Here is a 263,941-nt window from a genome sequence, read left to right as displayed (position 1 = left end):
GGGGGGGGGACCACACCCTAAACGCAGCGCAACGGAATAGGAAAACAGTGGAAAGGGATGTTTTTGTCAAACCGCAACACATCAAAGCAAGGCCGTAGCAGCGGGGAAAGGCATGGGCTCCAGTTCCTTCACCGGTGGAATATTGGCCTATACACAGGGTGAAAAGTCCGTTTCACTTCAAATAACTCGCAAACCGTTGGCTATAGAAGAAGCATACTTTTAAAAATACAAAGAGTATTTTAATAAACGTGCCCATCTTAGATGTGTCATTTATTTTCCCAAGGGACGCATTGCACCGAGATAAAAAATTTAATTTTTTATACGCTCTTCCCGTCCTCTAACTTTAAATTAGAAAGTTGTTGCCCCGTCTATCCTGAACCCAAAAAAAAAAAAAAAAAAAAAAAAAAAAATACGTGTTTCCAAGTGCAATATTCGCCCAGTTATTTGAATTCAAAATCTCTAAAAATGAGAGAAAGAACAGCATATGAAGCGTAGAATGATCTTGCCCGTTAGTTTATGCAATTCTTTTTTTTTCTCTTCCTCATTTTTAGCGATTTTTAAATTCACATGTCTCAGCGAATATTGCACTTAGAAACATGAAAACTTTTGTATAGGGTTCAGAAGAGGCAGGACAGTAACTTTTCAGTTGAAAGTTACAGGACAATGGGACCGTATAAAAAATTAAATTTTTTATCTCGGTACATATACGACCCTTGGAAAAATAAATGACACATTTGAGATAAGCACGTTGTTCAAGTACTTTTTCTACCTGAAAGCTTTTTTTTATAGCCAACGGTTTCCGAGTTATTTGTGGGGAAACAGACTTGAGTTTTCACCCTATGCATAGAATACTTGGTGAAATCTATTTTCACTTTGGTCCCCCCCTCCAAAATGAATTTTTGGCTACGGTTTTGCATCAAGGAAAGAGACTTTCTGGATATACGGGAATCGGGATTGGAAATACTGGAAAATGCTGGACATTCTCAATTATCTCAAAAAATTACGCCAAAAGAAAACAAAGTTGCCAAATATTGCTGAAATTAAGGAAATATAACAATGGCGGGAAATGATGCATTACTGCAAATTCCCGTGGATTAAAATGAATTCAATGAAATAAAACGTTCACCAAGACAAATGTTCTTATTTATAGTTGTAATTATCATAATATAATTTATGAGTTGAAAAATAATTTCAATCTTTGACCAATAAAGAATAAAAATCCAAGTAGGCGTCATGTGAAAAACGGGAAAAACCAGACACTTTTGCCAAAAAGTCGGGACGGCCAGAAAAAGGAAAAAAAACAGGGAATGTCACGGGAAATACGGGTTGTGTCATGTTTTTTTAATTCACTGCGATTTGAAGTAGCCCTTCATTTCCCGCGATTGGTGACTTTTCTGCGACTTTAACATGATTTAGCAACTCTGCTTACTTTTAGGATTGGATTTTATTTTAAATTTATTGGCGCAAGGACAAATAAGGAAAAATAAGAAAAATGTCCTTTTGCCATGTCAAAAAACTAAAACTGTGCATGATAAAAAAGCAACATGAAACGTAAAACAATGACATAAATTGTAAAAACTATAATTTGTCGCATAAACCATACGATGAATTTAAAAAAGCGAGATGCATCGCTATGGTCAGATAAAATGTCATGAAGTGAGGGATGATTCTGACCAAAAGCGGTCGTAAAATGATGACGATGATGTGAACAAGTAAAAGCATGAGCAATGGTCAATGGACTTTGACAATGTGGGCACTCTGGTTGACTCTCTCGTATAATAGATATGATTGTGTGAGACGACTGTGTCCTATGCGTAACCGGGCAAGCAGAACTTCCTCCTTTCGGTTAGTTCAGCAGCTCGAACGCCAATGACCAAGTGTGGGCTTAATGGAATGTAGTTTATTATTTACCTGGTTATTCCAATGTTCCTGCCAGCGGCGATGCATCACTTCTCGGAGGATTGAGAAGTGGTCACTGGCAGGTACCAAAGTGGTCACTGGCAGGTTATTGTCAATGTTAGTTGTTGTTCGAGCTGCGTTGTCTGCTTTTTCGTTGCCCGGTATTCCTACATGACCTGGTACCCAGTAAAATTTTACTGTGGTACCATGATGAATGAGGTGATTCAATTCATGAAAAATGGCATGAATAAATGGATGAGTGTGAAAAGTGAAGAAACACAGTTGTTTGTGTATGTAGCTGCAGTATTTCATATTATTCTTTTTCTCTATCGCCACTAGATGGCACCGCTTACACAATTATTATCTATGTTATTTTTCCCGCCTTTTGAGGCAGATGTTATTTTGTATCGGCTCGAGTCAGTCGTACCTTTGTTTTATCTCATTAATAAACGTTTTTTTATTATAATTGAAACCTTTGCGTTCTCCGTATATAACGGCGCGTTCGTCGTTCGTATACAACAGTGCTTGCAATGCGCTGAGAGCAGGCCCGTCATTTAGGCGGATGGGGGGGCCGTTGCCCCCCCCCCCCGCTTTTGAAAATACACTAAAAATGGTGTATATATATATATACAATGAGTACATGTGCTTTGCCCCCCCCCCCGGAAAAAGTTGAAATGACGGCCCTGGCGCTATAAATGATGCATCATCGTCGGTGGCGTTTGCGTCTTACATGATGTAGAGCCTGAAGGATTGAGTACAGTTCTTCCGAATAAATAGAAAATGTGTCGGGAAGTTTGAAAGATGTCTCCTCACAGCAGATGTAGGCACAACCGACATGCTAAGGGCCCTTGGAGCCGACGGTATATATTGGGAAGTACCTACCCCTGTGCCTAAAGAATACCTGTCGATATATGACATCTGCTGTGGTGGCTCTAGGATATGATGATAATGATAGAGAGACATCTGGCAGAAACTGTTCCCATGGCAACTGGGGCCACGCGACTAATGTTTATTTGTACTTTTGGCATTATTTTTGGCGGTAATTGGCAATGTCCCGAATTTCGAAGCCTGATATCCCATATTTTCCTAGAGGAAATATGGTCAGCATACGGTCACCATAATAAGTAACGTCCCTTATCCCAATTTCCGCAATAGATAACGCCACTATTCCGACTAATACAACCCCGGCCACAACACAATGATTTTTCCCAACTCTAAAACAGAACCACTGAAAAAAAGCAGAAACAGAAAAAATTCTGGGAATTTCGACGTCTATTTGTGAATGCGTGGGAAAAGAACACAAAAACACTCAATAATGAAGAATTATGTTTCAAAGTAGAGAGAGAGAGAGAAAAGAAAAATTTTCCCAGAAAAAATGAAAAATAATTCCGGAAACCTGAAAAAGACGACAAAAAGGAGAATTTTCCGAAACGTAGGTGGGCGCTTTGACATAAAAAAGAAGGACCGTTGGTAACCCCTATTTTAGTGCAGTGATGATAGGGTTAGCAGATTCGAAAACTGAGAAAGGAGAACTCCTGCACGCGCACCCTTAGTGACATCACTTATCCCGATTTTCACAATAGATGGCGCCAATATTCAAGACCAATAAAACCGGCCACAACAATTTTTCCCAACTCTAAAACAGAACTGCTAAAAAAGCAGAAACGGAAAAAACTCTGGGAATTTCAGTGGCTATTGGTGAATGCGTGTGGGCAAAAAAAAACAAAAAAAAACCCCAGAAAAACTCACATCAATGAAGAATAAATAAATGTTTCAAAATAAAAAAAAAAAAATAATAATTCCGGAATAAATCTGAAAAGGAGGACAAGAGGGCGAATTTTCCGAAAGGTAGGAGGACAGTAAAAATGGGATCAAAAAAGAGGACATGTCCTCAAAGGACGATTGGCAACCTTAAAACTGATGGTAACTCGTGGGTAACTCGATGGTACTTCATGGGAAAAATTGGTCATAATTGGCCCCCATGGGAAATTTCTTGGCTTTTGTGGGAAATTTTGAGATTTCATCATACAAAAGAATTTTTATAAAAAAAATAAATAAACGCAAAACAATACTTTTCTAGAATAAAATACTTGACTACATATTTCCACCGATAGATAGCAGCAGAATTTTGGAAATGTGTAGGGGGCAGAGGGGGAAATTTATTCAAAAGTAGGCTGACCATATTTCCTTGAGAAAATACGGCAAATTGAGCTTCGAAATACGGGAAAATACAGGACATTGTCAATTATCACCAAAAATGATGTAAAAAGTAAGTAAAGTCGCCAACTCATGCTAAAATAAGATAAATCACCAATCGCAGAAAACAAGTGCCACTTCAAATTTCAGTGAATTAAAAAAACAAAAACTAAATGTTTGAGATGAATATTCTTGTTATTCTTGTTTGTAGCCGTAATTATCGTAATGCAATTTCTGGGTTAGAAAGATAATTTTCATCGTTGATTTGAAGAACAAATAGTCAAGTTGGCTTCGTTGAAAATACGTGAAAAACCGGGACATTTTTGCAAAAAACTCGGGACAGCCAAAAAAACTGAAAAACCGGGACTGTCCCGGGAAATACGGGATGTATGGTCACTTTAGGTAACCCTAACTGCAATCTTACAAATTTGTATCGAACCCTTTGCATCGCCATCTTTCGTCAAAGTTCCTTACTACATATCGACATCGGTGATGATAGTTTATGGGGAAAATTAGATAAAATCAGCCCATGTGGGAAAATTCTTGTTTGTGGGAAATTTTGAGAGGTGGTCAAACAAAAGAATCGTTTGAAAAAAATGTATATAGATACAGAATAAGGGTCTCATAGTTTTTTTCATAGTGTTTCAAATACTTGAGTGCGTATTTTCACCAATAAATGGCAAGACATTGAATTTGTTTCTAATGAATGAAAAAATTTTACCCCCCTCAATTTTCAGAAAAAATGATTCATTTCTGGTTAAGAGTGCTGCGCTCTATTGACGTGATTGCTGTTATAATGAATGTTCCATATAATCGCTACCTACAACTCGGAACTCGGAAGGGGATTTTTGGCAGTACCTGCCCGTTTGCGGGCATTGGCTGCCCTCTAAACCGGCCCGCGGGGGACCACTGCGAAGAGAAAGGCAAGGTTACAATTGTGTGTGGTTTGTGAAGTGCGTGTGGTATGTCAGAAATCGGGAGCTTGTCTACGTTAATTAAAAAATTAATTAACCAGGAAAAACTCAACATGTCTTTCCGAACTTGTTAGTCATATTACTTATTAATATTTTCGGCAGGAAAAGTGAACTGCTTCTGCGACGCCATCTTTACGCTACCTACAAGTCTCTGAGGGTGTGACATAAGTGCGTGTTTCCGATTCTGGAAACCCGCGTCGTCTCCGATTGGTTAAAAAAATCTGATTTCAACTTTTTTAGTTTTCAGGTTTCGAACGACTAACGGGAAAATTTCTTAGTGTTTCCGATTCCGTCAATCGGTAGCGATCGGACCAATGGGAATGGGGGAACGCTCCGTTCATTTGCATAGCCACTTTACGCGAACCGGCTGTGAGAAGCAGAAAATTCCCCCGGAAAAAATTCTTTCCGGTTATAGATTCCGCGTGTGTCGAACCAGTATTTGAACTAGATTGTGAGCGATGCTGATTTATATATTGATTAAAAATAAAATGATATTTGTGTCAATTTTCTTTTGAAAACTCAAACTTTGTACTCTGGTAAATTTAAAATTGGCAATTTGGTAAATTTAAAAATATTAAGAAAATCATTCAATATATATCACAGTTAGCTGTTAGGAGAAAAGATGACGATATTCCCCACATGTTTTTTTTTTTTTTTTTTTATTGAAGGAGAAATTAATCAAAAATTTTTTACAGTTATAAAATAATTATACTAGGCCTATATTTAGCTTTTACAAAGGCGGTAAAAACCCATCAAAGGTAAATACCATACCAACCCTATAGTTGACATGCATCGATTTTGTGATTTTCAATACTCCAAATTCATCCAACAGATTGATTAGTAATTATAAATATTATTAATTTACGAATAAAAAAAAGGGTTTACATAACTTTGTTATTATTATTTGTTTAACTGAACCTCTTCCCGAGGCGCGTTTACTGAGCCCAGAGTAGATGGGAGAAATAATAAATTTTTTCGAGATTTTTCTCTCTCTCTTTCCCCTCCTCCATACATTATGGCAGGGGTAGCCAACAGCTGTCCCACGGGCCCCCGACAAGGTTAAATTAATTATCAAATTAAACTCAATAATTTACAAGGTGTTAAATCAAATTTGAGATCATTATTCGAGCAGCGGAAAACTACTTACATTCATTATTGTTAGTGGAAAATGATTTACTTTATCACCAAAAGGCCCGAATGTTGTTGCTCTAAAAATCTTGAAAAATGACACTAAAAAAGTCCTAAAAATTGGAAAAAATGCCATAAAAATAATAAAACAAAGTTCTCTTGACAAACTGAGTATGTTCGAATGTCAAAAGAAAAAATTTTGACAGAATCAATAATATGTAAATTTTTTCTCAAGTTTTTTTTCTCTCTCCTGTAGATTTAATCGAAAATAACAAATTTTTAATAAACGAGAGACAATTCATGAATCGGTTAGGAACACTGACGTTATGGCCCCCCACAAGAATGGGGCTGACAGAGCTCCGACTTGGGGGCCTGAGACGAATTTCACCATTTTTTGTTAAAGGTATCAATCAGTATTCCCGTGGGAGGAGGCTCTTAGTTAGCTCGAGTGACATCTAAACAATACTCAATACTCAATTTCAATCCACATATCTGCTAACATCAATTGTGGAAGAATCTCGATCTCTTGTCTCAGTTTAGTTATAAGCATGCTAAAATACAAAACAGCTCTTTTCTGGATTCCAAAAAATTAAGGTAAATCAATGCAAATGTCATTGATCTGTTATGCCATCTACATTATTTGTCGCTTTTTTTACGTGTAATGTCGAATTTTTATGATACAGCTCTATCTGCGATTGGAGCTTCATGTGAACTATTTTTTAAATCTACCAAATGAAAAAAGAAAATTTGAATGCCATGATAAACATTAAAGTGAAAACTTTTTATGTCCATTGGTTGATTTTTTATTAATTTTTAAAATGTATCACGGACTTTTTCCCAACCCTGTATATTTAAAACTAGTTGAAAACCTCAACCTCGGTTATAACGAAAAAATTTTGTAGCCCTTTCGATGTCGTTGTAACTGAGCTTGAATGTAGTTTAGATTAGAATTAAACATCTTATTCAGAAATGGTTTTTCAATTTCAAAATTTATTAAATGTCAAGGTACGTTTGATGTGAGCAGTAACTTCTAATATAGAATAATAAAATTGCCGATCAATTCACTCATCTAAAACTTGTCTATTCCTTTTTTTCCGACCTTTAACAGTGTGCGTTTGACCCCCCCCCCCCCCCCGACGTAATATATCTTCATTATCGTCTAAACAGAAGTAACGATAATAATAATAACAATAATAGGTGAAAAGGAATAGCGTTTCTAAAACTGTTGGAGGATTAACGCAATGCAATAAGTTCTGAGGTGTGTTCCGTTCACCTGCTGAGATCTTGAAGGTGAACGTACAGCCTCCTGCTAAGAGGTGGCCTACATCTGTCAAAATTTAAATGATTTGAAGTAACAGACGATAGCGTCATGACCGCCTTCTTTTTTTTTTTTGGAAGTTTTTGTTTCGGTTTGAAAACTTTCTAAAGTTCATTTTGAATAAGAATCAAATGGCACAAAAGAAACAAACCGTTAAATATGTCCAGAATCCACGTTTCGGATTCCAAAAGTTCAATAAAACTTCATCGGAATCCATATATATATTACTATATATATAATCAGTAACTTGCTTAAAAACTTTTTAGTTCTTTTTAGAAAATTAAATTGATTCGTGCGATTTAATCGTATTCGTCATTCTCTTATTTGTCATCATATATCACCTATCATTTAGATTATATCGGCGGCTCAGTTCAAAAGGCAAAAACTCAAAATTCTATGTTTTGTGATATCTGCATTTCAAATGTTCGCTTTATATAGAATTGAATGGGAATCAGCTAAGATTTAATTACAATAAAGAGCGTATAAGCAAAATTGGGAACTTGCTTTTTTGCAATATGTAATGGCATTTTTACCGTACTCGTGGTGTGCGTAACTCAAAAATGCAATTTTCTCAGTTTTAGCCTTTTGAACTGGGCCGTCGATATTATCATTATATTATCTATTCATTTTTTTTCCCACGTCATTGCAGAAATTACTAAACTCTCTGTAAAGTACCATATCTTTTTTATGAAGTAGGTTTTCTTTTGGAAAAATTCAAAGCAAGGAAAATAGGAAAAAGTTTTCCATTGAAAAATCTGCTTTACTGCTTTAGTCTGGGCTTGCCATTGCTGAAATTAAAGGCTTCTACGAGATCGAGATATGTCGTCAATGCCGGCGAGAAGGTTAAATAAAATTATTTAAAATGTTATAACTTACAAATTTTTTAAAATTTATTCTTATGATTAAAAAAATATAGATATACTAGTATCGAATTTATTTGTAAAACACTACGTGTTCTATAGTTTTTAAAAAATTTGAAGAAAGAAACTGTATATTTTGTTAATTATAAAATATATGCATCATTTTTAGCTCGTTTTTGACCGCAAGACAATTTTTTTTATCGAGAAAATAAATAACATTTCGAAAACATGTCTGTTTGCTGGTATTACGTACCAATCTTCATCATGAGCCAGACGTCGTTGACCTATGAGTCTATTTCTTATATATATATATATTCTTTGCCATTCACATATAGGAGTGGGAGGATTGTGCCCCACTGGTTGCTGTTCTATTATAGATGTCAGCTGCTGCTGGCCCGTGGCCTGAATTCCATCATATCTTACGCTCGCCACTTGCCTCTCCCTCTCATTGCAAAAGTGTCCACTACAAGACGGAAAGAAGTTCCGGATTGCAGACCAAGCAAAAAAATAAAAAAAATAAATAAATAAACGCGATATATATATATATATAATAAGATGGGAAAAAAGAAGAAAAACCATTCACCTCGAAAAGAGGCATTTAGAACATGGCATCGCTTGTCCTCCGATCGTTTACACATTGATACTTTTTTTTGAACATTGATACATGACATATACTTATAGCATGCTGTTGCTGATAGGTACTTTTATTTTAAGGATCTACTTGTAAATAAGGCTCGTTGGGGTCTTCCCAAATGGCGTAATTCATTCGATTCAACGAATCATATTAGCTGGTCAATCGCATGCGAGTACATTTCTCCTGCTATGAAAAGTTCAATACCAAATAAATTCGCTTCGCTGTCAGCAAAAACGAAAAAAATATTATCGAGAAGTATATATTTCTGATGGAAATTGAGTAAACGTCCGATATAACGGGAATATTGCTGTAATGAGCGATTGTCAAGGAGGATACAAAATTTAAGGATACAATTGTTAAGGATACAAAAAAATTCGGTTATAGCGAGTTAAAAATGGGGAAGCTTCCGCTATAAGGTCAAAAAAACTCTCCAAAGAGCTGGCTTTTCTTTCTCTACCTTCAAGAATTAGACTAAAAGGAAGGATTATACTATCACTTATCATCGCACATGGTCCATTTTGAATATTATTCTCAGATACTTTTAACGAAGGATAGACACAGAAAAAGTCACATTTTTACCTCTCCCTCTTTATATTTACAGGTTTTCTCACAACACACATATTATATGTGATGATTTTATTCGACTTTTGCCTCTCCTAATGAGTGAGAGATCATGGTCGCTGCATATTTGACCGGAACTTGCAGTTTATTGTCTCTGAACAAATCGTGTAAGGGGGCACGGGACTATTGAAGGAGTAAAAAAAATCGAATTTTTTCTTTAAATAGTACAGATCATCATGAACATTTTGGTACTTCAATTTTGTCTACGAGAAGTCGAGATATGAAGAAAATTGATCCACATGAATATTAAAAGTCCTCAGTTCAAAGGGACTTGGAGAACACGAGGTCACATGTTTACCTTATAAAAGGGTGTGTCAGATACATTTGCAAAAAGTCCAAAATTCTCCAGATCGTTCTGCTTTTTTTGTTCAGATGTTCTCTTGTAACAGCCATCTTTTTCCTTTTTATTTATTTTTTAATGAAATGGCTTAATGATAGCAATAAAATAATAGCATAATGGAATAGAATAAATGGAATAGCTTACCTCCGGGGTCATGAATTCCAGCACGATTGACATGTTTAAAAATAAATACGATAAACATATTGGGATAAGAAAGGTATTTTAAAAGCTGGTTGATGCGAAGATATATTTAAGAAAGAGAGAAAATTCAACTTCTCTTGCGGAATTCGAACCCACGTCCTCTTACTTTCTAGGTGAGCGTACTAGACTACAAAGGCACCGAATCTCAATCTTGAATTACTCGGATATTGGGATAAATCGAGAAGCTATCCATATTTAGGTGAGACAACCATAATTTTTTATGGGTGGTATATTTATATATATGTTATCATTATTATTGGTTTTTTAGTTTCTCTTATTGGGCTGCTGTATTTTTGATACTGTTTAGATGTATATTCGACATCCATATTTTTTATGGGTATCTTTTTTCAGCAACCACGTTGGGCATTTTGTTTGTTGTGGCCGTTGTATTTGTATTTGTATAAAAAACATTCTCATGCAAATAGAATTTTTAGTCCGGGAAAACGGGCAGCATAAAAAAATTATTCGAGACGCTTTAAACAAGACGTTATGTTCAAACCGATGTTGTATTATCTTTTGAAGAACGACTATCGTAACCGGACATTGATGTACTAACTAACAACAGCTGTACGTCCCGAATAAAAACATTCGTCGCCTGAATTTTACGAATTTTTAGCGAAATAATTCTATGCATGTTAGAGCGATTGATTTTTTTTTCAATCTTCACAAAATAGGAGGTAATGAATCTTTTAACGGTTGAGGCACCGCCAGCGATCAAGTTTCCACTATTTTTTAATCGTTACGAAATTTCTTGAGCGTGAGAAGAATAATTGTCTTGCGAGAAGGTTAAAGTTCAAAAGAAAGCAAATGCAACTGTAGCGAAAACCCTATTTTTCGCACTTCTTCCGACTTGCTGGCGACTCGTTGAAAACGTACCTACCCTCTACGAAAAGTGAGAATCTTATTTTACAAAAAATTAAGCCCTACTCAATTTTAGTTTCCCTTATGTAGGTCGATATGTTCTTTTTTTAAGAAAGAAAAGAAGATATCGATGTTGAATTGTTCAAAAGTCACTAGTTGTCCGTTTACCGCCAAGTTGACGTTCGGGTGATAACCTTCTTCCTTGTAGAGCATTTGATGGTTTTTATATATATATATTTTAAACGAAGTCATAGAATCGGCTTTGGTCAAGTATAATTAGTGGTTTGGTTCCGGAACGTTTTAGTTTACGAGTTTCTAGGAAGAAAAAAAATTAAGTTAATCTACGAAGAAGGTCGTCGTTGATTCTGGAATTGTCGGCTGAGAAGTTCTAGCATGACCGAGAGTAATAAGCAAAAATAGCAAAAAGAAATTTCTATATAGGACTTGCAGCCATATCCTGGTAAAAAGAGACGTGCGCAGGGAAGGGAGCACAAGGGGTCTGTTCCTCCTTCCAAAAATGATCAAAAATTTAAAATATTTTCTAATATTATTGTAAAAAAAATAAAACATCAAAAGGAAATATCTTTCTATATGCTGTTTTAATCAATTTCTGTTAATTAAAAATGCTTTTTGAAGGTTAGCAATTCATAATTTTTGTGGATGTCATTCTTCGTGCGCCCTCCCAATGGCCGATTCTCCGTTCGCTCCTACTTGTTGAATAGATCGATGTAAAAACAATACAGTAATAAATTCTATTTAGGATATTAATCCCGAGATGAAGCAAATACGATTGGAGATAACTAAATGACAAATACATTTTTGGGTGTTGAATTGTATAATTGTATAATTCATTTCCTCTCAACTCAGGTTGAAGCGTGATCACTCAAGGTTAATTTTTCCTTCTTAACATAACTATTTTAGGACTGTGGTCAAAAATGAAAACTAATAAACTCCATGGTAATTATGGGAATGTTTTTACACAATAAAAGAAGAAACCAATGATAAGGCAAATAACAAGGAAAACTACAAGATGATTCATATAGAACTGGCAACACAGAATGAGGTGTATTATAAAATTTAATGTAGATACATAATTTTAGTATAAACTTAATACAAGATGTGACCAGTAGGTAGAGTGAACCACTCCTCCTTTCAAAATGTGAACATCCCGATGCACGGCCAATGAGCATTACGTTCTTCTCCATGTTACTATCTGCTAATGTTAACATCTGCGCATGTTTTTCAAAATTTCTCGTTCAGGTATTTAGTCCTGCGGTAGCTGTAACGTAAGTAGTTAGTGCATTACGTAGTGAAACAGAGAATGAATATGAAATTCTCTGTTTCAAATTCGGTAAAACTGCAACAGAAGCCCAAATTGCTGTAAAATGTGCGCGGCGATGAAGCTGCATCTCGCACGACAGTATATAATGCTACTTTAGAATGTTGATAAGTGCATGGTCGTTCATTTTGATTCAAACAACCCACGTTTACGAGTTGAATGGTATTACTATCTCGAATGCAACTAGGGTCACCGATTTGGGAATTCCCATTGATGAGCAGCTTAGATTTTCTGAACATTGTTCAACGGTGGTCAAAAAATGGAATAGAATGGTCGATTTCATTCTTAAAAATGTCATTTGGATTGTGAGCTGTACGTTTGAGTGCCATTCATTGTGATTAGAGCAGGTGTTAAAAGTGGATGCCGTTTTCTTGAAGGTACGCTACCACTCGATGTTTCCTATTCCCCGTGACGTGTTGCAGTGTTCCTTCGGTGATTGCCCACATATCCCACATTAAGGTGGAATCATGGGAATGTGCAGCGTTACGTGTCTTTGAACTTGGCATCGCATGCGCTACATTTGTTTGCGTCATCCACAAATTATTCCTCTATTTAACTCCACAAAGCCCACAGATTAATATGTCCTAATGTTTAGAGGTTACATACATCAACTGCAGAATTATTAGCAAAATTCATTGGGACGGTTCTATAACAAAATCACCTTATATAATTGCATGTAGTTTCAACACCTCATGCCGTCGTCTTGTTTAACCCTTTAAGCGGTTTTTAAAATGTTCCTGATCCGCATTATAATTGCCACACTGGAAATAAAAGCATGTTAAGAACCCGAGATATTTCGGGATGACAGAAATAAAGCAGATCATGTTTGACGAGATATCTCGGGATAGCTGCTGTAAGGGTTAAGGATTATGTGAAGTATAACACCAAAGAACTTTAGGAAGACTTAAGTCATGAAAGATATTTTTCATTGAATCTTTTCTAATTAAGGCTGGGAATCGATTAAAAACTTTATTTGGTGAATTAAAATTTTTTAATCGATTAGTAGGCTGATTAATCGAATATTTTCAGATGCTAGCCATTCATGATAAACGTAATTTTGGGATTAATTGATTCTCTATAAATATATATTTTTTCAATTCTCACGCACTTATTCTCTGGATTTAAACAAATATAGAGATAGATTAAAGAAATTAATGCTTTCCGCTCAAAGCAATTTGATATGTTGAATATACTTGTCAAATCATGCAATTTCTTCATTTGGATCGTAGTCACTGATTTCGAAACTACTTTTGATCTTGTTTTCTTCAGAAACTAGGAAATATCTAAGAGTGGGTTTCGCTCATAACTGGTATTGGGGGGACGGACTGGTGCTTCCCGATAACGAAAACTGCTATTCACACACTGAATACAATGAATTTTGCCCTTGTTTTCTAAAACTCCCATCAAATTAAATTTAAAACTAAAACCTGTTTTCGTTAAATCGACTTGTATTTTCCACATGCCAAAAATATAATCAAAATATTAAATATATACAAATACAAGTACAAGGCCACAACAGGCAAAATGCCCAACGAGGTGGCTGCGAAAAAGACACCCATAACAAATATGGATGTCATGTGTTTCTAAAATACAGCAACCCAATTAAAAATGCAACCATAAAAACCAAAGACAATATATTGCATGATAAAATATAATACAATGCCCACAGACACACAAAATATTTATGGTTTGTCCTATCTAAGAATGGTTAGCTTCTCGATTTACCCCAATGTTTATCGTATTTATTTTAAACGTGTTAGTGTGTTGTGTTAGAATTTGTAACCCCCGGGGGGGGGGGGTAAGTTGTTCCATTTATTAACAACCCTATTACAGAAAAATTCCCTGCGGCACAACAACCTAAAATTGTCCCTTATCAAGTGATACTATTACTTCACCAACTCTGGCCATATCGCTATATTGCAATTTACTGCCATTAATGAGATGGGTTGGAAATGAAAGCGCTGTCTATCGGTGGTCGCCTAAAGTTCGTTAGGGAAAATATCTTATCTGCATCCTCCCTTGGGTTCGAACCCGGGACCATGACAGCAACCTACTCGGTAGTAGACGACCATCTTATCACCACGTCACTTGGGCGTTGCACCAACCGATCGATACTGGTGTCACTTTGTCAAAGTAGTCGATTGACGGCGTATTAATAATTCATGGTCCATCCTATCCATCCCGTTGAAAATTTTGAACACTTCTATCATATCCTCCCGACACCTGTGTTTTTCCAATGTAAACAAATTCAGAAAATGAAGTCTCTCTTCATAAGCAACGTTTGGTGTTTGCATAAATCCCGTGTAAGGGCCAGAGCGGGGGTCATGTTTGGTGTTTGCAGAAGTCCCGTGTGCCATCACACGAGACTTGTGACTCTCACGGACTCTTCTTTGCACCACTTGTGAGTTTCACGGACTATTCTCTGACCCTTCAACCAAGTCTATGTTCCTCTGTAGGTATGGTCTCCAAAACCTTCAGCATACTCCAGTCCAGGACGAATTAAGCCTCGGTAAAGCAGAAGCATGACATTAGGAGAATGAAAAGAGACCTTTTTGAAAATGAAACCGAGTACTCTTCGATTTTTGGACCACCGGTGAACAATGTTCAGAAAACCTAAGCCGCTCGTCAATAAGAATTCCCAAATCGGTGATCCTAGTTGCATCCGGGATAGTGACACCATTCAACCCGTAAGAGAAACGTGGGTTGTTCAAACCAAAATGTGCGACCATGCACTTTTCAACGCTAAACGTCATGCTATATTAATTTGCTCATGCTCCAATCGTGTTTAAGTGGGTGTGGAGCAACTCCCTATCGCTTTGATTCCCGACTATCCCCATTAGCTTCATGTCATCTGCGAATTTGCTAACAATCCCATCGATACCCTAATCGAGTTTATCGATAAAAAGTGAAAACATTATGGGCCAAGAACACTTCCTTGACGCCTACCCAATCCTCGTTCACCGTAAAACCCATTTCTTAACCACGTTTATACCCAATTGAGCAAGTTGCCCCCAATCCCAATATCGTGTAAACGCTTCAAGTGTTTATCATGTTGGACGCGATCGAATGTCTTTTGGAAATCAAGATAAACAACATCTACATTTTTGCCCTTACCTAAAGCATTAGTCACGTGATCATAGAAGCAAAGGAGGTTGTTTGCACATGACTTCCATTTTCTGAACTCATGCTGATTATCCGACAATACATTATTCTCGTCTATCCACTTCACAAATTGCCTTTTGATAATAATTTCCAAAATTTTCGAGAGGGAGCTCGTCAAATAAAGTTCGTGGTACTGTTTTACATGCAAAAATTCAGGAAATCATAGTGCACCATCAATAATTTCAGCTTCATCGATGCCGACATTAACGACTATAACAACAACATCGACACCAATAATTACACCAGTCGCAGCTTCATCAGGTGTCGCCAGCACAAGTCTATCAAATATCTCGATCTCAACAAACGCAGCATCTACTACCTCGACAGCATCAATCGCTGATAACTCCTTAGTCTCTATATCATCAATTCCGCTCATCCAACCGCCAACAGTGACTGAAAACACAGATTGCTCAATTTCAGTGAATACCCAAATGGCCTTGCCATCTAGCGATGAACAATATTTACAAAACTTACCATCCGATCTAAAACAAATAGTTGACATAATCAACAAGTCTTTCGAAAACCAAATTACGGCACTGAAATCGTACATTTCTACTCAGTTCCTAACACTGACAGAACAGAACCATCAATATCAAATTCAAATAGCTGACCTCCAAAACAAACACCAGGAAATAATATCCGAAAACTCAGTTTTGAAAACCGAAATCACAAAACTCCAAAGTGAAATTGGTGGTCTGCAACAATACTCAAGAAGATGCAACATCGAAATACAAGGATTGCCAGAGACACCAGAGGAAAATATCGACAATTTGAAAATGACTATTGTTTCTCTAATAGATCCCGAGATGTCAAATACCATCACAGCCATTCACCGCGTCCCAACGAAGATAAAGGACAAAATTAAGCCCATAATTGTCCAGTTTGATGGGAAATCCAGCAGAGACAAATTTTTAAAAGAAGCAAAAACAAAGAAATTGTTAGCGTCATCAATTGATAACAGACTTAAATCGGTGCCTGTATATTTTAATTGCCACTTATGTCCATATATGAAAAACGTTTATTATCACTGTAAACAATTCAAGCAACAGAGGAATTTCAATCACTGCTGGATCAGAGATGGTAAGGTATTTTTGCGTCAATACGATGATTCCAGGGTGTTCAGTATTACTCATGTAAATGACTTAAATAATGTTTATTAATTATTAATCCCAATCTAAACTACACTGACCTGAACACCCTGGATGAACTGAAAACATACTTCTCTACCAGCAATTCAAATTTAAATAATACTAACTTTACATTTTCCTCATTTAACGTTTTCCATATAAATATACGCAGTGTTAGATCGAATTTTAATCAACTGCTAACAACTTTAGGTACCAATATTCAAAACATACATATTTTAGTCCTCTCAGAAGTCTGGATTTTTGACAACGAAATAAACTTTTTCAATATTCCCGGATTCGAAATATTTCATTGTTGTAGACAATATAATAATTCGGGTGGTATACTGGTATATGTTAACGATTTCCTAAGCCTAAAACATTTAACTTCAATCACCATGCAAACAGCTGAGATTGTTGTATTGTTTCACCAATCTTTGGAGTTTACTATTTTATCTGTTTATCGATCTCATTCATTTCTATCTACCGATTTCATTAACGAATTGAAAACTACTATTGATCGAATCAAATGTAAAAATGTTCTAATTATTGGTGATATCAATATTGACCTTCTTGACTCTAACTCTAATATTACTACTGAATACTTAAACTTATTGTGTAGTAAAGGATTTCAGCCATATATCGAAGGCATAACTAGACCTCGATCAAACACATGTCTTGATCACATATTCATACGGAATTCATCTGATATTTCTGATATATATTCTTCTATTTTTTTCTCTGATTTGACAGATCATTATGCAATAATTTGTAAGCTATGTTTTAGTATATCCACTTCAACTATCAGATCAAAACTAACTAACCGTCAGTTTAAAAAACTTGATTATCGGAAACTTCATATTTTTCTTCAAAATTACAATTTTTCATTCAATAATATTGACCCTTCTAATAATTTTGAAGAATTTTTACTTAAACTTGAAACAATAGTACACAATCACGCTAGATATATCAATTGTAAAAACAATAGATCGCAGCTGAATCCTTGGATCACTCATGAATTACGACACCTGACAAAAATTAAGCAAAAACTGTATTATAAAACACGAAAATTTCCATTCGATATCCCATTAAATATAGCCTATAAAAATGTTGTAAAGCTGGTCAAATCCAAAATAAAATCTGCTAAACTTGAATATTTTTCCTACCAATTTTCAAAATGTAACACTCCCACAAAACGCTGGAGATTCATTGATGGTATAATTAAAAAAACTGATGGTCATAATAAACTGTTTTCCTCCGATTCTGATCCTATTTCTCTGGCTCAAAACTTTAATTCCCATTTTGTTAATATTTCCACACTCAATATCAACATAAATGAAGATTTTAAGCAATACATGAAATCGAATCCTCACTCAATATACCTTTTTCCAACAACTGCTGATGAAATCTTGACAATTATTAAAAAATTACCCACTTCTGGATCCTTTGCAGAAACAATCAATACCAAGGTCTTGAAAATTCTACCATATAATATTTTGAATACTCTCTCAGATTTAATAAATATATGTATGGCTAATGGTATATTCCCGAGGTCTTTAAAATCAGCTATCGTAACACCTATTTATAAATCTGGAGATCCCAATGATTTTAACAACTTCAGACCAATCTCAGTTCTACCCTCTATCTCAAAAATATTTGAAACAATTATCAAAAATAGAATTTTTTCTTTCTTGTCACATTTCAGTTTCTTTTCTAACAACCAGTTTGGATTCCTTCCTAATAAAAACACAGAAACTGCTCTACTAACATTTACTAAATTTATCGCTGAAAATATTGATAAATCTAAAAAAACCATTGCAATATTTCTTGATATAAGAAAAGCATTTGATAGCGTGAATCATCATATATTACTCAATAAGTTGTCATATATCGGAATCAGAGGTAATACTCTGAATCTAATTGCTTCTTTTTTAACTAATAGAACACAATCAGTCAAAATTCACAATAGCCTTAGCACCCCATTGGAAATAGTGAAAGGCGTCCCTCAGGGATCTGTATTGGGACCATTATTATTTTTAATATTCATAAATGATTTATGTAATTTAAACATAAATGGCAATATCATAACTTTCGCCGATGACACAGTATTACTTTACTCATCTGATGATTTTGAATCTCTTACTAACCTAATCAATACTGATTTAATTAAAATTCGAAAGTGGTTTGTTGCTAACGACCTTCAGATAAATACATCAAAAACTAAGTTTATAAATTTCTCTTCCCAATCTAACACTCACTTTCACCCTAATTTAATTTTCCATAATTGCAATTGTACTATTAATTCTGATTGTAATTGTTCATGTCTCGAACAAGTTACTACAATTAAATACCTTGGAGTATATATTGATCACAATCTTAAATGGAAGAGTCATATCAAGTACTTACAAAAAAGACTACGACTAGCAATTTATAAATTTTACTATCTCAAATCCTACTTGAATCAGTCGTTTTTATTAACCCTTTATTATTCCTTGTTTCACTCACTCCTACTATATGGTCTAACTGTCTGGGGTTCTGACTACCTTTCAACCCTTTACCCCATAATCAGCCTCCATAAGAGAATAATTAGAATCATCACAAATAACTTTACTACACCATCAATACAACTTCATCAACATCTTGGAATACTTACATTACGTCAATTATATTTCTATAAATCTATTCTCCTCCTATTCAAAGGTCAATTCTCCTTGCCTTTAAATACATCTCGATCTTCAAATCGATTAAATAATATGTATTCACTTCCGCTGCCTCATAAAACACTGTTGAAGAAACATTTTACTTACCTTATCCCAAAATTCTACAATACATTACCACCAGAAATCACTCACAATACTAATTTATCATCCTTTAAAAAGTGTGTCAAGCAATACATATTCTCACTAGATGGTATAGAAAATTTGTTTTAATGTTTTTTTTCACTTGCTCATATAATCCTTAAATAACGTAACAGTTTAATTTAACTACATGCTGCATCTAGTCGTTTTTGCTTTCATTCCAACATCTAAAAAAATTATATTTTTAGTTGCAGCATGTAGAACTGTTTTTAAATTGCACTCCTCTGTTGCCATTAATTTTTATTTTAATTTGAATAATTTTGATTTTTTTTTTTTTTAGTTGACTATTCTGTTTTCCATACTAATCTTTACTAGCATTTACCAGAATGGGTCATTTTTTTGATTGACTCCTTGGTAAATTTTTTCTTTTTGTACTGTTATATGATAACAATAAATTTGATTTATATATATAATAAAAAAAAAAAAAAAAAAAAAAAATTCACTGGACGATAATTCGACACGGTTCCTCTACTACCCCTTTTTAATATCGGAACCATATTAGCAAGCTTCCAATCCCCTGGAACAATAGCCTCAGCAAGACTACTTCTGAAAATCTATGCGACTGGCCCCAACAATCCATTAGCACATTCTCTCAGTACCCTATGAAAGATATCATCCGGTCCTGATGCTTTGCTCGCACATATATTTTTTAGAAGATATAGGACCTCCACATCTTCCACTTGAATATCGTTCAGGATTTTATTACCCCATGCAACACCCGTACATTGAATATCGTTTTCTCTATTAAAAACTGACGCGTAAAAGTTATTGAAAGCACTACACATGCCTAGACCCTCCTATCGAAAGGGGCCAACTATCCCCTTACTTCCATTATAGACGTACCTGAAAAATGATTTTGGGTCAGAGCCAATATTACCTGGCAACCTAGATTCGACTCAACTTCCTTTTTTGCTATCCTTTATCACTTTCTTCAACGCCCTTCTTTTATCATTGACCAATGACATGTCACCTCGTCCACTTATATACTCTCTGAATTTTCTTTTCTTTTCAATATAAAGATTACGCACGTTATCCGTGAACCAGAGGGGGGCATGATGCAAGGACACGCTTTTTACAGACAAAGGGTATGACGTCGTGCAAAGCAGAGGGCAGCTTCATAACAAATTCTTCCCATTGATTTACCACCCTGACTGATACCAACCGGTCCTTGAAAATTCCCGCTATCCTTTCTCTCAAAAGATCAAAGTTGGTTCTGCGAAAACAATGAACCATTCTCTAGTTATCAACCTTTCCCGAACAAAAGCTACAGAGAAAACTAACGACACGATGATCACTAGAAGAAAACTCGTCCCCCACCGAAACATGTTCAACTAGATCAGTGTTTCCCAAAGTGGACAATATCGCCTCCCGGTGGGTGATGGAATGGTCCTGGGGGGCGATAGAAGCTACGAGTATAACATAGGATCCTATGAGATGGCACGAGTCGGGGGGGGGGGGCGATGAGAGAAAAGAAATTTCGGAAGAAGGGGCGATGGAACAAAAAGTTTGGGAAACTATGAACTAGATCTTCGGAACTAGTGATAACTAAATCCAAAATATAGCAGTACCCCTAGCGGCTTCTGATACATGCCGATACAAAACATTATCGAGCACCAACTTAAGAAAGTCTCTTTCATGTTGATCTCTAGCTGAAAGGTTCTACCAATTGATACCAGAGTAATTGAAATCCCCTAATATATATGACAACCCTCTTATGCTTACACACATGTAAGAAATTTCATCATGAAGTTTGGCGATGTAGTTTGGATCCCTATTCGGTGGATTATAACAAACTCCTACGATAAGCTTATGACATCTTTTGTTTTCAAGCTCAACCCATATAGTTTCAATATCACATCGCTGCACGTTACACTCTAGCCTTCAAACATGATTTCACGTATATCAAGGCTCCACCCTCTTTCCTATCAGATCTATTTCTTAAAAAGTATCGCATCCTGAGATGTGTAAGAATGATTCATCGTTTGCCCAAGATTCTGTAATGGCTATAAGATCTAAGAGCCCCCCCCCCCAGCTATCATATTTTCTAAAAAAATCTTTCTTATTACCCAAGCTCCTGGCATTTATTAGAACACATATTGATTCAAATGTTCTCAAATATGGTCATTTATCTAAAATCTTCTGCATAGGAAAATAATTTCAGACATCTAATCGGTTTCGACAAGCAAATCAAATTAAGAGAGTGAGACGGCCTAATACATCAAGAAATTTGCTTTTTTTGGATATTATGACGAGGTGAACTCGGAAAGAAAAGTCATCTGGTTTCATCAGAGACCAGATGACGTTTCTTTCCGAGTTCAATTCGGCAGAATATCAAGAAAAAGTGTCTAATTCCTTAAATCAAATTAATTTACAAACTTTTAATGAAAATTTTAATCGAACTTTAATTGGATTGATCGAGTAGATTAACTCAATTAAAATTTTTCAACTGCGATTAGCACTTGATCGAACAAGCTCCATTTCTAATTCATTCGTAAGTGTTATTAAGTTATTTCTCCGAGACATGGTTTGTGAACTTCATCTGGTATTCTCAGGACGGCTATTATTGGTACATTGATGGAAAAGCTCTTTCATTCATTTGATCAATAAAAGCTCTTTCATTCATTTGATCAATAAAAGCTCACGGGATTTCAATTTTGGCAGCTGCGAGTAATCATTCTCTTTATTTCGAGGTCTTTTATGCTTCTTCGCCTTTTGCTTTCTTCTATTGTTTACATGTTATTGTTCGAACAACCATTGACCCTTCCTTACATATGTTAAAAAAAGCGTTATTTCAAACTAAACATCGAAGAAAGTTTATTTTACTAATCGATGCTGTGCATCATGCGAACCGCAAACACATTCGTTCCAATTTTGTTTTATTCAACTACAATAATAATCTAAAATAGTAATAATAGTTATTATGATCAATTTTTATTTCTACTTATATAGTTTTTATTAATGAGTACTGCTTTATTCGAAAAAAGCAATTGTTTATTGATTTTTTGTGAATTTGAAACTACAAAACTTTTAATTTACAGAAACAGTTTTAAGGGTAACAATCCTATCGAGGATTCCAATTACTTTTTTTTAAGAATATAGGAAAACCCATGTTTTTTTTCTCTAGAGATATTTTTATATCAGTTTTGATATAAATAGAACCGTATAAATAAATGCAAAATAAATGAATCACTAATAAGAGTAAATGCCGAATTAAAATGAAATGTAGTCTTGAAAAGCCGGGAAAAAAGCATGTTTCGTCTCACCCGAAACAACATAAAGTACATCGCAACGAACCATTTCAGAGTCGAAGAAAACGGACCAAGGATTTACAGCAAGTGGACACGAATGGCTTTTCACTGACTTCCTGAATAGTTTCGAATCTATTTTTTTACAGCTAATATTGTCACATTTTACGATGTTTATTCAGACAACAAACATAATGTTCTTGTTATCAATTGCATGATTGCGAACATTTTGATTAAAGTACTTTTAAATGCAAGCTCAAATGCTTATTCTGTTACTAATAAAGTGATTAAAATCAGCTTCACTCTCATTCAGTGGTTTCCAACATTTTATACTTCAAGAATCACTCCCTGAAAATGCAGTCGAGTCCCGATTTAACGCCACCATTTATAATGAGTTAGGAATTATATCGAATATTATATCGAATCGTGGTTTAAAACGTGTAATCCCTAGGAATGGAAAATTTGTTCACTGAAACTTTCTGGTACTAAGCAGGGTTGGTTAGACATCGGGGCACGCTATAACGAGGTTTGACTGTACGTTGTAAATTGAGTGTCCCAAGAGTAGGGATCTTCAACCTGTTACTCACGAGTACCATGGTACTCCCTGAAGCACCCAGATTTCGTGCTCGCGAGTAATCAACGTCCCGAATAAAAAGCTTGTACAAATTAGATTCAAGGATGAAAATCATCCTGATTTCACGCATTCTTATGTCAAACTTCGCGTAAGGGTGATGATGGGTAGAAACGGTGCTCGCAACTAAAAACAGGTAGAAGATCTCTGCCCTAGAGTCACCTAGAAAGCGTGCGTACCCCTGGAAGTAGGCTTGCGTATCACTATGGATGTGCAGGAGGCTTTCGTATCCCTAGAAATGTGTGAAAGATATTCGTACTACTAGAAATGAGTAGAAATTTTGCTTACCCACTAGTGTGTTATGTCTTTTCCTTTTGTGTGTTTTGCACTTCTTAAAACTTATTTTGCGCATTCTTTCCGCCAATGATGATTATTTTTTCGTGTAGGTCTACCCATGAATGGCCTCTCACGTGACCACAGAGCCTTCGTATCATAGATTGAAAACCACTGTTCTAATTAGGGCGCGGTAGCCCGGGTCAATAAGATACTCCTCTAAAGTACCAAAGGATGTTTGGAGGTATCGCGAGTTCGATAAAAATGACAGAAAACTTTCCTGTGGAGGGGTGCAACAGAAACGGCGACATGACCACAAAAAAGATTGCTACGTAGGGAGTTCCATATCGAGGGGTTAGAACACCAACTTCTCGGTGAGTATAAAAAAAGGCTGCCGTTCGGAATCGGCAATAAATTGTAGGTCTCGGTCTAATTAGCCCCCGTGAGCAGAAAATGACCGCGGTGTGACAAAAATGATCAAAATGATGACTATACTTATTAATTAATCGAACACTCACCCAGGGTCATCTTAACAACACCGTGGGCTGTTCATACAGCCAAGTGATATCCTGTGGTCCTATCCAGCTTCAAGTACCTGCCTACCAATTTCCATATTTACTCTCGAAAATCGTAGTCCAAATCTCATTATGACGAGGCCCCTAATGAACTGAGGCCCCAGGCCATGGCTAGGTGGGCCCCTGCGTTAAGACGGCCTTGCACTCATATCTGTTGAAATAAATCTAATGTAATACAATATACATAAAAATGAAAGGTTTGCAATAGAAAGGTGATGAACAATATATGAATGCTATCGAAACCAGCTGAAACTTACAAAAGCTATTTTTACCTTCGATTTGAATATCAGAATTTCTCACACATCAACAGTTTTACCGCTCTTTAAGGCTGTTATTTATTTTTTTCTTATTATTTCTTAGATTGAAACTTGCTTAAGGACAAATTATTCTTATTTTTAGACTTTTAAACTGAAACTATAACCAAGAATGTTATAAGCGATATAAGAAAAGAATAGAAAACAGAGATATAATTTCCTATAGCAGCAAAACAGATTTTTCAATTATTAATTTTTTTCAAATGCAGCTTCAGAGTCTCTGTGATGATGTTACAGAAGTTATAACTTTATATGTAATGCAGCTGCTGATACTAATTTTGTTTCCGTACGTTATATCTTTGGACCCATTCAATTCCTAAAAATATACGGTGAAATTTATTGTTTTATTATACAGGGTGTATAGGTAACAGGGCGTATAGTATTTTACTGGCGAACCATTGATCCTAGAGGCATACTTCCAATCAGAAAAAAGTATCCAAATAACGTGTGGTACTCAGGTATGTCATTCATGTTGTAAAGGGTTTTTTTGCAAAGCTATTAAAATAAAAATGGTTACTTTTTATACGGATACGCTATGCTCAAGAACCCAATTACAAAGTTGTTGCCCTATCTCTCTCTCTTGATGTCAACACAAAAAATTCCACGTTTCTAAGTGCAATATTCACTTCGATATCTGAATTCGAAAAACGGAGGAAAGTTAGGAAAAAAACAGCGTTAAATGCGTGTAAACCGTTAACGCGCATTACCATACGCCTTGTTACCTATGCACCCTGTATAAAAAAAACAAAAAATAAATTAAAAAAACCGAAAAAAGAGTTTTATTAAAATTTTTATTTTTTTATATATGTGTAATATAGCGAACTCGAAATTTTCTTCTCATTGTCGATATTTTCGCGCGTATATATATAGAAATAAAGAAGTTCATTGCTGTAAAATTCGAAATGAAAAGCGATGCATATGAGCGACGAAGATATCAAAGCAAACGACCCAGTGATTCGTTTACGGTCATGAGTACGAAAATACCGTGAGACACATTATGAAGCGAGTGCCTCATCACTGGTAAAATAAATTTCTAAAAATACTAAAAAAAGCTAGTTCATTTTCCTCGCGAACTTCACCCTCGAGTGCTCAGGAAATGCAGGATCACATTCATTTTGAGTCCAATTTGTCCATATTATATATTATACATTTTACTTCCAGCAATTAGGGTTCTAGGGATCTAGGACTTGGGCAGTAAAAGAAGAGGCATAACTTGGGCAGTAAAGAATTCTATGGTTATAACTTCTTTCTTTTTTAGTGTGAAGTGAAATGAAGATCAGCTCTGATATAAGCCCGATTTTTTTATTTTATCTTTTTACACTTTTCAATTCTTCCTACTCTGATCTCTTCTTGTGTGTGTGTGTGTATATATATATATATATATATTTCAAGTGTTGCCGATGAATGCGACAAAAGAAGAGAAAAACGACTGGTTTACTTACTTTCTACTAGTCTTATTAATCAGGGATTCGAGGGCACGCATGCGCGTTTCTACAAATTTCATGCCATGTAGAACGAAGGCGTAACGTTCTTCAGAGGACGATACGGGACTGAGAAGATTTTCAAGAGATGTTTCATTTTTTTCCCTTAACTTTTTCTTTAATTATTTCCTCTCCCCATCCCAAACTACAATTTGTTTCAACTCTCGCTCGGCAGCAGAAGATATCAAACTTGAATGTCGAACGTATCTCTATGATCTATCTACAGTGTAGATCACATCACTTCGGCCGATTTAAAAAAATTTTATGAGAATTTTCAGGATTCCTTATCATCCGTGGATATCAATTGAAATTTGAATTTGGATAGATGTTGAACAGAATTTATACATGCACGTTTAGTTCGTCATAATTTTTAAACTGATAATAAGCTTGAGCTCTTTTCTGGTGCCGTTGCAGCAAGTTTCTTACAGAAAATGGAAGCCGGATAAACCGTTTTTGAAGAAAGAACCGATATAGCCGTAGTTCTGAAACAGGTGTGCGCGACATTCGGTGGTCATCCTTTTCGAAGAAGAGGTAACTGTTGAAATTCAAAGTGAAAAAAATAACCTTGTATGAACTGAAGAGAATCGGTTATCGTTTCCTGTTTGACAAAGTCTTACAAAACAAGAATAGTGGTGCCTTTTCCTTTCATTCTTTTGCATTTACTATGAATAGGAAAAAGATGATTTTCATTGATGAGAGAGAGAAAGACACAGAGAAACTTTGAGTATTTGTTAGAAAAAAAAGATTCAACAGTTATTTCTACGAAAAAAAAGTGTATTAGTATAAGTAATTTGGCTGAAGAGTTAGAGTAAATCGAATCAAAAAACAATCATGTTCTGGTACGCTGTGCAGATGCTACTTTTAAACTTGAAGATGCCAGTTCTATGAATAAGAAGAGAAAACCTTGTGATGCACATTTGAGAAAGTTATGCTTCCCGTGAGAAGAAAAAGGTATTGAAATCCCATAGTCCATCTAGATCACTGTTTTCATCCGTGTGAAGTGAACCTTTATCCACACGTGCTTCGATAGAAAGCTTTTATGCTCTCGTGTTTTCAGCTATGATTGTGTGTTCTCTTTAGATATTAAATATTTCAAGTTCACTATCGTGAAATGGACATTTGAATTGGTTTACATTATTCACCTCGATAGATTATTTGGTTCCATTCTTGAAAGAATGGGCTGAAGTTGAGAAATAGGGATATACATGTAAATGATCTGGGATGAACTTTAGAAGATTCAAATTATGGAAATCATACACAACTTTTATCGTTGTTTGGATTGCCATCTCCTTGCACAGCGAAGGTAAGCTTACTTGTTTCTATTTCATCATGCAATATTTCTCTATTTCTATTTTACATCGTTTTCACTTTGTAAAAAAAAAATTAAACCAATTATTTTGTTTAAATTCTTGGGAATATTAATTGGTTCAAAAATGTTTATTATTTATAATATACTGCATATTGTTTGCTAATCATTCTTTAGAAAAAATAGTTACATATGTTCATGCGATACTCAGAGTTTTTTTATAATAAAGAGTTAAATTCTCAGTGCCATATATTTTCATAGTATGTAGATTTTTTTTTAACAACTTTATCAGATGACAATTTATATTAAGATATACAGTAACATTATCCATATTATAATTTGCAGTAAATATTTATAAATCATGACTAACCAAAATGAAATCCGATTGATTTAGAGATTACGATCAATATATCTGAAATGAAAATAAGCAGAAAAGCACAAGTTAAATCAAAAAAAATTTTGTTAATTAAATTAATAAATTTTACTTTGAGTAAACTCAATAAAAATAATTACACTATAAAAATTTAGCAAATAATCTTTCACAAAACTTGTAAAAAAAAAACCAACCAATATAAGCGTATTGATTGCATTCGCTCCAATGTAACCGATGCTCTTATTGGTTTCATTTTTTAACTTTTGTAAAAGATTTTTTTATCAGACTTTTATAGTGTAATCCGGCCTAATACTGAAAAAAGTTCAAACATTTAAATTTCATGAAATAATTACGAGAATTTAAGTATTATGTGTTGATTATATTTTGAATAATTTAATATTTTCATATACACATACATTGTAAAATATATTTACTGACAAATAATATTTATCGAATATAAATCATATTTATATTTTATAAATTATATTTCTCGGATAAATATTTCATGTGCAGTATGGAAAAAAAAGCTTAACATCACAGACAAAAACTTCTCAGAATAAAATATAAATTTTACTTTCGCCCTAATATTCGTTTGCAAACAAATATTTCTTCGAAAGTGAAAGCTAAATGTTCATAAACAATTCCTAATAGTTGAAGGCAATACGAATTATTGATATTAGAAACAATGAAACAACAGATGCCAATAAAGATTCTTAGACTTTTCATATGTTTATATAATTTTGTTTTTTGAATTTCCCCTGTTAGAAACTAAAACTAGAGCGTGTGCCGTAAGACTCCAAGTTAGGTGAACGTGTGTTTGTGTTTTAATGATTCTTCCAAGTGATACGGCACTAATTTTTTTTCTGGAACTCATTTCTCAAAGCAAAAAAACCTGTTTTTAATATCTTCTACAATAACATGTTTGTTAATCCTCTCAGCGGCATTGACGAGATAACTCACCTCCTTAACCCTTTATATCCAACATTTTGAAAAGTAGAATAAGAGGAAAATTATAGTAAATTAAAATAAAAGCATAAATGTAATGATAATAATAAATAGTTGTCGTGTAAATTATTTGTATAGATCATTTTAGTTCTAATTGAAGACAAAAAAAACCAACAAAAACAATGTTTTCGAAACAATTAGTTAGTTGAAAACAAATTATCTAACCTGATACTTTAAAGTACCGTCCGGATATAAAAGGTTAGAAGTCTCTCATTTTAGCAATGATAAGTCCAGATATTTTGCGAAGGTGATTTTTGAATGAAACACTTTCCCAATCCGCCTGACTTCGCATCTGCAGAAAATCGGAAGAAAGCCTACTTCATTAAAAAAAAAAGATATGACATTTTACAGGGGGTTTAGTGATTTCTACTACGTTGTGGAAAGGATTAGTCAGCGACACGTGAATTTTCTAAACTTATTTGTTTTTTGAATTAAAAAGCACATCACACGAAGTCTATAAAATATACACTATTTTATATATTAGAGTACCTCGTAAAAAAAACTGGGTATGCAATATACAGGGTGTCCCGTAAGTCCTAATGCAGGCTTTCTCTCATCAATCGTTCGTCGTAGCTGAATGGTTTCAATTTAAAAAAGCTCAAAAATGTGTTCAAAAATCACTCTGTACCAGTTCTGAAAATAAAAATACAGTGTGTCACAAAATAAAAAACTCTAAATTTTTATACGGAAAATTATTTGTCTTAAAAAATCCAATGAGACAGTTGTTGCTCTGTCGCCACGTTTGCGTATTTTTTTGTGATACTTGTGGCTATTCATAACTAGCCATAGCTAACCGTAATTTTTATGGTTAGCTATGACAACCCTAACGATCAAAAGAATTTGAATATCGATATCTTAGTTTACATATATGGATGTATAGGGATCGATATATAGGAACCGGCCAAAGCCTAGCGAAAGAACGAATTTCGGATATTGGCCGGGTCAACTGGGTTGGTCACTTCACGGAGTGATCAACTTCGGGCTTTGGCAGGAACATATATGTTTTTTCCCTACATTTTTTTTGTTTTTCGAATTCTAATATCTCAGTGAATATTGTACTTAGAAACGTGGAATGTTTTTTGTTGGCATCAGGAAAAACACGGCAAAAACTTTCTAATTGGGTTTTTGAGCACAAGGTGTCCGCATAAAAAGTTGACATTTTTATTTTAATAACTATACAAAACCCCTTGCAACATGAATGACATATTTAAGTAATACACGTTATTTGGATAATTTTCTAATTTGAAGTATGCCTCTAGGATCAACGGTTCGCCTGTAAAATACCACGTGCTCTGTTACCTATGCACCCTGCACATACAATATGTAAATTTTGCAATAGGAAGAATAGCTCGCATTAACGACAACATATCAACTAGTAATATCCATGGTAATTTTATCCTTGATCGTAACCAAAGGGCCAAGAAGAGGTTCAAGGGATTTACTGCAGATTAGAAATAATTTTTTCGTTCACTGTGAACAGCAACAAACACAACAGCAGTTATAATAAGTTGTATAATCAAACTATGTTAAATAGTTCCTGCTAATCATATGGCTATCTCGTTCAACGAAGCGAAGTTCAATACGAAATTAAATCAATTTGTTTAAGACTTAACGCATGGGGCAGAAGATCTAAATCCCGGTATTTAAACAGCAAACATGTATTTGGCGTCTTATCGTCTATCCGTTAGGCTAGTTAACAATATTATGTTGGCCTTCATTTAACCACACTACCCTATGCTAATGAAGTCAAGGCGTTCGACAAAATCGCTGACCAGGAACGCTCCACATCAATGTCTCTTCAGTCTAGTTGTCACCACTTTTAGATGCAACTCTCGTGAACTCAAAAATAATCAGTGTTATATGAAGTGTGGACGCAGTAAGAGATTTAAAAAAAAACCCCTAGAAATACATATAAATTTCCACTAAAGCGAATATTGCAACATTTTCACATTGGTATGCATAACGCCTTTTAGAAAATTTAATAGATCTCAACTATTTCATTGTAGAGATAAAATAAATGAAATTAATGATCGCGCGGAGCGGATAGATTTATCTTCGTGAAAATATAAAAGGAAAGAAAATTTTTGACACAATTCATATACCTCTATAAAGTACAGTATGTATAGTGCCCAAAAAATTAGGGATATGTATTATTTATTTGGATTGATTAAATTTATTTATTTAAATGGATTAAATTTATTTATTTAAATGGATTAAATTTACTCATTTAAATAGATTAAATTTACTCATTTAAATCGATTAAATTTACTCATTTAAATCGATTAAATTTACTCATTTAAATCGATTAAATTTACTCATTTAAATCGATTAAATTTACTCATTTAAATAGATTAAATTTACTCATTTAAATCGATTAAATTTACTCATTTAAATCGATTAAATTTACTCATTTAAATCGGTTAAATTTATTTATTTAAATTAATTTGATGATTAACTCTTGTAACACAAGTCTTTGTGAATACCTAACAATGTTCTTTGTCAATATTTTATCAATTAAAATGTTTAAAAATCACAATTGAGTAAAACCTACATCTTCCCTAATTGTTTTGAGCAGTGTATCATTTTTAATATAAAAACTATTGTGATTAGAAAATTCTCAAGATTATTGTATTGTAATCACTCTTCAGAAGTCGAATCTGGAACTGTATTTCATTTGGCTAACATCGCTTTTCTATTCGTAAAGTTAACTACAACCGATTGAAGCAAACAAATTGAGATGCACTGTATAATGAGAATATTAAGGTAAGAAAACGCGATTTACACCAAGACTCCAATTACTAAATCAATTATTATCGTTTTCTTGGTTCTCTGTATTTGATCTTCGTTACCTATACAAGAAAGGTTGTCCAAACTTGTAAACGGTTGTGCAACCTTAGTTCCTCTGAATCTTAATACATATTAACTATTGTATACTATATTCTATTGTCAACTTCCCCCCTGTCACCAGTTTATTGCACAGTATCAAACAATATCTACGTCCCATTCAACCGCATTCTCTTATATAGGCCTAGGGCCAACAATATTGTATAAATAAAATAAATACACAGTGATTTTTTTTCAACAATTGAACTTTTAAACAGTTCTGGTTCTGAAATGTGGAGGTTAAATTAGACAGGATAGCAGATTTTCTGTTTTACCTCCTTCGAGAGGTAGTACAATAATTCCTGAAATGCATGCTAACTCAAGAAGCTGAATAATTTGCGTCAAAAAACTTGAAAAAAAAATCTAGTTTAATAATCCGTGCAACAACTTGAGGCACAGAATTAAATGGCAACAGATTGGCGTGCTATTGCATCAAGAACCACTCAACTGTTACTGAAGATGAAAAAACAGTAGTATAAGCCTTACCCTGATAATTACGTTGTTTGTCACTCGGTCCTTCTTGTTTTAGAGTCAATTTCCTGGATCCGGTCTGTTTCCCAAAACTCTTCTACTTGACAAACAGTTCTTACGTTTCTCCAAATCACTCTTCCGTACCTTGATACTATAAAAAAAATGCTCTAGAATCGTTCGAGATGAGCTGATTTTCTTACAGGTCACACAGAATTAGCCCCTACTCAACTAATGACAATTAATACTTGACGTGATTTATTGGGATTTGAACTACCTTTATTCACTTTCGTCACAGAAAAAAAAAATTCGCACATACAGTTCAAGCACACACGTACAAATTCCTATACTGAGTTTTAGTTATTTCAAGAATAATATGAAGATTGAACTATTTCTCCCTTTTTTTTATTCATTCATTCATTTATTCATACATCATATACATGTCGGAGAACAAATAAAATCACCAAGGATCATACGATCCATACTGGTGACCATAGATAAAAAAATATACAATTCATTTCATGTACATAATTCACAAATATACAAATACAATTCATCATGTATGAGTGAAACGGTTTTCATCAATACTTACAATTTATTAGGTTTATAAAGATGACAAATTTTTGAAAAGAAATATACAAATAAATATAAATAAATTTGACGTAAAATATTAATATCATTATGTGGCAAATAGGAGTGTCAGTTTTAATAAAATATAATATCAGTCGTTATAACGTTATATCAGAACTAGAGTGAAAAAATAGATGACAAATAAGCACTAAGACGTCAGCTACGATATTTGAAAAATATTATTCAATATTAGTAATGGAAAGTACGAATTTTTTTAGCAAGTTTTTGAAGGAGTATTCATTTTTTTCATTTTGGATATCGATAGGTGGTCTATTGTATTGTTTCGGAGTTAAGTAAATGAAGTTTTTACATAAAAATATTTTCATTCTGTTTAGAAATGACTAAGGGATTTAAACATTGTCCCATTAAGGGTCATCGGCACAAACCCCATGTCCAACACGCGTTCATAATTACATTTATTTTTCAAAATCAGTTTAATATTTTTTAATCTTTATTATATGGATCAAATTTAAAAGCAAATATAACCAACAGAAATATTTTCACCGTATGGTAGTTTCATATTCCACATTCATTAATTTAAATTTACACGGCGAACATGAATAGACATTATTATTCAGAATTAATACCATTCATCTCTCTCTTTATTGTGTGTTTTCTCTTTCTCAGAAACTACAATTTTTTGATGGAAAAAATACAAAATATCAAATCTCTCACTAAACTTAAGATCTAAACAGTACGTGAATACTTTACTTCAAATTCCGACGATGATCCAAGCCTTTCGGGGAAGCAAACGCTCATGATAGAATTGAAATTATAGAAATAAAATATTTTTACTATTTCGTTTTTTTCCCGTTTCGATAATAGTTTTTTAATTGAAAATTTTATTTGAATCGACTACAGCTGATTTCAAGCAATTATACTAAATATAAATTTAATGTGCTTTAAACTTGGTCTATACGTTTTCTTGATATAGTTTAAGGCAGTGGTTTTCAACCTTTCGAAGACCGCGGCCAGATAAGATTCTTTTTTTTGTGTGTGAAAGGTTCGGTCATAAACACGACTAATGGGAAACGAATGGGGATATATGAAATGATGAATCACTCACGGCCCGGTTTGACTCTTGCCAGGGTCCGGAGGTTGAGAAAAACTAGTTTAAGGCACACACAACCTTTTTCAATCCGGGAGTCACATGTGAAGTATTTTTACCGCACGCGGGCCAGAAACTTGTAGTTATATGGTGACCATATGACCCGTATTTAGTACTTTATGGGATATTCTCGTATTTTTGGCTAACTGAACTTTCTATATAAAATGTCCCGTTTTTCCTCTGTTTTCAACGATGCTTAGTTGAATTTTTGAAAACAAGAATTACAATTATTTTCATGACTTACAAATTATATTATGTTAATTATGGCTCTATCATAACTAATCATAACTAATTTACAGTCATATAAATATATTCATCTCACATATTTGTCAAACATATACGTTTTTTGGTGAATTAAATTTGGACTTGCAGTACCCATCATTTCTCGCGATTGGCAATTTTTCAGAAATTTTAATGAAAGCTGGCAACCTTTACTTGCCTTTGACAATTATTTCGGTTGTAACTGACAACTTTATTTGCCTTGACAACTTTTTTGGCGATACCCCGTATTTTTATGAAAGAAATATGGTCAGCCTAGGTATTTATCATGTTTTGTAAATTGATACTTTTCTACCGGAACCTCTTTCGCGGGTCGAGTGGAACCCGTGGATATCTGCATTTGGCCCGCGGGCTGGAGGTTGTGCACTCATGATTTAAGGCAAAGAAAAAATCAGGCTTTGTCATTTTTTGACTAATCATTTTACTAATATGTGTTATGTAATATAACTTACGTTTGAATCTATTGCTTTGATTGCACAAGCTTAGTTTCCATGTCGTTAAGAAGTTGCTAGAGGTCTTTATTTATTGATAAGTGATAACACTTCTGCATCATACATCACGTGTTTTACTGAAAGAAAAAACAAATCAGAAAAAACTTCAGCCCTGTCAAATGAACCAGCCATCGCCAATAGAAAATCACGAATCGAGAGAAATAAACAAGCCAAAAATAAAAATAAATGATAATGGGGGAGTAATTGCGGTTAATCAGAAAAAAAAAATTAATTTCTGTTGCTGCCCCCCCCCCCCTCTAATTTCTAATTCTGGGACATGACAAGAAATCTGGAAGAGTTGAATAATCATATTGTACAGTGTTTTTTGAGGTCGTGCATTGTCTTTTTTTTTTCCGGTCCATTTTTTTTTTACCTTACGTGCCAGCATTATATCAGTCGACCTTGCGGTTAGTCAAACATGGAAACTTTTAAACTTCTTCACACATACACAAGGATTTCGTCAAGGTCGGATTAAAAAACTGCCCTTTCATCTTTCTATTTTATTCTTTTCTATCGATGTTCACCTACTTTCTTCATCTAACAATTCGATGACTCACGTTTAGCTTCCAGCGTTGGCGCCACTCTATGGCGGATAAAAAATCTTTGCACTGTATATCTATCTCAAACATACCTCGCTGTAATCAAATTCTTTATCCTCATGATAAGAGAAAATGGATCCTTTTGATGTCAAAATATTTTTCTATGAAACGGAGAAAATTTTTTTTTTGTCAATTAACATAATAACTAAAAAAAAAGCACATACGTCATTTTGTATTTTGTTTGTAAGTTTGTGAAGCAAACTTAAAATGCAATAAGTGCTACATTTCTCTAATATGCGTTAGAAAGTATTATCAAATTTTATTGATGTGGGTAGGGAATATCTCGTGTAATGCATGTCTAAAGTTATCTCTGACAAGGCTCTGGTGATTCTACACAAACAAAGCAAAATGATATATAAATTAAAAAGTTTACAACTGCCAGGGTTTACATTTTGTTAGCGGCACTCTGCTCGGAAAATCGTTCATAATACTTTCGTTCAAACTTTGGAGACGCCGCTTCTTTTTACATCATTATGCACGGATGAGTCAAGTCGCATATTTCTATCGATGGGCTCTGAGAATTGAGACTAAATTTTAAAACATAATTGAATAATAAAACTCGTTGCGTAGAACTGTAATCACTGTAATTGATGTGGATCTCACTGTCATTGTCATTCAAAACAGAAACAGTTCACACACTTGACTTCTACTATATACTTGAGAAACATAAATAAGTTTTTAGGTGCATTTGATTGTATTCTGTAATCGATATGAATTTATCTACTGCTTTGGATGTTGAATAGTCTACTTATTAACTTGGAGAAGATCCTTCAATATTGCCTTATCATAAAGAATTGAAGAAACCAACTAGGAGTGGAGGCTTAAGTCATTGATCAATGATCATTTTCGTTGCCCACGGTCATTTCCTGCACACGAGGGCTAATTAGACCGGGACCTACAATTTATTGCCGGTGCTCAATGGTAGCGTTCTTTTTATACTCACCGAGAGGTTGGTGCGCTAACCCCTTGATGTGGGACTCTCTGTGGTAGCAATCTTTTTCTGGGTCATGTCGCCGTACCTCTGTGCCAGGAAAGTTTATGACAAGGACGAACCGGGTATCGAACTCGCGACACCTCTAAACATCCTTTGGTACTTTAGGCGAGTATCTTATCGACCTGGGCTACCGCGCCCGGAAGCTTAATCCGCACATTCTCGTGGTCCAGCCCGTAAATTTCCATGTCTAGTACTTGGTGAACGAACGATTAGTTTCCTCCAATCTGCACTGACCAGCGTTAAAGATTACGGGTAAAAAATCCTCTAAAAAGACATTACGAAGTCACCCTCGAACTTCACCAGTCTAAAAGTGCCGTTAGTTACGGCAGCGACCAGCAAGACATGAAGCCAGAGGGTGCTAAGAATCTTTGTCTTGGACCAGGCTGCCATAAAATGCTGACTTTGATAGACGATCTCTTTCATCGGAAAATCGTTTACAGAAGTTTAAAAAGAATTAAAACTCCTGTTTTATCACTGGAGAAAAAATAAATAAATAACAAAATAACAGATGAAACGAAGAAACTGATGAAAGACGGAGAGAATTTCAGATAAAAAAAGATGACCCTAAATAGATAGTGGAATATGCAGAGAATTTCGTAAAATGGCACGAAAACGGATTACCGAAGACATAAAAAAGAGCAATTACGACACTGTAAAGAAAGCACAGGAAGATGATGCAATAGGAGTTGGAAATCAACAAAACAAATACTATGTGTTGGAAGAAAAGAAATTTTTGCATTAAAAAGGGAATAAGAAACTATTACAAAAAATATTATTAGTATTGTTGAGAAATTTTATAATACTCTGAACAAACGTGAAGGAAAGGATCTGAGAAGAGGAAAGACATAGGAAGAAAAGAAAATACATAGTGTTCAGAATTTGTACAAATAAACGCCTGTGTTGAAAGAAGTTTACAAGGCTATAAAATACGTGAAAACAATGGAATATCCTGGTGAGAAGATAAAATTTCAATTAAGGAAACTGAATTTGAATTATCTAAGAAAGCTGAAAGAATTTGCCAGTATGCTAGCTGCTTTGTATACGCATAGTCGTCTCACAAAATGAGATGTGCCAGAACAATGAAATTATGCAATGATGGTTATTTTTAAAAAAGAGTGAAAAGGGGGACATCGTATAAATCATCTACCAAATAGGAAAGTTACCTTGTCTACTTCAACAAACACCAACTCTGGCCATATCTCTATATTGCAATTTACTGCCATTAATGAGATGGGTTGGAAATGAAGGCACTGTCTATCGGTGGTCGCCTCACCTTCGTTAGGCAAAATATCGTACCTTCCCTCAGATTCGAACCCGGGACAGCAACCTTCACGGTGGTAGACGAGCGTCTTACCACCACGCCACTCGGGTGCTGAATCATCTACCAGTCAGTCTCCTATCGTAATTTGTATCTTCACCCAATTGTTGAAATCTACTAATCTACATCGAAAGCAGCTCAACCAAAGGAACAAGTAGGTTTGCAGAATGTATTTAGTACATACAATGGATCACATAAAAGCAATCAGGGAACTTTATAGAGAGACACAAGGAATACGAATTACCACTGTGTTTGGTTTCCATTGACTTTGAGAAAGGTTTTGACTCTGTCTTCACATCTGTTGTTGTTATAGCTGTAGAGGTAAAATTGGGTAGAGAAGATTTACATCGATATCATTGAAGAAAATCTGTGACAAAGCAATTGCTAACATTCATTTATAGACGAAGGAAAAGCAAACATTTAACTTGGTACTACAGGATTTAATGGGAAGAATCAAACGTTTTAAATGGAAATGGGCTAGACACATTGCAAAGACAAAAGGACAACAGATGGGCAGCAAATATTCACAATTGGTACCCCCCACCCCCCCTCGTTATGCTATACTTCCAAGAATGCACCTCCAGAACAAGATGGAGCGATGGGATTTGAAGAATGGCTGGAGTCAACTAGACGGCAAAAGCATCAGAGAAAAATTGAAAAATTTAGAGGAGATTTACATCCATCAGTGAATTCAAAATGATGATGATGATGATATAGAATATATTGATAAGTGAAAACGTTAGAGAGAGATCACTTTTATTCAATAATTTTTCTTTAATGAGGGTTAAATGATAAAGGGTGTCCTGTAAGTGCTAGCACGGCCTTTATCTAATCAACCATCCGTAGTAGAGGTATGATTCCAATTTAAAAAATGCTCCACAGGCGTTAAAAAATTACCCTGTACCAGTTTTGAGAGTGAAAATACAGTGTGTAACAAAATAAAATTTAAAAAAAAATCGAAATTTTTATACAGTTCCCCTGTGCTATAACTTCCAATTAGAAAGTTGTCCTGTTTCTCTTGATGCTAACAAAAACATTTCACGTTTCTAAGTGCAATATTCACAGAGATATTCGAAAAACGGAGGACATTTGGAAAAGAACAACGTTACACGCGGAAAAACCGTTTCACCCGCAATTTACGCTGACCTTTTGCAAATTTTCTCCGTTTTCGAATATTTCTGTGAATATTGCTCTTAGAAACATGAAAGTTTTTTGTTGGAAGCAGGAGAGACAGGACAACAACTTTCTAATTGAAAGTTAAAGCACAACGGGACTGTATAAAAATTTCGATTTTTTTTTTTATTTTGTTACACACTGTATTTTTACTCTCAAAACTGGTACAGGGTGATTTTTTAACGCCTGTTGAGCATTTTTAAAATCGGAATCATACCTCTACGACGGATGGTTTATGAGATAAAGGCCATGCTAGCACTTACAGGACACCCTGTACAAATAATACAATCACAAAATTAGATCTATGGAGTCTAAAAACACTAGATTAAAAAAAAATAGAAAACTATACATTCTATGAAAATTTTTTGATAACGATTTCATGTCTTCTTACATTGGATGTTTTTTTATTACGGATATATTTCATTTATTAGTAATTCCTACTAAAAGCAACATAAGATGCTGCAGATGCCAAGCGATGCCAGGTTTCGCTCATTCGTGCAATCAGGCAAATATAACTTTTCGTGTTTTGTGCATTCGATTCGCCTTATTAATTTATAAATATGCCTTTCAATTTTCTCAGCCGAGACTTTCAAAACTAACGTTTTACGTTGACTGACGGCTAAATGACTTTTGTTCTTGTTCGGAAAAAGAAAAGAGTAAAATAAAGAAAATGTATTATACTGTATATAATATATTGTTATGAGTAAGAAATGCATAGCCTTCTTTTATTTTGATAACTTCCAGATCCAAATCTTTTCTCCCACTCTTTAAGAAACAGCTTTCGCTCCAATTGTTTTAGAGCTGTACTTGATCCAGTTGTTTGCGGAAAAACTGCGGTGACTGACAATTTAATAGGCTTTCTGTCCAGACAACGGACACGGACGCCCGAGTCTTGTAGATTCAACGAAATGTGTACGAGATACTGGTCACGCAAACGAGAAACACGCGATAAATAATAAGGTTGACGGGTCTCATTTTTTTTATTATCATTATTTTTCCTCCCAACACAGATTAATCAATGTCAGACGTCGATGCTCCTAAATTATTTTTAGAACCAGCTTCAAGAAAACAGATGGTCCGAGGCTTTTTAAATATTTTCTTGAAGTTCCTCAGTATGTAATTTCTAAACTTCATATTTTATTATATATTATTATTATATTTAGCTTTCCTCAAGTTCCTCTAATGTCAGCTTTGAAACAAATCTGATTTTAATGATTTCAATAGCTCTTCATCTCTATTTCATGTCCTACAAAACCACTGATTTTCAAACTGTAGGGGCAGAAAAAAAAAGAAGTATTCTTATCAAAGGTTACGAGACCTACTGGAACGGAATTTTCGTATATACAGTACATGTATGCATGTGACTGCATGACTAGAAAAATACTGTAAGACCAATCGTGGCCCAAGCTCTGTCCCATGAGAGATATAAGCCTTTTAACCCGAGGGGTTGGACCACGCTGACTAGAAAAATACTGGGAACACAAAGAAATTTGCAGTATACTGCATTCTTATTACTTATTACAGGGTCTTTTTATAATGCAGTTCATTAGTCTGGATACTCATTCAACTGCGTCATTCGCAATATATAGGCCTACATCATTCGTATATAGCCCCATAGGATGTGTGGGTAATATGGAACACTGGGTTTACTCTGCCTTCAGATATGGTCGTCAAGTGCAACAGTGACAGGGCCGGTCCTAGAAATTTTGCCGCCTGAGGCAAATAATTTTTTCTTGCTTCTTAGATACGACTATCTGAAAAGAATTTTCTTTCTTCACATCTATTACCCTAATACAGTGGCTCCTTAAGCGTGGGTCGGGACCCTCTGGGTGTGGAGCGGATTACACTGATGATTTTAGAGTAGTGGTTCTCAAACTTTTGCCACCCGTGGCTCCCTTGCCATGACAACGTTCATCCGCGGCTTCCCCAGAATAGTGGAAAAAACCACTTCAAACCACTACTGTAAATAGGCAAGCATAAATGTCAACAGCTCACCGCGATGTCTTTGACAAAGGTAGACGAAGCTTCACTTTGAGAAACACTGATCTAACCCCATAGAAAAGACACAGGCAATAAATAAAACAAAAATTCAAGGTGTTTTTTGTCGGAGACAAGCTTGCACTAATATAGTGTCAACTTTTCTGGCGATATTTTGGGCTGTCAAATTATATAATAGGGAAATCAGAGTCGGATCAAAACAAGCATCATTTCTCGCGATTGGCAATTTTTTAGAAATTTTAGCGACAGGTGGCAACCTTTACTTGCCTTTGACAATTATTTCGGCTGTAACTGACAACTTTACTTGCCTTGACAACTTTTTCGGCGATATCCCGTATTTTTATGAAAGAAATATGGTCAGCCTAGGTATTTATCATGTTTTGTAAATTGATACTTTTCTACCGGAACCTCTTTCGCGGGTCGAGTGGAACCCGTGGATATCTGCATTTGGCTCGTGGGCTGGAGGTTGTGCACTCATGATTTAAGGCAAAGAAAAAAATCAAACAAGCATCGTGAAGACCGCTGTAGAAAAATGCCATAAAGGTAGTGACTTTTTATGGCACCTTGTTTGGAAGAAGAGGAGTCAGTGCGTTAGACGATTCTGACAACAGACTGAAGGAGAACAGATATAGATATACAGCAGCAGCTTTCAAACTTTCCTCACCAGTGGCTTCCTTACCCTATGTCAACATTCATTCATGGCTCCCCACAGCAGCCTATCAAAGAACCACTTCGAAGCAACGAACTGGCACGTATGAATATCGGAAGCTGACGCCCGAGATGCGTACTTTGAGAGAACCACTGGTATAGAAAATCGGGCAGTCAAAACATTCCGTAGCCGAAACAGCACCACGCTAGAAATAGGCTTATCCTCTGGTGCTGGCCGAAAGTGGCATTTGTCGGAAGATGAACAAGGAATCCAAACTTGCTGAAGTGTTTGGCCAAACGGAAAGTCAACTCGAAAAATGTTCATAAAGAGTGAAAAGATCCTTTACAAAGAAGAGAAGAAATCTAATTTTTCAGAAACCAGCTTCTGTAGAGACCTGAACCTGAAGAACCAGATGCACCCAAGTTCCCATCACTTATGCAATTTCGAACCTTCTCGAAGGATGGATGTAGTCCAGGTATGTCCGGGCTATCTGTAAAGACCGGCGGCATTTTTTGAAATTGCAGAAAAGGAATTGTATTAAAATGAATTAATTTAAGCATTGAATAACAAAAAGTTTAATAGAGAGCATTTCAAAAGTATTGTATTTACTTTCGCTTATTTACCCACTCGTGCTTTCTCCGCAAAATGATTTTGATGTGTAAAAATCTGTGACACCGTCGTAACGAATCTGTAATAAAAAAAATTCCACCATAAGAGGCTACCTTGTCGCCTCATGCCTGGCGCCGGCCCTTGTGATAAACTACAGTGAAATCTCGGTATAAAGATACTGTTGGAACCAAGAAAAATACCGTTGTAGAGGGATTATCGTTATATCAAGAGGCGGTAGTTTAACACTTGACTATAGCCAATACCAAACTGTTGGAAGAGAGTGCCTGATAATTTGAAACTAAGTACGATGTGCATAAATAGAGTTGCTTTTTATTTGCTGTGCTCATTGGTTAGACAGCAATTTTTTCCGTTCAGGTGAACTCTATTTTTTCAAAAATTGTGTGCCTGGTTATATGGAATACTATAAGTATAATCTCAGTTGGGTTTTGTACCATCTCCTGCACCACATAGGGACAGAACATCTCTTCAAGACGGGAAGTTTGCGAAAGGTATAAGAGGAGAGGTCTGGGAATGATGTGTGATCTGTTGATGAGAAAGATGATGAGAAAGAAGATTGCATCTGTGACGTTTACAAATGGACTATAACGCTACCCCTATCAAACTGAAATTTTTTATTGTCATAGGCTCATTAAATCTTGTTTTTTTTGATGAATTTTAGTTTCTCAATTCTTCTTGAATTTTAATTTTGAACCCCTATTTCCATATAACCATCCTGTTAACACTTTATTAAATACCTATTTTTCTCAGACATGACATTTATTTTTAAATACCACACATTTATCAGTTCAGCGAGAAGAATCCAAATTTTATGGAAAATACAGGTTTCAGGTTCCTGTCATCTTTTAAATTGGAGTAGTAAAAAAAATAAAAATATTATAATGCACTCTTCCCCCTATCCTTTAATACAGACAATGATTGTGAAATTCATGCAAATATTGAATATAGTATAAAAATAAGTGTTTAATCATGTTATTGTGTGATTCCGAAAGTTATCGATCACCATTAATAAGTAAGCATATGAATTGAGATACAGTCAACCCTCAGTTTACGAACGGCTCGATGTACGAACAACACAAAATGATTCAGGTTACGAACTAGTCTTGGTTTACGAACACACAAGCCATTACGAAAAGCAAGCCTTACAAACATATAAAATGACTAAATCACTAAATCCTGAAAAAGTATATTTTACAGTGCGAGACATAGTTATAAGGAACTCTTAAATTTCAATGAAATCACAAGAAGGAGCGAAGTAAAAAGTATCAAAAATTTCAAGCTGTTTTATGACTGCATTGGGAATTTTAAAAAAATATTTTCACATTATATTTTATGGAAAAACAACAAATGTAGTATAGATAAAATTATAAGACACCTACTGATTTTTGAGGGGAAAAGTAAAATAAACTTCAAACAAATTACATATTCATTTACCAAAATTAATATTTTGTACAACCATCTCTGTTACTAATCAAAGTAAAAATGCGATTTGGCATGGATTCAACCAAATCAAGGAGAATGCCCCAAGAGACATCATTCTAACCCGGTGATATGGCGGCTTTTAGATGTTCGATGAAAATTGCCTCCTACCCGCGTATACTGATTTGCAAAAGATATTCCACAAGTCTTCCGTGGGGTCGAGGCCAGGGAAACGAGCCGGCCATGAAAGAACATTGATGTTTTTTGCGTAAACCACTGCTTTGTGTGACCTGACACGTGAATTTTTGCATTATATTGTTGCTTGGGATATGTTGTCTTCGCCACAAAGAACTTCTTTATATATATGTTACCGCCAAAGTCCGAAGTGCGGCCAATTCGCGACGGGGCCGGCCACTTCGCGAATCAGCCAAGAGTTTTGGCCAAAGTCAGAATTTCAGAAATGGTTCTTGGCCAAAGTTCGATGTGCGGATGTTAGACGGCCCGGTAGGAATCAAATCCATTTTTTAATCTCCAACGTGTGATGCATGTCTATATATAGCAGCTTATTGGATTAGACCATGTGACGAAAGAGAGAGAAAAAGTGAAATTCGAGAGGAAAAATTATAAAAATAATTATATAAACATATATAGTTTTTCTGCCAAATTTTGGAGGGAAAATGATTACCGCGGTTTGATGGGTTGCCATAACTAATGTGGGCATAATTATCACAAAAAAATACGCCAACTTGACGATTATCCCGAATCATGTCTTTTGTTATCGGATTTTGGCCAGGGATCACCGGCCACTTTTCGAACTGACCGCGACAAATGTCAGAAATTCGGACATTGGCCCGGTCAATATTTAATGAAATTGGCCAATTTCGGGATTAATTGGCCAATTTTCGGGATAGTAACATATATACCAAGTTGCTACTGCAAAAGTTCTACATAGCTCCTCCGGCAAACGAGAGACCGGGATTCGAGTTCCCGTGGGGGCAGAGATGAGTTTTCCTTTCCTGAAACATCGATATCTCCTCACTCAGTCAGTTTTCCGTATATGTCGTATTAACAAGAGAGATTGGCGTCTTTCGTCACTTTGTATATTATCATATATTTTCATGTACTTTCATATAAATACTAAAAACGTCATATTATATTTTATAGGAGCAAGCACGATGACCAACAAGTCTCGTATTTTTGTTCGGAGAGAGACGAGCAAAATAATACCAGCTACCAATATATTAAAACCTGCCAGAGTGGATATTCGTCTTGACGAAAGGGAATCGGCTTTATCCGCACAAGTTCGCAAATCCAGGAGGCGGCGAAATGTGATGCAAATGGCTCGCATGTTAAAATGTATGTCTGGCTGCAATCCACTGAGCTATAGAGGATACGGGTGTTATTGTGGCTACATGGGTTCTGGAGAGCCGGTGGACGAAATTGACGAGTATTTTACTTTTTAATTACTTAATTCAAAAAATAGCCGTAACCCCTTAACTTTAGCTTAACACATTTTGATAAATTAGCATCGAGACAAATATTGATATAGAATAAAAACTGGATGTGCTATTTCCTTAAACCTGTAGAAGCAAACCGCGTGCATAACAAAAATCACTACAATGTTTCTCCCTAAAGAATTGTTACTGACAACAAAAATTACGGCACCCGAAGCAAGAAAATCCCCCGTTCGATTTAAAAACTTAAATGCCGTTTATCATTAAACACAGGGCAGCAAATAGATACTTGGTCAGCCGGGGCAAGCACGTATTTTGGAGAACCCCCGTGTAATCTAGAAGGAGCAGTTAAAGGATGAATTTCGGCTTCCCCCCATTCCAGCATACGGGACACGAGACCCGCCTGCTACCTACTAGTTGCGACATTGGCTAAACATGTACAGGATTTGTAATATGAGATTCCTGGTACTTACAACCTTTGAATGCGAATCATTAAAAAAATCTTAAAGTTATACACAAATCTTAATTTTGTTCGTGACATCAGCTAAAATAAGTGTAGCTGAACCCGAGAGAATTTTACATAAAAAAAATGTTTATGTTTAAAATCTTAAATACAGTTTGCTGAAACAGAAAGGTTTAGTTTCCAGTACTTACAAAAAAACCCCGTGAATTTAATGTTAACTTAGAATAGATGTCATTTTTTTTAATGATCAAAAACTTGATTTTTCCAGGTGCTGTTTGCAACACGATTTATGTTATTCTTTGATATCGTGCCCTCAGATGATAATTTATTTTGTACCGTATTATTGGCATTGCATGAATCCCGGAGCAGCGCAGTGCGGTAAATCTCTTTTATCCATCAATTAATAATTTGTTTGTCACCGAGTTTTGTACTATTGTTTTAAGTGTAAAATAGTTGCTATATCTGTGCATATTTAGAATTAGTAATGCAGTCAGACTTCGGTATAACATCATTCCTGGGGAATATAGCCTTTTTATTCTTAATCATTATGACTGTGTCTGAATTTTTTCTCGAATTGCACAAAAAAAAAACCAGCTTATCAAGTAGTTTATATACGGTATATGTGACGTAAATTTCTCTAAAAACAAAACAAAAAAATATTTCATGTGATACGCGTTGAATAAATATCTGCAATTCAGTTAAATATCTTTCAAGATGTTCAAGCGAATAAATCAAGAAGTTGTAAGTGCCATAGAATTCTGCAGGGCAAGGCTTGAGCATTTTACGAGAAACAGTTTAGCGCCCCTCTTTAATATAGTCAAAAAAGGCGTAAGACCTTTCTGATGTGACATACTGTATTAACGAATAAATTGAAAGAATTTCAAACTGGGGCTCTTTGTTAAACAGGTACACTCGAAATGAAACAGTTATTCAACTTTTAATCACGTTTTGTAAATATTCTCTTCTTTTTTTTTTCTGTAACAAAAATACGGGCTTTCTTTTGAACTAACGCAGTTATGAACGATTTGTTAACATGAACTTCCTTATTTTCTATCAGTTCTGATTCATCTTCTCATTTATGTTCCTTAGCCTCTTCAGACCCGAGACAAAAAAAAAGGCTTATACTTTATAAAAATTACTTAACTAGTTGTTTAGAACAGTTTGAAGTAGAAAAGTGACATTTAAATGTCTTCTTAAAATGTAGGGGGCTAGAGGGTATGTATCACAAGTGATACACACTAGAAACGAGGCATGTCAGAATCAGAATGTCTTAAATTTAAGGAAGAGTTGTTTTCTAGTTTATTCACACAATACAATAAATACAAAAATGCTGCATGAAGAATTAGCATAATTATAGGTCATTAATAGGTTATAGGCACAATATTATTCTTATTATTTTACATTTTCACGAAAGGTTTTAAAACAATTTCTCGATGTTGTGAAACACAAAAACACCTTACAGTCTGTATATTCATTTCATACCGTGCACTGCCCAGGCTCTATCGACCATTGTCAATTTTAGCCATTGCCCCGGATGAGGGAGCTGGGCGAGGATCGGCTCGCATTTGCGCCTCGAAGTTGGGAACCACAGAAAACTAACTTCAGCCGTACATCTACGTAAATAATAAAACTAAAAACAAACTAAAACGAACTTGGAACATTCCCAGACGTGATTGAATCACATTGTATCACATGTGATAGAAAAACGTTTAACAACTTAATATAATTTATTATTCCACAGAAAATAACTTCAGTTACTATAAATGAGTAACTAATATTTAACAAAAGAAAAGATACATTTTAAAATTAGTGTAATATTTGTAATTAAGTAATAAAAACGACGTACTTTGACGTCTAGCAGTAGGCTGACCATATTTTTTCGATAGAAATACGGAAAATTGGGATTCCAAATACGGGCAAATACGGGACATCACCAAAATGACGCCAAAACTAAACAAAGTTGCCAAATATCGGTGAAATTACGGAAAAATCACAATAGCGGGAAATGAAGCGTTACTGCAAATTACAGTGGATTAAAATGAGTTCCACGAAAACAAAAAACGTTCAAGACAAATGTGGGAGATTAATATTCTTATTTATAGTTGTAATTATCATAACATAATTTATGAGAAAAAATAATTTCAGTCTTTGACTTTCAATAAAGAATAAAAATTCAAGTAGGCTTCGTGTAAAAACGGGAAAAACCGGGACACTTTTGCCAAAAAGTCGAGATGGCCAGAAAAACAAAAAATACCGGGACTGTCCCGGAAAATACGGGATGTATGGTCACCTTATCTAGCAGCCATGTTTCTATATTTCGCAAACGCGCTTTGAAATCACAATCGTGGACAAGTAATGCCATCTGTTGATTTAGAAGAAAAAATTAGGCAAAGTATTTCATTACGTATCGCATGTGATACAACAGGTTTCGAAATTGTAATTGCCATCCAGATTTTTAAAAAAAAAAGAGAAACTCTTGTATCACATGTGATATACAACAGAACCGAGAAGGTTAGGCCGGGATTACACTACAAAAGTGTGATAAAAGATTTTCTACAAAACTTGAAAAAAAACCCAATACACCTATCATGGTGCATTTACTCGAATGTAACTGATAAGATGTGGTTGCATTTTTCAAGTTTTACAAAAGAACTTTTCTAAAACTTTTAAAGTGCAATCCCGGCCTTATAAAGGCGTTGTAACTTTACTACATACTTCCTTTTCTTATTATATCTTATGCAGGAGTTCCATCAATGCCAAGAGTAGCCCAGAAATGCGCAACGCAGCTGTGTGAATGCGACAGACAATTTGCTCGTTGCGTTAGCAACTATCCATGTCCACGGAAGAAACCTGAATGCAATGGAAACAGTTACATGGTGCTACAGAATGTGGCAAGCAATGATATATGAGATTGATGGTGACGGACAGCAACACACAAGAATATCAACAATATTGAGAAAATTATAAAAACGGGCATGTTATGACAAAGTACAAATTTTTTTTAGCTGTGTGTGATTTCAAATCATTTTCACAAACACACTCATTTTAATAATCATCTCATAAAATTTGTTGCTTGCAATGACACACCCTTCATATATTTCATGTAAATAATATATCTTTCATCCTTGATGAAGGTTCTTATCTAGAGGCTAGTTTTTCCAAGACTGAAATCAAGTCCGTATCTTTTTTGATGGTTTTGTATTAATTTGATTGATCACACGCCACAGACTTGAAGCATAAGAAAACTTAAATTGTCATTTATAATCCTGAGGTTAATATTATATAATAATATATGGAAAAAGAATTTTCAGATGCATATTGAGTATAAGAATGACTTAAAAATAATGTCTTAAACCATGGCCCCACAAGGATGAAGCTGACAGGGCTCCAGCCCGGGATGATTTTAATAATTTTTTATTTTTCACACTATAGAGAGGCGTGTGGCAAGTGACTGAGGGTACACCAAAGATCCCAGCCTAGGGATCCCGCTACAGGGTATGGGAGGAGGGGGCAAGGCCGTAAATAGGATTTTTGCCGCCCAGGGAAAACATTATTTTGTCGCCCCCACAACTGTAAAATTCGATAATTTTGTAAAGGTGTTCTTTGGTCCCACCTAAAACTGCCCCAACCCTAATTTTGCCGTCCAGAGCAGTTGCTCTCTGCCCCTCTAGTTACGGCCCTGGGGGCATGCCTCAAACAGTAGGCACAACAGTAAAATTCCCTTGACTTCCCAGTGGCCCAGTACGGTTCTAAAAGCTGTTTTCACACGTCCGCTTACTGAATTTTTGGCATATATATTTTTTTTCTCATGTAAATAATACTTTCTTTGTTTTGTAATTTCTAATTTCTACAGTGACCGTGACATGTTCTGCCAAACGAAAGGGGGGTGATGGGCGAACCCAAGTACAATATGAAACACCCTACCAACCCTGTCCTATCGTGAACCGTTTTCGAATTATGGTGGATAATCGATTATGGAAAAAAATTGCGTCAAGTCTGAATAAACTCAAATTTGTGAAGTTCCTAAGAAACCTACATGCAGATTGGCAAAGTTCAAAATTGAATTGTCACCAAAATTTTTAATCGTGGATGCCGCAAACACCCGGTCAAGTTTACCAAAACGTCTCCATTGTATCAGCTTCCGAAAGAGCCTACAATAAACCATATCGGTGTTCTGGTTCAGGAGAAATTCAACCTTTTGTTCGCAATATATCACGGAAATCAGCGTTTATCGAAGTAGAGATTCGACGAAAATACGGAATTGGCGGGTACAAATTTTGGTGGCAATCTAATTTTGCAGAAAAAATCCTATAAGGTGAAATTTCACCTATCTGCAGGATATCTGTATTTAATGGCAAGCTTCAAGCGCTGAGATTGGTGAAGTGAAAATCTAATTGTCGCCAACCTACTACAATTACTTTGACGAACGCAGATTTCAGTGATGTATATATTGCAAACAAAAGGCTAAATTTCTCCTGAACTAGATCATGGATATGATTTATTGTGCGCTCTTTCGAAAGCTGGTGCAATGGAATCGCTTTTTACATTTGGCCGATTTTGGCTATAAGGGTGTTTGCGTAATCGGTGATTAAATATTTTATCGACAATTCGATTTTGAAGCGTTTGTAGATCCCCATTAAATACAGATATTTTAATAAAATTGGTGTCACTTTATAGGATTTTTTCCTTTCTTTCTATATATATGCTTAGTTTGTATGTAGATTTGTTAAAAACTTCACAAATTTGGGTTTTTTCCGACTCGACGCAATTTTTCCATAATCGATTATTCACAGTAAGTCGAAAACGGTTCGAAATGGGACAGGGTTGGTAAGGTGTTTCATGTTCCACTTGGGCTCACCTATCACCACCTTTCGTTTGGCAGAACATGTCACATTCACTCTCTGTACCAGATTCTGTTCTATGATACTATAACGATTCTTTTATGTGTGTGTGTGCCAAATATATATATTTGTCAATAAAGTTTTTGTATTGGCAGTGTAGTTCAACGTTCTTTTGTCATTCCCAAAAGTTATTGTATATAGGTCGTACATGATACATGAATAAATTTTCTACATGTAAATTTATTCATGAAATTATTGGGTTTTTTTTCATCAGGTTATATATAAGAGCATTATTATTTTTTAAATTATACTAGCACATCGCTAGCTAATCCAAACAGCCAAGAAAAGGAATATGATGAAAAATGGGAGAAAAGGTCTGCTCCATGAGCAGGGCTATCTTGAACATTATAGGCCATTAAAGTCCCTAAAAGCTTGCCACAATCGATGTTAATTGCAATTAAATGTTATCATGGGGGTCTCATGAACAAATGGAACCCGGTTGTGCCCTTGCATTTAGACGGCCTCGCCTGTGCGTGTTTTCACTTGCCTGATTTGAGACACCTATAGAGGAGTTATTTCAAGCAGCTGTAGTCCGATTAGCACAGGGTTACCATCCGTCTTCCTATTGCATACATATACATGTATACACCATTTCTAGTGTATTTTTAAATCCGGGGGAGGGGGCGGGGCAAATGACGCGCCTGTTAGGAGGAATCCACCAAACTCTTGTAATTGATGGTCAAGAATATCACAGAACGGAAGGGGAGGGTGGGGGGAAGACTGGGCAAAATTTGAATATCCTGCAAGATAGGCATCAAACTCCATCGGCTCTTGATCGTTTTCATACGTAATGGCGTCTTAACGGGTGTGTCACAGGGCCCATCACGGCCGACTCAATCCACGCATCTCGAATAGTTGGATTTTAATTAATTAATTTTTTATTCAAGCTGAGAATTCTTTCCCCTTTTATTTCACAATGTTTCATTCCATTTCATTTTAATTCATTGTTTCATTAACTGAATAATTCCATTTAGCCAGAGCCGTCTCAGCTAGATCGGGGGTCCGGTTTGGGCTAATTTTTTTTCTATTTCCGGTCATTTTCTATTTTTTCTATTTTGTCATTGAATGCATGAAAAAAGAAGTAACACAACCCCTGGTATAATATATTTATAAATGGTACAGCTTTTAACTGGAATTACTTTAATCACACAACATACACAAATATACACGGCATGACGGATACATGGAAAACTGATGCTATCACAAAAACAACGTGACGCGAACTGGCTAACCGCCCACAGCAGCGATAATATATAATTGCACAGAAGCGCCAACCGTCAGACATAAACGTAACCACATACATGACATCGCCTCCGTTTCTTAGCATTGCAAATGTCACATTCATATCCCAAGTCGGTCCGTCCCCAGCAGTGTGAGGCCAATCATCCGCTCCAGATCGGCTCCCAGGTAGCACACCGATATAGATCGACGTCGAGATTTTGATATCGTTCAACATAGAAATGGCATACATTTCTCGACGTAGTTCGACATAGAGAAAAATTTGGATTATTTCAAAAGAGACTAATTATCATACAAGATATTCTCCCTCTAAACGAAATGCTGCAAAAATTAAAGTAAAACTATTTTAGAGAAAAAAGAAGATATTGGGCGTTTATTGAGTGAATACATTTTTACTATATCGTTCGATATCGGACAAGTAAAAATTTCTGACCTCGTTATGACGTTTTGTATTCAGTCGACGTTCCAACCAGTATCGGTACGATATCCTAATGATATCGTTGTGCTACTGGGGCTGTCAATACTAGTGTGAGAACCTGAAAAACAAAACCGATCATTATTACTATGAGTAGCAATTGACTGTTCTCCCGAAGTGGCAAGAGGATGTACATCTCGAATATTCTCTCGTTCATCACTCTTGTCCTTTACTGCTTCTTCCCATTTGGTCGACATGGCGTTTCCAGATTTCAGGTCCAACTTGCACGCTGTGTGACAGGATATCATCTCTGTTCAGTAGTGTTTCAAACTTTCATTTTTCATTACCGCGGTAATTCCTAACATCAACTTTTTCTCCCGCTGAAACTTCACGATGGAATAATTATAACACGATCCGAAATAATTATAAAACGAAACATAACTGCTAGTACCACTGTATTACAACTTAATAAGTTGTTTGCTCAGTTTGGTTTGCCTCAGACTTTGGTTTCCGATAATGGAACAAATTTCGCTAGCATGGAGTTTCAGGAATTTCTCAAGTCAAATGGTATCAAACATGTAGTATTAGATCTATACCATCCAGCTACGAATGGTCAGGCTGAAAGAAGGGTCCAGTCATTCAAGTATTCGATAAAATCGACCTTTCTTACGAAATCTTATTTTCATAGGAGATTGTAACAATTCTTATTGATGTACAGAATAAAACCACACTCATTAACTGGCGAAAAGCCGAGTATGTTGTTTTTGAAAAGGGATTCTCGTACCAGATTGGACTTGATGCATCCCGATGTGAGAGGGATTGTGCAGAAAAAACAAGAGTCACGCACACTCATGCAAATTGAGCAAACAACTTATAAAGTTGTAATACAGTGGTACTAGCAGTTATGTTTCGTGTTATAATTATTTCAGTCCGCTTTTTTAATATATGCATTACAAACTACAAGAAACATTATTCCAAAATATGGACTTGCATAATCGATGTGTATTTGTTGCCAAGGAACATTTGGCTATTCCCAGGGATGTCGCAAAACTTTTGGTGGTTCTTTTCTTATTTCTGACAAGATTCACAATTGGATACAAGAATTTCGATATCTTTGTCTATACCAGTCTAAAAACAACGACTTCATTCTAAAGCCTTCATACGAGGACGACCTTCATGTAGTTCAAGAACTTTCTGCCAATGAAAACTTTTCTGAAACTTCTGTGGAATGATGACCCTGTTTCCACGTAAGATACATCCATGTTGCAACCTTTACCCTTCCAAGGTGCAGGTAATTCAGTCCCTTTAAGCAAGCAGTCACAGTTCAGAAAGAGATTTGTCATGTTCAGCAGTCAGAAGCACAGTTTCAATCTGCAAGACATTGCGCAATACAATCTGCATTACATTGAAACAGTCAACTTCAGTATAACCGCCTTCTTGCCACTCTACAGGCAGTCGCATAAAAGCATCAGTTGTTCTCATGATCCTTTGTATTTCAGTACTAAATCGTGTAATTCAATGCTTGCAAAACCATAGCATAATGCCAGGGCTATCTTTAAAGCATCATGGGCCCCCGGGCCAGGTGGTTTTTCTGAGGTCTTACCAGATAAATTCTAGAAAATTTAACTAGATCTCATTTTCATGAGGCCCCTTTACTCTTGAGGCCCCCGAGCGTGCCCATGCGTTAAGACGGCACTGCATAATGCAACATTCAAACAACATACGTTCACTGGTTTACAGAACGTCTTTAATCCAGGTCACAGATTTCTCTCCCCTCCCCACCCCCGATGTCTGATTCGGGCCCGACATAGATGTTCGAAATTTTCGACTCACAGGCCATATGACAATGAAAACAGGGATAAAATTAATTTGAAAACGTTCAATTGATGCTGGAATAATTTTTGCATAGTTGCTACTGTACCGCAATCAATAGTGCATTATTATATACGACCCTCGCTCAAACTTCGACTCGTCCGTGCAGCACGTGCGTTGACGTAATAAACCGGATTTGCTGATAAAAAGCTTTCTACTGGTCAGAAGCATCAGTTAAGCCGGGTTTTCCTAGGAGCAGGTTACCTGCACCGTGTGCAGCGTGAAAACGCTGATTGGTTAAAAAACGTGAATTTCAGGTTTTTAACCAATCAGCGATTTCACGCTGAGCGCACCGTAGAAAACCTTTTCCTAGGAAAACCCGCCTTTAACGTTGCAATTTGCCTGTTTATGGGGAATACAAGAGATTTGAGTGACTTTGAACGCGGCATGATTGAGGGCGCCAGAAGGGGTGGTGGGCCAGTGGCGCAACGGATAACGCGTCTGACTACGGATCAGAAGGGGCGGTTCCAGTATCTCCGAAGCCGCTAACCTTCTCGGCTTTTCTCGTACAACAGTATCTCGAGTCTTCAAAAAATGGCAGCTAAGCCAAAAAAACTTCGAGCGGAAAGCGGACGGAAATCGCTTGTGAACGAAAGAAATTCCAGGCGACTGACACGCATTGTGTGCAGCAAAAGAAGAGCTACAACGCAACAAATTACAGCGCAATGCAACTCGGGATCATTGCAAAGCATATCCGTACACTCTACTAGACGGATCTTAAAACGAATTGGTTTTAAGATCCGTCCGATCCGATAGCCGGCGACCAACAAGAATCCCTTTGATTTCGCTGCAAAACCGAAGAAAACGGCTTTTGTGGGCTAAGAACACCGAAATTAGACATGAATGGAAGGTGGTTATCTCTGGTCTGACGAGGCAAGATTCCTTCTATAAATGACGTTGATGGCAGGATCCATGTGTGGCGCAAGCAGCACGAAGACATAGATCCGACATCATATATGATAACTGTTCAAGCGGGTGGCGGCGGAATCAGTCTGGGGAGCATTTTTCTGGTATATTCTTGGTCCCTTATTTCCATTGGAAACATCAGCCAATGCCAGTGCCTACCTCCACATCGTTGCCGACCACATGCACACATTTATGTTTCCTGATAATGATGGCTATTTCCAGCAGGACAATGCACCCTCCTATGGGGCTGTAATTATCTCAGATTAGTTTGAGGAACATGATTCAGAGTTTCAATTGCTTTAATAGCTCACTCAATCTCAACGCAAATGAACATTTGTGGGATGAGGTTGAAAGGCCTGTTAAAAGCTCTGAAACACCACCTTCTAATCTGAGGGAATTGAGAGCTTCCATTTCGTTATCACATGGGCTAATATTCCTCCTCAACGGTTTCAGCAACTTGTAGAGTTCATGCCTAGAAGAATATCTGCTGCCATTAAAGTCAGTCGAGGTACCACATGATATTAGTGGTGAGCAACAGGATGTTCCTATTTTTTTTTTTTTTTTTTTTTTTGGCCACTGGGTGTAATCCGATTTCATATACGTTTTACCCAGGTGTGCACTTTTTCAGTCTGCGGGCTGGATATGAAAGATGGCAACAGCTTGCGGGCCACTAACTGATACAATTATCGTGTTGTAAACGCTGGGTACTTTCTTAACACCACTTTTCTCGAGCCGGATCTTGTCCGTCCACTTTTTGGGGGGGCTTAAAGTTTCTGGTTGCCCCGTTATATAGTATATACAGGACTCTATCCCTCATACAGGAGGGGGAGTGGTACGCTGCATTGTATATTCAGAAATTATTGGGGGGAGGGCACAGTCCCTTCGTAAAATTTATGCCTTCACCCTAGTCTTTCACGTCTATCTCCGCCTATGGCGATGAAAGTATGGATGATGAAAAAAAGTAGTAGACTTCTAATTACAAAACGGTTTACAATTAGACTAACTATGAATAATATGCGTTATTCTTCTAATAAATTTGTCTACAATTGAATATGGAAGTATTTCGCGGGGCTCGTAATTGATCTCATGACACTTTCAACTTAAAAGGATAAAAGGTCACTCGAACGGGGGGGGGGCGGCGGACCGCTGAGGGTTATTGCGAACGGTGGAGGCAAATGTCCTCCTCCAAGCTTTCCCCCCCCCCCCCACAATACTATATGTTCTGGGGGACTCATACTTAGCTGGAAGGAAAAAAACGTCATTCAATCGAAAATCATGGGAATCCGGGCCATGCCGACATGGTTTAATATGGCCCTGGCCCTATGGACTGCTGGATTCTGAAAGTATATAGTCACATTTTTTCCAACATATATTTCACGTAAAAATTTTATTTCTTCACAGCTCTCGGAGCAGTATGAAGACGTGATATTCCGTAATGGACAATAGATATAGGTGATTCCATAATGGAGGAATCTAATCTACGGAGTGCGAACACTAATATGCTGCCCCTAAAGATGATTCTGGTTGGAGGCTGACAAAGACCTGTGTGATGTCAACCCGATCTTTTTAATTTCAAGCCACAGACACCACCATTATTTACGAACAAAGTGACCATATGTCCCGTTGAAAGAAACCATGTTTTTATTGAGAATTATTTAACCGTTGTTATGCCAAATTATTCAATCCAAATTAAAGCTTTTTCTCTTATTGATGAGTCACCAAAACGTAGACTTAGTGTATACTATATAAAGAGGAAGTATATCGGGTCAGGTTTATTTCAGAGGCGTTCGTATGAAAACAGATAGAAAAAAAAAAGAACTTACTTGTAGTTGAATCTCATGAACGCGGAACCACACGAAACGTAGAATACTTACTGCTTTAATGCGAAACCTGTGCTTGGTCAAATTAATTGGAAAACCTGCAATTTGATTAATGTTAACTAATTTCTTTGGGCACGATTTTTCAACACATGCATATTGTGACACATCTTTAACGTGGTGGGCATGAGAAACTCCACCGGATCTTCCCTCCTTGTTTCTTTGGTCTCACGTAACAAGATGGTCCTCCTATACACGTGGGGGGGGGGGATCTACAGTCAACTCTTCCAGATTCAAACAGCTCACTGCATTTAGCGCAGCGATTCCCAAACGGGATTCCCGGCACCTCATGTGGCCCGAGATTGGTCTCGGTACCAAGATATTTTTGGGGAAATATTTTATTTAAGTGTAATAAAACCATATTCCAACCACTGTATCGGCGATTCAGGTGCCGTGGAAGAGCTCGACATCAGTCAGGTTTAATATGAGATATACACTGCTGGCCACCGTAAATGCAACATCCTGAAGGAAGCATGCAAATAATATGAAATTTACAACATGCATTAGCGGAGGTGAGATATGCAAATGATTAGAATTTCAGCGCAGACGCACATCACTCGCGCCTGTGGCGCCACTTCAAAGCGCTATTTAAGGCTTGGAGATTTCGACGATTTGAAGTACGGCAATTGTGTTTTTCTTGTGGTTTTTTCAAAAAACGATCAATTATGCCTCGTAGAAAACAGCGATCATCTTTTGATCAAGTATCCGAGTTCGACAGAGGAAGGATAGTGGCCTACCGAGATTGTGGATTATCTTTCAGGGAAATCGGTAGTCGTGTTGGACGAAACCAAACAACTGTAATGTGGATATGTGATCGTTGGATGCAGGAGGGTACGACGGACCGACGTGTTCGATCGCATCCACCTCAGTGCACCACTTCACGTGATGACAGGCGTATTGTGCGTATGGCAGTGACGGATCGCTCAGCCACATCACGAACCATAGCACAGTACATTCAGTCTGTACCGCATCATCCAGTGTCTGCGCGTACCATTCGACGCCGTTTACAGCAGAGTGGTCTGTCCGCAAGACGTCCATTGCTTCGTCTACCCTTGACGCAGAACCACAGACGTCTCCGCCGCCAATGGTGCGATGAAAGAAGGATGTGGACGGCACAATGGAATGAAATTGTCTTTACTGACGAGTCACGCTTCTGTCTGCAACACCACGATGGTCGGATTCGAGTCTGGAGACACCGTGGAGAGAGGATGCTGAACAGCTGCGTTATGCACCGCCACACTGGTCCTGCACCGGGTATTATAGTATGGGGCGGTATTGGATATCACTCTCGCACTCCTCTAGTACGCATTGCCGGTACTTTAAAAAGCCAGCGCTACATCTCCGAGGTGTTGGAGCCAGTTGTCCTTCCTTACCTTCAGGGCTTGCCCACAGCCATATTTCAACAGGATAATGCGCCACCACACGTGGCACGCATTGTCCAAAGGTTCTTCGTCAATCGCCAGATTGAATTGCTTCCCTGGCCAGCTCGCTCTCCGGATCTTTCGCCGATAGAAAACATGTGGTCCATGGTTGCTCAACGATTGACCCAGATTACATCCCCAGCTGCCACACCAGATCAACTTTGGCAACGCGTGGAAGCTGCTTGGACTGCTGTACCCCAAGAACACATCCAAAGTCTCTTTGAATCAATGCCGAGGCGTGTGGCAGCGGTGATCTCCAACAATGGCGGCTACTCTGGCTACTGATTTTGGCAGGAACCACACTTCACAGAAGTCTATAAATTTAATCATTTGATGCTTGGTCAACATGTTATCTACAAAATAAATATTGTTGCGATATCTCTTGTCTTTCTTGGTGTTGCAATTTGGGTGGCCAGCAGTGTATTTAAAAACCTAATCATATATATGGGCAGGGATGGGCTCAAATTTTTTGCGGCCCTGGAAAACAGGGTTTTCAATCCCAACCCCCTCCAGTGCATTAATATATATAAACGAGGGGGGGGGGTGTTGCGGCTGCCCCCTCCCGATATTATGGTGAATTTTTACATTAAAAAACGTAACTTTCCCCCCTCCAAGTAGAAAATCCTGCGTATGATACTTCCGCCAGTGTCCATGGTACCTAGTGAGCACCGGGCTTACATTGGCACCTGAGAATGACTATCAAACCACTACTGCATGGTCATAAAAAAGACCATTTGTCAATAATATTTGAACAACAATGCTCTTCCCTCCCGGCACTTAAATATTGGAGGCCTTTTACCCATGGCCTAACTAGATACTCTTTCAGCCGAGAAAGCATGCACTGTGCCTCCTCCATATAATTTTGAGTAATTTAAAAAGAATTTAGCGCCCCTTTTGGTACAGCTTCCGGCACGGGGCACCGGATCCACCTGCGCCGCCTTCTTTATTTGGAGGCGAGGGGGGGGGGGTTACGTTAATATCTTTGCCAGAGGGTTCGATTTCTGAATTTAAGAGGTCTTGCACAAAACTTTAAGCTATTGCTTTCTGATAAAGTTGAAGTCAAAATGTAATCAAAGTATTTTATCGCATTTTTGCGGCCCCTAAAATTTAGCGGCCCGGTGCGGCCGCACCCTTGGCACCTGCTCAAGTCCAGCTCTGTATATGGGGGAGGGCGCGACAAAACCTATCATAGTGGAATCTAGATGAATCTGCACCTTAAAGGGAAAGAAAAACATATCGACAGCAGATGTTAAGTGACTAAGGTTTAAAAAATTTTAAAATTGTTTATGTATGTATATGTGTGTGTCTGTCTATTGCCGAGTAATTCTATATTCCATCTACAAATTTACAAAATGTTTTGTTCTGCAATTTTCTATGCAAAGTTTCTGCATTGAGAATAATATTCTGAAATAGTGGAAAAGGCATACTTTGATTGCCGGAAAATCTGTTATTTGTGAATGAGCAGCGCAATTGTCAAAAATAACTTTCCTCCTCTCACTTAAAGCATGTTGATCTAGCTGTCTCAACTATCTCTCAATCAAAATTTCAGAAATCATTCAAAATCTATCTGTGGCTTTCATAGTCCACAGGTTTAGTTTTCAGGTTCCAAACAGAGGAATAATGGAAAGTAATCCTACCCAAAGGTGTGAGAGAGATTCTTCAGCGTATATCAATCAACAAATAAATGGTAAAAACTATGAAGAACAGTTGTTGAAACACACAAGAGTAATGCTATAAAATTTTTTGAACTGATCAACACATGGGCGTTTTCTGACAATGAGTTGTAACACAGTATAAATTGTAGTCAACTTAAATGGGATATTGTCATCATACGTCAAGTTTGGTTTGATTCCATTGAATTTAGTGTCGTGCCACCCATGGGAAGAATAAATGTTGAGTTATCCGAGTGTGTTATAGAGGTTGCACTGCATTATATTTTTTAACACTAGATTTCTTTTTGAAGTGGCCAGCATGTCATGTCCTGGGGATCCTGCCAAAGAATCCAGCCTCAGAGGTTTGGTATGATAACCCTTCGTTAGCAATGTACTCTGTAGTCATCTTGTCACTTTTTTCCTGAATGTAACTTTATTAGTATACAATGTTAGAATATGACAGGTGTAACTTGAAACAATTTGTTTTGAATTAGTCTTTCAATCATGAAAAAAAAGAAGGAAAATCAAGTATTGATAGAATTGAAATTATAACATTTATTATCCAAATACAAAGTAACCCTTTTGTACAACAATGGATTAGTTATCACTAAATTAATATTGGCTTGGAAGATACTTATAGAAGCAGGAGAGCAAAATTACTGGTGAGTATGCGGAGATCTCAACCAGGAAGGCTTCAGAGTCATAAAAAAAAAAATCCAGTCATCCCAGGTGATACGCAGAGTGGAAACCTAAGCTGAAATGGCAAATTTTAACATTGATCCAGTCCCAGAGAATCTAGTCACTATATATGTTAATAATTCTGATTTTTGATACAACTAATCAATGTAATTCACAATTCAACTGGATTGTCTTTCTTCTGATCAGCTTTTTTCCCTTCACTCATTAAAAAAAAAATTGAATAAATTCATTACAATTTAAAAAATAAGTCCTACTGATACCTTTACTATAATTTGTGTTTTCCTCCCTTTCTTTCATAATTAACTGTCATATTGTGCATCTCACATTACCCTTTCATTTACTTTTTTTAATCTCTTTTTGTCTATTACTGTACATATCTAAATGTGAAAATTTATGTTTAAGTTAGAGGTTATTCTGCAAGTGTTATTGAAACAATCTTAGAACTTCGAAATGAGCAGGGGATTGTCAATTGGAGAATGATGTAGCAAATTAAAAACTATAATTCTGATCTGATTCAATAGTTGTAAACATAATGCAACCTATAAACTTTAGGCAACAATTATTATTTTTTCACTTGGCATATTGTATTACTTTGGGTTTCATATGATGGAAGTATTGATGAAACAGAATACTTGATATAATGATAAATCCCTCTACGATATTTTTTAAGTTTTGTTTGGAAATGCCTGTACCACATAGTGTTGAACTACTACTTCTTGATATACGATAATCCCTCTACAATAATTTTCCTCTGTCTGCACAGCATCATTATATTGAGGTTTCACTGTAATTCATAAAGAAAAATAATGACATTTTAGCATAATCAAAATTGTACTGCATCTGTGTTTTTTAATTTTTGGAAATAGACAATTAATTGATTGGCAAATGGGCTTAGACTCCGAACAAGAGTTCTAAATTGAAGGAAGTAGCTCTAGCGAGCAGGGGATTGTCAGTGTTTTGAGCCTGTGGGTGCTTGTCTTGAGCTTTATGCAAGAAAATTTGATTTTTGAATTAATTCTAGGGCTGCTCAAATCCATGACATATTACTGTGGGTGCTCAAACACTCACTGCCTAGCTGGCTCTGATGTCACAGCAAGTGAACAATTTCAAATTTCATAGAGGAATAAAAATTGGCTTTTTTAAATTGTATTTACTTAATTTCTCTGTTTTTTATATCATACCATAATTTCACAAATTTTGTTTTATCTCTTAATTTGTAATGGTTGTAATATTACACAATATTTAAAGCAAATTTTTGAAAAATTTGCTTTTTTCCCCTCATACAATTCACTTTTACATTTTTTTAATTTTTTATTTATTCAAGTGTGTATTGATCTGATGCAAAACATTAGATTTTAGCATTGCATAACAAAGAATAATCCTTAGTGCATAGTGAAAATAACTATGATATTGCTTATTTCTACTTTTATCATTAGTATTGATGTTTTAAGATTGGCAATGCAATAACGACAACAATATATCATCCCCCTTATGTCAGAAACATGAATGCAAAAATTTTCACTTTTATTTTTTTATCAGCTGGTTGAATCCCTTATTTTGCTAAGTTTTGCCAGAAATGCAAATGTGTATCCCTATTGAAACATGTTACAAAACATTTTAGGAAAATAACCTACATCGAGAAGCATGAGTAGAATAAACATTCAAACATCATTTCCCAGGTTCTTCCCCTCAAGAATTTGCACATTCATGTTTCTGGCATAATGGGGAGAATGATATGTCACTGTAAATAGTCGTTTCTAGGTGAATAATATTGCACATCAAATTTCAGTTTATACAAGTACCATCCTAAATATCAGCAACTTGTATTCAATGAAGCACATGATCTTCAAGGATATAAAGGTTATGGAATTTTAAAACACCAGAACCAAACTACTTCAACTTTTCATATACACACATGCAATCACATAACTACACATTCATACACAATCTTGCCTTTCTTCTTCTTGTTCATAGGTTCATGTGAGCTATTCTCAAGTTGTCAGATACCCCCATTTTCAAGGCAGGAAGCCCCAAAAAAAAAGACAAATTATGGTACAGCACATGAATAAACTTCAGGAATTCTAACTGAAAATATCTGGTTTTTCTTTGACTAGCCCCAATTTCTTACTTCTCAGAAGTTAAAAAATAAATGATCTACAGGCAGAAAGAGTAGCAATTGGAAGTTCATCATCAACCACATGGTCCCCAAACCTTGTATTTACTGATTTGTTTGAGACTTCAGAAAACTTATTGGTTGGAAAAACACACTCTCTCGCTCAACCCGCTTTAAGAAATGTGTTCTAGCAGAGAAAAAAGGTGTTAAAAAGACCAGAAGTTGTATGACGGTGCAAAATGAAGTGACTATCTGGAATTCAAAATAATTCATTTACAATAGAATAAAAGTATTCCATATGAGTAATTCTATTCCAATAAGACAATTGTTCTTTTCCCCTCTCTTGATTTTCCACAAATGTCAATGAATGGGATAGCCACTGTCGTAAAAAATTAAAGACAAGTGATGTGCGTTATCAATAAAAAAAAATCATTTTATACAAAGCAAACCCCCTTAAATAAATTTATACCAAGACCTCATTTAGATTTATTTCTTCATATAATTTTATGTAAAGAATTCTTTATATAATTTTATGTAAAGAATTCTTTATATAATTTTATATAAAGAATTCTTTATATATTTTTTATAATATATTCTTTATAATTTTTCTTAAATATAATTAATTCCATGACTATCTTAAGAGCATCATGGGCCCCTGAACAGAGTGAGTCTTCTGAGTCCCCTACCTGTCTAGAAATGCTAACAATGGACATGCTTAATCTTGAAAATTTCAACCAAACACCCTTAACATGAGGACCCATGCATTAAGATGGCACGAATTAATTCATATTTTATTACATATTACAGTAGAACCTCAATTATTCAGGGTAGTGGTGGGGGAAAGACTATAAAAGATAATGGAAAACAACGGTTAAACCACCAGTAATAAAAAATCGGTTACACTACACTGTAATCACTGAATAGTTTGAAAACTATAATATTTATGCTTTAAAATGAATATTCAGAGTATATCATAATGTTATTCATTTCAAACACAACAATTTAAATTAAATAAAAAAAATCACACACAATTATAATTAAGTAGTAACTATATGTGTGGGCCGGGGTTGGTTTCTGTTACAACAAGAGGGACATTTGCCCATACTTCATATACTTCATAAGTTTACCCCCTCAAATTTTAAACCAAACATTTTTGATTCCAATAAGCACTAAAATTCACACAGGACACTACATACTCATGACTGTTAGGTGCACATGCACACTTCTGACACAACTCATTCAGTAGTAAATTGCCCATGGCAATAGAGGGGAGTTGTTCTCCATTTGGATGAATGTTTCCCATTCATGGGGGGGGGGGGGGGGTCATAAATGCCTGACTTTTCAAGGCAAATTTATGTCCTGATTGCAAGTAAAGCAATGCCTTCATGATGTTAATCATTGCTGATAATCATCATTTTCTACTTGTTCTTTTTCATCAATAAAAACCATTGTTTATGTAAAACACAAGTTTGAACAATCCAACTAGTCATACCTTCCATAATAATACCTTTTAATTACCAAATAATATTATTCTTCACTGAACTTCACTTTATCTTGTGCTTGTTTATCCTTCACCTTCAGTGAATTTGAAATTTTTGTACTCTAGATAATCCAACCCCCAGATAATTGAGGTTCTACTGTAGACATAAAATTTCAGTAAGATTAAAAATTCCAGGATGAAAAACTGTGTTAGGTTTCTTCATTCTAAGGCACTTGGGGGGGAAAAAGAACCTGGTCTTCTTGTGGTTCCACCGATCAAAAATTGTTTATAACCCCCATGATATTTACTGGTCTTTCTTTGTACCTTTTGGAAATATCCTTTTCAATCTGCAAGGGAAAAAAAGTTTTTTTTCACAAAAAATTAACTATTCATGAAAACTATTTAATTTGTTAGACAAATCTAAAGAGAAAGCAATAACAATTCATAATTTAATCACAAAAACTTGGAAATTTTTTTCTTTTCTACAGAGAAAAGTCTTTGCTTGGCTCACTCAAGACTCATTTTTACAATAATTAAATTGTCAACTAAACTCTGACTTAATTTTAAGTAGTGAAGCATTTTAGATTTGTCCTTGGGCTATGGACAAGTATTTTAGTTACATTCATTAGTTTGTTCAAGGATAAATTGAGAAAAACGCTTGCAGAACTATTGAATTCAGTCATTAGGTCCATATCGAGTGAAAATGTAGTTGAAGTGAAAGATCAAGTGGCAAATGAATGAAATAAAACCTAAATAATTGTAGGAGTGGAAAACGGATTGCAAAGAGTAATATGTTTGGTGCAAACTCAGCCCTGTGTGGAAAATTAGAAAAAGACAACAGAGTGAGCATTTTCTCACACTGACAATCTCAAAGAATTATTTAATTATCAGCTGTCTAATGTAGAATCCATGATTCAAAAAACATACTGCGATGCAATGTGCATTATCATCAAAATTAGAATTGCATATGGTGTTATATTTTCTTTTAACCAGAAACAGTATTCAAAGTCTCTCCCCCTTCCTTAGGATATTTAAATCCTAAATGTCACCAGATGCGTAGCCCGATCCTGAAGCCAAGATCCAAGCATAGGATCTTGGCTTCAGTGGGCAAATTTTAAGGGCCCCCCCCCCCATCTGTATTAAATGTATACAGTGTTTTTTTAAAAGAGGTAAGATTTATCCCATGTCTCGAGTACGATGGAGTGCCGTGGGTTGGCCACTTCTGCTATACAGGGTGATTCAAAAGATTGAAAAAATATTTAACATTAGGTCTAAAATGAAATGAAAATGTGCTACAGGGCAACATAGCAAAACAGAGGATACGAGGAGAAAGCACAAGAATAATGTACATGTTGAAAAAGCAATTTTAATGAGTAATTTACAATAATTTGCTCAAAAGAATGACCACTAACGATGATGCAAGAAAAACAGTGGCAAAAGAGGGATTGGCGAAATCTCTGGAATATTCCAGGCATATCGCGGACCTCCCCAGCAGCAATCAAAAGTCTTGTGATTAGATCCTCTTCACAGTCAAGAGGAGTCTCACACACCAGACTCTTCAGCTGTCCCTACAAAAAGAAATCAAGACACGACAGATCGAACGATAGTGGTGGCCAAGTTCTACAGGACCACCTCGCCCGATCCAGTGGTTTGGAAAAATGACATCCAGATAGTGTCGTACCTCTTGCCCAAAATGAGCTGAAGCTCCATCGTGCTGGAACTACATACACTGCCGGAGGGCAGTTGCAACATCCTCTAGTAAGTCTGGCAGCATTTTTTGCAGAAATGTCCAGTATTTGCCTTTGTCAAGGTGTTCTGGCAGAAGATACAGTCCTATTAGGTGGTTGGCGATGATTCCTGCTCAAACATTGATGGAGATGTGTTGCTGATGTGCGTGTGGATATGCGGCACATGGATTTACAGACGCCCAGACATGTTTATTGTGGTTATTATAAATGCACCATCTCGTGCAAAACAGAATTCATCAGAGAAAAGAACAGATGCCGCAAAATCTGGGCATGCTACAACCTGCTGTAGGAGCAAATGGGTGAATTCTACGAGAATGAGCATAATCTTGTTCATTCAATGCTTTGGTCTCGTTGAAAATGGTATGGTGCAACCTTTCACCACCTGCCATGTCATGGATCTTTTTCTTTATTTACTATCACAAACTATAGCTGTTATGAACTTCTTTTAGATGTTATGATTTTTAGATTTTTTTTATAGGTCAACAGCTGAATCAGAATGGAACAACCAACCAACTCAACAACATTATCAGGAAGATCATAAACTAAAAGGTATAGTTTGATAAAAAAAAAAAAAAAAAAAAGAATCACTCACCTGAGATTGTAATTCTTTAGTTTTTACTATAATAAGATTCAGCTTTGGCTCCAACATTTTTTGCTCTTCAGATGCCTCTTGATATTTGATCTGCATTGCTTCTTTCAGCTGAAGCATTTTTTCAGACATATCAAGCTTTAATCTCAGGTTTTCTGCCAAACGATCAACATATCTGTTCCCATAAAAAAAGAAATATCATAAAACATTGCTCATGCATTGGTATTTTAACCTCTTAACAATCAAGGACGAGATATCTCGGCACAACATCGATGAAATGATCACTCCCAACACAAATGAAAAAAATTCAGTCCAGCTCTCAGTGTTTTCTTCATCTCTATTCTCATCATTGCCAAGCTTCATCGTAACCAGAGTTGTAAAAAACCCAGCCAGGGCAGGTTTTTTGGGTGAAATGGGGAAAATTGAATTTCCTATTTCCACAACCTCAACATATCTAATTTAAACATGTATGTACATCATTTATGTGTACATCTTATATTATGTCTAAATATACATTTTTGGTCATGTTAAACTATGTATTTGATTAATAAAATTGACATACAACAAGGGAATAATTTTTGACACAATTATGCAGAGATTGTGTTTGTGTATCTGAACCTTGAGTTGTATGCAGAACTGCAGCAAGAAAATTATTTGTGGTAAAACAAATTAATTTGGATAATGAAAATTCTGAGAAATCAGGATGGTGCCTGAATTTTTTTTTCTTCAAATTTTTCAAACCCTGCGGAAAATGTAAGGCTTATTTTCTGGTTGTCTTATTTTTTTTTTGAGAAAAACTATACTTTTTGTTCTGTTTCACTTGAAGGTGATTGTTACCAATGTTCAATTCAAGAATCTCACAAAGTTATTTTCTTTTCCTTATGAGCTAATGTTATTTTTGTCTCTTGATATTTCAGTTATGAAAGTCTGATGTACCTGTATAAAACTTATAAAAAAGTAATGCGAACATGTAAATATTTTTTGAATGAAAATTTAGTTTACACATTCATTGGTTTACTTCTTCACAGAGGCTTCAATTTATTTATACAAGGATTTGTGTGTGTGTGGAAAACTATTATGTATTATAAATAAGCAATAATTTCTTTGGATATGTTTATCACATATTACAATATCAGGTATAATACATATATTACATATCTAAGTTCATGGTTACATTTTCTATTTGTGGTTTCTTGTAATATTTTAATACGTGAATCTTGTACCCAAATGCTTAAGAACAATAAAATTTCTGAAAAATGATTTAAACTTCTAATATAATTATCTAGAAATATTTCTTCCTTTTTAATAAAAACAAACTTTTGCAATTTAATTATCTTTTGCTGAACTCAATAAATTACTGTGTTTGAAAATTGTTAATGTTACTATTAACCATATAATATATAAAGGGGTGATTTCTCCAGTTACTTTCATTATACTTAATTAGGAAGCTATTTTATAAAAACTGTGACAAAAATTACGTGAATATTTAATGAAGCATAAATAATGCAGATTAATTAGCAATGATTTATGATATACAGGGTGATTATATATAATTAAAGTTCCAATTTAAAACATTGTAGAAGAAGAGCCATTGTCAGAATTACTTGAAAATTTACATGAATATTACTGAAGCAATGGAATTTTATATGGCAAAGGGGAAAAAATACTTAAAAATAGAAAATTAACGACACTGTACTCATTGAACACAAAATTTGCTTGCAGAGTGGGAACGATGGCCATTCAGGGCAAAATGATAACTTAGTTAACATTGCACAATTTCATAATTCATGGAACATCACAAAAAAATGAAATAATTGAAGAAATAACTGCAACTTACTTAAGAAATGTTAAATATATTGTCCATCATAATCTGGAAATGAGATGAAAGAACAAAAATGCTTGTTCAACAACAGATCAGACTATGTCATGGTCATGATGTGGATGAGCTTGCACATCACCAATGTTTTGCAATCCAACCTTTATTCATGAGATTTTGAGGTATCCACCAGCTAGAAGTTGCAAGGGTTAAGGTCAGGTGAACTGACAGCCAGCCAGGTATCGTGCCATCCTGTTATTGTCACAATGGGTCTTCAGCAGCTGCTTTGCTGGTATTGTGATGTGCATCTTGATAAAAGTTATGCTATCCACACACTGATGCTGTTGAACTGTCAAAATGATGTGGTTGTACAAAATAGATTACACTGCTGGGCAAGTACAGCATCATCTACGTTCACTTCCTTTTTTTCCCAAAGAAATTTCCAGAGCACCCTTGCAAATTTTCAAGTCATTCTGACCAGTCCCTCTTATTGTACAGTTTTGGAATCAAAACTTTAATTATAATCATCCTGTATATAGCTGATTATTTTTCATTAAGCTGTTACTACTGAACTTTGATTAACTGGGCTTAATGGTGAAAGTAAAAAAAAAAACACTATTGAATATTAAGACTGGGTGATATACAGTATGAGATGTGCTACTTTCATGGGAAAGAAAATGAAAATATCTGTGAGGTAATGTAACTACTAGTACACTGGTCTTTGTGTCCCTAAAGGGCAGCTGGTGTCTTTATTAGATTATAAGACCACCTACTACTTCACCAAACACCAACTCTGGCCATATCGCTATATTGCAATTTACTGCCATTAGCGAGATGGGTTGGAAGTGAAGGCGCTGTCTATCGGTGGTCGCCTCGAGTTTGTTAGGGAAAATATCTTATCTATATCCTCCCTTGGGTTCGAACCCGGGACCCTGACAACAACCTTCACGATGGTAGACGAGCATCTTACCACCATGCCACTCGGGCACTTATAAGACCACCTGTCCCAAGCATGATGGTGTCACTACTGTTGCTGCTTCTTTGTGAAGGAAAAAACAAAAACAACCCTGTGAGATAATGCACCACTACATCAAGATGTGTAATGCAATCCTTATTCATGAATTTGCTAAAGATAGAGCATCAGAATGTAGCCAATAGTTAGAAAATGTGGCGAGAATGAGAAATTTTGGCTTCTATATATAACTTTGAGCAACCAAGACACTTAATATAAAAAAAATATGTATTCAGGTCACTTTTATGAGATTATTTTTGAAAAAAACCACTTACATCATCTTATACCATTTAAATATGTACCATCAGAATATACTCCAAGAATATAAAATGTGGTAAGAATAAAACATATTTTTTTGGCTAATAATGAACTAATATGATATTTTTCAAGGGAAAAAATTATATTTAGGTCACTCTTATGTGATTTTTTGAAAAAAACCACTTGGTTAAAACCATGGTTTAAACCAAACAACCCTGATGCTTACATAAAAAAGGTAGTCAGAAGAATTATAAAAAAGTGTGCTTGTGATTCCAAGAAATTATGTATCTCATTTTTGCTCAAAAAAAAAAAAAAAAAAAAATTAAAAATACTTCAAAATATACATATACTAAACACTGCACTATGCAGCAATTTTTTGAACATACATAAACTAACATTAAAATAAAATTTTAACCTGAAAGCAACACATTTTCTTCAAAAACAAATAAGTTTCTCCCAAAAAACCCAGCCCGGGGGAAAATGGATATCTACCTGGGGAGCAAATTTGACAACCCTGATTGTAACCCTATGAAAAAGGGTTTTTCTCCTCCTTATTCACCTTGGATTTTTTTTTTTTATCATCTTTCTTTGTGGAACTGTGTAATTATTTTTTCTATTCCCGTGACACTTTTTTTCCCTCAAAATTTACAAGAGAAATCTACTGTACTCTATTTCCCTTCCCCCTTCTATTTCTAACACATGAGCAAGGGAACCAGTTTTTGAGATTTTACCACTGATACTTCAAATGTAGATTGTCCAAATTTGTTGCCAAATGCCTGTACATGAATTGCCTGTACAATTCTAGTAAATAAGCAACATCTATATAAATGACTAGAGGAAAAGAAAGGTATTTGGACTTTTTATAAGCCATACATTGTTTTCACTTAAAAAAAACTTTAATAATAACCTAAAACTTTAATAAAACTTAATTTTGTATGTTTAATTGAATCGCTTATTTCCAGAACCTATCAAGTTCAGAATGTCAAATTTTGAGATATTTGAGGAAAACTTCTAACTGCACTAACTGGCTTTTGTAGTAAATGAATATTTCAAGGATGCCAAATAGGGGTACACAGAACATGTTTTTAGTGGATTTTTGCACCAAACAAAGTGTACATTTGCACTCAATTTTGAATTTTTTGTCAGTTACCGAGTTTCTGAAATAAGCAATTTAATTTACTGTTTTTTTCTATCATAATATTATAGTACTTGCATTACTAATTGCAGATCAGACATCATCCTGGAGTTAAAAATTGATTAGAATCTCTCAAAGTAAAAAAAAAAGTTACTAAATTAGCTGTAAGAGTTAAAAGAAGACACTTTCATAGGTAAACACGCTACGTACAAGATTTACTGTAAGAAATTATGGTGTAACTCTTTCCGATCCTGTATGCACAAATGCAGGCATTGATTTTTCTTGATGTAGATATTGTTTTTTAAACCTCAGAGGTTCAGCCCTTGACTTTAAGGATTATGGGTATTTTATTGTTGAAGTCAGAGTTGAACTCTGAAGTTAAAAAAGAATACCTACAGTGAGAAAGAAAACCAACCTCATGTTTGTTAGCAATGGGTCTGAAAGGGACTCGGAATAAATAAGGAAATCTATGCAAAAATATAATGTATTGTATAGTAGTGTCTTGCAATTCGATGTCGTACAACTAGACATTTGAACTCTCACAGATTGTGCACACACTTGCATGGAGTTGTCAAAAATGCAATATTGCTCGTTTCATTTTCCACCAAGTTGGATGTACTTATATTGTTTGTGCTAATTTTGAATCCTGGGTTTTTTTAGAAATTAAAAATTTTATGTATCCACAAGTTACTACTACTAAATCACACATGCACCTCATCCACATTCCTCTGCAGAACTTTTAATGAATTGGTACATGTTAGAATGTGCGTGTAAGTGTTGTGACCTAACATGAAGTTTGTTTCTGTGTAATGCTTATTATGTGTGTGATCTGCCATTAATTTTTCTAACTATGAGTGAAGTGTAATGATTGAATAATTGTATTGTTGTAGGCCTGTTGCTTTCTGTGGCGAGACTTTTTAATGGGAGATCAGCTCACATTCATGCCTTGAAGTTGGAAACCACAGAAAACCAACTTCAGTTGACCACCACTGTGGTAATGGTGGTGTTCAAATCCAGGTCCTCAAGATGTGAGTCTGTCACTATGACCACTCAACCACTACAGCGGCATCCACAAGTTACTATGTTACTTTCTAGGCTGAAATTTATGAATGGGGCCAAAGAGGTGAAGATGTCACAAGTTTAACAAGAAAAACTTTGAGGCCAGTTGAATAGTAGTTCACAGAACAAGATGTACATATGCTTCAACAGTTACATGAATATCAATATAATATGGTCCCTCATATATATAAATACACACAGGGTGGTAATGTAACATGAGAGGCTCTCCAGTTGCTGATGGGAAGTCCCGCGGATCGCCGGTGGGGGTTCCGCGCAGGATCGTCATCTAACTTCGTAAAATGAAAATATTAATGTGCAATATCAAATTGTGATAAATGTTTTGCAATGTAATTATACAAGAATAATGCACAATGTTTTTACCTTTATACCGTCTATGGGCCACGGACTACTTCACTATGGGCGGTCAGCAGTCATGTCTGTCTGTCGGTTCAGTTAAGTTTTTACAGGCTGATTCTGCTGTCTGATTGGTTTTTGGAAAGAAGATTTTTCTTTAAAAGCCAACGTGCAGAGAAAAGGGTAGATCTAAACAAACATACAAGTACAGCACTTAGCAAGGCGTCTCGTCTCGTGCAGAGTACATCATTATGTACATCACCACCTAGGGGCTCTTATACCTAGCAGCCGTGGAAAGATGAGAGATGGAGAATTAGCTTTCTCTTCGAGACATAGACTCTTCACCGAAACTTGGTCCAGTGCAACTCACCTGGAGAAGGGAAACCCCGACAGGGACAGCGGAGCAGTGCTGATGCCATCATAGAACATCCATCACGTGAAATGCTGAGCAGACATCGTCTCTGGACTTGACTACTTCGAATACTGGCCGGTGACGTCCATGCAGTTAGTGAAGCCGACGAGTAGGTGCAATGAACTTTGTCAGACATATCGGTGAGACCAAACTAATTTTGATGTGCAATATTTACTAAAGCTAAAACTCTAAAAAATTGTTTATGTTTAATCCTTAACTGTTTAAAAACTGTTTGTTTCATTGTTGTCATTCACAAAGGCTGACTATGTTGGGGAAAGATAAAAAAATAGAATCCGGGATGTGACGACTGCCAGTACGTTAGAGTAACTATAGACCGCCCAATAATTACACATGTGATTCCATGTGAAAAACTAATATGGAAAAGTGTTTTTCGTTTTTTGATCTGACCCATAATTAATGAGTTATAACGCTTTAAAAATTGATGACATCACTTAAAAATCCGGCCAAATTCACCAAACGTACACAAAATGTATAACTTGGTGTTTTAGACAATGCTAAAAATGTATTAATCATGCTATACAGAAAACGAAAGAGATATAAAAACCAGTTTTTTTCACTCGCACTTTTCAGGAAAGAGAAAAAACTTTTTTTACAAGTCAGAACAGGTTGTTTGCATCTCACAAAGCTAGCTCCACAGAGGTTATAGATAAGCGTTAATCGTTTCATTTTATTCTCCAGAAAGTACTGCATCTAATTATTTATTGTTATAATGTCTAATTTGATGGCATTCATCATACAAGAATATTGTGACATGCACCTTATTAGGTGAGTGCCACGGATCAGCCTTGCAAGCAGCAAGGTTATACAGTCAACAGCATCCAACGTGAAAGCAGCCAGACCATAAAGTTATTTTGCATCTGGACAGCCTATTGCACGAGTCAGGGTGTGTATTACCTTCACCAAATGTAGACGCTGGGCCAGTATCATCCGTAAGAACACCTGCTTTTAAAGATAACGTGTTGTCGTTGGTTGAATCGGATCCAATGACCAGCAGTCGAGGGATCGCACACGAGAATTAAAATTCAAGTCACGTAACGGTCTTAAATGTTTTGCACAATGAGTTTTTGCATCCGTATCATTACACACCGGTGCAAGCACTTTCATCAGAAGATTATCCGTGAAGAAAAGAATTCTGTCAATGGCTGCTTCAACAGCATTCCAATGACAGTACTTTTCTAAATAGGATTCTATGGACTGACGAAGCAACATTTACTCGTGAAGGTGTCTTTAGCAGCCATAACTGCCATATCTGGGATTTTTCAAATCCCTATGCAACACGCCCAAATGCTCATCAGGTTTGTTGGGGAATTAATGTTTGGTACAGCATTATAAACAACAATCTTCTGGGACTATATCTGTTTCCACAATGTCTGATTGCTGAAAACTACCTCGTTTTCATGAGATTGCCTATTAGACTTCCTTGACGACCTTCCCTTGGCTATCTTGTGAAATCTTTGGGTGCAGCATGATGGGGCACCGGCCCATTATGCATCAAATGTCTGCGAGTGGTTAAATCAAGAATACCCAAATCGGTGGATTGGCCCAATACAGTGGCCTGCTAGATTCCCTGACCTAAACTCTTTAGATTTTTTTATGGGGCCATCATAAAGCGCATGTGTATAGGCATACACTTAACTTGCAAGAAGACCTCGTAGCCACCTTGCATGCGGCAGTGACAACAGTGACACCGTCCATACAGGAGCGGGTTCAGCTCTCCATCCCAGGCCATGCTTCTTCATGTATCTCAATGGACGGAGCACATTTTGAGCACTTACTAATGTAAGATGCAATCTTCCTTTTAGCCACTGTGGTGGCTAGAAAAATGACACGTCACAAAATTTTAAAAGCTTATAACTCACTTAATATTCATCCGATCAAAAAACGGAAAACACTTTTCTATATTAGTTTTTCACATGGAATCATGTAAGTAATTATTGGGCGGTCGATAGTTACCACCCTGTATATATATATATATATATATATTAAATAATTTACATAATTTAATTTGAGTAAAAAAACCACTATCAATAAAATTTTCTCATCATTCAATAAATAATTTAAAAATAAAGATTTACATACTTGGAAGAATCCTTGATCAGGTATAGATGCTTGTGCTTTGTACTCATCAATTCACAAGATAAGCTTTTTACATTTTGAAGCATATCTTTTATTACATCTGGGGATTGCATTTGCACGCATGAAGGTGCTGATTGGAACTGATTTGAAGACAAGACATCATTATCACTCTCCATTTCTATCAAACGTTGCTCTAAAAATCCTTCAAGCTGTAAAAGATTTTGAATTTGATAACAATAACTTTATATTCAAAATGTATTTGAATACATAAATTCTAAAAATTAAAAAAATTGAGAAAAGTTTTCTTTAAAATATGTTTATTTAGCTAGTGTACTATTTTCTTTGAAACACGTGTAAAGCAACTTCAAAATTTTATAACATACAATAAAAAATAAATGAAATAAAAAATTATCATTTGTTTAAGAGGATGAAAAACGTTTCTTCAAAAACTAAGTTTAATCATAGTATGACAAATACATACAATGCATGTCATGCAATATGAAAGCTTTACATGTGATTAATAATGTGTATGATTTTTAAAGCAACATTTTGCAGCAAACACTGTGAAACTAAATACTCAGTTAAGTGAATAGACATATTCACCTCAAGAAGCTCAGTGTAAAAAACATCTCGTGTAATTACATTTTCCAGAACAGAAAGAGCATCTTCACCCCGAGCAACTTTCCCTCCTAAATTGGAAGAGAAAAACAGAATAATTAGTTTTAATAACTTGTATAAATTGCATATACAAAAAATGATTATGTAAAGTAAACAAAAATACCTGGTTAAGAAAAAAATACAATCATAAAACACACTCATATACATTATAAATAAGTTCTGAACCTTCACACTCTTCAATCTTCACAATATTTTCAGATGACTCTTCTACAGTAATATCCCAGTTTATGTCAGCATCACCAAAATCAATGTGCTCCATAGACTCTGTCTTGCAATCTCCCTAAAAAAACAAACCCAACAATTTTAAACAATTATCACAGAAAACAAAAAGAATATCCACTAGCTTTGTCAGCAGAGAAAGAAAAACCACTGTCATGAGCCCACCTGCCTATATTACTGAGTGCAGTTTGTAATTGTTTCTCAGTCAACCTCATATTGATGGACTAATATACTAAAAGATCATCTACTGTGTAACAAGCGATTCAAATGTAATTATAAATACCATTCCAAACATGATTTATAATTTTTCCACCACAGACTGGTTTTTCTAATTGTTTTCTAATCCAACATGTGCAAAGGCAAATATATGAATTTCAAAAATTGTGAACAACCAAATGTAATACAATGAAGGAACTACGCAGTATGTTTCTGTAGTCCAACCGATCTCCATATCTCTATTTTTTGAGGACAATAGAGATAAGGAGACAAGAGGTAAAAGGACAATAATTTTTATAAAATGATGCTGCTAGGAGAAGTCATTCCCTCGCCCCCTCTTTGCTTTATGGTTCTGTATAGTGACTAAAGATGGCAATAAACAATAATTTTTTTAAATTGTATGAAGAGCACATGCATTGTTTTCAAACCAATTATTTCCAAATTTACATATATTAGATTATCAAGACTTAATAATATTTGAGCAAAGAAAATTAAAAGAAACAACAAAGTTGGTGCTGATAAAGAAACCAACTTTCTAATATGCATATATCATATACACTTATCGTCAAATGGAGGAAATCATTAATTCAGAGTTCAACTTATATCACAACATAGATGGATAAAAATATTAGATAAAAGCAATTATAAAAAAAATTTTTGAACTCATCAATATAGTTACTTATACTGTGTTTCTATTTTAATAAATGAAAACATTTGAAGAAACATACACTTTCAACATGCACAAAATCTCCATTTGGAGAGCTAGAGCTCCTGTCATCACTTGATTCTGTTGTGACAGCAACATCACCAAAGTCAATCTACAAAAAGAAAATATTAAAACATAAGCAAATGCTTTCATGTATGAAGCCCTGAAACTGGGGGAAGGGCAGTAAATAGATCTTGGTGCCACAGTCACTGGACCAGACAGGGCGTGCAATTTCACACTTTTTAACCTCTCCTTCAACATTACAAGGGGGCGCCACAATGTGTTCTTAATCCGGCTGACCAAGCATCTAGTTGTGGTCCTGCATGTATGACTGATTAAGAAATTTTAAATGTTAGAATATTTCGCAAAACTGTAGGGTTTATCAGAACATTTAGCACAAATATAGTTATAAACTAACCTGATCATCAGCAAAGTTGATAACACTTCCATTGTCAACATCTAATGGCAGGATTGGCTTAGTGACTTCAACAACTTCAGGTTGTTCACCAGTTCTATACTCATAGGTGCTCGTATTTCCTTTCAACATCAGATATTTCAACATTGGAAGACAGCTGGCATTGAAATCCCTGTGTAAAAACTAGATCTCAAGTAACCAAGAAGCATTATTAAAACAGTTGTTCAAGCACACCAAAAATTTTGTACCACATTACAGAACACCCCAGAATCAATTGAAAAATCAAATCTCCTATAAAACTCAGATGGAGCCCCTACAGGAATAAAATACTTCTAATGTCCTAGATCAATGGTTCCCAATTTTTTAAAATCATGCAGCACTTTATAGGCAAAAAGTTCATCTCAGAGCACTAATGTTCATAGAGATGCTGGAAGTCATGCTCGACGTGTGTGCAACTAGCACACACACACACACACACTTAGTTTCAATATGTCATTACCAAATACATCCAATTTCAACTCGTAGTCCAATATTCTCGTAGTCTATATCATAGTTAGTTATCAGCACAGTTGAATCCTGCTATAATGAGCTCCAAGAGACCAAAGAAATCACTTTGTTATAACAAAATTTTGTTATAAAGGAATCCCAGGTTTTTGAATTATTTCTATGTAAACTTACCTGGGGGCTAAGAAAAGTGTTCATTAAAATGAAATTTTTTCGCTATAACTGGCATTCGTTAAAACAGGATTCTATACAGTATTATGTTTTTTTAATACAGTAGAAGTTGGCTAATTCAAATTTTAAATAATTCAAACTTTTGTGAAATCCTCTTGCATTTTCTATCTAATTTAATGTTGAAATTTCTTGTTAATTCCAAATTTTTTTTTGAATTTTTTGGATAATTCAAAGTTGGAGGGAAAAAATCATGATTTTTGTACGAGCAATTTTAGTTTGGTAAAATTCTACAAGCCACACATACTGATTTTCTCTATCAAGTTGCTAAACAAAAAAATTTAAAGACTAATAAAAGTTTGAAATTCTGTTTTTCTCTACTCTACTTTTATTTTTTTTACTTTTATTTTACTTCTCTTTACTTTTTTCTTACTTTTCTACTTTCTCTACACTCCTTTTTTGATAATTTAATGCCCATTTACAGTGTTCAACTGGAGTGCATCAAGACTGTGTACCACTTAATACAGATTATGCTTTTCAACCTATAGATCAATTTGTAACATTCAAAATATGAATCTTTTTGTTGTTATTGAGAGTATGGAAAGTGTTCAGAAAAGTTCAGATTGTGTAATACATTTAAAATTAAAATATATTTCCTCTATAGCATAAGAATGATAAGCAAAATTTAGGAAATGGATGATCATGAACTGTTTCTGTAAATTAGGCTTTAGACATGGTCAAAAAATTCTGCAGTGATGCTGATTCCAGAACAGTGGGAATAATGTAGCAGCTATGAGATCAATTATTATAGTTATAAATTATTAAACTTTAGAAACCAGTTTTATAACTGATGATAAAATTTTAATAATTGATCACAGTTATCCTATGTGAATGATTATGATTAACTTGCAATTTGTAGTCATTTTACAGATCCATGATAAATTAATTGGATAATTCGAACTTTTTTCCAGTGACTTTGGACTTCAAATTAAGCAAGTTCAACTGTAGTTAGTAAAATAGTTAGCATTTAAAACTAACCAATTAAAATTTTTAATCTGATTATAATTTATTTTTCAAAACATTCCAATTTTAAACTCAACTTAAAATTTTTTGTCAATTAGTATCACATTGTGGTGTTCGAGTAGTTTCCAATCTATAAACTAAACACACGGGCCACAACACAAATTGTTCAACCAGGTGACTGGAAAAAAGATGCAACAAAAATATGGATGTCAAATATAACCAAAATACAGTAGCCTAAAAGCACATATTACGAAAGGAAAACTAATAATTAATAATACTGTCCATAAAAAAGATTATGATTGTCTTATCCACGGATAGCGTCTTGATTTATTTTAATATGTTTATCATACTTCTATTTAAACATGTCAATTGTGTTAGAATTTGTGACCCCCAGAGATAAGCTATTCCATTGATAGTTGATAGTTCCATTGATCCACTGTTTAAATGCCAATCTGCCAACAAAGTTACTTTTTGTTCTGAAATTTGGAATTCTGGGTCCTTTTACATGCCTATACATATATAGATCCAATTTAAAATTTCAAGAAAATTTTTTTTTCTTATAAAAAATTGGTGCTTGGGGAGAGGTGGAAACAGAAACTGATGCCACCTCTAATTTATACTTGTATGGCAATATTTCTGGAGTACTGCAATAATAAACAATTCCTAACAAGTACCTTTTTATTAATCCTAAAAAAAATATTTACCCCATAATTCACGATTTATTTCTAATGTCTGTGATAAAACAAAACACTTTTGATGAACCTGTTTTTCACTTAGCTAACAAGTTGTTTTGTGTGGATAGCACTCGACTCTTACATTGTAGACACAACATAATGTCCATTGGGTGAGCTGACTTATATTACAGTTATAGCAGGACCTTGGATGAATATTAAAACTCTCCTTTATTTGTAGAAGACATAACTTCTATTTGAAATTTCAAACTAAAAAATGTGTGAGCCTGACCTGTTACTCGTAATTCTTTATAATCCAACATGACATAAATAGAACGTTTAAAGCATTGCCAAACAACTTTTACCACCATTTATTGGTTTTTAGTTGCATCTATAACTTCCGAGATGTTTGTCTATTACATCAACACCATAGCTCAAACCTTGTGTGCCAACAAGGCGCATCTCTGCACCTCATCGACCAAGTCAATGTCCCTCTGTAAGTATGGTCTCCAAAACCAAACAGCATACTCCAATTCAGGGCAAACTAAGCCCCAGAAAAATGGAAGAATCACTTTAAGAGAATGTGAAGAGACCTTTTTTAATAATGAAACCAAACATTCCATTCGGTTTTTTGACCACTACCGCTAAACAATGTTCAGAAAACCTAAGCCGCTCGTCAATGAGTATTTCTAAATCGGTGATCCTAGTTGCATTCAGAATGACACCACCATTCAACTTATAAGTGAAACATGGGTTGTGTGAACAAAAATGAGCAACTAAGCACTTTTCAACACTAAAGGTCATGCTTCAATCATTAGCCCATGCTGTAATAATATTCAAGTTCCTCTGGAACACATCCCTATTGCTTGGATTCCAGACTACCCCAATTAGCTTCACATCATCTGCAAATTTGCTAATGATCCCCTCCCCCATTGATACCCAATCTAGTTTATCTATACAAAAGAGAAAAAATATGCGCCCAAGGACACTTAATTGAGAAACTCAACTTTCGACACCAATCCAATCAGAAAATTCCTGGCTCACCAAACCTGTTGTGACCTATCTCTCAACCATGATTCTATCCAATTCAACAAATTGCCCCTAATACTATGCTTCAAGAGTTCACCATGTTGGACCCTGTCGAATGCCTTCTGAAAACAAAAACTGCATCAATGTTTTTGGAATTTCCCAAAGCCTGTCACATGATCATAGAAGCAAACTAACAACTTCTTTTCAACACTCTTCTTTTCAGTAAATGATGAAAGGTCATCTCTTTCACTTTTGTATTCTCTGAATGCCCTTCTCTTTTCAAAGTAAAGATTACACACGTTATCCATGATTAAGGGTGATATCAACAAACCCACTTTTTATGAACAAAGGGTATGACATCATGCAAAACAGAGGAGAGTTTCGCCCTAAATTCTTCCTACTGACTTACCACACCGATTCCAAAAGGTGTTTGAAAACTCTAGGTAACCTTTCTCTCAAAAGGTCAAAGTTGGGGCTCTTCGAAAACAAAGGCCCATTCTTCTGTTGTTCGGTTTATCTGCAAAGGAGCTACAAAAAAAGCTAACAAACCAATGATCACTAGGAAAAAAGTTGCCTCCAACTGAAGCACGTTCAACAATATCCTCAGAGAACTAGTGAGAATCAAATCTAAAATAGAAGTACCCCTAATAGCCAGGGGTCCATTACGCTGATGTCGTTAAGCCGGCATTTCAAATGTGTTTGGGGTTTGCAGTGCATTGTGGGATAGATTTATGTCACCATCGCCAAAGTTTGATTTTTCTCACAGCATTACTAGCGATCTTCGTTATCGTCATCGCTATGCGAAGTGACTGGAAAGCACTCGTTAAGCTCGCGTGTACATTTTTCGATGAAGGCGAGAGCAACGGAGACAAATTAGTAGAATTGGAAATTATTCATTCATTATTAATTTATGAAGTTCATTATAATGAATAATAATTCTCTGAATAACGTTACTTAATTTAGCAACATGATTCAGAGACAGTATTATTGTTTAAAATGTTATCTAATTACACATACTGATTGGAAAAATTACTCATAGTAATAAATCATTATAAATTATTATACTTGGTATTAAGATATAAATCTCTACAGCAATATTTTTTTTTCAAATCTTGCATGAACATGCCTTTATTCTTAAGTTAAACTCATCTCAATATAAGAATATTATTTAACTGGTAAATCTCTCTATCACAATATGTTTTCAAGACATTTTAAAATTCGCTACAATATATTTTTTTAAATCTCATTCAAAATTGACGTCAATATATTTTTAAACTCGTCCCCAGATTTTTTTTTCTTAATTTGTTTAATCATTTGACATTTTTGTTGCACCACGGCCATTTTCTGCACATGAGGGCTAATTAGACCGGGACCTACAATTTATTGTCAATTCCGAACAGCAGGCTTGTTTTCTGCACTCATCGAGAGGTTGGGGCGCTAACCCCTCGATGGGGGGACTCCTTTTCTGTGGTCATGTCGCCATTTCTGTTGTATCCCTGTGTCAGAAAAGTTTTCTGACAAGGAAAAACCAGGTATTGAACTCGCGACCCCTCTAAACATCCTCTGGTACTTTAGGCAAGTATCTTATAGACCTGCTCTACCGCACCCGCTTAGTGCTGTTCTTAATTTGTTTAATAACATCAATATTTTGTAATACGTTATTTTATCACTGATATTAAAATAATTGTATTGCTACTTTTTGTGCAGTATACAGAAGTGTAATGCAGTAAACACCCTTACACACACACAGGGTATACTCTGCGCACTACGTACACTATAAAAAAAATCGAAGTAAATTTTATTAATCAAAAAATAAATTTTTTCTAATCCTTGAGTGCATTTTCTGATCGAAGTATAAAAGAGATGTCAACAGTTTAAATTTGGTGGCACTTCATTTTTTTGTTGTGTGAAACAAGCAAACCAATTGGTCTAATTAATGATGTAAATAAAAGGTTACTTGTTCTTAATTTTGTCTTAATATCAAGACGGTAGATAAATATGTAAAAACATGGGAATATATGATATTTTTGCTGGTCGTTTTGAAAATTCATATAAAATCATTGAGCTTCAATAGAACATCATTTTTTTTAACATAATAATTTAGAAAATTTCCCCATGCCAGTTTCATGTGCGTGCATAGTCTATTTTTCTCAAATATTCGACGAAAATAAAAAGAATCCGGATGAATAAAAAAAAAATGTAGCTTACGAAAATTAGGGGCAATCAACACACACAAACGTGCACAAAAATAAATAAAAATACAATAATAATAAGTGCTGCAGCACTCATTGATAGTGATGATGATTATCAGCAATGGAGAAAATTATGATTGGTCCATCCCTTTCAGACCTATTGCTAATCTTGACCCAGAGAGTTTTTCGTAAAATAGATAATGACACATCGTGGTTTGCTGAGAAAAATCAAGTTTTTGACGATGGTCGTTGAGATTTGTGTTATGGGGCTCGTTGAGAAATTGTGTTAAGAGTGTGACGTCACTAACGACCTTGTTGTATAATGACGTGAGAGTAATAGACCCCCCAGGCCTGTACCAAAGCTGGGGAAACTGGGGTACTGCCCTGGGGCCCAGACAAAAATATGCACTCATTTTGCATCACAATAACTCTTTCAAAGCCCCCCTCCCCCCAAGAAAAAATTTGCCCTAGAGCTCTGAGAAGGCACGCTACAACCCTGCTAGTAGCTTCTGATGCAAAAACTTATCAAGCACTCCATCTTAACCATTACAGCGGCAATCCCGAGATACTCCCTCAAACTTGATTTGCTTTATTTCGGTCACCCCAAAATATCTCAAATTCTTAACATGCTTTTATTTCCAATGTGACAGTTATAATGCAGATCAGGAAAATTTTAAAAACCACTTAAAAGGTTAAGAAAATCTTTCTCACATTGATCTCTAGCTGATTGGTTCTCTAAATTGATGTCCAGATAATTAAAATTCCTGAATATTACTACCCTCTTATGTTTACACGTGCGTGAAATTTCTTCATGAAGCTTGGAGATGAAGTTTGAATCCTTATTCTCTGGAACTCCTACCGTAAGCTTATGACACCTTTTGTTTTCAAGTTCAACCCACAGTTGCAATATCACTTCTCTGTATGTTACACACTCTAGCCGTCGAACAGGGCGTCATTTCAACTTTTTTCGGGGGGGGGGGGCGGAGCAGCAAAGAACATATACTCAATGTGGTGTGTGTGTATATATATATTTGTGTATAGAAAAATGTACATCATGAAAATTAAATTTTTTGTCGAAACTCACCAATATCAGCGCCATAGGCAGCAGTAGTATGCAGTGTAGTGAGAAAACATCGTAAAAGTTCCATATTTTAAATCAAATACTGCAAACAAATTAATTATGTGAGCTGGAAAGAGATAGCAAAAATATGAAAATTCAAATAGGAATTCAAAAATGAAAAAGTTATAGCCAATGTCTAGGGATCTTCATCAGGGGGAACACTGTGACATTGGCTTAACACAGAATGTTTCTGAGGGCATTTCTTGGCCTCCATAGCCTAAATAGTGCTCGATCCCCCAATGTTCTGCTGTAGTACCATTGAATTCAAAAATCAAAATAGAAGCCAAAACAAATGTTTTTGTCAAAATATTTTTTTATATATTTTCAGCAGAATGTCAGGGGATAGAGTATCTATTTAGGCTCTGGAGGCTAAGAAATGCTATCAGAAACATTGTGCTAAGCCAATGTTCAGGGTGTTCCCCCCCCCCTCCCCCCCGATGAGAGCCCTAGACATTGGCTATAACTTTCACTTTGGAATTCCTATTTGAATTTTTCATTCCTATTTTCATATTTTTGTTACCTCTTTCCAATTCACATTTATGTGAATTGGAAAGAGAATTGCAAGAGAAAGTGAATTGCAAGCAAATTAATTATAATTAATTTGCTTGCAGTATTTGAGTTAAAATATGGAACTTTTACAATATATTTGTGTATGTATATATATACCATTTCTAGTATATTTTCTAAAGCCGGGGGAATATTGTATCCTGAAATGTGGAAGGAGGATTCATCCCCATTGTTTGCCCAAGATTCTGTAATGGCTACTAGGTCTAGGCCCTTCACAGCTATCATGACTTCTGAAAAATCATTCTAATTACCCAAGCTCCTGGCATTTATTAGCACACACTTTAATTTGCCTTGTGATTTAGTTTCAATTGAGAAGCCATCCAAGTTAGAGGTGGGTAATTCCCTGTCAATACTGTTATTATTATCATCATTAACTACAAATAATTCGTGTCCAAGTTTTAAATATTTACTACTTACTAAAATGATGAGTATCAGTGAATGATCTCTCCCATTTGTTTACAAACACTATATTCTTCCAATATGTTTTAACATGACTTTAATGACATTTAACATTGCCTCAGTTTGATAGAAGCTTGAACAATGATATCAGCCACCCCCAAAAAACAGAAAAGAAACACAAATGGAATGATAAAAGTAAGAAATTGTTACCCCTTGAGAGTGAAATTCAAAAATGAGGCATAGTATTCTCTGCATGATTTCAAATCTTTCACTTTTTCTGATACAGTAGAAAAGAATTCTGGAAGATCATCCAGCAGAGAAAGGAGTTCTTTCTTTATACACTTACCCTAAAACAATTTAATACATATAAAAACACACATTAGAAATAACAATGTAACTCTTCAGAGAATTGGGTAATTCTTTTATTTTTCTGTATAAAATTAGCACAAGATTTCATTTATTCAAAAATTTTGATTTAAAATATGAACTGCATAAAGAAAATATGAAGAGAAATGTAAAATTTAAAGTTATTTCTTGTATATTATACAGAAGAGAGAGATAGAAGCACAATTATCAATAAAACCATATGATGGATAAATTAACCTTCTTGAGGGATGATAGTATATGTCAAGACAAACAACTTTTATGATGGAACCCAGAGGTTCACAAACCTTATCATTTGAGGATACATGCGTTATCCCACATCAAAAATTGCCCAAATATGGCAACCCTGCTCTTATTAATCTGATCAAAAAGTGATTTGTGACCCTAGGTCGTCATTCTGACTATGCTTTCCGTTGGTACAGAACCTCGTTTTCACCTTAAAAATGGCATCCGTGAGTGCCGAAACATGTCAGTTTATTTTTTAATTTACCATTTGCCTATTTCACATTGTATTTTTGGTCTTGGGCTACTCTCAGTTTTATTGTAAAATTGTTTGTCTTGACGTGAACTATGTCTCTCTTATTTTGGCAGTAGAGAAAACATGTTCTGAGACAACCTGTTTAAAAATCTAAGTCTTGCATGCTACATTATGTTGGGTGAAGTGAAGCTTGAGTACATATATCTTAAAAATTCAATATCACATGATAGTAGCATGGTTTACAAAATTGTAAAAGATATTGAAGGAACGCATACTCCATGTCTCACCTACAATGAGGGAAATATCATTAATACAGAAACTATATTTGGAATATATTAACTGAACTATGGTTGATTGGGGGGGGGGGAATTGAATAGACAAAAAAAAAATTCTTAGTTATAAATGTTTGTAGGGAAAAAATTCTACAAGAGATTTTAAATTTTACCTAATACTCATTCAAAATTTCATATCTTTCAGAGGTTTTAAGTAAGAGAAGCAAACAGAAATTTAAGAAAAAAGATTTATCGCTCATATAATGATCCTATTTATCAATATGCTGTTGGAGAACTTGTTATAAAACTTTTTACGATGTTTGCTAAGATGCCTTGAAACCCTAACAGGCTCATCCAGGATGGGAAAACCAGTTTTTTGGGCAAAAGGACATCTGAGCGATCATCAAAAAAACAATGATATAGAGGACAGCTATTGGCCGTAGTGATAATGCTGACATCACGGTGAGCAGTAATGGTGGATGAGTTGGCCTGGATCTTTCCAGTGGCTATAATTTTTGCTATCATAACTTCTGTAATTGCTGCTGTCTGAGATATTGTATCTTTAAGGTATGTGTTTTTGTGTGATCTCTACATACATTTGCACTTTCATACATTCTCCTATTAATCACTCTGATAAAGTTCCAGTTTTTCTAGCACCCATCCATAAGATTCTTCAGTACTATAAACTAAATTTAACTGGTGAGCCATCCAATGACGTTTCAGCTGGCTGAAGATTGTATGGTGTATAAACAAATATAATAGATAACACCTATGATGTATGGTGTTATTTTGTCTTTTTTTATGCGGGTGAACTTGGTTAATTTGAATTTTTGGATAACTCAAATTTTAGGAAAATTTCCCATTGAGTTTCCTATTCAATTTAATGTTAAAATTACCTGTTCAATTTTATTTCCTCCCTAATGTTTTAAGTACAGTAAAACCCCTCTTAACAGACACCCCTCAGATGAAGTCTGACATTTGATCATTTTTGTCGCACCATGGTCATTTTCTGCACACGAGGACTAATTAGACCGGGATCTACAATTTATTGCCGATTCCGAACGGCAGGCTTTTTTTATACTCATTAAGAGGTTGGTGCGCTAACCCCTTAATGGGGGACACCTGCGGTCGCAATTTTTTTTGCGGTCATGTCGCCATTTTTCTGTTGTACCCCTGTGTCAGGAAAGTTTTCTGACAAGGACGAACCGGGTATCGAACTTGCGACACCTCTAAACATCCTTTGGTACTTTAGGTGAGTATCTTACCAACCTGGGCTACCGCGCACCTAGATGAAGTCTGATAGTCACCCCTCTTTTATGGTCAAATTATAATTTCCCCCTTGCATAATAAAAAGGAGGATAAAGTCACACTGATTCTTCGCATGAAGAGGACAAAAATGAATCTAAGAAAGCAAACGGACATCCCTATTTCAAGACTTTCAGAAGCAATGAACATGTTACAAAAAAATAAGGCTTTTGAAGCTCAAAAATAACATCTTTCATTCTCTAAACCAGTGTTTCCCAAAGTGGGCAATGGAATGGTCCAGAGAAGCAGTAGAAGGTATAGGTTTAGTATAGGATCCTATGGGCTGACTTGAGTAGGGGGCAATGGAACAAAAAGTTTGGGAAATTATGCTCTAAATCAACCTGAAGATTTTGAACAATGTTTAAGAGCATCCATAGGGGAAAAAATTAAAATTACAAATGAAATAGTTTTGTGATCATTTATGATTTTCGCAAACACCTGTTGCAACAACAAGGCTCTAGTGATATCATAGTAAGTGATAGCATTCAGAAATTTTTATAGTTATTAAGAGTTTTTGATTTTTTCAGTGGAAAAACAGTAATTCCATATTGATGAATTAGATAATTCAAACCTTTTTGCTATCCCCCTGAACTTCAGATTAAGCAAGCTAACTATATTACATAAAAATAAAAAAAAAGTTTAAAATTGTCACCTACCAAAACATCACATCCCTATACTTCCACAACCAGCTTATTTCGCTGATCTTGCCCATGCAACTTTTTTTCTTTAATGAAGAATTTGCTTAAGAGGCATATTCTGAGGTTCTGACAAGATACAACGATCAGCAATGGAGATATAGGAGTATAAGGTGAAAGAAAGTATACACTTTACACACACATATTAATATCTTAACCCAGACAAAAATACATAGTTGCACAAGACTTCAGAGGAAACACTGCATAATTAGGTACAGTCATTCTTTCTTAATAAACTGTAAACGCTTTTGAACATTGTGATACATATAACACTGAAGAATATCAGACCTTGTTATACCTGAATGCCTATTTGTTTACACGATGCATAGTACTTCTCCTTCATATCATTAGCAGATTTAGAGTAATCAATTTCTTTTTTCAAGCATTCCTATATGAAATAAGAAAAAACTGGGGTGAAAATAACATTCATATTTGAGAAATCTAAATTGTTCATTTCAGAAATAGATATTTCAAGTATTTTTCCCAACCAAATGTGAAATTTATATTTTTTGACAACTGAGAGATACCAGTTGAGATTATTATAAAAAGAGACGGTTCATTTCCCAAAAGGTAGAAACAGAGAGGGAAAAAATTGTCAAGGCATTGCTAGCCTGCTGCCATAGCAAGAATATGATTTGTTGCCAAGTAGAGTTTTTCCTATGACACAAACTGTGCCATTTTTCTATCAAAAAATGTGCATCCATACAATATATAATGATTAATATACCCAAAAAAAATATTTTAAACAATAAGCTTAACATTAAAAATTTAAAAACAACATTACATCAAAAGTAAAACTCTGAATTTGAAGGAGAGTGGCAAGGGTGGGAAGTGACAAAGAAAGAAATCTAAATTTTGGAGAAGTTTTGGAACTGCAAAATATAGAATTTTGGAGCAGATATCTATAAATTGGAGCAGCAAAATTAACATACAAGAATATTTTCGTTACCCCCACCCCTTTTCAAAATAAAACAACTGCACTGTCTTTTATCAAGCATCTTTTCATCAACTTGTTTTTTATTTTTGGTGTTTTAGGCTTTTGACACCTTGTTTGGAAGAGCGGCTGTCATAAAATTTTTCACACTAGTCTATTTAACATGCCCCACTTTTAGCTTACTGAGGGCACTATTTGCTGTCTGGAACAGCAGCAGTTTAAATAGGCTAACAATTTTCTATAAGTTTTCAATTTTTTTTACTCAGAAGGAAATTGTTGCAAAATGGGAAAGAATTTTGAAGATTCAACGTGATGTTCAGCGATTCAGTACTTATTTATTTATGCAATATTGTTGGCCTTTCAAGGCCTATTGGATTGGATTTTAGATTGATTGGCGCAAGAACCAATTTGGGTCAAAATGCACTAAGGCCCATACAACAGCAGGCTGCAGATTTACACACAGATGTTTTGTAACATTTGACAAGAAATCTGAGATCATGGGGGGAGTTAACAATAGTAGAGGGGAGCTTGTTCCATTCAACTATGGTATTAGGAAAGAAACTGAATTTAAAACAGTAGAGGCAAAAACAGGTTTTAATTTTTTGGGGCGGTCAAGTCTATTGGAAACATAGGAAGGGTTAGTCAGAATACTGGTCATATCGAATAAGTTGGTGAGTAGCAAGAGGGTGGAAATTAAGTTAGAGTTTAAGATCGGAAACTTAACTATAAGATAACCAGCAGTCATGAATAAAGCGGCCAGATTTATTTTGGATAGATTCAAGTTTGTCTATGTTACTAGAGATGTGGGGGTTTCAGACCTCAGCTGCATGAGAAAGAATGGGCGAAACACAAGTTTGGTAGCAGAGAAGTCGAATGCTATGAGTAGAATGTTTGAGGTTGGAGCAAAGGAAAAAAAGTTTGTTGAGACATTTTTGGTAGACATAATCGATATGATTATTCCGACGGAGGTCAGCCGAGATTATGACACCCAGATCTTTAAATTGAGAAGCTTGGGATATGGTTATGTTATTGATCGAGTATGAGAATTTGAGGGGAAGAGTTTTACGAGTAGCTCTCATGAAAACTGTTTTAGACAGGTTAATAGGTATATGCCAAAATGTGTGTGTGTGTGTGTGAGTACCAGTTTGAGATGGAAAGAAAATTACATTGGAGAGTTTATTGATTAGACTTGTGATTAATTGTGCGGTAGATTACACAGTCATCAGCAAAAAATCTAGTGGTGCAATTGAGGGTTTCAGGGAGATCGTTTATATATATTAAAAACAACAATAAAGGCGAGGGGACCACTCCTTGAGGAGTACCTGAATTTATAGTGACAAAAGGTGAGTCATGATCTTTAAAATGAACAAATTGCTTATGATTTTTTAAGAAAGATTCTAACCATTTGAGCAATTGCATATTAAGACCAAGATTTGAAAGTTTAAGAAGGAGTCTATTGTGAGGAACTTTATCATATGCTTTAGAAAAATCCAAGATGATGATATTGGTTTGTAACTTGTTATCAATGGCTTTGGAAAGATCACATATGAAAAGGGACAGTTGGGATGTAGTAGAAAGGGATCATCTGAAGCCACAGTATTGGTTGGAAAAGAAAAAGTTAATGGAGTCTAAATGAGTGTGGATTTTCTTTGCCATAACACGTTGGAAAATCTTACAACAGGAATGAAGTAATAGATATTGGTCTGAAGTTAAGGGGGTCAGATTTGTGAATGGGAAATCGACAATCTCGCCAACGGGTTATTTGGCGAGATTGGTGATTTGGCACTCATTATTTAGCGATATTAGCTATTTAACATGTTATTTGGCATAGTTGGCGATTTATCACATTATATGGTGACATTGGTGATTTAACTCATTATTTGGTAATATTGGTGATTTAATACTTGTTATTTGGTGACATTGGCAATTTAACACTTGTTATTTGGCAACATTGGCAATTTAATACTCGTTACTTGGCAACATTGGCAATTTAACGCTCGTTATTTGGCAACATTGGCAATTTAACGCTCGTTATTTGGCAACATTGGTGACTTAACACTTGTTATTTGGCAACATTGGTAATTTAAAACTTGTTATTCCGTAAAGTTGCTAAATTAGCATTCATAATTTGGTGGACTTGCACTTTTACTCACTGAATGAAAAATTTTTTCACGAAAAAATCAGGATTTGACGTAATGAAGATTGACTATAGGAACTTCTGCTGCTTGCGGTGCAGACTTTTTTCCTTTTTTGAAAACAGAAACTGACTCACATTTGCGCTTTAAAGCTGAAAGACCATTGCAAACCATCTTCAGCTGCACGATCACGGTTATTATCGGGATTTTACGAAAGCCCGATGAGGGGCCGATAGTTTAAATAAGGAGCTGCAGTTATCCCAATCAGATTTTTGGGGTCAAAGTCAAGTGAGGAAACTTGCCAGGAAAATGTAGAAATTGATTTTAAAAAAATCTGCTATCTTCTAATTTTTCAAACTTTTCTGGACTTCCGGCAGCTCTTTCAACAAGAGACCAGATGGATTATCAGTTTGACATGCTTGTAGCATTTTAAAAAAACTGTCTTGGGTAAAGCTGCGAAGAATAAATAAATATTAAATATTTTTTGATTGAAAATTTTTGTTCAAATGTAAAAAATATCTCTGTAGTGTAACAAAGTGTGAAAGCACACATGGCTAGCCTGCAAGCTTTTTCCCCAACATTGTACTTTACAGTATATTCAAACTACTTTCCAACAGAGACCACTATTTTTTCAAGGTCACAAGATATCACAACTACAGAAGATGGGAGGAGGTGGTGCTGAAAAGTACAAAGGAATAAAACACGCTCTTCTCGGAAAGAATAGTTTTGCGGCAAGCAGGAACAAAAATGTTTTGCCACCCTTTCCGAAATTTTGGTCATACTGAGGCAAAATTTGCTATTTTGGCTATTTGGCACAAAAAATTTCTACAATACACTATTGGAGCATGATGGCACAAGAAGTTAATTTTGGCACAGTGTGGCGCAGAGTTCCCGCCCCTGGAATGGTGTTCATACTCAGGACAGCGGTATTAATTGAATGATCATTGCAGATATGATGTTCTTTGAAGAGGGAGGACAGGAAAAAAACACTGCAGCTTTTTTGATTCCTGCATCTCAAGTGCAGAAGCATGCAATGCTATGAAATACCACGTGTTCTCCATCCAGCAAATAAAAAAGTATCACCGCTGGTGAGGAAAACTTTTTAACATCGGGAAAACATTTATGAATGAAAGCTTCCAGATGATAGAAATGCGGTTTTTGACAAATTCAATATGTGTCCATCTGGGAGGCATTTTTCCTGCGGAAGTGCAAATTCCCACCCAAGTAAAAAAATAAAAAAAATTCAAACAAAATGTTTTTCCTGCATAAATTATTGTTTATAACTAATTTAAAATTAAACACATCACATATTAAAGGAAATAATTTTGTTATTGGTGACTTTGAAAATAGTTATATTTTTGTATGCTACTGTTCAGAAAATGTTTAAATTTTTTCCTGTCTAGCAAATATCCCATAGCCTTCATTCTGCAGTCCTTTTCACTCATGATCACATTTTTATGGAACACATATCAGAAGATCTGGAGCTTTGAATTTGGTATGTGTGGCTGCACAGGACCCTATGCTTAGTGAAGGTCTCGCACACATACTAATAGAAACAAAAATTTTTTTTCTTTTCTGAGATAATGAAAATAAATGACAGTGCTTCAAGTATAAAAATCTTAAAGAAAAATCTAAATAACAGAATTAGTGAAAACTATTCATCCCACAAAGCTCTCTCCCCAACCATGATTATTTTTGCAACAGGTTCCAAGTATGATTTCACATAATAGAAACAATCACAGCAGCCATGAAAGATCTATGACCCATGATAACTTTCAAATCACCTCTTAAAATTGAAATAATTGTGAAGATAAATTATTTTGTACAATTAAGAAAAAATATCATAATTGAAACACTGTGAATTCTGACATTTTACAAATGCAAACATGCAAAACAAGATTGTCAAAACAATGCTAAAGGTGGCAAGAGAGAACGTGATATTGCAAATGCAGGGACTGGTAAAAATTGTGTAACTTTAAATATAAAATAGATTAAAAGAATTGTCCATCATCACGTAATGCTACATAAGTGCCCATCATTTTTCAGGGGTACACTTGAGAATTATTATAATATAGAAATATGAGCATTATGAAATCATACACTGAAATTTTATAAAAGAATGAGAAAATAAAATGTTATACATTGATTGAAAACAAATAATAAAAGTAAAATTATTTTTCAAAAAACTGACTTAGTGACTCAAACATTAGTGCTCAACCAGTCTTAATTTTCAATAGATTTTGGTTTGTTATACTATAGAGGGAGTATATTCAAAATGTTTTAACACAAATACAGCCGTTAGGGGTCAAGTTGACCCCCTATAAGAAATTCAAGTCTTATTAAAAGTAACTATTGTTTGATTGATGAATAAAGGTGAAATGATAATATACAGTAAGACCTTGTTATAACCTCGACCACTTTTAACGTCACCCCGCCCCTATAACGTTAGTTTTTTGAAAGTTCTGCTAGCATAATTAGCAAAAAGTTTTACTCGTAATTAAATCACCCCGCTTATGAAGTCATTTTTATTTGGTGTTTAGAGGTGACATTATACCAAGGTCTGACTGTATAAGATTTAACCTGGTTTCACGATGTGCTTTTGCATGAGCACAATTTATAATAGAGCGAAAAGGGTGATATGTGACTCAACACACATTATAAATTAGTGCACGTCTCAAAGCGAAATTATACTCATGAGTATGAACTATGAATGAACCCAAAATGTTCTAAAGTTCAGTAGGCATCGCCACAAGTTGAAAAAGATGCACGCTTGACAGTGACAGCAACACATTTTTCCACAAAAAGGTTTCTGGCATCCTTCGCAGTTGTCTCTTACACAGCTGAAAGGCACATTTCTTTATTTCTTTAGTGTGTTGCAGAGGAATTGGAAGGCATTTGTTGCACAAAGCACCAACACAAAAAGAAATTCTACACATGAAACTGTGGAGCCTGAAGATTCCTTGAAAAGTATGCAAGCATTGAGTGTGACAATGCAGAGGAAGTTGTAAAATACATGAACAGCCACCTGCGAGTTCCGCATCTTGTAGTGTATTTCCTCAGCATTTCATCTGCTACATCTATGCCACATTTAATGCTATTATAATAAGTGACAGTGTTTGGCTTTTTTTGGGCTGTCATCTGCAGACATTTGTGTACAAGGTGTTATGAATTACAACATTCTTTTTTTGCTCTTGAACCTATATACCATGAGTGTGTTATTTGCATTCTCAGCACAACAAGACAATATTATGGAGTTGAAGTGACATGTGCAATTGTGGTACTCTTCACAGAAGGTTTATCTACAAGTTTCACAGAAGTGAAATAGTTGTCAGTTGTGATGGTGCGTCTGGACTTTAGATGTAGTTTTAGTAATACCATACATTCCCAAATATGTGCGTTGATTGTCGCTCAAATACGAATAGGCATTCGAGACATATTTATGGATATCCCAACAGTTGCTAACCAGAACTTGATGCGAAACTTGTCCAGCTTTTTTGCCATGCATTGGATAAATTTGCACCGTTATTTACATGGCAACAATTGCTCATCAACAGTTATTTTTGGTCCAGGACTATGTGCTAATAACAGATTCCCAGTCAGCTTGTACCAAATGTCTGAAGCGAGAGCTAATCTGTTAGTAGTGAGGCCCTCAGCTTTGATGCTTCGAATGTCAAGTCTAAAATACAGCATGATTTCACGGTATTGATTGCATGACATTGTTTCTTTGAACACAGGTGGTTCTAATACTTGTTTCACAAATCTACAGATATTTACGTTAAGTTAAAATTGATCATTTTTCTTATGGGGTCAAAATGACCCCTGTTGGCTGTTTTAGGTACTTCTATGATTATTTATTTTAATATAATTAACATAGAAATATAAAAATTTATCACAGTTTTTCCTGAAGTATTTTAAGTAAAGTCAGAGAAAATATCAGCTCCAATGTTCCATTGTATGTTGAGATAATGCAGGGTAAATCGGAAAAATGGTTCAAAATGACCCCAAAGGTGCTTCTAGTGTTAAACATTATTTTTAGTACTTTATATTCAAGAAATATGCAAAAAAAAAATCAATAATAAATGTGGAGAAAAATAATATAATAATATTTTTGAAAATTGTTTCAGCTACCAAATATTTTCCAGAGTACTGCTTCACAGAAAAAAATTGTTTCACTACCATATTATTTACACTTATTAATCTTGATTGCAGTTTTTAAACATAACAATGAAATCTGGTAATTTTATTTTTAGACCTATGAAGGATCAAGAAAACATAGGTTTTCGAACATACTTCCTGTAGTTGAGAGCATTTGAGTATCTGCTTTTTGAGAGATGGTATTTCATAATTTATATTACGTATCAACATCTGTGCAGCTTCAGCTGTAAAATAAAAAATATATATATATATTGTACCATAAATAGTAACAGAAATGTTTCATCATGCAATTGCACAGAAATAAAATACAGCTGAACTTCTTTATCTAGAAGCTCAATGGGACTGCAAAAAAAAATTCACTATTGCATTTTCCATCAATATTAGATGACTATATATAATACAGGGCAGGACAAATCCCAGGCGCCAAGTCCCATGGTGATTAAAAAATTTGTATTGGCACCTATGAATGTTTGGAATTTATAGTAGCATATTTGCAAGCATTGAAGAGGGCCACTATGGCATGAAAAAGGCAAAAGAAGCATTATTTTGGAACTTTTTCTTAAGGTAAAAATTTTTTGCCGCCAAGATTTCACCGGTTTATTCAGCCCTGATACAATACATTCACAAAAATCAATAACCCTTAATAATTATTGGCAATCTTAATAATTATTATGCATATCGTAAAAATGCATTGAAATACCATCACTTAGGCCTACTCTGTTACCTTCCTAGATGTTGCAACTAGTGATTGTATTAAATGTAAATGGTCACAAAAACTTTCATTTAAAAATATTTGTAATATTTATTTGTTTCATTTTGAATGCCAAATTATACATTGTACATAATTTTAAAGTTAATTTAGGGAATAAAAAAGATGCAATTTTTGACAGTTTTGAGCTACAACAAATGTCAAATTTTTTTTTAACAATAAAGGTTTACTTGTGAAAACTTATCCAGATGTTGGAATTAGGACTTCTGTTGCTTTCTTTAGATTCATTTTTGTATTATTCCCATCAGAAAATTCGAGACTATTCCTTACCTCAATAAATGTGTGCCTACATCTGTGAGTTGACCATTCATTGCAATCTCAACTGCTTTAAAATCAATAATATTTCTTTCATCAACAAACTGTTCCACTGTGAGGGTGAATCATGAGGGACACTCAATGATACATTATGCTCTGATATCTGCTGAAACTACTTTAAAATGAAATCATCCAGTTTAGGAAAAGTCTTGACACAATGCTCATTCGGTTACTATTAGAATAATCTTGTTTATTCCAACATCTTGTTTTTCTATTGCTCCCACACTCATACACATATATACACTATCATTTTTCCTGGGCAATAGCATTTGCCCCTAACAAGCGTGAATAAAGTCATCTGAAATCAAATAAAACACCAGCTGCCCTCAGAAAGACAAAAGCCAGTGTGTGGGACTGGTATTGAAATTGTTGTTTCTTGCTTAGAGTTGTAGCAAAACGTTGAAGTTTTGTTAATATCTAGATAATATCAAACATAAAATTCATAGAGAAAGGCGCCCCAATTATATGCACAAAAAAAGGAACTAAATATTCACTAAAAATAAACAAATATGCATCACAAAAATAGAAATATGCATTGAAAAGTAAAAGATATATGCACTAAATATACAAAAATATAATATCAAATGAAAATATAGGCACTAAAAGTTTAAAATTTGGAAAAAAATGCAATAACCATAAGTAGATTCAGGCTACATGAATTGGGGGAGGGCTAGTCCAACTCCACTCCCATCTTATATCCGTCTGTATGCTTTTAAATGTAACATACATAGTCGACATCCAATTTTACTAACCTCCAATTTATGAACCAACATGTATTTTTCTCTCTCTCAGGCTAAGGACCTAATAACTTGTGTGGTAATAATAATGAAACTAGTCTTTTGGTCCAAAAAAAAGCAATTTCTTTGAATGCCATTCCCATTTATGAACTTTTGATTTTATGAACTAATTCTGTATGAAATTAATAGACTTTCTGGATATTATGCCGAGGTGAACAGGAAAAAAGTGTCATTCCTGTCCACCAGGAATCGAACCCAGGAGCTCTTGCATACTGGGCAAGTGTGCACTGACCATTATACCGTAGAGAGGTCAGTGCACTTGCCCAGTAGGCAAGAGGTCCTAGGTTCTCTCGATTCACCTCGACATGATATCCAGAAAGTCTATTGATTTCAGGTATCTTAGCCGAGCAAAAAATCATCACCCATCTCTAAGTCTGTGCGAGTTTGTAAAGGCGAGCATCAAATATATTAAGATGTCAACAGTTTATACTTCCAAAGTGAAAAAAAAGTAGCTGCCAATTAATTATTTTCACTAACCATCAATAAAAATCGGACTCAGACTAAAATAATTTAATTTTAGATCAGCGCCGTCTTTAATTTATAATTAAACAATGATTAGTTAAAAATAAGTTTATTTCTTGAACATACATATATCTAGCATACATACCTGTACCGAATAGTGACAATTTTTTTTCCTTCAAGAAAGCAAAAATATATATAAACCAATTTTACCCAAATATACATTATCTTTTTGATACAACTCTACGATTTCCCGCCAATCCTTCATTCTCTGTGAAGAATACTGTCCAAAAATATTCATAGAAGAAGCTTCAGTAGCTTTCAGTATTTCAATAATTTTAATGCAGTGAAAGTAGTTGATATCTAGAGAAAAAAATATATATACACACACACATAAATATACAGACGGTCAACTATAAATAACATGAACATTCTTATTTTCATATATTAAACTTGAACTATCTTACACGCACATATATTTAACCAGTCATCTTGCGACGACGGCAAATGCTGTTGCGCAAATTTTTTCTGTCTTTATCACATGGATATGACAGAATAATTTCTCATACAGCTGCTGCCACTTGCACAGCCATCCTTCTACTTTATCATCTCCCACAAGTTGGAGTTGAAAAATTATACTTCAAAGTCAGAGATTATTATATTATTTTCATCATGCTTTGCAAGCCTGTGGCGTATGCAAATTACCGTGCTGTGACGTGTACATCTGGCGCTGCAGTCCATACGCATATAAACAGGAATCAACCTGGAAATAGCTGCTCTTTACCACTCCGTCACTAGCCATCACATCCACGCGGGTCGTGCTGATGATCTGAATTATTTAATTTTTATGTCAATTACATCCTAATATTTAATTGTTTAATTGTTGAATGTTTAATTATTAATAGTTTAATAAATAGTTATTAATCCTTTTCAAGTTTGTATATTCAATATTGGAGTCATACACCGCACCACTAGAAGCCTATATCACAAAGCACCTTTTTTTCGATTTCAGATTACCTTGTAAAGACACATTTGTTTTATTTTACTCATATATTTTTTAGCAAAGGTTCAGCTGCTGTGGATCCACATAAATCCATCAACAGCATTTCTTACTGTCACAGGACATATTATGAACCTAACCCCCCGACAGTGGGGCTAATAGGACTCCGGTCCTGGTGCCTGGGACGATTCTCATCATTTTTTGTTTTTTTATGCGATAAATTCATCATGAAGAAGCTCAAGAAAGTCTGATCTGGGAGGGGTCCACAAAAGACTCTAGCCAAGAGGCCATGCTACAGGATGTAGGGGACATGTTAACCTCTCACTTTCGGGGTGTCATATTATATCTCAACACATTCTCTGATGTTTATATAAAATTTGCAAAGGACACTCTCACTTATATAAGCTCTATCACATGAGCTATTTGACACTTTCTACCACATAAAACGCATAAAAATGCACTTGTTTGTGACTTTTCAATTGAACAATGTGTCTCAGTTTACTTTTGTGCATCACATTTTTAGTTCAACTGTTTCTATTTTATCCATTCAAATTAATTTTTAGCCTTTTGGTTGGTTTTGTTTTGATTGTGATGATGGCTGACTGATAACAAAAAAAACTCTCATAAGAGGAGTGTTGTGTGCTCTAAAGCTAAAAAACGAAAAGAAACCAAATATTGGTGCCCTGATTGTGGTATTTGTTTGCACCTGGTTCCATGTTTTGGAATATATCACACACAAACTGAATACTAGAGTAAGAAAAAAGTTTTCTAAGTCTATTTTATAATTAGTATGATACAAGGGAAAAACATTCTATTTACATGTTATTTTAAATTTTAGTACATAATTTTCAACATGAATTACCGAGAAATATTTTTCTGCATTCACTTTGAACTTTAACAACCCCTGCTGTTATTGTATTTAATTAATTCAATATTTCTATTTAGAACACTAATTAGTAATTACTTTTATTATTTTTATGACCTTAAATGTACAGCAAAGAACATGATAAACTCAGTTTTGATGTTTTCATAAAACATTCAATCAAAAAAACATAAGCTTCAAACTTCCAAGAAAAGGAAAAAGCATAGGCATCTTGAAAAGAAAAAGGGCACTGTGGGTAGCACTCAGAGAAATAGATTGGCCAGTTGACTAATTAAAGGAAATGTTTATTTATTGAGTTATGCAGTTTACATTAGTTTACGACCCTTGGTACTTCTGTTGAAACCATTAATTTCTTTATTTTTGTAGCATGATATGCCAGACCTCACAATTTTTCAAAAATGCATAACTGATTTCCAAAATGCACAAAACCATGATTTGATTTTGAAAAAGAGGCTTGAAGTATGGGGAAAGATGTTTCACAGGTGTTTAAATCCTTTGATGTAACAAGTTAGTAAGTCCAAGTTAGTAAACTGTTATGATAAATAAGAAAAATGTGATCAAAATAAAAAAGATGTAGTAAAATGCAGTAATTTTCCATAATAAAGCAGCAGCTTATGCAGTTATAAAAGCTTTTAGCTCGTGCGGCTAATTCAAAGCTGATGCTTATTCAATAACACTTTTTTATAGTTGTCTTTTTCTAAACCTTTTTTTATTTTTCACTTTTTGAGCATTGATGAGTTCTTGGCCAGGGCGTTCTAACTATTTCACTATTCGTCTGAAGCAGTGCTTCTGAAAAAGTGGTCACATTTTCCTGAAGCAGAAGAATGGATCAGTAGAGTACAGAAGGGGCTACCTATATAGAAGTTAGAGTGAGAGATTCAGATAGTTCTTTGTTCTACAGGGTGAGCAAAAAGCCAGTAGAAACTTTGAAAACCGGAAAATCAACCGAAATAAAAAACGGTTTGCAGGGTTACCATCGCTAAGTAACAGGAATTTTTTTAAGACAGGAAAAAAAATTAAAAAAACGGCCGATTGGTGGCACTGGTACGAGTGACTTAGGTGGAAATATGCAAATGAGACGGTTATAAGAACTTGCATTCCTAATCCATAACCACTTCACCGCTGTAAACCATGTATGTGGACCTGTTGCACTCTGCCATCGCTGGATTTGTGACTCGCCTGCAATGTGTTATACCCTGTGGTGTTTGTCATGTGAAACACATACTGCTGTAATAAATGATTTGGAGGCATTCTGTTCATTATTTGCATGCCTTTTCTTTGACCTGTGTACATCAGGGTCACCTATCGGCTGTTTTTTTTTAGTTATTTTTTTTCCTGTCTTAAAAAAAAATTACTGTAATCTAGCGATGCTAACCCTGTGTAAACCGTTTTTTGTTGCAGTTATTTTTCTGATTTTTATGAATTTTTAAAATTTCTAGACTTTTTGCCCACCCTGTATACAATATACTGCTTGGTTTTTGTTGTACCTAAACGATAGACATCCTGAAGTATCTTTATAATGCAAAATGAAAAATATATCGCCATATGGCGAAAAAGATATGCTTCAGTTATTTTTCTTGATATATTTTACAGGTAGTAAGGGAAAGATTGATTCCATCCATTCTATATGATTCCCTGTTGGTCTATCTGCAGTAAGAAGACATGGCAGTTGATTGCAGTGCTCCTAGTGGCAAAATAAGAAAACTACAAGAACTTGATAAAGAATCAAAATAGAAAATGAATGTTAATTTCAAAGTTAATTAGGTGGAGAATCTTTTCTTGGCCCATGCTATATGAAAATTACAAATCTTAAATGTGCTCTAGAAGTGTATTAAGGTCTAAATAAGTTATAGTATTTAACTTGTATTAAGCGAACACATTTTTATATATATGTATATTTTATTTCACAGTATTTCTGGTGAATAAAAATTTACATTTATACTTACATGTGCCAGTAAGAAGGTTGGTGATTTCATCAACAGCAGGCATGTCCTGAATGGCATTATTTATTTTCTGGCGAATCTTCAGAACAGGAGTTTGCCAATCTTGGGAACAATGCCGTCTACTTATAAGCCAATCTAAATTCAAAGTAGTATTTGATTGAGAAATCAAATCAATACAAGAATTGCGAAGTTTGAAACTTGTTGTATAACTAGAGTGACCATATTATAAAAAGGAACATTTCAATGATTTAAATGGGAATCCATGATTTAAATACAGTGGCATTCAAAAAAATATCTGACAATTGGTTTTTCTGCTTGAAATGAAACACAAATCATGTTATGCAAATTGGAATCACGTTGTATGATGTCTATCTACAACTGGGTTAATTTTCTGGGAGAAGAAAGGGTATATAATATGCTGCTCTCCGAAAGAAATTCATTCAAAGCTAAAAAAGTGAGACTATGAATTTTTCTTGTTTCTGGAGCTGTTTATTGTAACTTTGGAAGTGAGGGAAATGCCTCATAAAAGACAAATTTCTCTGGAAACAAAAGAACAGATCGTAAAACATATCCAAGATGAACAAAGCTACATTTTTATTTCTAAACTTCTAAGTGTTTCAAAATCAACAATATGTGATGTTTGGAAGTAGTTTCAAGTGTGCGGTGAGGTAAACTGTCTGGTTCTGGTCACCCAAGAAAAGCTTGTTCCAGAATCAATCGCTTGATAAAACAACGTTTGGTAAAGAATCCAATGAAGAGTGCAGTGGAGATAAACCAAGCATTCCAAACCAGTTTATGGAGTTTCTATCAGTGTCTCTGCAATCAAGTGACCTCTTCATGAAGCTCGTCTTTTTGGTCAAAGACCCAAAACGAATCCTTTGATTTCCATTACGAATAGAAAGGCCCGACTTGATTTTGCCTGGAAGCATCAAAGTTGGACACCCAAACAATAGGCAAAGGTTCTTGGGAGTGATGAGTCCAAGTTCCAAAAGTTTGAATCGAGTTAATAAGGATATATTAGGTGGCCAGTAGGCCAGCAATTCAACAGGAGATATCAGCTTCCTACATTTAAACATGGTGGTAGTAATGTGATGGTGTGGAGCTGCTTTGGATCATCCTGTGTTGGTCCTTTAGTGTGAATAACAGGCATAATGGACCAAAAAATTTATTTGGACATTTTAAAGGCACATATGTTACATTTTGGCAGAATTTAAATGCCTCAAGGATGGATTTTTCAACAAGACAATGATCCGAAACACATAGCCAAGTCTGTGAAAATGTGGTTTTCTGCCAAAAAATGAGAGTTCTGACATTGTCATTGCAGTCATCTGATCTGAATCCAATAGAGAATTTATTGCAGGTGCTTAAACATTGCTGTAAAGCTATGAAATTTTCCAATCTGGATGTAAAATTTGTTATTCCTGCAAGAATGTAAAAAAAAAACCTACCAAAACTATGAGTGATTTGGTGGACTCAATGCTCCGCAGATGCAGTGCAATAATTAAAGACATGGGGTACCCTACCAAATATTGAAAAGTATGTTATTTATTATGTTTATTTTTGATGGTTCTATAATTCTTGTGAATCATCCGATTTTTTTTATTTCATAAGTTAGAGTATTTTTGTAATAAACGAAGTATATGATTCAATTACAAGATTATTTTCAGACTAGCTATAATATCCGGCGCTGCTCGGGTTTTCTTCAATGAGGCTGTTTGGATCACGTGATAGCTCCATCTTTCTTTGAGGGACATGTAAACCGTGTCTAAGTTAACCAATATGGCGACTTCTTGCGCGACTTCATGAAATAAACAAATCTAGATTTAAGGAAACATAGAAACAAATATTTTTTCCCCCCTTTTTTAAGGGGCGCTAGGTATTTCGATCCCCCTCCCGAACTTCAAGTTATCTATTTCTGCCTGTTTCTGCTTCCAAAAATGCTTAATTAAAGCTGTGGAATTTCTTTGATGTACTTTACGGACCCATAATTGATTTTAAAACAACCTGAACTATATCAATTCATGAAGTTGAATATCAAAAGACAATACAGAGAACTTAATTTTCATGCTTGAGAAGATATAAATAAAAAGTTGAAATTAATGTTATTGCCTGGATATCCAACTCAAAAGTAGGTCCGGATAATTACTTCATATTTAATCTCCTGGGCTTCGTATATCTCTAAGTGAACTCAATATTTCAAAAATTGAGAATTCAATACAATTTTTAAAATTATTGGTGACAGAAAACCCCACCAAATTTCCGCATTTCTACATTAAAATCGGTAATTTTAACACTGATTTCTATGAGGATACCCCTTTTCCCGACCCTCAAAGCGATGCTGATGATGATTATGACGTCTATTCAAAAAGCCTCATTACTGGGAGTACTGAAAATGTGGCAAACATTATAAAGGCATAAACTGTTATACATATATACTGGCAGCGTTAAAGAATTGACAAACCATTGTAAAGGCATATACACATCTGAAACGCATTGCTAGGGAACCACGGTAACCAAAGTAAACGTTCGGAAAGTGATTGTAAGTCGGGTCCCATTTGGTATATATGCAAAATTTGGTGACGATCGATCTAAAATTGTAGATTTGTATAGAGAACACACACGCACGGACATACGCATGCATGCACGCACACACACACACACAGACATACAGAAAATCTATTATATATATATATATATATATATATATATATTATATTATATTATATATATATATATATATATATATATATTAGGTCAGGATTGCTTGTATATGCTTTATGTACGGATTTAACCCATACATTAAAATATTTGAACAAAAATAAGGTTCTTATAATAAGGACGTTTTATGAATGCAATTGTATGTACAAGCTTTATTATGCAAAATGAAAAATATATCGCCCCACGGCGAAAAAGATATGCTCCAGTTATTTTTCTTGATACATTTTATACATCCTAGCAGCTTATTTACAGAAAATTATGGTATAAATACCCAAACTATACATCACATTACTTACATAACCCTAGCAACATATGTTTATTAACTTTGGAATTTATAGAAGAGTGAAAAAACAAAGCGGTCATTTCACAAAACAGTTATTTATACATGCAGTAAGGAAAAGATTGATTCCATCCATTCCATAATATAATTCAAGCAAGCTTTCTTAGCCAAATTGAGAAAATAAGCATTTTTACTAAAATTATGAAATAGACACATATTATTAAAAAAATACCATATTCCCATGAATTCATCAGCATGCTGGGAAAACCAACATTTAACCTTTTTAACAGTTTAATTTTTTCCCTAAAATATCATATAACATATGATCAAGGAATACAAAAATATGTTGAAATCCACTTATGTTTTCGTATCTACATAGCTTTCAACTCATCCAACCTATGTGAACGAATAGTATGCCTAACATCTGACATTTTCGATAAATTAAGATTTGGGATAGCAAGTATAGTAGCATATCAACTATCTGAACTTAGTTCATAAAACTAAAAGGGTCCCAAGATGTAGAGAATAAATAAGATTCAAATCAGCCAATTCAATTGATTCTTGGGGCCCAGATATTTAATAATTATCTGTAAACTGTGGCTTGAATTTCTCAGCATGCCGTCTATTTCAGGGTGAATATTGTAATTCTGTTTTGTAAAATATAGGTCATCTAGTCACCTTATGTATGACTCAAATCAGCCAAGCAAATCTTTGAACTGTTTGGAATATATTTTGACACAAACATGTAAGAAATAAAATATTCTTACCTAGAAGCTTGTTAGAATGGATATCAATTGGAATTTCAAGTTCATTCTGTAAAGTACAGTAAAAGATCAATTTATTCACAGTGTAATTAAAAATTATGGTGTAATTAAACCTCTTTATCAGCAAATACAGTTTCTAATCAGTTAGCTTTCAATTAAAAAAAATAACTGTCCAGTAAATGTCTATTTTTTTCAGTTTCAGAACTGGAAGGAAAATGCTTTGGAAAAGCAAAAGCACTCATTTGGCCAAAAGCAAAATAAAGAAATGATTATTACTCTGAGAGCTTAAATACAGATTAAGTGATAGAAAGCTCTAGATGGAGTATAGGTCCTATTTGGGATAAACTGAAACGCATCCTCTAACTTATGCATCATCAGTGTCCTCCTGAGATCCATTTCAGAGTGGACTGCCTATTAGTCAACCATCTGATTTGTGTGGATTTCATTTTTATCTGTATAGTAACTTGTTATTTTATGATACCATGCCAGAGCTTGACATATTGAAAAAAAAAACTTAGGTGACAGCCAAATTTTACAATCTTTAAAAATAATAAAAAATGGAAAAATATTTTCTTTGACTTGTCTGGGAGATTTTGCTCAAGCAGACAAACTGACATAATTGCCAAAAGTTCTGTGTTGTTCCCAGACTCAAATTTAGTTATCATACACAAAACAAAATATAAGTATAGTGCACTATTTCTTAGTTGCCATAGCAACCAGGGGATGTGTCAAGCCCTGCGCTGTATCACAAGTTCCCACTTGAATGTTTCTCTATATCAGCGGTTTTCAACCAGTGCTCTGCGAAGGAAAATAAAAAACAGTCATTTGAAAAAAAAATTATAATTACTTTAAAATAATAAAAATACGTCAGTAATTTTGTTCGGAATAAATAAAAAATAGGTCTATGGGGCTCCGCCATAGAAATTATATGCCCAAAAGGGCTCCTCGAGTCAAAAAAAGGTTAAGAACCGCTGCTCTATATCATCACCCTGTTGCAAAAACTCTAGGATGAACACTGCATATTAGATTAGAGCCAAAAAAAAAATCAAACTTTCTCATGGTGTTGAGAAAGTTTCTCCCATTTGACAAAAGCAAGCACATTTTTCAACCATATATTCTATGGACTATTAGGACTTCCACATCTTCTACCTGGATATCATTGAAGGATCTATTGTTTATCATCCCACGACACACCAGTACTTTGAATATTGCCTTCACTATTAAAGACTGATGCAAAAGAAGTCATTGAAAGCATTACAGTGCACTTTAACCCAGATCCTCCTATCGAGAGGGGGACAACTGTTCTTTTACATCCATAATTTACATACCTGAAAAATGATTTAGGGTCAGAGCCAATGTTATCTGCCAACCTACATTTAACTTCCTTTCAAAGTATCCCTTATCGCTTTCTTCAACACGCTTCTTTTTTCAGTAAATGATGAAAGGTCATCTCTTCCACTTTTTTTATTTTCTGAATGCCCTTCTCTTTTCAAAGTAAAGATTACGCATGTTATCCATGAATCAGTGGGGGGGGGGGAAAGATGAATAAACCCACTTTTTATGAACAAAGGGTATGACATCATGCAAAAAACAGAGGAGTTTTGCCATAAATTCTCCCTACTGCCTTACCTCACAAACTGATTCCAAAAGGTGTTTGAAAATTCTAGGTAACCTTTCTCTCAAAAGGTCAAAGTTGGTTCTTCAAAAACAAGGAACCATTCTTTTGTTGTTAACTTTATTCGCTAAAAAGCTACAAAAAAAAAAGCTAACAACCTATGAGCTAAGAAAAGTTGTCTCCAACTGAAACATGTTTGACAAGATCCTTGGAACTAGTGACAACCAAATACAAAATAGAAGTATCACTAGTGGCTTTTGACACTTGCTGATACAAGGAATTACAGAGCAACAACATAAAATCATTCTCATATTGATCTCTAGCTGATAGGTTGTTCCAATCGATATCTAGATAATTAAAATTCTCTAATATTACTATCCTCTTATGTTTACACATACATGAAGTTTCTTCATGAAGATGTAGTTTGGATTCCGATTAGGTGGGTTATAGTAAACTCCTACAAAAAGCTTATGACAATTTTCGTTTTCAAGCTCAACCCATGTAGTTTCAGTATCAATTCTTTGTATATTACACTCTCTAGCCTTCAAACATGATTTCACATAAATCAATACGCCAACCCCTTTCCTGTTAGATCTATGTTTTAATTAATTTTTATATCCTGAGATATGTAAGAAACAATCCACTTGCTCTGAAAACCTGTTAACACAAGCTAAGTGATTAAGTATTTAACTAAATTTTAAGTCCTCAAGTGCTCAAAATAGTGTCTCAACATAAGTAATCAAGTCCACCATGCTCATCGAATAATACAAGGCCACACTCACTGACACATAGAGAAGTGGGACACTTTTCACAAAAATATTTTCTAAATTTTTTCTGTACGATATAAAATGGTGTAATTGATAAATAAAAAAACCTTATCACTTTTTAGACATGAAAAAAAAGTGACACTTCAAAACAGGGTTGAGTTTTTACCAGGACATGGTAAAAACTAGGCACTTACCAGTAAATAACGTGGTAAAAACCTGTAAATATATATTTTACCATGTATAATTAGCCTCTATTAGGGTTTGCACTGCCAATCACCATTGCACCAAATTGCAACAAATTATTTAATTTGGCAAATAAATAAAAGACCGAATTCGCCAAATCACGAGTGTCCATTGGGCTTCTTGATGGTCAAACTGACTATTTGATGCATGTTCAAAATCCGGAAGTGAAATTTCTGTTAGCCAATCATGAACAATGTTAAGCGATTTGCGGGAAAGTTCCAGAGGAGGGAGGGAGCCAGACGGGTGACTAACCTTGTCTGGAACCGTGACTAGTTGACAGCACTTTCAGGAGGCTACAAGCAAAAAACCTATTGTTTGAACACTTTACTCGACTATAGTACTTTCCTGAGCAGAGATGCCAACGCCATTCAAATACCCAGAATTTCGGAAGGGGATATTTTTTTTCCTAGTTCCAAGAAGGGGGAAAAATATAGAAAGAAACCCCACAACTCCCCCCCCTCCTTCTACTGCTTATCGTGATTGCACGACCATGAAAGGGGCCATTCAAGTATTATGCCAATAAATTTTTAGCCATTTTTGACCCCATCAGCAAAAGTCAGCAAGCTTTCTCTATTAGTAGACAATGATAGTAAAAGAACCTAGTTATAAGTTGGTGAATTAACCTTTTTTTTCAATGAACCTTTGAATTGAACATATTTTTTAGACACTAATTGTTTGATTCACAGGGATAGCAGTGAATGATTTGTGGGGGAAAGGAGAGACCATACTTTAATTTTTTTTCGAGAGGGACCAACTTTCACTTTCAAAGGACCAGGGTTTAAGTTAGATAAAAAAATTCCTTTACCGAAAATAGGAAAATAAGCTTTAGCAAAATGCAGACATGCAACATTGGCTTAAAGCTTGTCAGTAGTAATGAATGTTCAGCTTTGCCATGTGAAGGGCGGGGGGTACCCCTCTAGGATGTTATAATCATAGTGCAATAAAAAATTAACACTCATAAATTTAACTGAAAGTTCATTAAAACAGCACCTTATTAGCACTGGAACCTAGAAGGCTCACACAGACCACTTGACCCCCCTCCCCTCCCGAAGCAACATTCTGAAGTCACTGAGTCCCTAAATAATTCATGGATATTCAATGCATTCCCAATGTGCATACACCCTTGTGGGCCGTATATATAGACATCTGGCAACTGTAGTCCCCATATATCTTCTTGTTTTGTTCTAAGCATGGTTCTGCTAACCCTAGACCCCATGCCCGTTTTCTTCGTATCAGAGCTCTTATGGCACCTACGATGAAACATTCTTTCCGACACAAGTTCCGCGAGCTCGACCATGCACTATGAAAATGAAGCCGGTTCCGGACCCGCCGCAAAAAACCTGCCCACTTCATCGTTTTGAAGCACTCAAAAACCTGTTTTTAGCCCACAGCGAGAGGCGGTTTTGATGGAAAACAGGTTTTTGCACATTTGGGCATCAAGTACAGCGGCAGGTTTAGATGCGGCTTTACAGATTGCCTTCCACGCGCAGACAAAACAGATTGTTCCGAGCTCATCTTCTCTCAAACTCTTTCATGTGCGCATACGAATTCATCATTATGGTAAAGATCAATGCAATCCCCAAAGCAGAATATTTTGCGATGTTCTGCAACGAGCCCTCAGCTGACTGAAAATGTTCTGCGGTAAAAATTTGAATATACATAATAGCGTTCTTCTACACTTTTCTTAAAATTCTTCCAGATTGTTCTGCAACAGCACTGGTTGTTCTGCGACAACATACGTCACACATTTCGGCATATTCTGCTTTGGGGAATGCAATTTGAAAATAATAATAATAATAAAAATAAGTAAAACATCGCAAGAAACTCAAAGACCCGATTTTTTTAAAAATCCGATTTCCGTAGTATTGAGTGTCTCCCTTAGCTTTGTAATTTATTGCAACCATCCGTAGAAACTACGGACAATCTGTAGCAGTTGGCAACTCTGAAAATGCTAAAATGCTAATGAGTGATTGATGGATGTCTACCCATTTCATACCTCCTGTACACATTTTTGCCAAAGTAGCTACTACTTCCTTTGTATTCTAAGATTTTCTTTTGCACTTTGCAAAAAATGTCACCGTAGCTTAAACCCTGCAGAGGACCCAGGTAAATCAGTATACAGCTGCATCTCCACCTCTGTATCGTGAACCTTATTCAGTATTTCTTTGTGTTAATGGTCCCAGCAGGTAACAGTTCAATTTTGAAAATGCTTTAGAATTGTGGCCAGCGATAGTCAGTGTAAATGTTGGTGAATTCTTGAGAATTAAAATATTTTTTGTATGGGAATTGACATTTTATATTAAACAATATTTATTTGTCCATGATTTGCATTTTGGTTTAAATTTCCATCTCAAACTTGATTCAAGTTGTTTTTTGGAATCCCCATTTTGTGACCTGTTAATTTGGCTAAGGTTCTCTCTCACATTTGGCTACAACTTTTTCCATCTAATTTTCCAAATTGCTACAAGTGATAAAAAGTCAGGGGAACCCTGGCCTCTATGTAATGATAATTAATATGCAGAGTAACAGTTTATTAACTAATGATTAATCTTTATTTAAATAATAATTATATAAAAATTCAAATAAACTTAGACCTTAATTAAAAAAGAAAAATAAGAATTGCAGAAACAGAAACTGCTGTTAACACGACCAATTTTTGGGTTTTCATCAGCAGCAAACTTTGAATTAAGTTGATATAAAAACCTATATTTATTTCTTTGTTCCCTCTTTATACGTATAAATTCTAATAGCTTATATTTTGTATAATTTATATATGCTTAAACATACTACAGTAAAAAGCCTATATAATGATACTCAAACGGACCAGAGAAACATATTGTTATGAAAGAAATATTGTTATAAATGTAATATATTAACACTATGAATTAGGACTAGAGAGTAATATCAATACAGAAGAAATTCTTATGTAAGATTATTGTATATTACTCTTAATATAGAGCAGGGCCAGGGACAAATCACAAGAAAATCTAGGCACCAGAAAAAAATTTTTACCCAAAGAAAAGGGTCCAAAGTAATGCTTCTTTTGACATTTTCAGGGCATAGTTACCCTCTTTCATGTTGGCAGATATGCTGCTATAAATTAAATATTTTGTGCTGCTATCAGCCAGCAATTTTAATAATTACACAAAGAAAATTTTAGGCACTAATACCAATTTTTTGGCTGCCATGGCTACCTAGCCTAGCACCTTGGATCTGTCCATCCCTGGTATAGAGATAGAGAGGCTCTATTGTCTTCTATTTCTAAACTAAAAACTATTATTGGTTAATACGTGTGCCACTTCATTTTTTTTTACAAACTAATTTTAATTTTGATGAATGACTTCATCAATATTGCAGTTCCTACTCACTTTTTATTACCACTAAGATTAAGGCTATTACCTCATAAGATTATTTTTTAAATTGCTATCAGAGGCTTTATTTATGAAGGAAGGTTGGGTGCTTTAGCGGACTGTAAACCAGGGCGGTGAATTTAAGTAATTTGTGGTCAAAAACATCAATTTGAAACAGGAGAAAGGAGGCAAAATTTGAATATCCACCAGGCGCAAAGCCATAAATCTGCCTCTGCTATACATAAACAGATATTTAAAGTAGAATATATAGCGTGTATAATTTTCTCTTTTAATCCATCAGCATATGATGACAATATGAGACTATCTTTACAGCAGGACTTGACAAATAATAAAAAAGAAAAACATTTATGCACTAGCCAAATTGCTTAGAAGCCAAGCAAAATACAATGTTCAAGAGAAATGGTCTTAAATACTGGTTTTTTTTACAAATATACCCTTTTTTGATAAAAGACACTGCCATGAAATCAGAAAATTTTAGATAGATTTCCATAGATTTCAATAGATAGTTCATAGATTTCGATTGAACAATTACATGAAGAAAATTTTGGGTGTCTATGTTGATTTTCTAGTCACCACGGTGACCTGGCACCTAGGGTCAAGCTCTTTGCTTTATGATGCACGCTAGTGAGAATATAATAATTTTAATGTTCAGTGTTCACACAACATTGTATCAAAATTATGAATTTTCTTGGGAAAAATGGAAAAAAGTAGATAAATCACTGTTTCTGTAAATTATTTTAAAAACAAATTTCTCTGAAGGTGGTAAAAACCATCAATGATAAATACTGTGCCAACTGTGCTCCATACAAAGTAATAGCTTAATTTTTTTGAAATCAGAAATTGAAATTTACCCTATTCCTCCCATATGGGAGGGAGGAATGGACAATAATTAAAAAGTGAATATTTAATTAATGTTGAAGTGGAGTAAATTTATTATTGGAATAATTCTTTAAATTACAACCACAATATTGATAAAGCTTTGAAAAATTATATTCCTGACTAGATTCAAATAACATAATGACATTTCATATAAAAAATTTAAAGAAAAAAAATCATATCTGTTCAAAAGTTTGTTATCAATAAATGTTAAGCATTGAAAGCTTCATACATTAGAAAAAAAATCAAATTCAAGTAATTTATTTACACGTAAAATGTCTACAAATGTCCATTCCTCCAATGTCTGTATACCTCCCAATGTCCCATATCTCCGCCTTTGCAAAGTGCCTACTTAATCAAAAAAATACACCAATTTCTATTACACTTTCCACTTACCTGCATAAATGACTCTTAACATCTGCATATATTTTAAAGTACTTGACAACTTAAAATTTAGTCAATGATTAAATTACTTAACCTATGTAAACAGGCTTTTAGACATAGATGTCTTCTTTGATATAATAAATAAATAAGTAGTAATAATAAATAAATTTTATTGATTTGACCAGCAGGTCCTTCAATGAGTGGCAATTGGTTGTTGCTACTTTTTATAGTAATATTTACAAAATATACAATGCATTGCGAATATAATGAAGCACATATGTTGATGTCAGAACAATTAATATAAGGCAAGGGAAAATAATGAATGAATGATAAGCAGACACATAATAAACATAATAATATACCGACAAATAATAATAGGTAACACATACTAAGTGGACAAAAAGCAAGTAATAAAAGAAAAAAATAAATTAATAACAATAGAAATATATGGACTTCAGTCCAAACAGAGCGAGCGTAGGCGAATACACGACAAGATAAATAGATATATTGAGTATATGTTATCAGTGATCAAAAGTAATTGAGATATATTAACAGGACCTGAAGAGAGATTTAAATATTTGGATCTGGGATTAGAGTAAAAAGGGCAGTGAAAAATTACATGATTCCAATCCTCAAATAACAAAAGGTTGCAATATGTACAACTTGTGATGGGATTTATAGAAATTTTTTTACGATTAACGAAAATTGATGTCTGATTAAATCTGAGTTGGGGAAAAACCCTTTTGACTGAGATATGAAAAGAGAGGAAAAAATATTCTTCCACCAGGAAAGTTGTTTTTATATCTTTATAGTGAGAAAAAGTTTTACTATTTACAATATGGGAGAAACCAGTTTGGATACTCTGGTTTTTTTATACTCTTGATAATCAGTGGAAGATAAGCTTTTACAAGACTTCGATTTTGTTGAACAAAAATAAAAACAAAGCTAGCACTGTGAAGAATATTTTTAACTTGTAATGCCCAATTATTTTTATTATTAGTGGACGAATTACAAGATTGAGATAGTTGGTCATAACTTATTCTTGTTAAACAGGATTGTTTCATTTCAAGCAAACGTATCCAGATTTTAAAGTGTCTTCTTTGATATACATATATCCCTTTATAAATTAAAAGGTCTGTGTATTCATTGTGTGTAATGAATTTTTTTTTCTTCTTTTTAACCTTTATACCAGTAACTACAGATTTTGAAATCATTCATCTTCACAATGTATATTGAATTCAGCTCATAAAAACAAGTTTTCATGGTGTAGCTTTCGAAATTGAAGAGGGTTAATCGCTCTTGTATCTTCAAACATGTGTGACCCCACAGCATCATTCAATTAAAATCTCGATTTATTTTACCAAGTATTGCGGAGTCTCTTCGAAGGATGGGAATGATTTATATTCATCTCATAAATAACTCTTCAAGCACCAATAATTCAGGAATTGAAACTCGGTTTTTAAAAAATGAATCAGCGAAAATATATATATTTTTTTTATCTAAGAAATATTTAAACTTACCAACATATTGAAAGGTGTGTTAGAGAAAGTTCCAATTTCATGTAGAGCTTTCAGTTGTTTGAAAAAGTTGTCTCAATGTTACAAAAAATAGCAATAGCTGTCGGCAACTAAAGGTCCTTTTCCTTCTATATTTAGGTAGATGTAAAGTTAGTCGAGAGCTAACTCCCCCACCCGTTCAAAGGTTCCTGAGAAAGTTCTTCTTCAGTTATACAGGGCTTCCTGAAAGTTGTTGTGTTAAACGTCAACACAAAACATCAGGACGTCTGCAACCCAAGATTCTTCTTCTTCTTCTTCAATTATACAGGGCTTTATGCCTGAGGACCGTCCCGTTTGGGGAAAAAATACATGGAGAATGTAGATGACCATACTTCCCCATATTTGCCGGAACAGTGCCGGTTTTTTTCTGTTTTTCTGGTTATCCCGAACTTTTTTGCAAAAACATCTGACGTGACGTAATTTCACGTCATGTCAGAGACGTTGTGAATTCTGATTCGTGGACATTCCACGAAAGTATTTATGACTGAGATGTGCGTTTTGTGTGTTTGAAAATTGGAAGTGAAAATCGAATGAACTTTTGGGTTTTGTAATTATTAGTGCTGCTCCACAGAAACAAAGGAGACCTTCAACATGCTATGGATAGAAAAAGAAGTTCAGTCATCTGTCGCTTTCACTTCCAATATGGAAGTGAAATGGCAGTACATATTGAAAATGAACCACGCATAGCTCTCACATCACAAACAAGTTGGAGCTACCCGTGTACACACACAACATATTCCATCATGCGCCGAGTCATTAGAAATGCTTCAGAGGAATATTTAGGAGGTGCATGTACTGTGGATTTTTTCCTGTCATTTATTTGCCTCTATTGTAGGAAGGAAGTCCAACGCCTCGCTTATATGGATCATAGCAGCTGCTATGGCCTGATGAGGAAAGCGTGAGCGGAGTACGAAAATGTTTATCAACAAGAGGGAGAGGGGTACAACCCGACTTCCTACATAGTCTGTAGCATAGGCGGAGATAGACTTGGAAGTCTGGGGGGCATGGCCATTATTACTGGGAGGGGGCACGACGATGATGATGTCAATTCTTATATACATTAGATCAGTCGAATCCACCTTTGACGCTGGGGGCAATGCCCTCACGCACCCCCGTATATCCGTCCATGGTCTGTAGGTTGATAACGATAACTTATGAGAAAAATATTCGGTACTATTTCCGCGTCGAAATGTGAAAAAAAAACACATTTATTTGAATTTAAAAAAATTTATATACATAAATAATGAGAAATTCTGATAACTTTTCACGTGTCGTGGTGTGCATTTTGTGCATACTTTACGAAGTTGACAACAATACTAGAATGATAACATTATCTATGATTCGAATAAGCAGCGTCTACTGTACTATGAGGAATGTTATTAGAGGAAAACTGTTGTACCTTGACTATAGTAAACCTGGAAACACTTGACATAATTTTAATAGTATTGCATTCTAGCTGATGCTTTTGGAGTGCAAGAGATTAGAAATACATAACCTCACAACTGAATGTTGTTTCAACACTTTGTCTGTGATCTTGACAGAGATTTTGCAAGTGGGCACGTTTTAGTACTAAAATTGTGAGTTTTTTTTTGCCGTGTTTCTTCTCATGCTCATTGCTTACTAAATATTGCAATATTTAGTAATTATAATTTATGCAATCATCCGATGAACCATAATAAGTTTTCAGTCATACAAACAGGGCCGTCGAACGGGCATGAGGCGACGAGGCGGCCGCCTAGGGCGGCATTTTTTATGAAGGATTTATTATGACGGTGTTTTCGTTCTCGCGCGCGAATTTTTACACACCGAAATAATTTTTAAGGGGAAGCGCGAATGGATAAATAAGCGGGTTAAATGCGGGTAAAACTTTTTTCCGCATTTATAGAGATGTTTTTTCCCTAACTTTCCTCTGTTTTTCGAATTCGAATATCTCAGTGAATAGTGCACTTTGAAACATGGAATTTTTTTGTGTGCATCAAGAGAGCCAGGGAAACAACTTTCTAATTGGGTTTTGGGCCACACGGGGACTGTATAAAAAGTTAATTTTTTTATTTTAATAACTAGACAACCCCTTCAAACACGAATGACATATCTGAGTACTACACGTCATTTGAAAATTTTTGCAAATTGAAAGTATATGCCAATAAAATGCCATACCCCCCTATTTGCTATGCACCCTGTATATGTGCTAAATAGCTCAATTAATCCTTTGAAGGGCAGGCATTTTTCCAGCTTACAATAATTTTTAATACTTCTTTAGCTTCTAAATACAATTTATATTTAAAATTTTAAAATTCTCTCTCGACATCTTAAATCATCAACGTTACCCCCCCAACGTGCGACAAAAATGATCAAATGATTAATGATTAGGAAAAAAAGGTAAACAGGTGCTCCCACTATGGGACCCCCTTCAAAGAAGAGATTTGATATATTTACTCTCATCAGGACGTTTTTATTTAGGAAATTCTCTCTCGACATCTTAAATCATCAACGTTACCCCCCCCCCCCCTTAAAAGAATCATGCCAACACCTTCGGAAACCACTGTATCAAGGTAATAGAGGTGAAGAAAGAAAACTTTTTCAGATAGTCGTATCCTTAAGGGGCGGCAAAACATTATTTGCCTCAGGCGGCAGAATTTCCAGGACCGGCGCTGCATACGAAACTCTGGGGATAAAATTATTGATATTTTTCACAAATCGAGGAACATCGTGTACATTGGAACAAAAAAAAAAGATCGTGTACCTTGGAATAGTAGAAAACTTGAAATTTTCATAATTCACTTCGGAATACTCAGCTTACAATAATTTTTAATACTTCTTTAGCTTCTAAATACAATTTATATTTAAAATTTTAGTTCTTTACTTCTCGCCTACAAAATATTCAGCTACCATTTATTCTCTTCCATCCTTTGGTTAGGAAAAAAAAATATTGTTACAAAATATTTGTTAGAAAAAAAAAGTTATGGTGTGGGATGCGTAGAAAAAACAAAAAATTTTCCCAAGCGAATTTCCTTAGGAGGAGAGGTGAGTAAATACTTTATTGTTTATCAGTGTCAGATACAGCAAATGTTGATATCACGGATATTGTATCTCTAATGCAATCAAAGGAGCTGACAAAACTAAAGATTTAAAATCATTTAATTTTCCTTCTTAAAAGTATAATATAGAATCATTATGCATTTCATCTACATAAAGACTACTACCCTTATAATTGTTGCCTTTGTGTATATATGTTACTGCCAAAACCCGAAATTGGCCAATTCATTACGGGTAATCATTTTTTTTCTCCAAAATTTGGCAGAAAAACTATATTTTATATAATTATTTTTATAGTTTTTCTCTCAAATTTTACTTTTTTCACTCTCGTCACATGGAGCTAATCCAATACATCTGCTACGTATAGATATGTATCACACGTTTGCGATATTAAAAAAATGGATTTGGTTCCTACCGGGGCATCTTACATCAGCACATCGAGCTTTGGCCAAGGATCTCCAGCTTCACGAAATGGCCGTCCAAAGTAAGAATAATTTCTGCAATTCGGACTTTGGTCAAAACTCTTGGCCAATTCGCGAAGTGGCTAGCCTCGTCACGAATTGACCGCACTTCGGGCTTTGGCAGTGACATATATACAGTATTAATAATCATATTTATGTCGTTATTTTGATATTACTTATTTCAATACAGTGTATGAGTTATATTAAAAATACTCATTGTATTATTTTTCCAGTAATATTTATATTTTTTTATCTCTGTAATTTTATCGTGTTTCAAGGCACAACATTACACGTTTAAAGATGCAAGACCCAATGTTGTACCTTAGAACATTTTAGCCCGCTCACTTAAATCTGTATCTCATGGTTATAGGTAGAACAGGAAGATAATAATTAAAATATCACCCGCTGTTTCATATTGATGAAAATGATGATGAACCCAACCACAAACTACCATTTCATTTCGGTAAAAATTTCATAATGATACTAAAAATGATTTTGGTGAAATTTTTACGGATAAAAAATTGATTAGGAAAAAAAGTTTGAAAAATATTGTCCCAAGTTATCAGTAGCAGTCTCCCCTACTGTTTTGGTTCATGGACTTTCTTAATTCCCTTATCGAAATAAAAATGAATTTATTTTACATAGCTTCAAATGATGCGATCAAAACTACAGAGCGCATGCATTTCCTGATATTATCACTGACAATAGGCCTATCCACGAAGTGATTTGCAGTCAGTGCACACCAGTTGTTCAATTTTACACACTTATGTCAGAAATTCATTTCAATCAATTTTCATACGGTTCTTTTTGTAATATAATTTTTTTCCTTTTTTTTATGCTCAACTTTTTATTTTATGGTTTTTTTATATCAGAAAAAATAATTCCTGTTATGCATTTCTTGATAACGAGGCTATTTTTTTATTTGGTGTTTCTATTGGCCACTTCTATCCTATCCTTTCAGGCATAAGAGGAAGAAATTCCTTAAAAACGTAGCATTTTTCCCATCCTTTGGACCGTATCTCTTTAGTGCTTGACCATTTCGGACAACATGGTCCAGACACACCTACCTGGTTTCGAACCGTTGCTTTTTTGTCGATGTAAGTTTCTTCTTGCCGTTTTTCTTTTATCGATTGAATGCATTGAAAAAAAAGTTATTTTTGTTTCACCGAGAAGGAGTGTAAACAAGTGTAGTTAGAGCATATTTTGAAGGTCTAAGAAAGACTAGTGAGTGGAAAAGCTGTGTAATTAGTTCTTGTATGGAAAATAATTCTTTACTTTTAATGAAGGTTTTTTTTCTTTCGCATTCCTGTTAATTATCTGATTCAATTTGAAGTCTGCGTGAGGTATGACCATAGATAGATATCGCATTACCTCAAAGCCGTAACGAGAGGGGGGGGGGCAATATTGCAATAATTGCAATATTTTATAGATATTTTTTCTTAAGCGACATAGAGATGCGAATAAAAGCTTTATTAAGGAAAGACAAAATTTTTTTTTTGGCATCATCATTGCTAAAGTCTTCATTATAAAATAAGTTTCAAAAGTTGTATATAATTTAGTTTAATAATAAGAAGAGATTGATTCAAAATATTTTCCAAATATAAAAGTATATTATAGTATCAATAATTGTTCAATTTGGTCATTAAAATGTCTGTTGATTCGAAATAACAACCATTCTTTATGTTGACATTTGAAATAACAACCATTCTTTATGTTGACATTTGAAATAACAACCATTCTTTATGTTGACATTTGAAATAGCAACCATTCTTTATGTTGACATTTAAAATTCCTATCACATTCATTTTATTTGATTTATCATGACTATGGTACATTACACCATTTTAAACTGTCTAAAGTATGCACATAAATTCCAAAAAAAGCTTTTTGCCACAAACTGTCTTTCCACTATACTAAAACATGCATGCATCTCTAACAAGTACAAATACAAAGGCCACGATAGGCAAAATGCCCAACGAGGTGGGTGAAAGAAGATGCCCATAAAAAATATAGATAACAAATATATCGAAAATACAGCAACCCAATATAAGAGAAATTATTACAAAAAACTAGTAGTTATAATAAAATAGATGAAATATAATATAGACTGCGCATAAAAAATTATGGTTGTCTCATCTAAGTATGGATAGATTCTCGATTCAAAAAAAGCAGAATGTACGAGCTGAATTCAAACCATTGACCCTTGAAGTATTAATTCCACACACTACCACCTGAGCAAACAACGATTTTTAAACGTTTACGTATAAACGGTTTCGAAAACATTCCTCTGATGAATTTCTAACGAATTGGCACATACTGGAAAGTTTTGCGTGTGCATAATATGTGTGGTCCTATATTTTGTCAATTATGCGTGATTCGTGTCCGAAAAGTGCTGCCCCCGTTTTCCATATTGGAAGTAACAGTGGCAGGAGCTGAATTTTCACGTTTATGTAAGTATCGTTATGAAGATCTGCTTGCTTTCTGTGGACTTTTTTGAATGAGAAACCGGCTGACACAGTCACATTGCGGAAAAAAATGTTCTCGAGTGAAAGGTTACTTAGACAACATTTGTCTAAGGATGGCGGAGTAGGAATGAAATTTCATTGATGTAAAAATAATTAAAACGAATCCACGTTCATAAAGAAAACTCGAATAACTCTCTGAGCAACAGCGAGCATTCTCGATTCCTTTAATGTTAGTATACCTACATATTCATGCTTATACGCTATTTGCAACGGTACGTACGCGTGCACACTATCATAGCATATACACAAATTTGAGAAGAAAGAAAAACAAAATAGAGACAAAGTTTTGTGATTTCAGTTCTTTATTCAACCTTGTACACAAATTGAATTTGTTCCTAAGTGCTTTTTTATTCTTTGCACAATTTTCACAACACATTTTTTTTTATGATATGATGAACATACCATTACCCATCCTAGAGCGCACAAACCCCGAATTCTAGACCTTCACACTCACGAAAAAAACAAACAAAAAAAGAAAAAAAAAACAAAACACTTAGATATATCGAATTGTGCTCTTATAGAAGCATAGCATTTTTTCTATAATAGAGCTACTTCGGTTATACACAAAGTTTTGAAAGAACAAAACACCAGAATTAAAAAATACTGGAATCAATTGAATAAGTACATTTAAGAAACTAAACAACATATAAACAGTACTAATACAATACGAAATAAATAACAACACCAAATCATCAAATGACCAATAGAAGTACATATTGTTTTTCTGTATTTTTCGAGTAGTAATCAAAATGTTTTCCGAAATTTTGGAGAATCATGAACATGGCAGGACTTAAAATTTTAGAAAGGGGGGGGGGAAGTATGAATAAACTGTTGTCTCTAGTTAGAAGTAGAGATAAAAACTAAATTTTTGTGGATTAAATTTTAAAACAGCACGACCTCAATTATTGTTTTGAATATAGGCAAAATTCTGTAGTAGTGTTGTCTAAATTTTTGGCTTCGCGCAATATAAAATCTAAAAATGCTACTTCAGTGATATGAGGAAGATGTGAAAAAACGAGCTTGAGTGAAATGAACTGACCATTTATTGCATTAAAGAATTTATTACGAATGCATGACCATAAAAGAATGGATGTATAAGACAAAGAAGTCAATATACCATGTTTAATTTTTCAAGTTATGAATACGAGAGAGAGAGAGATCAAACATAAGGGAACACATAAAAAAAGAAAGACATGCTATGAAATCGCTTGGGAAATGAACCCGTCTTTGGCAATTGGGTTTTGTTAACCCATTATGGAAAAAATGCGCAATAAAAATCTGCAGTGATCTGCAAAATGCTTATCACTCTTACAGAGGTGAATGAAAAAAAGAAATTAAATATACGTGAGAGCACCAGAAGGGATAAACGGTGGATGAAGTAAATAAGAAATTCGGGAAGCGGTGTTAAGTAAATGTTTAATAAGCAGCTTTTTTGCATCTAGTGATATTTCGATCCCTTTCAGGCTCAATTTATCCCGGGTTTCACGGTCGCAAAATGCAATTTTTTTAAATAAGTATTTTTTTGATCAGATATTTTTTAAACATAATAGCACAAGTGGCATAAAATTTTTCCAAAACTTAATTGAAAAAAAAACCCCATTTTTTAATTTATTAGAGCAAAGTTTAGAGCACTTATTAGAGCACTCTTGTAAGTTTGGCTTTTCCGCCGAGTTTTCAGTTCTGCAGTGTCATTTGATTTTTTACTAAAACATAGCATAATGTATGTGCAGGTTCACATTTAACAAACGCGTTCAATTTTTATCCTGTATATTTACATAATTTGCTGATCATTTGCACATGTGATGGTTAGTGCTATCATATAGAAATAAATTACGTTTTGGTAAGATAATATGTACAGGGAAAAACGTCAGAGTTAACCCGAAATACAAAGAGAACAACAGCTAGACGCTTTCGGAACTATATCAAGTTCCTTCTTCAGTAGTCAAGAAAAATAATATAGCGAAAAAAGGCAAACACTTCATTTTCTATTTTTCTTGGATACTGAAGAAGAAACTTGATATAGTTCCGAAAGCATCTAGCTGTTGTTCCCTTCGTATTTTGGGTTTACTGACGTTGGTTTCCTATGGGACCATTCAGGTATACGTCAGCATTGATGGGGGGGGGGGGTTCCGATTTGCTGACTTTTGATGACAAGGGGGGGGTTTGGATGATGCTTACGTCATCATCCACCCTTTATAAAAATATGAAATATTCTTAATGGCATCCTGAACTGTGGTTTGTTACACCTGAACTAACAATCTCCCTATTGATAAGTCTCCTAGAGAGCCACTTTAGTGATCTCTACATGTTTCGTGGATCCTTCAAGTGATCTAGAAATGTGTTTGGGCTGCTTAAGTACTTTCGAACTGTGCCACGCATCATTCAAGTGATGCGTAATTATGCGCCGCGGATCACTTAAGTAATCTGGGAATGTGCCGGGGGTAACTTGAGTGATGTAGAACCGCACTGGTGGTCACTTAAGTGCTCTAAAACTGCACAAACTGTCACTCAAGGGATTTCTAAATGTGCCACGGATCACTTAAGCGTTCTGGAACTGTGCCGCGGGTCACTTAAGTGATCTGGGAATGTGCCACAGGCCTACTTGAGTGATCTGAAAATGTGCCACGGGCCGCCTAAATGCTCTGGAGTTGTGCCATGGGTCACCTAAGCGATCTGTAAATGTGCCGATTAGTTCATTTTTACGAAATTAGGTTTGAGGGGACAGGCCACATCAGATAACCCCCCGGGTCACATTTGGTCCACTGACCAAGGATTTATCATTATATCGCTTAGAGTGGGTCACATTGAATTTCTTAAAAGGAATTTTTTTGAGTTCTTGGCCTTCGGATAGCATTGAAATTTACAGCAATTGATTATAATAACATATAAAGGTATTTTCTTTCGAAATTTCGATTAAAAAAAAAATACTTTATGCATTAAAAAAAAGAAGATTTTTTCATCGTTTTGGGGTGGGGGGGCAGGAGCCCCCATGTCCCCCTCCCCGCATACAGTCTCTGATCCCACTAATATGTGATAGGAGGTGGGGGGCAGAGATGACGAAATTTTGCTGACAAGGGGGGGGGGGTCAGAGTTTTGCTGACTTTTGCTGGAAAGGGGGGGGGTCAAAAATTGCTGACGTAATACTTTAATGGCCCCTATGTATATTAGCGCTATCATATGTTTGAAAACACTTACTTACTAAGGCAAAGTAAGTAAAATACTGACATGAAAAAATGCAGAAAAGACAACTCAGATGGTATAAAATTTCTCTGCCCATGCTGGGCCTGAATGGGAGATTTCGCGTAATCTTGAATCCGGGAAGGGATTAAAGTTTCTTCTGCTGGGAAGCAACCTGGCAGTCACATGTAGTCAGCTTATCAACCTCCAGCTGTGATGTCTTGTACTGTATTTGATTCTCAGCTGAGGTATGGAAGCATTCATCAGTAGTGATTTGGAATGATATTCGTCAGTAAATTTGATTCTCTCTGTCAAATTATAGATTGATATTTTCAAGTCATTATATAAATTTACCTAAAATCACTTCATATGAGTTTATCATAATTTTTGTATATTTGACGATGATATGTTTCTATTTCGTACAGTTGTGTGCATCATAGCATCAAATAAAGTGTTAAGAACTGACCGCAAACATATGTTGCAGCGAGACGAAAAGAAAATGAAGTAAACATACAACATCGAAGCATCCTGTCTTTGCTGGTAAAACATATTAATAATAAATATGAAAGTTTTTTGACGTAGATTTTCGATAGTGAGGTCTGAAGCGTAAAAACTACTATATATATGTTGAAAAGTGTGCGTCGTCTGCAGAGATGATAAAAGTATTGGAAAAACCACACTATAGCACAAAGATAAAGCTAAATGTTCCCGACAAAAAAGTTTGAAGCTCGAAACGTGATCCACAAATGATTTTCTGTTCATTATTTGAGTGCCGTGTGACCGTCAAAACTAACAAAGTAATTTGAATCATAGTTATTAGGCTCATGTTTTATCTTACGCATTCTGGAACATAAACATACAGAAACGAAACAGGACAGGAACAGCAGTAATAGGAGACTCGTAAACATTGCTGTGAAGCCAACTGTTCTCATACACACCACACCTTCTTCATCGGCAAAACCTATGTAAAATAATAGAAATATATGCATCGATATTGTTTATTTCTATGAAGTAATGGAAAGTGTAAAATCTTTAGTGATAATAGAATATAAAAGCTAATGCTAGCTTGTTATTTACCCCCAATTCGGTCATTACCAGTTCCTCATCCCCTAACCCTTTCCACTGGGACATATTTGTCCCATACAGGTAATTATATTGGTAGTCAAAGGGTTAAAATGCCTTTTCGATATTGATTGTGTCATCACTCTCGTAGACTCTGGTTCTCGAGAAAAATTTGAAATAGTTACTTACCTGATACCGAAGAAAAGCAATCGCCATAACTGTCTGATTGTCATCAAAACATTTAAATCTTACCGATTACTCACAATCCATTCTGTTCGACTGAGTTTTACATGGACACATAACGATGTACAAAAAAAAAATGCAGTTAATTCAAAACCACCTTTTATGGTTAATTTGGAAATTTACAACTTTTTAATTTTATTTAACTTCTAGTAGATAATGGGAAATAAGATTTGCTATTCGTTGCAGCAATTGAACAGTTGGATCTTTATTTTCCAAACTCACTTTTTTGTCTGCCGGAGAGAGCACTTGGTGCATCAACATCATCGTGACGAACTTCTAAAGCTTGAAATAGACTGACGCTTTCCGATAAAACATTTGTGGAAGAACTGTCTGCCGATGATTCTTCGGTATAATTTGCAACAGATCGCTTGTAAAGATGACGCCAGTAACAACGTTGAGGCTTTGAGAAAAAGGGGAATAAAACGGGGTTAATTTAACATTTTAGAGTAAGTAACATGCGCTATGAAATGTAATTCTAGACATAACTAAAATTAGACTTAAATCGATTAATGCTGAAATTAGCAACAAAATGAAACTTTATGTGTATGAAAACAAGATTCTCATCTCGTCAGTCTTTTATATAATACATAGACTTTGAATTTTCAAGCATAACACCCTTGATTGTTTGAATGAGAGGTTCTCAACATTTCATGCTCGACGGATCCCTTGTACCAGCAATGTGAAAGCATGGGACTTCTTCAGAATAATGTTTAAAATATTTTAATAAAATGACAAAGTATTAGCCGAATTTACTGCAATACAGTTAAAATAAGCAGAATACTGTAAGTGCTTCCGTCTCCGCAACTAGCAAAATATTTAAATAAAGAAGTATAATATATAGGAATTTTCAGGTTAAAAAAGAATGTTAATTGGTTGTTTTCCATTCAAACTCACGGACCCCTGAAATCTTTCCAAGGATTCCCCAAGGGTCCATGGATTTCTAGTTTCGATGGGACAGTTAAGGCATCTAAATAATCTTGTTGCATAGTTTGGATAAACAGAAATATTTATTCTCTCATGAAAACCCATTTGTGTATTCCCTCCTATATTAGATATAATTGCATACTATCTAAGAGAATTCACCCTGATATCTAACTATACATAAATGGAAAGGGTTTCGAACACATAAATCCTTCATAACTGGCAAAAGCTAGATTTATTGGCCGAATTCTCACAAATTTACAAATGCACTCACGCGCGCGTTACCTGTTTAAAATAAATAAGTCTTGTCTGAATATCAGTTTTGGATTCCCTAACTGGTTGATTACTCAGCTATGGTTGTGAGGGAGGGGGAAGAGAAAGATGAAAACAGTTTTTATGGGAAATAGTTGATGATGAGATGAGGAAGAATAATCTGCCAATTCGGAAGAGGTCAAGGATTCTCATCCATCGACTATAATGAAGCGGGAAACGAAATCGTGAAGGTCATTTTAGGATCGCATAAAAATTCAAGTTCGCCTACGCAAGTGTTTGTAGTTAATTTAATTCGTATATACTTACGCTTAGTATCAGCACACTTACCGGACAACTTCCATGGCACATATGAACGTCACACTCTATGTACAACGCCGGACTTCCCGTGAACCGAAAAGCTTTGAGATAAGAATAGAGAGTAAGCTGCTGTAAACGATCTGGGCCACTGACACCTCGGAACGCACTTATCAGTTTCTCTTGTACTACACACCTACAAATTAAGGACAAAACAAATCAAGTCCCTATACACACGCGCATATACAGGATGCATAGCTAACTCCTCGCACCGCAAATTACTGGCGAACCGTTAATCCTAGAGACATACTTCCACAATTAGAAAAATATCCAAATAAAACGTGTAAACTTTAGATACATCATTGATGTTGCAAGAGGGTTGTGTAGCTATTGAAATAAAAACATCAATTTTTTATACGGACACCCTACCTTCAAAAATCCAATTGGAAAGTTGTTTCCCTGTCTCTCTGAGGGCCAAAAAAAAATCCACGTTTCTGAGTGCAATATTCGCTGAGATACTGCGTGTATGTGGAATTCAAAAATCGGAAAAAAGTTGAGAAAGAACAGCATAAATGAGGGAAAGGACATAGTCTGTTAGTTTATGCTGTTATTTCCCAACTTTTCACAGGGTTTTGAATTCAAATATCTCAGCAAATATTGCACTTAAAAGAAATAGAATTTTTCTTGTTGGCCTCACACTAAAGACATGGCAACAACGTTCTAACTGGCTTTTTGAGGACAGGGTGTCAGCACAAAAAAATTATTTTTTTAATTTTAATATTTTTATAACCACTTGCAATATGAATGACGTTATTTGGGAACTTTTCTAATTGGAAGTATGCCTCTAGAATCAACAGTTTGCTAGTAATTTGCGGTGAGGGGGGAGTTAGCTATACACCCTGTATATATCTCGTACGTAGTTATAGCCATTGATTTATAAATTCACTTATTAAATATTTATCTATCGAAAATGTTTTCGAAAATTTCACTTGAGAAAAATAAAATTCAATCAATGTTGATGTGTATTTTCACTCCTTTTCTCTTTCCACGTCTGAATGTGTCTCTGGGTGTGACTGTTATTATTAACTATACTACGAAACCTTAACCCATATATACTGCAGATTAAGATTTTATAGTTGAATAATATTGAGAATACGTTGGATGCTTTAGTTTTAATACACTGTTAAAATTATTATTGAATGGTCTGAGAAAAAACACTAGTTATTATGTAGGAGAATAATAATCCAAATTATCAAAATAAAATAATCTTACCCGTTGCTATCCACTAGTTTAAGCCTTTTTTGACCTCCATTATGTGCAACACAGTTGCTAACTAGAATATCGAATCCAGCTGCAAACAATTGAAACAAACAGGAAAACGTAAGTTATGGAATATAACTGCCACGCTGATTATTCGTTTACATACAGTTTTGAATTTGAAAACATACATATATACAGTTCTTTGAAAAATAAATGGCATATCGGGGCTATTCACACGATATTTGAATAGTTTTCTAATTGGAAGTTTGTTTCTATGATCAATGGTTTGAAATCTAGAAGATATATAAGGCCTTTACTTTACACCTGTATATACAGGGTGAATCTGATCTATTCTGCCAAACGAAAGGAGGGGATAGACGACCCCAAGTGGATCAGGAAACACCCCACCAACCCTGTTCTATCACAAACCGTTTTCGGGTTATGGAGTAATAATCGGTTATGGAAAAAAAATGCGTCAAGTCTGAAAAAAACAGAATTTCTGAAGTTTTTGAAAGACCTATACGTAAACTAAGCACATATTTGTAAAGAACAGAAAAATTCTATATGGTGACACACCAATTTCATCGAAATATCTGGTTTTAATGGCAAGCAACAAGCGCTGAAATATTGGCAAAGTTCAAAATCGAGTTGTCGCCAAAATTTTTAATTGCCAATTCCGCAAACACCCTTCTAGCTACAGTCAGTCAAATTTGCCAAAAACTGAGAAAGGTTCAGGAGAAATTTAGTCCTTTGCTTGCAATACGTCACTGAAATCAGCGTTTGTCTAAAAATTACTTTATTTTTTGAATAAAATTACTTCGACGAACGCAGATTTCAGTGATGTATTGCAAATAACGACTAAATTTCTGCTGAACTGGATGATTTATTTGTTTATTCTGGGCTCTTTTGAAAACTGGTGGAATGGACAAGTTTTTGGCAAGTTTGACCGATTGTAGCTAAAAGAATTTTTGCGGAATTGGCAATTAAAAATGTTTTGGACAATTTCATTTTGAAATTCGCCAGTCTTTCAGCATCTGTAGCTCGCCATTAAATCCAGATATTTTAACAAAATTGGTGTGACCTTATAGGATTTTTTTTGCGCTTTCCAAATATGTGCTTAGTTTTTGTATAGGTTTCTTGGAAACTTCACAAAACCGGGTTTTTTCAGACTTAACATAAACGATTCGAGATAGGACAGGGCTGTTTCATGATCCACTTGGGCTCGTCTATTCTCCTTTCGCTTGGTCGGATTCACCCTGTATAGGTTGTCTATAATTAAAGTTCGCATATTTTGACGTTATCTGCAGTCGTAACTACAATTCAGAAAACTATGAAATTCAAGTTACGTCTTATCCCTTTCAGACTAAGTACTCACAAACGGGAGGGGGGGGGGGGTTCTCAATGTGGTATCTTTTTCACCCTCAGGGACTTCACCAAGGTTCAGCCCTGACTTCAACGATAACACTCGCATAATCTTTTAAGTCAGAGCTGAACTCCCTGAGATTTAAAAAATAACATCTAACGCGAGAAAAATCAACCCCGCTTTTGTGTTTATGAAGAGATGGCGAGAATTTTCAATGCCTCTTTAAAGACCGAAAACTCTCCACTTAGTTATGGTGTGGAATCATCGTTTTCGTTGAACAGTTTGACTAGCAAAACGCGTTTTGCTGGTCAAAATTTTGCTGCGTTTTTGTAAAGTCAACGCGATACTCTACAGCTGTGGTTCCCAACCAGGGGGTGCATGCACCTCTAAGAGTGCGAGAGAGCATTTTGGGGGTGCGAGATGGAAAAAAAATTCAACATATCGACTGCTTATTCAGGGAAATTAACATGATGATAAAATTCAAAAAAAATATCAATCCTACCAAGCTTTTGACGCCTCATCTTCCGACTTGTGCTGACTTCTGTGTAATGCGAATTTTGCATTGTAAAAGTTTCTTTTTTCATTAGCGATCGTAATTGTTTTCCATTTCGGTTGAGGAAAAAACCATTATTTACCTAAATTATTTCATGGTTTGTTTACATTGGTACCTCGTGTTATTAGCATGTTGTGCTTAGATTGGATACTGTCGTGAACGCACATGATTTAGTAAAAACATCAAAAAATTCAGTCAAGTGTCAAAGAAACATTAGTTTACAGTTGTTGCGGCTGGAATCAATAAGTGAAGAACTATTCGATGAATCTTGTTTCTAAATCTCAAAAAATGGTAAAAAATATTTTTTTTTCGTTTCGTTTTTGAATTAATTTTCAAAAAATGAAAACAAAATTAAATATTAGCCATAGACGAAAAGATATTAAAAAGATATTAAAAGAATTCATAGAAATGAATTATCGGACAATTAATGTAATCAATTATAGAAAAAAAACCTGAATATTCTAACATATATAAAAAACATTATCCAAGGGGTTGTAGGAAGGTGAGTCACATTGCTCTGGGGGTGCGGAAGGAAAAATGTTGGGAACCACTGCTCTACAGTGAAGAAATGAAAATGGAAATGGTTGTCTTATGGAGATGTTCAGATTCCTTACCATGAAGCTTGAGCAGTTGGTCACATGTTTGCAAAACATTTACATGCGCTAATAGCTGCAATTAGTGTGGTTTTCATAGAAAACACCCTCTAGTTGTGAATGTCAGAACGAATTTTTTACTTTAAAAAGGTTCCCCAGTTTAATTCCATGCAAAATAAAGGATAACCTTTTATGTCATACTCTAACGCATACTTATAACATCAACACAGCAATAAAAGCATAGATAACCTCTGTCAAAGCATTATTCGGAAAAAGAAAAGCCGCTCTCCAAATTATGAACCTTTTTATATCAAAAGCCGGGTACTCGGTGCCATAAAAATTCACATTCCACTGAGCCGTGTAAGTAGCAACCTCTTAGTATTTAAACTGTCTCTGTTTCAACTTTCTTTTTATAATATTTTCGGAATGGGAAATTTGTGGCAAGTAAAACAATTTTCAGTCAAAGGAACTCAAGACAATTTCACGGACACAGTACAGTTTAATTTCATGGTCTTCTAGTATTTTCGTAAGTGAATCTCAGAAGATGAATTTCCCCTCCCCAAGTAATGACTAGGATTACTACGTATCTTATAGTCTATATGAACTGCAGCGATCAATTTTCACGCATGAATCATCAGCAACAGACGTTTAGAACTGTGGCTGGTAAAGAAAAAGAGCAACGATAGTAAAGTATTCATTATATCTACATGTTAAAGACGCACGCTTGGTCAAAATTTCTCTCCGCCATTAATTTAAGAAAAAAAGTCTCAGAATTTGAAAAATTTGTGATACGAACGAAAAAATATATGAACTTCAAGATCGGATTATTAATGGAATGTATGTACCAAGACAAATGCGAATAATATATGTATAAGACATATAAATACAGTATAAATAGAGATGGGAACTGCAACAACCGAGCTGGATAATATTCACACGAAAAACGAATACGACAAAGTACAGTTCTTTTGAATACGTCTTTTTAAGTAGACTAACTTCGAGGCAGTTTTTTCAAATAGTATGGTTTTTACAAAACGTGTGGTTTTAATCATAATACAGTAGAAAATAAGGAAGTGCAGTGAAATTCTTGAAATATTTTGAAAAAAAATTGAGATATTCAATATATTATGTTCGCGAAATTAACTTATTTTCAGTACTTACGACAGACATTGTACACTAAAAAATACAGCATATATGCAAATAGTTTTGATACTTTATGTTGCTATGATGGTTGTCTGAGCAATGAACTAAAACTTTTAAGGCACACAAAATATTCTGTGGAATTATATCAATTTTCGTGAAACAACACGTGAATTTGGACAATAGTTTATTTTCAGACAATCTATAAATATTAAATTCCTACATATATCCAAGTTCTTAGTTCATTGTAGGCTCATATCATTGAAACACTGTTGAAAAATTTCATGAAAACATCTTGCATTACTTTTTAGAAATTCTGTTTTGCATGCAATAAATAAAGAAAACAAATCTTCATAAAACGTGTTTAGAAATTATTTGTTGCCTTTGAAAGCATTGCACGAAATGATTTAACTCAACTATAACTTTATACGTGTTGTATATACAAAAATTAAACAATTTTGAATTCTTTGAATAAAACTCTTTCAAATAAATTAATAAAACAATTTTCGACAATTTTCATGAAATTCGTCATTTGAAGGAAATCAGTTACTTTAGAAGAAGACTGGAAAAGCGAAAACTCCAAAGGAACGAATGAGTAATCGAATTATTTATACATTTCTTTTCAGATAAATTCAACCATATATTTGAAGAGGATGCAGAAGAAAGATTTAGAGCTACGATGAAGATGCATGTGCTGAGCAATGGTAATGACAGCTGTAGGCGGATCTTCACCAAAATGCTCACAATCAATTTACAAAGTCAAAATATGAATCATGAAAGGTAGGTTGTCTTTGTGCTGGTGGATAAATGTAACTTTTCTCAACTGTTACCGTTTTAGAGTTCGTTTACCTTGGCATGTTTTTAACATTTGACCTGACCAAAAGAGGCCACAGTAAAAAATATCAGTAACTCTCAGACTTTTCCGTAGCACCGTTTATTTTGGAAAAAAAATAATGAATGGATTTAACCTTGAAAAGTTTAGTTCTTAAGTAAAACTGCTTTAGTGGGTTTTTTTCTGTTTCTCTCTTTTTCTTTCTGAAAACCCACAATTATTTCTCTTAAGAATATACTGATTCTCTTTTGCGCCCGTTTTGTTTGAAGTCGCTTAGTAACAATTTTGAAACAAATAACATTTATAGTAAGAGGATAAAGAAAAACGTGCACTCGACAGTAAATATTTTTTTTGTTGCAAAATTTATGATTACTAAAAAACTGGTTCTGCTTTTTTAAATTTTTTACTTTTTTTATTTAAACTTACTATTTTTTTTCTGTTTTGCATATTGCTTGAGTATTGTATCTTAAGATACAATAACGGTATAGCCTTTAGCAGTCGTGAGAATTTAAGCAGTTTCAGCTTCGTACTGCCAATCAATTTATTTCTTGTTCTTTCCATTGTTGTTGAGGATAAAAATTCAGAAAATAATTTGAAAAATAAATAAATAAAACAAAAAGCTGATAGTATATCTTTCTGCATCTTTTCAAAAAAAAATTATTTTGCCGGAAAAAAGCTGTATTTGTCGTTGAGCAAGTTTATGGCGTAATTCTAAATATACTGTTGTTTCTCATGGATTTGATATTGAACTTATTTAGATTCTTCTCTTTTTTCATATATAGTTTAATTACCTATATCGAACACACAAATGAGAGCTCCACGCTCTGAAATATTTAGAAAAATAACTAATTTCGCTTGCTATGTACAAGATAGCATTATTAGAATGCTTATACTTAGGAATGTTACTTTCTAGCAAAACAAGAATAAGTTTCAAGATAATTGACCTGAAGAAAATAATTGATTTACCGACGCAATAAAGGAGAAAAACCATCGTAAATGTTAGCTCAAGTATTATTAAGCAAAGCATTATTATTTCTTAATATTGGACTACCTACAGAGAAAAATAAAGTTAAAAGTCAAGATTCAAATATTTTTTCTCAAACATTATTAGGAATAAGGTGAAAAAAAATGATACAAGTGTCGTTTGCTTTAGAATTTTAGATATCGATTGAAAATTGTATTTACGATAACCACTGATCATTAATTTCTCACAAACTTCGACTAAAATGCAGCCATAATTTTTTTCTAACCCCTCCCTGCAATTAATAACATCGGATTTAATCATTTCTTTAGATTTTTCTTTTTTCTCGTCACCTAATTATATAATTATTATGATATTTTTCAATATCGTTTGTATATACGCATGTACGTATATTGCTGAACATCAGTCATTGAATGAAGAGAAGTGAGCGTCACGCTACAGAAAGCAATCAATGGATAGATCCTATTTTTAGGATCTTATGGGTTTTCTCTTTGTTCTCAGACGTTTTATGTCTTTACCTTGTAAACTGTGTTTATACTGCTTAACGCTCCGTGAAATAAATAGCATGATGATTTTTTTCTATTTTGACAAATCTATTCCTCCATTTTCTTGAATGGTTTTGCTTTTCTTGACTCTCTCCCTTTTCTCTTTTATATATATATTATATATTACAGACATAATAAAACATTCAATTCTGGGATGACTTCACTTTTGGCAGTAATAAAAACTGAGGTGACGCATAAATATTAAATCTGCCAGCCAACGAGAATTAGGGAAATTTGCTGGAAGTGGTATATCACGGAAAAAAAAGAGGAAGCACGGAGGGAAAATGAAATTTCCATTTTTCCACATTCGCAGTCGTAGAAATTACCGTGTTTGCTATATATATACATACATAATTTCCACGAAAGCGATGTTCTGGTCTCAAGGCTATTTGCTGCAATGACCTTCTACAATGCTGAAAACGATTATTCGTGATATATACTAACGCGAACAGCTCGATCAAAAGGCATTACGTGACATCGATGAGCAATGTTCACTGAATAGAACAGCTATTATGTAAATGATAGCTGTATAAAATAAAGGTAAAGCTACAAAGAGGTTGTCTGTTATGTTCTGTCGTAAAAAAGGAACTTAACACAGTTCAACTGCATTCATTTGGAGATGATCACAATAACATGTATGAATTACGTTATACTCAACATCAGTAATTTAATTAGAAAAACTCTGTCCAGATACCATTAGTCTATATAATAAGTTTTTGTTTCTGCACCCAGGCCTGCAGGAAAACAATTTCAGCACAATGTCGATATATGACTGGCACTGGTGAATAGTGTCGTATTTACTTAATATGTGATAGAGATTCTAGTATGTAAGCTAATCAGAAAAAAGTAATTTTATTCAAAGGTTAGATTAATTTTCCTACTCTGATCTTGCACATTGAATTTTTTTTTTGATAGTGTTACATCTGATCAGAGAATGCGACTTTTAGAATGATTGGTGACAAGGTTGTAATGTTGTAGTGACTGTAGTCAACGATACGCAATATAGTTTGGGTTCGATTGAAAAAAGCAGAAGAGAGGCATTTGAAATGTACGTAGTGAGAAATATGTTCATGCTTCACATCTTCAATGACATCCATTAACATTGAGAATTTCGTGTTCAAGAATTGGGGGAGTAAATGAACGAAGTGCATTGCATCCGAGAGGATCTACTTACAAGGAAGACGACTCCCAAGGTGACGTCTTCAAGAATTTTAAAAAAATTACCTCTGATCCTACTTGTTTCAATATGAGCAAAAATATTTAAGAAAAAATCGTCAGAATTATTGTCACTCAAAAGAAAAAAAAATGCAAATATTAAAATTTTGAACGCCGATAGAGCTAAGAATGAATTAAAAATCCCGCAACCCTACAGTGTTAGAGTGATGTTATTCAAACAACACGTGATCATGTACAGCACAAAGAAAGAAAGAAAAAAAAAAGAGAAATAATTCGTTTCTATAGAATATAGAAGCTGAAGAAAAGAACGTGAGAAGTTTTTTTTTATAGATATCGCTAAGAAGCGCAGAGGCGATGAGCAGCCAACTGTTATCATTTTTAACAATTTTCTGCGACTTTAATAATTGCATCCACCGCCAATTTTTTTTTGTTTTATTTGTTTCTGGGTAAGATTAATGTATTGAATTATTTCATAATTTCATTTCGTTTGAGAACGATACCTTGGGACCCTTGCCTTGTTAGAAAAGTATTTTATTTTCATTTCGAAGATTGATAAGGAGGTGGAGAAACGTTTAAGGACAACCGAAAAATCCTAATATCTTAAAAACTTGAGGATGTGAATATAAAGATTTCAGAGCAATAATTACAAACGGAACTAAATATTTTCAGTGAAAATGAATTTGATGTGTACTGCAATGCTAAAAAAAAAAAAAATTTAAATTATAGCAAAGGTCAAAACCTGGAAAAAGTATAAGGACACGCGTGTTTTTTTTTTTTTTTCTGAAGTCGGGGAAAAAAATTTACATTTTTCCTCATGTTTGCATAACAGTCAAGGCTGTGGCATCTTTCGGTGTGGAGTGGGATGAGCATGTTTTCTTTAATGAGGAGCAATTTAGATGGAGTCGATAGTTTTAAATATAGCTGAGCCATATTTTGGAAATATAGGCATATCAAGACAGTTTCCGCGGAATTCTATTTTTTGATTCACCACTCATAACTTTTAGACAGTTTTTGTTCCAAGAGGACAATGCTCCTGTACATGTTTTAGAGTCTAAAGGTGTTGGTTTGAAGCCACTTTAGGTGGAACCATTCGAATAGTCATTGAGAAATCTTTTCTTAATCTCGTAGAACACTTGCGTTGCATTTTGACTCATGAAGGTTGTAGAAACGGTACACACAGTACGAAAACAAACATAATCTTATTGCAGTCATCAAGCAAGCTTGGAAGACGTTTAGACAGTAATTATTTATGGCTTACATCTATCAATGACATCTCGAATGATACAGATTACAAAGAAAAAAGGTGTCTTTCTCGATAAAAACAAAATATTTTTGCACATAATTTTCAATTGTTATATTTTTTTCCGGTTTTGATCTTTATTATAATTTAAAAAACTTTTTTCTGAAGTCATGCAGCACTCATCAAAATTATTTTCACCGGGAAATGTTTAGTTCTACTTGTAATTATCTCTCTAAAATTTTCATGTTTACATCCACAGGTTTTCGAATTTTTTTCGGTTGTCCTAGAACTTTTTCCACCACCTTAATACAAGTAGATAACAAAATAAGGGATCCAAGATAAACCCAAAAAGTTAAAATTTGCACATTCATGCTTCTGCCTTGAGGGGGAACAATATGCGATGAGGTCATAAATGCATACTTTTAAGGTCATTAATGCCTATTTCTAAGATTTTTAGGTCAAAAAAATCCGAGCCCTAGTGATGACAAATTGAAATTAAGCTATTTAATTAAAAAAAAATTTTTTTTTTTGAGTAATGGTTATGTTTTGTGAAAACAAGAGCAATACAAGCAATCGTATCTTATCCTATTCATGAAACACAATTTAGTTTTTGTATTCAATTTAATTTTATTTATACGATAACGATTAAGTTGCAATTTTTTAAATATTTCAAATTCATTAAGAGAGAGAATTCTCGATCACTTTTATTTATTTTCATCTAATTTTATGTTTTTATACATCATGTATTTTTTCTTTCAACTCAGGAATGTAGGATTTTAGATGCACAAATTGTTAGTTTTTGAGTTCTTAGAGCGAGTGGGGCCTGTGATCAAGTAAAGAAACAAAACAATTGTTTCATGCCATTGCTTCGTCCACAAGACAATTTGAAGAAGACGAAACACGAGATGCTTCAATGACTTTCTCCAGCGTCAAGCTTCGGGAATTTGCACTGCATAGATAAGCAAGGCGAAACGTTAATTTCTCTCCTTTTTCTTCTCTTGTTCACGCTCAGGCGCATGGAATAGATAAGACCAATACGTGTGTACAAGACAACTTTCACTGAAAGTGGAAAAAACGAAAGAACCACGCACTTTTCAAACCAAGATAAAGAATGTACAGCCAACCGAGAAAATGATGCGTGACACGTGGCAGTTACCAGGAACAATCATACTACCACCCTTTTGTTTTGACAGAAAGTCATAAAGCCGTACAAGTGTCCTTGGCAGTGATAGGAGGTCGGACGTTATGTCCATCCGTATGTTGAACGACACTTGCCACTCTCGACGACATTCGTCGGTCATTTGCTCAAACGCAGCAGATCATTCGTAAAAATAAAAGCCTGCCGGGTACAAGGAAGCTTCTTTATTTTCTAATCGCTAATTTATTACGGTCATTCATTATTTGTTCAGACGATGCTGTTTCTTATCCGGATAAGATTGCAGCAAAATTGCAGCCACGTGTAGGTTTCGGACAGGGAAGTGGAATTATGCAAGTACAGATCAAGACCAATGAGCTATTGATAGCTGATGTTGTTTTTCTCACGATTATTCTGACTATGAAAAATGGAAATAACCAGACTAAATCTGACATCACTTTATTTCCTCTTATATAGCGTATATCAAAAACGACTGGAACCAATGGTCGTAGAATAAAAATAAGAAATGAATAAATAATCATAGAAAAAAATATATATGTACTTACGAGTTTCACTTTTCATGTGTATCACCAAAGTAAGAGGATCACCCACATTCACTGGGCCAGTTATTCGGTTGCCTGTGGGTCCATACCCACTACGAATTTCCATGTTGCATTGCGGTGGGGGTAACGTGAACACAACGGGATTTCCAGTACGCAGTTTCACTTCTGAACTCCTAGAAAAGCCATTACTAGTTCATGTTTATTTCTCAGTGCTTTATGAAAATGAAAAAAGCTCCACAAAAAACGTGAAAATGTTAAATCGAATTGAAATATGAGAATAAAAAATTGCAAAAATGTGCATAACTAACGAAGAAGTAAATGTGTGTGCGTGTATGTTACGGTAAATGTGATAAATCCGGTTATCATACATAATACCCGGTCATTATGCATAATCGCCAAGCATTTTGGTAAGTATGATAAATTTCCCTAATCACTTTTACCAGCGATTATGCATAATACCCAAGAGTCGTGTCGTTGCTTAACATAATAAATCGTACTATATGATATACTATACATGATATTTTACCGGCGATTATGCGTAGTACCCAAGCGTTCTTCGTAAATTTGATAAAAATTTCTCTAAATTCATCACTTTCACCAGTGGTTATGCAAAGTACCCAAGTGTCGTTGGTAAATTTTATATATTCCCCTCTTAATTACTGTAATCACTTTTACCGGCGATTATGCAGGTGCCGCGTCGTTGGTAAACACCATAAATCGTACTATATGGTATACTATACATGATAATTCATACATGTATTGTATCATTATATTGGAGTCCGACTATATTCATCATGCATAGATAGGCCTACTAGACTCTCATTTGGAGTTTTTTTCATATTTATTAAATTCAATTACACTTAGATATTACTCATAATCACAGATAAAGGTGAAAAATTTCAATTCCAAGCATTTATCAACTACAGTAGGTTATTACGCATAATCACCAGTAAAAGTGACATTTTTTAGTATTTCTCAAACTTACTAACGACGCTTGGGTGTTTTGCACCGGTAAAAAAATGTACCGGTAAAAAAATGATAAATTTATCAAACTTACCTAGACGATTGGTAAGTATGCATAATAATCGATTTATCACATTTACTGTAACATATATTATATAATTAATTATAAAAGCATTGCAGCCCCATGGAATTGTATAATCTATCTCTATTCTATAATATAAAATCACAAACTCGAAAAGGGCCTGTTTCTATGCAACGGAAATCGGTTACGTGTTTGGTGTGTTACGGAAATCGGTAACGATTTTGGGTGAAGTTTTCATTTAACTCTTGAATATATCGGGAGCCGTTTGACCTATCGGGACCAAATTATGTGTATGCTCCAAAAGGCGTGGTCCCCACATCCTGCAGTACGTCCCCTAGGCTGGGATAGTTGGCGGGCCCCCAAAACAGCTTTTCACGGGGCCCCTCTGTGGTTAATTTATAGAGTGAAAAATCAAAAAGTGGTAAGAATAGTTCCTGCCCTGTCAGCTCTGCCCTTGTGGGGGGGGCCATGTCGAGAGGTATATGTATAATATATCACCATATGTATAATATACATATATCACCAGTGCTCGCAACACACAGGGTCGGGGTACCCAGGGCGTGGCATTACACATATACCTTCATGGGGAAATTAAAAGGTTTCATTTCCAGGGGGCCTTTGACGATCTCATTGTTTTCTTGCTGCTTTAACATTGAAAAACTTGTAATAGCGGAAGCCTAAGATATACCCAGTCTGAGGGCCCCATAAAAATCTGCGATTAGGGTCCTGGCTCCTTGACTGGGTGGCCCTGGATTTTATTCATTGTTGATATAGATAAAAAATTTTCATGGCCCTCACGGGGAGATGTCCGACAAGTCTCCAGGTCGAGGGCCCTCAGGGAAAAGTTGATAGGTTTCATTTCAGGGGGACTTAGATGAATCTCAATGATTTTTGTAAAATTTGTAAAATTTGCAACAGCGGAAGCTCGAGATAAATCCAGTTTGGGGGCCCCACTAAAAATCTGAGTATTGGGTCCCGGGTAATGGGTTGGAGGCCCTGGATTTTATTGGTTGTTAAAATGAATTCAAATGAAAATTTTTCGTGGCCCTAACAGAGGGGATGTCCGACAAGCTTCCAGGTGGGGCCCCATGTGGAAGCTGACAGGTTTAATTTTGGGGGCCCTGGAATTTATTAGTTGGTAAAATGAATACAAGTGAGAATTTTTCGTGGTCCAACAGGGCTACAGTCTGGGGACCCCCATGGAGAAGTTTTCTGGGGGTACTTGATGATCACATTTGCTTTTTTTTCCTTTATTATAGTAAAATTCGTCAGTAAGCTGGTGTTTCGACATATCATTTTCATAGCACTCTGATGAAGTGGGACAAAATAAACAAGATATGTTGTGAAGAGAAGGTGGGCGGGTTGGCCAGCCTCTCTAGTACAATATAAATTCAGTACTATAATAGAATACACATTCATTATGAAATACAGCATGCTACATTTACTACATATTAGCTTCTTTTATATATTTATATACAGGGTGTTTCAAAAATAACTGGTGAAACTTTACAGTTCTGGGACTTCTTTTACGCCTCATCAGAGACTCTGTGCTCACCGATGTTGATTTCCTTAGTGAAGAGGAAATAAGCTGTTTTTTAAATTTTTACTGCTCATTTTTTATTTCATTGATGAATGAGATGGATCCTTTCGAGCCACTGGCTTGTTGCTTATCTCGTTTGTCATCTCGACCATATTATGGCGGTCGTTCAGCAGTCCACTTGAGGACAAGTGACTGCACACGTAATGTGGACTCAACTTTGATGCAATTATTTTTATTTACAACATGTAATAATGCGGAATAAATGCGTGACAGTATATACATTAGAAGAAGAGATTTTTCCACTTACTCAACACTAATAATAGGGAATGTCACCGTCTTCCAGAAGTTGTAACCGTACTCACACGTCACCCTGAAGTGCTCATCGATATCTTCTTCAATAAGTGGATTATACTGCACTGTTACAGTGTTCACCAAATATTGAGCTCTTTCTTGTCGCTTCTGCATAAAATCAAAGAAATTTGAATAAAAGTATAATATAAATGATCAGTGTCCGAATATTCAGACGATAAATTTATAGAATGAAATTGAGCAACTTCACTCTGTTCAAGTACAGTAATCAATAAGTCCAAAAATATCATTTTGCTTCTAAGATACAGTGAAAATCAGCTATTTCTTGAGATGGGTTCTGAACTAACTCTAAATAAAATTTATTTGTTCGTTTTGGCTAATGATAGCTCAGTTGCAAATCAAGTAATACTACTTTTCTTCGAGCGGAGACAACTTATTTTTCTCTGGTGCTTCACAGACTGCTATAATAATAATTCCTGACAATTAAAGTTGTTTCTTCCCGTGGGACGAAGATTATTTATGTATGCGCGAAGAAAAAGAAAGAGAAAGAAGTATACAAAAGCAGCAAGGCCCTTACTCTTGAGAATGACAATGCGCGTTGTTGCTGAGTGACTTCCTGCTGTCCAAGAGTACCACATCTGTTAAGCCGGATAAAGAATTCGTAATGATTGCGACCCGATCCATTGATGTAACTGCAAGATGGATCATGGGAATAACCAGAACTGTAGACCAATCCTTCAAAGGATCCGTTGAATTGAACAGTGACCTTCATGTGGTTATCGAAGCAATCCGCTTTAATTACTGTCAGAGTGAATACAGAGTTCATTAAAATGTTAGACAATAAATACTCAATCCATATAATTATATAAAAAGTGAAATGAAACAGTAAACACGCAATAACAGCATGAAGTTGATATAAAAATGGTATATTTATAATAAATAAAGAGATAGAATAGATTAAAGAATAGAAGATGCAATTAAATCTTTAGTGAACATACTATTTTTATATAGTGTATGATAATTTTTGCAATAACGTGTTAACGTGATAATTTTGCAATAAGTTTTTTGTTATAGAAATACTGTTCATAACTGAAATAGAAAACAGCACCCCTTTCGAGTTGTAAGACACAAATTAGAATGTCGAATGAAGCATATTTCAACTGGAAAAAATAATATTATTAATAATGTGCAAAAATATTTATCAATTTTTTTATAGAAAAACAATTTGTTTTCTTACCTTCAACTCTCGTTAAATTTCTTGAGCTAACGATTGCTCCAGCCATACTGAAGGGAGCTGAGGTCGTAACAATCTTATCGGCGTAATTTGATCCAAAACCAGGTCTAGGATAAATGCTTGGTTTCCTATAGACATCTCCTCCATCAAATTTTGCAGGATTCTGTGGGTCTTCCAATTTGCTCAAGTCCTCATCACTTTCTGTTAGCATAGACGGCTTGCTCCATTCTTCTATTTTGGATGTTTGACGAATAACTGAGTTAGCAGGTTTCGAAGTTTTTGACTGTTCACTAATTGGAGTCTGGCCTTTATGAGGTCTGAAAGTTCTGAGTCCGTCATATTCATTAGATTTAGTTTTTTCAACATCTCGCATAGTGTCAGAGGGTCTTGGGTTTATATACTTTCTATCATCGTGGATGTCATAACTCTCGGGATAATCGCTTTTGGATACTGCAGGATATTCAGTATAGGAGCTGACTGGTTTATGGAATTCCGGTCGGTATGGTCTGGAAAATGAACTTTGTGGACGGTGAGGCCTTGAAGCTGATGGTCTGTAAAGCTTCGAATAGTCACTTTCGGTCGGTTCTTTTATACGTTCAGTCAAAGGAAACGGGAGCCTAGAGGTATCTGAATCATCTTTAAAAGATGGCCTACCGTAATCCTGATCTGGACGAATTGGTTTCTGGTCTTGGTTCTGCCTTATCAACGGAGTACGGTAATCGGGTGTTGGACGAAAATATGGCCTCTCATATGAGGGAGAATCTGGGCGATACGGTCTTGCATATTCAGTCTGCAATGAATAACTGTTGTATCCTGGATCAGGTCTTATTGGCCTTGGTCGAGATTCTGATTGTTTACCTTCAATCTTCTTAGGAACTCTTGTGAAGTCGGCATCCGTCGAATCAATGACGTCAGAAGGTAAAGTATACACATAGGTACTGAAATCAGTGGTAGCTGAACCGTGTAGATTGTTTGAAATTTCTTGTTCTGCTAGTTCATCCAAAAATAATCCGTCTGTAGAGATGCCGGATTCTTCACCTGAGAGAAACTTAACACTAGTGAGAAATTCATCATTGTGAGATTTTCCATGTTTTGCACTAGAGTCATTGTCGACGCTATCACTTCTATCATTAATATGCCTAATCATTTCGTCTTGGCTAAAACTTTTCCGATCAGCAGTTATTTTAGTGTGAACAGCAGTATTAATTGTTGTTACGTCTTCTTCCTTATCTGATTCAGTAGAAATATCCGAAGATAATCCGATACTGACGAAAGCTTCTGATATTTCTGTGCTAAATAATTCATCATCTGTAGTAGATGAAATATTTTTCATTACAGGAGAAACTTTTGTATCATTCAATGGAACTTTTGGTTTCATTTCTGTTGTTGTACTTTTTTCGTGTGAGGGTGCAAATTTGTCAAAGTTTGGTAATTGTTCAGAAATATTGATTTCAGAGAAAGATGAACCAGAAGCATTAGCTATTTTCACAGTTTCTCTTGTAGCACTTTGCTGATTCAAAGACACACCTGATTCAAACTGCACTATAGTGCTGTTAGTAAAGTCGTTCCTAGAAAGGTCAGTAACAAGTTCTATTTCTTCATTTCCAGTAAAATTTTCAGAAATGTGCTCACCATCTTCCCTCAATATCTTGTCATCATTTCTGCCCATGAAATCACCATCTATTAAGGTGGAAATTGTTAAAATGTGATCATTTGATGATCCAGGTTTATGTCCGTATTTGTTGTCAGTATTCGAATCTCCCAGAAAAAAATCAGTTCGTTGATGTAGATCTGAATTGGTGGTTTCTCTTTCAAAAATAGGTTCTAGATTTGCTTTTTCATTCGAATCAGGAGTAATCAGCTCTAATGTGGAAGGATTTGAATGATCGTCATCCATTGATGTTCTGATAGTTTGGTAATCTGAAGGAAAATTGAAGGCATTGTCGGTGGTATTGATATTCGATGTTGGCTTGAAAGATGCTTCTTCTATCAAATCGCCACTGGAATTTTCTTTTCTTGTCAACAGGGGAACAGTGTATAATTTTTCATTATTATCTATTACTTTACCAGATGATAAAGGAGAATTATCAAAAGGATTTGATATGTTTACAACTTCCATATTGTTCTCAGAAAGTCCTTCAGATGAAAATCTCGTAACAGCTTCATCTTGACTGATGTTAATGTCTTCATGATTTGTTGAACTTTTGGACATTAAGGATTCAGTTTCATCGATTTCAGTGTTCTGATCTTTAGTTATATGTGCATAAAAAGTGGAATCCGTGGTCTGTTCGTATGTGCTTGAATCAGTTTCAAACTTGACAGATCTTTCATTATATGGAAGACTCAGGTAAATATTCGTTGTGCTTTCATCAAACTGATTAGGTTTCGTGTTAATGGCTTCTGATAAGATCTGTGAGAAAACCTGAAAAATAAATATGAATCTTAAACACTTTCGACCTACATTTTCAGTGTGCTTAGGTGAAAAAATATACCTAATACTTATATGCTTTAGCTAGTATAATGTGTGTGTATATGGTTCTACGTGCAGTATAAACACAAAATACGTTTACTTGAAACGATACGTCATATTTTTTGATTTTTTTTTAAAAACTATATATGAGTCGTTCGGGTTATGGTAATATAACCATATAAGACCAAATAACATCACGAGAGAGTAAAAGAAGTGGAAGATGTATTGTGTGATTTCATTTACTGACAAGATTTTCAAACTATTTAAATATTTTGAATATTCAAGCGTTATGATAAAAGAAGAATACCTTACCCGAGGTACTTGAATAGCATATAATTGAAGAACTACCAGAAAAACGGGCACTGGTTCCCTCATATTTCGTGCTAAAAGAAATAGAACAAGAGATAGAGAGAGAGAAAAAGAAAAAAATCATTCATATACGACTTTATTATACATGTGGCATATTTTTTTTACTTGTATGGTCAAGATATTTACTTGTATACGATACGATATTTAAAACGGTATAAAATGCATATTGTGTTTTATATCTAACCGATGTTATTATTTCAACATTTTGTATCTGGTTGCGTACATAACTCGTAGAAGGATTATTCCTAAAAAAAATGTTACGGTACATGTTCGAAGTCCAGCGTCTTCGCGAAGTGGCTAGCAAATGGTCGGTGTCTGAAGCCTGACAATGTGCGAAGTGGCCAGCAACTTCACAACACAATGACACTAGACTTCGGACGTTGACTGTAACATATATACAACCAAATACGAATACAGAAGAGAAGAATCATAACAGGCCAAAAGTTCGGTGAAGTAGCCGAAGAAAAAATGTTTCAGCCTCTTTGAAAAAAATTGAAGCTTTCTTTTTTTTTGTCATTTCTTCTCTTTTTCATTTTTAATACAGCACTTTTTTTTCCCCACATATCTTTTCGACAAAGATAACTTTAAAATTTAAAAAAAAATCTGCAGATTGTTATTATCATTCACTTCTGTATTGATGCAGCAATGAAATTTCACACAGAAATCAACGTTTCGACCTTCTCTTTGTTTGAAATAAGTTGTAACAACTATATTTTATTCGAAGTAGCATCTGCCGTATGCGGTATTATGCTCCTACATGAGGTTGAAATACATAAGTAGTAATTTCGAGTCTTCGCAGTCTTTGAACCAATGACCTCTGTTCTTTTTTGGATATATTTCGAGACAGCAATTGTTAAAATCGTCGACTGAATCAGTGGGGAGTTCAGATGGTAATTCAAATAATATACTTTCGCTGCAGTGGCGGGAACGATGGAAACAAAAATATCCGAGAGAGAGATTTCATTAGAATTCTTTTCCTTTCTCTTTTTGATGGGAATTCACGATGATGATTGTAGCTGTGATGGCAACAGAATCTTAATAACACTTCCGGCTTGTATAGTCAAGAAGAAAATCCTCAGCTTCAGATGAAATACATTCGACCGCTATGATGACTGGTTGCTGGTAGCCGCAGGCATCTGAGATTGCGTGTTTTGTGTACGAGAGGCTCACGTTGCTCTTAATTTGTGAAGCTATTGTTTCGATGATGAGACGACCGACTGGATAATTAAGTTCCATAGTATCTATTCCTTTGATAAAGGCGTGGCATTGAATGTTATTTCATTTATCTGATTTTCATTGAAGACTTTGATGACGTACATGTAAACCAGCATCATTACATGAGAAAAAAACTAACAACTGCGGAAGATCTTCATTACTTTGCTCAATTTTATGAAACATAGTGAAATTTCGGTGAAACGACATTCTGCAGATCAAAATAAATAAATAAATAAATAAATAAATAAATAAGTAAAAAGTACTGTTATATCGAGACGGAATTATCATCACGCGCCACCAAATTTATGCTGTTGTTGACAGCAGCGTTAATCAAATCGACATTGTTAAGCAAATCAGTGTTTTTATTACCAAAAATAAAATGCACTTGTGAGCATTTACTTCTGCACAAACTGTAATTAATTTGTGAATTTATAAAATTCGATTGAGTGCTTTACCCTGTAAAGGCGTTTACCGCATTACACTGTTTACACTATCTTACACGGCATGTAGCAACAGCAGAAATGTCATTAACACTTTCAGAGTGCGGGTGATGAAAAATACCGATGTCACCAGATGTTCCAGGAAGAACAAAATCTAACGAAGTGTTTGAAGATATATTGAAGGCAGTTTTGCATGAGTGATATATAAAAAAATATCGTTGTACATTTCAAAACATTTTAAAAAAATGTCGTTATTGAGATTTATTTCACTAACTGATATCGTAGAATCGAGAGAAATTTAACTTTAGACAAAATTCGAAAAAATATTGGTGTAGAGAGACTTATAATATACCGTGACATCCGGTACCGTTGTAGCGAGGTTTTGCTGTAGATGATGTGAATGCCAATTCCAAAATATGAGTAGATTACTATATTGTAGAAAAATATTTTTTGACAAATTTATTTTAAATGAATAAAATGAACGTCTATATTCTCTCTTTCTTCTCGTTATAATGGTATGCTAATACAAAGTTAATGAAATTCTAGTTCAAATATGAAATAATCCAGTTCAGAATTCGTGAAATAAGATGTCTCGGTCACACACATTTTATGATTTTCATCTCCAGAAATTCATTAATTTTGTTTCTGTGTGACTAATAAGCGCATCGAGAAGAAGCTATCTGGCTATTCAAAAGCTTGGACAGACATTAAACAAATTACCTAGTATTCTTGTAGGAACTATAACCTGTCAGAAATGTTTTTTCATGAAGATTGTATATTTGGCCATCTCTGAAAAAACACAGTTTTTGTGGAATAATTATCAATAAACTTGCCAAACACGTCAGGAATATCTTCAGTCTAATGAAATATTGTGAAGCTAATAACCAATGATTCTTTGCAATTTCCGAAAATAATGAGTTCTTGTCACGAAGAATTTGTATAGCACTTTTTATATTGAGTGTGATGACATTAATGGAGGGTCAATGCACTCAACTGATCATCGAGTTAATTAAAATCAGATTATATAAAGACATTGAATCGGTCTTCAAAAAATGATTTTTATAAGAGTGACGAAGTTGTGAACAATTAAATTATTCTTTGGAAGAAAGTCTTGCAACATCTCTTGCAACATACTCTGTCTCTGTATCTGAAATGAGCAACCACCTTCATTCCATTGTTCCTGAATTTGTCTGAGGTGGAGGTTCTTGAACTATCCATCTTGGTGAGGAGAAATGCCGAACCAATCGATTAGCTTTCCCTTTTACATGTCAGATGACTTAAGAAAAAGAAGATAAGAAAAAAAACTAATGATACAATTGCCTTGTCAAAAAATCAGCCGTACGAAATCTATTAAACACTGAGATTATCTTTTCTGCTCCAGCTGCTACAAAACTGGAAAGTTTATTTACTCATGCTTTTTCGTGTTCACCTCTGATCATCGCGTGGTGTAACAAAACAATAATAACAAAACAAGCATAGTCATCTCTATGATCTTTCTTCTTTTTTGTTGTCTGTAACAACAAAAAACAATTGGATTACATTCCACTCATAGTTTCATGACAAGGACATGGAGAAACCAACTTTCATCTCACTATGTACTGCGCTTTCATGATAATATGTGGGAGGCAATATCATTGATGTGCACCCCTAAGGGAATTCCAACATATATTATATTATATTAATATTATATTATATTATATTATATTATATTATATTATATTATATTATATTATATTATATTATATTATATTATATTATATTATATTATATTATATTATATTAATATTAATATTATATTATATAAATATAAATATTAATTAGTGAAATATTTACTAGAAACAGGACGAAAAATAGGAAAAAAAAATTACAGCGTTTTACAAGACTTTTTAAAAATTGTTTTAGTTTTGTGGTTACTGATTTTTAAATTGTTTTCAGTGCTAGTTCTAAAAATGAAATCCATTTTTTTCTATATCGTAAGGTTTTTTCACAAAACGATTTCATATTTTAAGGGAAATAACTCAAATCCAAAGACTTTGGAATTTTTTATTATTATTTTATCTCCTCATAAGTACATACATTACATTTATATCCTAGCTCTGCCATTATAATGATAGATCCTAAAATCACACTAAAATCAATAAGATATATTTGGCAATGATTTAATATATTTATTTATAACACACGGATTCAATGTGATTTGTATACTGCTTGTGTATTATCATTGAAATTTGATTTTCACCCTATCTCAGAAAGCAGAGTCAATATAATAAAACCAATACCAGATTTGGAATCAGCATCCCAAAATCATTCTGCAATCAATAGAATATCTTTGGACATAATTCACTATATTTGTTTATAGCGCACAGTATCAATGTGATTCGTACGCTGGTTATGGTATAACTATTGAAATTTCATGTTCATCTTTTCTCAAAAAGTAGAACCAATATGGCAAAACCAATGCCAGATTTGGAATCAGCATCTCAAAATCATTCTAAAATCTTATTGAAACATCTTTGAAAATAACTTACTATATTTGATTATAACGCACAGATTTTTAATGTGATTTATATGCTGCCTATACATTACTACTGAAATTTAATTTTCACTTTATCTCAAAAACTAGACGTGATGAAATTTTTAAATTATTTTTCCAGTAATTAGCATCCAAAAAACTATAAAAACACTAATTAGTTTTTAAAATTTTTTTTCATCGTAGATTTGCGTAATCATTTTTAGTATTAATACAGAAATTTTTTAAAAAACACATGGGTCGAAAACATGATACATAGCTAGATAAGTTATCTCACAACACCTCAAGTCACAATGTTTTGTTCATGAAATATCGTTTATAGTATATGGCAATATCATGGTAATGCTAATAATTGAATCGAATTGAATTTTATATACTATACTGCGTACTTGGATCACAATGACGGCCAAACAAATGATACAAACGTGTTTTTGGCTTCCTATAAGGACTAAGTGTCCCTTGGGGCCACATAGTGCATATTCGTTATATGTATACAATATGTCAATTTTTTTTTCTTTTGTACTCCATTTTGTTATGGGCAAATTCTTTCAGCCATCTCGTTGGGCAATTTGCCTGTTGGGACCCTTGTATTTGTATTTGTTACCGAGCAGTATTTGTGTAGTGTGTGTGTGTTTTTTGCAATTAAAAAAGTTAACAACACCATCATTTTATCCACAAAATTTGAATATTCAAATTTCTGAAGTTTCGCTTCGCTTTCACTACAATGAGGCATCAATTTACTTGCTGTTAAAAATTTTTTTATAGAATTGAAAAAAAATTACAAATTTGATGACTTGAAAACATTAATTTCAGTCAAAAAATTTTCGAAACGGAGAATTCACTTTATTTTTTATTGCGTGTAAACAGCTTTTAATGATTTGTTTTTCTACTTCTAGGTGAATGACTCTTGAAAGATTTCTTTTGATCGGAGAACTGTCTGTGTAATACTGCTATTGTCGGATAATTTATTTGTTGCAAATAGTAAAGCGGTGCATTCCGCGACGTTCACCAATCAACGTCACTGATTCTGGAGGGGGGAGAGAAAACAACATCAAAATGAGCCACACGTTGATTGCTAGACAAAAGCGTTGCACATATGAAGATACCGCCGCCGAGAACACCACAGCTAAGCTTAATAACGCGAAAGATATATTGTTTCGTGTAGCGAAAAAGATGATCGTGATGATATTTGATAGTTCATTCAGTATAATACAAAGAACATCCACAAATTCGTTATTACAACAAAGATTTACGACTCGAATCTTGACGGTTTCACGATGTAAGCTGAGATCATACGTCTCGGTCAATTAGCCGAAGAGTGAATAGACAGCAGCAAAGTTTAAAGTCGGATATAAATATTTGATAGCTTATTTATATACCGACACCTTGAATTAGGCAATATTGTACTGCTATCCAACATATTCAAGCGGTAAATAAAAAATATTAAAAATAAATGGCATTATTATTCATAATGATATAAATTATTAATTAGTAAATAAAAATAAATGGTAATATTCAAGCGGTTCTCTTGATAAACCTTTATATTTCTTCTGTTCATTCAAATGTGGTTGAAGTAAATTTTTTTGGGGAAAAAAAATATGTGAAATATATCACGGGATATATCAGGATCTGGACACTGCCGCAGTTATTTTCGTCACAATGTAAATCGTACATAAATTGAAATTAAATTAAATTTTTCGTACTATAAAATGCTGTGATGGGGATCTTAGCGTATGTATAGATACGTCAGCAATGTAAAAAAATATATATAATCCATATCATACTTAACCCAGGCTATATATATAGTGAGATGTCGCCTGAGTTGTCCAAGTGCGTTTACGTTGCCTTCAAAGTGGTGCCTTGAGTCCCTTGGCCGCAAATCTCTTCCGAACCGTTGAGATCCTAGAGGCTTATTTCAATTAGAAAAAAGTATTTAAATAACGTATAAACCATATACAGGGTGGGCAAAAAGTCCGTAGAAACTAAAAATAAATAAAAACCGGAAAAATAACCGAAATAAAAAACGGTTTGCGGGATTAGCATCGCTAGGTCACGGGAATTTTTTTAAGATACGAAAAAAAAAAACAGCCGATAGATGGCGCTGGTACGAGCAACTTCGGTGGAAATATGCAAATGAGACGGTTATAAGAACTTGCGTGCCTAATCCACAATCAGTTCACCATTGTAAACCGTGTATGTGGACCTTCTGCACTCTGCCGTTGCTGGATTCGTGACTCGCCTGCAATGTGCTATCCCCTGTGGTGGTGGTCATGCGGAACACATACTGCTGTAATAAACGATTTCGAGGCATTCTGTTCGTTATTTGCGTATCTTTTCTTTGACTTGTGAACGTCAGCACCACCTATCGGCTGTTTTTTTAGTTATTTTCTTCCAGTCTCAAAAAAATTCCTGTGACCTAGCGATGCTAACCCTGCAAACCGTTTTTATTTCCGTTATGTTTCCGGTTTTTAAGAGTTTTTAAAGTTTCTACGGACTTTTTCCTGTATACACGCCATGCATATTGCAAGGGAATGTAATGTTATTGAAATAAAAAATTAACGTTTTATTTGGTCACACACACACTTTCTCCTGATGTTAACAAGAAAAAATCTACGTTTCTAAGTGCAATATTCGTGACATATTTGAATTTCAAAATCACTGAAAATAAGAGAATGAATGACATTAAACTAACGGAAGAGCTCATTATATGCTGATCTTTCTTACTTTTTCACCGAATTTTTTATTTGAATTCAAATATTTCATCGAATATTTCATTTAGAAACATGGATTTTTTTGGCCTCAGAAGAGACAGAGCAGAACTATTCAATTGGTTTTTTGGACAGGGTGGCCAAATAAAAAGTTAAGTTTTTTAATTTTAATAACTGTATAATATCCTCTGCAATATGAATGACGGATCTTGAACCTACACGTTATTTGGATACTTCGTTTGATTTGTATGACTACTTTGTATGACTACGGTTCACACCAGTAATTTGAGGTCAATGGACTTAGGGAATCACACTGTATGTTACGACAGTACTGTGTATTGGTTATAGGTTGGAGAATGGCGTTTTCGGTGTCATTTCTCTTTGAAATTTTGTGCTCTCTGCTTTCGTCTCCGATTTTTGTAATTCTAGTAAAATTAGAACTAAGTAAACTCTAACTGTAAGTAAAGTCTTTGAAAATCACAGCCTCGTATCTTTCCGCGTTTTGAGATATAGACTTGGAACTCAAAATGAGTTTTGACACTTATACTTTTTTTTGAAACAACACTTGGTTTACATGAATAAGATAATACGTCTCTGAGAAATGATCTTTTTTTTGTGGACACGTGTTGAATTCAAAAAGTCGAAAATCATGGATTCACTTTGCGCATACAGTTCGCGATGTCCAGCTGCCATAAATATTAGAAGGGTACTGGCACAGACTTTCACTTTTCCTCTTTGAAACGAGACAAAGAGGGTGGCATTCCTTTGTCTGTTTTTAGTCGAGTTATTGAAGTTTAGAATTACTGCTACAGAGAAACTGTCGCTCTTTTTGGCGCAATTGCTTCCCCACACCCGGCTTCGATTTTAAAGACGTTTTCACATAAAAAAAACAAAAATATCTCGCATCAAACATCTACTAACGATCTAAGCTCTAAATAGTGATATCAATCCATTGAATCGGTTTTCAAACATCTCTCGTGCTTGATAACAACAATAAAAATAAGGTATTTATTTAATGAAATACATTTATATTCTGTTCTGTTTTTCATCGAAGTTAATTCATAGGTGTGCTCAGTTAGAACTACTTTCATTAGATAACATACGCGCAATCGAAACATTTCAGTTGATGAAGACTGGTCATTAATAAACAAAACTTTTTTTATCTGATGAATTAATATTAATAACTTCGTAGCATTGAAACGTTTAGAATACTTCGATTTTTGATTTAGATAAATGCCATTATTTTTCGAAACAGACGCTCATCGGATTAACTCTCTATATAGCGGTTGTTTGATTTATTTATTTATTATTTTTTTACGTAAATCTACTAAAAGAAAACAAATCACTTTTTGTCATGTAAACGAATTTAAATCCTGGTTAGCTAGTCTTCTTTCGCGCGTTAAAATCCGAACAGCTCCGTTGCGGTTCATGAACAAAGAACTATTACCTACACCTCATTAACCTATCTTATAAAAGAACAAAACGTTACTTGCTGATGCAGATGACAGCAAATATGCGGAAGCATTCGGCACGTTGGAAATTTCTAACATATTTTCCCGGACATTATACATTTTTTAAAATAGCTGAGAATAGCAACAAGGCATTTTCGTGGGTATTATACTTATGAAAAACCTACTAACGGTAATTTTAGAAAGTTTTTTCTTTAGAACTCTAGTCAAGCAAATATAGTCGTAAATAACTCATCTTTTTAACTTATAAGAATTACTTTACGTCTATAATTAGAGCAAATTTTATAGTGTATGACACGAAGAGTGTCCGAAAGGAGTAAAAATTTGTTGATTCTGAAGTTAAAGTAAAATATTCTAAATAATAGAGGGGGAAATCAACATGTGAAGGTTTCATCTCCCCAAAATAATAACTGGGGGAAATAAGTATTTCAAATTTCTACTCTCCCAGTTAAAACATATGTAAATTAATAGAACTGTTCGTTTCTTTATTATACTGAATAAACTTAACGCCGTAATATTTGAAAGAAAAATTCATCGAGGTGCCGATAATTTGAATCATTGATGTTTGTCTATTTTCACATGCTGAAATAACCAATTTTTCAAAAAGTTTTCATTATTGGTTAGTATTCTATCACGCGAAAGTGTGGCAAAAACCAATAACTTCAATGATTAATATCTTGATTAATTTTTTTTTACGTAATACTTTACATGACTTATCGATGCATAGCGTTACTGGTGAATCTTGAAAGAATCTTACAATTTTAGATGCTGCAGTATTCAGTAGCACTTTCAGTAGAGCATGCGGTCTTCATCTCGACTATTTTTTTTTTATATAATCACCTTCTATAAGGTTAAGTAACTATTTTTTCAAAACGGTCGGCTATAGCAAAGAGCTCAAAGGGCCACATTTGGCCCACGGGCCACGCGCTGAAGATCCCGACTTTATACATTTCAATGACAGATCCCACATCTAAATTAGTATGTGTATCTTTCGGAACCTGTGAACATTTTCATGAAAACTTCATACATATGGTCATTCTAATAGTTCTTATCGAGAATTGTAGAAAACGCCTGTGTGTGTATAAGTGTTGCCGCGATCAGTGTATTTTTTTACATCTACACAGCAGATGGAAAAATAAAAAATATTGTGTATCCACAAGCGATTGCCTGAAATTTTTAATTAAAAATAATTTTTTTTTACTTGATGCAGAAATTTTTTTTGCTTACAAAACATTTAATAAAAACAAATTTTTGAACTTGAAAATTATTAAATCTTATTGTCATTTTTAACATTATTGAATCACTTTTCAGATGAGCCTGGAAAATACCGGCTAATTGAGCTATACATATACAGGGTAAATCCGACGTATATTCTGTCAAACGAAAGGGAGTGATAGAAGGGCCAAGTGGATCATGAAACAACCCACCAACCCTGACCTATCTCGAATCGTTTTCGAGTTATGAACCTAGAATAAACCAAACTGGTCATCTAGTTCAGGAGAAATTTAGTCGTTTGTTTGCAATGCATCACTGAAATCTGCGTTCGTCGAAGTAATTTTAGTAGGTTTTGGCGGAAATTCGATTTTGGACTTTGCCAATCTTTCAGTTTGTAGTTCGCCATTAAAGCCAGATATTTCGATGAAATTGGTGTCACCTCTTATAGAATTTTTTCTGCTCTTTCCAAATGTATGCTTAGTTTGCGTATATAGGTCTTTCAGAAACTTCACAAATTCTGGTTTTTTTTTCAAACTTGACGCGTTTTTTCTATAATCGATTATCCACCATAGCTCGGAAACGGTTTGGGATAAGACAGAGTTGGGGAGGAGAGAGGATGTTCCATGATCCACCTGGGTTCGTCTATCACCCCCTCTCATTTGGCAGAATAGATTGAATTCACTCTGTATAAATTTTTTACGGGGTGGGCAACGTCACCGGGTATCAGCTAGTTTTTTTATAAAAGTGTATGAAATACAGTAAAGCCCTGACTTTCACGAATTAGGATTTACATGATTTTCTGTAGAAAAAAAAATACAATTTCTTCAAATTCTAGAATAATCATAGAACTATTGGTGAGATGGTAGCTATTATTTAGTGATAATCAAATCAAGTAAGAATTCATTGGTCGTTCAGAATACCATGTGTGACGAATCTACTCAAATTTTCAACAAATTGCAAGCTCTTAAAGATGAAAATTTTGCCGTGATTTCAGAAATAGAGTCCCACGACTTGTATCCGCCATTTTTGTAAACTGGTCAGTTTCATACCCGATGTTCAACGTTATTGCTAGTTAAAAAAAATAATTTGTTTCATGAGATGCTCATTAAAGACAATTCATCTGGTCTGCAACTCTCATCACTTTCAACCCACGGATAAAAGTTGCTTTCTTGCCTCCAAACATAAGCTGCTTGTTTCTGTTGTTGGGCTACAGGGTGCACAACCACGGGCCAGATATTTAGTATTTCTATTTCTGCTGCTCGCTCCAGAAACTGGAATGCACACGGTGACTATATGACATTCCGGTAGTTTCATCCTCCCCGACTTCTATTTAAAATGTGTCGTTTTTCGATTTTCACTGGCAATTACTTGAAATTTTATGTTTTACTGAAATTAAGGATTGAGATTATGAATTATATGATGATAATTATGACTCTAAATATCACACAATTAGCTATAATCATATGAATATATTCATAACACATATTTGTCGAACAAACTGTTTTTTTACATTTTAATCAATTGTTAGTTGCAGTATTCCTCTATTTGGAATACCGCCATTGGCGATTTTTTAGCAATTTTAGTGATAGTTTGCTACTTTACTTGAATTTTACTGAAAATTTTTGTGGCTATTATTGCCAACTTTACCTCTCTTTGGCACTTTTCTTGGTGGTAATTGGTGATGGCCCGTATGAATACCGACTTTATGGAAATATATGGTTTTACGAAAAAAAATATGTGTGGCCAGCCTTTTACTACTGATACTTTTCTCTCGCAACATCTTCCGCGTGCCAGATGGAAAATTCTTGGCGAGCAGTATTTGGTCCACGGGCTGGAGGTTGTGCACCCCTGAACTAAGGTGTTATCGAAACATTAAAAGCATGCATATTATGTATGACGTATGTTTGCATACAATTTTAGGGGACAGTATTTTTCCTAGGACAGAATTGCAGTCACAGTGCAAGTTAATTTCACGAGGCCGTAGAAAAGTTCGATAGGGGGAAGAAAAAAATCTTTCTAAATTTTGATCATGATTATCTAATATTTTCATGTATTTGTGTGCAAAATTGTGATCCGATTTACGTGAATCCGACTTAAGCGGTTAGGTCGGTCCCACTTATTACGTAACTTTGGGGTATGCTGTATGGCAGTGTATATTTTATATAACTAGATCATGTATCACGAATAAGGAAATAGTTCTATACCTCAACCGGGTTAGTACGGAGATTCAGGTTTTACGAAAAACTGTATCTTAATCAAATCTTCATAAGGCTTTGAAAAATATGAAGAATGATATCCGGGTTGTGTGAACTCTTACTAATGGCTTACTTGCTGAGCGTATTTGTTTTCTTTTCCTCATCACCAGATCTCAAAATGATATTGAACAAAAACAAACAGATCAATAAAATTGTGCCCTTCAGATATATTCTCGAACATTTCACGTACACTCATAAGTTTTGATCGATTTTTCATTCGCAACGACACCACTCATAACATTATTTTGATGCAATCTTAAGATAGTGTGGAAATGGTTATTAACGATTAAAGGGTATATATATATAATGATAGGGTATAGTTATGATTATTTGACGATAAACCCAATGTAACAAAAGAACAAAAAAGTTGTAGTTTCAGAAAATTCTTGATCACAATATCATTATTATTTAAACAATACTTGAGAAAATGATATTGTAATTATACAGTACATGAAAAGAAACTTTCCATTTTTATGCGCTTTGATGATCAGTAAAGAACAAATGAGAATTTGAAATTTTTGAGGAGAAAATGCTTTGAAATCAACTAAATCATGAGGCAATTCATCGCACATTAAATAAAATTTGTACAATTTAGGCATCACCGAAGTTTTCAGGATGACTTCTTGTGCAACTGATCTGGCAAAGTAGTTATATTAACTTAACGTTTGCAGAATCTGTATCAAGCAAGTTTTATCGTTTTCTACAAGGAATCTTTGTCAGATAAAGCCAATAGTGAGATGATAATTGAAATGCTGTAAATTTTTGAATGAAATTTTTAGTCATTCAGTCTGATTAATATTATTTACATATTTGAACTCTTACTATCTAAATGGCATTTTCTTTTAGTAACTATATTTACTGTACAGTTTTTATTTGTATTTATAATGATTCTCAAGAAGATTTAATATTTATTTTAGACAAACGACATCAAATCAATATGCAACTTTGGAATGAAACTGATAAAAATTTCTTGCTCCAAACCACTTTTCATGGTTCACAAGTGTGTGTGTGAATAGACCTATATTTTTGTAAGAAGAATTCGAGCGTTTTTTGATATTTTGCGGGTATTTTTGTTCATCATTCTGGATACGTTCGTAGCACTGTACCAATAAAAGATGTATCCGGAAACCTGAATACTGCATTCGACTAGATTTGTTTTTTGGAACTCGTCGAGCGTATCTCAAAAGTCAAATGATGCAAGCAAATGATATGAGAGACGAAATAGACAGTTCTACCAATTGGGCTGTCACTGCGTGTTTGTTTTCCTTTCAAGCCTTTTAGTTCCAGCTGATGTGAATAAAAGCTACAGAATGAAAGACAAGGAAGGATCCTTGCATGACAGGCACCAGTTCCGCAGGGAAAGATACTCATCAAGCTTCCCAAGAGTTCGTCACATGTTCTGAATGAGAGCAACAGAGGGTTGAGATCCTTAGCAAAATATCTTGTATCTACAAGAGTTAAGCCAAAAATCACTGGTTATTACGAACTGATGATGTGAGGTTCTTCGTGAATGCGGTATACATCACAGGAAATAAAATATTCTCTCTCTCTCTCTCTTGTCGAACTTCATCTAATATTTTTATCTATAGAACTTTACGGTAGATGTTTTGTCATATCCTTTTAAAAGGAAGATGAGTCCATTCGGGATTGAGGTGTTTAAGAAAGTTACACAAAATGTTTAATAAAACTAGCGGAAAACTAAAAGTTAAATAATTATTTACGGAAACCAGAAAACTGTTTCTGTATCCAGTGTTAAAAAACCGAAGGTTTTACTACTAGTAGAGACCATGTTATAAGGATACGACTCATGCTGAGGATGGTGTTTCTATTACCATAGGATTAGGTATTGAGTTATGTCAAAATAATTCAAGTCCTAAGTGAAGCGTTTTTTGACCCTAAACATTCACGTTCATATATATCCATGTATATTAAGGACCACAAAAAGTGTTAACTAACACTTAGTTACAACAGCATAATTAATTTTTCTGACGGCAAAGAACGCGCTGCCAAACACAATAAATAGTGGGATATGATTGAACAATTCCAAAGGCTTTGTTTTATCATATCCCACGCAATGTGGTGGCGCGTTCATTGGAAGGAAGAACTTATTTATGATTCAAACGTAGTAAACGGTGAAAAAGTGAGGAACTTGAAAAAAAATTGGGAAAATGATCTAATAAATTTATGTTCATAAGTTAACTAAAGTCAAGAAAATATTCATAGTATAATAGATATTGATTACACGTATTACAAGGGAAGACTAAAACAGTATTTCGATACTTTTCACATTTTGGAACACGAATTCATTCAACAATTTTAGTGTACGTCGGAACAGAATTTATCGGAACAAACGGATATAAATTCGTCAATTAAATACGAATGGATTGAATACGTGACCAATTGCTGTTTTATTGTATTTCGTGCTGTTCTGATTTAAAGCCTTTCTTGACGTAAGGAGGAGAGCATACAATCGGTTACCTCGTACAACTACAACCCTTCATCAGTAAACCACACAGAGAACGGTTTTTTCATCGACTATTAAGAAGTTCATCATCACCAAAGTGCGCAATATATTACCAATGCAGGTTTCTCAAAATCCGGGGTTTTTGGTCTCACTTCAAATGAGGTAAAATGCCTAATTTTACCTCAACCAAATTATTAGGTTTTCTTGTCTTTGTGGTGAGGCCAGTTCTGGCTCTTTTTGCACTTTGTGAGATGTAACGATCGATATAGAAAGAGCCATTCTCTTCCTTCCTTTCCTTTAAAGCATCCCAAGTAAAAACCCCGATTATCTATTATCCCCGATTATTATTAGTCGGTTGAGGTTTCGGCTCTTTAAATTAGAAAAAAGTGTAAAGTTTGGGTTTTTCGAGGCCTCGGTGCGCTCTCCGTTAAATCCGACTCTGCCGATGATTTTTAACAAAGTGTGATGGAAAAGGCATTAAACGCAACACCGACTTTCTCAACTCTAGTTAGAGAAAAAATAAATATATTAAACATTTTTTTTTCTATTTAGTAACTTTCATTTTTTACCATTTTTAGTTGGTGCATAACTATTGTCATCGATGCTATTTTTCATATTGCTCGTAACAATTCGTCATAATTTTTCCGTTGAATATCACCTTAATATTTCGAGGCAGCTCGTTTTAGAATAGAAATTACTTGTCAGAAAACCGCAGCTTTTTCCGAAATTCCTGTGGCCCTACCTGTACAATTTCTTTGTTTGTTGGAATTTTTTTATTCTTAATATAATTTTTGTATAATAAATGTATAAAAATTTTAGATTTTCAAGTGTTATTTCTGATTCTATTTCGGGGAATAATAATGCTTAAGATCCACACACAAATTCACACGCACGCACGCAACGTCTGGAGCATTCACTGAAGTTGCATCAACCAGACAGGCTAAAAATTATCCATTTTCAGAAGATCAAGCCTATCAACTCCTGTATCATTATTGTCCACTCACAAATGGACAATTGTTTCTTTATGTGAATTCTTTTCGCTTCACATCTTATTTCTCTTGATCACATACTCTGGCTTCGCCCTTCGTAGTCAACCGAGTCCATGGCTCCTTCATAGACCACTTGATCTATTCTACGTATCGAAAAAAATAAAAAGAGTCCCTGTAGAATGAATCTTGGAGATACTTTAGAGTAACAAAAAGTTATTTGGCCAATTTTGTTCTTCATTTCCTTCTTAAACTTGACGGTTTAGTAAAGGAAGTCTACTCTCGTTAGATTAGATTTTGGTTATTTATGACGCAAGGACCTGCAAGACCATTCCGCGCCAAGTATTCTTGTAGTCATAGCATATTACATACAAAGTAATCATTCACTGAATTTCATCTATTGTACAGTGTAACGCTCACATTAGGACTATTTGGACATATGAGTTTAACCAATAATTGTTATTAATACGATATCATACTTCCGTAGTAATCAATTATATCTCGATCGATATGTTCAAAAAATAAAAATACATTATTTGCTGCAGGACATATCGGGAAGCTATCTACCCCCCTTAGAAGACAACTATATTTTTTTATGACCGGTAGCGTTCTTTATCTCTGGTTTATATGTTCTTTCATGGGTGTGAAATGAGCATCAATGTTGAATGACATCCATATTTTGTGCTGGCCGTCCTACTTGTTGTGCCTGTTGTATTTGTATTTATACACAGCCAATATCACTCTCTTTACTCTTAAATACATAACTTTGCAAATGTATAGAAAATTTTTTAAAATTCGTATTGCTGCTATTACACATATAAATTTCTAATGTTTGGCATATTTTTATGAAAAAAATAATGACGCGAAAAAGAAGTATGTGGCGGTGACATATTTACGTATTTTGTGGTCCATCTGTTGTCCTGTCTCCTTGCAATATGTTCAGTCTATTTCTATTTTATACGTTTAATTCTTTCCATGATATCATATACCTTTGTGTGGTTCCTTATCCAGGTGATTCGTTTTCTGTCTCTTCTTGTGATGCCTAGCATACATCTCTCCATGCTCCTTTGTGTTGTCTGTAGTCTTTGTATCGTCTTGCTTGTGAGTGTTCATGTTTCAGCTCCATAAGTCAGTGCTGGGAGCACACACTGGTTAAAAACTTTTCTTTTCAGGCATAATGGCATGTGACTCTTCAGAATTACACAGTGTTTGCCAAAAGTGCCCATCCAATCCTGATCCTTCTGTTCATTTCATTAATGATTCCGTTGTCAAAGGTAATTTTTTGTCCCAGGTATACATAGCTTTCTACTTTTATCTCTGTGTTGTTGAGTAAGATTGTCCTCTTCAACGTAAAGGGGTTGAACATAACTTCAGTCTTTTGCAGATTCATTTTCAAGCTCACGTGAATTCTTGCCTTCGCCAGTTCTTGTATCATTTCTTCTAGTTCGTCTGGATTACTGCTGATAACAACAATGTCATCTGCAAAACGCAAATGGTTGAGAAATTCTACATTTATTTTAATTAATTTTTTATCCATATCCAGGTTTCTGAATACTTCTTCTAAAACAGCGGTAAAGAGTTTTGGTGAGATAGTATCACCCTGTCTAACTCCTTTCCCAAGTTTAATCTTTGCTTTTCCTTTATCCAAACTAATCGTTGCAGTTGCTTTGTCATATATTTTCTTGATGATATTGTGATGTAAGTCTTCTCTACCCTAATTACATCTAGAGCTTTAACGACAGCAGATGTGAAGACAGAGTCAAACGCTCTCTCAAAATCAACGAAGGCCATACACAATGGTAATTCGTATTCCTAGTGTCTCTCCATAAGTTCCCTGATGTGATCCATTGTACTGAATCCCCTTCGAAATTCTGCTTGTTCTTTTGGTTGCGCTTCGTCCAATTTGGATTCAAGCCTATATGTCAGCACTTTGGTGAAAATTTTATAAATTACTGATAGGAGACTGATTGGTCGCTAATTCTTGATATCCTCTTTTTCACCCTTTTTATAAAGAAGAACCATCATCAACGTTATTCCGATCTTCAGGCAAATCCGATTTTGTGAGACAATTTGTGAACAAAGCAGCAAGCATACTGGCAAATTCTTCTCCTGCTTCTTTAATAATGTCTATTAGAGCATATATGAACGTTAAATAGGACTGTGCAATGGGCAAACTCCTAACTCTACTAATAGCTCAAGATGACAAGATGTAAGGGCATTTTTACCTGATTGTTCTATTTGAACGGAGCGTAAATAGACATAAAAGTTCCAGATTTTTCTTCATCCGCAACACAACTTGGTAGAAATTGTATGCGGTTTTGCTCAATCATTTGGTTAGATGCAGGATGTGTGTGGGGGGGGGGTATTCTTTGATTAGATAATCAGCTGCACGTAGAAGACGAGGAGTTGCAATTTGTACAGATTCATTGAGTGAAATACAACGCCGTATCTAGCGTCAAGCTTCATTAAGCCATAAAATTGAGAGAAAGGTGATTTGATCTACCCGATATGTCAAGATTTCGAGTTTTAGTCACTACATATTTCTTCTTTTATGTACAGCTAACGAATGATAGCTCAGCAGGGATTTGATGCTATCCAGCCAGAATTCACCGGTGTGGTGTTTGAATGGTAGAAAATAAGGAGTACGAAAGGATCACAGGCAGAAGTGATTATGTTTTTTTATTTTTTGGGTGGGCAATCAGTTGCTTTACCAAGGGGGAGAATAAGCTAAAATAATTTTTCCATAAATTTCTTGCTTAATTTTGTCTATCATGACTTGGCAACGCGGTTAAAAACTCTTGTTTATACAGTAAATCATGCACCGTTCCAAGTTTCGTAACATCAATAAACTCGAATGAATAAAAATATTAATTTAAAAGAATCACGTTAGAAATGTAATTATTGAAGAGAAATTCATTTCGAGGAATGAATGGGAACGGTAAAAGCTGCAATACTTTTTGTATATGCACAGAAATACCCAGAAAGAATGGGTTTCAATAACTACTAGTGCACAATATGTATTTCTGAAGATTACGTATATTTTATTTTTGATGATGATATGAATATGATATTCAGATAACATTTTATTATATGAATGAATAATGGTTGTTATACCCTTCTATGGGGATAGGCAACCCACTGTGTGTAAACGAGCTATGAGTTGTTACACCCTATGGCAGGGGTTCTCTAACTGAGCACCCTATTGTGCCGCCAACCTTCGTTAGAGGCGCCGTAGAGCGGCGGTTTTTCGGAGTTTTTGCGAATAGGCACTTTGTGAAACTGCTTTGGGGAGCCGCGAAAAAAGCGTTGATTAGGGAGAGGGCGCCGCGGGTGGAAAATTTTGAGAACCCCTGGCCTATAGGGTAGATTCCCTTTCCTCTTCGGAAAAAAAAAACAGATGAGTATTCAAGCTTTTGTTTCGCTATTTGTAAGAAAGTTTGCAATCATTTTTTCCCTTATAAAAGAAGATAAAAAGCAGTTCCTTCTAATAGAAAATAATATAGTAACAAAAAATAAATAAATAAATAAAATGAATTCCATACATCAAGATCTGACAGTGCCCTTGAAAAGCTTTCTTTCATCATAAGTATAAGTTAAATGAAGAGTTAAAAACATTCACAATAACGGTAGAAACCAGTCCCAGCGAACTTGAATATATTTTAGGTAACGTTACTTGAAGTAAAACACACGTTACAAAGTAATAAAATATACATCTATTCATGTCTCATGACCTCACGATGAGCATTTTATGAAATGTTTTTTCTTCTCCCGCTTACGATGATTGAAGGGTTCCGAACGTAATCTATGACATGTCCATCAAATGCAATATCTTCCCGTCTTAAAGTCTTTACTTTTTGACAATCTCATCGGAGTAAAAGGGTAAGAGGGAGAATAAGAGATGTACCGAGAGAAGAAATAAACACGTACAGAAACCAAAGTGAGTGGTCAAGAGTGAAAGGTCGCATTGAATTTCTTTGCCAGTTGAAGTAAAATTAGAGGTCACGCTTTTCATCCTCAAATTTTGCGAGACTCGACGAAACCAGCTTTCGGCGAATAAAATACAATAAAAGAAAAAAAAACTCGAGAAGAAAGTACATATTTCAGAAAGAGATCCCAGCCCGTTGCAACAAGTTTCATCTACGATTGTTTCTTGTTGCATGCGCCGTTTCAACCTTCTTGTTACCTTCAGTAAAGAATGAAAAATGCGACTGCACATGCACTTTTTCTTGTCGATATTGTAGATTACCGGCTGCGGATAACGCACGGCTTTCAAGTTTAATAACGGTGCCTGACGTTGTGTGAGATAAGAAAAGCGTATGTGTCTTAAAAAAGGATTTCACTGTTCAGAATACGGTGTTCTTTCATAATTGGGGTTGCTGACCCAAGTTCCTAAATAAAATAAAACAATACTCCCGGAAGAACATTTTTTTCTGATAAAACATGCACCATTAGCCGTTTTCATTTTTTTCTAAGTTTCCTTAATAGCGAAAATCAACAAAGACTTATGTTAAGAATATCAACTACATACACACTATAAAATATATCCTATATTTTTTTTTATGACTACATAGTTTCTTATACAGTTACCAGAGCATCCAAGTTCTGGAATGACAGAATTATAAGTACAGTAGAGTCTCCATACTACGGCATCCAAAAAGTCCCTTATCTTATTAGGAAAAGGATGTATACACACACACAGAGATGATGTCATGATGATGATAATTTTTATGCGGTGTTCTTGTCGAAGAAGGTACTTTGTGCAACCATGGATTTTTGAAAGCTTATACAAAGAAATGTAAATGCAGACTGCGTAGGTTGCTCTTTTTTTAGAATTTGAGAAGCATAGTTGCAGAATGGTAGTTACTCCGAAGAAAACATCGCATAAGCAAATATTATCTGTACTTATTCTTTAAAATAAATGTTTTGAAATTTTTTGAACGTACTAGTATAACGAAAATTTCGTTAGTTTTCTCAGCATTGAAAATTGTTTCCCTATAACGAATTTTCTGTTATGAAGTTTTGGTAGAACGAAGAGAATTCGTTGCACAGAGGCTCGACTGTATTCAGTATAACAACACTGGTGTGTGTTTTGTATATCTTAAAATATGTATTTTGAGATCTCACGTAAAGCTGAGTAAAATTATGCATAATTATTTGCTTTGTAAATAAAGCTTTCACTTTTTTGTCATTACCTCTTCACTTTTACTTCACCTACTTTATCGCTTTGATGTTCCTTTGATGTTACATACTAGTGCTTCTAAATCACATTCCCCGGTCCATTATTAAATTTTTAATGTTCCAAGGATATTCCATGGGTAAAAAAATCTGATAATGTAAGTTTAATTGGTATGGTCTTAAAACGCCTGGTGTTTACGCAATAAAATATACAATATCAATAAATCAGGGCTGATTTCCCGAGATGTTATATGTTTGTAAAGGTTGAAGTGATTTTACGATTGGCAGTAATAATTCTAGAACCCTCGAAGGTATTCACCTTCATCTCGCATAAATATCCTCAGTGCATATCTTTTGCATTAATCATCATACTAAGTGGGAAATTTCGGAATTTCGGTCAACACACGTAATGAAAGTAAAAGTTCTTGGAAACCAATATATTTGGCCCGCAACATTTTGAACAATATAAAAACGATTGCGAAAAAGCCACCTGTTAAATGTAATTGAAAGAAGGCATGGAAAGTATTATTACAAGAGAACTGATGATTGATAATACGTGTTTTTTTTAGTACCAAAGATGCTTTCACTAACAACTTCTAACTTAAAGACGTTGACCCGACAGACGAAGACGTAGCACGATAAGAAATGCACGCTTCACCGAACTTAACACCATCCATTTCTAAACTATAGTTCATTAAAACACCTTCTCCACCGTCTTTTTTCGTAAACTTTTGCCGGGCTTTTTTCTATTGAATATTACTTCAAAATGTAATGGAGAAATCTGTGAGAGAAAGAACCACTTCTTCTAGCAATCAGCCTCGCGTATCTCAATTTTACTTTCTTTTTTTCTCCTCTCACATCACCATCGAAATTCACATATAAACCTACTTACATGAGAAACCCAATGAAAATTTTTTATTTTACTCGAAATTTAACTAAATTGAAATTCTTGTTAACACTTCTTATATGCACGAATTTCAGCTGTAATGCTAAAACTGTTGTATCGTTTCTTCTAGATAAGAGTTTCTCAACCTGTGGTGCGCGAACCAGAGATGGTCCGTGAAGAAAGGACATGTGGTGAGCATGCAGACTTGAAAATTTAATTCCCATTAAATGAAAATTATTCAATGTATGCAACTAATATTGATGATATTCACGAAGGTCCGAATAATAAATTGAGCCCAAATTTTGTAAATTAGTGGTCCGATGAACAGCACCGTCTTAACGCATGGCCTATCCGGACACGGCCCGGGCGCTTCAAGATAAGAGGGAGTCTCACAAAAATTAAAACTGGTTGAAATTCTCGAGAGTTTCCCAGGAAGGGCCTCAGAACAATCAGTTGGCCCGGGGCCCCCCGATGCTCTTAAGACGGCCCTGCCGATGAATTGTTTCAGAAATTTTACTAGTCTGTTGAATTGTTTCAGAAATCATTGTGGTCCTTGGCTTCAGAAAGGTCGAGAAATGCTGTTCTAGGTGCAATACTGGCGCTATATTGCAACCCTGTGGAACAAAAGGTTATTCCAGACACACACACCCTCGTCTCTTGTTCTTTTGATTTTTTGCCCTTTCTCTTATAAACCCTCTATCTATTATAAATCGTACGATATTTTTTCACCAACTCGAATGATACACTGGAAAAAAGATATAATTCAAACACACATTTCTTTTTCCTCGTTTCAAAAATGTGGCAAAAGATTCCATACTCGACAACTTTTTGCAGCTGAAGAACGAATTTTAAATTCTTATCAAACGAGGTCGGACTGAGATCTCAATCCTCCGCTTGCGATGTGTTAATTATTTTCGTAGATTTAGTGATGCGATATAATCGAAAGTGTAACAAATGATTAGATTGATTTCATTTTAAGGGTAGAAAATATTAAAGATATAATGATTGTGTGTGAGATCGATGCTATACAAGACTAGTATATTTCAACGTTTTATCTGATTTTCGCTAAAGGTCGCAAGAGAAAAATCGTTGTCTCAGAATTTGTAAGATGTCAAACGGTGAAAAAACGTTTGCTCTTTTGAACACTAGGTTACGAAGCGATGGATCGGTTGTGTTGGGAATAGTGAAAACCAACTGCTGTCATGGCCTCAAAGTTCTGTCGATTCAACTCCTGTAGTATATGCCAAAAAAGATACTGTATCTCCCCACCCCCGCATTAGACGGCATGCTGTAAAAATCAGAGGGCCCAAGCTTTTTGAATGTTGGAGTTTGGTCCATTCCTGGCGTGCTGGGAAAAGCGAGGTTCAATGAAGATCACCTGATACATTCAAAAGACCGGTGTCATTCTATATTAAATACTTGGTAAATACGCGAATTGGAATAAAATAATAGTTTTCACTGTAGTAAACGCATTACGCGTTCACGAATTTGATAACGATTAATAATAATAAAATCAAGCATTTATCTTACGGCTATAACCTATTATCACCAGCTTAATACGAAAATGTAGATACAGATATTTTGAACGTTTTCTCACATTTTCAGATTTCAGATTGAAGAAATATGTTGTCGCTTTAATGTTACAATATCATGTTTCGTAGTGCGTTTCTTTACATTTTCGCTGTTCTTGTTGAAATCTTAAACACATGATCAAAGAATAAAAACTACTTCTCAGTCCACTAATTTTTCCAATTAAGCTCATCCAATCTACGAGAATGAATATGTTTAATATCCGACATTTGTACTAAACCAAGATTTATGGTAGCAAAATCAAACGTGGAATTTGAACAATCTCCAACGCAGTTCATATAACACCAGGGTTCTCAAACTGTGTTCCATCAAAGATTTCATGGTGCTCCGCGAAGAGATCGGAAAATAAATAAATCATTTTTTTTGTGTTTCAAAAATTTGTACTCATGCTAGGTTAAAACTGGGAGCTATCTCCTTTTTGAATTAACGAAAGCCCTGTTCTAAATACTAATTAGTAATTGAAACGTGTGGGCATGCTGGACTCTCATCAACACCATTGCGACACAATGGTAGTCGGCTGAAGTTGGTTTCTGCGTTCTCGAACTTTGAGGCGCGAATATATATGAAAAAGCAAAGCTGTACAGTAGATGGTGCAAAACAAACGCATGAGGACACAGTAAATCTAATATCAACACAAAGTGCAGACATACGGAAGAGCAAAGCAGTACAGAGGACGACGGGAATAACAAATGCATGGGTCTATAAAAAATTAAAGAAGAAACGGTGCAAAAATAAGAAATATAATATTCAGTAATGAGGTGGTATACAACAGATGCAGGGGACACAGAAAGTTATTTATCAAAACTCAGTAAAGACATGAAAAAACAAATTTGTACTAGGCGGTATATAACAAATGCATAGGGCCACAGAAAAATACGACCATGAAGAGGCTATGGACGCAAAAGTGTAAAAATGCCTACGTAAGTTCAGGAACATACATGTTAAGTAACTCCGTTACTCTCGATCTCATGCCTTTGTGTGGCACCTTGGGGCCACCAGTGACTCGAGGAGATTCTGTGTCCGAGTTGTTATTGTTGTCAGCGAAATCTTTATATGTCATTCCACGTATGTTTGTATATCACGAAGATAAGCTCTCCTTATGAATCTGTTCTTCAGTAATTCCGTATTAATGTAACTGCCACAACGGAGAACATCGCTATAATCAATGCAACCGGCTCCTCAGTGAAATCGGTGAGTGGGAGCGGACCCCTAGCAAACGGCCAGGTGGAAGTGACTTCCCTGAAGACGGCAGGGTGGGAGTGAAGCTCCTCGGTAGACGGACGAGTGGGAGCCCACCTGTAATTACGACCAATTTCCATGCGGTGGCAGAGTTAATATGTTAATTTGATACTGTATATTATACTTGTACCTATTTAGTATTTGGTGATTCCCAGCTGGAATCGCAGGCGATGCGTCTATTGTATGGTGCCGGCCCACGTAAATTAATATTGTTGAGATAATCACCCGATGGTGATAGTGGGCTTTGTGATATTTTATTGAAATACAATAAACGTGGAGGTGTTGTTGCGAGGGGAGTTCGGGAGGCGGCTCCTGTGGTGGCGCCCGTAGCTGTAGTACCCTGCGTGGAACGCTCTCCGGGCCTGGGCATCACACGGTTCTTCCAACATACTCACATCCCTTGGAGTATCTAGCTTATATCTCCCGTTTCTTGGGGTTGGTGGTACCGGTTGCGGCCTTATTCGATCTGATGGGGGTGGGCGGATCTGTTCTCCTGGCAGCTGGAGGTCATTCATGAACTTCCTCCAGGTTGTCCTCAAGAAATCTCGTGACATCCCCCAGAATATTGGATTATCGTTGGCCCCTCTCCATCCTGCGGTACCACTTCTTGACTAATTCTATCCTGAGTTTCACCATGTGTAATTGGCTTGTGTGCGGTCAAGCAGTTGCGTAATGAAGTGGGCTGCCCACTGCGCCGCATAGTCATTTGTCGTGACTTGTCTTTCAAACCGCTGCAGGTAGGTCTGGAACGGACAATGGTGTGAGGAAAACAGAATTTTTTCTCTCGCCCATTTCACTCGTTTCAGATTAATCCTGGGCAGCTCTTGGCGGATAGCCGTATCCCTGGTCTCCGGATTATCCCAGAACGCCTCCACATTGTCCACGTCCTGCCACAACAAACTGCGGAAACCCTCAGATATGAAGTAACTCTTGGCAAAAGAACGGATAAAATCATCTATAATTCCTACGATCTAATGAAAATTGGCGCAAAAAAAGTTTTCAGTTCAGGACACGATCAATTAGGCTAAATAGCAAAAAAAAAAAAAAAAAAAAAAAAAAAAAAAATTTAAATAAAATTACTTTAATTTTCCAAACATGAGACATTTTGTTGAAATCGAGGCGAATGGTCGTGACATATATTGAAAGCAAAGTTAGTTGCCCAAATGTCGAGCGTGACTTCCAGCGTGCAGGGGAACGTTAGTGCTCCACGATGAATTTTTCGCCTAAGAAGTGCTCCACGATGAATTTTTCGCCTAAGAAGTGCTCCGTGGCTTATAAAGTTTGGGAACCACTGTATAACACAAAGGATCCTAAACTGCAGAGAACAGACGAGTTTCAAATCAGCCAATTCAATCAATTATTTGAGTGCAGATATTCAAGAATCTTACGGAATCTGTGACTCGAATTTCCCAGCATGAAGGAAAATACGAGTAATCCCAGTATCCTGGTCTCTTACTTTTCCCAGCATGCCGGCTCATGAGGGGGAATACGAAAATTATAATATTTTATGATTTTATGTGGAAAATAAAAGACTACAATAAAATACCACTGTAAAATGCATTTATGAATGTTTATTCAAAGCAATAAATTGTAATTGTGGTTGACGAATAAAATTCAACAAGTTGTTTCACCCTCTAAAGTAGTTTACCGCAAACCAGTTTTGTGTATTACGCAGAAAGTAGTAGTTTCATGGCAATTTAATTAACTCTTTTAATGGGTACATGTGCAAAATACTGATGCTATTGGACACCTCGAAAGAACAAAAAAAACTGATGAGTTTATTGAAAGTGATTTTATGAGACAAAAAAAATAAAATATCGTTGTAAAACACAGTTACAAAATCTCTTAAAAACATTACTCTAGAGGTATTTATCGTATTAAAGGATATCGTTGTGTTGAGAGAAGTTCAATATTAGGCTGTAGGCGATTCCAAATACGATTTGAAAAAATATCATTGTAGAAGGATTTATCGTTATATCGAGTATCGTTGTATTGAGGTTTAACTATATTTAATTTTGGATGAAAACTTAATTACGATTATAATCACATGTAATTTATGGTTCCCTCCTATAAAAATATATTGAAAAAATTTATTTTTAAAAATACGGATTTAAATGAGTGCTCTCTCTGCTGGCATATTTTTTACTGTAACAATACATCAGCACAATTTAATTAATTAGAGTGAATTTTTTAGTTAGCTAAAATGGTTTATTAAAGCTAAAACATTCAGTTTGCCTTGATTTCAATGTTATTTATAAACAGATAAAATCTCGCGTAGCAAAGCTAAGTAGGTTTCACCTTGAATTTTATTTTTAATCCCCTCGATTTTTTATGCGAATTTTTAAATTTCCGAACATGTAAAATTTTAGCACTCTCAAAAAATGACACCTATAAGGAATCAATTTTTTCTAGATAAAAAGTATTCTACTTATAGAGCCGTAGTTTTTATTGAAATGACAATAAGAGATGTATTTTCGACACTGCAAAAAAAAAAAAAAAAAATTGAGAAAAAAATTTGTACAATGAAATTTTTTATCATGCATTTACTATGTATACAGTGTGATTCTAAATTCATGGGACAAATTTTAAGAGGCAATACAAAACACCTAAACAAGAATTTTTTGTCATAGAATGCGTAGTCGAATCACGATAGCAAACACGCTTGAGGGTGGTTTTTAGGGAGTGCACAGCAGCATTTCACCAAACGAGAATATCATATTTTCCGACGTATTTGCCGCGATAAATGCTATCAACTATTCGAGGGTGCAGGGGATTGTCTCCTCATGGTGCAATCTGGGTAAGGATAACGTAAAATTTACCACAAGACATTAAAACCGCTTGTCATTGGCACAGCTGACCTTGATGGTCTTCAGAAGAATAAAAACCAAACTCCAATCTAATCCAAAGGAGCATATACCCTACACCAAATAAAACTCAAACTTTTTTTGAAACCTAAGTTTAGTTTTTATTCATGCGTGGACCATGAAGGTCATGCTGCGCCAAACAATGGCAAGTCAGGCGCGAATCCAGATAAATATGTTGTGAGGCGATTTATTGTGTAGCTTCGTGTTTGATTGCTCTGTAAAATACGGGATACGTCACTTTTTCCCATATTATTCAGCTCTGATACTTTTCACGAATGATCACCCTCATCGCCCCGCTCTGGATCCTTGCTGTGACAAGTGGTACATTGACTTGTGGTAGCCCAGGTCGATAAGATACTCGCCTAAAGTACCAAAGGATGTCTAGAGGTGTCGCGAGTTCGATACCCGGTTCGTCTTTGTCAGAAACTTTCCTGGCACAGAAGTAAAACAGAAACGGCGACATGATCACAGAAAAAGATTGCTACCACAGGGAGTCCCAGGCATCGAGGGGTTAGCGCACCAACCTCTCGGTGAGTATTAATAAAAAAGCTGCTGTTTGGAATCTGCAATAAATTGTAGGTCCCGGTCTAATTAACCCTCTTGTGTAGAAAATGACTGTGGTACGAGAAAAATGATCGCAATACCCAGGTTGCACCATGAGGAAACCTACCACATTACAACCCCTTGCATTCTTGAATGATTGATAGCACATATCGCAGCAAATACGTCGGGAAAATATATTTTCTTTTGGTGACCTGCTGTTGTGCAGTCATTAAACTCTTCGCTTACAAGCTATTGGCAAGAAATTCGAATGATCTCTATTTAGCGAATCGGTGATGAATATGGTAACCTTGTCCTAACCTAACCACACGTTAGAGAAAGGAAAAGAAGAAAAGAAGTAGAAGAAAAGAAATGAAAAAAAAAACAAAAACAAAAGAAACAAGTGAAAGAACAGAAAGAAACAGTATGATTGATAAGTTGATTAGAGAGTACGTACGAAGTAAATTTCTCTTTTCACACTCCCCCAACCTGTTATCTTTCGCTTTTCTATGTATATGATAGAACAGTGGTTCTTAAACTTTTGTCAAAAAGCGCGACTCCCTTGCTAATTCATGGTTCTCCGCGGTTTCCCCAAAACAGTTTAGTAGATATTTTCACTTATAAAAAACCACTTTAAAGCATAAATAGGTATGCAAATGAATATTTTCAGCTCGCTGCGACACCCCCAGGAGTCGCTACGCACACATTGAGAAACACTGTAGTAGAAGGATACATCACATCACTAAAAATCACTATTAGTGGAGTAAAAATAAACGGAAGGAAAAAGAACAACTTTTTTTCATAGGGTTATAACAAAGCTTCGCGATGGTGAAGAGAGAGGAAAGAAAGAGAGAACCTGTTTTTGAATTTATTCCACTGGCATTTGGACGCAATATCACGTCCTTGATCGTAAAGTGGTTAAAATAAACCCCTCTACCGAATTTGCTATTGCGATTCAACCACACATTCTATGACCAAAAATGCTTGTTTAGGTGTCTTTTACCACCTCTCAAAGTTTCGTCCGTGAATTTAGAATCATCCTGTATTCAAATTTCCACATAGAGGGTGAAACATCCAAGTTTAACTTATAGATGTTACTCTAACTTACTCTCTGCGCGCGGACTTGAAAAAACAAAAACAAAAAAAACTGCACCGTAACAAAATTTATGAAAGTTAATGATAATAGCATAATCATATCAGAGTAATTACGATATATCTTCTTTGAACGGGCATATTGAATTCAAACATGGAGAAGTAGCTAATTTCACGAAAGTGAGATAATTACGATGCATAATACAATTTTCTGCAGTATTTAAACATTCATTTCCAACATGCTATTTCAAGTATTATTCCATTAGCGCGTTAGAGGCTTTTTTTTTATATATATGTATTCTTTGGAATCTTCTTCGCACTTGATCGACAGCTTCCGCTTCACTTGAGCCTTTTCTTTATCATCTTCCGAATTTCAGGCGTTGCAAAAAAGAAAATTCAGTGCCGCAACGAACTCACATAATTATAAGCATTGTTGTTGATGGGGGACTTTTTTAACTATTTTTTATTGCTCTTTTTTCTTTTTTTTTTTATCCGAAGCAAAGGATTTTGACTCGTTTTTTTCTCGCTCGGAAAGAAAAACAAAGTTTTTTGTCGTAAGAAATCTCTTTTCCAATCTTAATTTCTCTCTTTCTCACTCTTAGACCGAAAACTACACTCAACACTTGAGCGAACTTATTGTTTTAACCAAACGGGCTCGAGTTTCTTTGATGAGGAGGAACAATCGCTACTATTTTTAAGCGAAAAAAGACTTTGTTGTAATTTGACGAACACGTCGTTATCTGTCGAATGCTAATTTTTTTCGCATTCGCGCGTGACTATCAGTCGATTGCCCTTCCCTCCCCATTTTTTTTTTCGTTATGAAGATTTAGGTTTTTAATGGTTCTGGCATACCGAACTTTTTCATCCTTTCTCTCAGTTTTAAGTTGCGTTTATGATGTTCATTTTTCTCATAGTTTATCACGTTTTTGCAAATGAGATATTACAAAAAACCTTAAGGTATCTCCGACTACCTTTCTTAGCAATTTTCTATGAATTGGTACCGGAGTGAACTTTAACAACATTTTTTGATGAAAAATGTCTCAAAACAATAATATTTTAAGAGTAAAGACAGATTTAAGACAGATTTAAGATGTAAAGACAATAATATTTTTATTTTAAAAACGATAATAGATTTTTTGGACTACCTATGTCATTTACTATGAAAAAGTTATTTTTATGAGTAATTTTAATTAGACTTGAAATAATAATAATACTTAAAATTCATGTAATTTCAATATTACATGAATTTTAAGCAAAATTCATGCAATATTCGAAACACGATTGCAAAAAAACTTCTACAAGTTTTAAACTCAAGTAAAATGCCAAAAACAGTAAGGGTGCGGTAGCCCAGATCGATCAGATACTCGCCTAAAGTACCAATGGATGTTAGGTGTCGCGAGTTCAATATCCGACTCGTTCTTGTCAGAAACTTTCCTGACGCGGGGGGGGGGGGTAAAACAGAAACTGTGACATGACCACAGAAAATGATTACTACCGCAGGGAGTCCCACAACGAGGGGTTAGCGCACCAACCTCTCGGTGAGTATAAAAAAGGCTGCCGTTTGGAATCGACAATAAATTGTAGGGCCTGGTCTAATTAACCCTCGTATGTAGAAAATGACCGTGGTGCGAGAAAAATTATCAAAAAAAGTATTCTTGTGCAAAATACGCTCGAAGTTTTTAATCACAGATTACTTGATGTAAAAACGCAACACTAAAGTAGGCGTAACTTCGGTTCCACGAACATGTTCGGTTCATATGAACAAAAAAAGGCATGTTTTGGAATCGCAAGAAATGGGGCTTTCATAAAAATTGATATTTTCTTCAAAAATGACGTTTTAAATGCAGTCGGATACCTTAAGAGATAAAAATCGGATATTGTTGATCACGGCATAAGCACGAGGGATTTTAACCTTTTTATGAATTTTTAAACACTTGACAACTTAATTTTTCATGAGACAAAATTTATTTTCATGCTTCGAATGAGAGAGTAAATAGATAAAAAACCAATAAAAATGTATTTAAAGCGTAAAAGAGCACGTTTAGTCCGTAACCTCTACAATATGAATGTGCCATCCGAGTGGAAAAAATATTTCTGAGTTTTATGGATTTCTCAAAAACATGTTTAAACGAATTTTCTTTCACGCTTGTCTCTTGGATTTACCTAAAGTTAAGCTGAACGTCTTGTTTTTTAGAGAGCATCGTGTCTGATCGATAGTTTTTTTATAGCTTTTTTTATGACGATGCCGATCTGAAAAATGTATCACACCTTTGTATGCGGTAAAACTTTTTTTTTGAGAAAAAGTGCATGAAAAGTGTATAAATTTTTGGAATTGGAAATGTAAATATTATAAAAAAAAATGCCTACAAAGTTTCTATCACGCTGTATAAATTTAGCACGTTGTTGCACGTTTCGTGCGTTCGGTTGTTTTCGGTGACGTGCGGTTAGCAATAAAACGAAAACGCGATCTTGAAAGAATGGGAAGCCTCAAATTCTTCCTAATACACTAATACACTAGAATGTTTTTTTTTTTCATTGCGGCACATTTCCATACTCTCTAAATAATTTCTCACACAATTCCTTTTACGCTTCACTGAAACAAATAAAATCGAAAAGGTTGTTGTTCACTGGCAATGGTGTTAAGAAGGGAGTAATAGATGCTATTCAACGTCTCCACGGATGTTTGAATGCACACGCTTAAAATATTATGTGCATATATGTTATTTTACTTACAATATAATGCATTACTAAGGTGCAATAAGAGGTTTGGTATATTTTAAATTTTGATGGTGCCCGTCGGATTTAAGTGTTATTGTATGATAAAGCTACAACCATTTTAAGAATGTCAGCGTGATTTAGAATCTATAGTAGACATTTCTTTGTGCAAAAATAAACGAAAATACACGTATATGAAATTTTATATTTTAATCCTATATTTTCTTCACACACATTAGCTACATGAAAAATATCAGATAACCTCCATGAACATTTTAAATTAAACCAAAATATATCTTTTGGGAGAGGCAAAAGATATGAAATTCCCACGTTTATTCCAAATTGTCGGCATCTGTTGATTAGATTGATATATTGGGCCAGATTGAACAAATTGGTCATGTAGTCCATGTTGATAATGATAAGGCTCATGCCTGTTCAGTCTTTGGGGAATTTTTTTTGGCATGGAGACTTGACTTGAAAGCCATAAAAAAACCAAAAGGGTTATATTCTCATACAGAATTCTAAACAGTGTCATCAAAGTCAGTGTGTGTCGAAATGACACAAAGGTATTGATGGAGAGAAATAGCGCCTAGACGCTCACATAAGCACATGGTTCCCGCGAAAAATCCTTATACTGAATGGATAACTCACTTCACGATGACATACGTGGAAGAAAAATCGTTCAAATTGGCTGCAAACTGTAGATTGCGATCTAATTTACCACGTGTACGAAAATGTGTGACACAATATGACAAAAACGATCGAAAAAATACGTTCGACAAAATTTATGTTTTATCCCTTGATTATAAAATTATGAAGTGGATACTATAGAAAAATAATGATTTAATTGAGTAATTTAGATCATTAAGTAAAACAGCTGAACCGTGGAACGAACTCACTGACCTTCTCTTTTTCATCGAGGACGCTGACTTGAACAGGAAAGGAGGCTAACTTGATCATTTCATTTTTTTCGCTTCCCCCCCCCCCCCACGCACACACAATATAATAATAATAGTAATAAACAAATAAAAACAGTGGAGTTTTTTCTTTTCACGAAACAGCAGGAACAGTTGTTGCTAGTGGTCAATCGAACAAATCGAATTTAAATTTTACAGACCTGTCACTTAGTGGGTGATTTGTTCTCTTGTACAAGTCACTATTTCAGCTGTTTCGAAGTTACTGTTCCAACTTCAATTAGCGCAGCTTATTTCACGCTCTCATGGCCATTAACAACAGACGTTTCCCGGAGCAAAACATATTACGGTAAGGTTCCTGTGCTCCAAAGACCAGCGAACTCATCTTCTGTCAACAGGAAGGAATCATTCGCAATCCCATGCAAACATTTCCGCGAACGGCGTATAAAACCGAAATCAAACCGTGGATGCATGGCGTTGACCGTAATTAATTGCTTTAAACTATTAGGAAGAAGTGCATTAAGCACAGTCATCGTAGCGGGAGGGTGAACATCTACAAGTTCTAAGTAAATGAAGTGGAGAAAAGTACATTTCAGTGAGCAAGGGTTACTGGTGGGCAAACATCTTAATTCGAAACTAGTTCAGCCCATACGTTCAATTCCATTAGTATCATCTCATAAATGTGAAAATTTTCTCCCTCTTAGTTCAGTGACCTTCATACAACATCACCACAAACCTGTATTCAATCATTTTTTTTAAAATAACTAACTCAATACTTGATTGTTCACTCACTTACTACGATAAAGTCCCTCTATAACGATATTTTTAGGATATTTCGAAACCGCTATAACGATATTTTCTATATTTCACTCAAAATCACCTTCAACGTATTTTTAAATTCGTCGCAAGTGTTTGTTCTTTAGAGGATGTTTAATAACATCGGTATTTTGCACTATCTACCCTCCGGAAGTTTAAATGAAGTTGCCGTGAAACTATTTTTTGTGTAGTACAAAAAACTATAGTATTGTGAGGGATACAACTTTACAGGAGGAAACGAGGAAACAACCATATGAATTTTATTCATCATCTAATCAGTTATAATTTTTTTGCTGCGAAAAAAAGAGAGTACTCATAGATGCATTTTACATAGTATTATCAACACCGCGCGATTCAAAAGAGATGCCAACAACAGCATAAATTTGGTGGCACCTGATGATAATGCTAACTGTCGATATAACTATAACCTCTCTACAACGATATTTTTCTACACATCTTTTAAGACACAGAATTGGGAGTTATATATATATATAAAGGGAGAGAGACCCGAGCATTCATTTTTTGGAATTTTCGAAATGTTTTTGCATTTTTGATACTCAAAAGTTTAACTTCAAGTGCTGCCCTCTGATCAATGCCCCCAAAGTCCATATTCACCATATTTCTAACTCAAAATTTACACAATCCTTTACGTCAGGGCTTAACTTCCTCTGATGATAAGAAAAAACAACTTAAAAAAAAACAAACATTTACAGTGAGAAAAAGCAACCCACCCAAGTGAAAGAGATATCTGAGTGTTTTTTACAGATGTTCAATAGGACGTTTTTCAGTTACACGAGTTACACGTATGGTGTCAAGGTAATATGAAAAATCTTGCAAAACATATTCTAATGAAAATCAGATGCAAAAATTGTCCGCCTTGCATGTGAAATCAGAATTTAAGTCAGCTTCTCATCACTTAGCGAATTGGAACTTGTAATTTTTTCAATTTTTATGCCTTATAACGCATTTGTTTTCTCAACACACACCAAAAAGTAGGCTCAGGAACACTCTGAATGGTGATCACTGTCTGACATCATACAAACGAAACAACACAGCAGCTTTCTGTTAACTAGAAATCTCATTTTACTTCTTCACATAAAGAGCTTCATAACGATAGTGTCATTAGTTGTTCATAATCTAAAAACTTGGAAACTTTCTCTTTATACTTATGTATCACATATCATTTTATTTTTAATTAAAAAAATAATTTTGAAATCGGGTGATTCTTTTTGAATTACCCTGAATAATACACAGTCTTGCGACACACACAGAGCAAACATTACACTTCGTGACAGGAAAAATGATGGCACTCGTTTCTCTGCACGAAACACGAGTGTTTCAATTTTTTGCTACTACAAAATTTTGAATGCGAAAGATAAATATTATTCGTCTTACCACACGATTACATTATTGATAGTTGAATTACTCATAAACTGAAATTTTAAAGCAAAGCAGACGGGATAAGTCATTATATAAAAAAAATTCTGTGTGATGATTTGGAAATTTGACTTGATTATATATACAGTACAATATATATTATTTGACGAAGAGTGTCCAAAAAGAATAGCAATTCCTTTGTTGATTCTAAAACTAAAGCGAAATATTAAAATATTTTTTATGCAAAAATTCACAAAATTCAGCAGTGATAGTGGGCTCCTCCGTAAAATACTAATTGGGGGGTGGGGGAATACATAAAATTGAAATTTTTATACTTCCCCCAATAAACGAATTTTACGCATTTCAATAAGTAAAATTAGTTCCTGTTGTACTGAAAGAGATTTGCCCTAAAATCAGATGAAAATATATTAAGATACCGATATTAAGTTTTATACACTGATTTAATTTTTTTATTTTTGTCAGCTAAAAAAGGTGTTAAAATAATCAAGTATCAAAAATTTTCAAGGCTTTGAAAAGAAGTGGCAAAAATCAAAAATTCTAATCTTCAATGTCTCAGCGTTTTTCTATTCAATGCTTTCTGAGGGACTGCAACCAAGAAAGGGATTTAAGGCGGAGGGGGGCAGGATGACTCAAGCGCTGGAGCGAGAAGGAGCCGTACATTTACCATTACAGGGGGAAGGGGGAGCCAAAATGTGCATGCTTGGATCGGCTGACCGAGTATCAAGTTACGAACTTGAATTTCATTCAGTAAAATTAGAAAAAAAAACATGCAAATCTTACTGATCGGCATTTTTTTGTATTAACGTCAAATGATAGAGTTTTACACTCGCCAATTATTATTTACGAAAATACCACCATCACTACTGAATTGTTCTTCTTTTAAGGTCAACTTTCATATTTTACTTTGATTTTATTATCAACCATTCAATTATTATACCTTTTGAACACTCTTCTCGAAACTCCCCGTACATGAATTTCTGTATTACATTAATGTTTTATAATTTTCTCTCTGTAAGTAAACCATGATATATAAAATATTTTCCCCGTTAAATATTCTTCTACTAACGAATTTAATGAAAATTGGAAACGTGAAAACGTATTCGAGAGGAACATCTACATTGAAAGATATGAAATTAAGGAAGAAAAATTAATCTAGGAAAAACTTGTGGGAAAAATGGTAATTAGCAATTTAGTCTTCTCAATCACGATACATAAGATGAACCCTTGAACGAGATAATTAATGGAAAGATTATTAATATTGGTTCGGCTTTTTTCTTATCGATATCGTGCGTGGCTAAGAACGTCATTAAAAGCAAGTAATGAAAGAAATGCATGTCATGTCTGGATTGAAAACATGATGAATATATAAGAGGAAAAACCTTAAGGGTGGAAGGGTTTTTAATCACAAGCGGCTTAGCGTGACTGGTATAAATCGCGCTGAGGATTTCTTTCAAATCCTTCTACTTTTAATTTTTTTACATCTTCTTGTATTTTATCTATCTCCTTCCTATATATTCTTTTTTTTTATTGATCTTCCTGTCAACTTTAATTTATATTCATGGTTGCCCTTCAAATCATAAAAGGTTGTTTTGCTTCCCACAGGTTAAAAAATGGATTGTTGTCACGTATATATGATAGATGCGGTGATGGTCAGTATACTGCCATAGATGTGAATGGTGAAAATATTGTCAGCGGGTCTTTCAAGAGTCTTAATTACAATGTGAAGTTTTTGAACAATCAAAATGAAATTTTTATACGACGTGTCAAAATAAAAAAGAATAATATTTCAGCATTGTATATAGTTCACAAGAGAATTACTATATAATAATTACAGTAGAACCTCACTTATCCGAAATTAAAAGGGGACCGAACCCACTTTGGATACGACTAAACATCTCCGTAGAGCTGTAAAAAGGATAAAATAAACAGTTTCAGAGCTAATAAAAAACTCAACATTATAAAAAATTTGTTGTTTTATTTACGTATATACAAGGTGCATAACTAACAAGGGGTATGGTATTTTACTAGTGAACCGTTAATTTTAGAGGTATACTTCCAATTAGAAAAAGTTTTCAAATAACGTGTAGTACTCAGATATGTCCTTCATGTTTCAAAGAATTGTGTAGTTACTAAAATAAAAAAATTAACTTTTTACACAGCCCCCCCGTGTGCCTCAAAACCCAATAACGAAGTTGTTGCCCTGTCTATCTTGATGCCAACAAAAAGTTTTACGTTTCTAAATGCAGTATTCATTGAGATATTCGAATTCGAAAAACGGAGAAAATTTTAGGAAAAAACAGCGTTAAATGCGTGTAAAACGGTTTTTCCGCATTTAGAACTATGAAAAAGAAAAGACTAAATATATTTTGAAGTCAATACTTGAATGTTAATACCGATCTTCACTTCATTCATATGCGTTACAGTATGCGATTTCAAATGCTATTTGGGCCTTTGGAACTTATCAATATGGTCACTTAACAGACAAATTCTAACATTTGTTTATTTTGAGGAATAAGAAAAAACGGGTATTTATACACATTTGTTACGTAGAAACTTACATCGTTATCGTAAAAATGTGCGGTGACGTTTATGTGTTAAAACTCTCAAATATATTGAAATAGAAAAATTATTGTCACGGTCACGCATGAAGCACTTATTTTAAAAATTAGGGTGATATCAACAATTTTTATAACGTAGTATTGTTCATTAATTTCAAGGTAAAAAACAATCTACACCATACCACGATTTTGGTGCCTATTATGAATAGAATTAGTACCATTAGTCCTATAGCCAACTACATAAAAAATCCATTGCAATCCATATAATCCTTAAAATTTAATTCGCAGACCTGATTATTATAATAGAAAATTTGTTAAAACTTATTTCATTAGAGAATTATTGCTTTTATATGAAAGCTTATATATTCATGCACTCTGAAAGGGATAAAATTATGCAATATAAATATTAGCTCATTTGATCATTTTTGTCGCACCACGGTCATTTTCTGCACATAAGCGCTAATTAGACCGGGACCTACAATTTATTACCGATTTTGAACGAGCCATCTTTCTTATACTTATCGAGAGGTTGGTGCGTTAAACCCTCACTCTGTGAGACTCCCTGTGGTAGTAAACTTTTTCTATGTTCATATCACCGTATCGAATGTGTACCCCTGCGTCAGGAAAGTTTGATAAAGACGAACCGGGTATCGAACTCGTGACACCTCTAAACACATCCTTTGGTACTTCAGGCGAGTATCTTATCGACCGCGCCCTATAAATAGTCGCAGAACATGATCGCGTTTTAATACTTACCGTTTTTTTTGTCTCGAGTTGATGATTGCGATGATTATGAAACTTGATATAGAAGCCTCATTAGTCAATGATTGGTTAATAGACGCAGTAAAATATGTTTTTATACTTTACATGGCTTTACAACAGCATTTTGTGTTGAGATATTTAAGTAGATTTCAAAAACACACACACATTCAATGCATTGATACAAATACATTGATAATCAAATACAATTTTGTGTAAAATAAATATTGATTCGTGTGAATAAATAAGGAAAAATTAATTAATCGTATGCCATGATCGTAAAAATCTTTGACTTTCGATCTGTCTGCCGAAATTAATTGCCGTGATATATATTGATTGTAACAACAGAACATATAACCAAGATCTACGAGTTTATTATTACTCGCTGAATCTACAATACATCAGATGTATGCATTCTATTCATTCTTTCGAACCATTTCATTCTAATCAAATATCACAATCATTTCTTTTAGGTAGAGAAATTTTTTTAAACTTGTTTCCAATAAATTTTTCATCATGAATAAAATTGACTGTAAATTTTCAAACTATGCTGTTAGATAGTTTTTTAAATACCAACAATAGCAATTTCTCGACAATTTCCCTTGAATTTGGTATTGAAAAATTCCGCAGAACCATCGTATACAACTACAGTAAAAACTCGTTAAGTCATCACCCTAATAAGTTGTCACTCCGGTGAAATCATCGGTTTTCTTCGATATCGTTCAGCTTTCATAGGTAACAATGCCATTAAAACTCTCGTCGCTGATTTCGGTTAACTCGTCACTATAGAAAAGTTTGAGAGAGAGAGGAACGGATTTCTATATGACTCCCTTTAGAGAAAGAGTTGGATAATACCATTGCTATATATGTTTAAAAATGACCATGAAAGCCTTATGTACAAAAACGGAAGAGCTCAAGTAACGAAAGTTATGCTGAGGAAATTCATTTGCAGACTAAAAACAAAAGTTCTTGAAACGCTAGGGAGTGTTCGAGCTGGACCTGATTTCTGCATGGACCCCACTAATTTTGGTCTTCAAATTTAAACAAAATATCTTTGTTGAAAAACCAGACATCCCCTAAGGTCAGGTAATCTTATGTCTGATTTTTTCTGTCCAAGGCCCCCTGAAGTCAAAAGTGGGCCCTGTGTTCGAGATTATCTTATAATTGTATCAAGAACTACTAACGAAGAATTCAAAATACTAAAATTAAATTTCATATATATGTAAAATTAATGTGCATTTCTGTTATAAAGAAAAACTATTTATTATAACAGTTGCTTTGATTAGTCTAAATTGAAAAATAATAGTATAAATCATAAGTGTACCATTGTAATTTATTACAATAAGTTATACAAATACAAATACACTAACACAAAGGTCACAATTGGTAGACTGCCCAATGAGGTGGCTGAAAAAAAGATGTCCATAAAAAATATGGATGTTAAATATAACCAAAATACAGCAACCTGATAAAAAGCATATATCACGAAAGAAAAAACTAATAATTAACTATAAAATAATAAACCAATGAATAATAAAAGTTCAAAAAATGTAAAAATTTCTTTTTCTCTTTTATAATTTATGAATTTAGTTAATATAGTAATTTTAATTCATATTTTCATAAATGTAACATTACTTTATATGATTTTCATAATATTGAAACTGACGGCACTCCGCTTAAGTCTTCACTCCACTTAAGCCGTCATAATTTTTCGATAACGTGAGTGACGACTTATGGAAGTTTCACTGTATATTATATATATGCGCACTGAAAAAATATTAACTGATAATAAAAAATATTTTAATAATAAAATATAGGCTAACTCATCTAAATCCTAATTCAATGACTACCTCCTTAGCTTTCTCCCACTTGAAATAACATCTCTTACTAAGTATATTTATATAAAAACGATTTAGATGAGCGAAATCTCTATTACATTTCAATAAACACGTGTGACGCTATTATGTATTATGACGCTAATATCTATTTCTAGAGAAATAGTACGATTAAATTGGTATTGCAATACCTGAATTATGAAAAATTGGGATAATTATTAACAGAAATGTTCAATTTTCGATTGTTTAAAGAACAAATTGCAATACAAACATAAACACCTTGAAACAAGTTAAAAATGATTCGGTAGAAACTCACCTGAAAGGTATACTTCCTTAACCCAGTGAAGCTTGAGACTTTCGACGTTAACAATAAAGAAAAAAAAAGCTTATCAGATGTTTGGTTGAGAAAAAGAAAAGAAAAAACGAGACAAAAACTGCCTGCGAAATCAAAACTGGGTCAAGTTCAAAGATAATAATGAAAATGAAAGTTTCCTTTTTTGAAGAAAAATCAAGTTCAATGCGAAGGTGAAAGTTGAAAAGGAAAACTAAAACGTTTTTTGCCGGTCTATTCTGAATTGAAACGATATCGTCGTTCGCATATGCGAAGACGTTGCTGATGGCGATCCTCAAATCATTGGATATAAATATTCTTTGTCAAAGTGACCACCGAGATGAGTTGCGATCTCAAAGGGAGAAGATGGGCAAAGAGAAAGAAGCTTTCGTTTCGGGATCTGATGCTGAAATGAGTATGTTGAGAGTTCAGTGAAACGTCCTTTTCTTGTATAGCCAGGAAAACAACTTCCCGCACAATCTGTGGCTCACGTTTCTTTATGCTGAGTGGCGGTTGTTCGAACCTTGCTCAACAACTTTCGCTCCACCAGTAAAAGTGAATGTCTGCTGAACCGGAGAAAAAAAAGAAAGGAAGCGAACACAGACCTGTGAACTAACCAAACAACCAACAACTAGGAAGACAAATTCTCCAATGCCAAAATTTCACCGAAAAAATCCGAATTTTATAAAGTGGCTGACGATGATGCATATACGTACAATATACATGAATATAGTGTTTTTTTTTCGAACGTAGGCGTAACTTTGCTCATTTTAAAAGTGTTTATGTAAAACTGGATTGGTCGTTGAGGTCGTCCAGTACAAATAAATTTTTTTCCTCAGCTTGTATGACATCACTAAGAGATAAAACATATGGATGATAGAGAGAGGCATTTTCGTCGCTTTGTTTTTGATATTAAAAAAAAACGCGCCTCTCCTTCATGAATACAAAGAACTAATGAATTTCCAATCACGCTACCCATTGTGGAGTAGCATATAAATGTGACGTTTCCTTTCTTGACGAGATTGAGCCATAAATTTTGATGACAGCCTTAGTAAATATTTGCACGACACAACAAACATGACGCTAATTGTCATAGAAGCAATTATTTTTTGATGGATTAGGTCTATCTTGCATCAATTTGAATTCGGATAATGTCTGGAGTGTCTCCCCTTTGCAGTCTTGAATTGCATAATATAAGTTCAGATTGGAATGCATAAGGGCAAAATTTTTTTGGTTGGGAATTTCTCGTGATCTTCCTAGAGATTCACTCTTTATACACAAGAAAAAAGCCATTCAAAATATTTATGCTCAGTAATTTCCACATAATCTAAGAGTTGTAACTTATTGTGTGTATGCATTTTACGTACATTTTTTATCTCTATACGTCTTTGGACATAATCCAGTGATAAATATACGTTTATTATAACAGCGCTGTTTTTTTATTTACTTGAACCTGCTCTTCATGAAATATAGAACTTGACCTTTAACATCAAAGCCAAAAAATTAGAAGAAATTTATGTGCGTATGGGAATGGCATATGGTATGGTATATTTTTTGGGGAATGGGAGCACAGAGGCCAATTTGAGGTTTAAGGACAGCACAGAGAATCTCCCCAAGGAAATTTTGAATTTTTGAACTTTCAAAAAACGTTTCAAATTAAATTCAAAGAAATTGATTGAAACAGCATTTAAGGATTTTTTTAACATTTAACGTTTTTACAATTTCTTTTCTCCTTTTCGATAGACATGGGGGGGGGAGGCACTGACAGGGCACCACACCTCTCCCCCGGACCCTAATAAAAAAATGTTGAAAATTTTCGCCAAAAACTGTGAAATTTGAAAAAAACGATCTGTAAAATTAATATTTTGAAATAAATCGAATCAATCAATCGAAAATTGATTCTCTGTTAAAATTACACGTCAATGAATTTAAATTCGTTTATTATGACATCACGTTTAGTTTACATGATGAAATATCAATGTACACGATTTGTATTTTTCTCATGTATAGTATTAGCGAATATGATAGAAATATTTGTATGTGAATGTATAGATTTATCCATATTCCAATATAGCCATATCTCCCAAATAGTTTATTTTTTCTATTAAAAAAACTTCCATATACCTACTTTTTAAGTAATAAAGTGATGTGAAATAATTTTAAAATAGTAATTTTTTGTTAATCATATTTTTGTACGTTGATATGATATCAATCACTATCTATGTTGAGTATTTGATATGATATTCTAGCAAATGGAAAAGACAGAAAAAGTTCATAGTACCCAGATTTTCATTTCTGCTATTCTATCATCATAATCACGATACATTCTGTGCCTTGTTGCGGTTTCGTGCTGACCCTTTCCACTCCGTTCACAAACACAGTAGGGAAAATATCAGACAAGAAATCTTAGAAAAAATAGCAAGGGTTCATCAGACGGTGATGGTTTCTCAGTTCTAGCTTTTTTTCGTGGTAGAATAATAACTGCTGTGATGTTTTCATGGTATTACCTCAAAGAGATAACTATTTTTTCATGGACTTGCTGACGGTTCTTAATGATTGGCATTTCTTGATCATATCCATCTTAATTCACCATATTAGTATCATTATTTTTTATTCACTATATATCTTAAAATAAGTTTTATTATTATTATGTTCAGCTACACTTGTATTGAAATTTTTTGATAGATGCGTGAATAACGTTAAAAATTTTTAGACAGCAATGCTAGAAATCGAAAGTAAAGATGGGAAAGATCACGTAATTTGACATGGATCAACAGAAATGATGTTTCATTTATTATGTATACGTGTATCAAGTCTAAGAATAATTCATCAACATCCGTGTTATTCGAAACGACTGTGTCCTGAAACTATCATTAGATGCGAGATATGAGCGGAGACCTTCATGATATTTCGGGAAAAAAACAGCACCCTTGTAACAAATCACTACAGGTTTTAATGTAGGAGCTCTCTTGCACAAGCACATATACAATAGCTATTCGCCAACCGAGGCGTGGTGAAAACTGAAAACATCATAAGTCGTCTACATTACTTCTCACTGCTGACTACAAGATACAGAATTCTGAGGCCGAAGCTGTTTGCCAAAAGCTCACCACCATCATAAAAGTTTCTAAGAGTCTCACTCATAGCTGAATGAATTTACAGTGAAAACTCACTACAACGGTACCCGATATATCGATAAATTTCTCTACACAACGATATTTTAAAAATCTTATTTGGAATTGCCTATAGTCTAATGATAAAAACTGCTCTCAATACAACCATATCCTTTACTACGATATATTCCCCGACAACGATATTTTTTGAAGAGAATTTGAAACCAATACAAAAATATTATTTTATATCACGTTCAAAATCATCTTCAATATGTTCCTAAACTTTTCACCAGTTTCTGTTCTAACGAGCGCATCTAATAACATTGGTATTTTGTACCACCTTACTCCCGAAAAGTATTGACAAAATTATGGATATTGCTATTTTGTGTTGTACACAGAGATGTAATGCGGTAAACAACTCCACATGGGCAAGATATATAACAGAATAGCATTAATTAAATAACTAATTGTAATTCTTATGAAAAAAATCCTTATTAGTGCATTTACTGGTGGTAATAACAATACCGATTTAGAAGAGATGTTAACGTTAGCATGCATAAATTTGGTGGAGTGTGATGATATTATCTCAATATATAACGATAATCCCTCTACAAATACAAATACAAGACCATAACAGGCAAAATGCCCAACGAGGTGGCTGAGAAAAAGATGCCCATACAAGTACGGATGTCATATATTACTAAAATACAGCATCCCAATTAAAAATGCGATCAAAAAATTATAAACAACATATATAAACAATATATATATATATGTACATGATAAAATAGTTTAAATACAATGCTCATACTACAATTATATATATATATATATTTTGGGCTGCCGCAGAATATAGTATCGGGATTTCATTGTAATTTTAAAATGAATTAAAGTGCTAACGTCATCAGGATGGTGACAAAGTGAGTGTATGGAGAAAGTATCACTAATGAAGTAATAAGTTCTCGCGCTAATCATATGGAATGATTGTGTCTATGTAACAGCCTGGAGAGCGTTCGCTCTGGGACGTCCCTATAATTTTTAATGCCATTGGAAACATAGCTGATATATATTTAACAGCCCACATGATGTTCCTATATTCTTTCCAAATGATTGTGGCAGCTTACAACAGAATAGCATTAAATGCAGGTAAAACGGTCGAGATTTTTCTAATTCTCAAAAAATTTTGTTTCCTAAGAGCTTAGCTGTAGCAAGCTGGGAAGTTATGTGAAGGTTTCGTGGAGGAATTCTAAAAAAAAAAAAAAAAAAAAGATGTCGAAAAATAGTTTTTCCAAATTAAACAAATATACTTCCAATTAGAAAAAGTTCCCAATTAACATGTAGTACTCAGATATGCCATTCATGTTTCAAGGGGTTGTACAGTTATTGAAATAAAAAAAATAACTTTTTATACTGTCCCCGTAGACCAAAACCCAATTAAAAAGTTGTTACCCTGTCTCTCCTGATGACAACAAAAAAAGTGCAGTATTCACTGAGATATTCGAATTTGAGAAACGGAGGGAATTTTTTGAAAAAACAGCGTTAAATGCGGCTAAAAAACGGTGTTTTTGCACTAAGAGGCTTTAATTAAAAGTTGTCTGTAATTTAAAATTTAGTAGCTCTGAAAAAATTACAGTTCATTGTTTCAATTACTTGCCATTTGAAAGCAACAGAATTGATATTCAAAACAATATCATTTAATGAACGGATATTTAAGTGGCACTCTCTCAATATTAAAAATAGTATTTAGCTCGGCCCTCGGGTGAAGAGAGGCTCTGAGAGGTGGGGAGGGCTCTACCAGAGAAGGCCACCTTAATTTAAAATCTTATATATTCTTGTGTGGAAATTAAACATTTTTTTTTTCAAATTTCGGTTTCATCAATATGCGACCCACTTATATGCAGCTGGAGCCCCAAATACTCGTTCTTCAAGTACCAAAAAGCACGGGTGTTTGGAAAGATTTCAAGTGGAGGTCGATGAGCTTCGACAAGAAAAGAAAAATAATAATATCATTATTAGGCCTATATACTGAATCTTACTCTAAAAAAAAAGTCCACAGAATGAAAAATTCCGCATCCATGAAATTACATGCGTTTAGAAATTAAGTAAACTAGCAAGCGATAATTAGTGTGAAAAAAATTGCAAAGCACGAATGACAAAAATTTATATATTAAAAAAAAATCTCTCCAAAACATCTGTTTACAATCCGTAAACGTGAATTGCTACCACCACTGCGGAGAAATAATTTTTAAATAATTACACTAAAAGACTTCTCTTTTGCGGACACCGGTGGGAAGGGAATCGCGAAAAACATAGTTTTATTTTATACGTGGGAAATTATATATATTATTTGGCCGTAAAAGAAAGGTAACCACATCTGAGGGGTGTCCGTTAAGGTGGGTTTTACTTTAGTAGTAGCTTCAAACGGCATCCGGATTGGTTAGAGATCCACTGCTCTTGAAATCGAAAATCTTCTCCTCTAACTACTATTTGACTCCACGTGACCTTAAGGACCGGTAGTTCGTGGTTCCTCTCAACTACTGGTAGTTGAGGCGGTCCTTAACTTCGGTCCTCCGACTAGTAGTTAATTCGGACCAATAGTTTCTGAGGATCACAGAGATAGTTCACCTCCATCTGTTTCACGGCGTCTCGCTAGCATTGTAAACTTGCCACTATCAAAAAATCAACCATGATATATATTGTATCTTTTAAAATTTTCGATTCATTAAACCACACACACATATTCTCTACACCGAAAGGTTCCATACTGAAACAGAGTTCAGTGTTTTATTATTAGTTGTTCTTTCACAATAGAATTCAATATGATTAGTGAAACTGCCTCAATGAGACCTTAAATATTCGGCGAGTGAACCTTATAAATAGATTTACGCGTCATTTACCAGTTAGATTTTTTTTTTCTTCTTTTAATACTGCATCTTCCCCCCTCCCCTCCAGTAGAATCCATTAAACAAATGGAAGAAAGAAAGGAATGAAGTAAGCGAAAAACAAGTTGACATAACTTTCAATTACGGTCTCGGTACATTACTGAAGCAACAGTCACATCCAAAAAACTACATGGGTTTTAGTTGTCCTTTTCGAACCGTATCTCATTGATCAGAATACCATGTTCGCATAATATGTCTACTGAAATAAGACATTTGATTAATTATCCTTACGTTGTAAATAAAAGGGTCTCCTCATATGAACATAGATGGAATAGCAAAGCAAAAATTATTTTTATAATGATCCTATTCTATTTTCTTTCCTCACTTTTTAGTTTCTTATTGTTATTATAGATACGCATTTCTTTCTTAATTCGCAACTCAAATACGGTATAAACAGTCTCATCAGCATGAGGCTGTTCATTCATTATTTTTCACAAACAACAGAACAAATGACAATCAGCGAATGTTTCTGCAAAATCAAACTTATTTTTTAAATTTTTTCAGACTTTGATAGTTTGATGAAAGCGAGTTTTAAACTCTTGGATCATAATATGTTGATAAAATACACTGACAATCATCTCATTTGATTGCATCGTGCACATCTTTACGTGAACGAGAGTTAATTACAGCGAGACATGTGAAGCTCATTCCGATTAGTTGCTCAAACGCTTTCATGGCCAAGAAGAGTTTCGAACCCAGACCGGCCGAATCGATGGTTGGTAAAATAGTCTCACAGTCCTCTAGGGTCAGTGTTCTTTAACCTTTTTACACCTGTGGACCAGTGAAAATAGGTGAACAATTTCCCAACTTGCGGAAATTAGATAAATAATAAATCACAGACTTGCTGACGGCTAAGTCGAATGAGGATCAATATAGAGACGGTGTTTTATTTATCAAATCTAAAATTATGTAGTGGCGACATAAATTGGAGGAAATGTTTTGCGGACCAGCAAGAAATCTTTATGGATTTCTTTCATCTCCAGTAGTATGACATGTTTTACTAATACGATATAATGACGCTGTTTTTTTAGTAAATTTATCTTCTTAACACTCTGATATCGGAATTTCTGATAAGTCGAACTAACGATAACGCGAAGTTTTTTGTCGGCTGCAGCACATTCGACTTATCGAGATTTGATTGTGAACGAGGTTCCACTGTTGTTGTGCCCACACTCTTGGCCGCCAGTGTTGCGTTTCTTTCTGTTATCAATGTTTCTTGAAGCAGTTCAAAACACAAGTGGTCATATAGTTGCTTTTACTTGCCACGATGTAAACAAAAAAAATTACATGCGTATTCTTACTATCCTGTCTCGTATGTGAAACCTATAATATTAAAATTATAAGGATTTGTACTTATAAAAACGAGGTAGACGAATGAAATATTTTTCTGATCAAATATTAAGCAGACTAATTAACACACATCTTAAGTAAAATTTCCTTTATCGATGAAGTTGAAATTCTCTCGAGGGAATAAGTTTTTTTCTTTACTTCGGAAAAACCAAGTATCGTGATTAAAGAGTGTATCTAACTTTTGAAAAAAAATGGTTCGCCATAATATGAAATATACTGTAATTTTTGGTGAAGAGAAACACGAAATTTTTGAAACGTTACATGCACAGTTCTCGACCTCCCATTGAGTAGGATTTCACCGTAATACACGTTTTATCATTAGAACAATTATTTCATTTTCTCACACACACACAGCCACCTTGCTAGGCTTTTCGTCTTTTGTGGTCTGTTCTATTTGTATTTGTAATTTGTAACTCTATCCGCTCTCTTTTTTCTTTTCTTTTTTTTCGTTGTAGTAGTTAACCGCCTTTATGCGTATATACTTAATCAGAAATTCTCAATCATATACGATAAAAGTATGACAAGAAGTAAAAACTTTTTTCTGTTCTGCGCTTGACTGCTTCTTCTCACGTTAATCAGATTTAAATTACCGGAGATGTTTGGGGAAAAATAATTTTTAGCGAATTTAGTTGTTGTAATTAAAACTAAACAGAAATAAAAATAAATACGAATGCTCTTGAAAAAATATGAATCAGAATAATTAGTGATGGCATATATATTAATAGAGAATCTTCATCTAGAGCTAGTACGGGACGTGCATTCCCATTCTGTTTACTAGAAAAGCAGTTGAACGTTTCCTTTCAAGGTCGATGATGTTCTTTTTTTTGTCATGTAAATTATATTCATTATAAGAATAAATTTGCTGAAGATGAAGTCATGTTTCAAGGAAAAGAAAAACAAAGGTAAATTATGGTACTCTTTCTCTCAATTTTCAGCATTGTGAGTGAATTGACACGCTGAACTGGATTTCGTGTTTGGTTCACTGTAAATAAGAATGTTTTTTTTACAGTGATTTTCACAATTATATATTTTTTATATGTTCTCAATGAGTTTTTTTTCTTTCAATGCGCACATTTTAGTTGCAGACACTTTTCAATGAAATGTGTAATTATAATATGCAGTGACACATATTTACACGGCTTCAATTCTTAATGAATTTATTTTATAAAAAAAATAGTGCTCTATCATCAATGAATACCACACCTCCTATACGTTGAATTTTCATGTAAACCTCTTTAGTTTCTTCGAAAATTTTCAACGTCAGTAAATAATATCGACCTCTAGAAAAACTTGTTTTAGTAATTTTTTGTACTTGAAGAAATCGGATGACACGCAGCGATTTGTATGTTATCATACATTATATTCGTATACATATATATGCATGTTTATGTTATCGTAAAACTAAACCTTCTTACTTTACTCAGCATGTCTATATTACTGTACAATACTGAACAAATTTTTGAAGTTAAATAGCTTATCGTCAAAATTATTTAGACATAAATGCTCTTATAATCTACAGAAATCATGATCAAATTATGTCTTAGAATGAATGAAAAAAAATTCCGGATCAATGAAACTTCTGTCAAAATGTAATTTATTGGAGCGATTTCTTTTTTGATTTTATTTTATTTTTTCTCATCAACATAAAGCTTCTAGATGATAGAGCAGGAAGGCAAACAACATTAACTTCTTGGATATAATTTCCCCCAAACAGCCTCTTGTAGTGCGTATGCTAAGTAGAGTGAATGAACGTGTCACAAAGCATATCATTATCAATTTACAAATTGTAATTGATGCTCTCACGTTGAGAACGAAATTATTGTCTTCCTAGTAATTCAGGCGAAAAAGAAATGAGAAACCTCAGTTCGTGTTCATGAAACGTCCGATGATTATGCTTAGTAATCATAAGGTAGAGGGGATTCCAATACATGGCAGCCAGGCACGTTCGCTTTTTTAACCCCTACAATTTACATACAACCAGTTTCAATCAAGGCAAAAGCGCATTCCCATTTTTTTTTCAAGTAATACAAAATTTACAAAATCAAATCTGAACCTGTTCTTTTGCACATTTTTTGTATATCATTAGATACATCAAAATTTTACTACACATAAGAATGATTAAAATATTAAAGTAGCCATTGTTTTTTTTAAACGCATATTTTTTTAAGAAAGGGGAAGCTTTTTTAAAAAGTGAAAGTAATCAACTTTATTTATCATTATTTTTCGTATGAGAGTTGCGTTCATCGAATTGAAATTTATAACTTTTACTCTAAGCTGCTGACGTTTTCACCATGTTACCATGTTATTACGAGGAACAATTAAATGGCAATGAGAAAAGTAAGTATAGTAGGCATGAAACACCGGAAACACCATGAAACACACCATATTACAACCGGTACACCTTTAATTCAGTGAACGATATGTAGATTAGATGTAGACGAGGGAGGTGGGATATTGAAAAAAACAAAACAAAAGTTTGGTGTATTTATTATACCACGCGTGTTGTGGGCCCACCTTGCACTCGGAAAGAATTGTCCAGTCAGTCCAGCTAGTCAAGATCATACACATCCGCAATAATTCCATGAATCGCACCGATAGCTAAATAAAAAGGAATTACTGTATTCCAAATTATATTCAAATGGGGGCGCGGTAGCCCGGTCGATAAGATACTCGCCTAAAGTACCAAAGGATGTTTAGAGGTGTCGCGAGTTCGATACCCGGTTCGTCCTTGTCAGAAAACTTTCCTGACACAGGGGTACAACAAAAAAACGGCGACTTGACCGCAGCAAAAAATTGCTACCGCAGGGAGTTCCCCATCGAGGGGTTAGCGCACCAACCTGTCGACGAGTATAAAAAACAAGCCTGCCGTTCGGAATCGGCAATAAATTGTAGGTCCCGGTCTAATTAGCCCTCGTGTGCAGAAAATGACCGTGGTGCGACAAAAATGATCAAATTATCAAATATTCAAATGGTTGCTTTTAACCAAAAAAAAATTCCATTGAATTGGTTAATATCTTTGGAATTCAGAAAAACCATGATGAGGAAGACGAGAGCTTCTTCATCATTTCTGAATGATCGGTATTTCGCACCAACTAGCAACAACAATGTATGCCACTCCACTAATTAATGCTTAAACCATTAATCAATACACTTAAAACATACGCTAAAAATATAGTGTGCTCAGTCTATAATCATGTGAACAATGATCCCATGCAAACATGCATGCAACTTTACTATATTCAAAGTATGTGTTGCCAAGCTTTATCAGGAGCGCCATGGCGAGCTGGAGGTATAGATTCGTGTCCCTGCTTATGCTTCGAATTCGTTCTTTTACAAGTGAAAATGTCTACTAAACTATTATGGGGAGCCGCCGATGAACTGGGCAAGGGACCCATGGGTGACAAAAGGAACAATCACTCTTAAGTAATTACGTCCTTTGTGTTGGCGAAAGTTTAAATTGAAAGCTAATCTTAAACAAAAAAGTTTCCACAAAATATTTTTGAAAACTTTGGAGCTAGCGTTCATAAAAAGCTGTCACTGATTATGCTACAGATGCAATGCATGTTATTTTTTAATTTTGGAGTATAGATTTCAATTGATCATGAAATTGTATACTTGAAAATCATGAACTTTTAAAGTGACTGAATTGTTTGTCAAATGAGTTTACCCTCACTACATAACAAACGAAAAGGAAATGGCAAAAAATGCATAGAACTTTTTATCCCCTTAAACAAATAACCGAAATCACAAATTAAAATATCGATTTTTTCTGAGTTTCTTTTCTTCAATTTTGAAGGCTTGGAAATTCGTGTGCGTCTACTGTGTGTGTGTGTGTGTGTGTGTGTGTGTGTGTGTGTGTGCGCGCGCGCGTTGAAAAATCACCACTTTCATCCAGTATTCCGTATTTGAAACTTTCTAAAGTGCCGTATTTATATAATCCGCGGATTTTACGGAAAAAAAATCAGAACTTCTCATTATGAATTATAGTCGGCAATATTATATATTGCATGTTATCTACAACATTTTATCTGAGAGGTTGGTATAAAAATAAATATTATAAAAAAAACTAATTTGTGACTCAAAATTGTATTGCAAACGTATTGATGTGAATAGAATAATCAACATTTTCACAAAAACGTGACGAAAAACTCCTTCCATTCCTTAGCATTTCATTATTAGTGAATGAAATTTGCAGATGCGGATCATACACCGTAAATTACGAGAGGTTTATCAATCAACAAAAATCTCAAAATGCATATTGTTAGCAAATGTTTCTTCATTTTAACTTAAACAAAACTGTGATACTGCATACATTAGCACTAACACACAAAATATTTCCCGAAGCCAAAAACTGTTCATTCATCGTTCATAGTAATAGTTATTTCACATAAGCCTGTTGTTCATGTGGTACACTTATCGCTAAACTTGTAGCATCTTAGATACTCATAATACTAAATTACGTCTATTACTTTTCAGTATTCAGTTTATTATTTTATAAATCCATATTTTATGGTTGGCCTTCAAAATGTTTTTATGTTAGTTGAGTAGTGAATGATTAATTCTGTTGGCAGTATTTTTATCATAGAAATATATTTTATGTTACATGGCTCATAACAGAAAATCTTCAACATTTGAAATGAAGAATGAAGAAAACTTTTTCATCGGAACTATTAAACTGCGTTCATCTGGTTATATAAAAAATGGCTTCTATAGTAATAGAAAAATAGAAGGTGTCAAGAATTAGTGCATGTAAGATCGTAGTATCTTTCGTGCTGTACAAATAATAACAACCCCAAATGGTCACGAATTCGTGCATGCGTGCGCACGATGGATGTCACGGTCATTTAGTAACAAGACACGTATCTTAGAAAGATGGGCTAAAAGGAAAACTTTAGAAGGCCACCAGTAGCAGCTGACAAGAGCCACGTCACCGGACAGGCTGACGGGTGGCCCCGTGGAGGTTTTTAACGAATGTTTCCAACTCCGATGTGCCCATAAATATTTTTTCACGACTTATATTCAATTATACACACAAATTTACATTCTGTGTAGTAAAATATTCTTAATATTGATAGTATTCATGGTTCAAAGAAAAGTGCACGGGATGTGGGTTAGTTAATGATAATAACAACAGTATTGACCCACCTCTGACTCGGATGGCTTCTCAATTTACACTGAATCACAAGGCAAATTAAAATGTGTGTAAACAAAGGCCACACACACACACACACAGGAGCTTGGGTAATTAGAAAGACATTTTAGAAACTATGATATTTATGGAGGGTCTAGACCTTGTAGCCATTATAGAATATGGGGGAAAACGATAGGATGTGAATCTCCTTGTTACACTTCTCAGGATATGATACTTTTGAAAAATGGATCTGAGGGTGAAGTCTTGATTTAGGTGAAATCATGTTTGAAGACTAGAGAGTGTAACGTACAGAGAAGTGGTATTGAAACTACATATAGGTTGAGCTTGAAAACAAAAAGCGTCAAATGTTTATGGTAGGAGTTTGTTATAATATACCGAATAAGGATCCGAACACATCTTCAGACTTCATGAGGAAATTTCTCACACTCGAGTAAACGTAAGAGGGTAGTGATATCCGGTGATTTTAATTATCCGGGTATCGATTGGGAGAACCTATTTGCTAGAGATCAATATGAAAGAGATTTTCTTAAGTTGGTGCTTGGTAATTTTTTGTATAAGCAGGTATCACACAGAATCTACTAGGGGTACTTCTATTTTGGATTTGATTACCATTAGTTCCAAGGATATTGTTGAACATGTTTTGGTTGAAGACAACTTTTCTTCTAGTGATCATCAGGTTATTAGCTTTTTTTGTAGCTTCTTAGAGAATAAACTTAACAACAAAAGAATGGTTTCTTGTTTTCGATGAGCCCCAACTTTGACCTTTTGAGAGAAAGGTTACCTGGAGTTTTCAAACACCTTTTAAAATCAGTTGGTGTGGTAAGTCAGTGGGGAAGAATTCGGGACAAACTCCCTCATTGATGGATGATGTCATATCCTTTGTTCGTAAGAAGCGAGTTTGTTCATCGTACCCATTTGGTTCACGGATAACGTGCGTCATCTTTATCTTGAAAAGAGAAGGTTATTCATAAAGTATACAAGTTAAAGTGGTAACTTGTGAGGCTTAAATAGTGAAGGCGATATCCAAAATATAGGTGATAAAATCCTCAACGAAATTCAAGTAGAAGATATGGAAGTCCTAAAACTTTTAAATAATGTAAGTGCAAGTGAAGCACCAGGATCAGATGATATTTATCCCAGGTTCCTTAGGGAATGTGCTAATGAATTGCTCAAGCCAGTTGCACAGATTTACAGGAGTAATATTGCTGAAGGTATCGTTTCAGAGGATTGGAAGTTTGCTAATGCAGTTCTCATATTTAACCTTCTGTAGGGTGCAATACAAATCCTAACACTTTCGGGTGCAACTTATCTGTGCGATTAAATATTAAACTTTTGCTTAGGCTTACAGTAAAGGTTGTCAAATTGTCAAATTGAACTTTTTAGTCAAATAAGATTATATTTACGTTTATAAGTAACGTTCTTATATTTCCTTACAATTTCCAACAACAAAACTGTAAGTTTTCACAATTTTTTTTCAGGGGCACGATTTAGCGCAATTAATTTCACGGATTATATAAGAAAAAATTATCAATATTATTACATTTCGTATTCAGATAATCATAAATTTGGGGGCTGGAACATAGATATATAAACTGTTGCAAATATGTAAAATTAAATATTGAGGCAATTTTTGAAAATTCGGGAGTCAAAAGCATTTACTTGATCAGGCGCAACTCATCTACCAAATCAACGTGCCCCGCACAGAAACCAACAGTGTAAGGGAGAAGAAACCACGATATTCTTGTGTGAGTGCCGGAGAGTCAGAAAGCTACTACGGCCCTACCTTTTTCCTCGGTAAACCCCGCTCTTGGGCAGGAAAAAAATTTGGTACTTAATCTTACAGATTAGATGCGTCTGACCGGAGATTGAAAAGGGTTGTCGAAAAACCGTGTCGAATCATCGTCCAGTGCGCTTGACGAGCTCTATATCGAAAATTTTATAAATTATTATCAAAATTCAATTGCTGAAGTGGATAGACGAGAATAATGTAATGTCGGAAACTCAGCGTGGGTTCAGGAAGGGAAAGCCATGTGTAATCAACCCCTTTGCTTCTATGAAGCTTGATATGAGTTGAATAATATTACTATCCCCTGATGCAACCAGGGTCACCGATTTGGGAATTCTCATTGATGAGCGGCTTAGGTTTTCTAAACATTAGTCAGCGGTGGTGAAAAAAGCAAATAGAATGCTTGGTTTTATTCTTAAAAAGGTCTCTTCGCATTCTCCTAAAGCCATTCTTCCGCTTTTTCGAGGTTTAATTCGTCCTAGACTGGAGTATAACGTAGGTTTTGGAGACCATACCTACAGAGGGACATAGACTTGGTTCAGGGGGTGCAGTGAAGTGCTCTTGTTGACACGCAAGGCTTGAGCTATAAAGACAGACTTGATTTGTTGAGTATGTTTACATTGAAAGAACGCACGTGTCGGGGGATATGGTTGAAGTGTTTAAAATTTTCAACGCGATAGATACGATGGAACACCGTCAATCAACTGCTTCGACAAGGGGACACCAATATCGTTTAGTAAGGGACAATTCCAGGTTGTGGTGTCACGAAGTTTTTCCCTAAAGGGTTGCTAATAAATGCAATAGCTTACCTCCGGGAGTCGCGAATTGTAACACAATTGACACGTATAAAAAGAAGTATGGTAGACATAGTGGAATTAATCGAGAAGCTATCCATTCTTGGATAAGACAACCATAATCTTTTTTTATGGACAGTGCATTATATAGTATTAATTATTAGGTTTTTTTGCGATACAGGGTGATTCAGAAAAGATGAGAAAAACTTTAAGAGGTGGTAGTACACACAAAAACAAACAATTTTCATCAAAGAATGCATGGTTATAAGACGAAATGCAAACGTGCTACATAGTAAAATTGGATCATAGTAAATTGGATTAGGCAACCGCCTGAGGGGAAAACGCTCACCGTACATTCGTGCTGCCTCTGTGGTACTTCCGTAACTGAAATGCATGTCTGCTTTTTCAGTATTACTAAAGTGCGCCATTATCCCGTACGTTACAACTGTTAGAACGGTTGCAGGCTGGAATAACTTCACAGAGAGCTGGCGTCCACGCCTTCCATTCACTGTGACGCAGATTTGCATACGGTTTCTTTTTCTTCCCCAGGTTACATTTGCATGCATGGTGTTCTTTTGCTCCCGATAAATTTCAACAGGGATGCCGTTTTAACGTTTGCGGATCGGCCGTTTCGAAACGCTCCAGCGCGTTTGCGTTTCATATTAGACCATGCATTCTTTGATGACAATTGTTTGTATTGGCTTGCACTATCACCTCTTAAAGTTTTTCCCATCTTTCTGGAACCACCTTGTATATGCTTTTATATTAGATTGTCGTATTTTGGTTATATTTGACATCCATATTTTTTATTGGCATCTTTTTTTCAGTAACCTCGCTGGGCATTTTGGCTGTTGCGGCCTTTGTATTTGTATTTGTATGAAATTTATGGTACGTAGTCATTTTCTATCATTTAGCTATCCCATCTACATTTACCAAGATACCTTTTAAATGAAACGATTAATTTTTCGTTTGCTTCTTGTTCAATCGGATAATTTTTATTAAACGATATAAACGTTGGGTGTTTAAAAAATTAGGACGCCCACATCTGGCTGGTCGTATAAATTAATCCTCTTTTACTAAATTTTAAGTTAATCATCGATAATTTCTTGGCTTCGACATATATTTTGGGTTCTCAAACTAGTCACAAAAATCACAAAAAATCAACCTGAAGCTGTTAAAAAACCCAAAACATTTTTTGATGAGTCGGTAAGTTTGCAAATCTATATAAAGTGCAAGGGCATAGCGGAGGGGGGGGGGGGACCAGACCCCCAAGTCCCCCCGCCCGAAATGTGAGAAAATGACAGAAAAAAGGGAAAAAGACGGCCAAATGTATTGTTCTATCACTTTGGTGTCCCGTCCCCCAACGAAAGTTCTGGCTGCGCCCTTGATAAAGTGTAATATATTTAATGTTCCACCTCTTATTATTTTAAGGGGTTTGTATTATAATTCATCAGTAAAACACCCCAACGTAATGCTTCTGCAAGGCACGTCCCTACTTTCATCTAGAGTTACTATAAGAGAATATACTTATAAATATACTTTTATATGCTTCTTACGTCCATTAATTCGTGGACCAATAAATGCATTAAAAATTGCAACCGATAACTAAGAAATTGAGACAAGATAAAAAAAAACATCGAGACTCAACTTTTAATAGCACCAAATGTTTTACAGAACATATAGCAAAAGCTTTTAAAAGAACTTGGCATGACTTAATCTCGGCATCATCTCTCTTTCACAAGTCGATCACCTCTCTGTGTATCTCAGGAAAGATGGGAACAATAGCTGAAAGTCCTCCGAGGTTTTGTGCCAAAGCATTCTTTGGTACATTAGGCGGGTGTGTTATCGACCTAACTTACCGCACCCTGGAATACCTCATCATAATGAACTACTATTTCATACTTATTTTACCCATTACACTTTTAATATTATCCTGAAACGGTAGAGTACAATCATTATTTATGACTCCAAGAAGCCAATGATATCTGAACTTCTGAAAATGGGTTCATCATTTTTATTATTTTTTTCTATCAATGTTTTTCTAAATATGTTACGTTAGTATACAATAGTTATTACAAGAAGGAAGTTGAATGAAAAGTTTATCATCTTAGTAGCGTACAAGTCATTATCAGTCCCCCTTTTCGCAAGTATTTAATTTTTTTTTTCAAACAGTGCCGACACAACTTACGGTATTTCGATATTGTTAGCATTCATTTCACATGCGGTAGAGAACTTTAGTACATTTGAAGTCATAATTAATATTCTTGTTTGGTTTACGACAATCTCGCGTGTAGTACACTAACGGAGTAATAACTGAAATATTAAGATCCTTGACTGTTCAAGTTATTGCTGAACAGCTTAGTATTAATTCTCTTAGGAAAAGAGAAACCGTAAAACCCGTTTCCTTTCTGTATCTCAAATTGTGAAAATAGTTAAAGCTTTATTATTTTCAACCTCTATAGTTTGAGAAAATGCTGAATAATTTATGATAGTAAAATATGAATATAATTATTTGGTATTCTTTCTGTTTCCGAAAGCCAAGTTCATTATCCACATTATTCTCACAGTGCATTTGGAATAAGAAGAATTCAACACCAATGTGCTGAATGTGAAATGTACTACCCTTTTACTTTATAAATTTTTTATTAGCACTGTTTTTGTTTATGGTAAAGTTTTGAGAAAGTAAAAAAAAATTAATGTCAATATTAAATTAATTACACTTACTCATCATTTATTAGTACACTTTCTCAAGGTTTCTGGTATCTCAAGTTGGAAGATTAAGAACCGAACTATTTTTCAAGTATTAAAAAATCGTAATATTCTATAGTAAAATCAAATATCCTAGGCTTTCCAAAAAAATACAAAATTTGAAAAAATTTGCAAAAAATTTAGAGCTGCTTATTTTGAATGTGACACGAATTTGAAAAAAAAAGTGGCACTGATAAGAATAACTAGTATTAAATCACTCTCAAGTAAAAAAAAAGTGAATTTTTCGTGTGATTTTCATAATTGAAAATTTTATTCTGATGCAAATAAATTTGAAATATATTCAAAAATATTATCATAACTATGGTTAACTTCCAAATATGTTCTCTCCATCAATCATAATTTTTGCTCGAAATCGCTGAAAAATACTCGCAATATTCTCATAGAGCTCTTATGCATTTCTCTTGTTATATGATTCGCGTATACAGCCATTATGCACGTGTGCTGCACTTGTTATGATAGGCTCTACGATTAACATTAGGAAATTTCAATTCAATTTTCAGTTCTGTTAAAGATTCATTTGAAATTATCTACTTCGAGATCTATGTTGTGGAATTGCTTTCTTTTTTGTTGTTGTTTGGTTTTATTCGAAGTTGTGTTATTATAATTCTTTTATTACTTTTTTGTAAGGGAAATCACATTCAGTAATTTTTCAATTTTTAAATTTTCCAGAAGCTTTCCTGAAACCATAGTATCTGAATACTCAATAAAGAACTATATCTTGTCAATATTCATAAAAAGAATGATTGCTTCTTCACGAATGAACAAGATCTTAGTTCAGATCTCATGACTTCCATAACCAGATCTTATATAACTTCATTAGAAAGAGCTATTCATTATCCCAAGCTATTTGAAGAAGTTTTATTTCTTACAAAATTATAATCGTTCAAAGCCCTACAGACATATTTCTTTTGGACATGCATGTTGCCCTTGCAGTAGAAAATTACCCGGCCCACCGCATATCAAATGCATAAGCGTGGAAAGAGTATACCTCCCCTAGAACAGCGTTTCTCAACTTATGGTCAGTGGATCAGAGGTTTTCCGAGACGAGGGCATGGGTGGTCCCAGGTAGACTTGATAAAAATTATTCACTCGCTTTAATCGATATCAGTAATATCCATGTGGGTTCAAATAAAATTATACCTTTATAATTAGGTTCACCATACATCATCGAAGGGGAATGCAAGAAATTGCGATCCTTATACGGGATGTCATTAAATTTGCCAAAAATTACAATTCTCACTTTAAATGTAATTTGCTGATTACTGCTGAAATTGCTGAAGAGTGTGGAAATAAAGGGTTGCTACAAATCGCAGTAAAAAAATATATTTCAGGGAAAAAAAATTTCAAATGATCTGATGGCCATAGTTCATTGAGAAAAATAAAATTCGGTAAATTGGAATCTATAATATTCCGTAAAATACGGGACATAGCCATTTGTCATCAAAAACATTGTCGGAAGTAGGCACAATCACCAATCGTAATCGAAATTCCAAAAAAATTGAGGACAAAAAAAAATTGAACCTAACACAACAATTTTCAGAAAATCATTGTTTTCTTGCTCCGAAAATGTGTAGAGAATTTGATGTTATTATTAGACAGCAGCAATCTTTTTATATGTTTAAGAAGGCTATAAAAAATCGCATACTGGAAATAAGATATTGAGCGGTTCGTTTCATTCGATGGTTAAGAAATTTATGAATTTTGAGGAGAAAAATATGTATATATGTTTGGTGTAGGAAAATATATATATATCTGTAATGTATCTTATTTAGCACATGAGCGTCTAGTGTAACATATGAAAGCAATATATTTGGTGTGGCTTGCCTGCAGCTATTGTGGAATATACCTTTGCATGTTGCCAAGAAATTTTGTGCATAGTTCATTAGTACTACCCATGGAAGGTTATTTATATCTATATCGTTTATAATTTATTGTCTGTTTTGTCTATTGTGCTTTTTGTTGAAAAAAATTGAACCTGGCAAATATGTGAGATGATTGTTTGTAATTTTTTCCATAATTACCACAAAAATATTTTGTATATAGTATGAAAACCCTGCATATTCACGATTTTAGAAAACATTACAAATTCAAATAAGTATCGTTGAAAAAACGGGACGAATGTATGAAAAAAATCGGAAGAATGAAAAGTTACAGGAATGTCCCGTAATACGGGACACAAGTGGTCCGTCAAATTGTTTCAGACATTTTGCTGGTCCTTGTTTTCAGAAAGGTTGAGAAACACTGTCCTAGAACATTCGCTGACATATCGGTAAACACCTCCATACCATTCTCTGCATGAGTTATTTGCTTTTCTTTTAATATTTGCATTAGTTACCTTAATATAGTACGTTGGTATTAGTTTTAGTGAAAACTTCTAGGAAGTCTTTGTTTGCGAAAATGCTAAGCATATTATAGCGTGAAAATTATGTATTTTTACACACTTGAGGTTATATATTTTTTTCTAATCAGGTTTCTCTCTCTCTCGCAGCTGACACTTTCACTTTTTATTTAATTTAAAATCTCGCATGCTGGTGCATCAACTAAGAAATGGTAAAACATCTGGTTTGAAGACTCAAGTATTTTTTCAAATACGTAACCTTTCACACTGCAGTATATACGTACGCATTTATTACTCAAAATCTAAATGCAAACTAAATGCGCAGAAAAAAAGAGTAGCATGAAAAGACTGAAGCACCTGGTTTATCAAATTGTTATCACCCCGTAATTACATCGAGTAAGAGTTTGATCCAGCAAAATTCGATTGAAACCTCAAATAAATGAAAAATAAATTGGTCATCACACGAACGACAAACAGCACCCAACCTTGAATGATCTGGAAGAATTGCGATTCCTCCCCATATTGTACAAAAATAAATATCAGTTAAATTTAACCCTTCGCAACCCGATGCCACTGAGATGGTTAACTTTGAACTAAAAAAGACGTATATTCTGAGCTGTCTACAGCCTAAATTACCCATCAAAAAGCTATGGAAATTTGGAAACGTCTTAATAAGGAAATATGAAAGGAATTTTCAGAGTAAAAAATAATTGTGACTTACCAATAGATGGTGTTTTTTATGCAAGTTGTAGAGTGCATATGAAAAAGTTTTAAAAGTATATGACCAATCTGCTCAAGATTCATAGTAGGGTACCTAAACATTTCAATTCTTATTTCTTCACTAGAGTGTACAGTACGATGCTGAGTTTATAAGAATGTGCCTTGCTAGTGAAACTCTTTTATGAACAATGGTGATTCCATACCAAAAGCTATACAAAAGGGGCTTTAAAAATTCTCTCCGTCTATGAATTAAGACGTTCCTAAAATTTCATAATTTTCTGATGGGTAGTAAAGGTTGTAAGCAGCTCAGAACAAGAATGATTGAACTTAAATTATATACAAACTGATATTTTTTGCAGTTGCTTGAAATGCATTCTATTAACATGTGAAAAGGAAGAATAGAAAATGTGGGAGATTACAACTTTTTCCATTTCGCTCTGCCGTGATCTAAAATACACTTCAGCTAAGTTAGTTATACGATACTCATAGTGTCACCTCGGCTGAGAAGAATTTATGGTTTCCATACCTGTGAGCTCTACTAATTTTTTTGTCGACTTTCTTCCATTCCATTCTAATTTTCTTGGCTTTTCGTTCCCTCTGTTACTCTTCTCCTTCCTAAATTTTCGGTCCCTCGAACTTTCCACCTGGGCAATAGCCCGTCCAGCCCTATAAATATGCCTCTGATTTTTGCACCAACGGCCAAGCATTAAGAGAAAGGCACCATACCTGGCCTGGGATAAAACAAAGGAAATTAGATCTTACTTAGATTATCAACATAAATCTGAAATTGCAACTTTCATTTCAAACTCGATTCAAATACTGGGCTGCGCAAAAAATCAGCATTACTCACAAAAAAAAAGTAATGTCTTCGGTATTTTTCAAAAATGCATTAAGCAAACACGGGAGGTGAAGAAATAGAAAAGATACGAGGTAAGGATTGTTGAAATTGGTTCCTTATGAAACTTGGAGGCAGAAGTCACGAAAGGGGAAGAAATAATTTATATTTCTTCTCACACACACACAGCTTGAGTCTTTCGATTTCTATGGAGTAAACAAGGAAATTGCTAAGAAAACTTGACCGCGATGGTCTTATTTTATATACGCTTACAAAGTCAAGATCACTTTTTGATTCCCGATGTGACTCCCTCATAGCAGCCGCAACATATATAAAGCTAAAAAAAGTGGGGTCATCAGTGAAAAAGATCACCGTAATTCAGTGGGCACTATGAAGTTCGTGACCGGCGGTTCTAATGAAAGCTTGATTCAGAAAAAAAGCGAATATAGGAATTTGACGGCTTAGAAAATGATTTCTTAGGTTTCGTGAACAATGGGGGTGTGGGTTGTTTTCTTTAGCTTACTTTTTCAACTAGATCTCGAGTATATATTATATTATCGTAGGCTGGGAAGAAAATGTCATGCCGCTCTTATGTTGATACACTATGTATACATCAATTCTAGTCCATTAATCTCAAGAAAAATGTGAAGTTGAAAATGAATCAGGTTAACAATACGCAACACGTGCACAAACGCATATCACAATTACAATACTACTCATAAAATTCATATAGTGTTTCCCCCATTTCTCTCAGCAATAAGACTCCTATCTCTTAGATACAGTTTATCAGTGATTCACATAAGTTCACATAAGTTTAAATATTACCAAGGAATGTCCTCCTACATACACAACATTTTAGTGCATTTTCTAAAAGGCATATTAATAAGGCCGGACTAAAGGTATCCAAAAGTAACGGCTTATAGTGGGAGAATCACCATAACTGGTTATAAACTTTGTTACATTAGAGAGAACAACTCAAATTTATTTGCAGGTTCAACGTAAACACCATTAATAGCCCTGCAGATATCTCGAAGGAATTCGATCTCTTGTTAAGTGTTTAGTAGCATTTGAGGTGCTATTGAAACAACTTCTGCAGAGATATGCGTTTAATACGGATGTGGGAGGATCCAATTTCCCCCTCAGTTCATATGCGGCGTTTAAAATGCGTCACTAATTTTAATTCAGCTATCCAAAACAAGCACTGAAAGATAATACAAATATTTCAGCCATCTCGTTGGGAAATTTGCCTGTTATGGCCTTCGTGTTTGTATTTTTATTTGTATTTGTGTTGTGTCGTCATGCTGGCTAGCAACCAGTGCAAGACTGATGCAAAAAGCGTCTCAAAGAAGCTGTTGGCAGTGAGCATGCGTGACATTGATGAAATGATTTGAAAAAATTTTGGATATAAAAAATTTGAAGCAATCCCCTATTGACTGCGCAGTACTTTCGTAACAGAGCATGTGTGGTTATCTCAGTAAAAGTCATTATTTTTAGATACTTTTATCTCGGACACCCTGTGCATCAAATGAAGTTAATTTAAATTTTGTTCTGATGTTTATGCTACAGACCACATTAGCTCTTAAAAGATATATAGATCGTGGTTATGGGGCCCGATGTTATTTTAAGCCTCTTCTTTTCCTCTATAAAAAACACCGTCTTCCAAGCTAGACAAATGATTAGAGCGTCAATTGCATTCAGAAAGCAGTAGTAGCACATGAAAAAAAATACACACGTGTATGTCGAACACTTACATCTATAATAACATAGTTCTACTCAGCGAGGAGGATGGAATTTATAGACTATGTGGATAAGAGAAATGATTGAAGAAATAATTTCTTTGTTTGAAAAAAGCATAGAACTTAAGCTTTGCGAGGAGACAAATGTCAAGACACAAGAAGGAAAAAGTTTAATTTCAACGTGAGTCAGCCGTTGCCGAGTTTTTTACTTAATCGAAAATGTGTCAGCATGTGTCATAGAATATCATTTATGATAGACGTGCCACCAAAAGTTTGGACTGCAACTTGACGAATAATGCCCTCGAATTTACCTTCATTACAGAGAAACTAATTACTCTTACTTCCATCTGTAAATTCTTTTATTGTCTATACATGACGCGAAAGACTATATTCTTATTTTTTTAAAAATGACTTCTCTCAACTTCATGTAATGAATGTTAGTTTTAAAGTGACAGTAATTACCATTTCCGTGGATTAAGGTAGGGTAAGGTGTCAAAGTGATTCTTTGCAATGGCATTACGCGAATACGAAACGCCTTTATAAATACGACAATGCACTCTTTTTATCTAATTCCCATCTAATAAAGCTACCTGGAGTGGAATAAGTTGAAGGTTGAAAGAGGGCTATACAACAATTTCAAATTTTTACGCATACTGGCCTGAAAATAATATACTATGCTTGAAATATTTGACTCTCATAATATAGATTACAGAAATGCAAAAGATACAAATATTTCTAGGACTAATAACACAGACAAATGAGTTTTTAGTTCTTGTATATTAGATAAATGAAAAGTAGTTCGGGAACGTTACCTTCTTTCGTCTCATTAGAACCAGATGACGCACGAGTGGTTACCAAAACAACAAATTTGAGACAAAATCCTGGCTCACGGACGTGGTTCGGTCATTTTCTTGAGTTTGCATTGTTCATATCTGAAGTGCAAGCACTGTTATAATAGCTGGGACATACAGCTAAGAAACAGTTTTTAAAACTTAGTTTCATTTGATTAGCTCATTTCAATGCATAAAGTGATTGTGGTGTGGCAAAGTGAAAAATTTAACTTTTTCCAATGGTGAATTCTTTCTTCATCTAATTTGAATCAAGAAGATATCACAGCAATGACTAATATGGCTATAGGAAACGAAATATGAACGAATAAAGAATCTCTTCAACAAGTCTGATGATTTTTATATCATAACCTCACTACATAGCAGAAGGTAAACCCGGGTTAGATGACCATACTGGATAAATGAACAATTTTTTATGTATTTGTATTTGATTTGTAGATGTATTTGTATTTGTATTAATCGCTCACATTTATTTTGTAATGTCTGGATGTCAGGGTTGACTAAAAAGTCGCGAGTCACGATGACCCACGATGAGGTTGGTGTCTACGAGCGCTATAAAAAATAGTGACACAATAAAAGTAAAAATTGTATAAATAAAAAGGTAAATAACTTTTTTTTATTCCCATTCTTTAAAAGTTTAAATCATTCATCGAATTGCCTTGCAATGACGGCTTATTTTGAGTTACACGTTTGCAAGAGAACTCAAAGGATAAAACAAGGTCGTCAAGGTCCATGGGTTCGAACCCAGCCAAAAGAACATCAGTTACATGTTACAATCTACACAACCTTGGGGCGACCACCGATAGATGGTGCCTTCATTTCCCACCCAACTCCACTGGTTGGAAATTGCCAACCGAGTTGGTGTGTGGTAAAGTAGACAAGCATTATGACCATCTATTCCGTTCGTTAGAGAAATGACCAGAGATGATACAGGGCTAGTTGACCAGTCTGCCAGATTTTTTTCCCGTGTATATGTTGAATGGTTTCTCTTTTTTATCTCAAATGCCAAATATATTCATTAAGAAACAGTAGTAACCGTGTATTGTGGACAGGACGATTTATGTAAAGCAATTGAAACATTTAGTTCTCTACCAAAAAAAAAAAAAAAAAATAAGAAGATACATAGGGTGTTTTAGTTCCAGCCTCGGCTCGAAAAAGAAAATTGAGAATAAATCTGCTTCTATATAGTAATATATTCAGTAGTAATAACTCTAATGAATCAGCAGAATGCAGAGAAGATTATGGCAGTTCAAAGATTGAATCTGGTCTGATTACATGTGTCTGTTGCCAACGCTGATTGCACGAAATGTGCTCATCTCAATGACGTCATAAAACTATATCCAAAAAGAAATAAATATAAATCTTTTCTAATATGTTTATACAAGCGAGAGAGACAGCCAATTTGAAATTTTTGACTTCCTATAAAATATTTTCATCAAATTAAACGTGAATATAAAATATCAATGTAACTGAGTTTGTTAAAATTATTTGGTGCATTTATATCAATAATATAGACCGAAATATTCGTTTTTAAAACAAACTAGAGCCATCTAACCCGGATTTACCAAAAGTAACCTCTCAAAAAAGACACGGAAATGAAATGGTACTCAATGAATATGGAATTAACCTCTTGGCTGTATTAAAACGCTTGTAGCTTTGGCAAGTGAACAAAATGATAAGCGGTATGAAATTTTCCAAAAACATTTTTACAGAGAATCTGAAGGTCATGGAACCTGACTTAAAAAAACCATTTTGAGCATCTTACTTCACGACAGCATGTCGAACACTAAATGGAAAACAAATGAGTAAAAAGTAAGCATTTAGTTTTAAAACTTGTAAGTACTCTGAAATTAGAAAACATGGCTCATATGTTTACTAGGTTTTAACATACAAACAACGTTTATGTACGCATCGTGACAGAAATAAAGAGAAAATGAATTCCATAAAAACTAGCATAGTTTACGAAAGTTATGTTAAACATTCATAATAAATTTATGCACGTGCAGCCATTTTAAAGCCAGGCTCGAATATGAAAGGGTTCGCTGAACCAATTCTCTTTATAAAAAAATAAAGCAGCGATAGTGAAAATAGTATTTTCTGAGAATTCTGTTAATGGTTTTTTGAAAACGTGGCTCTTCTCTCGTTTTACGCATCTTCTCTGTTATCATCGTCGATAACTATCACTATTGAAAGCCGCCTCACTTTTACTATTCCGCTGATCATACCTATTTTGCGAGGGTCAGTGGTTTCGAAAAGAAGGCAAGTATACATGGTTTTCTTTCCCCGCCTAATCGTAAGCACCAACGATTTCCCAATTACCTTGCTCGAATGCTATTACATTCCTAAAGAACCAGAAATAAAAAAAAAAGGAATAGTTAAAATATAAGTTATCACTTGGGAAAGATGGAACCTAGTTGATTCAGTTGCTCGTATAGAGAATGTAAATAATATTATCGTCCCTTCTACCACTCAACTTATCACAGGTGGAATATCTAACTTTCTAGGTTTGATGATGAACCAACCACAGGTCATGTATCAGAAGTCAAAGGGAAGAATAGCAATACATCGTGGAAAGCCTATTATTGACTCCCCAGGAAACCATCGCTGTTCCTGTGATGGATTATTGTTGAAGGAAAGTTGAGTGAATCTCTTTCTCCATTACTGGACACGACATATGTTGTACTTCCATCCCTCACTCCTAGAAATCAGAAGCTAGCTCAGACAATGTGTTTTTTTTTCTTTTTAGGACAATTGTCATAAATTCAATAAATCACTAACCAACGAACTCACAGTGAATATAGCCTACTGTATATAGAACATACTTACTATTTAGTATCAAAGATCCAAAACAGAGTTAACCCATTGGGTAGCATTTATGTTGACGAGAGAAAATAATTTATGTAATTTTATAGGGTGCGTTATATATAAATGTATTCCTTTATTTAATATGTGATCATTCATTTCAAAGCATGGCGATTTAAATTACTAAAAAAAACGAAAGTGAAAAGCAACTTCAATAGAGTTACAAACAGCATTCCGATGCTGAAGAGATTGAGAGCCGATCCTCATGAACATTTCTTTCTTTCATAGCGTGAAATCTTTGACCGATTATTGGACCGCCGAACTGAGCTGAATAATCACCAATTCCAAGTATAGCATTTTCGCTCTCTCTCTCTCGTTGAGTTCTCTAAATTAGAAAACGAACGTTCGTAGCGAAAATACAGGAATCGAAATACCCTGTGGTATCACGCATAAGAACACTACTTTTATTAGACAATAATATAGGGGCGCGGCAGCCCAGGTCGATAAGATACTCGCCTAAAGTACCAAAGGATATTTAGAGGTACTCGGTTCGCCCTTATCAGGAATTTTCCTGACACAGGGGTGAAACAGCAACATGACCATAGAAAAAGATTGCTACAGCAGGTAGTCCCACATCGAGGGGTTAGCGCACCAACCTCCCGGTGAGTATAAAAAAGGCTGCCGTTCAGAATCGGCAATAAATTGTATATCTTGGTCTAATTAGCCTTCATATGCAGAAAATGACAGGGGTGCGACAAAAATGATCAACAATAATATACATGTGTATTCATACGTGTCCCGTTCTCATTTTGGAACTTCAAAATTCCTTCATTTATTACTACTGTATATCTTCAGAGTAATTTTAAACATTTTACAGCAAAATATGTCTCTGTAAGTTTACTAGTATTCAGTGGGAAAGGAGAAATATCATGGAACTGTAAACAATTCTAACAATTTCTAAATATATATATTTTTTAAAAATCACACCTTAACTTTCTCGTTTTGAACTCAATTTTCAACCTTTTCTTACCTGAATTTTTTGGACGATAGAAAAAAAAATTCTTATCAATTTATTTCGCTTTTAGGTCCAATAACGCGGGATAATCAAACATTTTTCCAAAAAAAATGCATTTCAGTTTTTCAAACTTTAAAGCGATTCCAATTGGCATCATTGGGCATTTTGGAGGTGAATATTCAACTTTCGTATAATTTTAAATAAAAAATATAATTTATGAGTATCATTCTCTGATCATATGAGAAGTAAAAATCAATATTGGTATAATATTCAAATCCTCAATAAATACAAATACAAATACAACGCCACAACAGGCCCAACGAATACCTACTATAATTTTCTAAAGTTTCAATGCAGTCAGAAACCAGAATGATACGTGTATATCAACAAAGAGAATTAAGTTAAACTCGTACAAATCACGATGGAACACTAAACGACTTAAATCTATTGGTGAAAAATAGAACTGAAATATACAATGCTAATCGGTACCATTCCCCTCAAGGAATGAGTTGTGAAAACCAAAAACGTTAGTCAATCCCATTGGAACTGTAATATATTTAAAATAAAAACATCTATAGATTATGTCTTCATAACGCGATTGATTATAAGTTTTGTTAAACCAAATTATTACTGGTAAAAATATTCGAATATCTGTCAAAAGGATGGGTGAGTAAGGTACAAGCTCATTTTTAATATACATGTATACTACAAATGTTAAATAAACGCACATTTCAATGTAGGTTCTGTTGGTGGAACCAGATTGATCATTCATGAATGGATGGATGTCAGGCCAGACCGTTCTCTGTTGGTCGTGGAATTTCTTGCATGCGAAGATATTCTACACATCAACGTCCAGCACTATCCCTGGACGCATACGATGTAGGTTTCTAGGGGCCGTTCAAGTATTACGTAAGCAAATTTTTAGCCATTTTTGACCCCCCTCCCCCCCTTGTCAGCAAAAGTCAGCAAAACACTGACCCCCCATCCCCCCTCGTCAGCACAACATTTCGTCAACAGCTCTGCCCCTCTGAATCCTAACTCATATTTTCATAAAGGTTGGTCGATGACGTAAGCATTTTCCACACCCCCCCCCTTGTCATCAAAAGTCAGCAAATCGGAAACCCCCTCCCCCCCCCTTATCGATGATGACGTAATACTTGAATGACCCCCTAACAGATTTCTGGAATTCTGTGGTTTCAAATGCTGCAAAATGTTTCATCAGCGTAGTAAGGAAGATATCTTAGAGATATCGTAGAAGGTCTGGCAACCATGAAAAAATCAAGCGAATTAATACGCTAGAAACCTCTGCAGAGGTGTATGCAGGAAAGGGCACAACCCCTTCTCCTCCAAGACGATCAAAAATGTAATATATTTTAAAATATTCTTGTGTGTGTGTAAAAGAATTAAAATATCGAGAGAAAACACCTTTATATGCTTTCTTAATGAATTTCTATAAATTTAAAACGCTTTTTGAACGTTAGTAACTCAAAAATCTCCAGAAGAAATTCCTTGTGCCCCCCCTCCCCCTTCCTAAACCCAGTGTGCTCCCTCTAAAGGTAAATTCTGCGTACGTCCCTGGATCTCTGTTATACTCATTTCTAGAGGAACAAGTCTCGCAAGCATGCCTGTCACATTCCTTGAAGTAAACTAGACTTCTGCGCCTTTCTGAGGATACGTAAGCCCTCTACACATTTCTCAGAATACGCACAAGTCTCTTCTCTTATGCATCTCTATTTTCTAAGGATACACAAGCCTTCCATGCATTTCCAGGTTACGTCCCCCAGGTTCTTGTGCCCCCCCCTCCCCCTTCCTAAACCCAGTGTGCTCCCTCTAAAGGTAAATTCTGCGTACGTCCCTGGATCTCTGTTATACTCATTTCTAGAGGAACAAGTCTCGCAAGCATGCCTGTCACATTCCTTGAAGTAAACTAGACTTCTGCGCCTTTCTGAGGATACGTAAGCCCTCTACACATTTCTCAGAATACGCACAAGTCTCTTCTCTTATGCATCTCTATTTTCTAAGGATACACAAGCCTTCCATGCATTTCCAGGTTACGTCCTTTTTTGTTCTATTTAAAAAAAATACATAAAATACGCACCCATCGTACGCCTTTTGCATATTTCTAGGAGTACTCAAGACTTCCACTGATTAACGTGGGTACTTGAGTATAAAAGATTGGAAACCACTTATTGAAAGAAAAAAAAATCTACGCCTTCTGCTTAAGTGATTCTATCTGAAGGATCGTATATTAGCGTCTGCTACTGATGCCAGTAGACGATGACAAATTTTTTAGGAAAATTTGATGTAGACCGTCATGGATATCATGAAATATAGCTGTATCATTTGTATTACAGCAAGAAGAGATAGCACTCTATACATAAGCCGAATGTTGCCCAATGTTCTCTTTTCTTCTAGCGAGAAACGACTTCTCTCTTCTTTCTTCTCATTTGGCAATTTTTCGCAGTGATACCTCGGCTTACGAATTTTCGGCTAGAAACATTTACTAAACATTTTAGTTTATATGGATGTATGCGCCGATATAAAACTGCCGCGTTGTGAGCTTAATTTCACACAAAATCATCATCAGAATTACTGCCATCCGAGCCCGATTAACTCATATATCCACTTCGGAATCTTTTTCCAGATGTGTACCTCCTCTTCTCTTTCTTCAAGTTTTTAAACCCTTTCATGTAAAATGAAAGATTTAACCAATAATACATGCATTGAAGAAAAAAGGAGCCTACGTTTTCAGAGCATGCGTTCGTTCAGTGCAAGACTCTAAGCATCAAACTAAATAGTCTTGACATTCTAGGAGATTGTCTTTTCCATCTGCATAAATATGAGACACAGAAATGAGCTGACAAAATCACAAATAAATTAAGACACCTATAAACTCGACTGAGTTGTGTCAACACCAGCTTCAGTAGACTGTCGCTGGTGTTGGTTGTGTACATAAGTGTAAAATAAAAAGATCTTCAGTACCTCATCTTCCTGTAAATTCTCATTTATGCAATTTTGAACCTGTTCATTTTAGCCTTCGGTTAATTTTTCCAGTTGTTTTGACAGTTTATAGCGCTCCTTGGTGTTTTAAAAAACTTATCTCTTTAAATTTTGGGTAATTTTTAGAACGAATTAAACGATTTTCCATAGACACCTATAGGAAATTAGAAATTACGTTTCGGCTAACGGACGCTCTGAACGTGATTCCGGAACGAATTATCATCGTTAGCCGAGGTATCACTGTTTTTCTTACATGAGTGCTAAATACTTATTGTGCATGCGTGCGTGCGTTGTTTAACTAAAAAAAATTCCTTAATTTGGTTAATTTTTTATTTATTTATATAAAATTTTGATGATTCATTCCGCTTTCTATTTTGTATCATATTCAAAGATTATAGCCATTGTCTTTACTTTTAGAACATAAGTGTACTATAAAAACTTAAAATATAGCGTGATAAATATTTACTGACGTTGTTTCTCTCTCTCAGTTGCTCAATGTTTACATACACACACACTTAAATCTATCATTTATCGTTAGATACTCTTGAAAATGCCATCTTGTTTTCATTCTAGATTGAAATGCCCACTTCAGAGACAGCTATGCATGCGGGTGTTTCACGCATGCGCGATTGTAATTTTTCCACTAAAAATATAATTTTTAAATATGTTTACTAAATAAGAAAACCCAACACACACACAAATATATAAAAATTACATTTTTTTAAATATATTTTTTGTAAATGAAGTCACATAAGTGATTTCTCTACAATTATTGAAACACATGCACACAATACAATACATTGTTATTCAATTCCGTATCTGAACAAAAAAAATATGAGTGTAAAAGTTTTATTTTTTCATAAAAAGCTGATTTTATCATTATTGTTTTTGGTTTCTCATTTTTAATAGCACCAATATGAACAAAAGCGTTTGTTGTGTTTTTTGGAGTATGTTTCTCAATTATGAATGGTGTGTAAATGTAGATATCAAAGCGATCGTAAACTAAGTGATTTGAAATTTAAATAATGCAGAAAACATTTGATTTTTTTCAAAACACGTAATTGTGGAAGATGAAGACGCGATACACACACACACACACACACACACACACTAGTGTGTCCTATCAAGATTTTTGATTTGATCTTCACATTATGACTTCTTCAAAGAGGAGAATATACAAATCAATTTCATTACCTGTCGAGTGTATTATAGGATGCTGATATTCAAGGACACTTGTAAACAAACTTGTCTTTGGTTTTCCCCATTTAAGATCAAGGTTATAGTGATCATTCATTTCACACTTAAAGAAGACATAAAAACTGTGAATAACAACTATCATGAATCTCGCTTAAATATTGAGTTGGTAGCAAATATCCTCAGCGACACACACATAATAACTTTTAAATCACTAGTTTGAGATAACAAAAAAAATCATGTGTTTTTTTTAGATGCTTAAAGAACGGCTGTCACCGATCTTTTTTAGTCGATCAATCATTCCTCGACTCATATGTTCTTTTCAATAGATTCTAGCAGTAATCACAGACCGATGTTATTTTGATAAGATCTAGACCATTAGTTCTTCACTTTAAGACGAATATTTATGAGGACGCGCTCGATAGAATACACCAACTGAAATGAGATGCATAAAACTTACTATCTTAAAAATGCACCTATATATATATTTCCTATTTTTATTCATTTCAGTTTTATACAATAATGTTTTAAGGAAAAAAAACAGCTATCTTTCTGTTTGCTAACTGGTCTCTAAGCCATTTATCCGGTCATTCACATATATAGATGGAGGTATTATCTTTTTTTTTTTTGTTTTTTCGATCCCACATTATTATTAACGTATTTTCTGCTGTATCCCTAACCTCCATGAAAAATATATAATTAAAAAAAGGGAATAATTCTGCAAACAAAGTTACATTAGTTGACATTCTAATTTAGATGATGATATCTGAATGGGAAAAAAAAACACGACCGAACTACTTCCATATGCTTCCATTCTATTGAGAAACCTTAATTGCGATGTCAAAGTAGATGTTACCTTGAACTTTCACTTAATAGTTGTATCGTATTGAATTTGACATGAGTGGGGAAGAAAAACTTTTCTTACAGGAATGGGTATCCTGTATTTAATAACGTAAAAATCGTTATTAAATAGTACTAACAATAGTCTTTTTCAATGTTGAAAGTGCATTATATATATAAGTATATACTGTATATATAATATATATGTATATTTGAAGTATACACTTGTATATGTATTTGAAGTATATACTTATATATGTATTTGAAGTTAATGAAATCTTTAGGAATTGGCCTAAAAATTAAGTAATAGTTTACTGGTTCCGATGAAAAATTTGAAAAACTGGGGACGAAAATCAGAACTATTTTATTTTGTTTTATCCTTCCTCACAGAAAAAGGTGAATAAATTCTCTCTCTCTCTCTCTCTCTCTCTCTGTGTGTGTGTGTGTGTGTGTGTTTGCCATTTTCGATAGCCTAGTCAAGACTAAACATTCACCAGGCAATTCTCAAAATCCTGTACATTTCATAGAAGAGAATGCTTCTGTCAGACGTCCTTTCTAACATACATTAAACTGTTTCAGAATTAGATATTTATATTAGGTTAACTCTGTATGTTCACGAGGCTTCTTGGCACTCATGCAATCACTCTGTCGGCTATTGCTTCTGTGCAAAAAAAAGTGTGATTCGCGGCTGACTATATTACTTTTTTCCCAGTTATTTAGTGTCAAGTTGCAATGTTTCTGGTATCATTGTCGGTGATTTTTTTTACTTTCACTAAAATAATCTTTCGCAAAGAAATAATACTCGACAAAATATATTATCTTCAATTCCCTGTGCATTATTATGGTAAAAATGGGGCAGTTGATTCACCGTGGTATTCATTTTGACGTTGATACGTCTTTTTATTCATCAGACGGTACTGGGGGCATCCGTGACAAAATTCTTTAAGCGCTCATATCTCAGGAAAAACGCAATGCAAAGCAAATCAAAACTAACGATATCGTCAGATGCACATTGCAAATACAAATACAATATCACTCCGGTTTCAATATCTCTTCTCATCTAAGCACCAGACTCGCTGCATTGATTCGTAATTTATAGTGTGAAAAAACCAAAAAAATTCAAGAATTGCTTCGGGCTCTCAGGCTGAAGTCCTGTCAGCACTACCCTTGTGGGGGAGGCATGAAGTCAGTATTTACCACGCAAGGCTAGGCGCAAAAACGTATTTGCGTGAAATCTGGCGACCGTGCCTATGACACAGCCTACCCCAATTTTTTTTAATGTACGAATCTCGTGAGACGACGGTGATTATGTTCTTGAATGATTTTTTTAAAACCATACTTTTAAAACGTGGATTATGGATACCATTTCGAAAAATCAAAACTTTCGATACTATCTCATTTTTGAGTCAGTTACCAGGTACCAGTCAGTTATTCTGTTCTACATTCTGCAAGATGTGTACACACTGTCGTGTTCCTCATTCTGCTGCAATACACTACGCTTACGTAGAACAGTATATTCATACAATTGATTGAAACACGTGTCAAGTCACATGACCATGGTAATTTGAGAAAAAACAGCGTCAACCTACAATATTATGTTCTATCACAGGTTTCTATTTTCCGGGCCAGTGCTTATATGCAGGGTGATGAACGAAGGCCAAAGGAAAGGGGGTAATATACGAGTCCAACCGCATCATAAAACACCCCACCAATCCTATCCTATCTCAAACCGTTTCCGAGTTATGGTGGGTAATCGATTATGGAAAAAAAATGCGTCAAGTCTGAAAAAAACATAATTTGTGAAATTTCTGAAATACCTATACGAAAACTAAGCACACATTTTGAAAAAAAATATATAAAATTCTATAAGAGAGGTGACACTAATTTCATCGAAAGATCTACAGTAGTTTTAATGACGAGCTACAAGCCCTGAAATATTGGAAAGTTCAAAATCAAGTTGTCGCCAAAATTTTTAATCGGCAATTCTTCAAACACCCTTCTAGCTACAATCGGTCAAATTTGCCAAAAACTTGTCTATTCCACCAGCTTCCGAAAGAGCTTACAATAAACCATATCGATTTTTTGCTGAAATCAGCATTTATCGAAGTAGATATTCGAGGAAAATTCGGAATTGGTAATTACAGATTTTGGCGACAATTCGATTTTGAACTTCGCCAATCTTTCAGCACCTGTAGCTCGCCATTAAATCCACTGTGGTGCATCCAATCCGGTGTGGCTTTATCGGACTTTTTCCTGCGCTTTCCAAATATGTGCTAAGTTTGCGTGTAGATTTTTCAGAAACTTCCAAATCTGGATTTTTCCAGACTTTACACATGCTATTACTTTTTTCATAATCGGTTATCCACCATAACTCGGAAACAGTTCGAGATAGGACAGGGTTTGTGGGGTGGTTCATGATCCACATAATATGATTTATAAACTCAAATAATCCATTCATTCATAAGAATAGAAACTTTAATTGTTTCACACATGATTCGATTATAGTTCATGCATTTTATGGACTGACATTTTTTTTAAAAAGATGCAATTTTAACAATCAATTTAAAATCAATATTGACTTTCTGACTTAAACGTATTTGAATCACTTCCTGTGACGATCATGCCACAACCGTTTTTCTATTAGACTGGGACCTACAATTTAAAGATAATTTCGAACAGCTGGACAAAAACAAAAACAGTCATACCCAACTAGAATTCCAATCCGGGTCTAGCCCTTTAAGCGGCATTGACAAGATATCTCGCCTCCGTAAAAGCTTCTAATTTTAGCATTGACAAGACCAGATATTTAGTAAAGATGATTTCTCAATAAAATACTTTTTTCCCTATAACCTTTATTTTGCTCCTGCTGAAAATCGGAAGAAAGCGTACTTTATTGAAAAATATACGGCATTTTGAAGGGGGTCTGGTGATTTCTGCTGTGCCTCTTAAAGGGCTAGACAACTAAATTCTGATGTGCTAACCACTCAGCTGCTATGTGGGGCACTTTTTTTTTACATCATTGCTGAATTCTCGAACAAATAATCTCTGCTTTTAAACCAAGATATGATGATCCCGTACCGTCTAATCATACACGTAAGTCATTTTAGTATCTCTGGCATGGCACAAAATTATTTCAAACACAAACTTAATTTTTCAACAAACATGTGGGACCATGTTATTCAATTTTACTCTGTTACCAACGGCCCACAATAGAAGAAGTTTCATGAATTTATTTTTGATGCAACAAAATTCTTTGTAGTTTCCCATGCAATCTTAGAAACAATAGAAAAATCAGGACATCACCGGTTAATTTGATCATGTTCAGACTGATGACAATCATTTTAAAAGACAAAAGATGGCCTTGAGAAGATTTTCTTCTTCGACCGTTACATGTTGTAGTGACTCATATGAACAGATATATACACGGCAGTGATTATATACTGTTTTCAGATTTTTACAGGTCGTAATTACTGACAAATTTTCGCCGACTTCAGCCTGAGGCTACTTACAAAAAATAGTTTCTCCTTACTATTGCTGCAATTACATTTGTCTAAGAAAGTTCATTGTCACACGTGTCGGTTCTATTCGAGTACATCCTTTTTCTATTCGTTTTGTTGGCTTGAATGTCATGGACGAGACGAACTAGGTTATTATTAAGCGCGTCATCAACAAAGCTACTCCGGTGGCCTTTTATTCGTTTCTCAAGTTTCCGAAACTGATTCTGATTCTTTCACAGGACTGTTCACGAAAAAATGTTTCAATAACCGCTATAGAATGATTGTTAAAAATAATATAAATAATGGCACATCATTTTGAGTTGAAACAGTTTCAGTCCTGGTAAAACAACCGAAAAACGTTGCTTCACTTTTTTTCCATATACATTCGATCAACTATGGATCCTGTAAAGTTCTTTTCCGATTGCTCAAGTACTATAGCAACGAAATATTCCAAGATGCCAATCATTTCGTCTCGCTATGATCATTATATGCACTCAGATTGATGATTAGATCTGCAGATGGTAGATCTGATTTTGAATAATTGACAAATACGCACATATATTCCATCTCAAGTTTGAACAAAGACCTTCATAGCCGAAATTTAATAGGCTAACATGGTGCAGTCAAGTGACTAATACATTTTCAGCAAATTTATTTGTAAAGCTTGAAATTTCTTGAGCATTACACATTATACTCTTTTAAAATATTAGTATATTTTCAAAAGTTCCCGAACGTATTTTATTACGGAAGAATGAGTACAGATAGAACCTGTTTATTTGGTGTTTCCTTCGAAGTAAGTAGCCTGTGCAATTTGCATTTTTATCATTTTTCATAAATGAATGAATGAACGCCAAAACTTTGCCACTGGACTTATCCCGTTGCCGAGATCTCTTCCAGCCCAGCTTCGTGGCAGAGTCTTTAACACTTTATTTTGTGTCAAAAAAAGAAGAGGAAAAAAGAACAAGCAAAAATTTTTACAACATATTTTCCCTGGACAATTGGGTACTGTCGCGATTAACAAATTTTGTGGTGATTAAAGACGAGATGGGGTTGGGAGTTGGAGAAAAGTTTCGGGGTTTCGTTAAGACGGATGAATGTACACATATTAGGATTCAGGTATGTTTTAAAAGCAATTGAGGGGGGCCCCCCATGAAATCTCATCTGTTATCTTACACTCGCCATATTATATACACAGGATACGAAAAAAAAAAAAACCACGAAATGAGCATCTTATTGTGAAATATAAAATATCCATCGGAGCGAGTCATCTCGCTTAACACCTTATTTGTGAGCAAATGGGTTTGATAACTTGCGGACTAGAAGCCAGCCTTTTCTCAGACAAAGATGCAAACGCGAATGACAAGCCTTTTATTTGCTACATCCTCTAGTGCTTTCACCGCTGCTTGTTGCACTTCTTTGGAACCTGAAAATCGTTGCTACTTAAGAAAATTATTTGTCCGAGGAAAAAGGAAAAAGTAACATAGGACGAAATCAAGGGAATAAGATGGTTGTGGAAATATCGGAATATGATGTTTTAACAGATAATCTGATACCAGGAAAGATCTGTGAGTCGTTAAACGTCTGTATGATTCGGTGAGACGCAAGCAAGAAGGCCGATCGTGGGTCGTACATCACGATAAAGCGCCAACTCACAGATACCTCCTGGTGACATATTATTTGCCAAAACATCACATTCCGATACTTCTACAACCAGCTTGCTTATTCACTTGATCTTATCATAGGTGGTTACAAAGGGGGCGGAAGGGGTGATTGCCCCCGTTTCCTAAAAAATTGTAATAATAGCATAGGTGGGATGGTGGAGGTGGAAAATCCAGCCCCCCCCCCCTGTTCGCAATGCAACAGCCCCCTCTGTTACAAGAGCCTGTACCTGATTATGGATCTTGCCCCATGTGGCTTTTTCCTCGAATTAAGCATTCGCGTAAGGGGCAACGATTCTCAGGCTCCGTGTAGTTTCGATGACGGAAGGAATGACACTCCTTGCGTAAAAATATATTTCATTTATCGATGTATACGGCTGGAATAAAGACTATAAAATAAAATAATATTTTACGTCTTTAAGTCTTACTGACATCCACATTCCTTCATCCATGGAGGATGTGACAAAAAAAAAAAAAAAGACTTGCAATCCGCATTTATATTTTTGCATGAACAATCGCAAAAATGCATAATTGTGCGTGTGTGCACAGGGTAGTTACTTCAAATGGAACAGGTTCTATCTGTACTCATTCTTCCGTAATAAAATAAGTTCCGGAACTTTTTGAATGTAGTGGTATTTATAATTTGAACTAAGTCCATCATTCGCTTTCAATAAAAAAAACATTGTGTTGGTAGTAAGTAGGATTAATTGATTCAATTTTTGTTTCAATTTGACCAATTCAGATTCATTTACATAACATTTGAAAATATGACAATACCTCATACATTCCGAAACGCTTTCATTGTCTTCTTTTTCCTCTCTCTCTCTCTCGCTCATTAAACAAATTTCCTCTTTCATATAAAAATACGCAAAAAATATGTTTGAAAATGACAATATATATGTTTTAGTTACGATATATAATTTCGAGGTTACATAAGAGAGAGAAGATCCTGGATTTTCTCTGCTATATTTAATTATTTTTAATTAAGAGAATAGTAATTACATATGGTTCTACTTTCATTTGTTATAAGTGTATAGCTTCAGATTCCGTAATGCTGAATAAGAAAAAGCGATCTCTGAAAATGGCTCTTTATTGCGAATAAATAATTTGAAAAGAGAAATTAAACACAAAAAAAATCAAAGCAGGAAAAAAACTTACTAGAAAGATCATTTACCTCGTCTACGTATTATAAAACTGTCAAAATTTCTGAAGAATTAAGTCGAGATATCACAAAAAAATAAAATAATAATGATAATGAATTGGACAAACCTAGTTTGATACAATAAAGTATTGAAAAAAATGTTCTGAGTCATGATCTTTATTCCAAAAAAATGTGAAATCGAACATCATTTACACTTAAAGAATGATAACCCCTACTAAAACCTCTTTGTCATATAAATGATTATTCTTTTACAAAGAATATCTTATATCTTTATAATAATCTTTTACAAAGCAACGACATACTTTCAACATCATAACCAAAATCAATATCCTCAATTTATGGTGCTTTTTTCACATTTAATATTTAAACACGTATGTATATACTTGTCAACAAGTACGTAAAGTGTCTTTGTGAACAACGAAATGACGGAAAATAAATATTAAAAATATTTTATTATTTAAAAAAATGTTTTTGATTTTTTAAGCAGTATTTGCATACCTAATTTCCGCATTTCTAAGTGATTACTGTATATTGGACGTTTTGAAGAAAACATTTATTTTCTTGCTGAAAGTCATGCTTTGAAGTGTGACGCTCTGATAAGTCTGTTTGAATAAATGAACGTTTTCTTGTTTTGTGAAAAAGCATTTCCAAAATAAAAAAATCAGGCAAAAAATTCTGAGAAGACATTTATGTCTTTCTATATAGATGCGTTCTCTTTTGGTTTTACCCTGCTGATATTGTATAAGCAAGGTGTGTCGAGCTGTTAAAATGAAAAGACGACCAAGACTGCTTTCTCAATGGCCGGCGGAACATCAGAAATACCAAGCCCACATCCATTTCGTGAATTCACACGTAAATCATTTGGAATCTCTCAAGTTACGTTGAAAAAGTAATAATAATAAAAACAGCAACAACAAAAAGTGAATAATAACGAAGCAGTCATCCATACAAGTTTGAAATAATTACGTCCTAGTCTAAGCAAACTTCAAAAGCATGTTTCTTCTGTCATGTCTCGGACTCGCAGAAACGATAAATATATGAAGAATGCGTGTTTGAACATAATCTTCGTATGTCTCAGTATTCTTTTTTTTTCGTCGGTATCCCTAATTGAGCTATATAATGAGCTAACATGGGCAATTAAAAAATAGTGCGAGAGGGAACTTAGATTTTTCCCAGTATTAGTGATTATCATGTTTCCAGTGTCGGCCACAACACTCGTAACTGTTACTGTGTCAACACTCGTATTGTAGAACAGTCCAATAATCAATTTTATAGCTTGTTCGACCTTCAGATGTCAATGACTAACCTATCAGCCAATTTTGTCACATAATCCTTATAAAGTATCTTCTCTTGGTATTTCTTGGTGTTTTTCTTTGTCTGAGTCGTCCATTAGTTCAGAAAGCTCTTTCTTTATTATCGACGAAATAACGTCATTACGTTCTAGTTCTTCGGTGAGCATTCATCTACGTCATCAAACTGCAATTCTCACATACATTAATAACGAGATGAAGCATGGACGAAGATACTGGGTGGGGCATGTCACATATTTGCATATATATGCATTGACATCATCATCATTCCCCCATCCATTGTCATCGTGGCCCCCGCCCCTTAAGACTTTCAAGTCCATCGCCGCCTATGAGATGAAGTGTTTGGCAAGTTAAAATCCACTATTATTTTCGTGGACTGAGCTATTAGGTGGTATAGCACTATTGACACAGTTTTTACTGAAACAACTGGTGAAATAACGAATTCAATTGATATTGCTAAATGTTTTAATGACTTTTTTTCTATATAATTTTTGTAAAAATGATTATTTTCCTAGTAATTGTAATCCATTAAATTGTTTAAATTTAACTTTTTTTGAGAAATCTTTTTTTATATACCCTACGGATAGTCATGAAGTATTGAGTATAATAAATTCTTTATATGCATTCCAAAAAATCGTCAGGATTTGACAAAACTAATTTCATAACATTGAAATGCATCGCACCATATGTAAGTGATGTTTTATCGTTTATTTTTAAGTTTTATCACTGGTGAATTTCCAGAGTGCCTGAAACTTGCAATCGTTTCTCCAATACACAAAGAGACAATAAGATTGTTAATAATTACAGACCAATTTCTTTAGTATCTGTTTTCTCAAAGGTCATAGAAAAAATAATTAAATCCAGAATAATTAAATTTCTTAACAACATTAATTTTTTTAGTGAGAATCAATTTGGATTCAGAAAGGCAAAAAGTACAGAGGTCGCACTTGTTAATTTTCTTTCAAATTTGTATATAGCAGATAACAATAATTTTAAACTTGCATCATTATTTTTAGATATCAGCAAAGCTTTTCATACTGTGAATCATAGTATCCTTCTAACCAAACTAGAATATGCAGGAATTCGGGGTTTGCCACTTAAATTTTTCAAAACATATCTTGTTAAAGGAGTTCAAAGTGTGAAAGTAAATTCCGTTTTGAGTTCTAAAACACAAATTACATCTGCTGTACCTCAAGGATCAGTACTTGGATCTATTTTATTCCTAATATATATAAATGACCTGTGTAACTTTAATTTGAAAGGAAAAATCACTGCTTTTTTGCTGATGATTTAGCTCTTTGTTACTCTGAAAGCTCTTCAATTAACTTGAGGAATAACATGCAAAATGATCTTAACTCAATAAATATCTGGTTTAGAAATAATAATTTAAAATTAAATATAGATGAAACTAAATATATATTATTTGGTTCTGGTACTTTCAATGATTTTGGTGTCCTAAAATATCATAGTATGACGAATGGTTGTATCTCGGATTGTATGTGCACAGTTGTAAATAGAGTAGACACCTTTAAGTATTTGGGGATTTTTTCAGATTCAAAACTATCCTGGAAAACACATATTAATTATTTGAGTGTAGAATATTAAATCGCTACATTAGGAAATTTTATTTTATCAGGCATAGTAAATGTTCTCAATTCATTTTAAAACTGCTTTACTTTGTATTAGTAGAATCTATATTGAGTTATGGCATTATATGTTGGGGGGACATACTTCAGCAATCTTTCTACACTTTTCGTCACACAGAAGTCCTTCACCCGTATCATTCTGACTAAAAATAGACTCACGCATACATTTCCACTTTTCAATCAATTAAAGCTACTCCCTCTACAACATTTGTACCTTTATAAAAGTTTAAAAATGTTGTATAAAAGAAGTGGCCATCTCAATCTGAAATTACATAAATCTGGAATGCAATTCAGACGTCATACTATACAGGTACCAAAGCCTAATAAAACTCGTTACCTAAAATTTTTCCTTTATTTAGTTTCCAAAATATATACTTCCTCAGTTAATAAGTGAACAATATTCATGTACATCTTTTTTTATCAATTTAAAATCTTGGTTGTTAACTCGAGAAGATTTAAATTATCTATTTGATATTGTAATGTAATCTTCTCTTATTTTGCATACGCTGCTAAATGCAAATTTTTTTGTCCATTAACTCCATTCCCGTTGCCTCTTATTTCTTGGTGTTATACATTATATATGTATAAGAAGATATATATATGTGACTCTTTTTCCCCTTTCGTTATTATTTATGCCGACAGATATATATCGGTTATTGTTTTGTGGGCTCACAAGCTTGCTTAGCCCCTAAATGTTATGTAACTGTATTACAAAATTTTAAATAAAGGAAATATCTATCTATTATAGTAAAAGAAGGGCTTGAGCACTAGGGTGGATAGAAAAATTGAAATTTGGAGAAAAGAAACGGCTTGGGATGAAAAAGTTGTCTTTTTAGCATACTAGCATAAATGCAAAAATTTTTCAACTTCAATTAATTTCTTCTTGAATACAAAAAAATAAGTTAAATAATCGATTTCACAGGAAAAATAGTATAGGCAGAGAATGAAAAATCGTTTATTACTTATTATTAAATGTATAAAATTATTTAGTGTAGTAAAAGTTGGAAGGAATGGTGAAAATATTCATGGCATGCCCAAGCAGTTGAAAGATGCATTCGCCTAATGTCTGAGACGTCGGAAAGTGTGTGTGGAGAAGAGAACAGCTTCATATTGAATAGGATAAAATCAAGAAACCATATCACATTTTAATACCAAAAAGTAATATGAAATCTTCAAATTAATACAATTAAAAAAGCCATTATATAAGTTCAATTTTTATAACTTATTGCCTTGATTTTTAAATTTATATTTCATGTATTATTATAAAATTATTATTATTTATAAGTTTATACATTAATTCCTGAATACACTGCAAAATTTATAAACATTTTTCATTAATTTACAATTTTCAATACATTTTTATAGAAGTATGAATTTTTAACAATTTTTGGGGCTCTTGGGCCACCAGAAAATATGAATGGATTTCAATTAAAAAAATTATGTAAACTAATACACCCAAGACACAATTTTCCCACCCCACACCAAAAGTAATTTCGAAAAAAAAATTTTCCTATACTTTTCGATCCACCCTATTGAGCACTCTATTAACGGGTCATCATTTGAAAGATAAAATTCTAAAGGGGATGATTCACCATCACCATTGGGAAATAAGATTTGAAATAGAATTGTTTCTCATAACACAGGAAAGAAAAATTTCAAAATTAATTAACGTGAGAAAAAAATGAACTAACTATAACAAAAGAAAAGTTAAAAAACGAAAATCTGTTTTTTCCTGTAAAACTCATCATCACACATAGAAACAAAGTACAAGCAGTTTGTTTAATTTCAATGTTTATCTGACAAGAGTACAAAGTTAGCGTTGCACATCACTAGTTACTCGTGAAGCGTATCTGAATGGTTGAATCTTCAAACAGAAATCTTTATTTAGCTGCGTTTGGTTCGGCTATCTCTTTTTTTTTTACAGGATTCGCACTCCTGACATCAATAAAAGAAGGAATTCTTTCAGATAATTGATAACTAATTGAAACCATAATTAAAAATAAAGATTCCCATTTTCTAAAAATCACTGATCAAAAGTGTTTCTTGTATGATAGTTTCAAATGGGTCTCTTTGTAAATGAAGATTAACGTGGCACGTTCAAAAACGAGCTCAATGCGTCGAACATTTTTGATGATTTCAATGAAGAACGTTTAGAAAATGTTGTTATTTCACGTGCGATATAATTTCGATAATATTTCATAGTATTTAGTCCAGATTTGATACTCGATCAGTGTCTCATTTAATACTGCCGTTTCTATAAAAAATTTGCTGGACATCTTAAAAACATCAATATGATGTGAAGCTAAACTTATCAGAAATAATAAAAAAAAAATTTTCCCTCTTTAGGCAGTTAAATTTTCTTAAATGAACGATTTTATGCGGTTGAAAACTTCACGCAAATGAAGTTTTCAACAGCATAGCGGCAGTAATTGGTGTTACTGTGTGCTCGCAAGGAAATGCAACATCATCATTCCTGTCAAATTAACTCAAAATAAAAATAAATAGAATACGCATCAGATAAGGTACGTCACCAGATGAACAATTTGAATCGTTGTTCAAATAAATAATACCTAAGCAATATAAGACTTTGTTTTCACCCCCAAGAAGATAAAATGTGTGAAAATGCGTGCTACAATTAAGATTTACTCATTAAGAACCAAATTGCGTACCTACTTCCATTTGGAAAAACCAATATAATATTTTTATTCATGCAAAAAACTTTCGTTAACATTTAACACAAGGGCTGCAAAGTGGCAGCTTTTGGGCCCAATACGGCCCACGATAGCTTTGTATCACTGACTGTAATCTAATAGAACTACGTAATAATTCCTAAACTTTTTCAATTTTACATAAATATTCGAAATTCAAATGATGCCTAAAATTATTTACGTAACGACTACGTAAGATTAATAACGTAAAGGTAAACAAAAATGTTTCTGTTAGAATCTTTCATTTTTTAGTTTGTGTTTTGGCTCACAGCATGCGGCCCCCATACACAAACTATTGAATATGGTAAGGGTTTTTATTATTGAAAAATTTCGTAAATTATTTTTCGAAAAAACCATCCAGTAAATGCTTTTTTGTTATTATATTTTCGGAAATCTGAACAAAAAATACCCTTTTTCAAAAAATAGCGAAAAAGTGTTTATGTAGCGAAAATTTAAATATTTATACAGAAATACAAATATGATTATAAAACTGGCGGACAAACGAGAACCACAAGGATATAAACGCGTTATCAGAGTATACTCGGGATAAACTGTTAAGCGGTCAAGTCTGCTTGATCGGTCCTTTGCTGATGTTAAGTTTGAAGTGTTTAACTCAACAGAATTCTTTGTAAATGAAGTACACTAATGTGATAGATAGTCGGAATATAACTTATATATATTCCGAATTAAATAAAATTTCCGTTATTACCATTACTTTTGCAACATACAGGGTGGGCAATAAGTCCGTAGAAACTTTAAAAATTCATAAAAAACGGAAAAATAACCGAAATAAAAATCAGTTTGCATGGTTAGTATCGCTAAGGTCAAGGGAATTTTTTTAAGATAGGAAAAAAAATAACTAAAAAAACAGCCGATAAGTGGTGCTGGTACGAGCGATTTCGGTTGAAATATGCGAATGAGACGGTTATAAGAACTTGCGCTCCTAATCCACAATCAGTTCACCATTGTAAATTTGTAAACAGTGTATGTGGACCTGCTGCACTCTCCGTTGCTGGATTTGTGACTCGCCTGCAATGTCTTACCCCTGTGGTGGTGGTCACGTGGAACACATACTGCGGTAATAAACGATTTGGAGGCATTCTGTTCGTTATTTGCGTACCTTTTCTTTGACCTGTGTACATCAGCGTCACCTATCGGCTGTTTTTTTTAGTTATTTTTTTCCTGTCTTCAAAAAATTCCCGTGACCTAGCAATGCTAACCCTGCAAACCGTTTTTTATTTCCGTTATTTTTCCGGTTTTTATGAACATTTAAAGTTTCTACGGACGGACTTTTTGCCCACCCTGTACAAAGTGCGTTCAATAAGAACTTACAAAAAAAATCATAAAAATTTCAAGAAATATCGGTGCAGCCAAAAATAATTAATTTTTTTTAAAGTAGCTTCCCTCATATTATTATATGCAATGGTCCCATCGTTCAATAAACTTTTCAAAACAAGCAGAAAATGCTTATTCTGGAAGTTGTTTCCGTTACACAACTGAAGTTTCTACCAGTTTACGACACTTTCTCGATATGTGTTGCCGTAAACTTTTCGAAAGTGAAACATAATATGTAAATGCAATCTGAAAATCAAGCTACAAACCCCTTACAGTCCGAATCTTGCAGCATGTGATTTCTGACTGTTTCCGATGTTGAAGGAGAAGCTTCCGTGGGAGAATTATTAGTTATTTCATAAGGTTCACTCTGAGTCAGCTTCCAAAAAAACCTTCTCTACCTGCTTTGAAAAGTGGATTGAACGATAGGACCATTGCGTATCATCTGAGGGAGGATATTTTAAAAAGAATAAATTCTTTTTTGCTGTTCCTATATTTCTTGATTTTTTTTATGATTTTATGCCAAGTTCTTATAGAACGCACACTGTATTTGTTTGCATTATACTGACTTTAACAATTTATTTCTCAAAGTAAAAAGAAATTCACCCTTTTGTTTCAAATTTATTTTTACTATCATTATCAGATAGAAGACGTAAATTAGCTGACCCTTCACTTGGGAAGCATTTTACTGAAAAAAATTCTTAAATATACGTATTGTGTATTTCACAACTCATAAATTTTCGGTTGCTGTTGAGAATATTGATGAGTTGAACTGTGTGAGAAAGCGAAAAAATTCGTGTAAAATATGGAAAACTTTTTTTTTATCATCAACTATAAGAGGCGGGTGTTTCTTGTTTTTGGAAAAAGTCAATAGCATGAAAAAAATAAGATTCGAAAGAAAAAGAGAAGAACAAGTTATAATATATATATAGTACATATGTTGTGGCCAAAGTGCGATGTAGAATATCTTTCTTTTCTTTTTTTGTTCTTCAGATCGTGAACTCCAGTCAAGGACCTGTTTTGTGGTCACTGTATAAAGCCGGAACAACTTCCTCTCATTTACACTTTGTAACATGCAATCGTCTATAAAAAATGTACTCAACTTTATCTCAACGTTTATCCCATGTTGCCATTGTATTTACTTTTTATTGATAGAAGTGAACACTATTCTTCATCGCTATTCAAAAAAGAATCTTTTTTTTTTCTGTGAAAATTATATATATTACTAAATCATGATTGTTTTTAGAGGACGCAGATCAGATTTCTGAAATAAAATAAGGGATTTATAATAAGTGACTTTAATATTACAGTATGTAAAGAATTATACTGATATTAAAAACGTAATTTTAAATTGAATCCTTATTAATTAATATTTTAATAATAAAGTTTATTTTAAATGAAGGTTTGCATTCTCAATTTTTTAAAAAAAGTTTTGTTTTGATCAACATTTGATCATTTTTGACACAACATGGTCTGAATTATTAAGAATTTTGAATAATTCAGAATTTTTAATAGTTTTACAATTATTACTTCCATTAATTTTGCATTTTTAATCATTCTGAAATTGTTACTACTTTCATTGACATTCTGGAAATTAGTTAATTCGTAAATTATTTCTCTCATTAAATCTCAATTTCCACTATTTTTCTCATCGAATCTTAACCTTACAATGTATGATTTTTTTATTTTGAGCTGATAATTTTTTCCATAATTAAGAAGCCTATAAAAAGCCAGGAAAAATAATTAAAAAAATCTATTCCGAATTATACTCTTTATACAGGATCTTAAAAAAGACGTACAGAGGACGTAAAATAGCATATAAAATGGATATATTGAGGTATTATTACTTTCCAAACACACAACTACCGTCTCTGAGGTTCAAACTATATAAAAAAAAAAAAATTGGGTTGCAAACTTCAACTTTAAAAAAAGAAATTCAAATAAATCATTTCGACCTTGATGATTTGCTTTTTTTATTATATAACCTAATTAAGGAGTTTTACTGCCATCCATGAATGGCTTCGAAAGAAAATGAGAAATAGGAATAATGAATGTATCCAACATGAAGTTGTCAATTGGCAACAGAAAAAGAAACGTTTAAAGTAGCTGTTGCCGATTGGCAACAGTATGCACTGTAGGGTTAATTTTTATTATTTCTCTCATTCGATCTCTATTTTCATTATTTCTTCCATTAGATCTCCATTTTCATAATTTCTCTCATTAAATCTGAATTTTTATTATTTCTGAATTTTCGTGAATTTTGGAATTACTGTATTTGCCTTTAGTTCTGAATTTTCATTATTTCTCTGAAAAATTTATTTGCCTCACTAATTATAAATTTTCATGAAATTATGTATGCTGACTTCTACCCAGCAATTTTTTTAATTTAATAAAAGTTTTTGCATCAGAATTTGCAACTTACACTGTTAAATAAGTTTATTTATCGATTGTTGAGAAAATAATCAAGACTATTTTTTGATATTTTTAGCGCATATTTTCAATATGATAAGCTTTATTTTACTCGTGATTATATGCATAAAACGAAAAGTACAGTTGTACCTTGGCTAAAGCAGATAATTCGTTCCGAAATTATGTTCGTTAGTAAAAAACGCGATTTCCCCATAGGTTTCTATTTAAAACCGTTTAATTCGTTCCAAATGCCATCCAAAATTTGAAGATAAAACAATAAGTATAAAAAAGATCGAATGAAGAAAAATTTAAAGAGGGATAAAAAAACTGAAGATCTGTTTTTATTTCACGGTATTTATACGTTTTTACTTTTTTGGAACTCATACAGCGTAGTCTTCTTCCAAATCTCCAAAGTCTATTCAAAGTAAGCTTAGCAGGCGCTGAATCTTCATCAGAAGGTGGCTTCTGTCTCTTTGCTGAAGGAGAATTTAAAAATCTAACAATTTAACTCCCATTTTTTTAAATGTTTTTGAGTTATGCACTTGTCTCCAGCCAAGGCACATTTCATTGAACATCGCTAGACATTGCTCATTTCATTGAGCATTGTCTAGCACAGCGGTTCCCTATCGGGGGTACGCGAGAGACTGTTAGGGGGTTACGCGAAAAGAAAATGGTAATGGCGGCCATCCATCTAAAAAAAGAACAAAATAATTAAAAAAGATTAAAAAGAAATTTTAAAAGTAGGTAGAGGTTTTTACTAATATTGTCAGTTGTGAAATATATTCACCTTTCCCTATCAATGAAATCTTCGATAACAGAGGGGTTGCGTCCGCTGGAAGGTTCAGCCTTCCCTCCTCCCGCCCGCGCCCAACCTATGATCGGAATTCGTGAACTGCTTCATCTCGGCTCACTTTTCTTCGGCGTTTTTGATTTGATTGTTGACACATGCTGGGCTGTGCATAAAAGTGAAGTATTAATTCGTGTTGTGTTCAACTTTTGTTGTGGTCGTTTGTATTGAGGCGTGTGCGCGTTAATCCCACAATTGTTTACGTCAACTTTTCTACCAAGCCCCTACTACTCACATGATTTGTGCTATGGATCAGTGGCTACAAACTAGATCTGTGCGGATGTGGACTCAAACACCAAAATGAAATACCTTGCATCTTTAAACGTGAAAACATATTTTGAATCTTCCAAAAGTTTCTGTCAAAGCTACCGAAACCTCCTACTACATTAGCTATCGTACTGCGAGACGAGGAAAAAAATCACATTATTGGTGAAAATATGCTGTCAGATGCATGTTTGCAGAGGAAAGTGCTCTTACAATGAGTTTAATACCTCTGTCAAATATTTTTTTTCCATCCAAGTCGACGAAAGTATCGACGTTGCGCAATATTCTGCGATACTTGTAATTGCTAAGTACTTGAAAGAGAAAAGTAAATCTTTTTATTTGTCACCCATCGAAGGGGTCGTACGACTGCTAAAGACTTATTTGAAACAATTAATCATTATTTCCTTAAAAAAAGGGCTCACAACCGATGGAGGAAAATCCACGGAAAGTTGCTACTCAGGCCGTCATGCACGCGTGGCAGAAGTCGCTCCCAAAATGAAGTGGACTCACTGCTCAATTCGATCCCTGAATCGAAACCGTTGCCTCCAAATTTACGAAACGTTCTTGATGAAGCGGTCAAGGTTGTCCACTTTGTGTTTAATCCTACCAACTACAGGTTGTTTAAATTGTTGTGTGAAGACATGGACATCCTTCACAACGCTTTGCTTTTGCACAGGTTAGGTGGTTGTCCTGGGGTTAAGTCCTGACGTTGCTGTTCGAACTTCGGCACGAGGTAGCCCTTTTTTTAGGAAGTGTTTGAAACACACCACGATTTCTTGTCACAAGCTGGGCTAAATTTAACAGTCGGCCACTTGGAAGGATTAAAATCCTCGTTTGAAAAATATTTTTCAGAGTCGGGGACGGGGAAATGGGTGATCGGTGGACATCTAATCCTTTCAAAGAAGAATATTTTGAACCGGCTTCATTGTTGATTGCAGAAAAGGAGAAATTGCTAGAGCTCGCATCAGATACCCCTCTGAAGATCCTCTTCAATGCATTGAGAAGAAATATAAGTATTATTTCTCCTCTAAGCTTCAATGGCGGAATGGCGAACCTAGTCAGTTTTTGGGCTTGCCACGGTGAGAATACGTTGAAATTTCTAGAAAAACCATAATGTATTTTATCACAAAAATTAGAAACTTTGTCTGGTTTTAATTTATACAAAAATTGCCACGTTTTCAAGACAAATAAATTCAATTGGTCGAATGGTCGACGCGTTTCGGCTTTTCAATGGAGAGCCGTCATCAGGACCTCGTTCTCAGAATTCACACGAATGAGTCGTGGAGGGGTGATGTTTACGTCTGGTTGTCCAAAGTATTTGTTGCCATTTGTTAGCACGGAGCTTGTTAAGCAGGCGTTTTATTCGCATACTTACATAAAAAATAAATATAGAAGAAAATTGAACGCGGATTTGAGTTTGTATTCATCCTCTTTTGGGCTTAATTTTTCAAAATTTTGTAATTCAATAGTCTCAAACATCACATTAATTTTTTTCTCAATCTTTGTGTTAATTTGTTTGCTTACTTCAAAAATAAAAAAAACTAAGTAATGAATTCATTTTATTTTATTCAACGTGTACCTTTTTTTGAAGTTTTTCGAAAACTGTAATGGTCGGAACAGATTGGGAGGGGGGGGGGGAGTCTGGAGGACTCCGGGGGTACGCGGGCTGAAAAAGTTTGGGAACCACTGGTCTAGCAGAAGTATACAAATACAAAGCCACAACAGGCAAATTGCCCAACGAGGTGGCTGACTTAAGAAAATGCACCACACATGCACCCCGCCCACACCCCCCCTACCCCGCGGAACCCCCAACGAATCGGTACATGCGGGAATGTGCGTGTACGTGTAGTGAAACCTGACGTGAAGTTTTTTTGTTTCTCTGTAATGCTTGTTATGTGTAGTGCTGCCATCTACCACCAGTTTTTCTAACTATGAGTGAAGTGTTATGAGTGAATGATTTATCGTTGTAGGACTGTTGCTCTCTGTGGCGAGACTTTTTAACGGGGAGATCGGCTCGCATTTGCGCCTTGAAGTTGGGAACCACAGAAAACCAACTTCAGCCGACCACCACTGTGGGGTTCGAACCCGGATCCTCGCATCGCGAGTCCGTCACTATAACCACTCGACCACCACAGCGGCATATAAATTTTTTAATAGGGAAAAAAAATTGCAAAAATGCTCGTACCAATTTAAACGTACAACCTTTTCACGCGCGGCAGCGTTTTTTTTCTCTCTAAAATACGTTTTCACTGGGCTTCACATACTACAGTAGGGCCTCAGGGTTAGGGCTTCGGCCGGGCTCTGATCTGATTTTTAACGGGTCCCCCACTATAGTGAATTTGTAGTGTGAAAAAAAAAAAGATAAAGACGCATATACATTAGCGCACCGATCTGGCAACGTACGATCCCCTGCATCGGTTCTAATTCATTCGTGGGTGCACAAACTTCTTTTGTGTTCCTTGAAAAAACCGATTCGAGGTGGGTCGAGTTCAAACAGCTTTTTTTTTCAAACCGACCACAACTCAGGTCTATCGCCATAGGCAATTTACTACCTAGTGAGTTGTGTCGGAAGTGTAAGTGTGTGTACCTAACAGTCTGAGTGCGTATCTAGTGTTGTGTATGATTTTTCAAGTTCAAACAGCTGAAGAATCGTTCACAACACAGTACAAATTATTGAACAACCAATCGCAAATACTTTCATTGCATGATCCGCGCCTTTAGAATCGTTCCGGTCTGGAGCCCGGTCAGCCCCACTATTGTCAGGGCCATGAGTCCGAACACTTCCATCACTAATATGTGAACAAGCTTCTTGTTACAGACGGAAAAGATTATCTCCTGGATTGACTAGCCTCACAGCAGTTTGATGCTAAAAGCCTTGCCACTCAAGTCTGGAATTTTTGAAAAAAGAAACATTTTTGTAGTGTATACTTATTCATTTCACATTAAATGGAATGACTCAGAAGCTTTCCGAAAGAAAAATATAGGTCTTCTCTCCAGTTTGAGACATAAATTCATAAGTCGTGAATAACATTAATTTCGAAGAATTCGCCCGAACACTCGTCGTGCTTGCGTGCATTAACTGAATCAAATCTGTATCCGAGCCTGAAAAATTGTAACAAAAATCTTCTTTAGCCGAATCCGTAATCGTTAGCCGAGGCAGAAAAAACCCGGAAAAAAATCCTCGTTAGCCGAAAAAATTCGTAAGCCGAGCGTTCGTTAGCCGAGGCATCACTGTATTTTAATGGCAACCTTATTTCAATAGGGTACTGTAAAAAAACTATAATTATTGAAGTTAAAAAAAACATTGCATGACAAAAAAAAACTAAATTTTGAAAATTCTGAATGATATAGTTCCAGAATTTATGAAAATTCGGAAAAAATGAAATATATAGTTTCAGAATTGATGAAAATTCAGAATTTATTTAAAAACAATTTCAGATATGGTGGAAATTTCAAAATTTGTGAAACTAATTGCAGATTTCCGGAATTGATGAAAAATTCAGAATTTATGAAAGAAATTATTGATACCGTAAATGCGGTGTTCGGTGCTGCCGCACACATCCGAGAGTGGCTCTGCAACTATGGAAAGATGCATAACTGATCGCTTCTCGACCTTTTGGCTAAGATCAAATGTGGTGATGCATATTTTATCAAAGTAAAAATTCAAATTGAATTTTGGAATTTATTGGTTTAATTAAAATAGTGTATTGAAGGGGGAAATTCCAACAGATAATGTGATTGCCAAAACGAGATTCGAATTTTTATTAATTTAGTATTTCTTATTAAAATCCAATAATATAATGGAATAATATAGATAGGTTGTTTTTCGAGAAACTGATGAAATGAACATTATATATTCTGAAATTTCATAGATGGCAGCGCTGCTTTGATGAGTATTTTCATATTGATTATCTGAAACAATTGGGAACTCTAGAGTAGGGTTACCAGGTTTGAAAACTGAAATGTGTGCCTGCACACTCACCTTTAATAGTAAGATTCTCACATCAGATGGCGCCACTATTCTGACCGCTGAAACTGGTAACAACAATAACATTCCCTAGGGTAACCATACGTCCCGTATTTCCTGGGACAGTCCTGATTTTTTCTGTTTTTCCGGCTGCCCCGACAGTTTTGCAACAATGTCCCGATTTTTGACGTATTTTTCAACGAAGACAACTTGACTTTTATTCTAATCAATGATTAAAATTATCTTCCCAACTCAGAACTTACATTACGATAATTACGACTACAAATAAGAATATTCGTCTCACACATATATATATAATTTGTCATGTTTTTTTCAATTCACTCCAATTTGGAATAATGTTTCATTACACGTGCTTGGCGACTTTTCTGAGATTTTATCACGAGTTGGCAACTTTGCTTACTTTTGGCATCATTTTTGGAGATAGATAATTAGCATTGTCCCGCATTTTCCCGTATTTCGAAGCAGAATTTCCCATATTTTTCTCGAGCAAATATGGTTTAGTCTGATTTTTCCCAACTAAGGGCTTAAAAAATCAAAACAGAAAAAATTATGGGAATTTCGATACGGCTATTGGCCAATGTGTTTTGAAAAAACATAAAACACTCATGCCAATGAAGAGATATATATGTTTCAACGTGGAAAAAAAATGTGCTGTTGCCAATTGGCAACATATACTTTAACGCCGAGGGTCAGTGTTATTTAGTGGTCGGCTGAAGTTGGTTTTCTGTGGTTCCCAACTTCAAGGCGCAAATGCGAGCCGATCTCCCCGTTAAAAAGTCTCGCCACAGAGAGCAACAGTCCTACAACGATAAACCATTCAATCATAACACTTCACTCATAGTTAGAAAAACCGGTGGCAGATGGCAGCACTGCACATAACAAGCATTACAGAGAAACAAAAAACTTCACGTCAGGTTTCACTACACGTACACGCACATTCCCGCATGTACCGATTCGTTGGGGGTTCCGCGGGGTAGGGGGGGGGTGGGCGGGGTGCATATGTGGTGTAGCAGTAGTAGGTAGGGCCTCCAAAAAATGGCTCGGGGATCCATGATGTTCTTAAGTCAGCCACCTCGTTGGGCAATTTGCCTGTTGTGGCGTTGTATTTGTATTAATTCTTTGTATTTGTATAAACATGTTTCTTTTCCCGTTGCCAATTGACAACTTCGTGTTTGAGACATTCCGTATTCCCATTTTTAATTTCCTTTCGAAAGGAAATTACAATAAGCAATACTACATATCTACTACATAGTATTACTATATAGCTACTATGTAGATTATGACAGTTATATCTTACAAACATGTGAGATATAACTGTCAGAATCGGTAAAAAGTAATACGTCGCTCCCACAGACTTGAATCGTCTCAACATTTTGACATATGTGAAGTATATATTATGACTTTTGGAGCTAAAAAGAAAAAAAAACTAAAAGATCCGTCTCCCCCCTCTTCTAATAAATTGTGCCCACCGTCGGGTCAGTTCTATTACTTCGCTTGGAGCAAGGAAGGGGTGTGTACTTGCATACCCTCAGAAGTTTCTTTTTTTATCTTTTGGAAGTGTTTTTTTTTACCAGAGGAATCAGCTCTGAGGGCATGGCCCCCACATCCTGGAGCAGGGCCCCCCAGACCAGACTTTTCAGGGGCTCCTCAAAAGAGAATTTATAGTATGAAAAAACGAAAAATGATGAGAATCGTGCCGGACTGATGGGCCAGGGCCATGACTAAGTGTTTGTTTGCATCCTTTTTTCTTTATTTCTGAATTAAGTAACTCCCTGCCCCCCCCACTTCAGTAAACGGCCTCTGCTGTTGGTGAGCAAACCATGGGCGGAGATACGGGGGGGGGGATTGCCCCCCCCCAGACTTCCAAGTCTATCACCACCTATGGAGCAACCAAAAAAAAAGGTATTCTCAAAATGGATATTGCGTTTTCTTCTTTCATAGCTGTTTTTCCGACTGTCTTTTTGACGTTATTCTGGGGCATCCATGGCCGAGCTTACCCTAGGAGAATAGCATTAGAATAGCATCTGCTCTGCTTGGAGGCAACTTGGATACGTATGGAAATTTCAAGGGTGTCGGTCAAAGCGTGTAAAAATGTGTGGGGGAAAAGAACTCACACACACACACGCACACGCAAACACTCCCGCCATGTTTCAGAGTGAAGAAAAAAAAAGAAGAGAGAGAGAGAATGAATTTTCCGGGAACCTGAAAAGAAAGGCAAAAGGACGAATTCTAAACCGTAGGAGGACGCTTGAAATGACACCAATAAAGGAGGACGGTTGGTAGCCCTACCCTGTGTGCTGGATAAGGAAGGGAGCTGAGTGTTTTTTCGTTCAAAATTACGCGAGGATAGAGGGCCCCAAAATGGATACTGGTCCGAGAAACTCTACGTCAATTACAAATTATAAATTACAATTTACAGAAAAATTTCCGTTTCCAGTTTCGGCTAATGGGGTTCCAGCCTGGAGGGCCAAGAAAAATTTCTTATTGTTTTTGTTCTTTACACAATAAATTCGATATAGAGAGACCCGTGAGAAATCTTGGCCTGGGGGCTCACCCGCTCACATAGGATCTCAGTCTATGTGGGCTGTCCAGCGCCATCTATAGCTGTAGTTATAGGAGGTGTTGGCCTGTCTCTGAGATGAGGAAGCAATGGGAAACTTGAAACTTAAAATCCAAGAACCCTCTTCCCCTGCAAATGTATGCATGGCCCCCCACAAGGGTGGGGGCTGACAGGGCTCTAGCTCTCGGACGGTAGTCATATTTTTTTTTTGTTTATTCACGCTTTAAATGAACTATACAGGGGCCCGTGAAAAGGCTGGCATGGCAACTCGCCAAAGATGGCTCTGCTCCAGGATGTGGGGGCCATGTGGGTATGCTCCCGGATTTTTAGCAACAGTTTGTTGGTGGTCAGATAGATTCGTAAGTTATAGAGAGGGATCAGAAATATCGGAGGAGGGGATTCAAACCAAATTCCATAGGCCTCACAAAAATGAGATCCAGTTGAAATTTTTCATCGTTCATCATAGGACCCTTCTTCTTTGAAACGCAGTACACAGTAAATGGGTGGAAAACGGCTACGGCGCAGCGTAATTTAAAGCTTCTGCGCGAGACGGTCGTACCATGTGTGCGTGAAAGAGATGCGCTTTCTACCGTCACGTTTATGCAAGATGGAGCAACTAGTCACACTGCTGCTCCGGTTAAGACATTCCTAATACAGACGTTCGGGGAAGACAAAATCATTAGCAACCGTTGCAGGTTCCCATGGCCTCCTCGGTCTCCAGATTTGACACCGGCAGACTTCTGGTTATGGGGATATTTGAAATCTGGGGGTATCGATCCAATCGGTCCATCCAATCTGTCGGAACTGAAAGATGCGATCCGCCGAGAGTTGTCATGTATACATCCGGACCTGCTGCACTCTGCCGTTGCTGGATTTGTGACTCGCCTGCAATGTGTTATCCCCTGTGGTAGTGGTCATGTGGAACACATACTGCTGTAATAAACGATTTGGAGGCATTCTGTTCGTTATTTGCGTATCTTTTCTTTGACTTGTTTACGTCAGCACCACCTATCGGCTGTTATTTGAGTTTATTTTTTTTCCTGTCTTAAAAACATTCTCGTGACCTTAGCGATGCTAACCCTGCAAACAATTTTTATTTCGGTTATTTTTCCAGATTTTATGAATTTTTTAAAGTTTCTACGGACTTTTTGCCCACCCTGTATGTATATCCCATTATACTAATTTCTTTTCTCACTGTTTTGGGAAATACATAAAGTAGAGGAAACTTATACTTTCGCACATTATTTTTTAAACTTTTTTCCGTCAATTTTTCCGGTAAAATTTCACTAAATTCATTTTTAGTAACAGTATACTGTATATATGAAACATCATATAAATTTTAAATTAACTTTTTTTTTTCTTACTGTAATCATGAAATATATGGATTTTTGAAAAGGCAAAAGTGTTCCAAGGTGAAACAAGGGGTCTTGTACCTTAAAGCATGCAGTGTTGTACCTTGAAACAAGATAAAATTACAAAGATAAAACAATAAAAATGTTACAGGAAAAATAATATAATAAGTATTTCTTTAATATAAATTATATATTGAAACATAAAGTATCTAAATATTGACACAAATATAATATTAATATATGCAAACAAAAGTAACAATTTTGGAGGTAGGAACATATTTAAACTGAAACTGAAATTTATTAACATGCTGCATAATACAATATATAAATACACAAATTAATTAAAACACAACACATATACGAACATACACGTACAATATACATGGCCCACTTCTGTTATGCATAAGGATCAGTGCGATCCGTCCAAAGGCAAACTATATAGATTATCTATGTTGGTGGCAAACACATATAATGTAGAGTGAATAACATATCCTTAACATGGTTTTCACAATCAATCTAACCACAGGCCAATTTCAATTTTATTATAATTTTAAAATGAGATTTCCGAATATAATTATTTTTCATTTAAAATATAGAAATTTTATGTTATTAGTTATTTATATAGTTGATAATGGATTTCTTAAAAGAGTTTAAATTTTTATCATTTTTCAAAACGGTTTAATTTAATGTAGTTTCTGGGAGCGAGATAAAGAAACTGCTTTTTGGAAAATTGTTTTCTTGGGTTTGTGAATATGATAGGGGCGCGGTAGCAATGCTCGCCTGAAGTACCAAAGGATGTTAAGAGGTGTCACGAGTTCGATACCCGGTTCGTCCTTGTCAGAAACTTTCGTGACATTGGGGTACAACAGAAACGGCGACATGGCCACAGAAAAAGATTGCTACCGCAAGGAGTCTCACATCAAGGGGTTAGCGCACCGACCTATCGATGAGTATAAAAAAAGGCTGCCGTTCGGAATCGGCAATAAATTATAGGTCCCGGTCTAATTAGTCCACGTGTGCAGAAAATGACCTTGGTGAGACAAAAATGATTTAATGTGATAGGAAATTCTCCGTCTGCTTTCCGGGTTTGATCTCGTTTTGATGTCAAACCATGAGAGAGATTTCTCTGTATAAATATTAATATTTTTCAACCATATGTAATTTTCTGGGAATAAAACGAAAATCATTTTGATAAGGAACTGTATTTGAATGGAACATTGTACGTAATATTTTATTTAGAGAAATATTAATCGGATTTAAGTTTGATTAATAGTCTCCTCCCCAGATCCAGATAGCATACTGAAAAGTACCCACGCATAATAAATTGTTAGAAAGAAATCCTTGGAAACACAGTATATATTTTAGACCAAAAATTCGAATATTTAATGTAATTTAGTCTATTGCAGATCGTTAGGGCATGGACCCCTTCCATTTAAAAACTTTCATGCAAGTTACATCAAGATATTTTATTTCTTCGGGTATTATATAAGAACAGTTCACGTGTAAGCATTCCTTATTATGACAATGAATTACGAGATTTATCAGTATTGTTTTTTATTGGTATAGAGTTGAAATTTCACATATTTAGTTTTAATCGAGTTCAACGATAATTTATTATTTATTATCCAACTATTTAATATGGCTAGATCATGTTCAGTGTGATTTTTTAATGTCAAGACTATTTTCAGTAATTATGAGTAGTGTCATCTCCATAGCTTATGACATGTGAAATGCATGTATATGCATAATTATTCTACATTATACTTGTATAAAGGAGAATTAAATGTGTTTTGAATACTTAGTTCTGTCAGTTTCTTTGATACCAGGTGATTGCATTAGAGATACAGTACCCGTGATGTCAACATTTGCTCTATCTGGCACTGATAAAAAAAATTCTCACCTCTTCTCCTAAGGAAATTTATTTAGCAAAAGTTTTTGTTGGACGCATCCCACACTGTAAACTTTTATGTTTTTCCAACAAATTTGACTAGGAAATAACCGAAGACGAATATAAGAGAAGAAATAGATATAGCTGAAGTTTTTATTGGAAAAAAGTATAGAACTATAGAATTTAAAATAGAAATTGTATGTAAAAGAAAAAAAGATGTATTAAAAATTAATGTACGTTGAGTATTCCAAGTTAAACTAGGACAATTTTATACTGTTGTAAGGTACAACAGTACCTTACGATCTTTTTTGTTTCAAGGTACACATTGTTCTATTATTTGTGAAAAATATAGGCTGAGACAGACATGAAAGTCTGGGGGAAAAGCACGACGGTGAAGACTGGGGGAGGCATGATGATGATGTCAATTCATGTATATGTATGTGCATTATATCAATCGGCTCCACTGTTGATGCCCCCACCCTCGTATCTCCACCCATGGTGAAAAATATTAACTTTTTTTTATGATGCTTGGTATGATTGAGCACTTGCACGATTTATCAGAAGAATGGATAGATTATAATTGCTAAATATAGTTCACTAAACTTGAAAGAGTGAGAATAAGAAATACTGCAATATCTAGACCAGAGTTTTTACTTTATGTGCCTACTTTAAAAATCTCTGTCAATGTCATAGACAAAGAGCCGAAACCACGTTCAGTTGTAAGATTATGTATTTCTAATCTCATACACTCCAAAAATATCAGCTTGAAATCAATACTGAGTGTTTCAGTATTGCAATACTAAGTGTTTCAAGGTTTACTATGTTCAAGCTACAACAGTTTCCCCCTATATGTTTTCGTGTCATTTTAGTCCAAAAAAATACGGGTATATAAATATAATACTTTTTTATCCAGAAAGAGTTGATTCCTTGTTGGTATCATTTTTTGAGAGCTGCTGAAATTTTACGAGCTCAGAGATTTATAAAATAGCTCCTTCGATATAAATTGAAGGGAATTGGAAATAAAATACAGGTAACAACTATTCAACTTTGCTAAGCAAGATCTTATCAGTTTATAGATAACAGTAAAATAAAGGCTATATTTAACCTTAATTAACTATTTTAGCTAATTAACAAATCCTCTCAAATTAATTTCATTGCTGTGTTGATGTATTGTTTTAATTAAAAAATATGCTAACAGCACCAATTTACACATCCGCTTTTGTAAAAAAAAAATTCAATAATTCAATACTTTTTTTTAAGGGGGTGAACCGCAGAGGGTTAAAATCCTTACGCAGGAGGGCCTACAATGCTGTTTAGACGGCCCTGTAGAAATTAAGCGGAAAATTACGGAGAAAGTGCTCTTAAAATTTTAGGATTTTCTGCAGGATGGTTGATGCCGGACAAAAAATTACACATTAAAAAAATGCAATTTGATAACTTTTTGTGGTACATCTTTTCTCCCGATGCCCTAAACACGTGCTTGTTTTGCCTAATTGCTAAGCCGGCCCTGGGCTTCCCCAAAGAGCAGGGCCCGGTGCGACCACACCTATCTCGCAATACACCGATAAGAGCAGCTCTGCCTGGCAGTAGCGAATCCAGAGGGGTGAGATGGGGGCGATCGCTCCTCGCAAGATCCAGAGATACATTGTAAAATAATTCTGATTCATCAAATACGGAACGTGTATTTTCCATACGCCCTTTACTCCCACAAATTCGCCTTCCTGGATCCGCGTCTAGCATCATCTCAAGTGCAGGACTGCTGACAAGGCTGCAGTCAGAGGCCGAGATGGCATCTTACGATTCTTTACTTTATTTACGCAATAAATCTACTATATTTAGGGGGTAAATATCGGCAGTATCATTACTAATATTTATTTACTATGTGATAGGGGCCCCAGCCACAAACGCAGACAAAATGAGTGTACACACAATACAATTTATGGCTTCTCTGTAATGCAAACAGCTCGGATTTGGTGAATGATGTGCCATCTATTAGGCAATATCATTACTTTCCTTTTAAAGAAATTATGCGATGGTGTTAGTGGACAGATATATTAAGCGTTCCAATTTTAAGCCTCTTCTGATATTATATAAATTTCTTGTTATTTATTTTTATTTCAATAAAAAAATCAATTTCATATCGATCGAAAAAGGAATCTGAAGTGGAACTCGTCTAAAAAAATTATTATGATGTTCCATTAAATCGAAATAAATTATTTTATTACTGGATTCCTTTCAATACTGACACGATGCATATATTACTTTTATGATTAAAAAAAGTATATTTAATAAAATAATAATCATTTTTCTACATACACATTTCATAGTTATTAGATACATTATACATATATTTTCACTAAAATTTCATAGTTATTTTTTTTCCTCATAACTCCAACGTTTATTATACGTTTTCAAATGAATAAGTCATAATAAGACCTAAATTTGAATTTGAAACCGATTCCGAAAATTCTCCAGAAAAAAAAAAACTGCAAGGCCGAACCAGGATTCGAACCCGAGAATTTGCATCTAAAGGCTCGCACGGTGACCGCAGGACCATCGGACGGGTCGCGGCCGCCAGATTTTGACTTTCGGGCTCACAGGAAATGCAAAAAAAAAATTTTTTTTTTTTTTCTTTTTCATTCCCGTGAGTATTCTACTTCAGTTTTGTTTGGCTGCCTGTAGGTGCGACTCGCACTAGTGGCATAGCGTACATTTATGTTAACGACTTAACGTGTAGTTAACCTTTAAAATTCTATTCATTTGTGGAACATGGAACCTGTCAATATTTACGTTTGTGGAGGTGCACGTAAGAATTATTTCTAACAGTTTCGATAATCTATTTAATGTTTAGCCGTTCCGTTTTGAAGAAACCATGTTTTATGTATGTAGTTTTTTTGTAGCTTCACATTACTTGCTATATTTTCAGGTAATCATATAAGATTATACGATGCAAACTCGTATTAAGGGCAATTTCAGAATGTTATTTATCTTTTGTGCCTGTTTTTCCACGGCTAAATAAAAAAAAAAGAGCGTCATTTAATTTTTTGTCATATGAGAATTATTGTTATTATGAATCATTTTACTTGAAAATATGATTTTATACTAATTATTTTTTTCACATTATACAGAAATTATTGCGCTATTGAAGTTTTAATTTTAAAAATACTAAAAAAATATGTATGATGTATGATATAAAATTTTATATTAAATATAAAATGTACAGTGCTATGCTACGAAATAATATATTCAGCTCTCTTCGGAGATTTAACATAAATATAGGTAAAATGGGACCTTAATGTTTCGGACCGATGCGTTATGTCAACTGTACAGCTGAATGGCATCTGGGCGTGAAATCTTTGAGGGTTTTCTTAGATTTTGCCCGAATACCACTTATACTGCGAAGAAAGGTTCTTATTTAGTACAAAGATGATACTTGTGTACCCAAGGATAAAGGACTCAAAACAGAGGTTTGCATGTTTATTATTAAAATACCTCTAATTTTTTAATTTTTATGTAATTTGATTTCATATTTATTTTATAATTTTTTTCTAATTTGTAATAATTTTAGCCAAAAGAAAAGGTATGTGACTATAAAAATTAATTATCTGAAACCTTATGTTATAATTATTGAAATACGAGAGGTAAAAGAGTAAAAAATATTTTTTTCAACACTCTCTCTACATCAATAGTTCGTAAACAGGGGTTCCTGTGCCCGTTGTGCTAATTAGAGAGGTTTCAGGGAAATCTGAGCTTTTTTGGAGAGGAAAAATTTAATTATTGTTTTTACATTATTATGTGTTGAATATTATTCTGTGAAGGGGTCCGTGGCCTTCATCTTATTGATCTTATTGGGGGGGGGGGGTCCCTGGCCTTCGTTTTACTGGCACAACAGTTAAGAACCCCCGTGTACAAATATAATCACCCCCCGCACCAAAAAAAAAACAATCTATGGCGTCGTTTTGTAATTTGAGACGGCGTTCTTTGAAAATTACAGGAAAATTATATTAAATTTCTTTGAATTCATGCCAATGTACACTTTTAATTGAAACGAATTATTTACAATGAATTCCACCTGTAATTAACCTTACATCCCAGAAGGTTTTCGAATTCAAGGTGCAAATATGATTCAGTCTCCACAACGAAACAAAAATCTTCTCAACCTAAAACATTCAATTACATTCAAAAAATAATCATTTATTACCAAATCCTCACTTCCCATTAGGAAGATAGATGGCAACACCTGAACATATAACATGCACAACACTTCCATATACAGACAGTTAGATAAACTGGGTTTTGTGTACTGTTAATTAAGTAAAGTAATTCGTTTTATGAGATGGATTGCTGCAATATAAACGTGGCAAAAGTATGTTTTATTCTATTATCACATCGTGAGTTGCTGTAATACTGTTATTTTGATTCTAAACCATTAACCGTCCTCACAGTATGGATTCCTCGTGCGGTAATACAGTGACTTCATGCATTCTTTTTAAATTGCAAAAATAATTTCTAAGGTGAAATGTTGCTATATAGTATTAACAGGTGGTGCAATGCTGAGTGACTGTAGGCCAAAGAAAGAAAGAAATTTATAAAATTTTATGATGAAGATACTTTTTGTACAACGCTGTAGCGAAAGGGTGGGGCCTTGGGGGTTTGGTCCCCCCCCCCTCCCCCGAAATGTGAGAAAATGATTGAAAAGGGAGAAAGATGGTCAAATCTATTGCTCTTTCACTTAGGTTGCTTCATCCAGAAATGCAAGTGGTTCCCCTCCGAACGACATTTCTGGCAACGGGCCTGCTTTTATACTGTTGCAAAAAGAAGTTGGGCCGTGTGCAAATTTTTAAAATATTCAAAAATAACGAACCTAAGGATTCGTACTAAATCATTTAAAAAATGTTTATATTTTTATTTTTTGCATTTAACATGTTGTACTATTTTACGTAGGCGTCGGAAAGACCTGCCTCATAAATCGTCTCGTGTCCATGCTTGGCTTTGATTACAAGAAACTATCTGCACTATCATACCAGTTTAAAACGTGAGCTCTTTTTTTTTAAAGTCAAATAATGTTGGTGATTTATTGTTCATGATTTATGATTTTAAAATAAAAGGCAATGACATATTTGACAAAACAAAACTAATGCAGTGAAACCTCGATATAACGATATTCTGCGGACCAAGAAAAAATATCGGTGTAGAATGATTATCGTTTTATCGAGAGTCAACATTATCATTAAGTGTCATCAAATTAATGTTGCTGCTCGTATCTTTTCTAAATTGGCATTGTTGGTGCAACCTAAAAAATATGCTTTTGAGTATTTATTCGTTGCAAAGCTATTTGACTGATTAGTTAATAAACAAAATTCATTTAGATGTATTGCCTTTTAAAACGGTTTATTGCAATACACTTTGGTGTATCACACAAAAAATTAGTGATACCGAAAACTTCATCAACAGTTTCGGTTATCTGGTAGATATTATTATACGTCCTCGGAAGAATCAAAATATTTAACGAGTTTAAAAATATATTGAAGGACATTTCAAGCGAAATATTTTGAAATATCGTTGTAACGGTTTCAAAATCTTCCAAAAAAATTACTTTGCTTTGGCAAAAAAGTTCTGCCAAAGCCCAAAGTGCTTTGGCAGAACATATACATACAAAACCAAATTTATACGAATTTTTCCAGTATTTTATAAAAATAATTTTTTTCTCCTCATGTATCGTGTTGTCTTTGTGCAAAACCCAACAGTAATCACTCATTATTAGACAGCCACCAGCCGTGATATCACCCCTCTCCTCCAACATAGTTCGAATGGTTTGGTGGAACATTTCCCCTAGTTCATCGCTAACTGCGTACAGGTAATCGGGGAAAAATCAGAATGTATTTTTGAAGACATTCGATGTCCAAGGTTTTTGTACGAAGAGAGTAAGTCTTGAATAAGCTGTTCGTAATTTTCCTCTTTGTGGTTCCCTAGAAACTCCTTCACCACGGATGTGAATGATTGTCATGCGGTGAGTTCTTTTTCAATTTAGAATCTCTGTGAGAAAAGGATTACAAAGTAGCTTCCTTATTTGAGGATCTACAAATGTTTCTTCATTTAGTTTTGTCTCCTATATTTTCGGAAAATTCTTTCAAGGGCGCGAAACCTAGTCCATAATCAACACAATGTTTCCCATCAGGATACCCAGGGGTATAAGCAGCATCGACTTAGGAGGGGACGCAAAAGATTTAGGGGAAAGGGGATCCGTAAGAATTTTATTGCAGAGAAGTTTTTAGTTAATACCCTTCAAAAACCTTTGGATTAACAGAAATTGATTAAAATAGCTGATAAAAGTATTTTCTTTCAATATTTCAATTTTTTTAATATTTAAAAATATTTTTAATTTTCCATCGTCTTAGGAGGGGCACTAGCCTCCTATAACCCCCCGCCACATGTACGCCTCTGATCAGCCAATTTAATATGAAGTGGCTGCAGCAAAACATAAAAATATATAGCAAAACTTATTTGGAACATTAATTCACTTGTGATGTTGAGTTGACTCAGCTCCATTTTTTGACCAAATGTTGTACATAAACATAGCGCGCGTTTCTCTTTCAACTAAAAAATGACAATCCGGTTTCAATTAGAGATAAAATCAGTGTTGCTATTCCTCAAGTTTCAGATGGCAACAAATTGAAATTATTTATTACCATTTCGCACATGTAGTCTAAATATGATAATTTTGAAAGACATTAAAAATATTAAATACTACATAACAAAAAACTAGACTAGATGGAAATTTTTTAAGGTCAGATCTGGAATTAGCACCCAAAAATTAATTAAGAACAGCTAAATTTTTCCATGTTATAAAAACCTTGTAGACTAGTGTATTTAGCGAATTTTCAACTGAATGCAATTTTCTACTCTCATTCTTGATTTAAATAACTAATGAACATGATATAAAAAAACTGTTTTCATATTTGAAACTAGCACACCAACATAGTCAAAATCAGTTAAAAAATTCCAGGCACAAAAAAAAATTATCTTTGTAACCCAATTTTTTTTTTTTTTTTTTGTAACGCTGTGCTATTTAAGATCATAGTTAACCGAATTTTATTTTTCTTAATGAAGTATGTGGTCATCAGATCATTTGAATATTTTTTCATGAAATATATTTGTTTTCTGCGATTTGCAGCAGCCCTTTATTTCCACACCCTTCAGCAATTTTAGCGGTAATTAGCAAATTGCATTTAAACAATATATTGCAATTTTGGAAAACTTTTAATGATAACCCGTATTTAGGATCTCAATTTCCTGCATTTTCCTCGACGATGTATGATGAGCCCAAGTATGAAGGTATAATTTTATTCGAACCCATATGGATATATTACTAATATTAATTAAACTGGTGAATAATTTTATCAAGTCTGCCTACGAACCATCAATGCCATCGTCTAACTACATGTTGAAAAACGCTATATTAGTCGTTACTGTCACCAGTTAAACAACCTATTTATCCGATTTTAAAAAAGGGGAGATTGTCAGCTTTTCCGAAAAACATCGCAGTATTTCTGAAGGTAGGTGGTTCATGAAATATTCGCGTGATGAAATATCAGCAGTAAGCATTTGATTATGCATTCGATACGGTATTTTTTATTTTTGCGAATTTGAATCCAAAAACATTTATTTCTTTAATAGATTTATGTATAATCATTTAATCATCTCTAGTGAAGATGTATTAAAATACTAATAAATTCGTTACTGTTAAATATAATATATAAATGTGTTGATCATATTATTAATGTTCAATCGAAAATGCACAGTAGAGTCCCATTAAATATTATTATTGTTCGTATAATTTTTTATTTCAGCCTTGTTTATGGGGAAATTGTGACTGTGATAGTGCATGATCTAAGCAAGACGAAGAAAAACGAAGTTGATATGGTGTGGGTGAGTTTAATAATATCAGTTAATTGAATTGTATGGGAATGCCCTATATGAATTCGCCACTTTCAATAATTTGCTAATTGAAATGAAAGTTCCTTAAAGCTTTATTTTTTAAAATTATAATGGTCGCTTGTCTTACAAAACTGGTCAAGTAAGTAATTAGTCAGAATTTTTTGTAAATAATTATCTTATACGAGCTCATTTACGCATTCGCCATAAAAAATATCACCATTCGTTCTGATGTGGGATATTGTAATAACTCTTATAATATGTAAAACAGTAACTGTATTTTCATGGCATAACCAAAGTAATATTTAAATTAGTGAAACAACTGAATAAATAATATAACGAAAATCAAGGAAACATTTATTTTCTGGATATTATGCTAAGGTGAACTCGGAAAGAAAAGTCAGGCATAATATCCAGAAAATAAATGTTTCCTTGATATCTTGGGCTGAGGAAAAGCCATCTATCGTTCAATATAACGGAAGTTCAATAACATCTTTACCAACATAATACTGAATCATATTAGGTAACAAAATGTAACTGAAATTTTCTTTCTATAGAAGATGAACTTTTATTTTTGTATTCATTTTTTTTAAATTTTGATATTAAGAATAAAGTATCTGAAAATCATGTCATTTCACCGTGTTTATGTGTTCTTAATACAACCGTTTTCCACAAAATTTGGCATGTACTGCTATACAGGGTGATTACTTAATTCTCTTTGCCAAATTTTACTGGTGAACCGTTGATCCTGAGGCATACTTCCAATTAGAAAAATATCCAAATAACGTGTAGAACTCAGACACGTCGTTCATGCCGTAAGGAGTTTTAGTCATTGTATTAAAATAAAAAAAAAACTAACTTTTCATACGGACACCCTGTGCTCAAAAACCCAATAGAAAAATTTTTGGCCTGTCTTTCTTGAGGCCAACAAAAAAAAAATTACACGTTTCTAAGAGCAACATTCGCAGAGATATTCATTCGACTTTGAAAATCGGAGGAAAGCTGGGGAAAAAACAGCGTAAGTACTTAACGGACAACGCTTTTTTTCTAACTTTCCTCTGCTTTTTAAATTCGAATATTTCTGCGAATGTTGTACTTGGAAACGTGGAATTTTTTTGTTGGCCTCAATAAAGACAGGCCAACAACTTTCTTATTGGATTTTGGGGACAGGGTGTCCGTATGAAAAGTTATTTATTTATTTTAATAACTATACAACTCCTTGCAACATAAATGATGTATCTGAGCTCTACATGTTATTTGGATATTTTTTCTAATTGGAAGTATGCCTCTAGGATCAACCGTTCATCAGTAAAATGCAGCAAGTAATTACCCTGTAACCCTGTACACTAAACAACGTTGAGGGCAACGTGTGTTTTTTATTAGAAAAATGTTAATTTTTCTATTGGCATTTTTCTATGTTATCCGATGCCTTAATTAATTAACTTAATTATTTTTTATTTTTGTGGGTTATTTTAAAAAAAATACACTCATATTCATAAATTAAGGATAATTCAGAATCACACGGAAATCGAAATCTAAAGTAAAAATTTCACCTGTAGAATTATCACACACATCTGCAAGAATGATATGCAAATTTCAGGAAGCCACCAGATGATGCCGATAGTACGTCACAATGACGAGAGTGTAAGAGGGGTATATAAGGAATGGTGGCAAAGAAGTAAAATTGTTCACAAGAGTTCTGTAAGGCGCTCAGTGCCATAAGCGAATAGTTATGACACAGAGGACGCATGTGGATCGGCCGCCTAGAATGTGGGCGTACTCAGATGGAAGTATCCGAGGAACTTGGAATTGTCCAAAGTGTCATCTCTAGGCTTTGGCAACGATTCCAAGATAACGGAAATGTCAGTAGACGTTACAGTACAGGTCGCCCCCGAGTTACAACGCCGAATAAAGACCGGTATTTGACAGTAACTGCCAAAAGAAGCAGACGGAGCACAGCATCCGACCTGTCTCGTCAGCTATCTGCAGCCACGGGTACCACAGTTTCAAGGCAAACCGTGTACAGACGTTTGGGAGATATTGGTCTATATGCTCGCAGGCCTGTCAGATGTGTTCCGCTCACGGCAACTCACTGTCGGCAGCGATTAGCCTGGAGTAGAGAGCATGCAATGTGGACATCGTCACAGTGGGCTTGTGTGATGTTTTCCGACGAGTCCAGGTTTAGCTTGCAGTCTGATTCATGTCGGACTTTCATATGGAGAACGCCAGGTACCCGTTACCACCAAGACAACATCATTGAACGACACTGGTACGGTGGTGCAGCATTGCTCGTTTGGGGTGAAATTATACTGGGTTCCAGAACAGATCTGCATGTTCAAACCGGAACCATGAAAGCCCTTATTTATCGGGACATCATTCTGGAACAACATGTACGTTTGTTTAGGGGTGCCATGGGCGCAGAATTTGTGTTTATGGATGACAACGCCCGTCCTCACCGAGCAAACATCGTAAACGAATGCCTTGAATCTGAGGATATAACCCGTATGGAATAGCCAGCATTCTCACCTGACTTGAATCCGATAGAGCATGTGTGGGACATGCTTGGCCGACGAGTTGCAGCCCGTCAACCACCTCCTACATATGTCCCGGAACTTCGGAGAGCATTGCTTGCTGAGTGGAGTGATCTTCCCCAAGATCAGATCGATAATTTGATACTCAGCATGCCTAGGCGTTGTACGGACTGTATTTCATCGCATGGGAGACATACAATGTATTAACCATCATACCAACCATGTAATAGTAAGTTTTTGTAAAGGAGATATTTTTTACAATTGCTCCAGGGAGCAAAAATCGTAGTTTTTATGAATGGTATCATACATACACCATCGTTTTTGTTCTTTATCTTTTGTTTAATAAATGGACTTTATGAATAAGTAACGTTTGTTTTGTTTCTGAACCTTTATTTGCCGGAGCTGGCATTATCCTCAATTTATGGACATGAGTGTATTTCTCAATCGCTTTCAGAAAAAAAGCTGCAAATAATGCGCAGTGGTACGCACTAGTTAAAATTCAAATGTTTTTTAACATTTAATTTCAAACCGTTTTTTAACCGTTACGTGGATTACGGGAATTTCAAAATTATGAAAAAAAAATTTCTGTTGGATCAAATCGTTGATATTGATGCATCTTTTATAAATATAATTATTTTACAAAATAGTAAATTACGAATCTATGTATAATCACTGTATTTAAAATCATTTAAAAGGGTACAAAGTTCGGTGACGGTGCCAAAGGCGTTCTCGTGATGTATGATGTCGGCAACAACTGGAGTAGGTTTTTTGCTCGGGTTTGGTACCACAGTAAGTCGAATTTGCAAAACTATTGAAACTTCGGAATTTTCAAAACCATTTTTTCACAAACCTGCTTAATAAACACTTTAATGCATAAATTTTTAATTTATAATTCAACTTTTACGAGATCATAGCTCTACTTTTGCATATACGAGCATTTTTAAAACCAACAGCGCTTTACTATTTATTTGAATTGGGTTTTTAGGAATGAAATTCGGTTGTTAGGAGCAAACGTTTTTGGACTTCATGTGAGCTCTGTGAAATTTGACATGCATAAGATAATTCAAAACCGGTCTATTATTTTTCTCGAAAGAAAACTTTCTTTTGCTAGAATAGATACGGGGTATTTTACGAGTGAGAAAAGGTCCGAAATAAATAAAAATTCTATGATTGATTCTCAAACTTGAGTAAAATACGAAAGATATCAATAAAATAGAAAATATGAGATATATTTGAGACTCAAAAATATGATCATTGGTAAAATTTGTATCTCTTTCCGTTTTACTGAAAGAACTTTACTTCATAACATTTGAATGGAAATTCGTCGAAGTATCTACTAAATTTTTGATTTTTGACACCTTTTAAGACTACCTCCTGTTGAGACTAGGTCATATGACAAAAATCACAGGAACTTTGAATCACTGAATTTTCACTCAAATGTTATGAGGTAAATTTCTTTAGGTATAAATAAAGGTGTAGATTTCACTGATTAACATTTTTTGATAAGGGCAATTGTTACTTCTAGGCTAGTGAAATGCATCCGATCATACAAAAGCATTAAATTCATATACAGGGTAGGCAAAAAGTCCGTAAAAACTTTGAAAATTCTTAAAACCCGAAAAAATAACCGAAATAAAAAACGGTTTGCAGGGTTAGCATCGCTAGGTCACGGGAATTTTTTTAAGACATCAAAAAACTCAAAACAGCCGATAGGTGGCGCTGGTATCAGCGCCTTCTATGGAAATATGCAAATGAGGCGGTTATAAGAACTTGCGTGCCTAATCCACAACCAGTTCACCATTGTAAACCGTGTATGCGGACCTGCTGCACTCTGCCGTTGCTGGATTTGTGACTCGCCTGCAATGTGACTTATCCCCTGTGGTGGTGGTCATGTGGAACACATACTGCTGTATAAACGATTTGGAGGCATTCTGTTCGTTATTTGCGTATCTTTTCTTTGCCTTGTGTACGTCAGCGCCACCTATCGGCTGTTATTTGAGTTTATTTTTTTTCCTGTCTTAAAAACATTCTCGTTACCTAGCAATGCTAACCCTGCAAACCGTTTTTTATTTCGGTTATTTTTCCGGTTTTTATGAATTTTTTAAAGTTTCTTCGGACTTTTGTCCACCCTGTATGTATATCCCATTATACTAATTTCTTTTCTCACTGTTTTGGGAAATACATAAAGTAGAGGTAACTTATACTTTCGCACATTATTTTTCAAACTTTTTTCCGTCAATTTTTCCGGTAAAATTTCACTAAATTCATTTTTAGTAACACTATACTGTATATATGAAACATCATATAAATTTTAAATTAACTATTTTTTTTTTTTTTGTAACGCGATTTCTACGGACTTTTTGCCCACCTTGTATATAGCGTATTGACTTATCCAGGGGTGGCTCAAGACAAAAATCTCACCTGTGCCAGACAACTTTTCGACACTCCTCTGGAGCATAAGCCGCATCAATAAAATTACTCGGAAAAATCGCAAATTTGTATATACGTCATGCAAATAAAAACTTGTTTATTTTTGCAAACTAATCGATTCAATACATTCATACATAGTTTGAATTTTACAAACAAAATATATATATTTTTTTGCAATTATTTTGTTTTCTACACCTCTGATATATATCTGATGCCCCTCATATAACCAGACCCCGTATGCTCTCATGGATAGCACAGCGCAGAAGCTGCTCCTGAACACAGATAAAACGAGTCTCGACAAGTGGGAAAAAATCAGAGAATGTTGATTGGACATGTATAAATTTTGTATTTCACGGTTCTGTGCATTAATACGTTTATTATTTTTGCATCAACACTGGTGAGAAAAATATTTTATTGAATAAAATAAAAAAAATGTAATCCTTTTAGGTGCTGTGAATTCCCGTGGATCGGCAGTGGTCGCATTTGCTGGGAACAAGTGCGATCTTTCATTAGCATACCTCAAATTTGTGAAGGAAGATGCAAGACTCTTCGAAAAGAATGCTGATGTGTGGCAAACCAGGATATCTGTTCTCACTGGAAAAGGTAAATGAGATTATTTATCCATCGATTCGACAGATGAATGAAAAATTTCGGGTCAAGTATGTAAAAAAATGAGTTCAAAACACAATTATTATTTTTATAACTATTAAAAATTTCCTTTCAATTAATTTTTTTTCAATCCGAACATAGATCTAGTAATGCTTTTCTTTTCCGTGTAGTTTTACTACCACTTCACCGTATTAGTAAAACTAGTGACCCCAAAGTCCAGGGGGTCGGTACTAGCTGTGGATATAATATATGATTTTTTTAAAGTTTTTGTTGTTGATTCTTATATATAAGTTTTACTTTCACACAACGTTTAGGACGCTGAGAGAAAAAAAAATTCTGAAGAAAGGGTGGTAGAACAAAAACGCTTTTGGGAAACTGATTGGAATCAATATTTTTCACGTGATATTACCACCCCGGGAGCACTTGAACTGGTAGTCCAGGGGGACGGTAGAAGCAACGGCTATCATAGAGAATCCTATAGGTTTACTTAAGATGAGGAGGGGATGTGCTGAGAAATAAATTTTAAGGAGGGGGCATGGAGGTTGAAGTTTTTGGTGGCTCTGGGGGCTAAAATAACACAATGAAGGTAGGTGATCTACAGAATAAAATGGAATCAATTCCAAGTTGACCCTTTTTTTGAACATGATCAATAATGGTAAAAGCTTTACTGTCATTGGATCACTCCCCTCCTCCAAATATGTTTCATTATAGTTAATACATGCAAGACAGTGGTTCTCTAACTTTTGTCACCTGCGGCTCATTTGTCTAATTCATCGTTCATCTGTGGCTCCCCGGAATAATTCTGTGGTGTTTGGTCAGAACATAACTCCAAAATCACATTTTTGAGATATAAGCAATTTCATTGTCATTTAAAAATCAAAAATAAAGCATACACACAAATACAAATAAACATATCATACATCAGCATGTTGTTTAGCCGTATACACGTATTTGTACATTTATCTCACTTCTAATTAGTTATAATTAGACTTACAAGACTTACTACTAGATTAAAAAGCCATTTTTTGGAGATATCATGTTCTGACCAAACATCACAGAACTTGGTAGATATTTCTCACTTCAATGTATAAATGGCCACACAAATAAATATCTCCAGCTCGCCGCAACGCCCCTAACAAAAAGGTTGGCAACGCCCCTAGGAGTCACAAGGCATACTTTGAAAAAAACTGATATAAATAAGAGAACAATTTCCTCTGTGCAGGGCTGTCTTAAAATCCTCATGCCCCCCCCCCCCCTGGTAAATTTTTTTTAGGCTCCTACTTGGCTAGAAATGCCTGCCTGCCAATTTACATGCTTTTACTCTCGAAAATTTTTGTCAGATCTCATTTTCACGAGGTCTCCTCTGCACTTGAGGTTCTCGGGCGGTACCTTTCTTTGCTATCGAGAGAAAAAGTGCTATGTAATCTAAGGTCATAGAATGTAGTGTTTACGATACTCTTTTAAACTAATTTATCTCCTTATCATTTTTAAGAAAAAAATTGCTGATTCATTTTTATAAATACAAATACAAATGCCACAACAGGAAAATTTCCCAACGAAAGTGGCTGAAAAAATTATGCTCATAAAAAATATGGATGTCAAATATAACCAAAAAAAACCGCAATATAAAAGCCTATATCACGAAAGAAAAAAAACTAATATAATTAATACTTTATCCTCTTTACACCAGAGGTACACATACGTGGACCTTTATACTATCTTCTGTTTCCAATTATATCATAGATAATACTAAATTCCAACGCCCCCCCCCCCTTTCTAACACATATCTGGAAATTCAATCTTCTTATTGATTCGGGTAGAATGCGGCTTCCAATGATATTACCTCAGAAAACAAGCGAATACAAGGGCAATTTGACGAAATCGCGGCGACGAAGCGTACTTGAAAAAGTAAGTAATTTTTAATATATTTTCAAGAATTTAATAATTAAAAATGATGTATTTTAAGATAACCAAATGTAGAGGCATGCTGAAACTAATTTTTTCTAGTTGTTTATTCATTTTTAAACGCAGCACATTGAATTGTATGAAGGCCCACGTATGTGTACCTTCGGCTTTGAGCGGTAAATTTAAGCATGCCAAAGTATTTCATGAGAAATTTTTGTATTTCTGTATTATTTGATAGAAAAAATTGTTTTCGGAGATACATATGAATGATTATAAACATGAATGAAAGGGCTTATGCTGGTGAAATGTATATTACCTTCCTTAAATTTTTTTTTTTGATAATTCTAATAAGTTTTCACTAATAATTATTATATTGTTTTTACAGATATTAGTTATGTATAACCAGTGTTTGAAAAATTACTTTATAAAAATCATAACATGAAAATAAAAGTATTAATTATTATGCATACAATAATATTGATTACATCAAATGATTAATTGTGCTATAATTATGTAAAGTAATTTTAAAAAAAGTCGATGAGTTATTTTTCTTTTTGTGGTGTCCGTGAATTTTTATCTGAGATTTCTGATATTATTGCAATGCCCCCCCCCCCCTTTTCATATAAAAATTCATATACATTGTGCACTTTATTAGTTACTCTAATCAAATGTATGTATTTTATTTATTTAGATTTTCCGAGTCCTGATGAAATAGAAGCTGTTCTGCAACACAGTGACTTTCAGATGTTTTTGATGACAGTGACAATGACTGGCTTACAGTTTTTAGTGAGGAAATCACTCTAAAAAATGTGGTTCGGATGATGAAACTACAGTTGCTGATAAGAGCCCCCCACCAGCATAAATAAAAAAAAACCAAGGAACTCATACGACAGATATGGAACACTGGCTGAGTGAGGAGATATCGATTTTTCAGGAAAAGAAAATTCAACTCTGCCCTAACGGGGACTCGAACGCCGGTCTCTCGTTTGCCGGACGAGTGCTCTACCATGAAACATCGATATCTCTTCACTCAGCGAGTGTTCCGTATCTGTCGTATTAACAAGAGAGAGTGACGTCTTTCGTCATACAAGGAACTCTTACTGAAAAAAAAAGTTGACATTTCTCAGCCTGCGATAGTCTAGGGATGGGACTAATGGATTCTAATCCATGGGAGAAATAGACCTTATGCGATGGTTACTTAACATATTACCGGTTTGTGCCAAAAACAAACAAATGGCCTATTAGAGTTTACACTCACTTTGTCGATCTTGTTATTTCGAATTGTTGATCAATGTATGTTATGTATCACAAAAAAAGTGTAAGACTGATTGAATATAGAATGGTTTTTGTGCATCAGCACTTTGCAAGTATGAGAAAAAAATAGTTCCACGTAGAGCAGTGGTTCTCAACCTTTGGAAGCCCACGGCCCGGTTCATTTCTTTTTTGCGAGTGGAAGGATCGGTTATACACCGACTAATGGGAAATGAATGGGTAAAAATCAAACGGTATACCACTCACGGCCCGGCTGTTGAGAAACACTAACGTAGAAGAAGGCCTCCACTTTTGGAATGTTCTGAAGATGAGGAAGAACCTGAGTGAAGCATAAAAAATTTGTTACCAACCCATGAAAGATGTTCGCCTGGATGGAGTGAATCACTTTCCCCGATACATAGACGATAAAAATGCATCGAAATACAGATTACCAGGATGCAAATCAAGAACCTGGGTGGTCTGTAAGAATTGTCAAATGTATTTGTGTGATTTGAAAATAATTGTTTCGAAAAGTTTTTTTTTATACCATTTGATGTAAAAAGTGGTATATAAGTTACTGCCAATGCCCGAACGGCGGCCAATTCGCGACGGGGCCGGCCACTTCACGAATTGGCCAATTTCGGGCTTTGGCAGTAACATATATAGTGTTCCATTTGATAATTAGCACTGTGTAATAAAACTAACACGTGTCAATCCCTGATGCCTGTTGTGAGTTAATGTCATATAACGTTCTGTTTTAAATTTGTAAATAATAAGTATACATCTAACTATTCATTTCACAACGGGGGGTTAAAATATTAAATGTTTCAATTCATTTGAATCCTGAGGTACACAGATGTGTACCTAAAGTTTTTAGGCTTCCCCGAATACTTACAGAAAAATTTTCTTTTCTATTACAGTCTACAAACACTAAAGAAACCTGTAAAATCGACAAATATTTTTTTCAGTTGTTTTTGAAGCTTCGGGGTTGAAGAGGATATAATGCACTGCCCATAAAAAAAGATTATGGTTGTCTTATGTATGGATAGCTTCGCTTCTCGATTTTTCCTAATATGTTTATCGTACTGCTTTTTAAACGTCTCAATTGCGTGAGAATTCACAACCACCCCGGAGGTGAGCTATTTCATTTATTAACAACACTGTTAGAGAAAAACTCCCTGCGACACCACAACTTGGAATTTTCTCTTACTAAATGATACTGGTGTCCCCTTGTCGAAGCAGTTGATTGACAGAGCATTAATAACCCATAGTCCATCCTATCCATCCCGTTGAAAATTTAAACACTTCAACCATATCCCCCCAACACCTGCGCTCTTCTAATGTAAACATACTTAAAAAATCAGGTATTTCTTCATAGCTTAAGCCCTCCAGCATGGCCCAGCCGCAAGGTAGCCTGCTTATATCCCACAAGGGATAGAGCAGTGACCATGTTTGGTGTTTGCATAGCTTAAACCCGGCGGAATTATTTGTAATATATATGGGCATTAAGAAAGCAGAGGAATTACAGGAAACTTTCTCCATATTCTCAGACTCACTTTCATCGATTCACGCAATTAAAGATCCCTTATCTACAAATCTCCTCGCACTGCAAATTAGATCAACTTTATGTTGTAATCCCTAGATCAGTTTATCATGGGTAAAAGAACATAAAGGTTCCCGTGGTAATGAATTTGCTGATCAATTGGCAAAAGCAGCAACTAGGAAAGAGACACCGGACTTTTCAGTACTTTTCCCAAAATCCTGGGTGGTTAACATTTTTCGTCAGGAGATGATGAATAAATGGCAATACCGATGGACAAATGAAAGGAAAACTGGTCAAAAAATCTACGCCCTCCTTTCAACAGTCAAGTGTAGGTTTAGGAAATGGACCAGAGAAAATGGTCCATTAAAAAATAAATGCTCATCTTCTCCGAACATGGTCCATTTCCAACATATTTGACAAGGTTCCATCGACAAACTGACAGATGCAAATGCGGAAAAGGGGGCACTCCCTTTCATTATGGCAATTCATGCCCATTGACGAAAGATTTTCATATTCGTGAAATGTCTGAAAATACTCAGGCCTGCAAAGTCGATGTCCTCAAGAACATGAATCTTTACGTCAAAATTAAAAGATTAGTTAATTTTATCCAAGAGCATATCAAGATAGAATTATTATTCCTAGACAAGTGGACATACAGTTTACTGCCGAAGAGAATTTTCCGTAGGACTCGGACTCTGATTTTGAACTCTGAGTCTATCTTGCATGGAATGTATAGCTAGATCTATTATATTGTACAGAAACGTATATATGATTAATTTCTTATATAATACTGTAATATTAAGAATAATATTATTTTTTTCTATTGTCATTTTTTCTATATCTATTACCAACAATGTATGTATCTTCCATATATATTTTATTGATATCTTGATATACTATCCTGTGAATTATAATTCCATATTTTGTATCATGCATATGTTCATACATATTCAGCTTGTTTTGTCTAGTTTTGGTCTGTGAACCAATGGAATTTCAAATATCGAGTTTCATACCGGATTGAACTTCGATTTCCATAGACTACAAGAAGCTTATTATGGAAATGATTTGGAATATGTATAGGCGTATATATATATTGATGTTATCGCAGTCCCCCCTGTTCAGAACTGTGACGTTTGGCGAAGTCCGTTTGTACTGATTGTTGTTAATTCGCAATCCTGAACCACCCCCCCCCCCAACATTTTTTATTCTATGTAGTGCTGTGCTCTTTTTATGTTATCTTTTTAGGTGGACGATGCAACAGCTCGATGTGGAGAGGTTCCAGAATGGGATTAAACTGGTCACTTGACCAGTTATTAGGGATTTAGTACAATGATGATAACGGTTCAGTATGTGCCACTGGATGAGATGGAACCCACCGGACGTTTGGTTCTTTTCTGTTGATCCTATGGATGGGGGGGGGGTGCCGGATGGTGGCATCTTGGGCCACCGGGGTGTTTTTGCTGGTCCTTTGCGTGGGTCGGGGGTCCGGTGGCACGATGCGGGCCGGCGTTCAACCCGTGGTCTTGGTGGCTGGCGGGGATTTCCTTTTTCCAGCATCGCCCAGATGTGTGAGGTGGCCTACTTATATCCCGCAAGGGACAGAGCAGGGGCCATGTTTGGTGTTTGCATAGCTTAAATCCGACAGGTGGACTTACATATTACTGCCGAAGAGAATTTTCCGTCGGACTCGGACTGATTTTGAACTCTAAGTCTATCTTGCTCGAAATGTGTAGCTAGATCTTTATATTTCACAGAAACGTGGACGATGCAACAACTGGATGTGGAAAGATTCCAGAATAGGATTAGACTGGAGGTAATGTGGCACGATGCTGGCCGGCGTTCGGCCCGTGGACCTGGTGGCTGGCGGGGCTTTCCGTTTTCCAGCGTAGACCAGCCGTAAGGTGACCTGCTTATATCCCGCAAGGGACAGAGCGGAGGCCATGTTTAGTGTTTGCATAGCTTAAGCCCCGTGTGCCCTCAATAGTACGCGTGCCTCTTCTCTGCACTCCCTCAACTACTTCTATCTATGTCTATCTGTATGTAGGCATGGTTAAAAGAAACCTTACGAAACACCATACCTCTAAAACCATATATATATCTTATTTTATTGATAATGTAAATTAAAGTTTTTATCGACAGTAAATTTGTAATGTAAATATATTTTTTATAGGTGTTAAGGAAGTGTTTGATTATCTTGTGAAGAATGTATTGCGACT

General features: G+C 34.8%; 3 protein-coding genes across 4 annotated transcripts; 1 reads left to right on the top strand and 2 right to left on the bottom strand.

The window, feature by feature from the left end:
• The first annotated feature begins 25,989 nt into the window (after positions 1-25,989).
• LOC149080205 (neutral phospholipase A2 3-like) lies at positions 25,990-50,223 on the top strand. The gene is made up of 4 exons (XM_089239254.1): positions 25,990-27,337; positions 44,519-44,801; positions 45,540-45,649; positions 48,014-50,223. Exons 1-4 carry the CDS (start codon positions 27,256-27,258, stop codon positions 48,178-48,180), a joined length of 642 nt encoding a protein of 213 aa, XP_089095380.1. The 5' UTR covers positions 25,990-27,255; the 3' UTR covers positions 48,181-50,223.
• A 13,761-nt stretch (positions 50,224-63,984) lies between these two features.
• On the bottom strand, positions 63,985-113,472 carry LOC149080204 (CDK5 regulatory subunit-associated protein 3). Its single transcript, XM_089239253.1, has 14 exons — positions 113,296-113,472; positions 104,523-104,568; positions 100,761-100,892; positions 97,145-97,294; positions 94,727-94,815; positions 87,666-87,755; positions 84,444-84,580; positions 76,564-76,732; positions 76,168-76,257; positions 75,170-75,284; positions 74,930-75,015; positions 74,330-74,535; positions 66,187-66,358; positions 63,985-64,193 (listed from the first exon to the last, which is right to left on the bottom strand). Exons 1-14 carry the CDS (start codon positions 113,299-113,301, stop codon positions 64,122-64,124), a joined length of 1,560 nt encoding a protein of 519 aa, XP_089095379.1. The 5' UTR covers positions 113,302-113,472; the 3' UTR covers positions 63,985-64,121.
• A 9,591-nt stretch (positions 113,473-123,063) lies between these two features.
• On the bottom strand, positions 123,064-184,247 carry LOC149080203 (uncharacterized). 2 transcript variants are annotated; one of them, XM_089239251.1, is made up of 10 exons: positions 183,652-184,247; positions 143,616-143,686; positions 140,837-143,255; positions 140,177-140,400; positions 139,598-139,749; positions 136,709-136,893; positions 126,596-126,674; positions 125,357-125,519; positions 124,058-124,235; positions 123,064-123,491 (listed from the first exon to the last, which is right to left on the bottom strand). In XM_089239251.1, the coding sequence occupies exons 2-10, from the start codon at positions 143,676-143,678 to the stop codon at positions 123,292-123,294; spliced, it is 3,663 nt and encodes a 1,220-aa protein (XP_089095377.1). In that variant the 5' UTR covers positions 143,679-143,686; positions 183,652-184,247; the 3' UTR covers positions 123,064-123,291. The 2 variants fall into 2 exon arrangements, with proteins under 2 accessions (XP_089095377.1, XP_089095378.1); XM_089239252.1 differs by having other exon boundaries at positions 136,709-136,878; positions 183,652-184,246.
• Between the last annotated feature and the right edge of the window lie 79,694 nt (positions 184,248-263,941).

The sequence above is a fragment of the Pholcus phalangioides genome, unplaced genomic scaffold (genome assembly GCF_987345545.1).
Source record: "Pholcus phalangioides strain wild (caught in Gottingen) unplaced genomic scaffold, Ppha-v1.0 ptg000011l_1, whole genome shotgun sequence".
NCBI classification, from domain to species: Eukaryota; Metazoa; Arthropoda; class Arachnida; order Araneae; family Pholcidae; genus Pholcus; species Pholcus phalangioides.
The sequence above is the reverse complement of the archived record's forward strand: the minus strand, read 5'-3'. Positions and strand labels throughout refer to the sequence as shown.

Bases quoted from the DNA above. Each gene is read 5' to 3' on its own strand.
- LOC149080205 (XM_089239254.1), top strand. From the start codon at position 27,256: ATGAACTTTAGAAGATTCAAATTATGGAAATCATACACAACTTTTATC. The intron at 27,338-44,518 runs GTAAGCTTACTT...TATATTTTATAG, and splicing joins CATCTCCTTGCACAGCGAAG to GAGCAAGCACGATGACCAAC. The intron at 45,650-48,013 runs GTAAATCTCTTT...TATCTTATGCAG, and splicing joins TCCCGGAGCAGCGCAGTGCG to GAGTTCCATCAATGCCAAGA.
- LOC149080204 (XM_089239253.1), bottom strand. The intron at 75,285-76,167 runs GTATGTTTCTTC...TTGTTTTTTTAG, and splicing joins ATTTTGTGCATGTTGAAAGT to GGAGATTGCAAGACAGAGTC. The intron at 66,359-74,329 runs GTATGTAAATCT...TTATGGGAACAG, and splicing joins CTGATCAAGGATTCTTCCAA to ATATGTTGATCGTTTGGCAG.
- LOC149080203 (XM_089239251.1), bottom strand. From the start codon at position 143,678: ATGAGGGAACCAGTGCCCGTTTTTCTGGTAGTTCTTCAATTATATGCT. The intron at 140,401-140,836 runs GTAAGAAAACAA...TCACTCTGACAG, and splicing joins AAATTTAACGAGAGTTGAAG to TAATTAAAGCGGATTGCTTC. The intron at 126,675-136,708 runs GTAAGTACATAT...AATTGTTTGCAG, and splicing joins ACACATGAAAAGTGAAACTC to CTGGATTCGATATTCTAGTT.